Here is a 246,830-nt window from a genome sequence, read left to right as displayed (position 1 = left end):
CCACTAGGTCGCACTGTCTAGCTGCCTTCACACCATCCCACACCCCCTTGGAAATTTCTCCAGTTGATACCTAACCTATCCAGGTAACCAGACATACTGTTCCTTCCCACACACCCACCCCTAGGCAATAGCTAACATACACAGGTTACCAGAAATACTATTCACGCCCCTCAGAAGATACCTGTCCCGTCTAGGTGACCAGAAATATGGTTCCCATGCCGAGCCAATATCCTAACCTATTCAGGTTATCAGAAATACTGTTATATTGCCCTGGAAGCAGAACCCACCTATAATCTTGGGGGACAGAGAATGACTGACATGGGGTCTTCTTAAGGATACAGTTTCTGTCCTCAGAAAGCTCACAGGCCTTTGGGGATTAGAGAGGCTTCCTCAACTCTGTTTCTGTAGCTCTCCATATTTCTGAAAAAATTACCTGTGTTTTCTTAAGGGCAGAAGCTTAGCAGCTTCCCCACCCTTGCTATCTCCTTCTTTTATTTAGCATGACATTTCTATGTTTTCTAGAACTTTCTATGTGTCAGGAATCGTGCACTTTCCCATCATGAGGTAGAGACATTATTAGCCAGAGATGTCAGAAGGCTGAGGCCGAGGGGCTTAAACATCCTGCCCAAGGGGGTGGCTGATGTACACAGGGCAGCTCCTGTCTGCCTCTGACACGGAGCCTGTGGGGCTCCCACCTCCTCCACTCACTCACCAGGAGGAGCTTTGGGATGAACTGCTTTGTGATGTTGGAAACCAACCTCCATCCATCTGAATGAAAATCCTTAAGGTCCTCCTCACTCAGGCAGGGAGTTGTGAATGTCCCTTCTGTCCTGATGGGTGTCAGTATCAGTGAGTACAGGCACCTAGCCAAGATTTCTTCATTCGCTCAGACAATATTTATGGAACAGCACTGTCCTAGGGGTGGGGCTGAGCTGAACAAGAAGAACAAGAAGTCTTGTCCTCTGGAGATTACAGGCTCAGAGTGGGGAGGCAGGCAAGAAAGCAGAAGATTTAATGCAGGGGCCACAAGTCCAGCAGAGCAAGAGAGAGGGACGGGCCAGGATGAGAAATCTATGATTTTTAATAGAATGATCTGGAAAGGCTGTCTGGGAAGGTGGCCCTTGGGTGGCATCCCGAAGCAAGTGAAGCAAGTGAAGTGTTCCAAGCAGAAAGAACAGCAGGTGCAGAGAGAGCAGGAAAGTACCTGAAGACAAAGAGGCCCACTGTCTGGAGCAGGTGAGACGGATGTATGCCTCCTGGGCCATGCAGAGCACTTGGGGACCTGTGTGGCAATGGGAGTGGCCTAAGCCTACTTCTGCTTTAGGGGATTGCTCTGCCTGTGTGCTGAGAATTGGCAGTGGGGGACACGGGAAGAAAGAGGTAGGAGTTACTGCAGAGGTTCAGGGGGACGGCGATCAGGGCACCACAATGCAAGGTTAGCAAGCTGATTCTAGATACATCTCAATGTAAAAGAAACAAGGCTCTCATTAGAACATAAATCGCAGTGATTCGGCGTCCATCTCAGATGGATCCCATGAAATTATTTAAATATTCCTGTAAGTGATCAGGAGAACTAAGAACGACCTCAGGAGCTATCCGAATCTTCCTACGATTTTTCTTGGATAGAATGGGGCTGATGCTCATGAAGGAGGGAGAATTCCCCCATCCCAAAATCCTCCACCATCCCCTCAACCGCCACCTCCTGTGGGCCAACCAGATGGCTGGCATTTCTTAGCTGCTGCCTGTGGCATTCTCAGAAACCAAGTGGACACCCATGGTGGCAATGCTCTGGTGTCACAGTGGGTGTGTAGGCCCCATATAAGGACCTACTTCTGTGGGCAGAGCCCAGACAGACATGCCCCGTCAAACCTGCTTGTCAGCTGCTGTTCAGCCCAGACGAGACTATGCCACGGACCATCGCAGCCCAGGGAGAGGGAAGCAAGTGCTTGGAGTCTGTCCCAGAACAGGTCTGCCTGCCAGAAGGACGGTGCACAGGTCAGGATGGGGCCCCAGCTGTCCCTGTGGGTGAGAGGGCCAGGCTTCTTCTTTGTTACAGAGTGAAGGTTGTGCCTGGTTTGTGGGAGAGGAGAAAGCAGCATGTCCTGTTGCTTGGTTATAGCACTGGAACTTTCTCTAGCTGCTGAGTCCCACCTGAGAGCACTGTGGGCTGGGGTGGATGAGAGGAATCTAGTGATTTGTCCTCTTCCCTCCTGGTTGCTGCTAAGGATGAACAAAGAAGGCAGGTTTCTCAGGCCAGGGGTACAGTGAGTGACACCAGCTGCATGCTGTTCGTGAGGAAGACTCAACCAGGCATTCCTGGCGTGTGGCACTGGACTTGAGCTGAGGGTTCCTGGGAGCGCCCTGCCTCTGTGCTCGGTGATCACAAACAACCTCATCCACCACATTCATGGGCCGGAAGTTCTCTGTGCCTTTCTCTTTCTTTCCTGTTAGGGAGTTCAGAATGGAGGATGTGTGTTTGCATGTGTGTGTGCTTTCTCTTCCCCATCCCAAGCAAGAGAGGTGGCTGGCCCTAAGGGTCTGAGAAGAAGGCTAACAAGAGAGGGGTCCCCAGGAGCACCTGCTGCTCAGATGTCCAGGACACGTGCCAGCAGGCTCCTAGAGCTATGTAGGGTGAGAAAGGCGCAGGAGAGTGGGGATACCCTGAGGGTTCTCCGGACCGTTTCCTTCCCCTTAGGACTAACCCCTGTTTAACCTGGAGGTGAATTACAAATGCACTCTCACTTTCTGTTTGCTTTCTGAAATAGTCTCACTGTGCTGCCCAAGCTGGTGTCCAGCTCTTGGGCAAACACCACCCTCCCAAGTAGCTGGGACAAGAGACGTGCCACCATGTCTGGATCTCCCACTTTTTGTTTTGTTTTGTTTTTTGGTGGTACTGCCAATGAAACCCAGGGATTTATACATGCTATAATGTATATATACACCCCCCCACCGTCTCAGCTCCAAGTAGCGGCCTCCCCATTTCTTGAATTCCCATTTGGGGATCTGTGGCCATCTGCCGTGTCCCTCCCAGAGTGGACCAGAATGACTGCTGCTTATAACTTTGCCCCAGAAGAGCTTTGGGCTCCCAGAAACCTGGTGCAGGAGCTGGGTTAGGAGAGAACCTCTGGCTTTGCCTTTTCAAGCTTACTTTGCCAGAGGCAGGGTCAGCCCAAGGGCAGTGCTATCAGACCTTTCAGGGAGTCCTGTGACCCTTTGGAGGAGAAGGAGGGCAGGGGACGCCAGCCTAGCAGACCCTCCCAGGGCCAACTGTGGCCACCTGGACTCAGCCTGGGAAGGTTCCAGAAGTCCCCAAAGACCTTCAGGATTCATTTCCCAGCAGATCTGGACTCAGGGCCTGCTCGAAGACACAGGTGTTTGGAGCTCCAAGTCTCAGCTGCAGGCTGGGGTGTGGCCCTTGGTGTGTCAACAAAATGAAATACGGGCAAGCGTGCCAGGGTGTGGTTTGCTAAGAACAAGAATTAATGTTCCCTGAGCTCGGGTTTTGGGTCATTGCTCTCTGGCAACAACTTAATCACAGGGTCAATGGCCCTGGTCAAACAGTCACAGGTCAGAAATGCTCATTTTCCCGACTGCGTCTGACGCTCAAGCTCGGACAGGCTCAACATGGTTCAGTGCTGTTTGCTGAGTGATTTGGGGAAATATGGATTGCAAAAGATGCCCTTCTCCCCTTTATTACAGGGGAAGTCAGGAACCCTGCTCTGAGAGTAAAGGACAGTCATCTTGCTGACTGAGGCAGTCCTGCTCAACCAAGCCAGCCTTCTCCCTTCTGGGAGCTTTTGCAGAACTTTCCCCACTTCAGCCAGCACCTGTCATGTGCACTGGCACATTAGGACAGTCGTCCCTTCCAGGGCTAAGGCAAAAGCAGGAAAGGAGATATCTCTAAGATGGCCACTCTGGAGCTGGAGGGCCTGGCCTCTACACCTGTGAGTCCCTCCGCATGACAACTCGTCACCCAATGCAGGTCACTTCTGAGAGAAGAAGGGGGACACTAGGACATGGGCATAAAGGGGACCTGTCCCAGCCAGCCTGAGACCACAGGCATCTTCTGCTAGTATGAAACCCATTTCCTGCTTTGTCAACCAAATTAATTTTACTCTCTACTGAGATAGTGACTTTTTGGATTTTATGGGGCCCATAGTTTTTTCATGCTAAAAGGTTTAATCAATGCCAAAAAGAAAAAGAGAAGAAAGAAGAGGAGAAGGAGAAAAAAATGGAGGAAGAAGAGGGGGAGAAAAAGGAGGGGGAGGAGGAGGAGGAAAAAAAGCAGGAGGAGGAAGGCAACAGATTTCCTAAAATTCTACTTCCATAAATAGCAAGTATCAGTACTGAATAGCATTTCTGGAATCTCCCTTCTACTCTCTCTGTCTCTCTGTCTGTCTGTCTCTCTCATGCACACACACACACACACACACACACACAGAATAGATGAATAGACTGAATGGGTTATACACATTGAGTGACTGCTAAAACATAGATAAACTAATATTTTATAAAAATGTTTCCATGATTTCTTTTTTGGCTTTTTAAGACAGGGTCTCCCTATGTAGTCCAGGCTGGTCTGAGACTCATGATTCCCTGCGTCAGTCTACTGAGTGCTAGAATTACAGGTGTGTGCCACCACACCAGACCTTTATTCCATGACTTAAATGTAAATTTTTAATTTTACTTAAACTTAAAATTATTTAAAATGACAGAATTGCTAATGCAATAGAAATATTTTTCACTTGCAAAAATGGTGAGTTCTTCAAAATCCCTGAGAAATTTTGGGTAAGAGGTAATGAAACCTTGATAACTCAGAGACATTGTAAGATCAAGTCTCACCTGATATGACATCCCCTGAGGTCACTCCCCCACCGCCAGGCCTACCTTACCACTTCCCCTGCTTCCTCTTACTTTGTCAAGAAAAAATCTTCGTGTTTGGTTTGAGGACTGGCATTCCCACTAGAGGTGGAAGCTGAAGCTGCCTGTACTTGCTGAGTGGGACTTTCCTGTCCAGCAGGTCACCAGCCCTGGGTCAGCTCCTCCCGTGCAGGAGATGTATGGAGGTGTGGGTGGGGGGCATTGCTCCCACCTCCCCAGGCTTCCCTACTGCTTCACTCAGGTGGGCAGGCAGCAGGGGAGTGTCAATCTGTCCCTCCCTGTCCCTGGGGCCACCCCACCTTGTGCCCTCCGCTCTGCCATTTTGGAGTCACTCTTCAAAACTTGAGGAAGGAGTGGCTTTGTTCACTGTTTTTTGTGACTGCTTTTTTTCTTTTTAAAATTTTATTTTTTTGCAGTACTGGGGCTTGAACTCAGGGCCTTCACCTTGAGCCACTCTACCAGCCCTATTTTTGTGAACGGTTTTTTGAGAAAGAGTCTCATGGAACTATTTGCCAGTGCTGGCTTCGAACTACAACCCTCCTGATCTCTGCCTCCTGATTGGCTGGGATTACAGAAGTGAGACACCAGTGCCTGGCTAAACTTTTTTTTAAGATAATTTTCGTCTCATTTTTCCAGGAAGCGGGGAAGAGAGTCTGTGAGTGTGTCCCACAGCAGTGACTGCTCTCACTCATGCTCTTGTCACCTGGGGAGGTGTGAGGGGAACCCCAGATGCCTCTACAGGATCCACAAGCCCAAACCCAGCCTGAGAGGCATTCCTGGGAATTCACCCGAGTCAACTGAGGGGAGCAGAATTCTGGAATGAGGAAGCAAGGGTGTGGGAAGGAGGAGGGAAGGTGTGCCCAGAGTCCTGAGGACAGAAGCTCCAGGGCAGAGCACAGGAGCTGGCAAGAGAGGGACCAGGCTTGGGTTGGGGGCTGGGCAGTCAGGTGCCCAGGGTAATGGAGGCCTAGCCTGGAAAGAGGAGAGAAGGGAGGGGAGGGGAAGAAGAGGCAGGCATCCCATACATTGAGGACAGCCAGCCCTGGTCTCAGGTGGCAGAGCAGGCCAGGTCACTGTAGTTACAGCACTTCTGTCCTCCTGCATCCCAGCAGGAAGCAGGACCAGAGGGAGAGCAGGGCAGGTCACCAGCAGCTCTGGGATCTTTTCAATGAGCAGCTTCACTGAGTGTAATTCACATGCCTTATAACTGGCCCCTCCAGGATGTACGATTCCAGAGCTTTTACAATATTCACAGGCACATTCGAACCACAGTCAATTCAGTCCATCCCATCACCTCCAGAGGAAATCATCCCTTACCCTTTAGCTATTGGGATGCTGGAGACCCCAACAAACCAGAAAAGGGCTGGCCTTAGGTGCGTGCAGCCAGAGCACATAGCCCTGAGCTTGGTTTGTTGCTATCTGGAAATTCCAAAGACTTTTTAAAAAAACAAAAAACAAGTGCACTGTGTTTTCACCAGGCTTTGCAGGTTTTGTAGCTGGCCCTGTATTTAGAGGTTATTTGACAAGGAGGGTAAAGCCCAGTGGTGACTTCACACTGCAGGAATGGAGGCCAGCAGGGCCATATGCCCTCTCCAATCTCCGTCCCCATTGTCACTTCACTTTCCTCTGTGTCTGTGTCTCATCTCCTCTTCTTAGTGAGCTTTGTTTTTTTGTGAGACTGGTGAGACTGAGGTTTGAACTCAGGGCTTCACACTTGCAAAGTAGGCACCCTACTTGAGCCACACCTCCAGCCTTCCCTTCTTCGAAGGGCACTAGTCACTGAATTAGGCCCACTCTAGTGGCCTCACCTTGATTCTGTCTGTAAAGATCTATTCCCTGTTCCTCACCCTGTACAAAAATCAACCACAAATGGATCAAAGATCTTTGTAAGACCTGAAACTTTGACATTGCTACAGGAAAAAAAAAAAAAAAAAACAGGGAAAACAGGTCTAGGTAATTATTTTCTGAATAGGACTCCTATTGCCTAGGAAATAAGAGCAAAAATTGACAAATAGAACTGCATTAAATGAAAAAGCTTCTACATCAGGAGGTAGACATCAGGAGGATCATGGTTTGAAGCCAGCCTGGGAAAATAGTTCGTGAGACCCTATCTCGAAAAAAACCCTTCACAAAAAAAAGGGCTGGCCGAGTGGCTCAAGGCAAAGGCCCTGAGTTCAAACCCCAGTACTGAAAAAAAAAAAAAAGCTTCTACATATCAAAAGAAACAGTTACCAGAATCAAGACAATCCACACAATGGGAGAGTCTTTGCCAGGTACTCAACAGATAAAGAATCAATACCCAGAATATGCAAAGAGCTCGGAAAACTAAATAGCAAAGAACAAATAATCCAATTAGTAACTGGGCAAAGAACAGTTTTCAGAAGAAACAAATGGGTAAAAAATGCACAAAGCCATCTTGAGCATCCTTAGCCATAAAGGAAAAGCAAATCAAAGCTACACCAAGATGCCATCCCACTCATCAGATCAGCCGTCATCAAGAAACCAAACGAACAAATGCTGACAAGGATGTGAAGGACAAGGGACCCTTGTACACGTTGGTGGGAATGTAAATAGCGCAACCACTGTGGAAGTCAGATGGAAGTTCCTCAACTCAAAATAGACTTACCTTTTTTGTTTGTTTTTGGTAGTACTGGGATTTGAACCCAGGGCTTCAAGTTTGTAAGGCGGGACCTCTACCACTTGAGCCACTCCTCCAGCCTCTCCTCCACCCAGTAGACTTATCCTATGACCCTGCCATATTACTTTGGGCATATATGTGAAGGAGTGTAAGTCAGTACACAAACACCTGCAGGCCCATGTTTACTGCACCTCTCTTCACAATAGCCAAACGGTGGAATTAGCCAAGATGCCCAACAACTGGTAAATGGATAAAGAAAACGTGGCACAGCCAAGTACGGTGACTCACCCCTGTAATCCTAGCTACTTGGGAGGCTGTGATCAGGAGGACTATGGTTCAAGATCAGACCCACAAGTCCAAAATATCCAGACCAAAATGGACTGGAGGTGTGGGTCAAGTAGTAGAGCCCCTGCTTTGCAAGTGGGAAGGCCTGAGTTCAAACCCCAGTCTCACCAAAAAAAAAAAAAGATAATATGGTATAGATATGCCCTAGAATATTACTCAGCCATAAACAAGTGAAATTATGTCATTTGCTGTAAGACGGATGGAACTGGAGATCATCATGCTGAGTGAGACAAGCCAAGCTCAGCGGATCTAAACTGATGATGATAACGGGACATGATGTGAAGGGAGATGGTCTGAAGGGGCCAAACGGAGGAGGAAAGTATACCTTAGTGTGCTAGAGGTGTATGTTCGAAGACAGCATAATGAAACCCTCCAAACTTAAAAAAAAGGGGGGCGTAAGAGGGGAAATAAGACCATAATGGAGGGGTGGACTTGTCCAACGTACACCGTAACGTGTATGGATTTCCACAAAACCGCCCCTTGTTATTACTATATACCAATTCAAAATATTAAAAAAACCTGTTTTTTAGAAAAAAGATCTATGCCTAAATCAGGTGACAGTCCCAGGTCCTGGGGTTGGGACTTCTTTGATGTGTTGGGGGACGCAGCACCCTGGCTCACAAGCACCAATGGATCACTGTTCCTAGAGGAAGCCGGGCCTGAGCTGCTGGAGGGCTGCTCTCTGGCTCATCCTCTCCACCCTTGCCCTTCCCCGGGCCCTCCGCCCACCCACCTTCCTTCTTTGCATGTAGAGTCTCAGGAGAAGGCCTGTGGGGGACAGACCTGTGGACACTGGGTCCTGACTGCACATGTCAACTGTCCCTGGTGTGCGGTTCAGAGCTCAGGCCCGGTCTTGAAACCCGTTTCCCCTGCCAAGGGAGCTTGCACAGTGGCCTGAGAACCCACAGCGGACGTCTCTCCTGTGCTCTCCTGGAACAGAGTTTACCTTTTCTCTTTATCCTTTCCACTTGCATTAGTTTCTGGTGCCCAACTGAGTTTTGGAGCAGGTCATGTGTTTGAAATAGCTGCAGGCACTATCCTCAAGAGGACTTTGGCTTCACCCCCTTCCTGCCCAGCCCTGTCCTAGGCAGCCTGCAGAGAAGACGCCCTAGCACACCCCTGCCGGGAATTGGGGGACACCTTGGTTGCAGAAGTTCGTCAGATCCCATTCCACTGCCTGGAGGTCCTGCAGAAACTGACCTGAACCTCTTCCAGTGAGTTCCTGCTGGGACCCGGGCTCTTGCGATGGACTGTGTGCAGACAGGACACCCCAGCCATCATGTTCCATTCTTAGATTGCTAGGGTAGATTTGCTCCGGGTTTCTCAGCTTTTTTAGTGCACAGGCCACTGTGAATCGGCTCTGGCAGATTCAGCCTGTCAGCCAAAAAATAAGAATCAAAGTATGGAAACTTGTGGGTCTCAGAACACCTCTCACTTGCTCCCAGAAATGCATGAGGATGTCAGCATAGCACTGTGTGTGATGGAGAAAAACTAGAACCGGCCTGGCGTCCACCCTCAGGAGCTAGGCCAGCTATGGCTCCTTCATATGACCGAACCCCAAACTCAGCTTAGAACGTAGCATGGGTGTGTCAATATGATAAAGCCCGGGCTGCTGCTTGCCTAGCATGGGAAAGCCCTGGACTCCATCCCCAGCACCACACGTGCACAAGCACACACGCACACACACACACAAGAAAGCTAAACCTCCGAAACATGTAGCAGGTAATACCCCATGCAGAATGGAAGTGTTTGCGTAAAGCAAGAGTGAATATTAAAGATATTGCTTATGTAAAGCTACTGTTAGCTTGACGTATTAGGCAAAAATAACTACTGTACACAGTCACAATGTCAGTAGACACATCCACCTGTAGGAATGATTTTTAAAACAGGCTTAGCTATCACCTCTGGACAGAAAAGAAGGGAGGGAGAGGGACTGGAGGGGAGAAAAGGTGTCAGTTACTTCTTTATGCTGCATTTCCTTAAAAAGAGCTGTAGAGCAAAGTGCTAACTAAGGCAGTTGAATCTGCAGTGTGGTCCCTGGATGCTTGTCATATCTTTTTGTTTCATTTGGGAAGAGTGCTTTTTACAAAAGGGCAGCTACAAAGTACAGAGAGCTTTGCAACAGTTACCTGTATTTTCTGAAAGTGTAAAAATGGGTGAGATCCAAGAGAAGTCAGGACAAACCAGGAGCATCGCCCAAGTTATTTTTAGGAAACAGCAACAAAATGCAAAGGTAACAACTGAATTTGTCTGGTGGATTGCCACGCCCTCCCCTTTCCTGGAGAAGTGTGATTTATTACTGCAAACCCATTTCTTCCCTGCCATAAACGCTTTGAACACAGTCTGGCCTGCGGAGCTCAGGGAGGGATAAGGCACTGCCCAGAAAAACAAACACAAATCCTAACGGTAGAACCCCTTATGGGGACAAAGATTTTTCCAAACGTTTTTGGACCAGAAATGCTGCACTTTAAAACACAGAATACATCCGTGCACCAAAGACTCAGCTTGTATTTGTGGCATCTTTTGTATGTGCTTGAAACAGTCCAGAGCTTAAAGGTGTCCTTTCATGGTATACGTGTGTGTACGTGTGTGTGTGCGTGTGTGTGTGTGCACACTCGTGGTACTGGGGATTACACCCAGCGCCCTGAGCATGCCAGGCAACTGCTCCACCGCTGAGTTACATCCCAGCCTCTCCTTGGGTGATTTAATGGACTAATGACCTCATATCAGTGCCAGGAAGGCAGAGAGAGTGACCCTGGCAGGAACACAGCTGTGGACGTGGCTTGCCTACAAAGCCAGGGCTCCCAGGGCTTGTTCCTGTTGGAGTGGGTGGCTGAGCAGGTGACCGCTAAGGCCCTTCCCACACAAGGTCTAAGATTCTAGACCGTGGACAGGCCCCAGCCTCTGCTGCTGGCTTGCTTGGTGTGCTTGGTCCGAACAAAGGCAGCATGTGAGACCAGCCTGTGCAGCCCGCCTGACCCCTCAGGGACTTGTCCACCCCCCACAGACAACCACCCTGCTGTTGTCTCTGCTTCTCCACCCTTTGCAAACCCACGCCCACCCGCAGAGCCCTCTGGGCCTTTGGTGGGGCCTTCTATGAGCTGGGCGTTATTCTGTAACAGTCCTACAAAGTGTGGCCCTTGCCCATTCCTACACCCTCACTGGGCTGTAACAAAGGACCACAAGCCCGGAGGCATTTCTTCTCTGGCAGTGCTGAAGACCAGAGGTCAAGGTCAAAGTGCATCAGGGCTTAGGGCTCCCTGAAGACCCTTCCTGCCCCTCCGACTCCCCGCAGCTGCAAGCAATCCTTCACTTGACATGGCTCCCATGAAAAAAAAAAGAAAAAGAATTAGTGCCCCAAAGAAATCCCTCTGACATACCACAGGGGAGTTTCAGGGGTAGCCTTGCCCCACAACCACCTCCCTTATGTCCTCCAAAGAAGTAGCCAAGTCTTTTTCATTGTAAGAATTTTATTTTGGAGAAAAAAAAATAAAAATAAAAAGAGAAAAAAAAAAACCAAAGTGAAAAAAAAAAGAATTTTATTTTGGGAAAATCTATGGGCATTTAAAAACCACCAAGGCCAGGCACAGTGGTAGATGCCTGTAATCCAGCACTTGGGAGACTGAGGCAGGAAGATCTCTAGTTAGAGGCCAGCTGGGGCTACATAGTGAGATCCTGCCTTAAAAAGTTTTTGTGGTTGTTGTTGTTGTTGTTATTTTTTCTCAGTACTGGGGTTTGAACTCAGGGCCTACACCTTGAGTCACTCCACAGCCCTTTTTTGTAAAGGGTTTTTTGAGATAGGATCTCGAAGAACTATTTGCCCAGGCTTGTTTGAACTGCAATCCTCCTGATCTCTGCCTCCTGAATAGCTAGAATTACAGGCATGAGCCACCAGCACCTGGCCTTAAAAAGTTTTTCAGTCAATAAAATAAAATAACAAAAACCATAAAGAGAGCCTCATGGGGTTTATCAGGAGCCTGTTCCCCCAATCTTCACCCCATTCCCAGCTCCTGCATTCCAGCCCCATTCTCTTCCAGCCAGACCCTGTCCTCTGTCCACACACCTGCTGTTCATGTTCTAGAGAGGCCATCAGTCTTGCTTCCAGAGAAAAGGACATTTCCTGAACAAATACATAAAGCAGCATTTCCTGAATGCAGAGCTACTTCCCTTATTTGAGATTAGCCTTTCAAAACTAAATATTTCTTTTCTTTTTTTTTCCTCCAGTTATTTTGAAAAACTTTGTAAGCGTCTAGGCTGGCTTCAAACTCTCGATCCTCCTGCTTCACCCCCCTGAATACTGGGACTACAGGCATGCACCCCTGTGCCTTGCTACTTGTTTTAAGGAAACGCTCCAAGTGACCCAACAAGGTATGAACTATTGGGGTTGGTTTAAGCAGATTGTGCTGTGGGTTTGATCTTATGCAGCAGCAGAATCCAGAAATAGCAGTGGTTGTAAAATGTCCAAGAGGCAGCCTCGTAGAGGGGCAGAACCTCCTTCCAGCTCCCTGGTCAGACTGCTTCTGCAACCTCCTGTTCAATAGGCTCCATGCTGGACGTGTGCCTTGCCTCTGCACGGCTGCCCTGAGCCCCCTCCCCCTGCCTGCAGGTGGAGTCAGTCATGGGCAGGTCCTTAATGGACAGCCACCTGAGGAAGGGACAGGGAATGACTGCTCCCTTTAGTACTGATCAGTAGTCCCTCACATAGGGCCATTACCTCCATGCTAAAAGACAACAGGTGCCCAAGTAAGAGCACTTTTCAGATGCGTGTCCTGTCCCCACTCCTTACCTGCCTGGCACCCAGCCCCTTCCGTGTGGAGCACAGCGTGCAGATCACCACTATGCAGACTGCACACCGTAGACCGCCAGGACATCTCCAGATACTGGACCAGGGTCCAAATTCTCAGATTTATTTTAGGGTTTTCCTGGTGCTGGGATAAAACCCAGAGGTTGTGTACAATGCTAGGCAAGTACTCTGTCAGTGAGTCACATCCCTGGCTCCGAATGGGACTCCCATTTGACGTAATTCCTAATTCCCCTCCCATAACATGGAGACATCACAGATATACCATGTATCTGAGACTTACGTACATTGCGCTTTATATACACAAGTGTGAATTTCTGTCCCCCCCAAAAAAATAATTTTTGCTCCTCCGTGAGCCCTATCAATGGAAATTCTAGACTCTTGAGAAAGAACTAGGATTTGTTTGTTTGTTTGTTTTTGTGGTCTGGGGATCAAATCCAGTACCTCAGGCTTGCTAGGCTACACCAGCAGCCCCTGCTCTGGGTTTTAATGTCACCCTTACTAGGTCAATCAGGTAGGGACCCAACTGAAGCAAAAGGCAACTCCAGGCTGCTCACCCCAGGTGGAACCACCTCCTCTGGCTGTGTCCAGGGAGGGAGGGCTCACTGACATCAGCCCCAAGGGAGGATTTGTCCCTTAGCTGGCCATGGGACACCAGGGCCAGGGCAGGAAGCCGAGTGCAGATTACAGGGAGGTTCACCCTGCCCTCTGAGTAGGTTATCCCTTCTGGGCCAGCCACATCGGCAAAGGGGCTTAAGTGAAAAGTCCTCCCAGCCCTGAGCTGGTTCTTTGATTCCAGGCACCATCGCGCCCCTCCTGGCTCCTCCTGGCTCCTCCTGGCTCCTCCAGGAATGGCAGAACTGTGCCGCACAGACTCGGGGCTGAGCGCCCTGGACGAGGACTCGCTGTGGGAGATGATGGAGAACCACCGCTACAAAATCGTGAGGAGCATCTGTCCCAGCCGCCTCACCCCCTACCTGCGCCAGGCCAAGGTGCTGGGCCAGCTGGACGAGGAGGAGGTCCTGCACGGCGCCCGCTTCACCAACAGCGCCATGCGAGTTGGTGAGTCCCAGCCACGCGGGATCCGCACTGCAAAGCCCCTCCAGCAATAGCGGAAGGTGTGTGACTTCAGTACCTAGAGGACCAAGTTCCAGACTGGGGGGCACTGTATTAGTCCCAAGCAAATGACCACAAACATGGAGGTTTAAAATATCAGCAATAAGGCTGGAGGCATAGCTCAGTGGTAGAGTGCATGCTTGGTGTGTGAGTCCCTGGGAAAAGGAAAAGCGTCAGCAGCGTGTCCTCTCCCTGTCCTGCAGGCAGAAACTGCGGGCAGGGGCACATTCCCCTGGAAGCTCCTGGGGAGGACTCTTCTTTGCCTCTTCCAGCTCTTGGTGACTCCAGGCATTCCTTGGCTTGTGGCTCCATCACTCCAACCTCTGCCTCTGGCTTCCCATGTCTCTTATCTCCCTCCTTTCCAATTTTGTCTCTTGTAAGGACATTTGTCATTAGATTTAGATCCCACCTGGATATCCAGGGCGGTCTTATCTTGAGGTCTGTAACTTAATTATATCTGCAAAGACCTTTTTTCCCAAAGAAATTCACAAGAGCAGGTTCTGGGTGGATGTATCTTCTTGCAGTACATTCAACCCATGGCAGATAGATGACTTTGGAGTCGGACAGACTGTGTTTAAACAGGAAAGCTAATGACTTTACCTTAGAAAGTTGTTAGAAATAAGTGAGTTACTTTTGATGAAATAAATAAATGCCCACTGCAAAGCCAGGGCCACAGAAAACAGGAGATAAGTAGCTATAAACATTAAAATGTCTGTTTTTCTGGACATCAAATGTGGGAGTTCATCCAAGATACTAATTCCTGCTGAGAGAGATGGGATCAAGCCCTGGGTTTTGGGTATCTGAGGCTCTCTGATGCCCCCATCCTGGTGTTACATGCCGATTTGAAGTGTTGCAGGCCAGTGTTGAGGGTCCTTGCCTTCACAGGCCAGAGAACTGGCTCATGGGGCAGCTGACTGACTTGTGAGCCAAAGCCGGTACACGAAGCAGGATTTATTAGAGAGAAAGGAAAGGCTACAGCTAGAGCAGTGCAGCAGAGCCCAGAAACCAGTAGCTCGCTGCTCAGGTGAAGGCTGGGGCTTTTGTGGACGTTTTAACTCTGGGTTAGGAGGGCTCTTTTCATTGGCTGTGGATTCACAGGCTTCTTGGATGAACTGGTTTGTTTGCCCCTTATTGGGGGAGGGAGAACAATCTTGAGAGCATTCTGCTCATCAGCCCTGTGGCAGATCTGTCAGACCCTGCATCTCCTCTTCAGGATGCAGAAATGCAGATTTACACCTCCTCAGGATGCAGGGATCATAGTGCTCTCCATGGGGGATGGGATGCTCACTCATCTGCCCTTTAGGTCTCCAGACCCAACAAGTCCCCCCTCAGAGACAAGTACCCAAATGCTGTTGGGGAGAGGGTGATGACTCATCTAGCTGCTTTTTGCTGACAATGGGACAACGGGGGATAGAAATGGTGGTACTTGTCTCAGGGGTTGACCCATGTAGTCTCCAGGGGCCCCCGATAGAACGGGATAGAGAGCTCATGCATAGGCAGAGGTGAGTATTCCTTGACTAAGAGCTGGAGTTTCATCCATTGGACCTGTAGAGCTGTGAATCTGGAGAGAGCATTTATTATATAAGGCCCAAATAGGAGTATTTGAAGGAGCATAAAAAAGGGATCTGGCAAGGGCTGCATATCTAGGGATCCAGATTCTGTAAAACTCTGTAACTCCCAAGAAAGTTCTAAGCTGCTTTATGGTCTTGGGGAATGGGAAATGGAGGATTGGGTTGATCCACTCATGACTCAGGGAGCGAGTCTGTCCCTTTAAGACCACACCTAGGTAGGTGACCTGTGGGAGGCATAATTGAGCCTTTTCCTTAGAGACTTTATATCCCATGAGGCCAGAAAGTTTAAAAGGGACTCAGTCACCCTGGAGATGAGGGACTCTGTGGTTCCGTACAGAAGTAAATCATTAGCATATTGAAGAAGGGTGGCCTCTGGGTAGTGCCAACCTAATAAGTCTCTGGTTAGGGCCTGTCCACAAAGATGAGGGCTGTCTCTAAACCCTTGTGGCAAAACTGTCCAAGTCAGTTGCTGTGAAGTGTTAGTGAGGTCTTCAAAGGCAAACAGAGGCTGACTGTCAGGATGCAGAAGAATGCAAAAGAAAGCGTCCTTTAAATCTAGTACAGAGTAATATTGGGCTTTTGAGGGTATCTGAGCCAACAGAGTATAGGGATTGGGAACAATTGAAAAAATGGGAATGGCTCTCTCATCAGTGAGCCAGAGGTCTTGAGCCAACCTCCATTTGTTTGGCTCCTTGTGGACAGCAAGAATAGGGGGATTGTAGAGGCTGGAGCAACCAGTTAGTAGCCCTTGTTTTTAAGGAATTTATGATTGGTAAGAGGCCTCTTCATCCCTCAGGCTTGAGGGGATACTATTTTTGATGTGGAAATTGTGAGGGATCTTTGAGTTTTATTTGACTTGGGGGTGCTGTTCTGGCTCACCCTACAGTCAGTCATTCCATCAGTCCACCCTGTGGGATCTACTTGTTCCTGAAGAAAAGGGCAACAGAGATAGTCACCTGGGGGGAGGAGAATTTGAGCTTTTAGTGGAGATAGTAAATCCTGTCCCAGCAGGGGCACTGGAGTCTCGGGGACTATGAGCAAAGAGTGACAGAAGTGAAGGTCTCCCCAAGAGCAGGCCAGAGCTGAGTAAAATAGCGCTCTAGGTGCTGGCCAGATATGCCCCAAATGATAACCTTGTCATTGGACCAGGGACCAGGAGAGGAAGGTAAGATAGAGAAACAGGCTCCACTGTCTAGCAGGAAAATGACCTTTCACTTCTCTACCATATGGTTACCTGAGGCTCCTCAACATCGATGCTAAGAAGTGGAGCCTGGACAGGAGGCCCCGGCACCCATCAATCCATAGGAGGTGGCACCCTGCCTTCCATCTGGAGACCTCATTGGTCACCTTTGCAGAGAGGGCAAGGTCCCATTGGGGGGCAGGGCTGTCTGCTGGGCTGTCCCCTTTTGGGCATTCCCTGTGGAAGTGCCCCTCCTGTCCACAATGGTAGCAAGCTTGGGATGTAGGGACCTGACAGCTGTGATTAGGTAATGGTGTCTTTTATCCTTTTCTTTCTTTTTAGTGAGGTCCCAGTCATAGTATACAGACATGGCTGGCTGCATTAGTTGGTCCAATGATTTTTCCGCTTCAGTCACAGACATTTGGAGTTTTCTACAGATATCTGGGCTGACTGAGTTAGAAATGTATCTTTGAGGAGAACCTCTCTCACCTGTGACTCTGGGTCCACTGTGGTATGCTTTCTGATAGCGTCCTTAAGACACTGTAGAAGGGTAAGGGGGTTTTCATCAGGGCCTGTGGTACTACAGTCACCTGGCAGGTTTGACTTTGGCCCTTTTTAGCCCTTCCACTATAAGATGGATGAAGTGGTGTCGACGCCATTAATCCTTCTCACCATCTTGATTCCAATGTGGATCTGCCAAGGGGACTGCCTGTGCCGCTGTGGGTATAGGCACATTTATTCCCTCATTTTCAGGTGCCATGGGTTTTGGGGCTCATTGTAGATGGAAATTGTCTCCAACCTGTGTGGCCTGGGCCAGAACCCATGCTTTTCTAATGAGGAAAGAGTCTGGTCTATTAGAAGCATAATGTCCTTCCATGCCAATTCAAAGGTTTGGACCACAGAGATAAAGACTTGGATGTATTGGTCTGGGGATCAGTCTAGCTATGCAGATCTTTTTTAATCTCCCTCAGATCTGATAACTGGAAGGGGACATAGACTCGCCCTCTTCTGACCACTGCCTGTTGAAGAAGAAAATATCCTTAGGAGGTTCTGAATATTCGGGTGGCTTAGAAGGTAGGGCAGAGGGAGGAGCAGTAGTGACAGGGGTCTTGTCATTGGAAAGGGGTTTTTTTTGGTCCTCCTTCCCCATGTTTATCCTGTGGCTTACAAAGAATGGCCAGTGTTTGAGTATCTAGATGGCAATTGTGGATGGTCTTGGAGATAAAAGAAAATCTGTATATAGGGGACCTCTGTCTACTTTTCCTCCTTTTATAGAAAACGTCTAATTGGAGTATGGTATTATAACTTAAGGAACCCTCTGAAAGCCACTTCTCTTGGTCACCCAAGGGATACTGAAGCCAGGCCTCAGTACAAAGAAAGATGAGGGTTTTTTCCTTGAGATTAATAGGATCAAGGTCCTTCCAATGTTTCAATAGACAGACTGCTTGGGTACCAAGGCTGGAAGACTGGAAGGGGTGGGTCCCATCTACATGAACTTGTAGGACTCCTCTTTTATCTGCAGCCCAACTGGGAATCAGACGTAACTAATGAGAGCAGGCATCCCTGTTTCGTGAATGACCAGGACCGAAGGAAGTGACTGTGTTGGAATAGGCCACCTTACTGATGAAGTGAGAGAAAAACTCTAGGATCCTGCCTTTTAGCCAAAAGCAGGCAGCTTCTTTAACAAAGGGATGCTCACCTGCAGAGGTGCCTGCAAGGTTAGAGGAGGGCACTCAGAGGGGGTCCCAGGGCAATCACAGTGCCACAATGGGACAAGTAGTGTTAATATTTGGAGTAAAAATTTTTTATGCTAAGGCCAAAAGTATAGGAAATTTTAAATGAGAAGTTTAGAGACCATAGCAACACCAATTTTTGCTGTTCCCGGAAAGTCACATTATGGTTTTTGGGACCATAACCTTGAGATAAGAATTAGCTCCAAGGACTAGGTCAGTCAGGCTTGAGGTGTGAGGTGGGGCTGGGAATGGGGCCTGCACAAAGCGCCACGGCCCCCTCATGCCTGGGACAAGCTACCCTGTCTGCCTGGGTCCACCCCTGCAGCCTGTCAGCCCTCCCCCCATGTACGCATGCTTGCATGTGTTTATTTTTTCCTCTCATCCCTTCTGTTGGGGGGAGTGGTGGTGGGCCACAGTTGCTGCTGTGTATGGCTGGTAGCCTTGGATGTGCCCTGGGCCCTCTCTGTGGATTGCCTTAGTATGGCAGGTGTTACCCCTGCACCCAGGGGCTGGCATTCCTGTGCACATGCAGCCTGTTTGTTTTCCCTCCTCCCCTTGTGGGGGCGGAGTTAGGGCATGAGCTTGTGGTGAGGCCTCAGTTTTCTGCAGGTGCCCAGCAGCTGAATTAAAGTTGCTGTGGACTGAGGGGCATGACACACTAGGTATGGGAGTAACTTAAGAAAGTCATAAGGTACCATGAGTTTTCCATGGGAGGCCAGGGTCCCAGTAAGCCCAGGGAGGGGAAGGCAGACAGAGATGAGGACAAGGCAGTGGGACCAGGAGGGAGCAGAAGGGGTGGCCTGACATCTTAGGTAATGGAGGGAAAGGCAGAGCCTGGAGGCAGGATGCAAGCCTGAGGGATTAATGATCAAGTGTGCTTGCAGGTTGCTCCCACTAAGTGGTACTGGAACACTGTCAGCCACACGAAATCTAAACTTTCAGGTCACTGCCTCCAGCAGAAGGGATATTTAACGGGTGGGAAAAGAAAAAGTCGTCAGGTGCCACAACCAATCAGGTCTGGTCCAACGTAGCATAAGGTGTACCCGAATAAACCCTGGGCTCGGGCTCGGCCCACGGGGAGGGAGCAAAAGCACCCCAGAGCCAGAATCGCCATGAGGCTAAAGTTGGCTAGGAGCTGTTGGTTTGATACCATGACAGGAAAGTCCCTCAGGAACTTAGGAAAAGAGACAGACAGAGTGGTTAGTGCAAGGAAGTCTGCTTTTGGCTAGTCCTCAGCAGGGATTTCCCCCAGCAGGAGCGTCCAGCAGTGTGCCAGACACTCATGGTCACGCCTTAGGCATGCCCCTGTTGGTTTGGCGCTCAAGTCTTATCAACCTTGGTCCAGGAGAGATGTCCCTTTGTGCAGTTGCCAAAAATGTTACAGCTGATTTGAAGTGTTGCGGGCTGGTGTCGAGGGTCCTTGCCTTCACAGGCCAGAGAACTGGCTCGTGGGGCAGCAGATTGACTTGTGAGCCAAAGCCAGTACACAAAGCAGGATTTATTAGTTACAGCTAGAACAGTGCAGCAGAGCCCAGAAACTGGTAACTCACAGCTCAGGTGAAGGCTGGGGCTTTTATGGACATTTCAACTCTGGGTTTGTGTGAGTGTTAGGTGGGCTCTTTGGCCGTGGATTTGCGGGCTTTCTTAGATAAGCTGGTCTGTTTGCCCCTTATTGGGGAGGGGAAACAATCTGAGAGCATTTTGCTCATCAGTTCTGTGGCAGATCTATCAGATCAGGTATCTCCTCTTCAGGATGTAGAAATGCAGAGTTACAACTCCCTCTCAGGATGCAGGAATCACAGTGCTCTCCATGGGGGATGGGATGCTCACTCATCTGCCCTTTGGTCTCCAGACCCAACACCAGGATTTGGGGAGTCATCAGTTGCTGCTAACACACACAGCCCAATGGTCTCACAGCACCGGTGAGGCCATGTCTGTGTTCTCATCCTGGAGGCCCAGCTCTTAGAGAGGCCTTGAGCTGCTCCTGGGAGCTTCTCAGTAAATACGGACCTTGCCTTCTCAAGCTGAGGTCACCTAAGCAAAGAGCCCACAAGAGCAGTGAGGGGGCATCTCGATCCCAGGGGGTCCCAGGGAGCTCTCCTCACCTCCTGATTCCCAGATATATAAGGCTGTCCCCACCCCTTACCTCCCTTGTGGAGAAGCCTGCCAAGTGAGCCTTGCACACTTGGTGGCTCAAGAACAGCTCTTTCTCCCAAGGGCACCTGCTGGATCTGCTGAAGACTCGAGGGAAAAACGGGGCCATCGCCTTTCTGGAGAGCCTGAAGTTCCACAACCCCGACATCTACAAGCTGGTCACAGGGCTGCAGCCTGATGTGGACTTCAGTAACTTCAGTGGTGAGAGCAGGCTTCTGACAGGGGTCTGTGGGAGTCCCCAGGAGCCTAGGTGGCCTTGCTGCTGTTAGCCCAGGCTCTTTCCTGTTCCCTTCAGGCAGGGGTCCAGGCTCTGAGCCCCCAGCACTCACCCCATGGGTTGGGGAAGGAGTCCCCAGACCTTGGACCCTATAAGGGAGTTCAAACCCCAGTACTGAAAAAAAAAAAAAAGATTTAGTCTGATGGGTGGAAGTCAAGGCCACAGTCACTACTTAAGTGATTTGGGTCTTCCCTGGAGGAGCAGCTGAAGGATTTGGGTATTCAGGGAACTTGAAACAGCAGATAATAAGCCATCTCCTCCTGTCAGAGTTCTAGAATACAGATCTACATGCTCTGTGTTTCTTGGGATGACATTGAAATGTCAGCTAACCAGGAGAGAGCTGACTGTGAGCAGCAGCTCTCACGGGGCTGCCGAGAGGCCAATCCTTGTTTCAAAATCATGCTATGCTGTTTATTTAATATGGAGTCGAACTGAGGCTGGGGGCCCCAGGTTAGGGCTGGGTGCATGCAGGGGCCTGGGCTTGTGCTGCAAACCGGGGAGGCTGAGGATGGAGTGGTAGGGGCAGTGCTACAGCCCACCTGCCGGCCCTCCTGCAGGCCTCATGGAGACATCCAAGCTGACCGAGTGCCTGGCAGGGGCCATCAGCAGCCTGCAGGAGGAGCTGGCCCAGGAGAAGGCACGGAAGGAGGCTGTGCTGCGGCAGTGCCAGCGGCTGCAGGAGCGCCTGGGCCTGGCTGAGGCCCGCGCCGAGGGCCTGCCCCAGCTGGAGGCTGACCACAGCCGCATGAAGCGTGAGGTCAGCGCCCACTTCCACGAGGTGCTGAAACTGAAGGATGAGATGCTGAGTCTCTCGCTGCACTACAGCAATGCCCTGCGGGAGAAGGAGCTGGCTGCCACTCGCTGTCACAGCCTGCAGGAGGAGGTAGTGGAATGCCCTGTACCAGGGAGGGAGGCTGAACCTGCAGCTGCCCACCTCTGGGCCTTTGCACATGCTGGTCAGCCTGCCCGGAACTCCCTTCCCCTCCTCCTTGTCCAACACACCTCTGACCTCACCCCTCCACAGGCAGCGCCACTTGAGCCCCTGCACAGCCCACATGGTACATGTCCACACCATGTCCTGTAACTGTCCACAGCCTGGCTAGCCTGGCTGTGAGCTGGGCATCTGGGGTGGTCTGGGCTCCACATTGGTTGACCCCCCCCCCACTGTGGCCCACTGCCCCAGCTGTGCAGTGACACTGGGACCATCATCTCTAGCCACCTACCTTTGTCCTCAGCTGGTTCAGGTTAGGGCAGGGAGGGTGGAGAGTGTGTTCAAGTCCAGCTTCCTAAACCCTAGCAGTGTCTCTACTCGTTTTCCGTGGGGTGGGGATCTTACTTTGTAAGGGTTCTTTCTGTATTGTTATTATTGCAGTACTGGGGCTTGAACTCAGGGCCTCACCCTTGCTAAACAGGTGCTCCACCACTTGAGCCAGTCCTGTGTGGGTTCTTTAAATACTGAGGAAGTTAGTTCCTTGACATTTTGGTGTTTGCTTTTTGCTTTAATTATGTCACTTGTTTGTTTGCTGGACAGAACCCGTGCTTGCTAAGCAAGTGCTGCTCTCCAGCCTCATTTGTTTGCTTTTGATTTCTGAATTTTAACTTTTTATTTAGGAATAATTTCAAATTTATATTTAAAAAACAACACATTAGGATAGGTATGGTGGTACAAGCCTGTAATTCCAGCACTCAGGAGGTGGAGGCAGGAGGATCATCGTTCAAGGTCAGCCTGGGCTACATAGCCTTGGCCTGGATGGCCTGGCTGTGAACTGCTCACCACACAGGAGGCTCACCCGTGGTGTCTGGGGTAGATGAGGATAACCTGGACACCGTAAAAAGAAACTCTCACCCAGTTTAAATACTACAAAGGATAGCCACGGACCCTTCCTTTCACATTTGCATCCTCCCTATCTGTGTTTGTCTCTCTCTGTCTCTATCTCTGTCTCTGCACACACACCCCCTCTCTTGTCCTGAACCACTTAGTTCTGTGTGTCATGCTCTTTCTCCCAAACATTTCAACATATATTTCTTTTTTTTTTTTTTTGCGGTACTGGGACTTGAACTCAGGGTCTTCACCATGAGCCACTCTACCAGCCCTTTTTTGTGAAGGTTTTTTTGAGATAGGGTCTCACAAACTGTTTGCTTGGGCTGGCTTTGAGCCGTGATCCTCCTGACCTCTGCCTCCTGAGTAGCTGGGATTACAGGCGTGAGCCATGGCGCCCAGCTATATATTTTTTAAAAACAGAATCTTCTGCCCTCTACCCATAGCTTGGTCACCAAGTTCACAAACATACGGGCTTGCTACCTAATCTCCCACCTGTGTGTCAGTTCTGTCACTTGACCTAAGTCACCTCCTCTGCAGCCTTTCCCTCCACTTAGGTCAGGGGTGCATTTGGCCACCCTGTCTCTTTAGCCTCCTTCTACCCAGAAAGTTCCTACAGCCTTTCTATCACAACCTTGGTGTTTTTGGAAATGTCCCCCTGGTTACATCAGGCCCTCCTCATTTGAGCTTTGTCTCTTGCTTCCCACAAGTGGACAGAGGCCATGCATCTTTGGCCAGGCTCTGCACAGAGGCACTGGGCTCTTGTAAGGAAATATTAGTAATGACTTCTGTGGATCATGGGGTTCCTGTACTAATTAACAAAGGACTAAGGCTAAAACATTAATTTCTAGTCCTACTTGTATCAGTAGTCAGCGGGAACTAAATATGACAATGAGAGTGTCTGAAAAAGTAGTTAATAAAATAATAGAGGAGCCAGGCACCAGTGACTCACACCTGTAATCACAGCTACTCAGGAGGCAGAGATCAGGAGGATCATGGTTCAAAGCCAGCCTGGGCAAATAGTTCTCCAGACCCTATCTCGAAAATATCCAACACAAAAAAAGGGTTGGTGACGTGGCTCAAGTGGTAGAGTACCTGCCTAGCAAGCATGAGGCTCTGAGTTCAAACCCCTGTACTGCCAAAAAAATACAATAAAATAAAAATAACAGAGGAGATCGTTGGGGTAATTAGTGTGGGAAGGGTGTAGCTTATGTAGCTGATCTTACTATAGAATTTAGTGTATTATGGTAGCATGAAGATTTTTGAATTCTCAAGTTTAGGTTCCGGTTCTGTAATTCTAGAAATAAAAGGACTTAAACCTCTGTGTTATTCTATCGAAGTTGCTCTCTTGTCACACGTGTGTCTGTGTTTGATAGTTCCCGTCCACCCTTGGGTGGATTTTTAAGCCTCAGGGCGGGAACCCTCTGCATATGGACAGCATCCTCATCAGGAGGAAGGAGCAAAAGCCCACCCGGCTCCTTCCCCTCCCCGCCCTCCCTGCTAGCTGTATCTGGTGAAGCAGGAGCTTCAGCGAGCGAATATGGTGTCTTCCTGTGAGCGGGAATTTCAGCAGTGGTCCCTGAAGATGGCCGGCGACCCAGAGTCTGGGGACGAGGAGCTGAGCCGCCTGAAGGAGGAGAACGAGAAACTCCGCTCGCTGACATTCAGTCTGGTAAGTTTCTGCTCCCCCCCAAGCTGGGTCAGCCGCCATCCCTGGGCACTTGGTGTGAGCAGGGACTTCTGACAGGTGGTTTTGCTAAGGTGAGGCTAGAGGTGGGAAGTGGGGACTGTTGGGAGCAGAGGAATTCGTGCTATCTAAGTCCTGGAAGTATGCAAACCCTTGCTTCCCTCTCTTAACAAACAAGTATGTATTTAGTGCTAAACTCCTTCAATGCTCCTTCATTAGGGGCAGGGCCCAGCCTCACCGGCCTGGATTGAAAACAGTTGGGGGACGATGACTGTCCCCTGGCTCCTCCCTGTCTTTGATGCTGTGCCGGTAGACAGTTGCAGGGGTTGAAGCGCCCAAGAGGTTCTCAGCTTCCTTGACTTCCTGTCTCCTTGACCGCATATAATTAGAACTGAAATGTCCATTTTCCCATTTAGGCTTAGGCTTGTTTTGTGTCTTTTTCCTGCCTTATGTGCAGGAAGAAGGCGACATTCTCTATCCACGTGCCTGGCCTTGAGGCTTCCTGTGCCACATGCTCTTGGGACCCTGCTTCCTCACGGGTGGGTCTCAGGGGAGGTTGGGGTCCTGGGCTGACCTCTTCCTGCACCAGGCAGAGAAGGACATTCTGGAGCAGAACCTGGACGAGGCCCTGGAGAGCAAGCAGGAGCTGGTAAACCGCATCCACTCATTGCGGGAGCGGGCTGTGAACGCAGAGAAGCAGCAGAAGCAGGTGACAGCCTCAGTAGCCACCTTCCTCAGGTGTCCTGATGTCCTGACTCAGGGGCAGGGCTGCGTTTGTGGGACTGGTAGATTCCTTCACCCACACTGAGTTTAATTAATTCGTCTGGTCCTTTGTCAGAGCCAGGTTCAGGCAAAGGAGAGTAAGCCCAGGGTGATGTCAGCGGCTTCAGGGGCCAAGTGACAGCCAGGGATTCAGTCAAGGGGAGAACAGAGAGAAGGGAGACAGTGGGAGAGAATGAGGCAGGGTGGGGGGAAATTCTCTGTGTATTTGGGACGTTAAACCAGACAACATAAGAGCACATTTTCCTAAGTCCAATACGGCAAGCTTTGCAGCTCTGTAGATACACCTGCAAACCTAGGCCTGCAGAAACCAGCCTCAATTCACCTCACTTCACTCCTAGAACCTCCTGCCTCCCTCTCCCCAACTCCCCATCCCCCTTTCCCCCTCCCCCCGCCCAGGCCCTCAGAGCCACTAACCTCCATAGGCCATGTCTCCCCTGTCCAGTACCTTAAGGAGAAAGAACAGACCCTGCTCCAGTTCTGGAAGACCCAGATGGACTGCGAGCTGTACAGGGAGAAGATGACCATGCTGCAGGGCCAAGTGACGGAGCTGCAGAAGGAGCGTGACCAGGTAACCGCAGGCAGGCCAGGCCAGGGACCCAGGGAGGACACAAGGTGACTGCCCTTGCTGGGTCTGAGCTACGGAAGCCCCCTGTCACCTCCACCATTGTATCTGGGTGAGGTGGGACAGCCTGAGGGTTCCGTCTCTTCCTAACAGCAGCTGCTTCCAGATTTCAGGGCCTCTTTCTTTGGTCCACATGAGGTTTAACTGCCCTCCCGTGCCGTCAACTGGCCTGCTCTCTCTGTCATCCTCCCTGCCTTTATTCCTGGCAGACACTGGGAAAGTCCATCCCAACAGTGGGTTTTATCAAAGCCACCACACATGTCCAGAAACTGAAACAGATGTAGATTTGTAGGTTGCCAGTGTGCAATGGATGAGCTCACTGTAAATGCCCACAAGTCAGTTGTGGGGTGCTTCTCCCAGCTGAGACCCTCTGGTTTCAATGACCCTGCTCCTAACTGCCCACATGGGACCCTCCTGTCCGTCTGTCCTGTCTTTGCTGCAGTCGTACTCTGCGCGGGACGGGGCCCAGATGGAGCTCTCTCGGAGCCTGATGGAGAAGGACTCTCTCCGCAGAAGAGTGTTCGAGCTGACCGAGCAAGTCTGCGAACTGCGCACTCAGCTGCAAAAACTGCAGGCGGAGCCCCCCGCGGGGGTGAGCGTGCGGGGCCTGAGCGGGAGGGATGTGACCTACTGGTGGGAGTGTTTGAGCTGGGGAAACTGGGTCACATGTGCCCCGGTCGAGCTGGCCTGCCTTAACTCCAAGGCCACTGCCTCCTATGAGCGGCACAGAGGCGCTGCACCTGCTTCTGAGGCTCTGTCCTGCCAATACCACTGTGTCACAGAAGGGGAGCCTGTAAAGCGTGGTGTGTAAAGAGGCTGTCCACGGGCAGCTGTGCACTTTGTAGACGACACATTCCTAAATGTTGGAGTCACATAGTCAAGAGGGCCTGGGGGACATCCAGGGACCCTTTCCTGAGTTAATGAGCCCTGTGCCTAACCAACAGCCCAAGCAGGAAGCCGGGGCCAAAGAGCCCTGTCTGCGGAGGAAGCAGCAGCTTGTTCGAATGCATGCCATGTGCCCGCGGGATGACAGCGACAGCAGCGTCCTCAGCTCCTCAGAAGTCTGTGGCCCCATCCGCCTCCCTGCCCCACCTGCGGTGCCTTCTCTATCAGGATCTTATTTCCGAGGGGAAGAGGTCAGTGTCAGCAGGAGCGTTTCCAGTAGAGGAGATTGACCCCCTCATGGTTAGGGAGACTGGACGTCCAAAGTCAAGGGACTGCAGGGCTACATGCCTGGTTGCTCCAGGCAGCGTCTGGTGACTCCTGGCTGTCCTTGGCTGCAGTCCCTGCCTCCATCTCCACCTGGTGTTCTCCCCTGTGTCTCCGAGTCCAGATTTCTCTCCTCTTAGAAAGGATTTGCCAGAGGCGCCATGCAACCCCAGTTATTCAGGAGGTGGAGATCAGAAAGATCAGGGTTGAAGTCCAACCCAAGCAAAAAGTTACTGAGATTCCCACCCCAGCCAATAAAAAGCTCGGCATGGTGTTGCATGCCTATCATCCTAGCTATGCAGGAGACAGAAACAGGAGGCCTGCAATCCAAACCAGCCTGGCCGAAAACCTGAGACTCTTCTCAAATAACAACTAAAAGAAAGAAAAGAAAAGAAGGCAGTGTGGTAGATTTCCACTGCTTTGACAAAATACCTGAGATCACCAACTTATTTTTAAGATTTATTTTGGCTCACAGTTGTAGAAGTTTCAATCCACAGTTCCTTGGCCTGGTTGCTTCGGGCCTGTGGCAAGGCAGACCATCATACCAGAGAGCATGTGGTAGAAAAATGATGCTCACCACAGAACAGAGCACAGAGAGAGAGAGAGAGAGAGGGAGAGAGAGAGGGAGAGACAGGGCAGCACAGTCCTAATCTAATCTTCCATTCAAGGCCACATCCTCAATGACCTAACTCCCTTTCACTAGTTCCCCGCCACCAAATTTCCATTCATCTCCCAAAAGCTACACCTCTGGCAATCCGAGTCCTCCACATGTGGCCTTTGGGGACACTTAAAATCCAAACCACAGCAGAAAGACACCAATCCTATGGGATTTAAGGCCCACTCTACTCCATTTTAGCCCAATCTCTGCTGCAAAGATCCTCGTTCCAAACCAGGGCACAGTCACACGTGCCTAGACATAAATTTGAGGGATGCTGTTCCACTCAGCACAGACAGTTCTTGGTGCCGATGCTTTCTGGAGTCCCAGGTCTTCAGTGTATACTCCATCCTTTGGCAAAGCCATGGTCCCCCCGGAGGGCACATGACTCAGGATACTCAGGGTGGGGCTGCCATGAACCAGGATGGGGGACAAGAGAGTGGAGTCCCCTACCACTGCCTGGGCAGGCCTGGGTGCTTCCTTCCTGGATGGTCCCAGCCGTGTCCCTGCAGAGCATCTGGCTTAGACTTGGAAAACTGGGGGACACCATGCAGTTCCCCCAGAACACTGTACGAACACGGCTAGGGGAGCCTCGTGTTCTATGGCAGGCTGCAGGCCACACAATCCACAGCAGGGTCACACTGCTCCCCAGCTCCTCAGCGCCCTCAGCACCCCAAGACGAGGCTGTGGTGAGGCGGGAAGGGACGGGATCTCAGGCTCTCTCCTTATCCAGCCACGTGTGGCTCCCTCTGCACTTGCTGATGGATCCACTCTCCTCTCCAGCCTCCCTCTCTGCCCTCCCCTCCTGGACTTAATAGGTCATTCCAGGGTGCCTGCTGTCCTGCTTCCTCTGGTCTCTGCAGTGCAGTCTCTATGGCCGTGTCTGGAATGTTCCACACCCCCACACCCACCTCCACCTGGTCCTCTGTATCACTTCCTGCAGGAAGTCTTCCCAGGGCCCCTCTTCCCTGCTGGTGTTGTGCAGGCCTATGGTGTGATGCACTCACTCATTGGTCTGTCTTTGCTCATTGGCCCCACACACCAGGGACAGTGCCTATCCATAGGGGAACATTGACACTGGCAAAGGGCCTGGGACCTAGGATGCTTTAGGAATTCCCAGTAAGTGAATTCAGATCTGCTCTGTACACCTGCGTCCCTGTCAGTACCTGCTCTGAAAGCTGCCTCCATCCTGAAGCCCCAGCCCCTCCCCTCAATAGCCAGTAATGGTGCCCCTCTGGCCTGGTGAGAACCCAGGGATAGTAAACACAGAAAGCAGCCTGGCACACAGTAGGTACTTTCTGAACATGACCTCGATGTGTTCTCACTTTCCCCCCTGCTCTCCTCCTCTCTGCGTCTCTGATCTGCACCTGCCTCCTCCAGTCCCAGCTCTGGTGGGACCTGAGCTCCACATCCAGCCGAGAGTTGGTGGACAGCTTCCGCTCCAGCAGCCCCATGCCCCCCAGCCAGCAGTCCCTGTATAAGCGAGTGGCAGAGGACTTCCAGGAAGACCCTGAGTCTGGAAGGTAAAATGTGGTGCAGCCTTGGGGTCTAGCTCACAGGGGACACTGAGCCAGACCTTGGACCATCCAGGTGTTGGATGCAACAGCTATGGAAGGCTCTGGGGGGCTCCAGGCCTCAGGTGGTCTCGGCCCTGCAGTGTGAACTGGCTTCTTGTGCTTTGCCACAGATTTCCAGAAATCCTGGAGGTAGACCTGGGAGCCTCTCCAGGGGCCAAGGATGATGAAGACCTGGATTACGAGGTCCTAGACAAGGCAGGTGAGTATGACCACCCCACTTGGATCTCTGTAGCATCCACCCCCCTCTCCTGGGATACTGGCGGAATGGGCAGGGGAAGTGAGGGCCTGGGAGGTGCAGACATGCAGGCGAGACAAACCAGGTCTCTGACCTGACCCCTGCCTTGGGCCTTGACCTTGGCCTCTAGGAAAATTCAGGCTTCCTGATGGCTCAAACTGAAGCCAAGATGAGTTTTGGTCACTGGTGTCTTTTTGTTTTTCACCTAGAGGCATTCATAGCCTCAGCATCTCAGCATGTGTTTAGATAACCACAGACACACAAGTGCCCATCCAGCCCTTCCTTGCTCTGCCCTGGGGGCCTTGGGCCTCCCGGCTATCAGGAGCACAGACTTAGGTGCTCAGTTGCTCCTGGCAGAGACATGTGGCTCAGGATGACATCCACCTGTGAGAACATCCCTCTTCCTGGGGCTCCTTTCCTCATATCCACGGGCTTTTCATGGATGGCTTCCTTACCTTTCCCACCTCTGCACCCTGGGGTTCACATAGTAGGTGCCTCATTCCCATCTGGAACTCACCCCATGGCCACCAGGGGACACAGCACCCCAAGCTGTTGTGCACAGTGTGGCCTCTGGGCATCTGTGTCAGGTGACCAGGAACCTTAACCCTTGCAGCTCAAAAGAGATTTTATGTGTAACAGTGACAAACTGACAGTGTTAACCCAAGGCAAGTCTTGAACGGGGAAGGCTTATTCCTTTCTGGTTTTCTTCAGCTAGGACTTGACATGCCCTGCTTTCATACACTGTTAGTGGCATTGACCTCAAATTTCATTTAGCTTTGAATGTAATCACAAATGGACTTTTGCCTAGGCCTAGGCCACCTGTAGCAGGCAACCTTTAGCTCTTGACTGGTTCTGGAGGGCCACAGGGTGAATAAGTCACAGGCTGCCGGGCATGGTGGTACATACCTGTAATCCCAGCACTCCGAAGGCTGAGGCAGGAGGAGGTCAAGTTCCAGGCCAGCCTGGGCTACACAGTGAGACACTGTCTCTAAATAAATAAATAAATAAATAAATAAATAAATAAATAAATTCTAGAGCTCAGGAATCCCTAGGGAAGCACCTCATCCTGGACTGCCTGCTCAGAGACCTGCCATGGCCAGCTGCCTCCTGGTCAGTGCATGGTTGCTGCCATGTGGAAGCGTGGCCTGGAGTTGTGCTAGATAGTTCACATTCTAGGCAAAATCTCCCTCTGGTTTAGGACATTTACAAGTCATTCAGCTATTTCGGGATAAGCCAGGCACTGCTAGGTCTCATCTGTCTTCCTAGCTACTTAGGAGGCTGAGCTCCAGAGGATCAAGTTTCGAGGCCAGCCTGGGCAAATAGTTTCTGAGACTCCCATCTCCAAAATAACCAGAGCAAAATAGACTGGAGGTGTGGCTCAAGCGGTAGAGAGCCTGTTTTGCAAGTGTGAAGTCCCGAGTTCAAATCCATGCAACTTTCACCAGCTTCTCTGATGTCTTAGGAAAGGTGACGTCAAGGTGTTGAGCACAGAGGAAAGAGAAGTCAGTCGTCAAGGTGTAGAGCACAGAGGAAAGAGAAGTCAGTCTCAGCAAAGCGGAGGGCTGAGCAGAGGTGCCCGAGGAGAGGGGAAAGGGCTCACGGCTGGCAGGGACGGCTGGCAGGGACCTCTGGCAGGGACCTCGAGGTCTTAGCCCTCCTTTTCCTCCCAGACTTCCCCCACCCAGAGGGCAGCCCCCAGGAGTCCATCAGAAGCCTCGATGTCTCTGAAAGGTAAGCTGCGGCTGGGGCCCTTCCCCCAATTGGGAAACCAGAGCCAGGAGGTGACAGAGCACAGGGTGACCATGTCCCTTCACCGTACAGAGGGGAAACTTTTCCAAGAGGGTGGGGCTGAGGTGGGGAAGGAGAATTCCAGGATGCTGGGGCCAGAGGGCCACATGGAAATGGACCTGTGGGACCCCTGCTCTGGGCAGTGCCCAAGCTTGTCACCTGCCTGCTCACAGCGGTGTCCCTGTGCGGCGGAGGCCGGCAGCACGCAAGATCCTGGGTCAGGTCACAGTGCTGGCCTTCCAGGGGGCCGCATTGCTGGAGCAGATGAGCATTGTTGGTGGGAACCTCACCGGTATCTTCGTTCACCTGGTCACCCCGGGCTCGGCGGCAGACGAGATGGCCTTGCGCCCCGGCACTCAGATTGTGATGGTGGGTAAGCCGCCAGGCTCCTCACGAGTCCCTGGCCTGGCCTGGCAAGGGCAAGGCGTTGATGTGACAGGTTCCTGGCTCTGTCCGGCGCTGACATAAAGGGCTATGCTCGCTTTTAGAAGAGGTCGGTGCGAAACCCAGAACCCTTCTCAAACCTGACATCCTGGAACCCTGGGAACTGGGAAACTTCAGGTGGTTCACCATGGAGAAGGCTGCTGGGATGTGGCACTCTGATTGTGGACTACTTTCTCTCTCTCTCTCTCTCTCTCTCTCTCTCTCTCTCTCTCCCTCCCCCCACTTCTCAGTGCTGGGTTTCGAACCCAGGGCATTGCACAGACCAGACAAGTACACCCACCCTTAACCAGGGATCTTTTGATAAGGCCCTTGGCTGTTTGGATGGGGGAGAAACTTTTTTTTAGTGTGATGATCTTATTGTCACTTTTTTTTGGGGGGGGGGTGCGGTAAAGTACGCAGGATGTAAACTGGATGCCAGTGGCTCACGCCTGTAATCCTAGTTACTTGGGAGGCTGAGATTAGGAGGATCAAGGCTCAAGGCCAGCCTGAGCAAATAGTTCCCATCTCCATCTCTACAATAATAAGAGCACAATGGGCTGGAGGTGAGTCTCTCGAGTGGTGGAGCGCCTGCTTTGCAAGCACGAAGCCCTGAGTCCAAACCCCAGTCCCACCACACGCACACAAAATGCACATGACATAAAATTCACCATTGTAATCAGAGTGCATTTTTCTAAAACTTTTTTTTTTGTAAAATACACAAACATGAAGAGAATATAAAGGTGCATATAAACGTCCAACTGAACGATTTATGACGAAGGGAACACAGGAGCAAGCAGGGCGACTTTGATGTGGCCCCAAAGCAGAATTACTCATCTTCAAACTTTTAAAAATTACCAAGAAACACGCCAAGTGGGCTCCACCCCATCCCCACAGCTCACCTGCCGGCCCCAGTGGGAGTCGGGAGCTGGGGACCTGGAGTGCAGGGGAAGCGGGTTTGGGTACAGCCCCTGGGCAGGGGTGTCCTGTGTGACCTGCCGGCTCCCCTTCAGAACAGGGCGTCCACAGCAAGGCCAGGTTCTCCTTGGTCTTGAACAACTCCCACAGCCAGGTCCTAGTACAGCGTTGCCCTGTATCTCCCACTCCACACGACCCAGAAAGCCCCCCGTGCCTAGAGTCCTAGCTATCAGCTGGGGTGTCACTACGGCAGGGCAGGTGTCTGAGGGGCAGTCCTGACGCCCTAATGGGTCAATTCCCTCCTAATAGTCTTAAGGTATATCTTAACTGTACCGCACTATAAAAATGTGGTGCGGCCCTTCACAGCTGGGGCAGATAGTGGGGTGGATGCTCTGGCACTGAGTGAAGAACACGGATACCGTTCAACGACCCCACAACACAGAATGGCCGGGCCTCAAATGTGAATAGTTCCAAGGGTGAGGAACCCAGATCTAGAATGATCCAGAATGTTCTGGAACGGAGGTCCATTTTCAAGAGAGGGAAGTCCCATCAGTAGTGAGAGGGGTGGGGATGGGTTAGTGGATGACTTGGGGGCAGGGATGTGTGTGACGTGGATCTGTGCCACTAGAAGGCGCTGCACAGCTGTCCCCACACTGCCCACAAGGGCTCTGAGGGTGCAGCCACAGCTAGCCAACGTACGTGGGTGTCTGGGGAAGGCCAGGGAGTCCGGCTGCAGTGTTGCACTTCGCCCACCCCGGGCCCCTCTACACCCTGGGTTCCCTGGGACTGCGGAGTCTCGAAGAAGCCACCCTCATGCTTTGCTCTCAGGTTGACCATGAGGCGACGGAGCCCGTGTTCAAGGCCACCCTGGAGAACACAACCCTGGAGCAGGCCATCAGCCTCCTCGGGAGGGTGAACGGCTTCTGCTGCCTGTCTGTGAAGGTCAACACCGACGGTACAGGCCCCAACCCCCACGCTTGCTCAGCTGTCCAGTTCTGTCCCTGTGACTTCAGGCCTCCTGGCTCTGCCATATGACCCACACCCAGGCCCACTCAGGGCCCCAGGGGCGATTCAGCCACACTTTCCCTGAGTCCCTGTGCCCCCAAAGAGCTGGAAGCCCCACCACCCACAAGCTTCATTGCCAGTGTGACTTCGGAGACTTTGGGGGAGGGTCCTTCTTTCTCTCCTACTTTACATTCTAGAACTTTTCTTCTGTGGGCTCGGGGCCTGGGGTCATCAGTCATTCGTGTCTCCTTTTATCAGGTTATAAGAAACTAGTTCAGGACCTGGAAGCCAAAGTGGCGACCTCAGGGGACTCTTTCTACATCCGGGTCAACCTGGCCTTGCAGGGGAAGGAGGAAGGGGAGTTGCAGGTACATTGCAATGACATCCTGCATGTCACCAACACCATGTTCCAGGGCCGAGGCTGCTGGCGGGCACACCACATAAACCCCTACACCATGCGGGACACAGAGCATGGCACCATTCCCAACTACCCACGGTGAGCAGCAGCCATGAGTGCCAGGCATCCTCAGAGAGAGCCACACTAACATCCAGCTGTCCCAGTGTCATGGAGGGGCCTCCTGCCCAGGAGGAAGCAGGACCTTCTAGAGGCTTCCCTTCCTTCCAGCAGAGCCCCTGGCCAAGCATAGGGGGTGGGAGGGATGGGTGTCTCTCCTTGGAAGGGGACTCTACTGAGGTCATTGCTTAGGCCTGGGTATCCTACTGATAGATGCTCTATCTCTCAAACATGGATGGACAGGTCATTCATTCTAGAGTATTCTAGATCTGGGCTTCTTAGTCCTGGTACTATTGACATTTGAGGCTGGTTCACTCTGTGGTCCTGGATCATGCAGGAGGTCAGGCCATGAAGCATCCCTGACCTCCAGCTACTAGATGCCAATTGTGACAACCAAAAATGTCTCCACACATTGCTGAGTGTCCCTGGGGTAGGGTGACCAGTCATCCTCGTTTGCCCAGGACCGAAAGCCCTGGGTCTTGGGCAGCTCTTCGGTCCTGGGAACACTGGGCCAGCTGCTCACTCTCCTGGGGAGCCCCAGTGCCCTTCCCTGGGCCAGAAACATTGTCCTAGAGCAACCCGTGGGTACCAGGAAGGTTCAAGTCCGCAAAGCTCATGAGGACGCTAGCCCGGAACCTCTCTACCATTTTCAAATTCAAGTGCCCCAGGGATCAGATCCAGCAGGCCCAGGGAGAGGCTGCAATTCTGCATTTTGGGCACACACTCTCCATGAAGCCAGGCTGGAGACCTGGCACACACTATGAGTGACCCAGCAGGCCTTTGGCCATGACTGCTCATTCACATCCCCTGGATCACCTCACAGTTAAATTAGCATCTCCAGGGATGGGGTGAGCCCTGGGGACTGTGAGGGCAGCCAGGGTGGACACCACTGCCTGCAGCCCGGAAGCCACCTGTCATGAGGGAGGAAGTCAGGGCCTCTCTTCGTCTGTCCCCACAGGGCTCAGCAGCAGCTCCTCGCCCTCATCCAGGACATAGCTCAGCGATGCACCATGGCCCAAAAGGTGAGGCTATGAGGGGAGGGTCCTGGACCCCTGGCATGGGCTAGAAGGGAGTATGGGGCTGGGGTGCTGGCTGGGGTTTGTGTGGAAAATGTGGGGTGTTTGTTGGAGTGAGGTGGTGCCTGTCCCCAGTGACCCCTCCAACCCTTCGTGGGTCTGTACCCCACCCAGCCAGGTCCTGCTCTCAGAAGTGGCTGCCACTCTGCATTACCCTCCAGGGTCCCCTGCCACCTCCCTACCTCCTGGCTCTCATTTCCTCACTTTGTACATTGAGCGCCATGTGTCCCCGAGCAAGGTGCTAGGATATGCTGGGCTGTGGGAGACCTACTTTTCCCTCTGCCTTTTGCCTCCTGTCCCTTCCTGCAGAGCCTTGTTTGGGGCTGTCCGCCTGAGGACCCTCTCCTGTCGTCCTCCCCCCGTGCCTGGTCTCCCTGGCATGGAACCTGGGTGTCCTGCTGTGTAGTGGGCACAGCCTGGTGGTTCAGAGACCGCACTGGATTTGCTGATAGGGCTGGGTACAAAGCAGGGTCGGGGGTGCCAGGCCTACTTTGAGGCCTTCAACCATTCCTCTTTGTCCCTTCTCCCCCTTCTTCCTTTGGCAGTCTCCTGGAGGACAGAAGTTGGTCCGCATTGTCAGTGTGGACAAAGCCAAGGCCAGTCCTTTGTGCTCATCCTTTGACAAGGGCCAACTGGACCCCAGCAGGGTGGAAGGTGAGGCCTGGCACACTGGCACAGGGGCTGCTGGCTCCACAGTGGGTGAGGGGCTTTGAGAGTTGCTGCTGGGTGGTCAGCATGGTCAAGATGGCACCTCTCACTCAACCAGGGCCTGTTATTGGTGGGACTAAGGTTTGAACTTTGGGCTTTCAAAGCAGGCACTATACTGTTTGAGCCACACCTCCAATCTAAGGGCCTGTTTTTAAGATATCATTGATGAGTCTTGTCGGACAGAAACTGAGCCACACAACCTTAATGTCCTTCAAATGGCACTCCCACCTCTGTAATGTGCCCAGTAAAATAGAAGCCATCACACAAAGCTTGAAGATAACCAAATGCCCAACCTTGTACAAACCAGCAGACCCTGGGATGGCCACTAAGTGATCACCGTGTGCACAAAATCATGATAGAGGTCAGAATTAGCACAGAACTCCCCACCCCCACCCCCACCAGGTGAAATTGTACAATGCAGACAGTCAGAATGAACTTAGAGCAAGGCAAACCATTTAGGGTTCACTCTCGTCTTTGAAATTGAAATAATAACTCAGGAGAGGAGTGAAGGGCCCAGGAAGGCTGAGGACCCCTTACCCCAGGGGGCAGGGCTGAGGGGGGGCCTGAGGGAGCAGGACCCTTGCCCATTTTTCCAAGGGAGGAAATCTGCCTCCTTCCATCCCCACTGTAGACCAAACAAGCAAAACGGGATTGAATCGCAGCCCACCAGGCTGCGCCCAGACAGCCACCAGTGATGTAACCGATGCGCGCAAAGACACCTCTTTCTTGGAGGTGGTTGTTGAAGTGTAATTAGTCCCGTTAGAGCTGAGTGTGTGTCCCGTGTAATTCCAGGTGCCGGGGCTACAGCAGTCAGCAAAGCTGGCCTAGTCCCTTCTGGAGGGTGGGCTAGAGCACAGCACTCACTCACGGCCCCTGTCCTCCACAGATGGTGCCAGCACATGCTTCTGGGCCGAGAGCTGCTTCACCCTGGTGCCCTACACCCTGGCACACCCCCACAGGCCCGTCCGGCCCCGGCCTGTGCTCTTCGTGCCCAGGGTGGTTGGGAAGCTCCTGAGCAAAAAGCTGTGCCTCCTTCCAGGATTTAAGAAGTGCCCAGCAGGTACATGCTCACCTGTGAGGCGGCTGGGCAAGGCTGCCAGGCAAAGCCCTGCCAGAAGCTTTATCTGTACTGGGAGCAGTGTGCAGGTGATATGCAATTCTCCTTGGGCCACCATAACAAATGACTGCAAACTGAAGGTTAATTTTTTTTGGGGGGAGGGGGGCAGGACTGGGGTTTGAGCTCAGGGCTTCACACTTACAAAGCAGACATTCTATGCTTGAACCACACCTCCAGTCCATTTTGCTGTAGTTGTTTTTGATGGTGGGCTCTCGAAAACTATTTGCCCGGACTGCCCTCGAAACTCAACCCTCCTGATCTCAGCTTCGCAAGTAGCTAGGATTACAGGCGCCAGGCCACACTGGGGATTTTAAATGATAGAAATTATCATCTCAAAGTTCTGCAGGGCAGACCTGATCTCAGAGCTTTGGCAGGCCATGCTGTCTCTGGAGGTTCCAGGGGTGAATCCTTCCTGGCCTCTTTCATCAATGGGGAGCTTGGGGTCCTTGGCTTGTGGCTGCATTGCTCCCATCTCAGCCGTGGCAGTCAATGGCCTTTTTCCTTCTGTGTTCACATGGTCTTCCTATGTAGGACACCAGTCATTGGATTGAGGGTCCACATAAGTGTGACCTCATCTGGTCTTCTCTCAAGACCCTATTTCCAAGTAAGGTCCCATTTTGAGGTTCTGTGTGGCATGAATGGGGTAGCACTGTTGCACCCAGCAATAGCTCTTGGCAAACACACTTGAATTAATGAGGTAGCACAGTCTGGGGCACTATCCACTATCCACTCACTCAGGCAGCTTCCTGGACAGCCAGGTAACCCAAGGCTGAGTGGCTGCTCAGCAGGATAGGCTGGCTGGCAGGTGTGGGGTTACACCCGGGGGTGGGTAGGGCCTTGTCCTGCCCTCTTGACATTCACAGAGGAGAAAGGAAGCAAGCACATCCATGAGGTTCCTCTACTGAGCACCTATCTGTGCAAGTCTCTGTGGGGCTGCAGGAGAAACTGAGTCCCAGAGGCCCCCCAGGGGCCCACCAGTCCCTTTAGAAACCGTTAGGGCTGGTGGGTAGAATGAGGTCAGTCACTATGAGCTCCATAGGTGCCCAGAAAGGCAGCTGTGGATTCTGTGGGAGGCAAAGGGACAAACTGGAGAGGGCAGATGGGCAGGAGGTAGTAAGCAGGAGGCAGTGAGGCAGGCCCGGCAGCTGGGCAGGGTGTGTTAAGGCACAGGAGCATAGGACACGGTGGGCCTGAGCCACTGCTGAGTGGGGCCGGATGTGCAGCCTTATACAACACACAAGGGAGAGATTCCATGACAGTTTTTAATAAGAAGACTCACTCAGGCTTGATTTTTGAATGCTCATCTTAAAAGCGATGGAAGCTCAGCTAGGGACCAGGGAATGTGCTGGACCCCTGGGACCCCAGGGCCGTGGCGGCACCGCCCCACTGCAGTGCAGAGCTGTGTACAGCACTGGGCAGCCCCAAAGCAGGTGCCTCAGGCAAGGAGGACAGGCCAGGAAGGAGGCAGGTGCAATCTAACCTGGGGCCGGGGTGGCCAGAACCAAGAGAAACCTGTTCAGAAGTGAGGTAAAAGTGGGGTGTCTACGTTTAGAGCAGGGTTTTCAACTTATCCATGGTGGGGGACTGTCCTAAGCAGTGTAAGGGGTTGGGAAGCACCTTGGCTTCATCCCTGTTGATGCCATGCCCACCCCCCAACCCCGACAAACACACTGTGACAACTGAAAAGCATCCTCTGGGGAACAAAACTGCTCCTGAACAAGAAGCAGCAATTCAAGGAATTCATGGCTTTTCTGCATATAAGAAGTTGGATATATAAGTTTGGAGCCTGGGGAATTAATGTGTGTGTGGAGGGGTGGTTATCCACACAACCACCTGTCCCTCTGTCCATCCATTCACCAGTTTATTCTTCCATATATCCATTCACTCCTCCCCAGTCCACATTCCCCCTCCAGGGTGTACCTGCTGTGTCCCCATAGTTCAGGGTGAGTGGCCTGGCAGACTCCTCCAGGTGAAAAAGTGTAGACAGCTTGGTACAGTGGTCGCCCTAGGAAGGGCTCCTCTCAGACCTGGCAGAGGTCCTCAGCTGGGCTCTCTCAGGAGCTGAGTATGTGACCACCCCACCCAATGTCACCTCCAGAGTACTTGAGCCAAGAGGAGTATGACACCTGGAGCCAGAGAGGGGATATCATCCAGGAGGGAGAAGCGTCAAGTGGCCTCTGCTGGGTGACCCGCCAAGCTGTAGAGTCCCTCATGGAGATGGTAGGAGATGGGGCTTGGGGACCACTCTGGGGATGGCAGCTCCCCTTGGGACTGGCAGAGGACTTGGGGACTGACCTCTGAGGCCCTAACATCCCAGCTTGATGTTCAGTGGGAGGGACAGAAAGACCAATTCTGCCATTTAGCATCTGTGTGCTCTTGGGCAAGTTTACTCCATGAGCCTCAGTTTTAACTTGGGAGATGTTTAATAAGTGTTTGCCAATGAGTAGAAAAACCAGCCATAACAACAGTCCCAAGCTTGAAGGCTCAAACATATGAAGAGAACTCTGACACCGTGAACTATGAACTTTTGCACTTACACGGAGTGGGAAGCCCCAGCCCCCAGCCCCCCACCCCATGGAGGGCGACAGACCTGCACCCCATGCAGTCTTCCTCACTCCCAAAGACTTGCAGCTCTAGATTTTCCCCAGGGAAAATCAAATGGCTGGAAACACTTAAGATTATGTGTAACAAGCACCCTGGTACAGAGTGGGTCACTCTCCCCATCTCCCTTACCCATCCACTCTATCTGGGGCCCACTGCACCCTACACAGAGGGCTCCTTTCACTTCCCCCAAGACCTGGGGCCCATGGGTTTGACCTATTTCTCCCTCCCCCCAAAGAATGTCCACGCCTTCCTGGACATCCGGCTGGACAGTGTCTGTGTCCTGCACAGGATGGATATTTTCCCCATCATCATCCATGTCTCTGTCAATGAGAAGACAGCGAAGAAACTCAAGTAGGTACATGCTGGGGGCTGGGCAGCGGGCTTGTCCCACTGGGAGCTGAGCAGCAATGCTGGGCACTGGGGTTGGGACAGGCAATCAAGCTGGCAGGTGCCTGCAGAGTGTGGTAAGGGGTTTCCATGACTCTTGCTGCTCTGGCCCTTGGATGTGCTAATTAGCAGTGCCCCCCACAGCCTGAGGAAGAGCTCTGACTGCCTCCTGCAGGAGAACCTGCCCACCGCCTGGCCTAGCTAGATTAAAGCCACACACTTTGTGGGGCTCACAGAATCTAATCCATGTTGAGGACAAAAAAAAAAAAATGCTGATAACCATTACTTGACTTATGGCTGGGGGCAAACAGATGTTCTGCTAACCCGTCTACTTTGGAAAGTGAGACTGGATTCTACACAATGGCCCCCATCCGTGGAATGGCACTTGGGGCCCCGTCCTGGCTTCTTTGCAAGGTTGCCCTCTAGGTGGAGCAACTGTGCTGCATCCAGGGGTGTCTCAGCAGATGTGAACCCCAGGCCTGGGTTCCTCCTGGGGTTCTGTACTGGGAAGCAGTGTGGCTGCTTTCTTGGCCTTCCTTGCTGTCCCCTAAGTTCCTGCTGTCTCTGCCATGCAGGAAGCGCCTGCAGCGGCTCCACACCTCGGAGGAGCAGCTCCTGGAGGCGGCCAGGCAGGAGGATGGAGAACTGGACAAAGTCCCCTGTCTGTACAGCAGCCTGGCCCCCGATAGCTGGAGTGACCTAGACAGCTTGCTCAGCTGTGTCCGCCTGGCCATTGCAGATGAGCAGAAGAAAGTGGTGTGGACAGAGCAGAGCCCCTGCTGAAGCACTTTCGCCCCTCCAGGGGCTGTGGGGACTTCCATGTGCCTGCTAATGCTACCTTATCCTTTGAGCTCAGGGCCTTGGGCACAGCCGGTGCTGCTCAGCACACAGACCCCACCGTTCCTTCTCTGGTTGGGGTCTAACCTTGCACCCTCTTCATGTGCAGGTGACAAATGGCAAAGTCACCACAGCTGCTCACTTTTCTGCGTAAACTATCTCCACCCCTTGCCCAGTTGTAGTCTGGGCCCAGCAAGAAGCCCGAGAACATTTCTGCAGTGTGTGAGGGGCCCAGACCTGGTGGAAACGTGGGGGCTGCCCATTCTTACATTTCAAGGTGTCAAAGGGTACTTTCCAAACTCTCCAGAGCACCTGCCCGTGCCCAGGGCAGAGGCACAGAACCCATGTACTGTAGCCCTGGCTAAGCTTTCTCAGCTCCTGACATCCGTGCTCTAAGTCAGAACCTCTAGGTCGGACACCCGTCTGTTAACCTGCAAATGAAGTCCCCATGGTGGATTGTGATTTCAGTGGGTCTGCGTCTGGTGACCCACATGCCTGGCCCAGGACACAGGACTGTTCTGGCCGAGAACTGCCTCTCCAACCTGGCACTGCCCGCTCCAGGCCCTTCCCACAGGGGCCCAGCTTCTTTGTTCCACCCCCAGGGCGTGGAATCCCTCAAGCACACCTTGGAAGAGGCCCCCCCCCAACCTGGCCTTGACTCCCACTTCCTGGGACTGTGGTAGACTGTCATTTTGACAGTGTCCCTGAATCAGGATGTCCTAGAATTCAGGTTGCTAGTATCAGAAATTAGTTCAAAAAGTGAATTTCTGTATATTTTACTAAAATAAAAAGTTTTTACAACGCTGGGGCCTGTGGCTTCCTTCCCACCCCCCAGTATGGAGTGGATGGTGGAGTCCCCCCCCCCCCACAAGAGGGTGAGAGGCCTCTCTAGGTTTTCCAGGCTGAGCTTCTGCTCCTATGCTGGGTGGAAGAAGGGCAAGTGTGGAGTTAGATGCTGGCGTCACACAAGGACAAGTAACCCAAGCCACAGCCGTGGAGCACTGTCACACTCTCATCCTTGGCCACTCTCAAAAAGTAGGATGAGTTGTGTCCAGGACCACAGGAGGAAGCTCATCACTGCCAAGAATCCATGAAAGCCCTACCAGGGCAGACATGAGACCCTGACTCGGGGAAGGCACAGGAGCAAGCCCGTGGCGGTGCAAAGGCCTCCTCCAGCCCAAGGTTGGTGAAAGCAGACCTGCAGTTCTGAACCTGCCTGCCACCCGCATGGGACACAGAACCCCGGGCTCCTCTTGGGCGAACGGCTTAGAAACATCCACAGGTTCCAAACTAAAGAGGGTCTCAAACCTGAGTCTCTGCCCCTCCACCTGCAGGTCCCCAAGCCCATCCCAAACTGGGGACCTTGCCCTGTGCCAGAGTCTCCCCTAGAATTCCTGTGCTGGAAAACAGCTCAAACACAAGAGCAGCAGGGTCCCCTGCTATGGTGACAGTAATGGGCGGGGCACAACTTGGGTGTCCCTTCCAGGAGGCAGGAATGAGATGGCAGAGGTATCTGAGGACGGATGGAGGGAGGGAGAGACTGTTGGTGCTGCCTCCTTCGTCCCTTAGCCACATCTAGGAAGGGGTAGCAGGCAGTGCCCAGGGATGGTCACAGCTCGTTGTGGAGAGGACGGCACTGAGGAGAGAGCTTCTCCTCCAGAATGCCATCAGGGGCGCATACCCAGGGGTCATGGGTTGCCCACTGCCACTTGAACAGGTGGTCCTTCAGCACCTCCAGCACCTGTGCAAAGCGTGGGTCAGCAGCTAGGTTCTGGGTTTCGTGGGGGTCCTGGCTGACATCAAAGAGCTCCCAGTGCTCCCGGTAGTAGTAGTGGTGGAGGTCCTTGTACCAGCCTGTGGGCTGACCGGCCATAGTGCGGTTCAGAAGGTCCTGAAAGGTTGGCGAAACATAGAAGTCCTGGTCGATAGGAAAAGGCATCTTGAAGCCAAGGTTGTGTACCAGGTGGAAGTTCTGGTGGTACACAGAGCGCATGGGGTAGAACATGGTGACCTCGTGGTGGCTGTGGCTGCCAAAGACTGTGGCCCACGCAGGTTCTGCCTCCAGCGCTGGCAGAAGGGACCGGCCTGTCAGCTGGACAGTCTTTGAGCCAAAGATGGCATAGCTGGGGTAGGGGATGGAGAACCAATCCAAGATGGTGGGTGTGAGGTCTAGAAAGGAAAGAGCCACTCAGGCAGAGTCCCTGCAGGGCACAGAGCCCCTTTAGAGGACTAAGTCAGAAGCACCCCAGAAAACCCATGGGCACCTTATAAGACCAGATTACTGGTGGGAAGCTGTTGCTTTGACCGATGCCTCTCACCACTGGCCTTCTCTGGACCATGAGGCCATTAATGGTATGACCACAGGCTCTTGCTTGATGATATTTAGGGTCTTCTAAAATCCTACAGACCAGAAGGGCCACCCAAGGTAGGAGGGCTTGTCTGTTCACTCGGTGCTGGGTCACAGCACCCCCATGTTCATGGTGGGTACCAAAGAGAGAAGTGGGCCCTGAGCTGGAGGGAGCCAAAGCTTGAGTGGAAGCAGCCCCCAGGGAGCTCTTCCAGGTAGTGGGCAGGGCACCGCGAAGTGCCAGGACCAAGCTCACCCCCGTCTCTCTCTGTCCCCGTACCGCTAGTTTTGTTCACTCGTGTGCAGTAGGGCTAGACAACCCGAGGCCCTCTTAGAGATGAGCAGGGTCACAAGGGACTCTGGGTCCCTCAGGAAGGCAGCATAGGGGGCAGGGGTTGCCAGGCCCACAGCACTGACATCACCTTGGAACTTGTCAGACACTGGAGGTTGCGATCTGACATGAACAAGCATCCCAAATGATTCTACTGCTCATTTGTGGCATGGACATGACCATCCTTCTTAGGTGGCACCACGCTAGCTCTCAGGAATACAGCGACACCTGACATGTGACAGTCCTATTGGACGTTCACTTCCACACCCTTCCTTGCGTGAGACAGACAAACCCATACCTAGGAGGCTCACATAGGCCTCGCTGACCTGGCCCCAGCGTTGCGGGTGCCGTGGGGATGAGACCAGCAAGGGTTCAGCGGTACCCGGCCGGTACAGGTTGGTCCTGCCGCTGGGGAAGGGGATCCCATTGTCCGACGTGAAGATGACCAGGGTGTCGTTCAGGACACCAGCTCCACGCAGCTCCTGGAGCACAAGTCCAATCCCTGCGGGTGGGGGGAGGGAGCCTGGCTCAGCCATGTATATAGACTCAGCACTTCGTCGCCACTGGACTCCGTTACTTTCTGGACCTTAAAACACCTCTGTGGTTCTTCCTGTCAGCTCAGCCTCCTGTCCAATACCACCTAGCTCCCCGTTCTCAGCAGGCCACACAGGCTCCAGAGACCCCACCCAGTCATCACTAGGTACTGCTATCACTTTTTTTTTCTTTTTCTTTTGGCAGTACTGGGGTTTGAACTCAGGGCCTCCTGCTTGCTATATAGGTGCTCTTACCACTTGAGCCACTATGCCCAGCCCTCTTTTTGTGTTTTCAAGATAGGGTCGGTTGAACTATTTTCCAGCTGGCTTTGAACTGTGGTCCTCCTGATCTCTGCCTCCTGAGTAGCTAGGATTACAGCTGTGAGCCACCGGCGCCCAGTGGCACTGCCGTTAGCTACTGCCCACATGGGTTTCTGTGTTTTGGAATTTCATGTTTTTCCCCTGCGGCAGAGAGACAGCCTGGGCAGGGGCTTGAAGATGGGATTTCCTCCACGCCCTCTTCCCAGGGCCTTAATGGGACCAAAAGGGACATGGTTAAAAGTATTAATCTCCTGCAGGGGACTGGCACGTCCTCCCTCACGACATATCCATTGGACCCTGAGAATGTGACTTTATTTCAAAGAAGAAACTCTGACGATGACATTAAGGATCCCAGAATGAGATCATCCTGAAGTCCTCGAGTGGGTCCTAAATCCAATGACAAGGGTCCTTAGAGGAAAAGGAGGTGCAGCCAGGCACTTACGGCTCATGCCTGTAATCCTAGCAACTTGGGAGACTGAGACCAGGAGGATCGTGGTTCAAGGCCAGTCTGGGCAAATAGTTCCTGAGACCCCCATCTCCAAAATAACCGAAGCAAAATGGACTGATTTCACAGCTCGAGTGATAGAGCGTCTGCTTTGCAGGCTCAAAGCCCTGAGTGCAAACCCCAGTCCTTCCAAAAAAACAAAGAGGAAAGGCAGACAAAATAGAAGACAGACAGTGAAGATAGCCACATGAAGTTGGAACCAAATGCTGCAGAGATGTGGCTGCAGGCTGAGGGGTGCCAGAGTCTCCCCAGCTCCAGAAGCTGGAAGAGGCAGGAGAGTCCACTTTAGAATTCTGGTCTCTAGAGTCACGAGCACACAGATTTCTGCATCGCACATCTGGAACTTGTGGTACGTTGTTATAGCATCAAGTTTTATATCTGCAAAATCTGGGCACCCCCACACCCCTCGTCTGATCTGATCCCACTGCTGGAAGAATGAGCATTCCCCAACCCCTGGGGCACCTGAAGGGCCTGGGCCGGGAGCAGTTCTGCAGTTCTGCAGCAGGGCAGCTGGGAGTGCGTCCTGGTGACCCATAAGACAGGGCTGCCCAAGTCCACCCATGTCCAGTTAGTTCCCTAAATGTGGGCTCTGCTCACACACTTCTCCAGGTGGGACCCACCTGGGCTGCGCCCGACCCAGCGAGAGGGTCTCATGAGGCTCGGGGGTGGGAAGGGAGAGTCAGCATACCCCACTCCCTAGCTTCCCAGAACCCACCTTGGTCCATCCGGCCAATGGTGGTGTACTGAGCAGCCAGGTCAGCTCGGGCTGCTGGTGTGTCAGGGACAAAGTAAGGTACCTAGGGAAGACAGGTGGTGAAAGTCAGGCTTAGAACAGGTTAGGGGAGGGAGAGTGGGAGAAGGAGGGGGCCCGCCCTTGAGCTGGGACAGGGGACAAAGTGTCAGCCTTCTCCCCAGGGTCTGCCACCTCCTTCCTCCTGACAACGGACTGGTTGGAAACATCACAGCTCTCTCTGTGGCCCACAGAGGGGAACCCCCCAGTCCACTTAGTCAGGGGTCTCCTCTTAGGTATTAATGTCACCTATCTGGGATAAGGCCCTGGGATGAACGCTGCTGAGCATCTTGGAGGCACAGCAAGGGCCCCTCATACCAGCACATCCCGAGGGTTGTAGGTCTGGGGTGTCCAGTCTGGTATACGCCCCATGCCTCTCTCCCCGCTGCCGAACTTCTCACAGAAGGTTCCGTACTGGGGCTGGGAATGGCCACAGCGGTGAGGGTCATGGAAGGCCACATAGAGGAAGAAGGACCTAAATGGGGTGGGGGAGGGGGGAAGGGCTCGGTATCGAGGTCAAGGTCCTATGGGCTGACCCCCCCCACCTGGCTTGGCCAAAGCCTTGACTTTCCATCCTCGAGGGCCCTGTTCTTTAGGCAAGAACACATTCTCCACTTTGCCCTGTTTTCTATCTGAAGGTCATTCTATTATCCTCACTGCCTCAATTTCCCCAAGTCGTCTCTTCTGTTTATACTAACTTCAGTTTCTGGAGTCTTTTCCCCCTGCCCTCAGCTCAAGCACCTGGGGACTGTGGCAATTTCAACTGAAGACCCTGGGATGTGAGTCCAGGTTGAAGGCTGAGGTCTGGCTATGCTTAAGGGTAATGGGGTGCTCAGGACTCCTTGTACCTGTCGTCCTGAGTCTGCAGGAATTTCCGGACTAGCAGCTTAATTCTTGTGATGTTCCGCCCCACCTGGAGCACAGAGCCATTCTCCTCCGTGTACGCAAAGTCAAACGGGTACACTCCCTCCGGTCCCACGTGCTTCTTCCCAATGATGCCTGCGGTGGGCAAGAGGCCTGTCCAGAGCCCTCTCTGTCCCCAGAGAGGGCTACTGCTGTAGGTGGGCAGCCACAGCCCAACCAGGAGGTCCTAGCCCAGATCCGTGGGACGAGGGCTGAGGGCAGCCACATGAGCTGAGAGTGGCTAAGAACTCCCGGTTCTGGCCTCAAGCTACAGGGCACGGAGGGTCCAGAGAGGAGGCCAGCACACCTGTACCCCACCCTCAGGCAGGACACCTCACCTGTGCGCACACCAGCCTGGCTGAGCAGCAGCGGCAGGCTCTGCACCTTGTCGAAGGAGCTGAAGTGGTGCATGTCCTGGTGCAGCCCATACATACCATTCTGGTGCTGTGGGAAGGACTCTGTGAGGCAGAGCCCCTGCTCCCCAACCCCTCATCTCCCCCACCCCAGGGGCCCTTTAGCACGGCCAGCACCCTGGGGGGATTTCCTCCCAATCCCGCTCCCTGCCCAACAAGCTGCAGGTCTCTCCTGTGACAGCAGGACATCAGCAGGAAGGAAGTGGACCTGGAGGATGTGCTTTGTACAACTTTTCCAGTTATGATCATCATAGCGGGAAAGAGAAAGCATCATTTTTGCTATTACCCAGTTATTTTGTATTTTAAAAGAAGTCACTGTACAGGTTAAAAATTCAGACCATTGAGAGAGATGGACAGAAGGAAGGAAGAGCTGCCTCCCACCTGCAGCCCACTGTCTGGAAGCAGCACGGCCCTCAGCTACCAGATGTACCTTTCAGGAGGTGTCTGAGTACATGCTCCCCTCCACGAATGCCTGCTGCTCAGCCCCAGCCTCTCATGGGGACTTGCGGAGAGAATATGTTCGCTTACAACACGGTATTATCAAAAGACGTAGAAGAAAAGTAAGTGCCCTGCACACCTCCTCACAACCGTCAAAGGTGGAGACAGCCCACGAGTACACAGATGGATGAATGGAGAAGCAAGGTGTGGCCAATCCACACAAGGGGATGTCATCAGCCTTTGAAAGGAAGGAAGTTCTGACACAAGCTGTGGCATGAACGAACTCTACTCGGTGAAACAGCCACTCACAAAAGCATAAATACCATATGACTCTACTTATAAAAGGACCTTAGAGGAACAGGGATTGCTGTGGGCTGGCGGGGGATGGGAGATAGTGTTTAATGGGTGCAGAGCTTCGGTTTGGGGATGGAGGTGGGACTGGCTGCACAACGCAGAGGATATACTCACTGTCACTGACTGTGCACTTAAAAATGGTTAAGATGGCAAATTTAATGCATGGATACTTTGCCATAATAAAAAAGAGAGCAAGTGCCTTAACAACACAGCTGTTGTCCCCATGGGAGTGCCTGAGATGCCACGGTGACAGGAGTTTCAGAGTGGGTGTACAGGCTCTGTGCTAACCACCTTACCCACAAAGCCCCCCATGATGACCCTGTGAGTGATGTCTTGCACAGATGAGGAAACTGAGGCACAGACAGGGAAGCTATTAGCTCAAGACCGCAGAAAGAGTGGAGCCAGCTCTGCTGAAGTGGGGAGTCAGAACCCCAGGGCTGCACTTGAGAGCACTCAGCTGTGCCTGGCCCCGGGCATGGGAAAGAAAGCAGGCAGCACCCTCAGGGAGACAGGTGGTTCCCTGCAGCAGAGGCCTGCCCACCCTCCCCTTCCCACCTACTCCTCTTACTCCTGGCCACCCTCACCTGGGGCAGGCCAGTGAGGAGGCTGGCACGGCTGGGAGAGCAACTGCTGACGGAGGTAAAGGCATTGCGGAAGATGAGACTGCGGCGGGCCAGGGCATCCAGGTGAGGGGTGGAGATGGCACTGTTGTTGTATGCGCCACTCTCAAAGCCTCCATCGTCCGCTGAGGAAGACAGAGACAGAGGACATGGGCTGGGGCCAGGAGGAGCAGTGCCAGGGAGTGGAAGAGACCTGAGGTGATGCTGTGAAGGCTTGGCCAGTGATGCCCAAAAGGGAAAGACACCAGAGGGCATGATACGCAGTAGGCACGCTACCCAGGCAGGCATGGATGACTAAGTTAGCAGGCAGCGATGATACCATGGCACGCATGGTACCCAATACCTGAAGTGCAGGTGGGTACATTGACAGCAGGTGTGATTCCAGCAGGCACGCTACCCAGGCAGGCATTTTAGCAGGTGGTTGTGCTGTGTATAGACATGCCACAACACTAGGCATATCCTGGGCACTAGGCAATCCTGGGCTCTGCACAAACTGCCCAAGGTGGTAACTAGGAGTGTCGTGCCTAGGGCACATCTGAGGAGGATCTGCATGTGTGCATGCTACCACCATCTCTCACTATGCACAGTCCCTTCCCAAAGGTTCAGAGACCTTGCAGATTGTCTAGTTTAATCCTTCTGACCTATATGAAGCAAATGAGGCCCAGAGTGGTGAGGTGCAGAGCCCAAGATCACCCAGCTGTGCAGAAGGGAGTGGGGACAGGCCTCCCTGCTCCTACAGCCACAATCAAGCTTCTCTCTGTTCTGGAGTACATGAGAGGCACCTCAGAAGCCAGAGGGAACCCCCAGGACAACACCTTCCCCACCTGCTTCAAAGGCAATGCATCTTTATACAGACTGGGACAGTCAGCCTCTGGCTGGGCCACGATCCTCCATCCCCTGGACCCACTGGGTATGAGCTGATGGCCACCAGGCAAGCTGGAGGATGGGAGTGGGTTCTGGGGTCATGCCATTTGATGTGTAGCTTGTGGCAGGACAGAAGGCAATGCTGCCCTTTTCCAGGCCTGTTCAAGAAACCTCAGCACTTGGCTTTGACCCTGCAATGGAACAACTGCGTCCTCCCCAAATTCTGATCCTGAAGTCATAACCCCAATGGGTCTGCTGACATGGTCTTTAATGAAGACTAAGTGAGGCCATAAGGATAGGGTCCAATCTCGTAAGGAAATGGGGAGGCAGCAGCCGCCTGCATGCCAGGAAGAGGGCCCGCACCAGAACCCCATGGCGAGGCTCCCTGATCTTGGACTTCCAGCCTCCAGACTGTGAGAAATAAATTTGTGTGTCAGCCACCTGGTCTGGGGCTTTTTGTTACAGCCGCCCAAGCTAAGACAGGACATAACCCCTAGGCTGCATGGTTTGGGCTCTGGAAGCCTCCAGCATGAATCCCATTCCCGGAAGGAATCAGTGCAGATCTATATAGGGTAGTCCTTCACTAGCACCCCTAGAGCTGGTCTGACAAGAGTTGTTTATGTTACAATTAGCTAAAGTGCCTGCCCAGAGACCACAAAGTTAATCAGAAAGTTGGCCTGGCAGAGGGCCAGACCTCAAAAGGGTTGTGTTGTCATGAACCAGGATTCCTGTCATCTAAACAGGAAGTCTCGTGAACAGCAGGGTGCTGGAAGAACTTGGGGTTTCTGAGAGGGGCTTGAGCTGGGGGGGTGGGGTTGTGCCCTTGGACCTGGAAGGAAGAGCTGAGCCACAATGCTCTGGGGTCTGAAAAGGGAAGGTCAAGCTTACAAGTGGAGGGAAAGGGAGGCGAGCAGAGAGCACCCCTGCCACTTCTTTGGGACCTAGGTGTCAGCCCCTCTTTTAGCACCTCCTCTGGGCTCTGTGGACCCCCAGGCTCTGTAAAGCCATCCAGCATGCTGAGCTGGGGGTCCAAAGGTCGTCCTGGCTGTTCTGAGTAAGGGTGAGGGGTAGGATCAGACAGGGGTAGAGGGATTGAAGGCAGAAGTGTGAGCGCTGGATGCAAGGGCTCACCCCTCCAGGCCTCATCACACTCTAAGGCGCTAACCGCGAAGAATCTGGGGACTGCAGAGAGCGGGTACGAGAGGGAATGAATGGCAGAACGACTGCAAGGAGCAGAGCACGCGGGGGTCGGCAGTGACCACTGGTGGGGAGGGGGCGAGTGGCCGCTTCCGGGGACAACAAGTGGCCGTAGGAGGCCAGTGCCCGGGCCTGCAGCACTCACCGAGGATAAGCAGAACGTTGCGGGGACGCGCCCGGCAGAGGCCCAGGACGAGCAGCAGAGCGCAACAGGCGGGCCCGGGGCTGCGCATGGCGGCGGCAGCTCTGCGCGCCGGGCTGGGTCAGCAGCTCCGGGTTTGGCCCCGCCCCGCCCTGGTCACGTGCACAGCAAGCCCCGCCCACCCCTCTCCCACTATTCCTGCGGACTCTGCCTCGGAGGCACTGGGAGACTCCAGGCTGCGGCGCCCGGTGAGTGAGTCCACGTTCGCAGAGAGCTGCGCGCAGAGCCGGGGTGGGGGTGGGGGTGGGGGGCTGCCCGGGGTGGGCTTGGGATCACGAGAGGCAGCTGACGCGGGGTCCGAGGGTGAGCCCCTCTCCGCGGGGACCCCCCCACCTCGTCCCTCCCCTCCCCCCAGCTCTCCGCAACCCTTAGCCATGCTCGGGACAAGCGGGTCGCGGACCGTCAGCCGGCGCAGGGGTTCCCTCTCAGGTCCCCAGGATCCCGGGCTAGCGGCATCGTGGGGGAGGGGAGGAGTGGATTTCGCCCCCAGCTGCGCAACTTGGGCTGGTTTGGGGGGCGGGGCTGCCCTGGTTCTGCCGGCTGGCCGGGGGCGCCAGGACCTTTCTAGAGGATCTGCGCACCCCGAATTAATCAGGAGCCTCTGATGGTTGTTCAGAACCAACTAGAATCTGTGGAACCCCTCTAGGAGTATGAATGCCACAGGTGGGATTCATAGCTCTACAGGGTATGATGGATACGGAGTGGCCTCTGGATGCGAGACCCCCCCACACCCCGATCCCCACCCCAGCACTGCAGTCCTCCGTAGTGGGTGGAGCCATTGGTGGTGCGCACTTGGAAATGGAGCCCCCCCGGGGCCTCCAGGCCGCCCACCCACGCACTCTGTCAATCAAGTGAAGCCTGCTGGTCCTTTCAAGTTCCTGGGGGAGGGTAAAAGAAAGAAAAGGAAGGATTCTCCAGGAAGAAAAATCCATCTTTAGGCTTCTGGGGAAGAAGTCCTTTATCAGGTTATTTGTCGGAGTTGTTGATGGAGCAACAGAGGCATCGAGAGTTGGGGACAGTGAGGACAATGAACAATGAGCAGACAGGGCGGGCCTTCTGTACAGGTTGTTGGCTTTCTCTCTGAGACCATCATGGCCCCTGGGGAACTTAGCCCCCTGGCTCAGCATCCCTTCACCAAAGGGAATACAGTAGACCCCCATGGGGGATTGCCCAGCCCCTGACTGCTGGTCTCTCTCGTCTATTCCCCAACCCCACCCTAGAGATGCCCTCTTCGGTGAAGACTCTGGGTCAGTCCAAGTCCCTGGGCTCTGGCATGGCCTCCAGCACCTGCTGCTGCACCCCAATGGCTGTGCAGAAGATGCTGCCCATCCTGGCCTGGCTGCCTGACTACTCCATGCAGTGGCTGAAGATGGACTTCATCGCTGGCCTCTCAGTCGGGCTCACGGTCATCCCCCAGGCTCTGGCCTATGCAGAAGTGGCTGGACTCCCACCCCAGGTGAGGTTTCTAGCCCCACTCCCAGCCATGTCCCCCCATAGTCTGATCCCACACTCAGTTCCTCAGTGTCTGTCCACAGGCAGAGTGGAAACAGGTAGGATGGAGTCCAGACGCATGCACACATCCTACCCCAGGGGCCCAAGGATCCCTTGATCTGTAATCTCTGACATGTGACTGGCATGGAGCTGGTTCAGGATTGTCCAGCTGAGGCCAGCGTGATGACTCATGATATCCTTAGGAGCACTTCCTCAGACTCTCAGATGTAAGCACCCAGGCCTTTGAGCTCCCTTCAGGCAGCAGCGCCCCCTCCCCCATCTTGTCTTCAGCGCTCTGAGGCCCCAGTGGGTACTGGTGGGGAAAGTGCCCTGTGTTCACTGCAAGTCCATTGTGCTGGAGTGCCTAAGTACACAGTTGACACCAGGGATCCTCAGAACTTGAACATGGACACTAGGGACATATGGATAGGCCTCAAGGCTCCTGGGCACTCACTGCTGTCTTCCCCAACAGTACGGCCTCTACTCTGCTTTTATGGGATGCTTTGTGTATTTCTTCCTGGGCACCTCCCGGGATGTGACTCTCGGCCCCACGGCAATCATGTCCCTCCTGGTGTCCTTCTACACCTTCCACGAGCCCGCCTATGCTGTGCTGCTGGCCTTCCTGTCAGGCTGCATCCAGTTGGCCATGGGGTTCCTGCGTTTGGGTAAGAATCTGTCTTGTAGTATGGGGGGGTCTTTAGCTTTGCTTTCCCAGAGTACCAAGAACCCCTGGGAATGCCCTTGATCTCAGCATTTCCTCCTCTGCACTCCAAGGGCCAGCCCTCTATGGCGGGGGCGGGAAGGGGGAAGTCTTACTCCCCAGCCCTACTGTAGAGATCTGCACACTTACAGGTTGACAGGGGCTCAGACCTTCCCCACACCATCCTGGACAGGGTGTGTCACTCATCATTCCTCTCTGGAGGAGAGCTGGAGCATCTCCTCCCAATCCTACCTGTGCCACTTCTCCCCACCCACAACACCCGTGCTATGGAACCTGGTGGCACTTGGATCAGCTCAGTATTCCCTCCTGGCCACCAGGGTTCCTGCTGGACTTCATCTCCTGCCCCGTCATCAAGGGCTTCACCTCTGCTGCTACCATCACCATTGGCTTTGGGCAGATCAAGGTAGGCACAGTGCCCACCAGGGACTCTGCCCTTGGGCTGCTGCTATATGGGATACCTGGGAGTAGGACCAAGGACAGTCCCAATCTTTTCAGCCAGTGAATATCTTGCTGTTTGGAATTATCTGTTTTTTGTAGATGGGGGACACACGTGGAGCTCTCCTGGGTACCCCCCTTAATAAAATGACCCTCCTCGGGGAGATGTTGAGTGACGATCAGATTTAGAGCAGATAATGGGGGGAGGCTAGCAATTACCCGCCTGACAGTCACCTGAGGGCACTCACACAGGGTGGTTCCCTTCTGCCTTACCACCCATCATCAGGGACATGAGCCACCAGTCCACCAACCACCAAGGTTTTCAGTATGGTTTTTATATTTCTATTTAAGATAGCTATAAAAAGTATATAATTCATAACCATCAGTTAAGCAATTAATAGTCAGTTAAGCAGGGTGGAACTGAACTTTCTTCACTGGGTCTTGCATCCCTTGTGGGCAGCACTGTTTTGCTGCTGTCCCTGGTACCCAGCACAGTGCATGGTGTGGCGTGTGCAGAATGGCACTGAATTCAGCTCTGCAGATGGGACCTGGGGCCCCTGATGGCACACTCAGGGTCACACCCTGTCTCATGACCCTGTGTTACCACCCTACGTCCCACGCTTTCCTTAGGGAAGCACGGCCTATGTCTGATGCAGGCTGGGGGGAGAGAATCCACAGCAGGAGAACGGGTGTGTAAGGCAGCTGCTTCTCTGCACCCTGCCTATGTGCTAGGCTTGGTCACACTGTCCATGTGTTTCAATTCTTCTCACGCTCCAGGAGGTAGGTTTGTCATTGTGTCCACTGCAGGAGGAAGTAGCCTAGAAGATGTGGGTGAGAGCAATGTATGTGGTATTTTCCCATGTGTGTCAGGGTGTGCCCTGCAAATGTGGTTTAGTGGGAGAGTCTGTCTTTACATCCTTCATCTGTTTTTCCCTCCGTGCTAGGAGTTAAGTGCTCCATTAAATGTCACGAAACATAGGGGATGCCTTTCAGTGCTTTCCTAGTTGGCAATCCAACCCTCACCTCCAAGTTTTAAAAACCTTGATTGGGTCATACGTGCAGCCATCTGACATACCCAGGACAGAAGCCCCCCACCCCACCCCCCACAAGTCCTGGAATCCATCAGTGTCTGCCCACCCCTTGTCTCTCGCCTCAGTGTTTGCAGAGCTGGTCCCACACCTGACCAGGTCTCAGGCAACAGAAAGAACTGAAGCAAGGAGTAGAGCCCGTCCTCTCCCCAGGACCTCCAAGGGCTGCAATCCTGGTGGGAAGCAAGTCTGACACCTTCTTACTCCTTCCCTGCAGCCCTGGCAAGCTGCCACACTGATTCCATGCCCAGTGTGATTTTTTTTTTTTCCTTCCAGCAGTGGATGCTGGGAATAACAGGTGTGGGCCTTGGGCCAATGGTTCAGGTTGAGCAGGCCTGTGGCCCGGCAGCCCTGATGAAGTAGCTGTAGGACTGGTCTCCCTACTTCCAGGTTTCCCAGACTTTTCGTTTGAAGTGACCCAAGCATGAGGTGCTGTCTAAATCCTGCCATTGGGGGTTTTGAGAATGGGCAGGTGGTCCCGTGGAAGCCCTGAGACAGCCATAGCTGGGCCCCAGGAAGGACTGTGGGAAGTCTAGGACTCTAGGTCCAGGACATTAAGCAGTGATGTCTCGAGGCAGGGAGTGAGAGAAGGAGAAAGGGAGGTGGGGTGGGGCAGGGGGCAAAGTTGATGGGAGGGCCCAGGCTGTCCCAGGTTGTCTGATGGATCTCTGTCTGCACAGAACCTGCTGGGACTGCAGAACATCCCCCGGCAGTTTTTCCTGCAGGTGTATCACACCTTCCTCAATATCGGGGAGACCAGGTATCCTGTTGGCTTTTCTTTCTACCCCAGATAAGGGAGGGCTTCCTTCCAGACTCCTTCTCCACTCGAGGGGGGCATTTGTTCTCTCTTCTGGGTCCTTGCTACTCAAACAGCTCCCCAGAGAAGTGCTGTCTCCTCCCCTGGGAGCAGGTCAAGCGTACAGATTCCCAGGCCAGCCCAGACCTACTGAGTCAAGGCAGCATTTTGGCAAGAGCCCCAGGCAGTATGACATCTGCCAGTGTGATGGCTGGCAGGAAGGGGAAGAGTCTGTGTGAAGAAAGAGCAGTCTTCCACTCACATAGCGAGCAGAGGACCCAGGGGAGCTGAAGCAAACACAACAGTCCTGCAGGCAGTGCAGCGTGAGCAGTGAGAGAGCTGAGGGTGTCTCTCCCTCCCAGAGCAGCCCAGCAGAACCCAGGACACTTGTCCTGCCTGTCCTGCTGGAAGCAGTTTGGGGGAGCAGTGAGGGCTGTGGATGTTAAGGCATGGAGGTTGATCCTGGATGCCTTCCTCCCCACCATAAGCTAATGCTGCTCCCAGAGTGAACCCACAGGCTCCCTGCCTGTCGGGATGCAGGTCAGCTTTCTAGGGTCAGTAAGAGTGAACAGTGACCTCCCCCAGCACATCATGGACAGTGCAGTGCAAAGGGTCTTACCAACTGTGTAATCCAAAGCCCTCTGTAGGGCAGAGAACTGTGTGACTGAAACATGGGCTCCTAGCCCCACTGCCATGGGGATGGGGGCCTGTCAACACCCAGTCCTGCACAGGGCTGTGTACTGAGATGCAAATGAAAAGTAATGCAGATTATCAAGAAAACAGAAAGGGCCATGAGGGAGAAAGACTTTCAGAGACACCTACAACCCAAGACTGGAAGGCACGAGTCATGGCGGGCAGGGTTGGGTAGTGACCAGTGTTCTGCCTGCAGGGTGGGCGACGCCGTTCTGGGGCTGGTGTGTATGGTGCTGCTGCTTGTGCTGAAGCTGATGCGAGACCATGTGCCTCCTGTCCACCCCGAGATGCCCCCTGGCGTACGGCTCAGCCACGGGCTGGTGTGGACTGCCACGACAGGTGAGCGGCCCACTCCACAGAGGTTGCGTACCGACTGGGCTACGCGTCACGGTCACCTGGGGAACCCCGCATCCCCTTGAGGTTCTCCTGCCATTGGTGTGGAGCTGACTCAGGCCCTGGGCTCGGGAACTCATCGGCCACAGCTGATTTGTAGAGACAGTGCTGGGTGATGTCAGAGGACATGGCTGGTTGGTACCCAGTGGGCCAAGGCCAGAGATGCTGCTGGACACCCCGCTGTGCACAGCTTCCTGCAGTTGTGAAAACCCAGTCTGCGGGGTCCCTGGGGGAGAAACCAGATTCCACTGAAGAGGCCTGCAGGGGAAGTGAAAGCTCAGCTTCAGTTAGGGAGCGTGCGGCCTGGGTCAGTTAATGAAAGGGTCCGTCGGTAAAGGCCAAGGCTGGCTGCCAGGCAGGCGGAGAAGGACCACGTGGCCACTGGCCAGGGAGGTATGGCGAGGTGGAAACCTACCTTCCAGGCATCCTGTGCTCTGGTTGTCAAGACAACACAGAGGTCCCAGCACTGAGCACTGGTCATGACCCCCAGAGAGAAAGGTACACCCAGGAAAGGAGGGAAGCACGGATGTCTCTGTTCTGTGAAACGTGGGTGCCCTCAGCCTCCAGGAGCTTGTTGGAAATGGGGCTCTCGGGCCCACCCCAGAGCTCAGAGTCTGGGCACTTGGGGAAATGCTACCCCATACATTGCTCAGAATTTTCCTCCAATTTATGAGAGGATTGGCCAGGTGCGGTCACAAGAGGACACAGGACAGGCTCAGGGGACACTCAGAGTTGTTTTTCTCATGGTACAAAAACCATCAGGAGGCATAGCACACCATATGAGGCCACATGGGAAAGACTTGGCCAGCACAGGGAAGGGTTAGGCCATGGTCTTTACGTGGTTTCCGTGTTGCACACGGCCCAGCAGGGCGAGCTGTGGTGCTGGCCAGTTGGAGCGATTTTAGCAGGCTTTGGGTCCTTAGATACTGAAATAGGGGAACACCGTCCGCTGGGGTGCCCAGGCCAGGTGGAGGAGGGATAGGTCGCATATCAAAGTCAAGCTCTGACTGGGCCCTTTGTTATCTCAGAATTGCCTCTCCCTGGAAGGGGTAGTCTGCCCAGTGAAAGATGTCCAAAAAGTCTATAAAGGAATATTTTTGGGTTTTATGGCACTTTTGAACTCGAAGTTTTGCACTTGCAAAGCACCTGCTTTGCTCTACCACTTGAGCCCAGCTCCAGTCCATTTTTCTCTCTTTTGAAGATGGGGGTCTCATGAACTATTTATCTGGGATGTCTTCAAACCAAGATCCTCCAAACGTCAGCCTCCCAAGAAGCTAGGGTTATGGGCGTGAGCCACCAGTGCCCAGTGAAAAAAATTATTTTTGAGACAGGATCTCACTATGTAGCACAGGCTGGCCTTGAACTCCTGATCCTCCTGCCCCAGCCTCCCTAGTGCAGTGATTATGGCTGTGTGCAAACACGCCCTGCTTATACAGAAAAATTTAAAATACGAATAGCACAGGGTGCTGTCTGCCTTGTCCTCAGAAGGCATCACTGCCTTCTGGTCCTAACACGTACATTTGTGCCTTTGAGTCTCAGGACAGTCTTGAGGATGGGTTTGGGTTATTATTTCCCCCAATTTACCAGTGAGGAAAATGAGGCTCTGAAAGATGAAAAATAAAAACAGAGTCTCACAGCTAGAAGAGGCAGAACAGACTTGCCCCCAGGTCATCCACCTCGTTTCCATGATCGGTTTGTCTAGAGGTGTGTCAGGTGGTTTTTTTAATTGTTGTGCTGGGTGGAGGGGTTCATTGGTGTGTCAAGTTCGTCATCTTTCCCCAGCATCAACTTCTGGCTTCGTTGATTGCACTGTTGCTTTTTGTTTTCTGGTTCGTTGATTTCGGCTCTAATCTTTACTGTTTTCTTTTCTTTCTTTTTTTTCTTTCAGGTTTACCTTTTTTCTTCCTCCAAATTCTTAAGGCAGAGGTTTAGATTTTTAATTTTCTAATGTAGGGGCTTAAGCGCTATAAATTTCTCTCTCAGTACTGCTTTAAGCTGTATCCCACGATTTTGGGGGGTTTTTTTTGGTGATACTGGGGTTTGAACTTGGAGCCTTGCACTTGCTAGGCAGGAGCTCTACCACTCAAGCCACGCCTCCAGCCCTTTTTGCTTTGGTTATTTTTTGACTAGGGTCTTGCATTTTATGCTCAGGCTGACCTGGACCAAGACTTTCGTGTAACTGGGATGCCGGGTTTTATTGGTTGAGATGGGGTCTCGCTAACTTTTTGCCTTGGCTGTCCTTGGACAGAGATCCTCCCAATCATCTTCTGAGTGGCTAGGATTACAGGCGTGAGCCACTGTGCCAGCCTACATCCTCCAGTTTTGGTATGTTCTGTTTTCACGTTCATTGATTTGTAAATACTTTGCTGTTTTCCATTTTGACTGCTCCTGTGAAAATGTATTGTTTGACTACTTCTCTGAGCCATGAGAGTGTAGTTTACAAAGTTTTCCACTTAGTATTTTGCCATTGAATTGAATTCCTTTGTGATCAGGTGATACACTTTGTGTAATTTAAATCTACTGACGTTTATTGGGTCTTGTTATGGCCTGGAATATGGCCAAGCTTAGGGAATGTCTTTAGTGCGCTTGAGAACATGTATTCCGCTGTTACAGGGCAGAGCGTTTTGTAAGTGTTAGATTGAGTTGGTTATTGTAGACTACTTTATTCACACTGAGGTTTGAACTCAGGGCCTCACACTTGCTGGGCAGGTGCTTTACCACTTAAACCACCCCACCAACCATTTTTTCTGATGGGTTTTTTCAAGATAGGGTCTCACAAACCACTCATCCAGGCTGGCTTCAAACCATGATCCTCCTGATCTCTGCCTCCTGAGTAGGTAGGATTACAGGGGTGAGCCACTGGTGCCCAGCTAAACTGATTTTTATGGGCAGCATATAAATGGGTTTTTTAAGCCATCCTGACAGTCTCTGCCTTTGGTTGGCCTGTTTATGCCATTTATGTTTAGTGTGATTATTGGCATTTTGGGCTTTAGATCTACCATCATTGCTGTTTGTTTCCTCTTTTTCTCACATGTTTTTTGGTTACCTTTTTCTCTCTTTCTGCCTTCTCTTAGACTGAGTCTTTTTGTTGTTTGTTTGACAGTACTGAGGGTTGAACTCAGAGCCTGGTGCTTGCTAGGCAGGCACTCTACCACTTGAGTCACTCCACCAGCCTTTGGATTGAATAGTTTATGATTCCATTTTATTGCCTTTACTATTTCCTGTGTGTTGTTTTTGTTTTGTTTTGTAGTACTGGGGTTTGAACTCAGGGCTTCATGCTTACTAGGCAGGTGCTCTACCACTTGAGCTATGCCCTCTATCCCTTTCGCTCTCGTTATTTTTGAGATAGGATCTTACTTTTTACCCAGGCTAGCCTGGACCACGATCCTCTTATTTTACACGTCCCGCCGTAGCTGGGATGGCAGGCACACACCACCACGCCCAGCTTTTTTCCATTGAGATGGAGTCTGGCAAACTTTTTTGCCCAGGCTGAGTTTCCCAGGCTGCAATGGGGGGCTGTGGCTGGGGTGGAGTCCCCCCCCCCAACAAAGTCTGTTTGCCTCAGTTACTTTTCTGTGCCTGCCAAGATGGGGTCTCACCAACGCCTCCGCTCTGTCCTAGCTCGCAATGCCTTGGTGGTCTCCTTTGCGGCCCTGGTTGCATACTCCTTCGAGGTGACAGGATACCAGCCTTTCATCCTAACTGGGGAGACGGCCAAGGGGCTCCCTCCGGTGCGGCTCCCTCCCTTCTCAGTGACCACCGCCAACGGAACTGTCTCATTCACCGAGATGGTGCAGGTGAGCAGAGGCAGGGGCCAGTGACATGGTTAAGGCCGTGGTGGCCCCTGGGTCAAGTCAGGACTGCTGACTTTTGGGGGAAATGGAGAAATCCCTGATCAGACACCCCCTGGATGTTCCATTTGTCCTGTCCTGCATGTGGGTTCTTGCTCCTTTGGATACTGCAGAGCACACGTTCCCGGTCTGTCCAGCTTCCTGTCCCGCTCACGTGAGGAAGAGGCGCTTCCTCCCCGTTTCCTCCCTGTGTCTGCACACTCCTGTAGCTGGGTACCTGGAGGCCACCAGTGTCCCCTCTGTGGGTCCCTGCCTGGACAGACCCACCCTCCCTGAACTCCAGAAGACCTCTCACCATCCCTCTCTCCTTTCTCCTCTCAGGACATGGGGGCCGGGCTGGCTGTGGTGGCCCTGATGGGCCTCCTGGAGAGCATTGCTGTGGCCAAGGCCTTTGGTAAGACACCCACCGCCCACAGCTCCCCTGGTCCCCAGCCCTTCCCCAAGGCTCACCACCTGGCTCGCCTGTTGGCTTCTACCTGCTGAATTTTTAAAACTGGAGTTCTATCTAAGGAAGACATGCTTATTTTTTTTTCTTTTTTCTTTTATTATTCATATGTGCATACAAGGCTTGGTTCATTTCTCCCCCCTGCCCCCGCCCCCTCCCTTACCACCCACTCCGCCCCCTCCCTTACCACCCACTCCGCCCCCTCCCTCTCCCCCCCCTCAATACCCAGCAGAAACTATTTTGCCCTTATCTCTAATTTTGTTGTAGAGAGAGTATAAGCAATAAAAGGAAGGAACAAGGGTTTTTGCTGGTTGAGATAAGGATAGCTATACGGGGAGTTGACTCACATTAATTTCCTGTGCGTGGGTGTTACCTTCTAGGTTAATTCTTTTTGATTGAACCTTTTCTCTAGTTCCTGGTCCCCTTCTCCTATTGGCCTCAGTTGCTTTAAGGTATCTGCTTTAGTTTCTCTGCGTTAAGGGCAACAAATGCTAGCTAGTTTTTGAGGTGTCTTACCTATCCTCACCCCTCCCTTGTGTGCTCTCGCTTTTATCATGTGCTCAAAGTCCAATCCCCTTGTTGTGTTTGCCCTTGATCTAATGTCCACATATGAGGGAGAACATACGATTTTTGGTTTTTTGGTTTTTTGAGGAAGACATGCTTATGTTTCAAAGTGGGGGAGGGCGTTGGTTTGAGCAGCTCTAATCTGAAATCTGAAACTGAGCTGACGTGATGTGGGTCCTGCTCAACCAGTAGAGGCTGAAGATACACCAAAACCTGAAGCACTCCTGGTTCTAAACGATTTGGATAAGGGACACTCAGCCTGCACGGTAAACAGGTTCTGTGATGCGAACCCCTCAGGCTGTGGGTGGTGAACATTCTAAGAGCCTGTTCCCCAAGGACAAAGGCCCTGCTCTGCAGCCAGAGTCCGTTTTGGGGGTAAATGCTGCCACCGTGGCTGTGCTAAGCTGACTGGCACCGCTGGACTTGGCGGTCGGATGCAGAGTTGGGATGAGGTGTGTCAGGTGCCATTGTGTTTCCCCATGTCACACTTGCGGTGGGGCCAGTAGCCCATTTACCAATCGGGATGTGTGAGTTGTGAGTCGTACATTTATTTTTAATTTTGTTTCCTTAATTGAAAGCTTTAGTTTAATTGGTAGTAATGGCTGAACTTCAAAGCTCACCTTTAATAGCTGGCTTGCAAAATTTCTAAAAATCTGACAGCGGGCTTTCCCTGCTGGCTCAGCACCTCGGCAGGTCCCCTCCTGTCCCAGGGAGGCAGGGAAAGGGCGGCCTCCTGAAGCCCCCACTTCAGGAGCAGCGTCTGTTGAGGCTGTCTCTTGTCTCTCTTCCCCACAGCCCGTCTGTACTTCCAGCTTGCATTGGTGTGATGACACACTCCTTCCCATCTGTAGCCATAGTCAGGTCCTCATTCTGAAGGTTAAAACCCAGTTAAAAGACCAGGGTGCAGCTCAGTGGTAGAGCACTTGCCTGCAATGCATGAGGCCCTGGGTTCAATTCCCCTAACACTGCAAAAAAAAAAAAAAACCATTTCAGACTTTGAATTATTTCAGAGTTTTAGACACATTTGGTGTCTGTGTATGTGTTTTATGTGTACTTAAACACCTACTTTTACAAACCTCAGAGGCACACATAGAAGCTTGTAGGGTTTTTTTTTTCATTTCTCTTCATGTTTTCCTGGCAGTGGAGTAAATCCAGTGACGTTTTTGTTGTCTATTCTCTAGCTTCTCAGAATAATTACCGCATTGACACCAACCAGGAGCTGCTGGCCATCGGTAAGACCCCTAGCTACCCAGACCCTTGGACCCCTTCTGTGCCGGGAGCCTCTGTGTCTTGCTGAGTTGGGCCACGTGTGGCGATGGTTCTGCAGCTTGACTCATTCTCAGACGTCAGACAGTTCTGCATAATCACTAGGTGTGGGGAGCTCACCCCACCTGGGGTCTGTTGAACACCTGCTGTGTGCCACCCTGAGGACTGTAGCCTTTCTCTGTGCCAGGGAATGCCTGGACCGCTCCACCTCTGGAGGGAGCATCCAGGGCTGGCTGAAGGGTCTGATCAGGTAGACTCTCAGGTGAGTCTCCTGAACGTGCCCTTCCCATCCCAGGGCGTCCTTCCAGGCAGGGCGTTTTCTTTGTGGTTTCTGCAGGGTGTTTTGAGACTGTGGCAAGAATCTTAAACTTCACTACTGCTTCAGCTACACCTCTAACCCAGTACTGTCTTTTCTTTTTGTCTTTTTTTTTTGGTACTGGGATTTGAACTCAGGTCCTACCTACACCTTGAGCCACTCCACCAGCCCTGTTTTGTGATGGGTTTTTTGAGATAAGGTCTTGAGAACTATTTGCCCGGGTTGGCTTCAAACCACAATCCTCCTGTTATCTGCCTCCCGAGTAACTAGGATTACAGGTGTGAGCCGCGGGCTCTCAGCTCCCAGTACTGTCTTTAACGTGTCGTGAGGCCCAGGACTGTTGCCTGTTCTTCTCACCCTTGTGCGATGGGCACAAGTCCAGCCTGGGCTGTGGGGTTCCTTCCTGAGAAGGGCTGTCAGCACCCTGACAGCTTTACGGCAGGATGGGAACTTGAGCCCCTTGGCCTTTTTTTTTTAAGTACTGGGTGTTGATACAGCAGGACCTCACCTGCTGTATCACTGAGCCACACTCCCAACCCTCCAACTCACTGTCGTCCTATCTCTGCCTCCTGAGTAGCTGGGATTACAGGGGTGAGCCACTGTCCCAGCCATCATGTCTTCTTGCCAGCAGTGTGTGGGGGTCCCAAGGGGACATGCAGTGTTGTTGTGTGAGCTCCTGACGAGCCGTGCCCAGTTCACTGATGGACTCAAGCATCTCAGGCTGTGAAAATGACCTCCCAGCTGCCGTTTACCAGGGGTCCCTATTCCCATTACTTCAAAACCAGCATGCTAAGGGTGGGGCGGGGCTGGGGGCGTAGCTCAGTGGTGGAGCACTTACCAAGCCTATGAAAGGCCCTGGATTCCAGCACACACACACACACACACACACCCAACAGAAACTACCAGTATAGGACTGTCCTGATGGTGCAGGAGCTTGGACTGGGTCCTGCAGAAGTGGTGCTGGATCTGCAGTGGGCTGAGCAGTCGGCCGCAGCAGGAGCTAACAGGACCCTTGCAGAATGCTGAGCCCTGCAAATGCCCAAGCAAGCAGCATCGTCACTGTTGGTGGCAGTGCACACTTAGCCCCTGGCCTGAAGCCATCGTGGGTGAGGATGGTCCTGTGTAGCCTGCCATCACCCTATGGCCTTTCCAAGCCCTCCGCCATCTGGACCCCACACTCTCAAGGACATGTGATAGACCATGTGGCCCTGGAGGTCCACTGCTTGAGCAGTTCCCAGCCTGAGTTGTGTTCAGAGCAGGCCTTGAACCTGTGACCCCACTGTAGGATTTACACAGTGGGGAAGACTGGTCGTTGTGAAGGCCCCCTGACTGGGATGGACTCTGGGGAGCAGGTTGTGATGAGTATAAGCTGATGTCTTAGTTCTTGGGTCACAGAGAGGCCATGGGTCTGGGTTTCATTCAGTGTAGTTAGTCGAGTCACCAGGGGAAGACAGGTGACTTGTCACCTCACGAAGACTGGAGGTGGGGTAGAGAGGAACTTAAAGCCCCACGGGTGGCAACTGTTTCTTACGGACACTTTTTTCGTCAGTTGTGCACCCCCTTCTGGGAGGCGGACGTCCTCTCTGTTACCCAAGGAGAAGGTGCATTCAAGGAACACAGCAAGGCTGGGGCCTGATTTACTTAAAACCCAGAATCAGGACTGGGGAGGTAGCTCGCTGATAGAGCACTTTTATGTCACGTGAGACCCTAGATTCTACCCCAGCACAACACACACAAAAAAATTTAGAATCCAACCCGGACAAGCAGGACAAAGACAGGGATTTGTGTTTTCTTTCCCAGAAGAGTGCAGGGACCAGGCACGGGGCTCCCAGGTCATCACTCCGCCTCTTCCTGGCCTTGCTCTGATTTTATGTCTCCCCCCTCCTCCTGGCTTTTTTTTGTTTTTTGTTTTGCCTCTGATGCTCCTGCCCCTCCCCATAAACCTCCATTTGCTCCCTAGGCCTCACCAACGTGCTGGGCTCCCTCGTCTCATCCTACCCAGTCACAGGCAGCTTTGGGCGGTGAGTGACTGTGTCCTTACTTCTCTGCCCCTGGACGTGGGGTGGGCTCTTTGCCCTTCCCCTCACCCTTTGCCTGTGTTCCACACATTTCTCATTGTCCCTGTCGCAGTCCACACAGCCTCCTGACAACTCTTGGTCAGCCATGACCATGTCTGTGGCAAGGCAGGGGAGGGACTCACACCTGCAGTTCAAGATGGAACCTGGGTTCCCTGCTCTATGATTAGGGCTAGGAGGTTCCTGGCATGTCTGAGAGTTTCTGGCATGTTGGGGGTTATTCCCAAGAGAAAGTGGGAGGCAGGAAGCACTAAGTTTCTATCTGATAGATTGGGTGCTGGGTTGAGCTCCACTGACCCTGCCTGGAGTCCAGAAGATGGGGTGGGAGTGCCCCATGGCTAAAGGGAGGGGAGCGTTGCCCACTAATGCCCATCCCCTGGGTGGGGGTACAAGGTAGCTCAAAGGACTTGTGTATTCTGATTTGTATTTTTGTAATCAATTATAAAAAGTAAGACACACAAGGTGGATTGAGCAGTGACTGCCCTGTGGGACTTGGGCCACCTGCTCTCACCCTGAGACCATGTCCTGTGGGAGTATCATCTGCTGTGTGGACAGAGCCCCTCTTCCTCTCGGCCTCGGGATTCACAGCCATCTTTGTTGCCTTCCAGGACAGCCGTGAATGCGCAGTCGGGGGTGTGCACCCCAGCAGGGGGACTGGTGACTGGTGAGCCCCCCATCTTTCCTTGAGCCTATGCAGTGGGATGCAGGGGCAGGGAGGGAGCCACGGTTAAAGGAACCTCCTACTTAGCAGGACACCAAGTCCACTTGAAACATGGCTGTGTCTCACCAGGTCCACACAGGTGCCAGGGCCTTCGCACCCATCCCCCCCCAACCCTAACCCAGGCTGTCTTAAGTCATTTGCTGGGTGGGATCCTTCCCCTTGAGACCCTCCCAGGTGACGCCCCGCCCGCCCCGCAGGTGTGCTGGTGTTGCTGTCACTGAACTACCTGACCTCACTCTTCTACTACATCCCCAAGTCAGCACTGGCCGCCGTCATCATCATGGCTGTGGCCCCCCTGTTCGACACCAAGATCTTCGGGACGCTCTGGCGCATAAAGAGTACGTGTGTGCTTGTGGCGTGAACGCCGCAGGTGTCATTCATTTCTCCCCTTGTGTGGCCGCACTGGGGACTGGAGCTGGGAAGGGAGAGCAGTCCCTGGAGGAGTCACACAGGTGACCAGGAGATGGCACTGACGTGCCAGGTGGGTGCTCAGCACAGGCTGGTGCCTGGGTTCAGCTCCAAGGGGAAAGACCAGCAGGGACCTTCCTGCCCTGGCCTCTGCTGCCTCCTCTCCCCCTCTTCCTGATGACCAGCAAGGCCCGTGGTACAGCCCCATCTCTCTGCCCCTGACCCGGGGGTCCTGAACCTGTAACTCCTTTAGTGAAACACGTTGTGTTGTGTTGTTTATCAGAGCATAAGGATTGGCTTCTTTCTCATCATCCCCAGCGAGTCAGTGAGGGCCTGACTCGTATTTTATGGTTTTTTTTTAGAACAGCCTTGAAACATATTAATATGCTTGTGTAGAATATAGCTCTCTGTTTCTCCTGAGAGAAGCTGAGGCTCAGAGAGTGTGAGGGAATTAACGTTGCATCCTGGGTAGAATCCCAGGCTGAGCCCAGCCCGCGCACCTTGCCCCCAGGACACCTCCTTAGCCGAGGAGTCCTGCATGGTCTCCCACCTGCCCCTTCTCAAACTCTGTCCCTTCTTTCCTTGGCCTCCTGACAAGCCCCCAGATGCCCACCTCCTCCCAGAGGCTGGACGCCTGGGACCTGGCCAAGCAGGTCCTACCCACGCCTCAGCACACACAGGGAGGCAATCTTCCTCTGACCTTGGCCTGTGTACCAGCTGTGGCCCATGGCTGCTGTCCCCCAGAGGTGCTTTGGGTCAGTGACCACCACTCCTCTGTGGGAGGAGCCAGGAGGTCTGGCTGTGGGGAGTATTGGGGCTCAGGTGGTAGCTGAGAGTTGAGTGAGCACAGGCTGCCACTGAGCTGATCCATGTCCTAGGGCTGGACCTGCTGCCCCTCTGTGTGACGTTCCTGCTGTGCTTCTGGGAGGTCCAGTATGGCATCCTGGCTGGGGCGCTGGTGTCTGTGCTCATCCTTCTGCACTCCGTGGCCAGGCCCAAGACCCAGGTGCGCCCGGGTGAGGCGAGCGTAGGCAGGGCTCCTGGGCTTAGCGTTTTCTGAGTGTTCGAGTTTATGACGTGGGCTGCAGACTCAGGGTGACCATTCCCTTACTCTGCCACTGACTTGGGGCGCTGGGTGTCCCCTGACAGCTCCCACTCCTCTCCCCTCCAGGGCATCGAGCTTGAGTTTCAGCTTCCTGCTTGAGACAGACAAAGGCTGGAATAGGCCGTCCTGTCCCACCTGTCTGCAGGACTCACTGTCTTTCCTCCTCCATCCCAGGTGTCCGAGGGGCCGGTTCTTGTCCTGCAGCCAGCCAGCGGCATGCATTTCCCTGCAATTGAGGCCCTGCGTGAGGCGATTCTGAGCAGGGCTCTGGAGGGTATGTGGGCTGGCCAAGATGGGCTGAGGTGGGCATGGGCTGAGGTGGGCATGGGCTCCCTGTCACCCTCTGTACCACAGCCCTGGCTCCATTAGGACCAGCCTGTCAAGGAGATGCTTGCCTGTTCTCAGATCCATGATGGGGTCATCCTTGAGTGACATCCCCTGCAGACAGGACAGTCACCAGTGGGCACTCAGCCCATGACTGCTGGGCTCTGCTTTAGCAGCAGCCATGGTGCCCACAGCGTGGCTCTCACGTGCCTGTGAGGACTGTTCTTCCAGGGAGCTGGTGTTGCAGGGAGCCCAGGCCTGTTGGCCCTTGGGCAAAAGCAGCTGCTGCTGTCACCAGATGGTTGTTTCCATTCCTGCCACCCTGACCTGCTCACTGGGTGATTTAGTCCCAAGGAATGGGTCCTTGCTGGCCTCGTTCTGCCCCAGCCTCAGCTGCAGAGGGGCATGAGCTGCTGTCCCTGGGTGACGGGCTTGGGCCTGTCCCCCCAGTGTCCCCGCCACGCTGTGCAGTTCTGGAGTGCACCCATGTCTGCAGCATCGACTACACCGTTGTGCTGGGGCTCGGTGAGCTGCTGGAGGACTTCCACAAGCACGGCGTTGCCCTGGCCTTCGTAGGCCTGCAGGTAGGCAAGCTGGTTGCCTTGTGAGGTAGGTCAGCACCCTCCCGGTGGCCCCGGGGTTCATAGGGCGTCTCTGGGTTGGGATGCCAATCTGAGGACAGATGGTCCAGCCCCTCAGCTGGCTGTGGCTCTGACCAGGCAGGTTCCCAACCCACCTGACCTTCACCCCTTCCCTGTAAAATGGAGGGGGGAGGTGACCCCCTGCTGCTGAGGGCATCACTGTCCCTGGCCAATAGTGCTGACCCATGTCTGCTGCCGTGCCGTGCTCAGCACCAGGGATGTCTGTCCAGAGCTGTACTTGTGGCTGTTGTGTCCTGCACATGTTTGCAGAGCACCTGTCCACATGTTCTCTGGGGACTGTTCACGTAGAAACGTCTTTCTGGCAGCAGCTCTCGGGGCCACCTTCTCTATCTCCGCCTACCTGTGCGGAGGTGAATTAGCACCTCCTCAGGACACTCGGCATCAGCTGGGCCGCCTAGCCTTCGTGTCAGGGCAGGACCACCCCGCCCTAGATTAAACATGTCCGTCTGCAGGTGCCTGTGCTCCGTGCACTGCTGGCCGCTGACCTGAAGGGGTTCCAGTATTTCTGTACCCTGGAGGAGGCAGGTAGGTGCAGGGGACATTCTTCAGGGAGCTGGACAAGCCAGTGTGTCTGCACTCCCAAGTCATCAAGACAGAACAGGACAGGGTTGGGAAGGCCAGAAACTCTGGGGGATGGAGAAGGATGCTACATCTGAGCCCCAGGAAGACTGGACTGTGCAGCATAGTCACAGGGCTGGACCACAGGTGGGTGGAGCTGGAGCTGCGCCTGCTAACAGGGTTCCAGGCCCACCTGTGGGGTGAGAGCAAGGTGTGAGGGACAAGGCCCTGGGCACACTGCCCCAGCAACCCTTCTCCTCCTCTGGGGAGTTTTTCTTAGATGTTTGTGTGTAAGAGGTGATGTCTAAAGACAAATATGCAGAACGCTTAAATGGTCTACCTGTGTATCCACCAATCAGGATACAGTAGTTCCATAATTCTACAAAGTTCTCTCATGCCCCACCCCCAGGAGGACCCCAGGATCTGATTTCTACCATCATAAGTTAGTTTTGCCTGTTCAAAGACCTGTACATACCCTTGGAATCATAAAGAGTCTTTTTGCCTCTGCGTCTTGAGCTCAGCACGTCGTCTGTGAGGTTCATCCATGTTGACTAGGAGCAGCTCGAATGCCAGCATGCAAGAGGAGGGTGACAGATAGTGACACAGCTAGAAAAAGAGAGCCCAGCAGGCAGATTAACCACCAGAGGACGGTGATGAGCCCAGAAAGACAGTAGAGCTCTCCACAGAGTTAGGGGTTAGGCCCGAGCGGCCCCAAGTGCTGTCTTTGACTCCATCCCGTGCCTTTGTCCCTACTTCTGCTTTCTCAGTGATTGACAACCTTGTCATTTTTGCAGAGAAATACCTGAGGCAAGACCCAACGACCCAGGCCTACAACGTCCGTGAAGACTCTGTTCCCGAGCACAAGGTCGCCCTGTTAAAGGCCTAACCAGGCCATTGTTGGGCGGCTGGTGTGGGAAGGACCTCCCAGAAGGTTCCCATCACTGTGATTTGATGTCCAATGTTGCCAGATAGACCTGTTGTTCTGATGGGGCTGAGAAAAGGCTGCACAGGTGACCCCCGGGAGGAGCAGGGAGCCATGTAGGGATCTCCAGGTGGGATTGTGGTGTCCTTTCAGGATGATTGAAAAGTCACCTCCCAGCTCTCTCCTGGGTGTGGATCTTTCAGGGGGAATGGCTTGTAGAAAGCCTTCCAGAATGACAGGCCAGGTGAGACAGGAAGGAGCAGGGTGTCCAGCGGGGCTGGGAGAGGCTCCCCAGGCCCCCAGCACCTTCCTGAATTGGATTCTGAGTTCCACCTTCAAGCCAGGCCCAGCCGGGAAAGAGCAGGGGAAGATGGGCATCTCAGAGACATACCTGATCTCAATGTGGCCTCCCAGCTGTGGCCGGAAAGACAACCAAGGTGTGCCAAGTGATTTCAGGCCTATTGAAAAGTAATTTTGTGCTTTTTAAATGGAAGTGTAATAGCTTTGGTGTTCTTGTAAAAAGCATAAATGCTTACTGTAAAAAATACACAAAACCATCAGTGATCGCCCACCCCAGACCCCCACCCCTCCACAGATGTGCGTGTACTCTGTCCATCTGCATGTGGACACGTTCGTGATTTTACATAAACAGAATCACTCCATGGTGCTCTGTAACCCACGTTTTCATGCAGTCCTTTGTGTGAGTTATTTATTGTGATAATAAATGATATTAGACTATATGATTTTTAAGGTCTACACAGTATTTGTTCCATATCTCCATCGTAATTTGCGTAGCGAGCCGCCTGTTAAACATGTGTGTGCGTTATGGACCCAATTGAGTCGCCCTAGAGTTCAGAGGTTGACACTCCCCCCCCTTGCCCCCAAACAATGTGACTATATTTGAAGATGGAACTCAGAAAGTAATTAAGGGTAAATGAGGTGTCGGCCCTTAGGAGAAACTGAGGCACAAGTTGATTTAAAAACTAGTTTATTTGGACTGATGAGAGTTGCAGCCTAGGAAAACACAGGTTCGTGCAGTCCTGAATGCATGCTCCGGGTGTTAGGACCCGGAATCCTATTCCCCCGAGAGACAGAGAGCCAGGCGTGAATGCAATCTACAAAGCAGAGTTTATTGGGCTGGCTAGCCAGGGTCGAGCTCCCACACGGACACGCAGGACCGGTTAGGAAAACACGACCCTGAGCCTCTTTAGGGGAAATCTTATATAGACCGCGGTGGCGTGCATATTTTCGTTATCAACATTGGGCAAGCAGGCAGAGCACATCTTGCGCGTACCTCACATCTTGCACGTACCTCCCGCTCACATTCCCCACGTTCTATATGCCCTAACCGAGCCCTGCCACATTGCTTATCTTATCTACATGGGGTGTTTGGTACTGGTTTCTCCAACAAGGGGGTTGGGGCCCACTGAGACCTCCTATTCCTTTCATTCCCCCCTTTTCTTACGGCCTAAATTGAGGAATCATTCTCAAGGGGATGAAGAGCCTGATATTGTTGGCGGAGGACCAGAAGTTGGATAGTATTAATTCGACTTTTGACAAAAGTCATAAGTCGGTTTAGAATCCAGGGTCCTATGGTAACAAGTAATAGGATGATTATTATTGGCCCTGCCAGTGCAGATAAAAGGGTAGCCAACCATGGGGACTGGTTAAACCAAGACTCGAACCAGCTTTCCCCGGCCTCTCTTTCTCGTTTTCTTTGTTCCAGGCTCTTTCGAAGTTTAGACATGGAGTCACGAACAACTCCGGTATGGTCAGCGTAAAAACAACATTCTTCCCCTAGAGCAACACATAGTCCCCCCTTTTGGAGGAACAACAAGTCCAGACCTCGTCGGTTTTGAAGTACTACCTCAGACAGGGAAGTGAGGGATTTTTCTAGGTGGCTAATGGAGGTTTCTATTCTCTCTATATCTTCGTCTATGGCTGCACGCAGCGAAGACATCCCTTTCTGCTGGGTGGCCAAAGAAGCTATGCCGGTTCCTGCTCCCGCTAACCCTAGGCTGAGTAGGGTAGCAATAGTTACTGCGGATATAGGTTTTCTCTTTTTTTTTTTTTAACCATTTTTGTATTCCAGTATGAATATAGACTCTCTTCCGAATGATAGAGGATGCAGGGCAGCACAGCCACTATAACACAGAATTCTTTAGAGCTGTTAAACACCTTAGTTGATAGGCACGGGGTGAGTCCAGACCACGAGCATAGCCACCACCCATTGTCCTTTGGAATTACCCATTTAATAGCATTTTCCCAGGTAGAACTGGCGTTAATAACAGTACATAAGTCCCGTCTGTTCTTTGGCACTTTTCCTAAGCAGGTTCCTTGGCCGTTTACCTGCTGTATGGTCAGACCTCTCTTACGGTCTCCCCAGGAACATTGAGTAGGGTTTTCCTCAGATGAGGTATCGTGAGTGGTGTTTAGCCCTATTGCCTCATAGAATGGGGGCCTCACATCATAACATAACCAACAGGAGTTAGTCATGCTAGGGTTGGTGTGGTTTAACGTCAGGAAGGCAGCACCCACTAGCTCCCAGAGGGGGTCTTTAGATCCGGTCATGAGACTGGGCCTCACCAGGGGAGGGCTGGTTTCTGATGGTCTTGGAGTTGTAACATTAGCCCGGGCTATGGTTGAGGGAAGGTGATGAGCTGTGGAAGGTCGGGGAGGTGGCTTTACATAGGGTGGCCTAAGTACCTTATTAGGGCCTATTGTTAGAGTAGAGACTGGTTGTCGCACACACCGCGAGGTAAAAAGGGCTCCTGGATGATTTGTTTTGTAGAGTCTGACTCCCCAGGATTTACCCAATTCCCAATTTGTTGCCTTTTTTCCTAAATCAGTGAAATTTATCATAATGGGATTACAATTGGGGGGAGTTGGGCATCCCTTATTTATAGGTCTAGGTTGGTGGTATGTAATGCCAGATTGAGAGACTCTACTTAATTGAATAAGGTCCCCCTGTTTGGGGGGTGTCCACCATATATCCCCTGAGCTCTCACAACCCCATGACTTACAATAATAGTCTGCGATTTCTCCACATTTTTTTCTGTGGTTGGGTTGGGGAGCGGGACAGACATAGAAGTAACTTTGGCGCAAATCCCATTGTCCCCTGCCAGTGAATAAGGCCCTTAAGTCAAAGTATAATTCTGGGAACCAGGTGCTGGGAGGGGTCACCTTGGAGGTCTGGTTAAGAATGTCTCCTGTGGATACATCTACAATCATCCAGGTCAGGTTAAAAGGTTGATGTGGATTTGTATGCCCCCAGCAAGTGGTGGACAGGGTTAGAAAAAGGAATAAGGTTACCGAGGTCCAGTATGAAGTTTGAGTTTGAAAGAATTGTCCTTGTGGTGGGACACCCTTTTTGTTGGCAGGAAGTCTTTCTTCATAGCTACCGGATCTGCCGGTCTGATGTGGGTGTAGTGGACCCAGGTGATAATCCCATTCTAGGAGGGCTGCGGAGCATCTGGAGTGTTCTCGTTTTTTGGAGCATCCCGTATCAGCCGGAGCTTGAGTGGGTTTGTTGGATGCTTTCGTGCAGACCAATTTATCTGTTTTTTCTCTGGAAGGTGAGTCCGTCTTACATGGGAATGGTGTACCCATGCTGCAATCCCGTCGACCTTGAGGGTGGTAGGGGTAGTAAACAGTACAACATAAGGTCCTTTCCATCTAGGCTCTAGGGTTTTGGACTGATGTCTTTTAACCCATACCATATCCCCCGGGACTATGCCATGCTCCGTGTTTGGGGTCCTCTCTGCAGTATGGTATGCTTGAATTAGGGGCCATATTTGTTGTTGTACTTTAGCTAAAGCCTGTAGAGTAACACGATAATTTGGGGCCAGATCACCTAGTCCCGGGCTTAAGGTCCTCTGAATGATGGGGGGTGGAGCCCCATACAGGATCTCAAAGGGGGTTAGCCCGTGGACATATGGAGAGTTCCGGACCCGGAAGATGGCCAAGGGAAGGAGCATCACCCAATCACCGCCAGTCTCCAGGGCCAATTTGGCTAAGGTCTCCTTTAGTGTCCTATTCATCCTTTTTACTTGCCCTGAGCTCTGGGGGTTATATTCGCAATGTAGCTTCCAATTGGCCCCCATAGTCTGGGCTAGTCCCTGCAGGACTTTACTAACAAAAGCCGGACCGTTATCTGACCCAGTTGCCTCGGGCACCCCATATCTGGGTATGATTTTCTCTAGCAAAGCCTTTGCCACTACCTGACTCGTCTCCTTCTTTGTAGGAAAAGCCTCCACCCAGCCCGAAAAGGTATCTATGAATACCAGCAAATATTTGTACCCAAACTTTCCCGGTTTTACCTCAGTAAAATCCACTTCCCAACTTCTTCCCGGAGCCCTCCCCCGTTCCCGAGTACCTGTATGGTGCCCCTCCCTTCGTCCTGGTTTTATGATTGTGCAGCTGGCACAATCTTCCACAATTTGGCGGACTGCTATGGTCTGGTTCGGAAATCGGAGCTGCGCAGATGTCAACAAGTCTAGTAATTTTCTCCGCCCCAAATGGGTGGACTTATGTAAGTTAGCCAACAGGAATCGTCCGAGTTTTTCAGGCAGAATTAATTTGCCTTCCAAGTCGCTTTTCCATCCGTCTTCCCCTTCTCTAAAGGGGGAGTGGGCTCTCATCCAAGTGAAATCCTCTGTGGAGTATTCTGGTCGGGGGGGTAGCGGAGGGAGCTCTGGGACCGGCACGTCTATCGCCACAACCGTGGAAGGTTGCCCTGTCTCCATGGGAGGACTCTCCATTGCTACTCTCTTTGTTTCTTGATCTGCTCTGTTGTTACTGACAGCTTCCGGCGTCTTGGCAGACTGGTGGCCTGGGACATACATCACTGCCACTGCCTTCGGTTTTTCCACTGCCATTAATAGACGCTGGACTTTGGCTAGGTTCTTTAGATGTTTTCCTTCTGCCGTGCGGAATCCTCTTTCGCGATAGATGGCCCTGTGGACATGGATGGTACCGAAAGCATAGCGGCTATCGGTGTAGATATTGACTCGCTTTCCTTTTGCCCTCTCCAGGGCCTCTGCCAAGGCAATTAATTCCGCTTTTTGGGCTGATGTTCCGGGTGGGAGGGCGCTGCTACATACCGTATTTCCTTCTTGGTCGACTACAGCTGCCCCTGCCCTTCGGGCTCCATCTTGGAAAAAACTGCTTCCATCCGTGTACCAGTTTAATTTGCAGCCGGACAGGGGGGTATCCTTTAGGTCAGCCCGTACCTGTGTAACTTCGGAGAGGAATTCTTTGCAGTTATGGACAGGTGTCTGCAGTTCCGGGTTAGGCAACAAGGTGGCAGGGTTCAGGATTACGGGATCTGTGAATGTGATCCGAGGGGAATCCAACAAGAGCCCCTGGTAGTGGGTGAGCCTGGCATTCGTCATCCATTTCCCAGGGGGTTGTTTAAGGATTCCCTTTACTGGGTGAGGGGCCGTTACCCAGAGGGCCTGTCCAAAGGTTAGTTTATCGGCTTCTCTCACCAGCACGGCAATGGCCGCTATGATGCGGAGGCAGGGGGGCCATCCTGCCGCTACTGCGTCTAATTTCTTGGAAAAGTATGCCACTGGTCTCTTCCAGGGACCTAGCTGTTGGGTCAAGACTCCTTTGGCTACCCCCTTTTTCTCATCTACAAACAGAGTGAATGGTCTTGTAGGATCTGGCAAGGCTAAGGCAGGGGCCTGCAAAAGAGTGTCTTTTAGCTGATCAAAGGCCTGTTGTTCTCTCTCTCCCCAACTCCAATCTGGAGCTTCTTTGGTGGCCTCATATAGGGGTCTGGCTATTTCCACAAATCCTGGAATCCAGAGTCTACAGAACCCCGCGGAGCCCAGGAATTCTCTCACTCCCCTAGTGGATGTCGGGGATGGGATAGCCAGAATAGTCTGTTTCATGGCATCAGTCAGCCATCTTGCCCCATCTGCAATCCGATAACCCAAATATGTCACTGACCTTTTACAGATGTGAGTTTTCTTGGCACTTGCCCGATACCCCAGCTCACCTAATTCCGTTAGCAGGTGTTCAGTAGCCTTGATGCACTCCTCTCAGGTTTCTGCCGCTAACAGTAAGTCATCAACATACTGTAATAGAGTGACTCGTGGGTGGCTCCGGCGAAAAGGTTCCAGGTCCTGGCTCAGGGCCTCATTAAACAGGGTGGGAGAGTTTTTAAATCCTTGCGGCAGTCTGGTCCAAGTGAGCTGTCCGGATTGGCCCCCATCTTCTTGCCATTTGAAAGCAAATAGCGGCTGACTAATTTCTGACAATGGAATGCTGAAGAAAGCATCTTTCAAATCAAGGGTTGTATACCATACTTGTGAGGGGGGTAGGTGGCTGAGCAAGGTATAGGGATTCGGAACGGTGGGATGAATGTCCTCCGTCCGCTCGTTTACCTTTCGTAGGTCTTGCACAGGCCTATAGTCCCCGCTTCCCGGCTTTCGGACGGGGAGCAGAGGAGTATTCCAGGCAGACTGACATGGCCGCAGTACTCCTTCCTTTATTAGCCTGTGGATATGAGGGGCTATGCCTCTTCGGGCCTCCTCAGGCATAGGATACTGTTTCACCCGAATGGGGAGAGCAGAAGCCTTCAATTGTATAACTACGGGCGGGAGGTGTTTGGCGAGGCCGGTTCCCGCAGTCTCTGCCCAGGCCGTGGGAAATCTTTTTACCCAATGAATCATGTCCCCTCCTGGTTCCTGTTGACTCTCAAACAGACGATGCTCGTCAGCCAATGATAGGGACAAGACATGAATCGGGCTCCCTTCTCGATCAGTCACAATTATTTCATCTGGTTTAAAATGGATATGGGCCCCTATTTTGGTGAGTAGGTCCCGTCCGAGCAGGGGAGTGGGGCTCTCAGGGACAACCAGGAAGGAGTGTGTGACCTGGTGTTTTCCTAAGTTCACCTTTCTTTTGGTAGTCCATGTACATAACTGCATACCGGTGGCCCCCTGAACAACACTTGTTCGTGCCTTGTTCAAAGGTCCATGTGCCTTGTTTAAAACCGAATACTGGGCGCCGGTATCCACCATGAACCCCATCGGCTTTCCCTCCACATGTATTGTTACCCAGGACTCAGGGAGGGGGTCCGAGCCCCGTCTCCTTCAGTCCTCTTCTCCGGCTAGGAGGACTCTGGCCTGCTCTACTGCTCATTCCCTTTTCCTGTTTTCCCCCGGTCTCCTTTCAAACCCTCTTCTTCCCTTTAACTTAGGACATTCTCTCTTCCAATGCCCAGTTTCCTTACGGTAAAAACAGTGTTCCTTATCCGGGGTCCTGGCGTGGCCCCCTCCCCTGGGTTGGTCCCAGACACCCGCTAGGAAAATACGGGCCATTTCTCTCTGTTGCTTTTGGTTTTCCTTAGCCTGGAACTCCCGGTCCTCCTTTCTCAATTTTTCCTGGGCCTCCCTGTCTTCCTTTTTCCGTCTTTCCTCCCTTTCTTCTGGAGTTTTCCTAGCGGTAAAGACCTTTTCCGCTACCTGTAGCATTTCCCTTATAGTCATCTCCCCTAAGTTTTCCTGTTTATTGAGTTTTCTCCTAATATCTGGAGCTGCCTGATTAATGAATGAGAGTACCACAGCAGACCAGTGGAGGTCCGCCTCAGGGTCAATAGGGGTGTACTGACGGTATGCCTCATAGAGGCGCTCTAAGAAACCGGCCGGGCTTTCGTTTTCCCTTTGAACGACTGCTTTCACTTTTGCAAAATTGGTGGGCCTTCTAGCGGCCGCTCGGAGACCGGCCATAAGAGTCTGGCGGTAGATCCGAAGACGCTCCCTACCTTCTGCGGTCCCGAAATCCCAATCAGGGCGGCGTAGGGGAAAAGCCTTGTCTATGGCCGGTTGGAGAGTTGTGGGTCTCCCATTATCCCCCAAGACGTTCTTCCTCGCTTCGTTGAGGATGTGCTCTCGTTCCTCCGTTGTAAAAAGAGTATTGAGCAGCTGATGACAGTCATCCCAAGTGGGATGGTGTGTATGCATGATGGACTCCAAGAGATCTATGAGACACTTGGGGTCTTCAGAAAAGGGCGGGTTCTGCGTCCTCCAGTTATATAGATCACTGGAGGAGAATGGCCAGTACTGAAACTGTTGCCCTCCTCCCGGTCCCCCTTGGCCCACCATCCGGACTGGAAGTGTAGGGACAGTTTCCTCCCCCTGTGTTGATGAGGGGGGCCTGTCTTCCCCCTCCCTTTCCCGGATCCCTCGGGGGCGAAGTCTTCGACCCATTCCTCCTCCTGCTGCCAGTCCTGTTGAGGTGGATGAGGAAATTTCCTCCTCCGGGGCACTGGCTTGGCCAGGGGGAGTCATATATGGAGGCGGCCAATCTTCCTCTGCCCCTGCGAGGGATGGGTAAAGGGGGGAACTCTCTGGTAAGACCGGAGATGGTGAAGGAGATGCCCTAATTTGAGGACCGGTCAGGGTGGGAAGAGGAAGTTTTTCCTCCTCCTTTATGACCAAGGCGGGCGTGACTGGGGTTTTAGCCCCGGGGGCCGAACTGGAGGGGTGGGTCAGAAAAACTGTTAACCAAGGGGGAGGGTTCCTCACCAGATCCTCCCAAACCAAAATGTAAGGAACTTGGTCTGGATGGCCTCGATTGTCTGGCTGAAAAATGACTGCTTTAACCTTAGTGATCATGTCTAGGGAGAGGGAACCTTGAATGGGCCACCCGACCCCAAAGGTGGGCCACTCTGCAGAACAAAAGGTGTCGAACTTACCTTTCTTGATGACCAGACCCGCATGTAAGGCCCTTTCTTTAACTTCTGAAAAGTGAGAAAGGATCAAAGACTTTGGGGTTGTCTGCCCCTGTCCCATTGTGGAAGGAGAATCAAACACCAGGAGAGAGAGAACAAAAAGGGTGAAGACAACAATAATTCCACACACACAAAACACTCTCCAGCACTCGCTCGGACCGGTCCTTCTCTCACACTGGTGCGCACCTCATTCAACCTCCTCACCGTCCAACTGGGATATCAGGCCAAAAGGCGTCCACTTGACGGGTGGTTGGTCGACTAGTTCAATTAGTTCTTCACCTGGCGCCAGGGTTCCTAAAATGCTTGAGCCCAAATGAGAGGAAAGCCTCTCCCAATAGGACCCTGTGGTCCTCCTTGCGAGATTCCCAGAATGAATCTCCCTGGGGATTGGCCGAATCCCCGCCGCGGCCCAAATGGAACACTCAAGTTCCTCCAAATGAGGGTCTGGGATCCCCTCCCAACGCCTAGGACTTGGGATCGCCCCTGCTTTCTCGCAGGCAGGTTCTGTCTCTCGAGAAAATGGAATCTTGGTGGAACCTCCAAATGTTAGGACCCGGAATCCTATTCCCCCGAGAGACAGAGAGCCAGGCGTGAATGCAATCTACAAAGCAGAGTTTATTGGGCTGGCTAGCCAGGGTCGAGCTCCCACACGGACACGCAGGACCGGTTAGGAAAAACACGACCCTGAGCCTCTTTAGGGGAAATCTTATATAGACTGCGGTGGCGTGCATATTTTCGTTATCAACATTGGGCAAGCAGGCAGAGCACATCTTGCGCGTACCTCACATCTTGCACGTACCTCACATCTTGCACGTACCTCCCGCTCACATTCCCCACGTTCTATATGCCCTAACCGAGCCCTGCCGCATTGCTTATCTTATCTACACGGGGTGTTTGGTACTGGTTTCTCCAACAAGGGGGTTGGGGCCCGCTGAAACCTCCTATTCCTTTCACGGGGTCTTACAGATTTCAAACAAGTTTTGAAGGCAAAACCACAAGTAGGGAGGGAGCTGACATCAGCTGTTCACCAAGAGTTCACACTGGCTGAGGCAGGAGGCACAGCCTGGGCTACAGAGCAAAAAAAGAAAATAATTTAGATAGGGACAGGCAGAGTTGTAAGCTGTTTTGTAAAGAAGAGATTGAGTGATTTACAGAATGTACCTAAAGCACTTCTTAGGGCTAATGGAGTATGGCTCAAGTGCTAGAGCACCTGCCTAGCAAGTGTGAGGTCCTGAGTTCAAACCCCAGTACCACCAAAACAAGACAAAAATAAAGCAGTTTTTGGTGGGACCAGAGAACAATAAATTCTTGGGAAAGGGCTTTGAGGATGAGATGTAGGCTTGGACTGTTCCACCCTAATGAGAACAGTTGTTCCCAGCATGAAAACTCAGGATGTGGTCAGTTGAGGCCTGGTGGCTGCTTTTTTATTACTTTGGTTGGGGCAGTGCTGAGTGTGAACCTGGAACCTCATGCATGCTAGGCAGGTGTTCTACCACTGAACTACACCCTGGCCCCTTTGGGGTATCAGAATATACTGGGAAAAAGTTGTAGACTCAGGAGTTCATTTGGGTCGGGCGTAGCTCGGTGGTAGAGCCCTTGCCTGACACGCATAAGGCCCTGGGTTCCATCTCCACCGTGGGGGAGGAGGTTATTTGGAGGCAGACATGACTGGTTTCTGTCTCTTCACGGCCTTGTATTTTGGACGTTCTTCGGTCTGCTTTGTTCTTTGATTTTAATTTTTTCACAAGTCACAAGGGTGGGGTCCTGATTCTACAGTGCTACTGTCCTTAGGAGACACTAGAAAGCTCACTGGCTCTTCATACTCGCCCACTAGAAAAAGGCTGTTGGCAAGCCAGGAAGCAAAACCTTGACGTTGGACTATAGCCTCCAGAACTGTAAGATCAGTGCTCATTGTTTGAGGCGCTGTGTCTTTAATCGTACTCGGAGGTAAACCCTGGGGTGCATTAACTGCTGAGGTTCTCCAAGAAAGAGCCCCAGGGACTTAGGTGTAACCCATACACAATGCCCTGGGTTCCATCCCCAGCACTGAAAAGAAAAAAAAAAAAAAACAGCCCCACTACAGTGACTCAGGTCGGCGCCATCAGTGTTACTGAGCCACAGTCCCCTGTTGTGGCCAGTACCTGAGCACAGTGAGGGAACCAGGACCTGCTCAGATGGCTGGACTGGGACCTCCCTCTTGGGCAGTGCCGGCCTGAGCTTCCCCCATCTCCATGATTGTCCTAGATTCATGGTCTCTGATACTCTGCTCTTCCTCCCCTAGGCCTCTAACCACTAAGCCAACTTGTGCTGTTTCCTGGCATGGAATTTCTCTCCATGCCATGTCATGAATGTGATACAAGCTCTGTCCACTGGGCCACCCTGCCCAGCACTGTAATGGGGCAGTGTCTATTTTTGACTTGTGCCCATGTGCCAGGTCCACTCAGTTGGGAACCAAGAGATGGTGTGTTCCCAGAGCTGGTTGAAGGGTAAATGTGGCGGGCACCAGACACTGTCAGTTCTTTTTAACACTGTCCACCACTGTGACTCAGCAGGTACACTGCTCAGAACCTGCTCAGAGCACTTGAACTAGTCCCAGCAAGCAGGTACAAGGCTACTGTCTCAGCAGGGATCTTAAGGTGAGGGGAACCTGATATGTCTCTCAATTTGGGAATGTCTTAGAAAACACACAAATATTGTAGACTATTGTGCAATGTTTAAAGGCAACGAGGTGGTGCTGTAGATACAGCCAGTGACCTGGGGTTTGAACTCAGGCTTTGAGTTTGTAAAGCAGGCGCTCTACCACTTGAGCCACACCTCCAGCCCATTTTAGTTACTTTGAAGATGGAGTCTTGCAAACTGTTTGTCTGGGCTGGCCAAAGAGGGCTGTGTTTGAAACCAGGTGTTCCTTTCTCCTGTGATGCTGGGTGGAGTGACCTCTCTGATCCTAACTTCCACATCTAGATGGCCCTGTCTGTACCTGGATTTTGGACTTTGGCCTCCAGAGCTGTGATCACGGCTGAAGTTCTGTTGTTGGCGCCACCTAGTGTGTGGCACTTGTTACGGCAGCCCTAGGACACCAATAGAGGATTGGAAGGGTTTTACAGTTGGGTATATAGGAGGTGGTTTCTGTTCCAGGATCGCTGAGGGGTGCTGTAGTCCCAGTTGAGTCTACCTAGGGCTGGGGTATGGCATTAGCCCAACGGGGAAGCATGGCCAGTCACACACAATTCATTCCTACACCACATGGCCTCAGCCCCAGTTCAATCCCTGTCTGTACTACTTGAAGTTAGGTTTGACCTCTAAGTGAGGTCAAACGGCTGATACAACTTGCAGAATTCATTAATATTTTTATTGGGGTTCTCAGCACTGTTTCCTAAATTCTGTTGAATTTGAAGGTCCCTCGGGGAGAATTGTTGCCCCAGTGGGTTGTACTACTTCCTGGAGAGAACAGACAAGAGGGACTGGGTCTTGGGGCAGATGGCAGTGGACGCTTGAGGCACAGGGGCTTACCTCCTTCTCAAATGAGGAACAGCTTTGTCCCTGTCAGAAGTAGGAGTTGCCATGTTAGGATGTGGTCAAGGGTCAGATCTGAGAGAACAGCTAGAGTAGAAGGTGTCTTTGAATTTTATGATCTATCCCTGGATTCATGCACAAAGCCATGAGTGCTTGGATGTGTGTGACCGCTGACCATCTCCCCAGCCTTCTACAGAGCAGGTCTAATTGTAGGATGGTGTTCTTTCCTAGGAGCCCACTGGTAGGATAGAATAATCCATCTCCCAGGATACATTGGGACCAAGCATTGTAGAAGAAAAGAGGACAGTTCCACTTGAGGACTTGGGGATCAATATTTTTCCAATGGCGCAGAATACAACCTAGGGGTGAATTCCAAGGTATAGAAAGCTGGTTTCCCATTTCTGGAAGAGAGGAAGACAGCGCCTAACCAACCATGGGGGCTTGAGGGTGTCCCCTCAGAAGCTACCTCTATGTGAACCTACCAACGGGGAAAACGTCCCCTTTTGTAGAGACCCGGGGACAGGAGGTGTCTCTCCATGGCAGGCCTCTGAGTCTGGTCTGTTCCGTCAGGAGCCCTGCCCTGTGATTATCCTTTATCTCATGTCCGCATGAGCTTGTCCTGAGGGCGACAGGAGGTGCTGGGAAAGACACCAGACAGAAGACCAAACATGCACAAAGCTGGGGCCAGGTAGGCCGAGCGCTCGGGTGGAGATACACCAGCCCCCTCCACCTCCAGGGAGTTTATTATAGTCAGTCGTAACACGAGGTGGAGAGGCGACTCTTGGGGGAGGTGCAGACACCATGATTCTTGAGAGCAGGAGGGACCTGTGACAGCTTCTCTCTGAATGTGAACATCTTAGGAAAAACAGCTGTACTGCATCTTGCCCACTTTGCAGCTGAGGCGGTGCCAATCCAAGCGTGCAAATTACTGGGCGTAACTACACTTGCTTCCTTCTGCGACTTGGGGCTGTGCCAAACTCCAACACGCAGCTTATTCCATACACCTGTCGCGCCCCACACGAGTTGATGTTGAGCATGCGGTTTTGTGCCCTACGGTGGTTCCCGTCACGCCTGACTGGGCATTCTTAAGGGTCCAACTCTTCTGGACATCTCATTGTCCCTTTTAATAAGTGGCCCACAATATTTGGTGGGTGGCCAAGTCTACCATTCTTAGAGGTCTTTTTTTTTTTTTTTTAAATGAACTGATTTTTATTTTTTCTTAGAGGTCTTGTAACCAAGACTTACAAAAGGGAAAAAGGTTTTGTAAGCTGCCAGCCAGCTTGCTATGCTTGTTATTCACACTGACATTTCCCCCTTTCTCTCTCTCGCTCTCTCTCTCTCTCTCTCTTTGTGTGTGTGTGTGTGTGTGTGTGTGTGTGTGTGTGTGTGTGTGTGTGTATCTGTCTCTCCATGCTGGAGAGCCCAAGGTTAACACTTTTTTTTTTTTTTGCGGTATTGGGGTTTGAATTCAGGGTTTACCCCTTGAGCCACTCCACCAGCCCTTTTTGTGAAGGGTTTTTTCAAGATAGGGGCTCGAAAACTGTTTGCCCAGGGCTGGCTTTGAACCTCGATCCTCCTGATCTCTGCCTCCTGAGTAGCCAGGATTACAGGTGTGAGCCGCGGGCTCACTGGCTTTACTCGTCAGTTAAACCAGGCAGTCTTCTCCCCCTTCTCTCTGTCTGACTACCAGAAGGAGTAAACCTGTCAGCCAAGACTTTGGCTTCGGAGACGTGGCACCAGGTCACCTGGAGAACCAAGGCCAGCACCTGTTGTGGGACCTGCATTATGCCAGTTACTCCAACTGAGCCCTGAACTCCTCTTTAAAGTGTGAATATTTGCCAGTTACCAATGGCTCATGCCTGTAATCCGGGAAGTAGAGATCAGGAAGATTGCAGTTAAAAACCAGCCTGAGCAAATAGTTCAGAAGACCCTATCTCAAAAATGACCAACAGGAAAAAGGGATGGCGGAGTGGCTAAAGTGACAGAGCACCTGCCTAGCAGAGTGAGGCCCTGAGTTCAAACCCCAGTGCCGCCAAAATAAAGAAAGGACATTTTCTCTTCAAAGTGGGACCACAGAGCTTTGACAGGTTCTCTCCCTGTCTTCCTCTTCATCTGATGAGTAATCAGTCTTGTTTCCTTTTCATCAAAAACCCTGCTGTCCTTATTTGTGAGTTAGCACTGAGGAAGGAGTACTGGTAGCAGGGTTTCTATAATCCGGCAGGGTGGTGGTACCAAGTGTCAGGAAGTCGGGCCCTGTCCTTGTGGCCCTCCCCAGAGAGTTGGTGGCTGTGAAGTGGCTGCTGGGGTATGGGAAGTTATGTGTTTGCACTTTTGAGAGGATGAGGGCAGGCATCTGCAGGCTTTATCCTTTTTGCTCTTCCTGGTTTAGCAGGTCTTGTAGCAGTCTTAACAACTGTAATATGGACCCCCCTGTGTGCTCCCTGAAAGGATATGGGACCTTTACCCTAACTGTTTTACCTTTCTGCCTTCAGGAAGGGAATTGTGTTCCTGTAGGCTGGGGCGTTTTCTGCCTTCCTCCAGCCCCTGGCACCACCAGTCCTCCTTCACTTCCCACTTGAGCAAAGCTTCAAGGTTGGGGTCCCATAAAAGTGAGAGCTCCAGGATACTCAGGACTTTCCTGTGCATGATCACAGCTCTGCCCATGACCTCTGGATTCCCAGGAGTGTATTTGAGTTTTAAAAGCTCCTCTGAGCACTGCACCGTGGCTCACACCTGAAATCCTAGCTATGTGGGGGGCTGAAATCTGGAGGATTATGTTGGGAGACCAACCTAGGCAAATAGTTCTCAAGACTCCATCTCCAAAACGACCAGAGCAAAATGGACAGGAGGTGTGGCTCAAGTGGTAGAGCACGTGCTTTGCAAGCACGAAGCCCTGAGTTCAAACCCCAGTCCCACCAAAATAAATAAATAATAAATGAAAAGTTTCTATGAGTTAATCTGCAGGATATACATGTGTGGAATACCAAGGTGAAACCCCCTTGAACGATGAAAATGCAGTTAAAGAAATGAAGGGCACGAAGGTGAAACGGTCCTGTCTGGGACCTGTGGGAGGGGGAAGAGCGAAGGAGGGTGGACGTGGTTGATACATCCCATGTGCGTGTGTGAAGATAAAACAGTGAAACCTGTGCAGATTGTTCTAAGAAGAAGGGAGGAGAGAGAGGGAGGATGATGTAGGGGGTGAATCTAGTCGAGGTGCATCGTAAGCACATACATAAATGTCACAATGAACCCCGCTCCCCACAACTAATATATGCTAATAAAAATGTAAAAAGAAAAAGGAAACAAAACTGTTATTGGAATTAAAGATGCTCCCGTGCCAAAACCAGACACACAAGAGGCAGAGACTCTTGACAAGGCTGCAAGCACGCATTCACTCCGGCCGAGTGGACCCATGAGCACACAGTGGCCGACGGTGGCTCTTCCCTACATCCCTGACGCAGTCAGCTGCCTCTCACCTGGGATTTGTCCAGGTTAAGGGTTCATGATCTTCCCCGATTGGCTGAAAGGCTTGGGGGATGGGTTAGGGCATGCAATTTGGAGGGCAAATTTTTCACAGGCAATGGGACTGTGCAAGAATCCAGAAGAAGAAACAGGAACCCTTTAAACAACGCAAGTCACCTAAGATGGCGACCTGAGGAATTTTAAGTAATCTAAGAGGGTGACATATGCTTTGATAGAAAACATCGTTTTTCTTACAATTTCCCCCTTTCAATTTAAATTCTTTACTTCAAACATTTAGGAGACATTGGCGCTCATGTTTCTGTGTTTCTAATAGGAACAAATTATTTGGGTAGGATGGGGGTGATGACTTGGGGAGGGCTGGCTCAATTAACCGCTGTATCAGTCCTCAGACATAAGGAGTTATGTAACATCCTGCTAAAATTAAAACTCCAGCCACTACGACCAAGGAGGTTAAGATTGGGGTCATCCAGCCCTTCCATCTCCCAACCCAATTTCTATTAAGTCAGTGAAGGGATCATTTATATCTGAGTTTTTTGCTAGCTCGTTAGATAGGGAAGTTAATCCTGCAGGGCCTTAGTAATTGTTCCGTCAGGGGCTGTGTTATTTGGTACGCAAACTCCTCCCTTTTTGGGCAGCATCATGTCTAATGCTAGCCTGTTCTCCCAAGCCATCTGGCTAGTTGGTCCCAATTGCACTGCTATTCCTTTGATGGCATCCCTGGTACAGTTAACAAACCTTTGTTGGTTATAGTAAATATAATTAGTCCAATTGACATTTTTATTTATAGTGAACCACCAAAAGAGTACTGATTCAAATCCTGTTGTAATTTGATTTCTGGGTTTAAATTCGTTTGGCACCCCGCTAGGAACCCCAATGGCATCAATGTAAACACAGGGACCCAAGGAGCCTCTGTGGCAATGTCTATGCCTATGTCCCTCCTTTTCCTAGGTGATAAGGCATGGGCTGGGGAATAAATGCTAGGGTGAAAGGGACTGCCAACCACACCAAAGCACAGGTGCCTGAGCGGTCACCTGGGAGAGTCTCAAGTAAAGGTCCTCCGCAGTACCACCAAACATCGGCTCTGCCCACCGAGAGCGTGGACTGGTTTGTGAGACTGTTGAAGTGTGGGGAGTGGATTATGAGAAGCCTGCATAAGCACAGTTCTGCTCAATGACGGGCTAAGGTTGGTACGACCCCAGCTGCAGAAGAGAGCAAGAAGGTGAGATGCAGCACAGCTGCTTTTCCTAAATTATTTACATTCAGAGAAGTAGGATCATAGGTTTCTCTTGTCTCGCCCCTCCCTGAGAACTGTTGCTCCACCTCCTTGTTTATCACTGGATATAAAAGACTCACTGAAGGAGGACATGGGGGTTTTTTGATGGAGGCTTTTTGATGGGGGGTTTTGAATGGCTGCTGCTGACACTGCTGTGTCTCCACCAGAGCCACTTTCTGCACCGAGAACTTTATACATAGGCTTTAGAAAAGCTAACTAAAGAAACGCTAAAGAGAAAATGGGGCAGTGCAAGTCTGAGGGCAAAGACTCCAAGAGAGATTATGCTAAAGAAAAGCTAAGAGAAAACATGGGATGGAGCAAATCTAAGGAAAGAGACTTTAAAGAACAGAAAAGAAGACTTCAGAAGCAAGGTTTTAAAGAATAGAAAAGAAGCAAGGTTTTAAAAAATTGTAAAGAAGTAAGACCTTAAAGAATAGAGAAGAGAATAATAGAGAAAAGACGCAATGAGGCTGTTGTGTGCCTCCACCCAAGCACCCAGCACAACTGGCCCCAACTTTCTGCATGTCTGTCTTCTATTGTTTGTCCTTTCTGCATCTCCATACACCCCCAATTAGGTTCAGTAGTAACAACAGCTAGTGAGAAAGCTCACTACATTGAATTTACCACTGTCACTGTATCCCGTCAGGTTTTCCACATTTGTCAATCATCACCCCTGCCTGGTAAGTCAAGAGGTATAATTGACATCGGGGTGGGTGGTTTAACAGTCCTCAGGAGCTGACCCACAGGACCTCTGACCTCTGGGAACAGTAGTGACAGCATCTGGCAGGATTCGTTACTCTAAGCTCTGGTATCCTGAAACAGAGCCAGCATGCAATACATTCCATCTGGATCTGAGAACCATCCTAATGGAAATGGGGCCACTGAGACTCTGGTCTCCCAGTAGTACAAACATAGCAATCGCTCTTATTTAATGTGTGGACAGCATTTTATCCATTCATCCAAGCATTTGTATCCCTGTACCGGATTTCAGTAGCCACAGTTTGTTGTAGGTCCTTGACTTCTACTACAATTACCTGAGTTCGATTGTTGTATAAACATGGAGGTAATGGAGTGGAGGTAGAATTGGGTGTCACCTGGGAGGGGTTGGGAGCTAGATGGACCTCAAAGTCACTTAGAGGATCTGTTCCTGAGACATCCGCCCCCAACCCATATTTACAAAATATGGATGGTTCTTGTGTATGATGACCAATCTAAGTGGGTCACACTGTTTATCTTTACAAGTAGAAGAGGGGTGTGTCCAAAACAGCTGTGATTTCTACTGTAGTCTGTTAAAAGGCTGTCAATTGTTCTGGATGGTAGACATTGGAGTCTTCCAGTGTCTCAGGGTCTGATCCAGCTCTCAGGATTGTCATAAAAGGGAGAAGTGTATACTTGGATCTGGAGTTGGGACATAAACTCCACAAGGAAGGACCTGACATGCATCAAATTCAACAGTTAAGGGAAAGGTATTATTAGGTATACTAATAAGCATACCTTTTCCCAGATGAAAGAGAAAGAATAATTTCACTGTAGTCTCTTTAAGGTTACCCTGGTGTCTCCTGGATATGAGAGCACAGCCCATTGTTCCTTCTGGTCAGTTGGGGGCACCTTCTTTTCCCATATGTGATGAGTTCACCCCCACTCCACGGTCTAGACAGCTGTCTCTGTGGTCAGCAGGACCAGGAAGGGTCCTTCCCAAGCTGGCTCAAGCTTGTTTTCTTTCCAGGTCTTGGTTATCACATAATCGCCAGGCCGGTGTGGGTCTATGGGAAAGTCAAGTGGAGGAGCCTGTGTTAACAACCCCTTTTTCCTAAGATAAAGTACAGTAAGGACAATCCAAGTATATAATTTCTGAGGAAATAGTCTGGTTTCAAAGGAAGGTACGTCAGCAACAGAGCTAAGGAAAGGAAGCCCATAAGGCATTTCATAGGGGGAGAGGCCGATGTCCTTCTGAGGGGCCGTCCTAATTCTGAGTAGCGCTATGGGAAGGCATTTAGTACAAGGTAATCTGGTCTCTGAGACGGATTTAGTGGGCTGATTTTCAAGAGTCTGATTCATTCTTTCAACTCTCCCTGAGGAAGGTGGCTGCCAGGGAGCATGGCATTCCCATTTGACCTCTAGGGCCTTCATAAGTAAGTCCCTTAAGACCATTGGTGGTGAAGTGACTCCCATTGTCTGAGTCTGTATTTTCTATGACTGCAAACCTTGGGCTGATGTGTTCTAGTAATGCCCGAATTACATTCGTAGCAGTGGCCTGCGGGAGAGGGATGGTCTTAACCCAGTGAGTGAGATGGTCTACAAGAACCAGAAGGTATTTAAGATGACCTGTTTTGGGTATCTCAGTGTAATCTACCTGAGTGCTTTGGAAGGGTTGCAACCTGCGGTTTCTACCTCCAGCTGGTCTCTGTCTCAGTGCTTGCTTGTTCATTTTTCAACAAGTGAGGCACCCTTCTGATACTTGTTTGGCTAGTGTATAGGGCCGTATGTTGGGTCTGGGGGATGAGAAGACAAAATGAGCCAGTGCTGCCATCCTCCATGAGAACACTGTGGGCCCCATATCCTGTAAAAGGACAGGTGGCTTCACAAGTCATGGCACCCTGGGGATGTCTCAAAATGCCACAAGGCTGATAAGCAGGAGGCTTTTGCAGAACTGTGTATATGTTCCTGCAAAGATATGTTAAGAGTCTACTCCACCCCTGACTCCTAACTCCCCTCCCCAATAGAAAGGACCAAATAAAAAACTGCCTTCTGTGAATGACAGGGAGCTACTGACTTTCCAGGCTCCCTGTCCACCTTTAAGGGCAGCTTTTCCTTCCTGTCTAATAAATCCTACTTGTGTGCTAACCTTGACATCTCCTGAGTCAATTTGCTGCCTCACTGGCCAGTCCTTTGGCTAGTGAAGGCAAAGACCTTTGACACTGGCCTGAAATACACTCACAGGCTTGCAAAACTGAGTCACAGATGCCCTGGGGTCCCCAATGGCTCCCCTGATGGAGATAGATAAGGAATTCTCTCATTAGGGGCTTTGAGATCATTTCCCTCCCATCGGGGAGAACCCATCTTCCCTTTTTGGTCCTGATTGCCCCAAGTTTTTTAGTTGTTCTTTCTCAGGAGGGGTAAAAATAGGGGTAACAGGAGGAGTGGGAAGTTGTGGGATAAGACAGAAGACTGGGACCTCGGGGGTAAGAGCAGCCTGTTTCACTGTTTCATCTGTGAAAGAATTTCCCTGAGCCTCAAAATTTACCCTTTTTGGTCACCTGGCACATGGATTATGGCTATTTCTTCAGGTAGTTTTAGGCTCTCTAATATTTGTTGAATTAATTCTCCATGTACCAATCTTGGCCCTGTTGTCTATTAAACCCCGTTCCATCCAGAGTTTTCCAAAGGTGTGGACCACACCAAATGCATATTTTGAATCAGTGTATGTGGTCCCTTCTTGATCCTTTAAGTGTTTTAAGGCCTGATAAGTCTGTGCCAACCAATTGTTAGGGAGTCGGCCTGATTCTATTATAGTCACAGCCTCCCCGTCTGCTATAGAATATCCATTATGCCTTTTTCTCTCGATTACCCGAGAGGATCCATTCACAGAGAAATGGAACCTGGTCTGGAAAGGACTATCCCCAAGGTCTGGCCTTACTTTTCTTTGTTATTCAATAATATCTAAACACTTATGTTGAGGGGCTCCTCCCTCCTGCCTTCTTGTCAAGAAAGTGGCTGGATTTAGGGCCTCATCAGTAGTTAAAGTTACGTCATCCTTTTCTAGCAAGATAGCCTCATACTTTAGGATCCTGGAATCCATTAGCCATCTACCCACCTTCTGATTTAAGATCGTCCTAACTTGATGGGGAGTGCTAATAATTAGGTCTCCCCCAAAGGTGATTTTCTACTTTCTTTGTTAGAAGGGCTGTAGCTGCTACTGCCTGAATACACTCAGGCCAACCTCGGGTGATGGGATCCTGGAGTTTAGATAATGGGTCTGGAGACCTAAAGGGCAGATGAGTGAGCATCCCAGCCCCTGTGGAGAGCACTGTGATTCCTGCATCCTGAGATGTAAATCTGCAATTCTGCATCTTGAGAAGTAGGTGTAAATCTGTACCTGCATCCTGAAGAAGAGATACTGGGTCTGATAGATCTGCCACAGGGCTGATGAACAAAATACTCTCAAGATTGTTTCCCCCTCCGCCAATAAGGGGCAAAACAAACCAGTTTACCTAAGAAAGCCCTAGAATCCACAGCCAATGAAAAGAACTCACCCAACCCAGAGTTGAAACGTCCATAAAAGCCCCAGCCTTCACCTGAGCACTGAGCTGCCAGTTTCCAGGCTCCACTGCACTGTTCTAGCTGTAGCCTTTCCTTACTCTCTAATAAATCCTACTTTGTATACTGGATTTTGCTCACAATTCAATCAGCTGCCCCACAAGCCAGTTCTCTGGCCTGTGAAGGCAAGGACTCTTGATATGAGCCCACAACACTTCAGACTGGCATATAACATAACCATGGTCTCCTGGTCCAAGGTCAGTATGACTTGAGTGCCAAACCAGCAGGGGCATGCCTAAGGCATGACTGTGAGTCTCCTGCACCCTATTGACACTCCTGCTGGAGGAAACCCCCTGCGGAGGACTAGCCAAAAGCAGACTTCCTGCGCTCCCCACTTTGTCTCTCTCTTTCTTCCTGTCTTCCTGAGGGACTTTCCTGTCATGGTATCAAACCAATAGCTCCTAGCCAACTTTAGCCTCATGGCAATTCTGGCTCTGGGGTGCTTTTGCTCCCTCCCTGTGGGCCGAGCCCGAGCCCAGGGTTTATTCGGGTACACCTTATGCTACGTTGGACCAGACCTGATTGGTTGTGGCACCTGACGACTTTTTCTTTTCCCACCCGTTAAATACCCCTTCTGCTGGAGGCAGTGACCTGAAAGTTTAGATTTCGTGTGGCTGACAGTGTTCCAGTACCACTTAGTGGGAGCAACCTGCAAGCACACTTGATCATTAATCCCTCAGGCTTGCATCCTGCCTCCAGGCTCTGCCTTTCCCTCCATTACCTAAGATGTCAGGACACCCCTTCTGCTCCCTCCCTGGTCCCACCACCAGGGAAGGGAAGGCAGACCTTCATCTCTGTCTGCCTTCCCCTCCCTGGGCTTACTGGGACCCTGGCCTCCCATGGAAAACTCATGGTACCTTATGACTTTCTTAAATTACTCCCACACCTAGTTTGTCAGGCCCCTTGGTCGAAAGCAGCTTTAAATCAGTTGCTAGGCACTGGTGGAAGCAAAGACACCTTCAGAATAACTGCAGCTGTGAAAACACAAGCACTAAACCTGCCCCGGTGAGGGGAGGAGAGAAAACAAACAGGCACATGTGCGCACAGGGATGCTGGCCCCTGGGCACAGTGCTAATGCCTGCCATAGCTATGGTAATCCATAGAGAGGGCCTGGTGCACATCCAAAGCCGCCAGCCATACATGGGGAGCTCCAGGGTCGGGCCAGGGCAACAGGGTTGCTCATCCCAGGTATGGTGGGGGTGGCAGTGCTTTGCACAGGCCCTGTTCCCAGTCCCACCTCATGCCTTGGGCATGACTGACTGAGCCCTTGGGAGCCAATTCTTTTCTCAAGGTCATGGTCCCAAAAAGCACTAATGTAACCTTCTGGAATGGCAGAAAGGGTGTTGCTATGGTCTCTAAACTTCTCATTTAAAATTTCCAATACTTTTGGCCTCACCATAAGAATATTTTTTCCTGCAAATATTAACACTAGTTGTCCCCTTGTGGCACTGTGATTGCCCCAGGACCCCCTCTGAGAGCCCTTCTCTAACCTTACAGGCACTTCTCCAGGTGATGCATCCCTTTGTTAAAGAGGCTGCCTGCTCTTAGCTAAAAGGCAGGATCCTAGAGTTTTTCTCTCACCGCGTTGGTCAGGTGGCCTATTCCAACACAGTCACTTCCTTTGGTCCTGGTCACGGATGGTGAAGGAAGTCATGAGACAGGGATGCCTACTCTCATTAGTTAGGTCTGAACCCAGTCGGAATGCCAACAAGAGGGGAACTGACCCAGCTTTTTTGTTCTTGTTCTTCTTCTAGATGGGACCTGTCCTCTCCAGTCTTCTGGCCTCAGTACCCAAGCATTCTCCACTGGCGTGTCTACTGAAATGTTGGAAGGACCTTGACCCTATTAATCTCAAGGAAAAAGCCCTCATCTTTCTTTGTACTGAGGCCTGGTCTATCCCTTGGGTGACCAAGAGAAGTGGCCCTCATAGGGTTCCTTAAATCATAATACCATACTCCAATTAGACATTTTCTGTAAAAGTGAACTGAGGTCCCCTATATACAGATTTTCTTTTATCTCCAAGACCACCCAGAAGGGCTCCATAATTGCCATCTGGATACTCAAACACTGGCCATTCTTTGTAAGCCACAGGATAAACATGGGGAAGGAGGACCAAAAAAAACCCCTTTCCAATGACAAGACCCCTGTCACTACTGCTCCTCCCTCTGCCCTACCTTCTAAGCCACCTGAATATTCAGAACCTCCTAAGGATATTTTCTTCTTCAACAGACAGTGATCAGAAGAGGGCGAGTCTATGTCCCCTTCCAGTTATCAGATCTGAGGGAGATTAAAAAAGATCTGCATAGCTAGACTGATCCCCAGACCAATACATCCAAGTCTTTATCTCTGTGGTCCAAACCTTTGAATTGGCATGGAAGGACATTATGCTTCTAATAGACCAGACTCTTTCCTCATTAGAAAAGCATGGGTTCTGGCCCAGGCCACACAGGTTGGAGACAATTTCCATCTACAATGAGCCCCAAAACCCATGGCACCTGAAAATGAGGGAATAAATGTGCCTATACCCACAGCGGCACAGGCAGTCCCCTTGGCAGATCCACATTGGAATCAAAATGGTGAGAAGGATTAATGGCGTCGACACCACTTCATCCATCTTATAGTGGAAGGGCTAAAAAGGGCCAAAGTCAAACCTGCCAGGTGACTGTAGTACCACAGGCCCTGATGAAAACCCCCTTACCCTTCTACAGCGTCTTAAGGACGCTATCAGAAAGCATACCACAGTGGACCCAGAGTCACAGGTGAGAGAGGTTCTCCTCAAAGATACATTTCTAACTCAGTCAGCCCAGATATCTGTAGAAAACTCCAAATGTCTGTGACTGAAGCGGAAAAATCATTGGACCAACTAATGCAGCCAGCCATGTCTGTATACTATGACTGGGACCTCACTAAAAAGAAAGAAAAGGATAAAAGACACCATTACCTAATCACAGCTGTCAGGTCCCTACATCCCAAGCTTGCTACCATTGTGGACAGGAGGGGCACTTCCACAGGGAATGCCCAAAAGGGGACAGCCCAGCAGACAGCCCTGCCCCCCAATGGGACCTTGCCCTCTCTGCAAAGGTGACCAATGGAGGTCTCCAGATGGAAGGCAGGGTGCCACCTCCTACGGATTGATGGGTGCCGGGGCCTCCTGTCCAGGCTCCACTTCTTAGCATCGATGTTGAGGAGCCTCAGGTAACCATATGGTAGAGAAGTGAAAGGTCATTTTCCTGCTAGACAGTGGAGCCTGTTTCTCTATCTTACCTTTCTCTCCTGGTCCCTGGTCCAATGACAAAGTTATCATTCGGAGCGTGTCTGGCCAGCACCTAGAGTGTTATTTTACTCAGCTCTGGCCTGCTCTTGGGGAGACCTCCACTTCTGTCACTCTTTTCTCATAGTCCCCGAGACTCCAGTGCCCCTGCTGGGACAGGATTTACTATCTCCACTAAAGGCTCCAATCCTTTAGGAGCTGTCTCTGCTGCCCACTTCTTTGGGAACAAGTAGATCCCACAGTGTGGACTGATGGAATGACTGACTATAGGGTGAGCCAGAATGGCCCTCCCAGTTCAAATAAAACTCAAAGCTCCCTCACAGTTTCCACATCAAAAACAGCATCCCCTCAAGCCTGAGGGATGATGAGGCCTGTTACCTATCATAATTCTTTAAGAAAACAAGGGCTACTAACTGATTGCTCCAACCCTTACAATCCCCCTATGCTTGCTGTCTACAAGGGGCCAAAAAAATGGAGGTTAGTTCAAGACCTCTGGCTCACTGATGAGAGAGCCATTCCCCTCCACCCAGTTGTTCCCAATCTCTGTACTCTATTGGATCAAATACGCTCAAAAGCCCAATATTACTTTGCACTAGATTTAAAGGATGCTTTCATTTGCATTCCTCTGCATCCTGACAGTCAGCATTTGTTTGCTTTTGATGATCCCACTAATCCTTCACAGCAACTGACTTGGACAGTTTTGCCACAAGGGTTTAGAGACAGCCCTCATCTTTGTGGACAGGCCCTAACCAGAGACTTATTAGGTTGGCACTACCCAGAGGCCACCCTTCTTCAATATGTTGATGACTTACTTCTGTGCAGGGCCACAGAGCCCCTCATCTACAGGGCAACTGAGTCCCTTTTAAACTTTCTGGGGATAAAATTCTCCAAGGAAAAGGCTCAATTATGCCTCCCTCAGGTCACCTACCTAGGTGTGGTCTTAAAGGGACAGACTCGCTTCCTGAGTCATGAGGGAATTGACCCAATCCTGCATTTTCCACTTCCCCAGACCATAAAGCAGCTTAGGGCTTTCTTGGGAGTTACAGGGTTTTGCAGAATCTGGATCCTTGATGTGCAGCCCTATACCAGCCCCTAAAAGATGCTCAGTGAGGCTCTCAATCCCTTTTAGAATGGGACCCTGAAAACACAAAGGCTTTTCAGGCCCTCAAACCATTACTCCAAACTGCCCCAGCATTGAGCTTGCCCATCCAAGACCACTTCCGGCTATATGTCTATGAAAAGGGGAGAGCAGCCCTGGGAGCACTGACCCAGCTCTGAGGACCAGCTCCACAGCCAGAGGGATACTGAGCAAAGAACTAGACAATGTGTCTAAAGGGTGACCTGGGTGCCTAAGAGCCCTGGCAGCAACCTGCCTCTTGATCCTGGAGGCCCAAAATTTAATTCTTGGATGGCTCTTAACCATATATACTCCACATGATCTGGGGGGGCTTCTAACAGCTGAAGGAGGACTGTGGTTATCAGACAACAGGCTACTTAGGTATCAGGCCCAATTGTTAGAATGTCCAGATGTGAGCCTTCGGGTGTGCTCTGCCCTAAATCCATCATCACTCCTCCCCACTGAGGGGGAGCCACTCATGCACTCCTGTGAGGAGGTGCTAGCCTGACCTCCTTGTCCAGCCACTTCCAGACCCAGACCTCACTCTCTTCACGGACGGAAGTTCTTCCATCTGTGAGGGAACTAGACGAGCAGGGGCGGCTGTGGTCTCTCTCACTGAGACCCTATGGGCTGAACCTCTGCCTCCTTCCACTAGTGCCCAACTGGCTGAGCTGATGGCTCTCACTAAGGCATTACGACTATCTGAGGGAAAAACTGCCAACACCTATACAGACTCTAAGTATCCTGGTCCTCCATGCCCATGTGGCTCTTGGGAAAGAGGGAGGATTGTTAACTACTGGAGGATCCCCTATCAAACATTCCAGGGAAATCTTAAACCTTTGCTTTTTTTTTTTTTTTTTTGGTGGTACTGGAGTTTTGAACTCAGGCCCTCACACTTGCAAGGCAGGTACTCTGCTGCTTGAGCTACACCTCCAGTGGGAAATCTTAAACCCTGAAAGCAGTTTTTCTTCCAAAGCAAATAACAGCAATCCACTGCCCTGGACATCAAAGGTCAGAGAGTCAGGTTGCTAAGGAAAACCAGAGAGCTGATATGGCAGCAAAGGAGGCCTTATGTTTAGGCCCCTGTCTCGTGGGAACAATCCCTCCTTCTTTCTGAATGCCCCCTATACTCACCTACTGAGAATTCACAGGCTTCAGAGAGAGGTTATTGCTTAGATCATAGAGGATGGTGGGTAACTCCTGAAAGCAAATGATTTCTCACACAGAGTAGCCAATGCAAGGTCCTAAAAACCCTGCATCAGACCTATCACCTAGGGGTCCCTTAGACACTCTCCTTGGCAGGATTGTTTGAGGGGATAAATCTCAGAGATACTCTCCAGGATATTACTAGAGGATGTGAACTCTGTTGGTGAAACAACCACCGCAAACTGCCCTGCCTGTCCCTGGAACTCAGAGGTGGGGGACATATCCAGGGGAGGACTGGCAGCTTGACTTCCCCCACCTGCCAGGGAGTCCAGACTCTAGATTGCTCCTGGTGCTGGTAAATACCTTTACTGGGTGGGTTGAAGCATTCCCCTGCTCCTCTGAAAAGGGCTGAGAAGTAATTAAGGTGCTAATTAACAAGATTATTCCTAGATTCGCAGTCCTTCGGACTCTCCAAAGTGACCATGGGCCAGCCTTCCAAGCCAAAGTCACTCAGGGAGTCTCTAAGGCTAGGAGAATCAAATACCATCTCCACTGTGTCTGGAGGCCCCAGTCCTTAGGCAAGGTTGAGCAAGCCAATGGGCTACTCAAGAGACACCTAAGTTGGCTCAAGAAACTCACCTCCCCTGGAAAAATTACTACCTCTAGCCTTAATCCGACTTAAAAACACCCCAAATAAAATGGGCCTTACTCCCTTTGAGGCCTTGTATGGGAGACCCTTTCTCTAAAAATTTAATTTTAGACCCTGAAGTAACAAACCTGGTTGCGTACATCACACAACTAGCCAGGTTTCAACAGGTCCTCTCTGTAGCGGGGGGAGGAGCCTCAAGGCCTCTCCCTGCTGCCTTTTGTCCTGGAGAGCTAGTCCTTATCAAACTCCCCCATAACTCCCGGGGTCTCTCTGAACCCCCTTGGGAAGGGCCACACCTGGTCTTGTTATCTATCCCCACAGGAATTAAGGTTGCCGGGCTGGACTCCTGGACTCACATCTCCCAAGCCAAATGCTGGACACCAGAGCCTGACACAGCCACCCTGGAGTCACACCCTGCTCACCAGCCTACTCCTGTGAGCCAGTGGAAGACCTCAAATATCTTTTAAAAAGGATCACCTCAAACACATAACTTATGTCTTCACTTTTTCCCTTTTTGTGGGCTGTTTTTATTCTGGTCCCCTTTATTCTGAGTGTCAGTTTATGGGCACCTTCTCCCCCTGAGTGGACATGGCCCCAGTGAGTAGCCTTGTGTGGCGGGTATCTTGTCCTGTGCACTCTGCTCTTTGTGCACTCCTCCCTCTTATTGTCTGCGCCTTGGCTGTGCGTCTTCCTCCTGCCTCCATGATTGCAGTTATTACAATGCTGCGCCTGGTTATTCCAACAGCAACTTTTGCTGTTTAAAAAATGGACAACTATATGGAAAGGCCTTAGGCCCAGGCCTTGTCAGCATGTATGGTTCCACCCAATGCCTTGGGAGAGCAGGACAGTGGGTCTGTTGGCCACAGGAGGGGAAGAAGGAGAAAATAAAAAACAAAGGAAACTATAAAAACAAAAGTCAAAATACTGACTGACATGTCACATGAGGATCATGTACAATGGAGACTCCCACTTCCCACTCCCAGAAAAAAATTAACATCTTCACAGCCTCAGCCACTCATGGATCTAAATCCCAGCTGTACAGGTTGCTCAACTCTGCCTGTCATATTTTAAAACTCTACAAACCCCACTTTGGCTGAGGATTGCTGGCTTTGTCTCTCTCCAAGCCTTCCACAGGTATTGGCAACCCCCATGGACTCACTTGAGGTCTCACCAGGTAATAAATTAAACCCTCCCTTAACAAAACCTAATATTACCAATATAGGACTAACCCATCCTGCTCCCCAGTGCCTCCAAAGTTTACAGGGGTCAGTTCCACTGGGGGAAGTTTCCAAAAACCTTTGCATCAATATCACACAGCCAACAAATGGCACTCAGTGTTTGTTTTCTCCTGGAACTTATTTTGTTTGTGGAACTGCTGCTTACACTTGCCTACCTCCTGGCTGGAAGGCAACCTGTACTAAGGCTCTCCTAACCCACACATTGATGTCATTCCTGGTAATGAATCCCTTCCTATTCCTCTAGAGGCCTACGCTTGATCAAAGAGAGCTATGCAAATCATTCCCCTACTGATAGCAATGGGGATCACAGCTGGAATAGGTGCTGGCATTGGGCATTCCCTCGTCAGTCTATACCTATCAAAAGCTGTCAGCAGAATTTACTAATGACATAGAACGAGTCACACATTTCATAGAGGCTTTACATGACCAGGTAGATTCACTCGGGTCAGTAGTGCTCCAAAATAGGTGTGCACTTGACCTATTAACTGCTGAAAAGGGTGTAATGTGACTTTTCCTAAATGAGGAATGTTGCTTTTATACTAATGAATATGGGGTGGTCAGAAACATGGCCTGACAATTAAAAGAAGCTGGGCTCCCTGGGCACTACCTCTGGCTGGCCCATTTTTTATGCTCCTTTTAATACTCCTATTTGGCCTTGCATAATAAATGCTCTCTTCAAATTCATATCTCTACAGGTCCAACGGATCAAACTCCAGTTCATGGTCAAGGAATATTCAGCTCTGCCTATGCATGAGCCCTCCATCCTATTCTATCGGGGGCCCCTGGAGACTACATGGGTCAACCCCTGAGACAAGTACCACCTCCCCTATTCCCTGTCGCCCCATTGTCAGCATGAAGCAGCTAGATGAGTCATCACCCTCTCCCCAACAGCATTTGGGTACTTGTCTCTGAGGGGGGACTTGTTGGGTCTGGAGACCTAAAGGGCAGATGAGTGAGTATCCCATCCCCCATGGAGAGCACTGTGATCCCTGCATCCTGAGGAGGTGTAAATCTGCATTTCTGCATCCTGAAGAGGAGATGCAGGGTCTGACAGATCTGCCACAGGGCTGATGAGCAAAATGCTCTCAAGATTGTTTCCCCTCCCCCAATAAGGGGCAAACAAACCAGTTCATCCAAGAAGCCTATGAATCCACAGCCAATGAAAAGAGCCCTCCTAACCCAGAGTTAAAACGTCCACAAAAGCCCCAGCCTTCACCTGAGAAGCGAGCTACTGGTTTCTGGGCTCTGCTGCACTGCTCTAGCTGTAGCCTTTCCTTTCTCTCTAATAAATCCTGCTTCGTGTACCGGCTTTGGCTCACAAGTCAGTCAGCTGCCCCATGAGCCAGTTCTCTGGCCTGTGAAGGCAAGGACCCTTGACATCAGCCCACAACACTTCAAACTGGCATGTAACCATAAGAAGGCCACAGGTTGATGTTGACCCCCGTGTTTTTGGGTTAGCACCCCAAGGGCAAATCCTTTGTTTACATTTACAAAGAGGTGAAAGGGGAGTTCAAGAGAGGACAAGGCTAGCATTGGGGCTGTGATAAGGGCTTGTTTTAGCTCATTTACTTGTTTTATCTCCTTGGGGGTGCAAAAGAGGGGCTCTGGTCCCTCTTGGGTCAATTTGAGATATAAAGATTTAGTTTTAAGACCATTGAGTCTATCGGCAATATCCCACTAAGCCAAGGAACTTTCTCAATTCTTGTTTTGTTCCTGGGAGCGGGAGACCAGTGATTTCTTCTAAATCTTTCTGGACCAATCCTTCATTGGCCCTTACTGATCAAATGTCCCAGAAATTTCACTTCAGTCTCAGCAAGTTGAAAGTCATTCTTTGAAATACAAAGTCCCCAGCTTCCCAGGAAACTTATAAAGCTAATTGTTGTGTTAATCACCTCCCCTTGGTTATCCCCTGACAGAATTGAATCATCCACATGTTGGAGGAGGCAATGTGGGGGCCTAAGTTGAACTTTTCTAACTGGAAGGGGGGAGGTGGGGAAGCAGAAGCCAGGGGGGCAGAGCAGGGGGTTGGCACCTGAGCTGGAGGAGCAGCCAGGGGGAAAGGGAAGAGAGTAAACCCCAGTAAGTTTTCTTTCTTTCTTTCTTCTTTTTTTTTCTCTTCAAGTGGAAATGGGAGTATGGGATTCTGTCTCCAATAAAGGGCATATTCTGTCTCCTCTTGAGTGACTAGGCTCTTGTCGTTTATATGCCAAGTTAATAGTTGACAGACCTGTCCTTTAAACAACGCAAGTCACCTAAGATGGTGATCTGAGGAATTTTAAGTAATCTAGGAGGGTATCTATGCTTTGATAGAAAAGATTGTTTTTCTTACACTACGGACATCTCATTCCCTGGCTTTCCATTTTAAATTCTAAACCCTCCCCCCAAAGTGTACTGTACCCCCTATTTTTTCCTTTTGTGGTTCTGGAGATGTAACCCAAAGCCTGACTGAGTCTACACTGAGCTACAGCCCCGACTCTGGCCTTGTTTTCTGCACCTTTAAGAAGACGCAAAGTTAAATCACTGCCTCTAAAAGTTTTTAGCAGATGACCTCAGAAGGGTAAAATGCTTTGAGTACCCGGTGAGTTCCAAGTGAAATCAAAGAAAGCCAGCCTTCCTTGAGGCTGAGGATTTAGCTCAGCTGAAGAACACTGGATAGCACGCTCAAGGCTCAATCCCGAGCACCACAAAAAGGAAAAAGCAAAGCAGCCTTCCAAAACAGACCTCCCAAAACAGCAGGAGTTCCAGCTGTGTGTTTTCAAGGCTACCTGCCCAGGTGCTTTGCTTTTTCTGAATCACAAATACAAAACCCTTGTTCTTACAAAGATCCACCTGTTTTTCTTAGATAAATGCTCCCAGATGGCTGTGATGCTGCTTTGGCTTCAAGAGTTCGTAAACAGTTGATTCAGATGTTTTCCTTGTTGTCAGTTTTCTCATTGGTTTTAGGGAGAAAGCAATTCTCAGGGGTCCTTACTCCATTTTCCTTGACGTCCCTGTTGTTGATATTTAAGAAATGAGTGAACAAGCATCACAGGATCCCATTGCGGGGGGCAATCCATTTAGCAGATGCAACCAGTACTAAGAATGTGAACCAAGACTAAGGCTGGTGAGCTATAGTAACTTAGTGAGAGAACCTGACAGGATTGATGCCCTGGGTTCAGTCCCCAGCACAGGAAAAAAAAAAAAAAAGTAACTAGCATAAAAGTTAATAGAAAAAACAAAACAGGTTTGAAATGTATCTCAGTGTGGAGGTACACATTCTCTCATGGAAACATTGTGCCATTCCACATACATGGTATGTGTGTGGGATCACAAGTAAATCCATGTCTCCTCTTCTGGAGAGCAAAAGCATTTGACAGGTTTGGAGGGAAGAGGTTTTGGCCCTGGTGTTCAGATGGGGAAGGAGGGATTGATTACTTAGGAGCACTGCCTTAGATTTTTGGAGGAACTATTAGGGGAAGAGGGAGAGATGGTCTTGGGGAAAGACCCCAGGAGCTGGGAATGGGATAAAAAGATCTGACAAAAATAAAAACGATCATAGAATATTATGAACACCTGTATGCCAACAAATTAGGTAAATTCAATAGATAGAAAAATTCCTAGAAACACAAATTACCAAAACCGACTCAAGAAGGGGACAGTTCAGCTGGGATGAGGCCCTGGGTTGGATCGCCAGCACCATGAAACAAAACCAAAAAACCCCAGAAGCAGGCAATCTGAACGCATGTATAAAAAGTGAAGAGCTGAATTGGTCAAACGAACATCAAGTGATACATCACAGATGAAATACACAGACAATAATCACATGAAAAACTGCTTAGCCATCAGGTTTTGTTGTTTTTTTTTTTTTTTGGCAGTACTGGGGCTTGAACTCAGGACCTCATGCTTGCTAGGCTGGCACTCTACCACTTGAGCTACTCTGCCAGTCCTCAGTAACCTTTCTTTTTTTTTTTTTTTTTTTGGTACTAGAGTTTGAACTCAGGGCTTACATTTTAAGCCCCTCCACCAGCCCTTTTTTTTTGTGATGGGTTTTTTCAAGATGGGAGGGGTCTCACGAACTATTTGTCTGGGCTGGCTTTGAACAGAGATCCTCCTGATCTCTGCCTTCTGAGTAGCTAGGATTATAGGCATGAGCCACTGGAGCCTGGCTCTTCGCCACCATTCTTTATCAGGGAAATGCAAGTTAAAAAACCACAATGAGATTCTACTGCAAAACCAAAGGAAGTGACAAACTTAAGATTGACAATGTTAAGCACGGGTGCAGCTGACCCTCCTCAGTTTCTGTGGGCATGTAAAACGGGACATTCTGATGGCTTTCTATAAAGTTGAATACACTCTTATGTCCCGCAAATCCACTCCTAAGTAGCTAGTTACCCAAGGGAAATGAAAATGTACATCTCACAAAAACCTGCACACACAAGTATTCTTAGTTCCTTTATCCATAACAGTGAAAACCTGGAAGGGCTGGGGATGGAGCTCAGTGGTACAGTGCTCCCCTCGCACGCATGCGGTCTTGAGTTTGATTCCCAGCACTGCGAAAACAAAAATCCGGAAGCAAACCACATGTCCATCAGCAGGGGAACAGAAGTATCCTGTACACCCATCCCAGCGAGCACAGCAAGAAAAGGAAACAAAATGGGGCCTGGGCAGCAGTGTATAGGAGTCTCAGAAACATTTGCAAAAGGAAAGAAGCCAGACACTAAACACAGTGTCTCACAGAGTCTCCTTGAACCAAATTCTAGAACAGCTTAAATCATCTATTATCAGAGAGATCAGATCAGGAGCTGCTGGGGCCAGAATGCAGGCAACAGGTTCATTCCAAAGGGTGGCAGAGGACCAGAGGAGTGGCTCAAGTGGTAGAGTACCTGCCTAGGAATTATGTGGCCCTGAGTTCAAATCCCGGTACCACCAAAAAAAAAAGAAAAAAAGATCTGCTCCTTCCTTATTTCTGACTTCTGTCCAGATAAAGCAAAAGAACCCAGGCAGCCATTTGTAACGTCAGTTACATAGTTACATTCTTCCACATGACACTTTCTGCCTCCCTAAATAGGAAAGAAACCATAGTTCTTCCTGTCTTCCTAAGACAGTCACTGACGGCCTTTTGAGTAAGGCTCTTGCATCACATCCAACAAAGTGGTGAAGGGCCTAGTCAACTCTTCCAACCACAAAACGACAGAGGTCATTGCATGAAATTCTCCCTCTAAGAAGATGTATTGATCCAGGCGCTGACTTGGGAAAAGAGGAGGAGGAAGGGAGGGAACCTGTCAAGTCCAAACTGTGACACTAAGGAGCAAACTAAGCCCAAAGACAGCAGGAAAATGAAGATTCCAGTGCTGTGAGAGGGGCCTGGTGATGGCCAAGGGAAGTCTCCCAAGAGCTGCCACCTGTCCTGGCTCCAGTTTATTCTTCTGTCTATGCAGGTCTAAAGCCTGCAGTGGTTAACTCATCCAAGGCCGATGCAGGATCTAGTGGCCTGGGCTGTTTTAATCCGGGCAACAACTGCCCAGGATATTTGTCACCCCACAGGGCCAAAGGAGTATGATGCCTATGCTGAGATGTTCAGGCCCAGAAAACAGCTGGCTCTTACCAGCCACACTTAGCTCCGACCTATTTGTACCTCAAAGTTCAAAGATCTGAAGGCAGATTGGCGAATGGATGCCATCAAAGCCGGGACCTCAGGCCCTCCTTGGATTGCAGTTCCCATTTATGCGGCTCTGGAATAGATGTGAGGGTTCTAGTCACCCTGCCTGGTTAAACAAGCCCTGCTTTGAGATGGCTGAGTCTGGGAGACAACAGGCAGAGAGACCTGAGTCACAGCAGGCCACAGAGCTTTGCGGCCTCAGGGCTGAATAATTGAGCTCCAGGGCTTCCACTTTTCCTCACAAGGCCCCCTTGTTCTCAGCGACTGGCATCTTCACTCTCCTCCCCCACACACTTAGCAAAGTGCTTCTCTGTTGGCCCAGTGCTGGCAGAGCACAGGCTTCCATAACCCAAGACAGCTCTATAGCAGAGCCACCAGAAGGTGACAGGCAGGAGAGGAGCTAAGTCACAGCTGGAGGTGTCTTTGGGGTCAGCTGCAATCCATTCTATTAATATTGGAGGTAGCCACAAGAAGGTCAAAGAAGTTTCGAATGATAACAGGACAGAGATGGCCTATGCCAGGCCTCTACAAGGGAGTCAGCTGGGCTGGGCTCAGCCCTTCCAGTCTCAGAAATATCTGAAGCATGCAGTCTGGTCTAAGCCAAGCAAAACCTCTTTTGGTGAGTTAGGAGGTGCAATGACAAGGACGATGAACTATGAGATCAGGTGCTTAGCTGGGTGGCCCAATGTGGCTGAGAGTCGTGGGTCTTCTTTCCAAATGGAAATTCCAGGGTCCTTTGTGACTATGGTGCCTTCCTTCCCGAGAGGAAGGCAGTGCCAGACTCCTGCCAAAGTGCCCAGGGGTGAGGCCCTTCACCATATCCTCTAGCTTCCTGTCTCTCCTCATCCCCATTCCTGTCACCCTCTGGCTCCAAGTTCATTCCTGCTTCAGGCTCAGCCCTGAAAAGCCAACTACCCCTGCCATGGGCCCTGCATTTCGTTCTTCTCTGTCTGATTTTCTATTAGATCCCGTGTATATTTTATACTAATTTGTAACTTTAAAAATTATATGCATGGGAGGGAAGGAGGATGAGGGAGAATAATGGAGGAAGTAAATCTAATCAAGACACATTGTAGGGCTGGAGAAGTGGTTTAAGTGGTAGAGCGCCTGCCTGACAAGCATGAGGCCCTGAGTTCAAACCCCAGTACAGCCAAAAACAAACAAAAAATACTTAGGCAAATGTCACAGTGAAACCTCACTGTACAACTAATATATGCTAATAAAATATTTTTTTAAAACTATAGGCATGTTTCTTTTAAAAAGATTTTACATGCATTTATGGAAAATAAGTTAGTATTTATTAATTGTACAAAGATTACATTCATCCTACTAAACCTCTTTCCAAACAGACTTCCTTTTATATCCCTGTCCGTATTTCTGTTTTGTTGTTAGGTCTAGATTCTCCATCTGAAAGAAAACATTCAATATTTGTCTTTTTGAGTTTGGCTTATTTTGCTTAACCAGTTCATTTTTCTTCACGGCTGAATACTATTCCATTGTGTATATAAATCAACTTCTCTTTAGCTGTTCTTCCGTTGATGGGCACCTAAGCTGATTCCATGGCTTGGCTATTGTGAACAGTGCTGCGTTACACACGGCATGCAGGTACCTCTATTGAATTCTGAGTGCGTGTATTTCAATACCTATAGTTCGTGCATTGGACACAGGCCTGTCCATTTGCCTTTGTCCTGTCTTTGTTGAGCGTGTTGTATGTCTCTGACTTGGTTCCTCAAACGGGAAACTTCTGTGTGGTGCAGCTGCCCTGTTGATGGTACTACTTGCCACCAGGCCCTCTGCTTTTAGTGGTGGACACACTCTGGCACCTGTGCCTACTTGGAACACCTTGAGACCTGTGTCTGCACCTGTCAAAAACAGGTGAACCTAGTCTGAGCACAAGCACACACTCAGTACCCAGAAAGGAGGATGAGACAGCCCTTGCTGTACCTGGGCTTCTTTTGCAAAATTCCCATCTGTAAACCCATGTTCCAGCCCAGCACCCCTGTGCCGATGAGCCTGGTCAGGCTGGACCAGGAAGCCTGTTTAGAGAAGGTAGCCTGATAATCCAGCCTGGAGCTTCCTTTTTCTCGAGCCACAAATTAACTCTGTTTTCAAGACCCAAGTGGTCACCCCAGGCTCTCAGACTGAGCTGGGAGGGAGCAGCCAGCAAGGTTAAGTGAAATGGTTTACATCAACAGCCTTCAGGGCCTGGAACACATTTTAGCCCTCCAACTGCCCTAAGGAGGGAGTCTGTGAGCCTGTAAGATGAGGAAACTGAGGCACAGAGCTCACAGGGCCATCTCCATTAATAGTGTCCTCTGCTTTCTGTGGTGGTGGTCACCCAATTGGCATTACACTCCCCCCCACACATTACATTAGATGGTGAAGTCCACTTTGCAACCCACTGTCCTGAAGCTCGGTGGCGCTACCCTTCTCGTGTCTTCTATGTCCCTTCACCGCTGGCCGCTGGCTCTGAGTGGTCACAGACACTGCCCAAGGTGTTAGGCGCCCTGAGCTTGTACTTGCCTCCTCAGTGCTGGAATGTCGGGAGACACCGAAACAGTGCGAATGCTGGAAGTGCTGGAATGTCAAGACAACACCATGCACACCTGCCCACCCCCAGTGACCTTCCCGCTAACGTCCAGCACCGACCCCATCCTCCTTCCCAACCACCTTACCTGATGCCCACCCCGCTCCAGCCGCCCTTTCCCACCACAGGATGTTCAAAGTCCCCAGCCTGTAAGAGAGGCGTGCTCTCGCCCTGTCAGAGTGTCACGCTGATGGCCGAGGGCCCCTCTCAGGTCTCCTCTCCCTAATAAAGACCTGCTGCCTGTGAAGGCCGCAGATTCTTTCTCAGTGCGTCTCTTTTCCGCTTCTTCACTTTCCTTTCACACTCAGGGTCTTTCCAGCCTTCCCCCGCCCTGGCCGGGGGGTGGGGACTGTCCCCAGAGACCGCAATGCGGACCTAGGTCCAGCCGGAATCGGGGCCCCTCTGCGCACGCGGCGCAGGGCAGTAGACGCGACCGGGGGACAGGGATGGTGACCTCAGTGGGCGCCAAATCCACCGCAGGCGCCACGGGGTAGGGGTGGGGATTCCGGCCACGCCCTCACGGGCCCAGCGACCAGCAAGGACCGCGGAGGGGCGGGGCCGCGGGCCACGTGACCTGGGGTAGAAAGCGCGCGGGCCTCGCAGCGTGGGCGCCGAGCATTGCAGGTGCCAAGCGAGCAGGCGACGGACCGGTGCGCGGGGCTCGAGGTGCGGGGTCCCGCCGGGCAGGGTGCGGGGAGGCGGGATACAGGTGTCACGGGTCGAGGGTCTCCAGGGCGAGGATGCGGGGCCCAGGGTCCACGGGCCGCTGGCCAGGGTGCGGGTCTCACGGTCGTGCAGGCCCCCACCTCCCACCAACCCAGGGCTGGGGACGCGGGGCCCACGGTGCGGGGTCGCCGGGTACGAGCCCAGGTGGGCAGCATGGTTCCGCGGCGAGGGTCCCCGGGTCGCGATGCGAGGCCCCCTGGCGACGCGTCCCGCGCGCGGCGCGTGCGTTCTGGCGGGACGCCGCCTCTTCCTGCCGGCTCCAGGTTTCGGTTTCGCTGCCGGGTCCGGGTCCAGCTCCGCCCTGCGGCCCGGCCCGGCCCTGCTCCCAGCCGGGCTGTGTAGGGGGCTGCGGGCGGCGGGCAGCAGGGCTTTCCGGGGGTCCCCGTAACATTCTCAGGGCGCAGGCGGATAGCGGACCTGGACCGCCAGACCTGGGTCCTGAAGTTCCGCGCCGGCATCCTTCGCTTCTCTAATTGCAACTACAGTAACTTTTACCAGCCAGCCCGCAAACGCCCGAGCGCAGCGGCCTCCCAGCTTCCCAGGTCAAGTTCAAGGCCAGGGTGAGCCCCTCCCCCGCGGTGGCTGTAGGTGCCGGTGGGGATGAGCAGGTGCCAACGCCGTGACCCCCCCGTCCTGATCGGTCTGCTTTTCTTTGGTGGTGGTTGGAAGGGGGGTTGGCTCTTGGGTCTGTGGCCAGGGGGAGAGAGGGCTTGGAAGGGCCAGAGGCTGACTGAATAGGACAATGTTGGTTCCTGAGGCTCACTCCAGGGCAGACAGGAAACAGTATGGACGCTGTCCGGAGTGTTTCCCGAGCCCTGTCTGACTGTGGGGAAGAGGAGACTGGAGCACAGAACTTCCCTGGTGTTGAGGCTCAGGATACCATCCCTAAATGTAACTGTAGGAGACAGAATATGCCACCCCAAAATAGACTCCGGCTTACTTACAGCTGGGTATCCTCTGAAAAGTCCCTTTGTAAAAGAAATTTACCTTGATAAAGAATCTACATTAATAAAGAAAGAGGGCTGTTCCCAGACAGCTGTTTTGTCCTAAGAAGCCTTATCTGCATCCCAATACAACCTTTATTAAGCAGGAAACTCTCCCCCTCACCCCATACCCCTGTTGCTTTGTGAAGCTCCGCTGTGCAGTAGAACCTTCAAGCGGCCTGACACATCTTCCATCCCTATTTATGGGGGACTGCATATGTATGTAATTAAATATGTATAGTTTTTCTCCTGTTAATGTTTTATGTCGATTTAATTCATTGTCCAAAGAATCTGGAAGGGTGGGATGATACCTTACAGTGAAAAGAAAGGGACCTAAGTGGTGGGGAGCCATTGAAGGTGTTTGAGTGAGTTTGCCCAGACCTTGGGGGTGGTTGGCTGGGGGTGGGGGGGCATGTAGAGAGGGCCAGGGCTTGGCAGATGAAACCAAGGACTGCACAAACCAGGTCTTCCCACTTCCACCCCCCAGCCCTGCTCAGAGAGCTCACAGTCTAGTGGACACTGAGGCCCCGTGGGAGTACCCAGTGACCAATGGAGTGAGGATGTCCTGCATGGGGAGGAGGGGACTCTATTCAAGCGCTCCAGAGCCCTCAGCAGCATTGCAGAAAAGAACTGAAAAGAACTTAAGGACTTGAGTCAGACTTGAGACTTAAGCAGTTTCATTAGAAAGCCAGAACAGAATGCACCCACGGTGTAGGTGGGAGAGACACAGATGAAGTCTTGCGGTCTGTGCTTACAACTCTGTAGAACCGGAGTCTTTGCCCAAGTTCCTTTGTTCAGGCCACTTGTAGTTTTTTTTCTTTATTCCTTTTCTTTCCTTCCCCTTCCGTTCCCCTCCCCTTTCCCTCTGCTTCCCCTTCCTTCTGAAAGGAAAGTGAAGAAGCTGAAAACAGAAACACACGAAGAATCTGCGACCTTCACAAGCAGCAGGTCTTTATTAGGGGAGAGGAGACCCGAGAGGGACTCCCGGCCATCAGAGTAACACTCTCAGAGGGGCAAGAGCACGCCTTCAGTAGCCGCCTGTCTTCTGGCTATTTCCTGCTAGCTAGGGATGATGTGAGGGGGTTCTCGAGCCTGGACAGTTTGTAGAAGCATGATGGCCTTGACCTGCTCCCAAGGTGGCCCAAGAAGTGGTGGTAATATGTTCTTGTAAAAATTTTTGGATGATATGAATGAGGCATGGGAGGAACATTATACCAGATAAACAAGGGTGAGAGGGACTGCCAGCGGGATGAGCCGTGGGGACAGGAGGAAAGAATACTAGTAGGCTGTGAGCGTGTTAGCTGTGATGAGATCTAATCCCCTCCTGTTCTGAAGACAAGGTCACAATGGGAAAAAAGGGGACCCAGCAGAGGGGACCCATGGCATCCACTTAGCCCAGGGAGACCATGTTCCCAGCTGTCTGTTGTTCATTAGTGGAGACTGACAGCACGTTCCTGAAGTCTCTTAGCAGCACCATGAACAATCCTGGACTGACTGACATAAAAGCAGCATTGACACAAACCAGCATTCTTTGGACAAGGTTTTGAGTGGCAACCTGTATAAAGGAATGCAGTCTTCGGGAGATGAAGTGAGACATTCGGTTAAATACTCGTGAGCCACTGGTTATCAGCATGAGAGGGAAAACCAAGGGAGCTTGGTACAGACCTTGGCCATAGGTTTAAGTAGACAAAAGAACTGGGGGCAGGGGACAAAGGTATGCACAGTAAACGGTCCCAGTCACAGGTGTGGCCTGGTTGATCGTTACCTCAGTCTTTTGGAAGAGGTTCCAGAGTTGTTACCTGGACGGGGTTCTGTAAAAGCAGTTTAAGCCTAAAACTAGAGACACTTTATCAAGTAGAATACAGAGGGAGTAAAAGTCAGAGTGCTCCCAGTTAAATAGACCGCCTAAGGGAAAAAAACTCCGTGAGCATGGATTACTAAAAAAATAAGTTTGGAGCCAGCAAAAATGATTTTTTACTTAAATGGAAGGCCTCAGCCAAAAATACAAGTTTGCCTTCTGTCAGAGGCGCCTGCAAGGGCTTGAATGTCCAGTAGCCCTGTGTAAAATCACGTCTTTAAAACCTGTCGGCTTTAGTAACTTTTGTGAGGTCTGGCACAGGTGAGTCCATCCAGATTGTGGCAGTTTTCCCCTCTTGTCTCCAAACTGTCTCTGAAGAGTCTAAACATTTTGTCACTCTGGTTAATGAGAATCCCTTGGTGCAGGAAAGCTTTTCCTGGATGTTCTCAGCATTGCAGGGGAAGCTTTGGGCAGGTTAGGTGGGAATCAGTGCTAGTTAAGACCCATTTGCTAAATTATAAGCAACAAAAGAGGTTTAGAACAAGTGGGCTTACCTGGCATCCACTTTTAGTTCTGTCTGGACTATAGATGATATCCTGACAACTTAAAAATGCTGCAGAATGTCAGCAGACAACAGTTAAAGGTTTTGAAAAAAGCCAACAAAAGTAAATATTTAGAAGACTGACTCAATTGAAAATAGGTACTGGGTAATTGCAAATGCTCTGAAGAAGGACCCAGTCTGAGCATGAAAAGACTTAGAATAGCCATGGTTAAAATACTGAAAAGTAGTTTGGGAATTGTCAGACATTTAGTTATTTCTATTGCAGACTGTATTTTTAGGAAAATAATTATGACTGATAATATTAAAACAGCACCACCAATGCTCCTGTGACAATTAGGAACACGTGGACACAAGCTTGCAAAAGTCTAGCATCGTTACAGGTCTTCAAGGTAGGGGGCCAAGGCCTGTGATCCCAAATAGCCTTATTTTTGATGTACATTTCATCCACATACAGAACACTTGATGAAAACTAATACAGGCCAGGTATTAAGTAGCAGGATTGCCCAAATGGCAAGGTTTTTCTGAATGTTACTGATTACAAACAGCACACCTGTCAAGTTTCATTAAGCATTTTTACGTCAAAGGTTTAGAGTAACGCTTTTAGATAAAAGAGAGCTTTAGCTCATCATTTTACATAAACGGACACTTTTAACTTTGTAAATGTACCATATCTAGAAAAAGTCTAGACACAGAACAGTTACAAGGTGGTCATTTAAAACACATGAGCAAATACGTAAATGAACTCTGATTTAGTAGTACTAAAGCTTGACAAGATCAACAGAAAACACAAGTAATTACTTTGACAGAATCTTTCCAAATAATGGTTTTTTGCAGATGTTATTCAGAGCAGAATAATATTAAGATAGCCTTGTTATTTTGTGGACATAGAATTTTAGACTTTAGTTTGACGTGACCCTAGAAAATCTTTTAGGCAACTCTTAGATTATAGTCAACTTCAACTTTATCACACACCGAAGCTTTTACTATACATTTTTAACACTCAGAACCTTCATATAACAGTCTGATCCCTCTGATGGTTTGTCCTTATCCCTCCTGTCCATATTTGGAACGATCTTTAGGACAAACTCTTCTTTACGAAATCGTTTTTCATCCAAAAGCATTCTTCTTTCACTTTAACTTTTCCCTAAACATACACTCAATACCTATCTGTATCCTTTCTCCTTGTTGACTTTGTAACTTGTATTTTAAAATAACTTTAAAAAAATTTTTAAATTTAAATAAAATTGTTTTTTTAATTAGCCTTAATGTTTTTATTATATACACCCATATGGAAAGGCAATTTTAAGCTGTTTTTATATAGTAAGTAACTTATAAAGACACCATTTGTTAATCTAATTATAAAAGAATTAAATGTAAATTACACTTATGACAAAATGAAACAAGTTAAGGTTTGTGCCCACAAAATAATGTCTGTAATTTTGTTAGCTCTGATTGACATAATCTTTGAAAAACTGGTTTTTCTTAAAAGTAACAGAAGAGGTGGGGGAGGGAAGAGAACCAGAAGCCTTAATAAGAGTCATCCTAAAGATGTTTAAACACATGCATATTAAAAAAACGTTTTAAATGAAGCATACCATAAATGTCAATTTAAGCACGTAGATTCAAGAGCTCAAGAACATGTAAAAATTAACTAGGTGTCCGCAAGTATATTGATTAATTATTTTTAAAAATTTTTAGGAGCAGATTGAGAAGTGTCCCATTCTGTTCTTTTAGGACTCAATGGGGCAGCTTAACAGCTGAGGCAAGAGTCAATTCTAGGAAAGTGTTTTGAGTCAGTCTTAGTCTCCAATGAGATTTTTGTCTCTAATAAGTTAATCATACAATAGCCATGCACAAAATTTACACAATGAAACAAAACAATTTCATTACTTTCAAGTGTATTTTTAGATATTGAAGGCTTTAAATTTATCTCTAGAGGGTGTTTTTAAATAATTTTTAATAATAGCTTAACTTGGGCTACAGAAACTTTGTTATAAGCCAAATCTTTAAAGTAAATTTAGGGAGCCTAGTCTTGGTGTAGTGTTAGCATCCAATATCCTTGTCAGGACTTAGGATGCAGGATGCACGAGGGGGTTTACAGGTCTGTCTTATTTTATACTAAAAAATTTGTTTTAAAATTAGAATTTGTATGACAGGCTGGGGAAAAGGGCAGAGTGCAAGGTGAAAAGGATCACATCTCCATTGAAAAGGTAGAGTGAATCAGCCCCTCAAGAGTTAATTTTAGGTAAGGGGTCTAATGAAAAAAATCCCAATGCCTTATTGAATCTGTAGCAGAACTTTCAGCTAATGCCATAACCTAGAAACCTGAAGTTTTAATTTTAAATACGTGGGGCATTTTAGGCAGAGAATTGAACCTCTGTCATTGGTTTCTCCAGCCTGTGCTCACACGAGGCTGAGGTCGTGGGTCCATCATCCCAACTGCATGGTGCCTTGGCCAGGAGAGCAAACAGGGCAGCCCAAGGTCGCCACCTGCAGTGACCTGGATATGACCTGATCCCCCTCCTGGTCTTGACATGTCTGCAAGGGGAAAACTGCCCACCTCAAAAGCAACACTTAGTAGAGTGTTTAGGCAGACTTAGAGGCTTAGTTTTTAGGTGGGAGACCAGGAGGTCAGGACAGAAAAGGACCTCCAGTCATTGACCACATGTCATTTAGATTTCCAGTTGATTTTATGTTTGTAGTCCTGGGACCATGTGAGTCACTCAGGATGCTGAAAGAACTGACAATGTGACTTGAGCAGGACTTTTCTTTCCTTTTCTCCCTGCCCATTTCTGTCTCTGTTGTCCTCACCTGGATGGCCAGTCCAGGAGAGGAGACAGGGGCTGGACATGGAGTAGCAGGGGTGAAAGCAACCTCCATTATGACTGAGACAGAGTTAGAAGAGTTTTAAAGTTACATATTATTTATATATTGTGAAATGAGAAAAAAGGAAAGAAAGGATGACATAGAGTTGGGTTGAAGTCAGAGGAGGACGTTTTTAATGGCTGGATGTGTTGGGTGGAAATCCAGTAATGGAAGATGGTCTCTGAGGGAGCTGTCAAAGAAAGGAAAGGGTAGGAGAGTGGTGAAAAAGAGAGGCAGTGGGATAGGGAGGAAGACTCCAGCCTTCATTTGGGGCCAAGAGTGTGAACCTGGGAAGAGATGCTGCTGTCTTTTGCGTTTCAGGCTGTAACAGCGGAGAGCTGGAGTCAAACCTACAAGCTCCAGCAGTTTGAACAAAGGGAGGGTCATATTTGAGATAAAAGAAAGGCTGACGATAAGAGAACTCTTGCCACAATAAAGTTAAGATCTCGGAGGACATTGGGATTAAAAGTTTTAAATTTGGGCCATTTAGAGGAATTATCTAATTTGTATTGAGGTCAAATTTTTGTAGGAAAATTGATAAGGTTTTCTGGTTTTAGATTGCCCTAGGTCCAATTTGTTAAGATTGTATAAAAGACACCCCAGGGGTGAGTCAGAGGAAATCTTTGAGTGGTTAATACCCATGGCTGAGGTTAGGAAGTTTTCCCTAGGAGAAAACTTGCAAAACCGGAAAAACAATCTGGGGTCATAGAGGTCTCCAACCTATGTAGCTAGGGGCTGGAAGGTGAGAGGGAGAGATAGGGATGCTGAAGGCAGGAATGGCCAGGTCCAGCACACCGAGACGCACGGAGCGCTAGCTGGAGAGGCCAGGTCTTACCCATAGCTGTAGAAATCGGAGCTGGTGTTAACTTCAGAGTGGAATCGGTGGAGGGCCCTGCAGGTGGTCGCAGAGGAACGGGGAGTTAAGGATGTATGATAACCAAAAGCTCAGGCCCCAGAGTGGTGTGGCTCTTAGGTAGAAAAAAGCAGCTAACAATATTTTGGGGGCTCAAGTCCAGTCAGAAGGAGCAGTTGCCCCAATCTGTGCCCAAAAGAACTGTCAGTATGGTGGGAGGCTCAGCAGAAAATACAGTAGTGTTAGGGTCATAGAGAAGATGGTGAGGTGGGAAAGAAGGGAGAGAGACAGAGGTTAGGAGAGAGGTCGGGCAGTTTTGGGGATGGAGGTGGGCACTGGCCGTGCCCCTCGTGGGAATTTAGGCACTTCTTGGCCCTAGTGTGTCCTTATCAAGTGTTGGAAATGTGGGCCCCAAAATGACCACGTGGAGAGGAGTGATCTGGCCAAGAGATTTTTTATTGCCGGGTGGGAGAGGGCCAAGAGAGCCGAGAGAGAGGGAGAGAGAGAGGGGGGGGAGGGGGAGGTTGGGGCAGAAGGAGGGTTCAAGCTAGACTTGAGGCAGGACTGTGACCCTGGAAAACAGGAGCTTAAGGGTGCAGTAAGAACCGAAACCTATCAGCGCCATTATTGCCAACATTCCTCCTTTTTTGTTTGTTAAGGAAGGGGGCGTTGTGTTCGCTCTGGCTTCTTCGAGCTGGCGAGGGGCGGCGTAGGGGAGGGGAGGGTCAGTTGGCAGATGGCGTCGGGTAGTGAGTCTCATAACGGCATACACCCAGGCTCCAAAGGTGAAAATTTCCTCCTCCCTGAATTCGATAAAGGTTCCCTGTAGCCATAGACCGTAAATGGTCTCCAGCCACTCCTCTGGGCCTCGTATGGCAGGTATTAGCCAGCTGTCCTCACGTAGAGAATCAAGAAACTGCAGTAGGCGCCTTGTAAGGGATTGAAGTGGCTCACAGTCCAGTGTCCCGTTGGGTTCCTCGGGGGTGTCCTCCGGCTGAGCTATGAGGGGGTGATATCCCTGAAGGAGAAGCTGGTTGAGTTTGGTTAGAGATTCTGTTCACCTGAGATCTGAGAAACTGGAGTAAGCAGGGTAGGAGGGCGCAGAGAGCAATGAGCATAAGCAAAGGAGCCAGGTGACAAGAGGAGAGCTTAGGTCGGTTAAGGTGTTTTTACTGGGTCTCCTTAGGAGGTCCTCAGCCAAGTCTGTTAACCTGTTGACATTTTGTTCCACAGTTCTGGACTCATTGACATAATAGCAACATTCCTCCCAGAGGAAGAAACAGGTGCCCCCTTTTCGGCCGTTAAGAGGTCCAGGGCCCTACGATTTCGGAAGGCCACCTGAGCTAGAGAGGTGAGCTGACGCTGAAGGGAGGCCAGTGAGGCCGAGGTGGACTCAAGGGTGATCTGTAAGCGCTCCTCAAAGTCCCTTGCTGAAATAACACTATGGCCAAGAGCTCCCCCCGCGAAGCCTACAGTGGCAACGGAGGTTGCCAAACTTATACCCACCATAACGGGCAAGAAGTCAGCGTGCTTTGGTCAAGCACCAAATAGGAGGGAGAATTCAGCTTCCCCATAAAGAGTAAGTTGGGGAACTATGATTGCCAGTATGCAGGGCCCGGGGGTAGTTTGGGTTATGCAGGAGTGTAGGGTGTCGTGGCACCAGAAATATAGCCCCGAGGGAGACGCCAATTGTGCTGTAACTGTGACGTTGATATGACAGGAGAGAGAAAAGTTGGACCGAGATGTCGAGAGCGGGGTATAACAGGTGTGTGTAGGAAGGGGAACTTGTGTAGAGTCAGGTGCCCATAGAGGTACCGATGGCAAGGGAGGCGCGCATGAGGAGTTTCATAAGGCAGGGGGAGCCTTGATAGAAGACGAAGTGTTAATGGGAACTGCAGCCAGCAGAGGACGCTGGAGGGAGGCACAAAGAAAGCAGTCAATGACACTACTGGATGTGGTGAGGTTCATGAGTTGGAGTGAAGCCTGGAACAGTTGGAGCCAGGTAGGGGTGGAGGATTGTTGAAGGGCCTGTTGTAGGCTTTGTTCCGACTGGAGGACCTCCGAAGTCACCTCCTTTTGAGTAGGGATTGGAAGGGTGAGCTCCCTGGAAATCCTAATGTGAGCTGAGGGCTTGGAGGCAGTGCACCCAGCATAGAGGGCTGTCATTTCACCCCGAGCCCATCTGTTGTCCCATGGGTTGGGGGTGTGGGCCACGACGGTCCCATTTTGTCCCCTATAAAGGGAGAATTCATTGTCTGGGCCCCTTAAATTCAGTACCTGGTAGATGTTACAGGACCAATAGGGACAGTCCCCATATTCCTGGGTACATGGTGCCCCCTTCTTGCAGTAGTACTTAGTCTGGGAGAAGAAAGGACAATGGCATCCAAAGTCGCTATCACTCCTGGATTTGAAGGGGATTGAGAGAGGGGTCTGGCACCCCTTAGGAGGGCAGTCTCCGGTGCCCACCAGACTGGTGGTAGAGGTTTGTGAGACAGTGTAGGTCTCCCGTATCCTAAACCTCCAAAAGTACCCTCCGGCGTTAGCCTGCCCACTCATGGAGAGGAGGGTGAGGACCGAGAATAAAAAAAGAGAGTCAAGGCACATCCTTGGGGGCTGGGGAGGGAACATGAACCCGAGAGATGTGAAGTTTCAAGGGGTCTCCAGGGAAGGGGTGCAAATGAAGGCGGCGGGGGGGGGGTGAAGGCGAAGGGTCGCTGGGATCGCTCTGCCAGTTGTCTCCAGGGGGCCTGGCTGGCTTTAGCCTGGAAATATGAATCCAAGATGTTAGTTTTCCTGGAGTCCCTTCTAATCGGGCTGCGGTAGGAGTACAGAGGATGATTTTAAGGGGCCCCTTCCATTTTGGGGTGAGGGGTTTCTTCTCGGGGAAAGGGGGAGAAAAATAGACCCAGTCCCCTGGGTTTAAAGGGAAAGAGATGAGTGCGTGAAGGGTCCGGAGATAAGGTGTCACGGTGTCGCCATAATTGGGTTCGAATGAAGGAGAGAAGAGGAAAGGTGAGGTGCCCCAGGAGGGGACCGGGGAGGAGGTGATTCCTGGAGGCAGAGCTGGGCGACCGAACATTAACTCAAAAGGGGGTATTTGCGTGGGTTTCCGTGGGAGCACCTGTAGGTGGAAGGGGCTATTGGAAGGAGTTGAACCCAGTCTAGGTGTAGTTCTAAGGTGAGTTTGGTGAGAACCTCCTTTAGTGCACGGTTGGAGCGTTCTACCTTCCCTGATGAGGAGGGGTGGTAAGGGATATGGAAATGCCATGGGATATTAAGGGCCTTGATAATTGTTTGGGTCACCTGGGACGTGAACTCTGGGCCATTATCTGATTGGAAGGAGATAGGCATCCCAAACCGAGGAATGATGTGGGTTACAATAATAGATGCCACAGTTGTAGCCCTCTTATTGGAGGTTGGGAAGGCCTCCACCCATCCCGAGAAAGTGTCTACCAGAACCAGAAGGTACTTGTGTCTCTTCACTCTGGGCATATTTGTAAAGTCTACCTGCCAATCCGCCCCCCGGATGTGTCCCCTGGCCTGGTGGGTAGGGAATGGGCCAGGCCTCAAAGGGGTGTGTGGGTTAGTCCTCTGACAAGTGGGACATGCGGAGGTGAGGTGTAGATAGTGGGAGTCTTCTGGGGTAAGGGGGAAGAATGAGTTTAAGAAAAGTGAGATTTTGAGTGCTAGTGTGGAAGATGGAGTGTAGCTACGAAAGGAGGACGGGTCTAGGGAGTGACTCATGGGCCAGTTCAGGAGTCTGGTTCTGAGGTTGTGCGAGAGCCAGAGTGGAGTAGATCTCCCCTGCCGCCTGTGGGGCAGCCTGATCTGCCTTAGAACCGCCCTAGTAATGGGTGATGAAGCCGTTTGGTGGGACCGGCAGTGGGTGATTCCATTCTTAGAAGGAAGGAGAGAGGCCCAGAGAAGGTTGGTAATGAAGGTGGAGTTGGTGACAGAGGTCCCTCTGTGGTTAATAGTCCCCTTTCCTTCCAGATAGCTGAGTGGGAGAAGAGGATGTGGAAGACGTATTTAGAGTCAGTGTATAGAGTGAGAGAATGGCCAGCCGCCAGCTCAAAAGCCCTTGTAACTGCAGACAGTTCAGCCTGCTGATTGGTGGTACTGGGAGGGAGGGGCTGGGCCTCGATGGTCTGGGTTAAGGATCCTATAGCATAACCTGCTCTCAGTACACCCTCCTCCACATATGAGCTGCTATTGGTGAACCAGGTGTAGGTGGAGCCCTGTAGGGGCCCTTCCTGGATGTGTGAAGGGCAGGGGAAAAAGGGCCTCCAGGGTCTCGATGCAGTAGTGGGTAGGCACGGCAGGAGGGTGGCAAGGTTTAAGGAGGAGCAAGCACGGAGGGTAATGGAGGAGTCATGGAGAAAGGAGACAAGAAGCGACAGGATCCGGCAAGGGGAAAGGGTTCTTAAGCCCTTATAGGTGAGAAGTTCTGCCAGGTGGTGGGGAGAAACGACTGTGATTGCCTCCCCGAAAGTGAGTTTCTTTGATTCCTGAACTAAAACATAGGCCGCTGATAAGGCCCGTAGACAGGGGGCCCATCCCTGGACTGTGGGGTCAAGTTTTTTAGATAAATATGCTACTGGGGCAAATGTTGGACCCTTGTCTTGACCCAGAACTCCCAAGGCTAGGCCTTTATTTTCATGGACATAGAGGGTGAATGGTTTCTGGGTGTCCGGCAGGTGGAGGGCTGGGGCCTGGAGGAGTGCCTGCTGCAGGCGTCGGAAAGGGGTGTCAATAAAGGTAAGTAAAGGTTCAGAGGAGTCTCCCTTAGTGGCATCGTATAAGGGGGCTGCCAGGAGGGAATGTTGGGGATCCGGATCCAGAAGTATCCAGCCAGTCCCAAAAAGGAAAGAATTTCTTCCTTCGTTTTGGGAGCCGGCATTTCCCGAATGAGCTGTTTTCTGTCCAGAGTAATTGCCTTAGAGTCAGGGGACAATTGAACTCCCAGGTATGTGACTGTTAATTGAGAAAGTTGGGCTTTGTGGAGAGAGGCCCGATATACCTTGTCCGCCAGAAAGTTTAAGAGTAAAGTGGTGTTGGTTTTAGAGATGTCTAGAGAAGGGCTACACAAGAGTAAATCATCCACGTATTGGAGGAGAGTGGACCTAGGGAGATGGAGGTTTTTGAGATCATTAGCAAGTGCCTGGCCAAATAGATGAGGGCTATCCCTAAAACCCTGAGGGAGGACGGTCCAAGTGAGCTGTTGTGAGTGGTGTGTGTGTGGGTCCGTCCAGGTAAAAGCGAAAATGTCCTGTGAGTCGGGGGAGAGGGGAATGGTAAAAAAAGCATCCTTGAGGTCAAGGACCGAGAAGTAAGTGGAGGAGGCAGGAATAGAGGAGAGAATGGTGTAAGGTTTAGGGACGAGGGGATGTATGGGTTTAACAGCATTATTAATGAATCTAAGATCCTGGACGAGGCAGTAGGTGCCATTTGATATTTTTACAGCTAGGATGGGGGCATTGTATGGGGAGTGGGTAGGTCTGAGGAGCCCCTTTTGGAGTAAATCATTAATGATTGGTTGTAGTCCCAGCAGGCTGAAAGTAGGGAGGGGGTACTGAGGCTGGCACGGAAAGCGATGGGGATCCTGTAAGAGAATCTTAATGGGAGAACAAGTGCCCAGGGAGGGAGTATTAATGTCCCATACCTTGGGGTCCACCCCTGAGGGAAGAGTCTGGCTAGTGGAATCAGAAGGGCTGGCCTAGCCATAAGGGCGAGAAGGGGAATGGGATAGAAGTTAAATGAGATGGAGGCCCGAAATTTGGTCAAAATATCTCTTCCCAGTAAAGGGGTGGGACATTGGGGCATGACTAGAAACTGGTGGGCAAAAGAATGACCTGAAAAGGAGCAGGAAAGCATGGGGGTCTTTCTGGGAAAAATAGTTTGCTCCCCTACCCCGACAGTAGGGGTTTGTGATGGGCTGGTGGCCCCCCAAAACTCTGTCAGAACCAAAAAGGTGGCACCGGTGTCCAGGAGGAGGCAGATGGGGGGCCCATCAACCAGAAGGCTTACTTTGGGCTCCAGAAACGAGATGGTAGTTGCCGGGAGGGGAGTCCCAAGGCCCCTTCAATCATCAGTTGCCAGCCCTATGTGGTCAGGACTGGAGCGAGAAGCCGACCCGGCCCCCCACCGGGAGCCAGAGCAATCAATCGCCCAATGTCCAGGGGCATGGCATTTAGGACAAGGCCGGGGCGGCAGCCTGGGACTAGGGCAGACATTGGCCCAGTATCCCTCTTGTCCACATTTGAAACAAGGGCCTAATGAGCTCCTGTTTGGTGGGCAGTGACTCCCCCATTTAGTTTGAGGGTTTGGGCCTCTCATAGCCTGAGCCGGCATCTGGTATTTTTGGTGTTTTGCCTTTTCATCCCGGGAGTGGAACACTTTGAAGGCAGTCGCCAGCACTTCGGTCTGAGGAGTCAGGGGCCCTCTATCGAGTTTTTTTAGTTTAGCCCTAATGTTGGGGTAACTTTGGGAGAAAAAATAAGTCATAAGGAGCTGTTTACCGTCTGTGGATTCTGGGTCAATGTTGGTGTATTGTTGGAGGGCCCTGGTCAATCTATCTAGGAAGGTAGAGGGGTTCTCTGTTTTGTCCTGGATGATTTCTTGGAGTTTCTCAAAATTAATGGCCTTTTGTGATGCGCGTTTTAGTCCTGCCAGGAGACAGGTGGCAAATTGGTCTCGGAGAGTAAGTCCAGCCTGGGTGTTGTATTCCCAGTTGGGATCATGATCAGGCGCCAGCAGGGTGAGCAGGACTGGTTTGATGGACCTCATCTGCGTACCTGCGAGCCTGTTCCCAAACCCTTTTACGTTCCTCAGGCAAGAGGGTGTTAGAGAGAATAAGATAGATATCGTGGTAGGTTAGGCTGTAAGACTGGAGTAAATATTGAATTTGTTTGACATAGGCAGAGGGGTCAGTTGTGTAGGAGCCCAGGCGGGCTTCGATTTGGGAGAGATCGAGCATAGAAAAGGGGACACGAACTCTAACAATGCCCTCAGATCCGGCTACCTCCCGAAGGGGTGCTAGGAGGGAAGGGGGGGGAGGCTGGGCAGCAAGAGTGCGCGACCTAGTGGCAGGAGGACTGAAGGTGGGGGAAGAGGGAGGAATTGGAGCAGAAGGGGAAGTGGGGGTAGAGGGCGGCGTGGAAGGGGGGTGAAGAAGCAGGAAGTGGAGGCAGGTTGAAAGATGGTGGGGTAGGTTGGGGAAGAGGAGGATTGGGAGGATCGTGTGGAGCCTGCCGACGGTATGGAGGGGGCTTGTCGGCTGGGTTGAAGGCCGAAGAGAGAGCAGAGATTGAGGCTGAAGGCTTTAGAGCAAGGAGTACATGTTTAGGTTTGCAAGTGGTGCAGAGAGCCGGATTTAGACAGAGGAATGAGAAGGCTTGAACATACGGAATCTCTCCCCATTGTCCCAATCGCTCACAATAGTTATATAGATCCTGTAAGAGGTTTGGATCTAAAGACCTGAAGAGGGGCCAGTGATTTTGGTTATCTAAAGGATAAGTGGGCCAGATTTGAGTGCAAAAGCAGATTAAATTTTTTGGTTTTATGTCTGGGGTCAAACCCAAGGTGTCTAAATTATTGAGGAGGCATCTCAATGGGGAGTCAGATGGCAAAGAGGATGTAGAGGCACCCATTGTGTGGGACCTGGTCCCGTAATGGGAGAGGAGGATATTATGTACTGTGGAGCGTCCCTGGGCAGCACAAATACCCGACAACAGCACAAGGCCCACAAAAATCAATCATCATTGAGTTCTAGTGGCGTGCTGGGCCGAATGGCCAAGGGCTATGGGTCACCTGGGCCCAGGCTTTTTGACGAGGGGTCTCTGAGACCCACGACAAAATGGATCCAAGCCCGACAACTGAGGGAATCCTTCTGCCGCCTGAGCCACCCAGAGATGGCCAAACAGGGGGAGTGTTTGAAAACCCTGGAGACACTGAAGGGAGAGACCGCAAAGAGAGCCCGAGAAGGGTATGTGGACTCACCAAAGAATGTCCGGTGTTGGATGCAAGCAGGGTGATTGGGAGGATGAGTCCTGGCCAGTTATGTCCTTAGGGTGGTTGTGGGGTGAGTCGGAATGGGGGTCCCACCAGGATTTAGTGGGGAGCCTCCATCCGAGTCATGGCACCAAAATGTTGGAAATGTGGGCCCCAAGGTGACCACGTGGAGAGGAGTGATCTGGCCAAGAGATTCTTTATTGCTGGGTGGGAGAGGGAGAGAGCCAAGAGAGCCAAGAGAAAGAGGGAGAGAGGGGCAGGGGCTTAAATACCCCTCAGTGGGACTCAGCATGATCTGATTGGTTAGGATCTTATGGTTCGTGCTGATTGGAGGTTGGGGCAGAAGGAGGATTCAGGCTAGACTTGAGGCAGGACCGTGACCCTGGAAAACAGAAGCTTAAGGGTGAAGTAAGAACCGAAACCTATCAGCACCATTATTGCCAACATCAAGCCCAGACCCAGACCGGAGACCCCATGGGGTGTACTGTTGACCATATGAGGATTACCACGAGGTAACCCAAGAAAGTCATCCCCCCTCGAAACTCTCCCGGGTGTCAGCACCAAATGAAAGGAAAGTGAAGAAGCTGAAAACAGAAACACATGAGAAAAGAATCTGCGGCCTTCACAGGCAGCAGGTCTTTATTAGGGAGAGGAGACCTGAGAGGGGCCCTCGGCCATCAGCGTGACACTCTGACAGGGCGAGAGCACGCCTCTCTTACAGGCTGGGGACTTTGAACATCCTGTGGTGGGAAAGGGCGGCTGGAGCGGGGTGGGCATCAGGTAAGGTGGTTGGGAAGGAGGATGGGGTCGGTGCTGGACGTTAGCGGGAAGGTCACTGGGGTTGGGCAGGTGTGCGTGGTGTTGTCTTGACATTCCAGCAATTCCAGCATTCGCACTGTTTCGGTGTTTCCCGACATTCCAGGACCCACCTTCCTTCCTTCCTTCCTTCCTTCCTTCCTTCCTCCCTCCCTCCCTCTCTCCCTTCTTTCTTCCCTCCTTTCTTTCTGTGATACTGGGGTTTAAACACAGGGCTGACACTTGCTAGACAGGTGCTCTGCTGCTTGAGTCACACTCCAACCCACTTGACATTCTTAATCATGTATGCCTCAAGCCCCATAAACCATACCAACTGGTCATGACTGACTTCTGACCTCAAAAGAACAGGCGGGCTAGGTCAACCTATCTCAGGTTTGGGTCTTAATCTTTCCCATACTCACTCTCTCTCTTTTTGGTGGCACTGGTGTTTGAGCTTATGGCTTCACACTTGCAAAGCAGGTGCTCTACTGCTGGAGCCACACCTCCAGTCCATTTTGCTCTGGTTATTTTGGAGATGGAGATCTCAAGAACTATTTGCTGGGGCTGACCTCCAACCTTGATCCTCCCAAGTAGCTAAAATCATAGGCATGAGCCACTGAGCCTGGCTACCACACCCTCTTTGTTTTCCATGTTTTTCCTCTTTGGTGATCTTCATTGAATTACTTTTGAGTTTCTTTATGCACTGTTTCTATAGCACAAAAGTAAGTAATGTGTTATTGTGCCCAGGAGTATTCAGGCTTATTGTTAGTTAAGCAGTCTTTCATAGGGTGAGGTTTCCTTACGCTTGCCCCCTTTCCCTTAATCCCTCTGCTATCCCATGAGGGAGAGGAAAGGTGGCTCTTGTGCCCCTGATCTTACCCACTGCTCCAGCCACTGCTCCAGCAGTTCTCTGGATGGACTCCCAGTGTGCCTTGGAATACTCACGGGGTCGCAGCCTCACTGGTTAGGAGCCTAGCCTCCATTCTCCACTGGAGTGGCCTTGGAAGCCCATCCTGTCTTGACCTTGGCTTGGGCAGGCATGACCACCACTCCCCCACCCCCTGTTATTAGTGGCTTTTTTAGCAGAGGAGAATGTGGGGCTCCTATAGCTTCCCGGTTTCTACCCCAAATCCCAGGTCCTTGAGATCCACACACATGAAAAGCATTTCAAGGTATCTCACAAGGTGGAAGTTTTAGCAAGGATTTATTTCAGTACAACACGATAAAGCGTGATGAAGTCGTTGGAGAGGGGGGAGAAGGAAGAGGGAGAAACATTTCCTGTTCCTCACATAGGAAATGGGAGCAAAGACTCCAGGTGGTGGTTCAGTACCTGATCTTTGTACTTTCCTGGGATGGGAATTTGCATTATCAGAAGTCTAGCCACCCTAACCATTAGGTAAATGTGCTGAGTGCTCAAGTTGGGTGCTATGTATTATTGTAAAGTATGAAGACAGTTCCTAGGTCTACCCAAATCACAGGGGACAGAGGTGGCTTTTAGAATTTTCCTTTGCCACGAGTCTTTCTCTCTACCCACTTAAGGAGACTTGCAGCTTGTTAACATCTCAAAGAGGAAGGCAGATGCAGGGAGCCCCATAAGTCTCCCAGTTCTCAGCCCATGCCTGGAATCCTAGTTACTCCAGTGGCAGAGATCAGGAGGATGGTGGTTCAAAACCAAGCCCCCCACTCCTGTGAAAAAACCCATCACGCACACAAAAAAGGGCTGGAGGAGTGGCTCAAGCTTAAGAGCACCTGCCCAGCGAGTGTGAGGCCCTGAGTTCAAACCCCATTGCTGCCAAAAATAAGTATCTAAAAGGAGATGGGGGGGTGGGGCTAGCTGCTCTGAATTTTTAGTTTTATTTCCTTATTCCAGTGTCTGAGTCTGGCCCCTTAAACATTTATTAAAATAACAATTGCCCCGTCTCCTCATCTATCTATCCAGTCTTAGCCTACTGCTGACATTGCTTTAGTGCTGTGAAAGCTGTACCTATGTGACTCACCCAGCCCTTGTCCTGTGGTCGCCCGTGGGGCAGATGTTTGTTTGCTTTCACAGGTTGTGAGTGGCTCAAGCCTTAGAGTGCCTGCTTTGCAAGTGTGAAACCCTGAGTTCAAACCTCAGTTCCACCAACATAAACAAGTTGTTACTGCAAAGTCAGTGCAGTTGTTTAACCTGCTTCTGGGCTCAAGAAAAGGATTCAGGCAAAATACGAAGAAAATACAGTGAATGTGATAAGTTTGTTAGGAAAGAAGTTTAGTCTAACAGGATAAAAGCAGGGAGAAATGGGACTAAAGACGATAAAAGGACTTTCCAAGTGTCTAGCACCTCTAATCAGGAAGACAGTGGATCTAGATGACTAGTGTGGGTGCTAAAACCTGGCGATGTCACCCAGGCCCACCCAAAGCAGGGGCAGTGGGTGAGTCTTATGACTTCCCTTGGCCAGGCATTCCTTTCTTCTGTCCCTCCACCCCTCCCGGGAGCCTTGCAGCTTATTACCATCTCAATGAGAAGGCCGGACCGCGGGCCTGTCTCAGTGGTAGACCACCTGCCTATAAGCTCAGGGCCCAGTTCCAACCCCAGCACCACCAAAAAATCCCCCCAAACCCACAAAAACAAAGACATGAGCCAAAGAGAAAGGCAGACGGCCCTTTATGGCTCTCAGTTCTTGTAACTTAATATCTAAAAGGTGGGCGGGGGTAGCTGCTCGGGCTTTTTAGTCTTTACTTCCTTGTTCCGATGTCTAAATTGGGCCCTTTTAATATTTATTAAAATAGTCAAGCACTGGTGGTTCATGCCTGTAGTCCTAGCTACTTGGGAGACTGAGATCAGGTGGATTGTGGTTCAAGGCCAGCCCGGGAAAATAGTTCTCAGGACCCTATCTCCAAAATAACCAGAGCAAGGTAGACTGGCGGTGTGGCTCAAGCGGTAGAAAGCAGTCTTTGTAAGCATGAAGCCCTGAGTTCAAATGCAGTTCCACCAAAAAAATTAAAAAGTATAATTGTTCTGTCTCCATCTGTTCTGCCTCATAGGTGATAAGAGATGCCGAGACACCAGGGCCACCTGTGTCTCCAGCTGTGCCTGCAAGCTGGGTGTGGCTGCAGACACCTTTCCCAGCTGTTTTGCAGGTCTGGAGGTCAGAGTTTTTACAGGGTGCAGCTCTGTCTCAGCTGCCGCTCCTTCTCAGCACTTGTCCTGGGGAAGCAGCTGGCTCCAGGTCTCAGCTGGATCGCTTTAGCTTGCGGGGAACAATGGCAGGCACTGCAGAGGAGAGAAGGCGGAGAGGAAGTCAGCAGAGTGGGGGGTGAGGGTGGGAGGGAGATCCCTGGTTTCCAGTTGAGGAGGCGCTGGACTTGGGACAGGGCAGTGGCCGTGAGTTTCGATTGATTAGGGACCTTCTGGGCCATAATCTTTTCTCTTTCCCAGAAAATGAAACTGAAGCAGGACGGGGTCACATGACAGGAGGCGCAGGCTTATAGCCAGCAGCCGGGAAATGTGTGCTCTTTCCTGCAGGTCTGCAGGGCCCTTGCGCGTTGGTGGCATGGAGTGTGCTCAGTGCAAGCATGTCTCCAGAGAGGATGCTGCCAAGTTCTGCAGCCGGTGTGGAACCAGGCTTCATCCGGCAGACCCGAGAGCAGGTGAGCCAATTGGGGTAGGGGAGGGTGGGGGGGGGGGTGTAACGGCACCTGGCGCCAGCTGGGAGACCTGGGGCTCGAAGGCCAAGTTCCTGCTTTAGAACCATCAGGTGCCTGTGACTTTTTAAAAGTTCAGTTTCATTTCTTTGAGAGAACTGGGGTTCCCTTCCTTCCCCCTGGGGGAAGCCTCAGTCTGTGACTGAGCCGAGGGCCCAGAAAGGACTTCAGAGGAGTCTCAGGAGGGCTGCTGTTGGTTTGTGCTGTGACTGTGAGGGGTCCCCACAGCTCACCTGCGCTCCGTTCTGGCTCGGGCTGTGGATGGAGGGCTCCTGAGTCCTAGAGCTCCTGAGTCAGGGCTTTAGATCAGGTGAGCCTCACCTGCTGTCCTCTCCCCACCGCACCCGGGGACACCCCAGGGTGCCACTTCTCAGGAGATGATGCTGTCAGTCCACTGCTTTATCCCACACTCTTGGCACAGTGCCACACACATTTGGTGCCCTGTATTTACTTGCTGTCTACACCAGGAAAGGGATAAGACCAGGTGTTGTCTGAAGGCACACAGGTGCCTTTCTGGTACTGTTGTCTGCATAGGAACTTCAGGCCCACGCTGGCTGACAGTCAGATCTGGGACTTCCATCTTTTCTTTTTGGACCCCTAGGACTTGGGTTACAGAATCATGGGCACACCTGATGACCATCTGATGGCCAACTGATCACAGATTCCTTGCAATAGAGATGGAGGGGTGGGATGACCGAGCCTCTTGTTGAGGGGTCCGCATTCCGAGCAGGATGTATCTGCCTGGACCAAGGCCCTGGGGCCAGGGTTTGTAGTTCCAGAGATTAAAAAAGCATCCCATCTGCTAATCTGGGTGTGCCTGGCCCTGTGCTGAGTATAGAGTATCATAAATCCCCATCCTACCAGTGCTGCGGGTGGGGCACAGAGAGGTTAGGTGACTTGCCCATAGTCACACAGCCAGCAAGTGGCAGAGTCTGGAGCTTGTACCTCAGCATGAAGGGAGGAAATGAACAGGCAGGTCTGGGATTGTTTAATGAGGTGCATGGGACAATGCAAAGTGGTCCCCAATGTGGTCTCCAATGGCAGCTGAAAGGGGGTGGAGTGGGGCAGACAGAGCACCTTGGGGAGCTTCATTTACTCTCCAGGCCCTTTGGGGAGACAGGCAGCCTCACGTTCATCCTTGTCCCTGAAAGATCCCCGTCCCTTTGCCCTTCCTTTCATGTTGGGTAAGGAGCTGCAGAGGCAGCCCACGTGTTTGCCAGCCTAACAGGAAGAAAAGCATAGCTCTGTCTGAGAAATGGGTGGTGACTTTTTACAAGACGCTATAAACCTTTTCATACCCGAGCCTCTTCCCACTGCCTTCCAGGAAGGCAGGAGGGGCTTCCCACCTCGCCGAGTCAGCTTGCACAGGGTGCCAGCCCTTGCTTCCTCACACCCGGCTGTGATTCTGTTTACAGAAATAGAAACTGAAACCAGGGCTGAGATGTGGCCCGGAGGTGGAGCACTTGCCTGCTACTTAGGTCCCTGAGTTCATCCCCAGCACTGCACACAGACACTGAACCCAGGATTTGGGGTGCTGGCTGGATCCACGGAGGAGGCAGCAGTCCCTTCTTTCAGCCTCTTGCAAGTTCTCCAGGTGCCCAAGATTGGGTGGCCCAGGTGCTGGGTCCTGGTGCTGCAGGAGAGGGGGATTTAGGTGGGCTGGGGGCTCAGACAGGGCAGAGTTCTGCAGGGCCAGCCTCTGCCCAGAGGCTCCCAGAAGCTGGGGTGTTGGGGACCCCATGGATGAAGGCACGGAGGGCAGCATTTGGGGGTCTCAGGTGGAGGGTGGTAGCTTTACAGGGTGGGAGGGGGAAGAAAGTGCTGTGACTGAGGACTGCGCCTCAGGTTGGGGATGTCCTGGGAGGTTTCTTCAATATGTAAATTCAATTTGTGCCTCAGGTGCTAGAAGGTTATTTTTTTGTGGGGGGGTGATGTACTTTTTATTTTCTGCATTTTCCAAGTTTTTATTAAAGCTATGTGGTTTTGTAATGAAGAAAGTAAGACCAGAGTTCCATGGCAGTGAGGGCGGGGAAGGTCGGGAGGCTGTGCACGTGTGTGTGTGTGTGTGTGTGTGTGTGTGTGCGCGCGCGTGTGGTGGGAGTGGGAGTTCTGGGGTCCAATGCCTCTCACTGAAGGAACAGTCCTGCCTTGGGGGCCAGAGGGGATTAGGGTTCAGCCTCGCCCCTGGTGTGGTGGGGTAAACCGTTGATCAAGAGGGGATGAAAGCCTGATACTGAGGTACCTGAGGGCTCCAGGGACCAAAGGGGACCCAGACTCAGTGAGGGACACTTGCAGACTTAGTTCCCCCAGGTGGGTGGGAGGGGGTTGAATGTCCACCAGGTGGAGGAGGGGCCAGAATAGCCTGGGTTTTCCAAGTTTTGTCCACTCCTATCCCCCAGGTCCTGGCATACACCAGGGTAGGCTGGGAGAACGATGTTCTATGTGCTGGTTTTTTGTTTTTTCAGTTGTGACAGAATAGTCGCAAGGTACGATTTGACATTTTGATCCTCTTTCAGGATACAGTTGGTGGCATTAAGCACATTCATGTCACCACCCTCCATTTCCAGAACTTTTTCTTTGTTTTGGAGACAGAGTCTTTCTGTGTCTCCCAGGCTGGCCTTGAACTCTCAATCTTCTTGCCTCTGCCTCCCAAGTGCTGGGATTATAGGCTTGAGCACCACCCTTGGTTCCAGAACTTTTTTCCTCTTCCCAACTGAACCTCTGTCTCTCTCACAGCCCCTGGCACCCACCTCTCCTTGTGTCCCCATAGTCTGACCACTCTGGGGACTCCCCCCAGCACTATAGTTGCCTGCATCCTGGTTTCGAAGCCTGTTATGCTCTGGATGGGAAGCTGCAGCTGTTTTCCAAGTGAGGGCGAGGTGGAGATGGCTTGGAGTTCAGGCTGGCTGGTGGCCAGCACAGGTTGGGGTGCCTATGGCTGTAGCCTGGACCTACTGCCAAGATGGTCATTTATGAGCCTCACCTTGGATGTCGCCACAGCTGACTAATTTAGATTAAATGAATTTTGTGTGACATTTTGACTCATTCTGCTATCCAAGCGAGGCCCCCACTGTTCTCTCCATCACTAGGGTCTGTGTGAAGAAGAGCTTTTTAGATACCTGTGCTTGGTCCTGCTGCCAGCCTGCTCCTGTGAGCTGGGAGTTCTGCTAGGGACAGGAATTTGCTCTGATTCAGCCACATGTGACAGGGCCTGGATGACAGTAACCTGGAGTGCTGTTTCCTCTGCCCCAGCTACCTCTGAAGCTTGTAGGAGACAGTGCAATTACTCCTGGTGCTGCCAGAGGATCTGGGCAGGTTGCCTAACCTCTCTGTTCCTCCATTTTTTCACCTGTGGAGCAGTGACCTGCCAGGAAAGCGGCTGCTGTGAGGAGTTCACGAGGTATCACAGTTTAAAGTATTTTGTGCTGGTTAAGCATTCACTCTTTTTTTTTTTGCAGTACTGGGATTTGAACTCAGGGATTACAACTTGAGCCACTCCACCAGCCCTTTTCTTGTGATGAGTGTTTTCAAGATAGGTCTTGTGAACTATTTGCCCTGGCTGGCTTGAAACTTTGATCCTCCTGATCTCTGCCTCCTGAGTAGCTGGGATTACAGGTGTGAGCCGCCGGTGCCCAGCTCATTTCTGAGTCCTCACATGTGTAGAAGCCCTGTGGTCAGCAGCACCTGGAGCAGCTGTATGGCAGAGCCTGTCTCAGGAGCCACCAGCCCTGAGCACTTTCCTGACAGGCTGTGTCTGTGACAGAGCCCCTGCCCCAGGCTGGTCTGCTGGGAGGATGTGTCCTGTACATCCAGGACTCTGCATTTGCAGTGTGGCCTTTCGGACTTCTCTCCAGCTGCCCGCCTGGCCATAGTGTCTCCACCCCAACCCTCTCTGGCTTTTTTGATTGTATTTAGGGATAGTCAAGGACACAGATAGAAATGGCAGCTCGTTGCTCCTTCTGGTTTCCTTTACTGGGGAAGCCAAGCATTTTGGGGAAAAGTTGAGGCCACTTTTCCCCAAAAGGGAAAACCAAGAGGGAACCTCTCTTGGTTTTTTTCTTTTTGATACTGGGACTGTTTATGTTGAAGAAACTCAACAACAACCCCTCCCTTCTCAGCAGAAAGGAGGAAGCCCAAGCCCTGGCTGGAGGGGTTCAGGTGGGGGGGGGTGCGTTTGCTCCTTTCTGTGGTCCTTGCAACCCTGCCCTCTCCTCAGCTTTGTCCTCAGGCTCAGGTCAAGTGGAGCACAGGCAGCTTCCCTCCAGAAGGACACATGGACGTATCAGATATGCCACTAACAGGAACCCTTCCACACTTCTTGCTATCAGCCTTTTCTGAGTCAGTCACTTGGGAAAGATGCCAGGTTCTGACTGGGTTAGGCTGACTGGACTGATCACCCCGCTGCAGTAGTGAGGGGAAGGGGGAGAACTCAGAATCCCCAGGTTCTTACTAAATGTCAGTTCTGCACAGAAAAAGGACTGGGGATGTGGCTCAGTGGTAGAGAGCTTGCCTAGCATTTATAAAGCCCTGCGTTCGAACCCCAGCCAGGCAAAAAAAAAAACAAAAACAAAACAACAACCCAGACCTTGCACAGAAGAGATGAGTAGTGACCCAGTGAATGCTGGAGAAGGCACCCAAAAGTGGGTACACCCTAGGCACGCCTGGGACCTTGGAGAGTGGTCTTGGGGGCTGAGGCTAAGAGAAGGTTCCAGGCATACAACCAGGCTTGAGATGACACTGTCTAGAGTGAGAGACTGTGGAGTCATGGGGACCCTGGCTTGAAAACAGAGATGCCACGAGATGTGGGGTTCAGGCTTAGGTGTGTGCAGCTTGGAGAGAGCGTGTGGGTGGTACCTCTGCACAGGTATGGCTCTTGGTTGATGGGGTGCATGGATTGGCTAGGTATCCAGAGACCCCTGGCAGAGATGCTTGGACTGGGGTGCTCCTCAGTAAAGAGGACGAATGTCTTTGGCAGAAGGGAAAGGGTGACCAGTTCTGTTTTAGAGCTGTGGGGTCTGAGGTGCTGCAGGTACCCCAGTGTTATGTCTGGTGGACTGCTTGGCCTCTGTCTGTCTGCCTCACTCCTCATCCTTCAGTCCTGACCCCGTCCTGCAGGGCCGAGAGCAGAAACCACCCCCAGGACCTTGGAGGGGGTCAAGGTTGATCCCTCCAGGCATATTCCTGGGAAGGTTCCAGTTTGCCCTTTCAGAGCTCAGTGCTTTACCTGACTCCTCCTTTATCTGCTGTGTAGATTCTGAGAACAACAACTCTGTGGTGGCCTCAGCCCCAGAGGAAGAGATGGAGCTTGGAGAAGCTCTGAAGGTGGAAGAAAACCTGAGTTTGTCTTTAAGCTCCGGAGACTGGCAGGTGATTCCAGACGAGTCCAGTTCTGATGCCTCCTGGACGGTCCAGAAGGTGAGTGATCTATCCCTGTGTCCTCTGTCCCCTTGCTGTGCACTTCCCCAAAGCTCTTTCCTGATATGGTTCTACTGGTGACTGAGATGGGTCAGTTCTGTGTCACCCTCACTGTTCCTGCGTCTCCACAGTGGCCTCTCCGGGACAGCCTTACTGCATAGCTGTCCCACTGGTTCCTGAAAGTGCCACTGCCCATGGAGCCCTGCTTCCCAGTACTAGTAGAGCTGCCCTTTGTTCCTGGTTCATCTAGAAGCTATGGCTTCTGGGTTAGGTGTGGGGCTGGGCTTCTGCCACCTGTGGCCCCGTGCTCCTCTGGGTCTCTCTGTACTGAGGGTGCGAGCCTGGAGGTGACTTGCCATTTGTGAGCAGGACGGGTGTTCAGGACATGCACTGGCTGCTTGGATGCCCTTTTCCACAGGATGAGCTGAGCTCTCTTTTGTCTTCCCATGGCCTCCAGTTGCCCCTTCCATGTGTCAGACACACAGGATGCATTCTCAGGAAGGGTCCAGTCAGAGCCCTTGGCCAGGCTTCCCAGAGGATCTTCCTGGAAGTGGTCCAGAAGAACAGTTGGGGCTCCTGGGCTCAGTTGGAGACCCAGACACCAAGTCCAGCTTCTAGGTTTCCTGCTGGATGCAGAGAGATGGAAGTCATTTTTCTGTAACCAGGTTGGACCTGGTTTTCTTCCTTTCTCCCTCCTTCCTTCCCTTTCTTCTTTGCTTCCTCTGTATGTCTCCCAGTCTGGCCTTGAACTTGTGATCCTCCTTTCTCAGCCTCCAGAGTGCGAGGAGTGGCTGGTTTTCTGTCTTGTTCCTTGTGGGTGGTGCTCTGTGGTGTAGCCGGGATGAGAAGTGACACAGCAGGCAGTGCTGTGGTCTGTTGTTAGTGTGTATGTGAGGTGTATCAGTGGTGTGTGTGTGTGTGTGTGTGGTGTGTTGGTCTGTGTGTGTGAAGGGGTGTGAGGTGTGTGTATGTGGGATGCAGCTCAGTGGTAGAGCACTTGCCTAGCATGTGCAAGGCCCAGGGTTCCATCTGTCACTTCAACTCCCCCCCCAAAAAAAAGCCCAAACAAGCAAAAACCAGCGTGCAATCAGGGTACCAGGGTAGACAACCCAGAAATAGGAGTCTGGAGGGTGTAAAAACACTTGGAAAACAGATGTGAGTGTGATCTGGGTGCAGATTTTCTAGTAAGCAAAGGAAAAGGTACAAACAAAAGTTGTTATGTTGGTCACTAGATAAGTCTCAGAAGAACTAAAAGCCTCAGGCTATGCTAAACGGACATGGAGAGCAAGCACCCTGGGAAAAATCTAGCATAGCTGTCTCTTCATGAAAATATACGCTAAAGAGTGTCACAGAAGTAGAGGAAAGAATCTGAAGAAATAATGACCAAAACCTTCACAAACTTGGTGACAAATACTAATCTCGAAGCTCACCAAATGCCAAGACACATTAGAACTCTAAATTAGAACCTGCTGGGCGCAGGTGGCTCACATCCATAATCCCAGCTACTTGGGAGGCTGAGATGGAGAGAATTTGCCTGGGCAAATTGTTTGTGAGACCCCCATCTCCAAATAGAGCAAAATGGACTGGAGGAGTGGCTCAAGCAGTAGAGCGCCTGCTTTGCAAGCACTGAATGCACTCCTTAGCCCCTTCCCCTCCGAAAGAAAAGGCATTAGGATTAAACTGTCAAGTTAAACATAGAATCTTTTAAATTTAGCAGCAGGTGAACAACTTGTCACATATAAGGGACCCTCAATTAGAGCAACAGTCAGTTGCTCACCAGAAACCATTGAGCCCAGAAGACAGCAGGATGCCATATCCAGAGTGGGGAGAGAAAAATACAACTGTCAAGAATAATTTCCTATGTAGAAAAATATCCTCAGCTGGAGGGTAAAGAGCTTAGCGAGCATGCATGAGGTATTGGATTGATCCTGGGACCACAAATAATAAAATAAAATAATGCAGTGTTCAACTGTGTGAATCCATTTATAGAAAATATGCAGAACAGGCATATCCATAGAGAGACAGCACGCCGGTGGTTGCCAAGGTCTGGGAGATAGAGACCAGTTTCCTATTGGGGTGACGAGTATGGGAGCCTTTTAAATAGTGTACTGAACACCACTGAGGTCACTTTAAAATGATTGGTTTGGGGCTGGGGTGCTGCAGCTCAGTGGTAGAGCACTTGCCTAATGTGAGTCCCTGGGCTGGATCCCCAGCACTGTTAAAAAAAAAAAAAAAAAGGTCCATTTTATATGATGTTAACACTATGTACAGACTGTCATAAAAGATTTGTAAAACTGATGCCTGAATGTGCACAAGCCACACCTGAAATTTGGAGCCAAGTGCACAAGTGAACACTGAGATTAGTGTGCAGAGGCTCTGTGTATTCCCAGTCCCATGGTGAACTTGTGTGGGTCTTCATCTGCAGGTGATGTACGCGTTGCCAAGAATAGGTCTCAGGGATGATCACAGGTTTGATGCTCCAACATTGTGGGATGATGCAGTACCAAGATAGATGGGCTCAGAAGCCAAGATGGCCAGGCACTTACAAGCCCCATCCCAGCAGAGTGGGTCCTGCTACCCATGGATGGGAGTGTGTGGTGAAGGGGATCCTGGGGGAAGTCACCCTTTCCTATTAGTGGGATTTCCAGTCTCCACCTAGTTTTGTTTGGTGGCCACTCAGTGCCAACTAGCAGGTGCTTTTTGCTGGTGTCACTTTCTCTCAGAGGCTAATGGTTTGCACTTCACACAGTGAGGGAAGGGTAAGTCCGCCTATACAGAATGTGTTAGATGGAAGGCCCTGGCTGACCCTGCACCCTCGGTGTGCTTCCCTTCCTCAGCCTCCTGCTGTGCTGCTTGGTTTGAGGTGACAGGAGTTGGCTAGACCCTTGGCACTGCCTGGTGGGGTCAGAGAAGTGTGCCCACTCTGATCTCAGTTTATGAAGGCCTGGCCTGGCTCTGCCTTAGGTACCTGGGCTGGTGTGCCCCTTCTCATGTCTGAAGCTACATCTGTCTGGAACACTGGCACAGGCGTGCAGGTGGAGGCCCTGGGGACTGGGCCCTCAGTTTGCATGTATGGGGAGGTCGGGGTTTCAGGGCACTTCCACTGTTGTGTGGCCTGGCTCTGACCGCCGGCAGGGGCCCTTTCTTGGTTTTCTTACACCCTCCAGCCTGTTGGCCCTGGGCCACCAAAGATTCTGGTGAGCTGGCTCCATGCCCATGAGTGGGTAGCCCTGCTCAGTAGCCATACTGAGCTAGGGATCCTTGGTGATTTTGCTGGAGTGGTGCATGGGGTAACCCTGGCCTGTCTGAAGGGGCTCGTTTTTCAACAGGGAGTGGTCCTCGAAGTTATAGATCCTGTAGACGACACAGCCAATGGGCTGGGAACTGCTCATTACCCTCCCGACAAGAGGAGGAAAGAGGATGCAACTGTATCTGACGACGTGAGCGTGTTGTCTGCAGACGCTGTGCAGGTAGTGCCCATGCATCATTGCACAAAATGCCTTGCACCCCAGCCCTGCATGTTTGTAAGCCACCACCTCACTGAGGGCCCAATCTTGGCAGAGAAGGAGAACTCAGGGCACTGAGCCATGCCCAGGTTGTACCTGTGCCAGTCTATGACATAGCAGTGCTGACTCAGGTTGTGGCTGTAGTGACTGAGGATATTTTGGGAATGCTGCCTATCCTGTCACTCAGCTTTTATTTCTTGTGAAACTTTCCTTTGTCATCTGGAGAAATTAATTTTCCCCGACCAAAGCTCCATAAGCAACCTAGCACTCTTCTCACAGAAAAGAACAGATCAAGCCTGTGTGATCTGCAGGTGCCCAGGAACAGACAGGGGGCCAGGTGAGCTTGTGCCCTGGCCAGCAGGTCCTAGACATATTCAAAACACCAGCAGTATGGTGGGTGCCCTCTTGAACTCCCCTCCCCCCTTTTTTTTTTGTGGTACTGGGGTTTGAACTTGGGGCCTACACCTTGAGCCACTCCACCAGCCTTTTTTGTGATGGGTTTTTTTGAGATAGGGTCTCAGGAACCATTTCCCCAGATTGGAACTGGCTGATAGGTCACTAGCACTCTAGCTTAACAGAAGTAGGGTGGCTTCAGACACTGGGGAGTGATTCAAAAAGAGTTACTTCCTGTACCTGTCAGACTTTTCCCGGCTGTGACAAAATACCTGACATAAATAACTTTAGGGAAGATGGATTTATTTTAGTTCGTGGTTCCAGAAGTTTTTGTCCACAGTTCTTGGCTTCGTTGTTTCTGGGCCTGTAGAGAGACAGAGGGTTATGGCATCAGGAGCATGAGGCAGCCTCCTGGCTTTATTGATAGAGAGAGGGAGGGGAGAGGGACAGAGAAGGGAGTGGGGATAAGGTACAGCCCCCAATAACCCAACCCCAGTGACCTACTTCCTCCAACTAAAGTTTCAAAATAGTGCTACCCGCGGGGGACCCAGCCTTCAATGCACAAGGCTTTTTGCCAGACACTTCACAGCCCAAGGATTAAATGAGCAGCCACTGCCCTGTAAGGTCACCCCGGGCCCTGCGAGTCAGGTCGATCAGTGCCTGTGGACTGGATGTGGCAGGAGCTCCCACTGTGGTGCTTGGTGCCTGTAACACAGGGGCTGGACTTGGCCAGACTGACAGTGCAGTGGGCATGGTGAGCCCTTCAGGACGGAAGCACAGGTGGAGAACTACACCGGGGCTGGGCCGTGGCTCAGAGGTAGTGTTTGCCTAGCGTGCAGGGGCTTTGGGCTCTATCTCCATCATTGAAAACAAAAATGCAGAGGACAAATGAGTTAGGAGAAAGGCGAACCTGAGCCTGCAGGGAAGAGGATGCTTCCTGAGAAGGAAGATAGAAGTTTTGATGTTGGGAAGCGATTTGTTCTCACCCCAGATTTGTACATGGAACCAGCTAGTAAATGTAAAAGATAGTGTAGATCTGAATGGGTTTCATTTTGTCGGAAAGATTCTCTAGATCACTGGAGTATAAATTGCCGGGAGTACCTATTAGGGATGTGAAAAAGAAGGCAAATGAATGGAGATTTATCGTAAAGGTACCAAGCTACAGGAATGGCCACATTCTACCAGACTAGTACTCTTGATGCTGAGGCAGGAGGATCATGAGTTCAAGGCCAGCTGGGGCTACATAGCTGAGATCCTTTCCTCAAGAAACAGGATAAATAAAAACAGACAGTATAAATGAATGCTGCATTTACATAATTACATAAGTCTTCCTAAGCCTCAAGGAGGTTCACACAGTGTCTGCCTGTTCTCTGATTCCTTCTGCTCTCGCCTGCCTGTGCCCAGGGCTGTACTTGTCCTCGTGACTTCCCTGAGTAGTGGTCCCTCTCTCAGACACTCCCCTCTTGTCACTTCTTCAAAGCCATGGTGCATGCTGGTGGAGACACGGCCAGTCTCTGTACAAGTGAGGAAACTGGTCTTAGAGAAGCGAGTGGGTTTTGCGCCCATGGCTCTGGTTGGAGCTCTTCCCAGAACAAGGCTCTGGTGACCAGCTGGCTAGAAGGAAGTGCTGAGCTGCTATCACAAGAGAGGCCATGCTGACCTTGGCCCTCCTGGCTTCTAGGACCTGAGCAGCCCTTCTTATCAGTCCTACTAGGAGGAGCTGGCTGGCCCCCCAGGGGTTGGGGAGCACCGAGCACCCAATTGTCACCCTCCTGCTCTTGGGCCTATGTAGTTTCACTGTCCACCTGCCCTTGGCTGTCAGTCTCCAGCACTGCCCCACCTGCGAGAGGACGTGGCCAGCACAAGATGTCCCTCCAGCCTGTCCATGTGGCTGACCAGTGCCCGATCCTGATGGTCTTTTGATGGCTCTGTCTGGACCACGCACTGGGGCTTCACATCCTCTCTGCTTAGGTTCTCACCTCAATCTCGTCGCCATATTCTCTCTCTTTTCTTTTTCCCCCCATTTTGGGTTTTTGTTTTTGGGGTTTTTTTTTGTGTATGTGTGTGTAGTGATGGAGGTTGAAGTCCTTCTGGCTCTGCTTCCCAAGATTGCTGCTGAGATTCCAGGCATGCACCATCACACCCTGCTAATCATTACCTTGACCCTTCATTGTGTCCACAGCAGGTTTCCTTCTTTGCTGACCATCCTTGAATGCCTGTTCCTTGGCCCCACCCCTCTTCACCCCATCCTCTGTTCCCTAGAGCCTGCATCCTTTTGTGGCTGACTTCTTACCTGCTCAGGCCCTGCTAGCCCCAGATGCTGGTGGATCCCGCCCTCCCCCCCTCACCCCCCAAATCTCAACTCCAGTCTCCTATTTCAGGGCTGGACCAGGGTAGTGAGTGATGCCAGGCCATGCAGGAGGCTTTTTTTTTTTTTTTTTTTGTGGTACTGGGGCTTAAACTCAAGGACTTCACCTTCACTCCACCAGCCCAATTTTTTCTGGTAGCATTTTTTGAGATAGAGTCTCAAGAAGTATTTGCTTGGACTGGCTTTGAACCTCGATCCTCCTGATCTCTGCCTCCTGAGTAGCTAGGATTACAGGCGTGAGCCACCGGCACCCGGCCATGCAGGGGTCTTTGGGCCATGCTGGACTTTGGCTTTCAGTCTGGTGGAACAGGAGGCTGTGGGAGGCCATGCTCGTCTTCCATCACAAACACTTGCAAGTCTCTACCAAAGAGACAAAGCCATGGCCCTTGGGCTGCTGCATCTTTCAGACTCAGGCCTCTGCCACCTCCTCAGGAAGCCTCTGGGTCAGGTGGCCTCTGACCTTTGCCGTGCCCTCGCTGTGCTGCCTGCTTTGTGGGATGGGACCCTGTCAGTCTCTTACGTCCTTGTGCCTCAGAGACCCAGGTGACCCAGTAGGTCTTTGTGGAAATGAAGCCCTTTGGATAAAGTACTAAAATTCCTACAGTTCTGTGAAGGGTCCAGGGTGGTGTGGACCTTCACGCACCCTGTAGCTGGCTGACTTGGTGGTAACCACAGCAGCTGCTCGTTGAACCATCAGGAAGCTGCTGGAGACAGCTGGGGCCCAGGAACACCCAGACCCATCAAGTCAGGGTGTACAGACTGGGGGTGGGAGCACGGCTTCCCTGTAGTTCTTAGGCAATGCATTGTGTGACCACCAATTGCCCATGGGTCTCCTGCTCACAGCAAGGCCTGGACTGGCAGCATCAGCTTTGCAGGTCCCCGTGGAAACCAGGAACCTCGAGGTCTGCCCACCTCTGAGTGTGAACAACATCTGGCTGCACTTGGAAGTTGGAGAAGTTTCTGCTTTAAGTTTCTTAAACCTGTTTTTCTTTTAGTGGATGTCGGTTCTCAGACAAGCTGAGGACTCCCTCTGTAGGGCTCCTGGGGTGGGCTGAGGTCGTCTGGGTGGGTCTGCAAGGGGGTCCCTTAGGACAGAGTGACCCAGAAGGAAGCTACAGATGTATCGCAAGTTCTTCTGTTTCCTTTTTCCAGATGACTTAATTGAGGTGTGGGGGCTGTGGGATGGGTGAAGGAACAGTCCCAGCTATCAGTCTGTGTGACGGGGCCTCATGGCTTACTGCCAGGGGTCAGGGGCGATATGATCACTCCAGAACATCACACCCTGGGGCCTTGTGGGTCCTGGGGAACCCAGCACACCTACCCCTCAGGCTCCAATCCTGGTTCCTAAAGGTGGGGAGCCTGCCTGGGAGCTTGGGGTACAGCTAGGAGCCACCCTAACTGCACCTTTCACCCTCACCTTTTCATTTAGTCCGATTCTTGTGTAGGTGACATAAGCTGCATGGGTCATGGAGAGGCCTGAATGTCTCTAATGTTCAAAATCCATCCTCCAGGGAGATCCTGCCAGAGCGAGGCTCACAGCTTGGCTGGGGCAGACCAAAGGGTGTGGCCATGCTGCCTAGCCAGTTGTCCCTCAGCTCTGCCACCTACCCCCCTTGTTTCTTCCATTCTGCCCAGGGTTAAATAAAAGCCTGCAGGTAGGACGTGAAAGTGACCTGCCACATAAAGCTGGACATACTTGAGAAATGGAGGGGAACTTAGTGGGAGATGCTGGTTAGAGGATAGAGAATCTAAGAAGTAATATTAGCATCTCTTTTTCTGTTCAGAGTAAAAAGAAGAAAAGGAAGAAAAAGAATAAGAACACTTCTGATTCTTCAGAGCCAAGTTCCTTGTCCCTGTCTCCCTCCAGCCTCCAGAGTCTAGATTTGCTTTCAAACCCTGCATCCCAGGACTCAGCCCTGCCCCAAAGCCAAGTCCTGCATGGTGGTCCCACTGGGCAGCCCGGCCAGCCCCAGGTCACAGGGATGGTGTCACCGGAGGTGGACGGCTCAGTCATGCATTCTGAGAGTGGCAGCAGCACCCTGCAGGGTCAAACTACAGGAGGCAGGGATGGTGCTGCGGGAGGTGAGAACAGTGCTATAACCCAGGAACACATGGAAGGGAAGGACCACGACACTTCCACGTGCGCTGTGGACAGAAGCTTCTCCCAGGAGGGATCTGGCCTGACTCCCTCTGCCTGTGAAGGCCTCCCTAGTGCTGAAGATGCTGCCTGGAAGTCCCCATTGCCTGAGTCCAAAGGGGACAGCGGTGCTCCCAGGGAGGAAGCACAGACGGCCAGGCAGCAGGCAGCAGCCCCGGCCTCTGGAGTGAGTGTCAGGGAGGGGTGGCTAGGGGTGCCCTCAACAACTTTGCTATGCCATGCATGTCTGGTGTCTGGACCCTGTCTGGGAGGGTGTCTGGGACCTGCTCCCTGGAGTGGGCAGGGAAGAGGCTGCCAGCCCCCCTCTCCCTACAGTCACTCACTCAGCTTATGGCTGATGGTGACCCTTAAGTCACTGGATTGAAGTCTGTCCTTCCTGTTCTGTTTCTGTGGCTCAGAGATTTGGGGTCGTTATTTCTTCCAGCCAATTAATGCTACAGCACAGTCAGCTACTTCAGTTAACAAGGCTGGGAAAGAAATGAAAGACAAGACTCAGAAAACAAAACTGCCACCCGCAAACCCCACTGCCTCCAAGGAGCACTGCCAGGTCAGCCTGGTCTATCTGTGGGACCCTCCTCCCGCCATCTGCCCTGGACTGGTCCTTCCTTAGCCCCTCTCCATGGGATTGCTAGTGAATGTTTATGGGGTGCTAGGGATACAGCGAGAATGAGGCAAAGCCCGCCTTCACAGCACTCCCCGGCTAGAGTGAGAGTGTCAGAAAACACGCGGGGGAGTGAAAGTGCCATGGAGAAGGGTGGAATGAGCGCTGCTGGAGGGTCCCAGGGAAAGTCCTGAGGGGGGAAGGCTGCCTCAGCCCGGCAGCTGGGCAAGGCCTCTGTGGAGGTGATGTAGGAGATGAAACCAGAAGGGGGGAGGGGACGAGCCATGGACTATCTAGGACCATGTCCTGACAAAGGGAATGGTGTGTGCCAATGCCCCAAGGTGGAGCGTGGTGGGGCCTGTTCTCAGAGCAGAGAGGCTGGTGCCCTTGAGTGAGTGAGGGGAGGGGAGGCCATGGGCAAGATTGGAGAGGGGCTTCCGGGGCTTTTGGAAGGTTCTGAGCAGAAATGGACGTGTGTAGACTGTAGGGTGAAGGGGAAGGCTGGTCTTAAACATCGGGGTTGGGTTGCTTGTTTCAGGAAGCTGAATCCAAGGCCAAGCCGACTGTTCCTGGGAAGAAAACGGCTGAAACCAGGATCTTGAAGCCAGAAGACCAGAAGAAACCGGAAGGGAGTGACAGAAATTACGCAGCTGCTGTGAAAAAGGAGGAGCAGAGGAACCAGCGTGCTTCCTCTGTGCGGGAGGCTACAGCCAGGTGGGAAGGGTGCCTGTCTCGGGGGCTGTGGGGGCCACAGGTCCCAGTCCTCCTTTCAGAATCATCCCTGAGGTCACAGGGCCAACATGGCTCTGTGGAACTCGGGAGAGGTCCTAACAGCCCAGACTCCTACCTAACCTGACCTCCCCGCCCTGCCGTCCCCATTGCTTTGGAGCTGGGACAGGGGCTGGCCTCCCTGTTGCAGGGAGGGAAGAGGCCACTCTCTGAGGACGGTGTGTTCAACCCCCGAATGCCATCAGACTTTTATTCGGGTGCATTGATGCACAAACAGCGCACGTGCGCACGTGTGCCTGACACACAGGCCTAGCTACAGTTTCCATCTTGGCTCTCCCCAGCACGCTGAGCCCCGAGGAAGGAGTCACGGTCTACTTCCACGCTATCCTCTCCAAGCACTTCGACTTCAACCCCGACCACCACAGAGTGTTTGTCAGGGGGGGAGAAGGACTGGGGAAGCCAGCCTGGAAGAACGCTTGCGAGATGTACTACACCGAGTGAGTACGGGGGAGGCCGTGAGCTGCCTCCCACCATGTGTGTGCAAGTGATTATGGAAAACGAGTGTTTCTAACAAATATCCCGTCAGGCATCTCGTTGTCCCACTTGGTTGTGGCTCTTTTTTTCTTGATTCTGGCTGGAAGTGTGCGCTGTTCTGAAAGTGTGGATCATCGCTTTGGGTGTGCCGTCCGTGGCGTGTGCGAGAACTGGTTTGTCCAGGGTAGGATGTTCGGATAACCGTCTGTCTGTGTGTCCTGTTGACCCACAGGGACTTATCGGAGAACGGGTCTCTCCTGGATGGCAGCATGGTCATTCCCAAGCAGAGCCTGGATAAACCCATCCCATACAAGTACGTCATTGACCTCGGCAAGGGTAACGTGGAGTACGAGTTCATCTACAAGACTCCGCAGAAGAAAGGCGAGCACGTGAACCGCTGTCTGATCGTGCAGTCTTTCTTGGCGGGCTCCGGAGGTGAGCCACCGTGCGGCACCCGTGCGTGTCTCTGGGGAGCTGACTGCTGGTGTCTGCAGGTCCTTTGCTCCGTGCTGGCCCCTGGTGTTTAATGAAGCCATCTTTGGAAGCCTGGCTCTGGTCCGATACACGGTTGAGACTCAGCACACTTCACCTTAGCCGCTTGCTTGTGTGAGGAAATGAGGAAAGGGGTTTGGACAAAGGAGAGGAGCTGAAGCTGCAGGGAGGGCCAGGCTCGGGTGGAGGATGGCAGGGGACAGGTGAGCAGGGTCACAGGTCGAGAGAAGGGAAGGGGGACACAGGAGTTGCAGGTGGTGACTGTACTTGTCTCATCATTACCACGTGCCTCTCAGTGCCTCTTACCCGCCCATCAGAGGGCTCTTCAGTGCCTTCACGTTCTGACTGTTGAGTCCAGAAAGGCCCTCTGGGCAGCTCCATCCCTGCCATTCATTCCCGCACACTCAGCTGTCCTGGTCAGCCTGGGCTCCTAGCCGTATCCTCCTGTCCACCAGGCTGCCCAGGACTCTCCAGGACGGGCCTTGCCAGGAGCGAGACTCCTTCTCTCCATGGCAGCGGCTTGAGAAAAATGACTTTTCTTTTGTGTTGTTAAGGCAACACAAGACACAGAAGTGATTATACAGAGTCCCTACTACTTCACCTTGGGCAAAGACGGAGTCCTAGTAGCTTTTTATAGTATGGATTATTTTCTGTTTTGCAAATTTTATTTTTTGAGAAGTGTCTCACTGTGTTACCCGGGCTGGCCTCTAAGTCCTGGGCTCAAGCCCCCTTCCCGCTTCAGCCTCCCAAGTAGCTAGGACCACCGCACCTGGGCGTAAACGTAGTTTACATTAATAACAGGGCAGTGTGCTCTGAGCACGTCAGCTGTAAGGTGAGGACAGGTACTGCTCCAGTAATTCCACAGGAAGTGTGGAATTTCCACATTGCTAAGGGCTGCAGAGGTGGTGGGATTTGGAGTGAAGGTCAAGAGATGCTCTCTGAAGGAGGTGATGAATGAGTCAGAAAGTACACAGTCACAGGCCATCACCCGGCAGGGACGAGGCAGAGTCGGGTGTCAGGGCTGCCAGTGCACAGCACCTACCATGTCTCAGAGGCCTCCTCAGACACCTGTTTCCTCACCCATTTTCATTGCTGTGTGTGTGTGGTGGGGTGTGTGTATGGTTATGTGTGTGTAGTGTGTGTGGTGTGTGCATGTGTGGTGGGGTGTGTGTGTGTGGTGTGTATGGTATGTATGGTGTGTGTGTGTGTGGTGGGGTGTGTGTGGTGGGGGTGTATGTGTGTGATGTGTGGTGGGAGAGGGAGCTGGTCATCTTACCCACCACTTTGGTGTTCTGATTACTTCACAGTTGACTTCACTGGGTTTCTAGGTCTGTACTCCTGTCTTTCTGCCAGTCCTAAGAGCAGCCATTAATTCAGCCCCTGCTTTGTGCCAGGTACCTGCCAAGGCCTCTGTCTGGCACACTGGGTGTCTGCGTTGTTCTCTATGGGGTGGGCGTCACTGTTGCCAATACACATGGGAAACAGTGCTGGCACCATCCATACCCACCATGTGCCAGATGACGCTCAGTGCTGGTGAGAGCTGCTATTTAGCACTATACACTTTATAAAGTGCTGTAGTAAGTGTGGCTGGTGTAGAGCACGTAAATGGTGTTCTGCCTTTCTGGAGGGCGCTCAGGAGTGGTGGGTTTTGACATTGTCCTTGCTGTCACCCACAGAGTGGCATCAGTATGATGACATCATCTGTATGCGTCCTCCTGGGATGCTGAAAAAGGCCTTGGACCACATCATAGACAAGACGAGGAAGGACCTGGTGAAAGGGAAGCAGATGGCAGCCACAGTGATGCTGGACCGAATCTTCAGCGTCCTCCAGACCTGGAGTGCCATCAACCTGAAGAGCTTTTTCAGCCAGTTCCAGCAGTTTTACCAAGTTGTCCGAGTCCCTATGATTCATGAAGGCACCGCACAGCCATGGCGCACTCTGCAGTATGAAGAGACAGAGGTATGGGGTTCCCTGTTTCACCTGCAGTGCTGGTGTGGTCAGACAGTGTCTCCCGACCTACCAGAGGCCAGGTGACCCCCTGACTGACTGGGCGAGGTGCAGATGGTGGCAGGAAAACCTTGCTCTCTCTTGTCCTGCTGCCTCTTGGGAGAGCGCTCCACCCCTCCCACGTTTCTCTTCCCCCCAGTGCGGTCTGAGCCCCATGCCTGGCGTTGGGAACTCTGGACCACCCTACATGGGGTGGAGTGGAAAGAAAGGGGCCCTGGTGGTCTGGAGACAGACCTGGAGCTGTCTTGGAGGCGACAGTGAGCCCTCTCCAGCATTGCCCCCCTAGCTCCCTCCCCACAGGGCTTGGGATCGAATGTTCACAACCCCCTGCTGCCCCTTGGGTGGTGGGGGGCGCAGGGCCAGGCCCTGTGGAGCTCCCCCTGCCCTTGGGTCTTGGTCCCCTGCCCAGCTCTGTGCAGCATGAGGCCTGCACCCAAGGGCTCCTGTGTCATCTTCTCCTCGTGTCAGGTAAAGAAACACCTGTGGGAGTACATGAAAAAGCAGATGGTGCCGTTTTTGGAAGGAAAGAACAAGGATTCTCTGCCCAGAGACTGTGCAGTGAGGAGCAAGCTCAGAATGGGTCTGATCATTCTTTTTGTGGTGGAAAATACCCAAATTTCCTTACCCGAAAGTGACCTGATGTCACTGTGCTACCTCCTCACCCCGTGTGCCAGTTCAACAGACACCCTCGACAGTGACCTAAACCACTTCCTTGGCGTATCTCAGAGGTATTTCTGATTTTTCTCAAATACTTTAAAACTATTTATTACGTTTTCAACTGATTATAATAATAAGCACTTGTAGAATGGCAGAGAGTACACAAGGAATAATAAAAACCACCCCAAATTTTAACACTCACTATTGTCATTTCAGTATTTATTTCTCCAGCCCTTTTCTACTATAAATATTATCAATATCATTTTTATTTTGAGACAGGGTCTCGCTAGATAGCTCAGGGTGGCCTGTAACTCCTGTGTATCCCAGCCTGGACTCAAACTCACAATCATCCTATCTCCCTCTGAATGCTGGGATTGCAGGTGCCATCACACCTGGCTTATTTTTGATGTTATTATGTTCTGTATTCTCTTGAATACCGTGCTTTTAAAAGCTCCCTGGAACCAGGTACAGTTGCATGCGTGTGTAATCCCAGCTACTCAGGAGACTGAGATAGGAGAATGTTTTGAGCCTAGCCTGGGCAATATAGTGAGACTCTGGGTTCAAAAAAATAGTGCATAAAATAAAGTCAAAAATAGCAACAGAAAGCTTCCCAGTACAGCAATAGCAGCCTCCCGCACAGGTTGTGGTGTCTGTGAAAGCCACTGGGATGCATTTGTTCCCTGTGCTCTGCCTTGGTTTTTTTTGTTTGGTTGGTTGGTTTGTTTGTTTGTTTGTTTGGCAGCACTGGGGTTTGAACTCAGGACCTCATGCTTGCTAGGTAGGCACTCTACCACTTGAGCCACTCTGCCAGCCCTTGTGCTCTGCCATGGCCGTTTAGTTTGAGAAGCACACTGTCACCGTTGGGCCATGGACCATTGGGTGGTGACAAGGCACTGACCTTTTATGTGGTAGGGGAGACCTCCTCTGAGCCCTGTGAGCCTGCAGCCCTGTTTGTGGCTGTGTCTGACTTGAGCTTGAGGGTGTCATCAGGCAGCTCCTGTTGGTGCTATATGTTTAGAATATGCAGGAGATCTCTGTATGTTTTGTAAAAGGGGAGGAACAATGGCAAGGACATGGGAGCTGGCACAGTGAGTGGGAGGATTAGGAAGAGCTAATACGTGTAGCCGGGGACGTAGGCCATGCGCCGTTTGCAGGCGCACCCCCTCCATTTAAAAAGCTGCCTTGCATTTAGATTTACTGAGGCCAGACTCTAAGAGCTCCTCAGGGTAAATGGCGGTGACTTCAGCGCAAGTCCAAGGTAGGGAGGACAGGGCATTCAAACGCACTAGGGGTGAGCCAGTGTACCCACCTCCCTGTGACCAGTGTTTCCCGCTGTGATGACACTGTTGAGCCACACATTATGGTCCTTCTCCATTCAGGTGGTGGCCACTTCCCTCTGGGACATCAGACTGCTGGGCAGATGTGATACAGCCCTTCTGCACTCACTGTGGGTTCTCGGTTCACTTCTAGATGGAGAGAGTGGTTGGTGAACCTGTGCCAAAGGTGCACGGATGCACATGAGGACCGTTGGGTGGGCACCCTGCCTGTCCTGCACTACTGCATGCAGCTGTCCCCGCCCAGAAGGGACTCCGTGAACCAGCCTGAGGACACCTGGGCGGCCCTAGAAGGAATCTCCTATTCCCAGTTTCGGGAAAAAGCACCCGAACGGTAAGTTGTAGAGCTGTGCTTACCCAGCTGGTCTTGTAGTGAAGATTCTTAAGCTCTGTTTCCAGAGCCCTGTGTGCTTTTGTGGTGGACTCATGCCTGCCTCCAATGAAAGAAGACATATGCTTCCTTTAACATTTTATTTCATTTCATTTATTTATTTATTTTGCACTACTGGGGTTTGAACTCAGGGCCTACATCTTGAGCCACTCCACCAGCCCTGTTTTGGGCTGGGTTTTTCCAAGATAGGGTCTTGCCAGTTGCCTGGGGCTGGCTTTGAACCACAATCCTCCTGATCTCTGCCTCCTGAGTGGCTAGGATTACAGGCGTGAGCCACCGGCGCCCAGCTTTGCTTTAACATTTTAAAAAGAAAAGCTATAAAGAGAAGTGTAGCAATGACCAACAAGTCCAGAGATGCACCTTGCTGACCCCGTGGTGCATGTATTTTCACATTCTGTGCAAATGTGGCTATTTCAGCACTTTACGTGCTCACAGGAGCACCAGGAACAAATGATAATATTATCTGTTCTGTTTTAGAACCTACTTTTCTGTTGGGAGCAGTGACTCAAGCTTCTAATCCTAGCTACTTGGGAGGTGGAGATTTGGAGGATGACGTTTTAAGGCCAACCCGGGCCTTAAGTTCCTGTCTTAACTAAAATTGAGCATGGTGGCTTGTGCCTGTCATCCCAGCTAAGAGGATAACAGTGCAGGATGGCCCCAGCATTTAGCGATAGCTACAGCAAAAAGGGCTGGTGGGTGACTCAAGTGGTAGAGTGCCTGCTAGCTAGTACAGGGTTCTGAGTTCAAACTCCAACGAAAAAGAGAAATAAACCAAAAGAACCTGATTTTTGCACCTCACAGGATTTGGTGAACTGAGTCTTGTGTCAGTACACACACTGGCGGTGTTAGGATAAGCACGACTTCACATTCCCACCTGAACAATGCATCTGTGTTTACGTAGTCAGGTCTGACATTCGGGTCATTCTGCATTTTTTCTTTGTAAGATGCTCAGGTGGGCATTCTTCCCTATTTCCCTGTCCATCTATTGCCTTGGCACAGATTCTTACAAGTAGGGCTTTGCTTGTTGTAGGCTGCTCATACCTTCACGTGATGCTGGCTTATAGCAGAGGAACAATGGTGGTGTGTTTCCAAATGTGAAGACCTCTCCCTACTGCAAGAAAGCATTTACAGAAAAAGTCTTGGGAAAGACTTAGATGCAGGTCCTAGAGGGGGGTCAAATCGTAAGGTCATATTTTGTTCATTTAAGTTACTGTTTCCCTCCCTGCTTTTTTGTTTGTTTTTTTGGTGGGACTGTGTTTGAACTTGGGGCTTAGGGTTGCAAAGCAGGTACTCACCACTTGAGTCACACTGCTGAAGACTCACACCCGTAATCCTAGCTACTTGGAAGCGATCAGAAGGATCGAGGTTCGAAGCCAGTCCAGGAAAATAGTTCTTGAGACCCTATCTCAAAAATATTGAACACAAAAAAGGGCTGGCAGAGTGGCTCCAGTGGTAGAACACCTGCCTAGCAAGCATGAGGCCCTGAGTTCATACACCAGTAATGGCAACATACAAAACAAAACAAAAATTCAAGCAAAAAGCTGATTGCTAAAAAGCTAGGGATGTCGTTCAGTGGTAGAGAATTTGCAACCCTGGGTTCCATTGCCAGCACTGCAGGAAATACATCAAATTTAAGTATAAACATTTAATTAAATTAGAGTGTAACACTACTACTCATCTCCATACACAGTACCTCCCCCCTTTACTCTTACCTTTTGTTAGCAAAACAATTTCATGTGGCGTCACCTGCATGCAGTGCACTAAGAGCTAGCCTGAAGATTTTAAGGATTAAAACAGCGAGCTTGCTTAGGTACAGGTGGCTTGTAATCCTAGCTACTTGGGAGGCTGAGATTGGGAAGATCTTGCTTTGAGGCCAGGCAGGACAGATAGTTCACGAGACTCCATTTCCAAAACAGCCAAAGCAAAATGGACTAGAGGTGTGTGGCTCAGTGCAAACCCCTAAATGCAAACTGCAGCCCCACCTCCCCAAAAAGAAATCAGTGAGCAAAATGGATTCTTGTTTCTTCACTACTACTGGAACCTTTTGAAATTAAAGTCAAATAAAAATTATCCTATAATTATATGTGTTACAAATGCCCTTCAAAGACATCTAGGCTTGCTTGCTTTCTTTCTTTCTTTCTTTGGCAGCACTGGGGTTTGAAATCTGGGGCCTTACTCTTGCTAGGCAGACACTTTCCATTTGAGCCACTCCACCAGCCCACATACAGGTTTTCTAGAAGAAATTTGGCTGTTAATCTGGACAATGACAAACCCTGGCATTGCTCCCAAAGCCCCTATCCTCCAGGGAAGAGTGGCCCCAAAGGGCTGGGATGTGACGTGGAGGTGGAGCACTTGCCTGGCGTGAGGCCGGAGTTCCATCCCTAGCACCACCAAAGGAAAATAACCTCAGCGGCGGCCAGAGTCTGGGATATTTGTCAGTATTTTTCATAACCTCTGTAGCTCCTTCCTTCCTTTCTTTCCTCCTTGTCCATCTTTTGGTGTCTAGTGGATGTGCCCACTCTTTCGTGCATGGCTAGGCAAGGACTCTTCCACTGAGCTGCAGCCCTAACCCTAACTCTTTTTTTTTTTTTCTTTAAATTGTGGTATGATGTACATAGACCTGACTTACTCTTTTAACCACTTTTTAGTGTGCAGTCCTACAATGTTCACATCTGTACCGTCATCACCACCCTCCACCTCTAGAACCATTCCAGCTTGCCAACCTGACACTAACTCAACACTACTCCCCATCCCCACCCCATTTTACTTTCCATCTATGAATGTAACAGTGTAAAGGCGCCATGTGAACCGTGTGTCCCCACTGATGACTTATTCTACTCAGCACAAAGTCCTCAAGGTTTTTATTTAGTAGTTCTGGGGTTTGAACTCAGGGCCTTGTGCTTGCTAGGCAGGTGCTCTACCAAATATGGTATACCCGCAGCCCAGGTTGAATTAATTTGTTATTTTTTTGGCAGCATTGGGATTTGAACTCAGGGCACTCTACTACTTGAACCACTCCACCAGCCCTTTTCATGTTGGGTATTTTCGAGATAGGATCTCTCAAAATATTTGCTGGGGGCTGGCTTCAAATTTCCATCCTCCAGAGCTCTTGTCTCCTGAGTAGCTAGGAATATAGGCTTGAGCCCTCAGGCATTGGCTTCTGGGTTGAATTCTTAAGTGACTTTTATTTTTTGGCAATACTGGGGTTTGAACCTCAGGGTCTTGCACTTGCTAGGCAGACGCTCTACCACTTGAGCCACAACACCTCAGCTCTGGGTTGAATTCTTAACATGCTGTTGTTTACTTTTCATTTGATTTGCTACTGACTATTGTTTCCCCAATTTTCTCCACCATCCATCTGACTCTGTCTTCATCTTTACTCGGTCTTTCCTTTCCACCATCTTCTTGCCCGGCCTTCTTGCTCAGGAGCCAGCTCCTGCAGTCGATGAAACAGAAGAAGCACTTGCTGCTGGTGGATGTGTACCTCTTCCGATCCTGGTTCAGTTTGCTGCCTCTGGGAAACTTGGTTTCCTACCTGGAGCACACCACTGAATACTTGAGTGACATGCCTGCTCGGGTCTTGGACTGTTTTCTGGGGATTTATTACCGGCTGCAAGGACTTCAAGTGATCTGTCACCGAAACGCAGAGGTGTGTCCTTAGTAGTAGGACAGCAAGTCCTGGCCTAGCACAAGCAGATTGACACCTAAACACGGGGAAGCTGGGGCTAGAATTCAAGTGTACAGCATTTGTCTAGCATGTGGGAAGTCCATCCTCAGCACTGCCAAAAAAAAAGTTAATATAGCCAGGCACGGTGGTGCCCATGTAATCTCAGCATTGAGGAGGCAGAGGGAGGAGGGTTGAGAGTTTGAGGCCAGCCTGAGCTACATAGCATGTTCAGCACAATCCTAGCTGCGTAGTGATCCCTTATTTCAGAAAACAAATAAAAAAGCTAAGCATCAGAAGCTCAGGTTTCTCTTTTCTTGAAGGGAAACAGAAGACACACAGAAATGAGAGAATCAGAAGGCATCATTTTTAGGGTTAAGTACTGATTTCTTTCAGTTTTTCTGTCTCATAAGTAGAGTTTAAGAAATCGCCAGCTTTCTGTTTACAATTGTGCTGGGCAGAATTGGAAAGCACTGTGCTTGTGATTCACTTCACAGTAGCTCACTTTGCTTTCACCTTTTTTTTTTTTTTTTGCGGTACTGGGGTGTGAACTCAGCACCTTACACTTGCTAGGCAGGTGCTCTATTACTTGGTTGTACTGGGGTTTTACCTTTTTTTTGAGTATAGAAAATGGTACAGTTTTATAGTCTGAATTTTGTTGATGAAAGACAGAAGGCTAGTTACTCCAGTTCTCTAAAACTTGTTAGTAGGAAGAGGGAAACAATGGCTTGCTCTGCGCTGCACTCATGTAGGGCTTTGCTCAGCTACGTGTCAGCAAACGCAGGGGCATCACAATTAAGTGCTTCATAGTTCCCTTCTCTTCACTGCCCTAGGATGTCAAGAATCTTTTTAGAATGCTGTTGCACCTCGTGGACATTTTCCAGGACTCGTAAGTAAAGCAGTGAAGTGTGTCTTCTCTCCCACGTGGCCCCTGGTGGGGTCTTGGTTTCCCGTGTGGACTGCAGCATCCCACACTTGCTGTGGTGATAGGAAGGTCATAAACCCATTTACACCCCACTTCTCTTTCCAAGTTGTTAAGCTAGTCCTCCAGGCTTTTATTTTTAAAAAGCAAATGATAGCTATCAGCTGCTAAGATTTTGATTCACCTCTATCTGGTCTTTTTTGCTCTGCTTTTTTTTCCCCCTTATTTTTAAATGCTCATCATCATAGTAGATATTTGTGTTGGCATCCTGCAAAATACATTGAGTTTCTTTATTTTTGCAAGTCAGGCGGTTTAAAATAAGAAATGAAGGTGGCTTTGGATAATTATCTGAAATCATTCGTGTGACTCTGCCATCCTGGGAGGATGCACAGAAATGCCTGCCACCTTCCAGCCCTGCCACACCTGCACGCTGCAGGTGTTCCAGATGCAGGTGGTGGCACTGCCTGGGTCCAGCTCCAGTTAGCAGAGCTGCCCAGTGACTCTCACGTCTCTGGTCTTATCCACGCATGACTTCTGTGAACACGGAACCTGGCTCTCACAGGGCTGTAGAAATTCCACATGTGCATATGCTCTTTTGCTAATGTTTCTTGCTCTTCCTCCTTCCCCGCTTCCTGACTTTTTTTTTCCTATCATCAGCTCTGATTGCCAGTATTTTAACCTGGCTTTTGTTAGAACAGCTCAGGCTAAGAGGCAAAATAAAAGGACTGTTTCCTTTTTACCCAGGTCACAAATTCAAGGTCAGCTGAAATCTTTTTGGTGTTGGTTAACACCTTCCTTGTAGCCTTCAAAGGGAAGGGACTGGTTACTAGAATGGGTGTTATTTTCTCATCTTTCCACCTCCTTCAATGATTTGGCTCAACTCTGTGGGGCAGGATTCTCGAGGAGACCTTGTTCCCATCCTACCTGACCGTGTGCCTGAGACTCCACGAAGGTGTCTGCAGCATTACCAAGGAGCGACAGTTCTTCGAGGTGCTTGCCTTGTCGGCTGAAGTGCTATGCACCATTATTAGAGTCAGACCTCTCGGGGTAAGTGGAGCCGAGGCACCTCGTACTGTACCCGGCATGGCCTGGGCTTGGCACAGCCTCCATTTTCAAAGGAAATAGGTCGAGTGCTGGTGGCTTCCACCCATAATCCTAGCTACTTAGGAGGCTGAGATTGGGAGGGTGGAGATTTGGAAAAACATCTCCAAAATATAACCAGAGCAAAATGGACTGGAGGTGTGGCCCAAGTGGTAGCACCTGTTTTGTAAGCGTGAAGCCCTGAGTTCAAACCCCAGTCCCACAGAAGAAAAAAAAAAAAAAAGAAGAGGAAGGAGACTTAAGTCTGGGGTGGCTGGAATGGATTGAGTTGTGATTCTGTGATCAGATATTTATTGGGCCCCTGGTCCATGCTGACTTCTGTTCTGTTCATCGAGGATATTTGGGCACAGCAGAAGTTATGCCTTGCATACCTCAGGCTCACACTGGAGGGAGGGAAAGTGGTGATGTCCAGCACGTCAGATGGCTATGGGCAAACTGAAAAGCCAGTCTTTCCCACTGCAACTTTTTTTAAAACTTATTATTTAAACACAGCAGCAAAATCCATATCCTATTGTTACTGGAACAGGGAGGTTCCAGAGTCTCCAAGATAGAAGAAGGCTCTAGCTGGCCCTTCAGTACTAGGTTCATGACAGAATTGCAAAACAAGTATTTTAGGACACACAGAGGTAGAAAACAAGCAAGTTTATTAGGCAAAGTGAAGAGAGGACAGAACACCAAGCAACGGGTGCGGGCACACCTGGTAAGAGGTGTACCAAGTGCTCTCAAATCAGGGAATTTATGGGAAAAAAGTGTGTTGAGGGTCTGGCTTACATTCCCCTTAGGGTGAGTACTTGCTTCCCTTTGTCCTGGACACTGGAACACCCAGTCATCCTTACTGGTGCTCTGTTTTGACGCTGTCATTAGGCCCAGAGATAGATACCAAGTCTGGTCGGTTTGCTAACTTTGGGTCATTGTGACATAGATGTCTTTTTTCCTTACACATTCCTTCAAACGATGCGTGGCTTTCACCAGGTGCTGCATTCAAGGCAGGCATCATTCCTGATCATTGCTTTTTCTTCTGTGATCAAAGAAGTCATTTTACCAAATGTTTAACATAGTCTTGCTCAATTCCCTGTGTGTAGTTATTTGGGTAAGCAGGCAAGGTCAGAGGGAGAGAGCTGCTTTTCTTTCTTTCTTTTGCCTGTATTTCTCAGCTTAGTGAGTGTGAGTCTGAAGCTTAAGGCAAAGAAAGTAGTATCTGTGTGCTTTAATCGAGCTGTTCACTAGTAGACTGTTAATCTCGGAATTCCTGGCTGCTGCCTCGTGCCTCTCTTTCCCTGATCTGTCCTGCCTCACAGCGAGTGCAGCTCAGTGACCCCTAACCAACCTCCGGATGGTCCCGGCTCCTCTGGGCCCCTCTGGGCCCCTCTCCAACACTGCAGATCACTCTGTCTGTCTTTGGACTTGACACTTTCTGAATCTCACCATCCCGTCTCTGAGGTCCATCCCTCCTGCCCCATGTGTCAGGAGCTCTTTTCACAGCTGAGTCTATGAGCTTTGATTTGAAGTGGTGTGGGCGTTTAACTGTCTTACAAGTCATGACTGTGACTTCCGGGATAAGGGGTCACTCAGTCTGTGTCTTAACCCGATTCCTTTCAGTATTTTGTGCCACACACACTTGAAAGATGCATTTTACTGGTAAAGTGACCACTTTCTGTTCAGTGGTGCTATTTGAACCAGGAGGTGTCACTTACTAACAACTGTGTTTTTGAAACTTAAGTTAGTTACTTAAAATACATTTTTCTGCAGAGATAACTATATTCAGTGTTGGTTGGGGCCTCTGATTAGTCTAATCCCTGCTGTGACCAGGAATATTCTACTTGCACCCTAAAAACAGGATAACCTTGCATTCTGAAGTAGAAAAAAGCAAAAACAAAGTGTGAAGTGACCAGGGTTTGGAAGACTTTTGGTTGCGTGGTGGGATTGATCAGCCCCTGGTGCAGAAAAAGGAACACAGCTTGTGGTCCTGCATTCAGTGTCTGGCCTCAGGGTTGTTTGTGAATTTATGTATTGGCTCCCTCTGCCAGTCCTGTGTGGGTGCAGAGGACATAAAGATGGGTGCCTTGTGTGGCTGGGGCTGACTGTCGAGTTAATAGAACACCTGGTAGTGATCACAAGGGACACACACACCACAGCGAAGCTTCTGGATTGTTCCTGAAGGCGCTATGTCATTCATGGACCTCAAGCCAGTGCCATTTTCAGGTCATCCTGAGTTGCTTTCTCCTGTACCCTGGGCTCTGGTCCCCCTGCACTGGGAGCCTCCCCCTCCCCTTTCCTGAGGGCCACATCGTCTTTCAGGCCCTTCCTCACACCTCTGTGTGAGGAAGACACACACCACCTGATGGACCACCTGACATTTTTCCATCTTGACACCTACTGTGACTGATGAGCACACACATGCTTGCCCGTCCGTCTATGAACTCTTCATCTCTAACTCTGTGGAGAGTTCCTTAATGCAGGAACTGCGTCTGCTTAGCCACCACGTCTCTTAGCCCTGGTGGATGGCCTCAGGGTGGTTCTCAGTGCCCCTTGAGGGAGGCAGGGAGGACAGCAGCTCCAGGTCTTGTGGTGCTTGGGTGATAAGGGGAACACTGGTTAACGCTGCCCTGAAAGGGCTCCTCGGGGCAGGGGTCCTGGTGCCAGAGCTGCATTGCTTTGTGAAGGGGAAGGAGGAGTTGCCATAGGACAAATGGCTGACAAGAGCCTTTGAGCCGAGGAAAGGTGTGGGTGGAGTTGGGAAGGAGGGAAGTGAGGGCTGTCTCACCCAGAGTGCCCGGGGGAAGAGGACATGGGTCACCCTGTTGGCCAACAGATGGAGGAGCAGGGCAGGAGTTTGCTGAGCTCTTCCCTGGGGTTCTCAGGTAGCTCTGTGTCCTGGGCTGTGTTCTTGTCACCCATCCTGGAGATGGTGCCCAGCTTCTTCTGGGGTCCCAGCCTCTGGAGGCTCTCAGTGGGGCTGCATCAGCTCTGGACCTTTCACAAAGGATACGGCTCTGTGCCTTTCCCCCCACTTCGGTCCCATGTGGCCCCTTTCATGGGGAACCTGAGTGTCTAGGGATACCAAAGTGCTTGTCACAGGTGGGCTTCAGTCGAGGCCCAGAGCTATTACTAGGACACCATGAGCTACAGAGTGGAGCTGGTAAACCCTGCCTCATGTTCCCACAGGGTGTGGAGGAGGGCCCGGCAGACGAAGTCACCAAGGCCTCTGTGACGAGCGCCCTCCAGGGGGCCCTGGCCGCCACACGGACCTGGCTCAGCCGGGTGTTTACCCGAAACATGTTCCAGACATACCTAACGACTGTGCGGTTCACTTACCCCGATGAGATTGCGGTAAGCCTTGCCAGGACCTGGGAAGCTGCTGTAGGCATGGGGCTGGGGATACGCATGACTGTGACCCGTCACTACCCGGCAGAAGAGCCACAACCATGGCCTGAAACCCTAGTCCTGCCACGTTTCCTCTGTAAGGAAGGAATGTGGTTTAACTAGACAGGACATTTGGAAGGTCCCAAGGTCAAACTAGAGGGATATCAGCTTTCCGTGCCTTGCAGTGACAGTGACAGCTATGGCAGGAGTACTACTTGGAAGCAGAACCTGAGTCAGTTTCAGAGCTGTGGCTGCAAGCTGGGATGTGGCTGATGGGCCAAGAGGCCATTTGCCAGGACACTGGGCCAAATGTGCCTAGACCTGAGGAAAGGGGATGCCACCAAAAGGGCTGGGCCATGGAAGGGATTCTGCAGGAGGGTGCCCTGGAGTGGAACAGAGGACCGAGGAGAAGCCAGTGGTTGTGGCTGGAGTGACCTCCCAGGGGCCAAAAGGCTGAGAAGTGGAGGCTCGCTCTCCATCGTTTGCTTTCTTCCTGTGTCCTAGAAGGGAAGAGCGTTTTCTAGTTGGGTTTTTGGGCCGTGAGGAGACTGTGGAGTGCACCAGAGCTCCTTCTCACCAAGAGAGTCCCTCAGGTCCCCAGTTAGTCGTGATGTGACACACAGGCACCTCTCTGTATGGCCCAGGGTGGCCTTGCAGGACTGGCCACATGCCCCTTTTCTGTAAAGCAAAGCCCCGACCTTTCTTTCCTGGAAGACTAGAGATGTGGTGGACGCTGGTGACGAGGGAGCTCATCCAGCCTCCTGAGATGTCCAGGGCTCTCAGCAGATGGCTGTGCATTGCTGATATCATGGGGCAATGATGTCATGAGCATCTGTGCTCATGATTTCACCTGCCTGTCCTCTGCCCCCTGCAGGACCAGGCCTCTGGCAGGCCCATTGCTACCAAAACAGGGTTGCTCATCCCAAACTGTGGCTTTAAAGGTGAAAAAGTCCTTCCTGGGCTGCAATGTGAAGTTGCAGACTGACAGGCTGAAATCCCACCAAAATAAAGTTGAATTATGAAATACTTTTCAAGATTCTAAGTGGTACAATCCTGCAAGCATGAAGTACCAGATAAGGAAAGCTCGTGACCCGCTGTCAGGAGAGGATGGCTCTAAGTGAAATGTAGTGATAATGGTAGGACAGACAAACAAAGAAGCATCATAAAGCGTTTACTCTGAGGCAGTTGCTTTGTTGTCTGTGTTTTACACACAAGGTCGCCAAGGTTTGAGGGGATGAGCGCGTGCTGGTGTTGTTGGTAACCAGGGCTCTTTCTCCTGGGAGAGGGAGACAGGGAAGAGAGAAAGAGAAGAGCTCTGGTGTGGAAAGAGCTAAAGGAAGCAGCAGGAACCCATGATTTAGACAACACTTCCCAGCTCCATCCACCTAAAGGGCCTAGCAGCAGTGACACCCTGGGGCTATGAGCACACCCCAGTCAAGTCATGCCGTCTGACTGCCATCCCCACCAATGGAGCCAGCTGCAGACATAGAGCAGGAGATGCACAGGGTGGACAGGGCTCCTGGTGCTGGAGTCAGGAAAAGGCTAGAGAACTCTTTAAAAAAAGATACGTGATCACTAAACGTAGCATGTCCCAAGCTGGACCCTGAGTCATTCAGAACGTCAGGTGGACATCTGATGGCACGGGGGTGGGCATGGGTCATACATCATAATATGGTCTCCATGCTCACTGTCCGGAGGGGGACTGGCACACTCTAGGTGTGTAGTGGAAGGGCTGTAGTGATAGGAGACTCCTGCCCAGGTATATAGATAGGTGTAAGTGTTACGATATTGCAACTTGCCTTCAAGCAATGAAGAGAGAGTGGAGAGAGAGAGACAGAGTGAGAGAGAGAGAGAGAGAGAGAGAGAGAGAGAGTGCGCAAGCTGCAGTGTCACATGACAGACCGCAGGACTGTAGTGGAAAGGATGGAGCTCATTTTGCTGTTTTTGTATATTTGGAGTTTTTCAAGATAGACATTAGAGGGAAATCCTTCCAGAACAAAAAACAGTCGCCCACAGGAAGGACGGTGGTGACTACTGGCCCAGTAGGGTCAGGACAAGGTGGGTGGCTTTGCCTTGACTTACCACTAAACCAGCTCTCTACTGGCAAAGATGGAATGGGAGCCCAGGCACCCTTGAGGTCCGGTGCCCTTTGTGTTTTCGTCTGTCTGCCTTATTTTATTTGACACAGGGTCTTCATAGGCTGGGCTCAACTCCTGGCCTCAAGTGATCGTCCTGCCTCAGTCTCCCGAGCAGCCGGAACTGGAGGCCAGCTACACCGCTACACTGCACCTGGCTGTCAGTCTGTCTTTCTTCTGCATAGCATCGCCCTGTGGCATAGTGTCCTAATGTCTGTCACTTACGCATGGGTCTTGCAGGTCTGGCGGAGGCTGGTAGAAATCAACTTCCCTGAGGAGCATGGCTGGAAGATATCACTGCTGAAAGACATGGAAGGGAGACTCAAGCAGGTACCAGACGTCGGGGACACTCTTTTCAGGGGGTGAAGGAATTTTAGTGAGGCCAGACCTTGGCAACACCAGTGTTCACAAATGGTACATTGAGACGGACAGTCTCTGCTGGGTATGGGATGAACATGACTTTGTACTTGTGTTTCTGATCTGGCTTTCATAGTCCAACCACAGAGGGACATTTCAAAGTCCTAGTGTGGTATTCCTGAGAAGAATTAAGGAACAGGATCCTGTGGTTGTGGGGACCCTAGATGAATATTGGTTAAAGCTCTTCGCTATGCAGTTGTCTTTTGGTGTCAGGCGCCTTATTAAACAAAGTGACAGAAAACACAAGAACCACTGTTTGTTTTGCATGAAGGCCAGTGACCCTGGAAAGTTTGCTTTGACATGATGTGAGAATTTCATATGTACCTGTCAAATGGATCTTTTTAGGAAAACAGAAGCAAGGAAAAGAGCCATTTCTCAAATTTTACCTGCTTTTTGCAAGCTTTTGTGCTGGCTGCTTTTTTTCAGAGTGGGAGAAGAGCCTCTGTGTTGTATCTTCGCTCCTCTGATGTGGGGATCGGGGAGGACGTGCTTAGTGGGGAGGGAGAAGGCTGAATCGTGGGCATGGGTGAGACAGTGAGAATGACCAGGCGGTTCATGCACGGTAAATCAGTGTGCAGCGTCCAAGAGCCCTCTCGCCTCCTTCCATGTCCAGGAGCGGCCACTGTCCCAGATCAATGTCTACTGCAACTCTCGCTGGGAGGACGCCGGCCCTGATGACAGTGTGACTGGGAGCTTTGAGAAGTGTGCCATCGAAGCCGTGAGCTATGCTTGCCAGGTGACAACCTGTCCATCTCTGGGGTTCACTGCTGCTTTCTAATGTGGCCAGCTAAAGCTGCCCACTGTCTGCTGGTTCTGAGACCTCATGCTGCCAGGGAAAGGGTCCGGGGTGTCCCCCTCACTGACTGGGGCCATGGGCTGAAATCCAATGCTTTCTACCTACTCCCAATAGGCAGCTTGGCTTCTTGTTCCCAAGCTGTCATTTGCCATGGAAAGCCACAGGCACTCACAGGTGGCCTTGACACACCCTATCCTGCAGGCCACGTCTCACTTGTGCCTGTGTGGTCATCACTGCTGCCTTGTTTTGCTGTCTGCTAACACTTGCCTAGCAGGCGTGCAGTGAAAGACTCCAAAGGTGGACAAAATATTGACGGAGGAGGGTGTGAGAATCTGAAAAGATCCTTTGGGACTGGGTGCAGCTCAGTGGAGAGCACTTGCCTGGCATGTGTGAGGTCCTGGGTTCTATCTTAACACTGCAGAGTGAGGGAGGGAGGGATGGGGGAGGATCAGAGAGGGACATTTCAAAGTCCTACTGTGATACTCTGGAGAAGAATTAGGGAACAGAGAAGAAGGGAGAAAGGGGAAAGGAATATAGGGGAGGGGAGGGAGGGGGGAGTGGGGAAGGGAAGGGAGGAGGGAGGGAGGAAGAAAAGATCTTTCAATCAACTTAGCTTTTTTCTGCAAAGTGGAGATCCTCCCCAGCCCTTGGCAGGACCAGTGCCCGGGTTCACCACATGTCCAGGCTCCTTGTTAACCCCAGTACCCAGTTTCCTGGCATGCCTCAGGCCCTGGGCTGCATTGCTGGTGAAGTTCTGGGACCCCAGGGTTGTAACTATAAGACTTTCTTTTCTCTTTGCTGTTCACTGCTCTGTTGAGATGTTATTCACGTATCCTACAAGTCACCCCACTGACAGGTGCAGCTCAGTGAATTTTGGTGTATTCACAGACGGGCGAACGCTTCACCATGGACACGTTTAGAACATTTTTCACTTTATTCTTTTTCTATTGTAACTGGAGTGATTTATCCATTCCTTTATTTACTGTGGGACTGGAGACTGCATCCAGAGCCTCACTCTCCCCGAGATACATTCCGAGCCTTTGGTTTGATTTCGAGACAGGGTCTTCTGAATTGCCCAGGCTGGACTTGAACTCAAGATCCTCCCTGCTCAGCCTCCAGAATAGTTGGGATTACAGACGCGCAGTGCTACGTCTGGCTGGAACTGTTTTCTTCATTTCATTTTCGGATTGTCCGTTGCTCATGTAGAAACACAGCTGCTCCCTGCAACTTTGCTGACCTGACTCACGGGCTCTAGTGGTGTGCGGGAGGGAGAGTGGTGTATTCTGCAGTTTCCTGTGTCTGCATGATCGTGCTGTCTGTGAGGGGGGTACTTCCACTTCCTCTGCAATCTGAATGTTTGCTGTTTCTTTTTCTTGCTTAATTGTCCTGGCCAGACCTCCTTGCTTTGCTACAAGTGGTGAAATGGATGTCCTGTCTTGTTTCTGATCTTAGGGTAATAGATTTTTGTCAAATCCCTTTTCTCTGTCCAATTCAATAATTATATGATTTTTATATGATAAGCTGTAATATATTAACTCGGATGTACCCTTGGTCACAGCATATAATTATTTTTTTAATATGTTGCTGAGTAAGGTTTTCTTTTGTCCTTTCATTTGTTTCTTGCGGTGCTGGGAGTAAAAAAAAAAAAAAACCCCAGGGCCTTGTGCACGCTGGGCAGGCGCTGAGCACTGAGCCACACCCCAGCCTGCCTTTGTCTTTTTGCCCTCAGAAAGTATACATCGTAAATTTCCCTGTGGTTTTTATTAGTTGCTGAAACTGTTTGCAAAACCCTGAGCCTAAAGAAGAAAAGCATTTTGTTTCTTGGTGAAGAACCAGAAAGACAATTCCAGTGCATAGTTTGCAGGTAGTCTTTAGAGGAATTTTGCTTGGGAACACAGACTATGTGGCACGTAAGGTTTTGTCTCCTTATTTTTGACGATGTCTAAGTCCAGGAGAAATGTAGAAACTGGAAGTGAGCAGAGGAGGGGTGTAGCTTGTGGGGTTTTTGGGGTTTATGTGTCTCTTTTCATCTTCTTGTAGTGCTAAGATCAAACCCAGGGCCTTGCACATGTTAGGAAAGTGCTTTACTACTGAGATACAGCCCAAGCCTGTTTTTTATTTTTATTTTTTTTTGGTAGAACTGGGATTTGAACTCAGGACTTCGCACTTGTAAAGCCATGCCACCAGTCCCATTTTTCTCTGGTTATTTTGGGGATGAGGTTCTCACAGACTATTTGCCTAGGCTGGCCTCCAGCCATGACCCAGCCTGGTTTTTTGTTTTGTTTTGTTCTTGTAGTAGTAAGGTTTGAACTTAGGGCCTCATGCTTGCCAGGCCATTGCTCTACTGCCTGACCACGCCCCCCAGCCCTCCTTTCATTTGTCTGGTACTGATCCCTTCAGGAGATGGCATACAGGAAATGGAAACGCTCTAAGAAAAGAGCGTTAATTGTTTTACTGTTCCTTTTATTTTGTTTTGGTATTGTCGTGGTGCTGGGCATTGAACCCAGGGCCTCATGCGTGAGCCATTCCACCAGCTCCCCCCCCCTTTTTTTGAGGCCCTGTAAAAGCACACTTTGGACAAACTTCTGAAATGCTATTGGAAGGGTAACCTCTGTTATTTTAAAGTGAGTTCTTGCACAGGTTCTAAACTTTTCCCTGTTGGCTCCTTTTCCTATAGTCACAGACCAGTATTCTTGAGGGCCTTTCTTGCAATGATTTGCGGAAATTTGGCACCCTCGCCTCCGCTGTGATCACCAAATCCTGGCCTCAGAACAACGGCAAGGCTGTGGAAGACCCGGATGAGATCTTTAAGCACCTGCTGAAGTGGCCAGACGTGAAGCAGCTCTTCAAACTGCACGGTACGTGGGAGGGCTTCCGGGAGCCACCTGGGCAGCCTGGTGCCCTGGCCTCCCTGAGCAGAACAGGGCAGCAGACCTGCCCCGGGGCGCCACTGGGATGTGCTGATGTTCCTTACACGAAGCAGCCTGGGCAGTCCCACAGGGACTGGGGCAGGGGCAGGGCATCCTGCATAACAGAATGGCTAACACCAAGGCCACTGTTCACTGAGTGCCTGCTGGGTAGCGGCTCTGTGCTTCCACCCTGTTCCTGAGCAGTCCCTCCACCAGGCCTCCTTTTTAAGACCTCAATTTTTCGATAGGGGGACAGAAGTTCAGAGGGCAGATCCCTTAACCAGGGTCTCAAAGGTACTAAGTGTTGGGAACTAAAGTTGAAACCTAGGTGAAGGCTGGGCACAGTGGTTCATGTCTATAATCCCAGCTATGTGGGAGGCAGACATCAGGAGGAGGCCAACCTGGGCAAAAAGTTAGTGAGACCCCATCTCAACTAATAAGCTGCGTGTGGTGGTGGCATGCCTGTGATCCCAACCACGTGGAGACGTAGATGGGAGGACTGTGGCCCGAAGCCAGCCCTGGACAAAAACACAAGACCCTATCTGAAAAATAACTAAAATGAAAGGGACTGGGGATGTGGCTCAAGTGGTAGAATGCTTGCCTACTACTCAAGGCACAAGGCCGTGAGTTCAAACCCCAGTATTGCCAAATACGGACAATACCCTCTGTCATTCTGAGATGAGTGTTAATACCACGCCAGCACAGGACGTCCCGTCTGCTCTCCCAGCATCCCGTCCTGCGTGTCACACGTTGTCCTCGAGGGCTCTGCACGTGAGAGCCACTAGCTGCAGGACGCGTGGTGGTGCCTTTGCCCAGTCGGGTCGGGTGGGCGCGAGTCTCGGTTTGGTGGGTGAGGTGGACGTCCAGCCCGGCTCTGCCCCTTCCTTGTCCGGAGAGCCGTGGGGTTCACGTACGGTCACACAGGGGTGCGGCATGTGAGGGCTACACCTACTCACACAGGAGGATTGTGTTTGTGTTTTCAGTTGATGGACTTTACAAAAGCATTTTAGCTGAAGAGAAAATTTATCAGGATGGAGTTCCCATGTAGCTCCGCCCAGCACAGATTCCCCTGCCAGTGCACCAGGCACGAGGGGGTTACATTTGTTACCACGGAGGCGCCCATATTCACTGAAACCCATGAATTCGGCGGATGTGACATGGGATTGTTTTTGGTGGTACTGGGGTTTGAACTAGGGGCCTGGCTCTAGCTGGACAGGTGCTCTCCCGCTCAAGCTATGGTGGCTCAAGCCTTGTTGCTTGAGTGTGTTTTTCAGATAGAGTCTCACACTTTTGCCTGGGGCTGGATCCTGCTATCCATGCCACCTGTGTGGCTGGGATTATAGGCGTGTACCACCCCCCATTCTGTGGGTTTTGACAGATGTATAGTGATGTGACTTGTGCATTACGATATGACACAGAAGAACTTCCTGTCTTGGGGATCTCTGTTCTTCCTCCCTTACCCCTTCCTTTTTAGTTTTGTCTTTCCCAGAATGACCCATAGTTGGAATCATGCAGTATGTATGAAGCCTTCCAGACTGTCTTCTTTCACTTAGCAATGTGCAATTAAGGATCCTCCATGTCTTTTCATGGCTCGGGAGTTCAGTTCTCTTCATTAGTGAGTAACAGTCCGTTGTCTGGATCGGCCACAGCTCACTTTCCCACTCACCTGCCAGCTGCCTCCATGATTCTGCAGTTATGAATAAAGGGCTTTGTTTTTTCTCCCCTTCCTTCTGCTCCTCTTCTTCCTCCTTCAGCACTGGAGTGGAACTCAAGGTGCCACACTTGCTAGATACTTGAGTCCCCACCCCCAACCCTTTTTGCTTTTGTTATTTTTAAGGTAGGGTCTTGCTTTTCTCGCCCAGTGCCAGCCTTGACTGTGCTTGTCCTACTGAACAGCTCCTGCTTAGCCGGGGTGACAGGTGCACGCCGCCCCCTCCAGCCTTTTTGTTGCTGAGATGGGATCTTGCCAACTTTTTGCCCAGACTGGCCTCCAACCACGATTCTCCTGATCTCTGTCTCCCATGTAGCTAGGATTTTAGGTGTGAGCTACCGTGCCTGGCTTGGCCATTTGGTTTTAATGGTAAAGATAGATTTAGCCTTTTTTATAATGCTGGCTGCAGCTCATATTACTGAGAAATTGTCTGGTAGTTTAAGCATATTATAAATTTTTCTCTCTCCACACTTGTTGTGGAAATGTTTCTTTAGCACCAGCAAGGCAGCCTCGATGGACTGGCTTATCCCTGTTGTGATTTATTCTGTGCCTGAATCTGTAGAATGGGCTTTTTTTTTTTTTTTTGGTGGTACTGGGGTTTGAACTCAGGGCCTCACGCTTGCTAGGCAGGTGCTCTACCACTTGAGCCACCGCTCCAGTCCTTTTCTTGTGTTGGGTATTTTCGAGACAGGGTCTCAGGAAGTGTTTGCCCAGGCTGGCTTTGAACTGCAGTCCTCCTGATCTCTGCGTTCTGAAGAGCTGGGATTACAGGCGTGAGCCACCAGCGCCCAGTCAGGACGGGCAGATTTTAAAGGAGTCGTGTAGGCTAAGGAGTGTGTCCAGTGTACAAAGTGACACAGGCTTTAAAGCCCAAGCCGTGTGTTCTCCTGCCTGACTTTGGGGGGACGTTGCTCAGGAGGCAGATGGGGCACAACCCGAACCTCACGGGCAGAAGCAGACTCAGCCACGTGAGGCAATGGCCGGGGGCGTTGGTGAGGTAGGGACAGGAGTTGCGGGACTTCCTGGGCTAACAACAGGATGGGGGCAGGGAGCCCAGGGTTTGAACTCTGTCCTTCCTCTGGTCAGGAACCAATGAGAAACTGCTAGCCCACATCACAGAGGAAAGCAAGAGGTTGATGGCTGCTGCTGACTCGGTGTTCACAAGAGTGGTCGGTGACCTCCTGGAGGGGACCATTGTTATCGGGCAGCTGGAGCTGATCACGAAGTGCCAGCGTCAATTTCTGGACATCTGTCATTTAAGTAAGTGTCAGGGTGCTGCAGTCACGAGGACGTTAAACCCATGTTGGCGAGCGTATTTTTGTAGCTGGCTGGTCTTTTCAGTCTTCATAATCAACTTTCCAGAAAGTTGAGAAGCAGTGATTTATAATTCTTAGGCAAAGTCACGGAAAAGCAATAAAATACTAGCAGAGCAAGAGCACTCGCTCCGTTTTTGCCTCCGGCTGCCAAGCTCGCGGCTCCCATCTTAGAGCCGGGCTGGGCGGAAGCCTCATGGTGCCGCCTCATAGCGGTGACCGAGGACGCGCTCACAGCCAGGCAGCACTGGTTTATTTGATCTCTTGGGTTATTTTATTCGTATTTTCCAGAGAGAAAAAGTTCTTTATTTCAAAAGAACAAATGTGACGTGAAGGTCATGCTGGCTTGGAGGAAGGACGAGCTGGAATTTCTCAAGGAGGAAAAGAATTGCGTGGACAGCCTGCTGAGGCTGTGCGGGAAGGTGAAACACCACGTGCTAGGTGCGAGCCCGCGGTGCTCTGCAAGGGTGGGGTCTCGGGGAACAGGCTGGAGGGGGATGCGGTGACGGGATCACAGTAGCTGGCCTCGTTTTGGAAATTAAACAACTCTTTTTAACCAAGTTTCCTGTGCATCTGGGGGGACGGAGTGAGGGGGGAGCAGGTCCACCTCATTGAGTCCTGTTTTCGGGATCACCTGCAAATGTCCCTCTGAGTTTTCAGGTGTCGGCACTATCTGTTGATGTCCTGTCGTGGGGGTGAGGACGCAGGCCTCTCTCTTCCAAGCCCTGTGCACACAGCCTCTGGCTCTCTCGTGGTGTCTGAATTGGTGTCGCACACATCCAGGAAGTGTGTCAACCCTGGAGATGTAAAATACACAATTCACAAGTGGGCCGTGAAGGAGACCTTAATCATTTTATATTTCTTGTAGAAGCATAAACACATGCTTGTTTTTTTTCACTGTGTTCATTTTTTTTACTTTCTTTCTCTTTTTTTTTTCCAATACTGGGATTTGAACTCCGGGCCTCACACTTGCTAGGCAGGTGCTCTACCACTTGAGGTACCCCACCAGCCTTGGTTTTTTTGTGTTGAGTATTTTTTGAGGTAGGTTCTTGTGAACTATTTGCCCAGGCTGGCTTTGAACTGCGGTCCTCCAGTCTGCCTCCCGAGTAGCTAGGATTACAGGCATGAGCCACCAAGCCCAGCTCACTGTATTCATTTTCTAATTCAACCCTAAACTCTACCCCTGTCTAAATTTCCTCGCAAGACAGTCGGTTTGCACTTCCCAAAGAAATCCCCCAGGCTGGGGCATCTCATTGGACTAGGGATGGAATCCTAGACTCCCTCACTGCCCAGGGGCTGCTTTCTGGGTAGGGCAAGTCCTGCACCCCAGACCTGCTCCTCTGTGTTTGGCAGAGCACAGCCTCTGTGCCCTTGCTGAGAAGGGGGCCCAGGAGGTCAGAGTCTGAGGCCTCAGCTCCTGACAGTGACCACTGTCACTCAGGTGTGTTGCTCAGTGAGGTGCAGAATGCAGATGGGAAGTCACTTCCTCTGGGAGTGCTTGGCTCGCTGCTGTCCCTGGGTGCTGCTCTGAGAAGCCTGACTGCCCCTTGCAGTCCTTTTCATGCAACTGACTTTTGCTTGCTGGGAGCTCCCGACCCTTCTCTGTCCCTGGTGTCCTGAGCGTCATGATGACGCACCTTGGCAGGGACCTGTTTCCATCTACCGTTTTGAGCATTTGGAGAGCTAGAGAACCTATAAAGTCAAGGCCTGGAGCTCAGGACAGCTCCTATGTTCTTTAATTGGCTTTCCCCTCTTGCTGGACTTCCTGTCAATTGACTACTGGACCTCCTGGAAGGGCCGCCTGGCCTTGGTGACTCTTCTCCATTTTGCTCCCATCTCTGACTTTTGCTCTACTCTCTGAGAGGCTTTCTCAGAACTTCACCTTCCAGCCTGTGGGTTAAGCTCCATTTCAGCTCACCTGTGTGTATTTAATTTAAAGAACTCTTTTTTTTTCCCCCCACCTCTGAATGACCCTTTTTATTTATTATTTATTTAATTTTGACAGCACTGGGGTTTGAACTCAGGGCCTTGCAACTGTGTCATTGGCACTGGAGTTACACCATCAGATTTTTTTTTTTTTTTTTTTTTGCCTGGCTTATTTATTTTTTGCAGCACTGGAGTTTGAACTCAGGACCTCAAGCTTGGTAGGCAGCCATTCTACCACTTGAGCCACTCCGCCAGTCCTCCTGCCTACTTTTGAGATAGTGTCTCACTTACCCCATTTATGCCTCCCCATATAGCTTAGGACGACAGGCGTGGGCCACCACACCCAGTCATTGGTTGAGATAGGGTCTCTCGAACTTTTTTCCTGGGCTGGACTCAAACTTCAGTCCTCTGGATCTCTGCCTCCCAAGTAGCTGAGATTACAGTGTGAGTCACAGCACCCAATCTAAACATCCCCTTTTATGCTATCTTGCTCTCATTCATGGGCAGTATCTTCTCTTTTTGAGATGATTGCTATTTTTAGAGGTTTTCTCTTTTTTGTTGTCATTTTTGTGGTGCTGGAGATAAAGCTGCAAGTCTTGCGCAGACTTGGCCAGTGCTCCCCCACACTGCAGCTCTGTGGATCGTCATGGCTACGTTTGAGTTAGCCTGGCTTATGAGTCGGTCCCATGTCTGCTCTCCTACTTGGAGATGTAGACCTGACTTCCAGGTCTCTGGGAGTCAAGAGGTTAGGGAGGATGGCGGGGTCCTAGCACTGTGCACTGCATTCTGTTAGTCCCCGGGTTCTAGTCCAGTCTCCTACCTTCTTCCTTCTACTTCCTGTGTCTGTCTGTGGCTTCCGCTTCCTCCCAGAGTGAGCTTCCCGAGGAAGGGCCTCTGTCTAGAACTGACTTGTAGTCCTGAGAATCTTCCGTATTGCCCCTTCTGGAAGATGAGATGCCTGTCTCTGGCTGGGGTGTAGGTTCAGTCCGCCTGCTGTATCCTATTGCCAAAACTGGGGTACTGAACCACTTCTTAAACAGACCTTGAGCCCCCCCTCCTTATTTCATCTCTGCCTCCTGATTTCCAGCGCCCTGGGTCACCAGTGTCTGCTGAAGGGAACCCTGCACCACGATCCTGGCTGGTGCCCTGCCTCCTGCTGTGACCTCAGACTTCGTGTGTCACTTACCCAGTGCAGTGGCTTTCAGCATCCAAAACTGTTGGGATTCTTTTCTGTTCTTCCTGTCCTTGTCAGCTTAGGACTTTTTCCTTTTTCTTTCTTCTTCTTCCTCCTCCTTCTCCTGCTCCTCAAGTTCACTCAAGTTTTCTTAGAGAAGGGATTAGAACACCTGGAGCAAAATGCTACCATGGCTAGAGGTCTGACTTCCAACCTTTCCTTATGGTTTCCAAAGTGAATTTTGGTGCAATTGAAGCAAGACACTCAGAAGACCTCAACTGCAAGAGGCTCAGTGACGTGATGACCGTGATGCTACCCACCTCGCTGGACTTCAAGCGCAGCACACATTATGATCTGAGCCAACAGTTCCAAGAAATGGCCAGAATGACCCACTCACTGAACAAAAGCCACATCTTCCAGATCTTGTGGGAAGAAGCTGCAGAGTCACTAAGTAATCCTGACGAGGAATCCGAAAGGCCAGTCCTTCAGCTGACCGACGTCTATCAGTGCCTGTACTGTCCTTGCTACGAAGAGTTCGTCACACTCTACAATGATCTGAAGTCAGGACGTATCACGTTTGCTGAGATCGACAACATCTTCAAGGACTTTATAGATAAATACAGTGACCTGACTAAAGACCTTGAGATCATGTGTGCTGTGAATCCTCAGGACCAACAGGAGTGGATCTTGGAGCGAGTTAGCCAGGTCAAAGAATACCACAGCCTGCACCAGGCCGTCAGCTCAGCCAAGGTCATCTCACAGGTCCAGAAGCGTTTGGGACTGACTGGTGACTTCAGTGTTCTTTACACTTTATTAAACTTTGTAAGTTATTTCCTAGGTTATCCTGGGAGGGAATCTGACCTCAAACTCTTTGGGAGCCAGGGGTTTTCCGGCCTTTAAAACCCAGGTGGGATGGTACTGCAGCTGGGACAGGGAGGTCCTGTCTGCTGTACTTGAGGCAAGACAGCACCAAGGTCTTCATTTTCACCTTCATGTGTGGGTGATGTGATTGTTCCTTAGCCAGTGAGTTTTTTCAGTCAACCTGAGATCCAAGAGGTCAAGAAAACATCCAGTTTAACTAGGGCAATGTGGCGTCTTTAGAAAAATGTTCTTTTGGTGGGACTAGGGTTTGAACTCAAGGCTTTGCACTTGTAAATTAGGTGCTCTACTGTTTGAGCCACGCCTCCAGTCCATTTTGCTCTGGTTACTTTGGAGATGGGGTCCCGAGAACTATTTATCTTGGTTGACTTTTAACCTCGATCCTCCTGAGGTGTGAGCCACTGGCACCCAGCTGACTCTGGCCTGATTAGGTTATAAAAGCACAGAAGGAAAATATTTTGTCAACTGTCCAATTGAGTCTAGTTCCAGCAGGAAATGACACATTGCTCCTGTTAAAATTGAGCTTCAAGCCTTTCTTTCTATTTTTAAAAAAATGTTTATATTTATTTATTTATTGGTGGAACTGGGATTTGAACTCGGGATGTAGCACTTGCAATGCAGGTGCTCTACCACTTGGACCACACCTCTAGCCCCTTTCTTCCTCTTTTCCAGAGGAGCATTTATAAACTCCATTGTGACCTATGTTACAGCAGACGCAGGTGTGATAGTGGTTAAAATTCTGCACACAACTTGGAATTGTTCACACTTTGGCTAAGTCATTGTCCTGGCCCTGGGTATTCTTGTTTTGGTTTGATTTGGATTTTTTTTTTTGATTTTTGTTTTGAGACAGAGTCTCACCATGTAGCCTCAAACTGGCAATCCTTCTGCCTCAGCCTCCCAAGTGCTGGGATTATATGTGTGTACCACCATGCCTGCCTTTGGGTCTGTTTCTTGATCAATAAAACAGAAGCAGCAACATAACCTGGTAGGGTTATTGTGAGAAACAGACTTCAATGTCCATGCAAGCTTCTTGGGGGGATGTCAGGTACAGAGGAGCAGCAGAGGAGGTCACCTTGTCCTGCTTGCTGGGCTCTTCCCACAGCAGCTGCACACCCAGGAGTTGGGTCGCAGTGGCTGAGGGTGGACGCTGTTGGTGCATCCAGGCAGACTCGGGGTTCCATAGCCGATGCCGGCCCATAGCCAAGCTTTGTCTTGCAGATTGATGACTTCGAGACCATTCGCCACAAGCAGTTGGTCCAGATGAATAGGGAGCTCATCCAAGCCAAGAAACTCCTGCAGGACATTAGCAAGCCCCGCCGCCGCTGCCTGGAGGAGCTGTCCCTGCACAAGGAGTTTGTGGACTGGCTCCGCGAGGCACTGGGAGGTACCTCGCTCTGCTGGGCTCACCCGGGGCTGGAGAGGGTGGCAGGTTGCTCACCGCAGGGGGTGCCCTCTCCTGACCACATCCGTGCAAGAGGCAGGCCGATGTTGCTGCTCCCTTCTTTAGGTGGGTGGACAGGGACCCCCACCCCCCAGACCCTGAGTTGAATTGACATCAGGACATTTCTCAGATTCCCATATAAAATATCTCCTTTGCCTCCTCCCACCTCTGACTCTCTGCATCCTGGCCATGACTAGCTGAAGGCCCTTTTCTTAACAGTCCTGCCTCCTTTAGCTGTTTCTTCCAGGTGATTTTTACCAGAAGACAAGGAGAGACCCTGCTGTAGAGAGGTTTTACGACAATTGTGCACCTTCTCAGCCAAAGGCTTGGCATCCAGTTTAGTTACTGGATTAGACAGAGGGGAGGAGGAGAAAAGAAAGGCCAGGGATGCTGGAAGAGAACAGACATTAGCACTGGTGTGCCCTGGGGATCTGTAAGGACTTCCTCCTGCAGGTACAGGAGCTGTGCTGGCTCCGCCCTCACTGGGAGCTTTTCTGCTTCCACCTATGGGATCTAGGTTTTTTTTTTTTTTTTTTTTTTTTTTTTTTTTTTTTGGTGGCACTGGGGCTTGAACTCAGAGCCTTATGCTTGCTAGGCAAGTCTGCTTCCACCTATGGACTCTTGGGTCCACTTCGATGCTTACCTTTGGTTAGTAATTAACCTAAGAAGAATGATCTCAGATTTTATAGTTAATTGTCACCATATTGAAAGCTAAGCTCAGTTGCTTTTTTGTTTAAATAGTGTTATGTAGATTAAAAGAAGTCAGGTCACAGTGAGTGCCCAGCACCCATTGCTCAGTAAAGGTCAGGTAGCGGTCAGCAGTGTCACCGTGCACCACAGGTGTATTCCTATGAAAAGCAGGCAGTCAGTCAGACCCTAAGCATCCGGGGTCTTTAGACGGGCATCCGTTTATAGCCTCACTAAGGGTCATCGCCCAGAGTTTGAGGCTTGTTCCTTCGTGGAGTGGTTCTGTGCTGACCTCCTCTCTTCTCTTTGCAAGGCATCAATGAACTCAAGGTGTTCGTGGACCTGGCTTCCATCTCAGCTGGGGAGAATGACATCGACGTGGACAGGGTGGCCTGCTTCCATGATGCCGTGCAGGGCTATGCTTCCCTGCTGTACAAGCTGAACTCGCAGGCAGGTTTCCATGAGTTTATGGACCATCTGGAAGATCTCTGGAAGGCCCTGGAGAACGACCAGCACCTGCCCAAGAAGCTGGTGAGTCCCCATGCCAGTTCCAAGGCAGACTGAGCTGAGCAAGGCTTTGCTCAGCAGCCTCGGGGGCAACTGTGCCTTCAGCTGCACCCCTGTGTGGTGGGTGTGTACGCAGCCTTTGAATCTGATTCTTCAAGGCATTTTTTTTCTCCATTTCTGGAAATGTTTTCTCTGCCTTGGGTGAGAAAGTGACATACAAAGTTGCCTGTCAGCTACAGTCCTCTATACAAATGGGGGACAAAGGCCAAGGGAATGTGCTAAAATGTTCCTATAGTTTACTCTCAGTGTGGTAATCCCATTTTGTTCTGTTACTTCTGGTATTTTCCAGGTGGTTAAGCACCTGCCTAGCAAGCATGAGGCCCCGAGTTCAAACCTCACATACTTCTTGGTGTTTTCCATAATTGATTAGTTTCTTATCAGAAAAAAAAAATTAAAGTTAACATACTGTCTGTACCAGGGTCTGAATTAACTTTACCTAGTGAGCAGACATATAGCCCAGGACCCAGCATTGGCTTGGGGACAGCTGGTTGTCCTCATGGTTGGTTGAAGCAAAGAGGAGGGGTGAACAGAGAGAGAGTGGTTCGCAGTTTTTCTGCTAGAAGCTCACACCCAAATAAAAGCCTCTGTTGCAGTTTTTCCTTAATTCTCCCTGGCTGTGGACCACAAAAGGACAATCAGAACTTTGGGTCCCATGGTGCTTTGTCACTCCTGAGAGGTCCTTTACACTGGGCTTCCAGCGGAATAATGACCTCCCTCCAGGGAGCTAGGTGTGTGACCCATTCATCCATAAATGTAAGCTGAGTGCCCTCCACGTGCCAACCAGGGCATCAGGCACGGTGGAACATGAGTGGTGAGCAGAGAGGCCACTCTGCATGACTGAGGTCCTGAGCAACGAGCCAGAGCGTACAGGAGTAGCACGAGCACTGGGCTCTGACCCTGGAGGAGGGGGCGTGGAGTTTTCCTAGCGAGGCCAGAAGCAGGAGGAGGACAGTAGGAGGAGAGGAAGCAAGACAGTCACTCAGACCTGGTGCCTAGTCTCCACTTTCATCCCAACAGCGAGATTCTGCCAGGAACCTGGAGTGGCTGAAGACGGTTAAGGAAAGCCACGGGTCTGTAGAGCTCTCATCCCTGTCCCTTGCCACAGCAATCAACAGCAGGGGGATCTACCTGATCCAGGCACCCAGAGACGGCCAGAAGGTGAGTCCCCCCCAGAATCCTAACATGGTCCTGGTGGTGCTGCTGAGGCGGGGGCCAGTTTCTAAAGCAAACTCTGAACCTGTGAGCCTTCCAGATTTCTGCAGATGCTGTTCTACACCTGGTTCTCCCCGAGGCTCCCGGCGAGCAGGGGGTCGTGCGCTGCTACTCTTCAGAAGAGCTGAAGGAACTGCTGAACAAGCTGATGTTGATGTCTGGCAAGAAAGACCACAGCAATGTGGAGGTGGAGAGGTTTTCAGAGGTGAGATCTCCAGTCTGTGCTGGTGGTCCCCAGGGCCACCATGGCCTTGAGCTGAGCCAGCCAGTCCCATGGCCGAACTATGGGAAGGTCAGACTTGGCATTTGGTGGACAAGGTGGCTCTGCTTTTGGGCCCAGAGGGTGGAGCTGCTGGGATCTGTACAGGGCACGCAGCCCACAGTCACAAGGCCCAGAGAGGTGTCTGAGGCAGGGCCAGCCCTCGTGACGGCAGTTCCTCCTCCTAAGGTCCTCAGAAAGAGCTGTCACCATGTGTTTATTCAGTGCATCAGAGAGGAGATGACCCAGTGACGAGTTCTTAGAAACATGTGGAAATCATAAATTGCTTTTCTTACTATGTAAATTGGAAAGAATTCAAACACCTAAAGATTCTTTCTCTTCCTTCTGTCTTTTTCCCTTTCCCTCTCTCTCTTTCCCTCCATTCTTTCCTTCCTCCCTTCCTCTCTCCCTCCCTCCCTTCCTTCTTCTTTCTTTCTCTTCTTTTTCTTTCTCCCTCCCTCCCTGTCTCCCTTCCTATCTCTCTCTCTCTCTCTCTCTCTCTCTCTCTTTCTTTTTGATGGTACTGGGGTTTAAACTCAAGGCTTTGAACTTGCTAGGCAGCCATGCCTCCACCAAAACACCTACTAAAGATTCTGATGGGCATCCCTCATCAAACCAAAGCCACCTCATTGGCACAGGTGTATTGGTGTACCGAATGGCCTCTCCCTCGTATTATGGAGTCTGTCTGTAGTTTTTGCATGCTTTATGATTGATGTTCTCTCCTTTAACTTTTTGCTCCCTGGGGATGGGAGCCCTGTCATTAAGCTGATTATGCAAATGAGGAAGGAATGAATATGTGATAAATGTCACTCCTGTCTACCGTAAGTATCCTGTGTTTGAGTGAGCTGGTGGAAGGAAATGAATCCCATCCTTAGAGTTAGAAGCCTGTGTCTGTCACCCTCTCGTAGCGGGCTGTGACGTCTGCACCCACTTGCACTTCCCGCAGGTGTTCTGCAACGTGCAGCGGCTTGTGCAGGTCTTCATAAAGCTGTACTCCGCTGGAAACATGCTCTTCCGCACCTGGACAGCCAAGGTCTACTGCAGGCCCAGGCAGAGTGTCTCTGTCCGCATGGACTTCGACATGGAGTTGGTGAGCCAGCTGGCAGAGGGTGGGGATGTCGTTGAGATCCTCGAAGCGCTCTGCAGGCAAATGGAGCACTTCCTGGACCGCTGGAAGATGGTGGTGACCCAGAAGCGGACAGAGCACTTTTACCTCAACTTCTACACAGCCGAGCAACTGGTCTACCTGAGCACTGAGCTCAGGAACCTGAGACCTAGTGAAGCTGCCCTGACAATGCTGTCTTTCATCAAAGGCAATTGCACTGCTGCTGACGTCTTGCAGGCCCGGGGCATGTGCGATGACAAGGCTGCCACAGACCTCGCGAGGACAGTAAGGGAGGAATTGCCACTGCGGGTCAACTCTGAGTCCAGCATGGTGGCCATGCTGGGGGTAATCATGGAGCAGTCCACAGCGTGCATCAGTGCTTTCCTGCCTGGCTGCCTGGACCTGGAGGCCCTTGGCCATTGTCTGGCTCAGCTGGCCAGGAAGGGCAGGCCTCCCGTGGAACGGCCCCTCCCCAGGGGCCTGCAGGCTGGCCAGCCCAACTTGGTCTTGTGTGACTACTGTGAGGTGCTGCCGGCTGCCCTGGCCATCTACATGCAGGCTCCCAGCCAGCCCCTGCCCACCTTCGACGAGGTGCTGCTCTGCACCCCGGAGACCACGTTTGAGGAGGTGGCACTGCTCTTGCATCGCTGTCTCACCCCGGGCTCCAAGGGGCACAAGGTCTACAGCCTGCTGTTCGCGGAACAGCTGAGCTACGAGGTGGGCTGCCGGGTGGAGGCACTGTTTCAGAGTCTGTGCACGCAGCGCCACCGCGAAGACTACCAGCTAGTGATGGTTTGCGATGGAGCCCGTGAACACTGCTACCTCCCCTCCGCCTTCAGCCGGCACAAAGTCCTCCTCATTCCGCAGGAGCCCCTCGAAGCCATCCAGGCCTACCTGAAGCACCATTACCAGGTCCCAGAGGAGATCCCATCAGCTGCAGCCGTGTTCAGAGAGCAGCTGTGTGTCGGGATTGTGACCTCGGAGAGAGCGGGTGTTGGTAATGAGGGTGTCGGGGTGGACGGGTCCCTGATTCCCAGACACTGCCCACTGATGCTTCCTCTCCAGCAGTGAATGGGCCAAAAGATGCCCTTCTGTAGGTGGAGAAACTGAGTCTGAAGGCGGTTCTAACTCCCCTGTGGTTGTAAATCAGGGTATCTGCTAAGCTGTGATCCTTTATCACTGGTTTTGCAAATTGAGCGATTGATTCACTGGAGCCCTGTTCCCTGCCAGAAGCAGACTTCTCCGTGGATTTCTTTTTTCCTCCATAAATTCCATTGGTGTCTTTTGGGTTGATGTTGGTTGTAGGGACAGGGGAGGCTTGTCTGCTCTGTCTTGAGGGGAGTAAAAAAAACCCAAAACCTCTTTTTTTTTGTTTTTTTAATGGTACTGGGTACTGAACCCATAAGCTAGGCAAGCGCTCTACCACTGAGCAAAACCTCCAACCTTTTCATTTGTATTTTGTTTTTGAGATAGGGCCTCACTAACTTTGTCCAGGTTGGCCTTGAACTCATGACCCTGCTGCCTCCACCTCCTAAGTTGCTGGGATTACAGGCATACAACACCACACCCAGCAACCAGCGAGCCTGGTTTTTGCCATGTCTCCCTTGGAGTGAGACAGTATCTTCTCTGTTGCAGACTTTGTCCCATGAACTGCACTGTGTTCTGTGGGGACCAAGCCTGCTGTTCACACAGAGCGTGCCTTGGTTTTATTTTCACTACACATAGATTGCTGTCAATGGTAGAAGGGAAAAGGCAAGGGTTGTAAGTAGGAAACCGGAGGGTTCAAAGTGATTTCTCTCTATTCTGATGTTAGGTCACATCAGTTTAGAATTTTACACAAAGAGAAGTCATTTTTAATACACCCTTCTGGATTCTCTTCCTCCCCTGCCCCCAATCTAATTTCTTTATTTTAACATTACAGGAAAGTCTCTCTATGTGACAAGATTGCACAGCAAACTGACAAGGAAGTTACAAAATAAAAGTGTGCCTTTAAAAATTATTCGGTTGACTGACCCTCAGGTGGATGAGAACCAAGTCTTGGCCTCTCTCCTGCCTTTTTTGGACAGGAAATATCAGAAAATGCCTGTGATATTCCACTTTGATGTGACCACTTCAGTAAGTGCCCTGACTTATTACCTGAATCTGTGAAGACGTAATTCCCACATCCGACACCACGTCCCTGTAAGAAGAATTCCTTCCACATGTTTTCATGATCAACATGATTCCTCCAAAGAACAAACGAGCATCCCGAGGGCTGGGGACAGTGGCTGTCATTTTAAGGACTTACCAACCCTTGCTTGTCTTTCCTTAGGTACGCACTGGAATTTGGGTCTTTCTTTTCAAACTCCTCATTTTACAATACCTAATGGACGTCAATGGGAAAATGTGGCTGCGGAACCCGTGTCACTTGTATATTGTTGAGATCTCAGAAGGGAACTCGGAACAGCCAAAGACCAGGTCTTCTAAGCTGGTGCGTATCGCAGAGCGTTCGGGAGCGCACCTCGGCTTCCTCACCCTTCTGTCTTGGAGTGATGCATTTTTGTGTTTCCTCAAGTTTTGCCCTATAGAAGCAGCTGAGTCCATTTTTTAACAATGTTTGGAGTAAAACTACTTCTCGTATTGGTTAGTGGTTGGGGTTGGAGCTGTTTGCCTCTGGTGTACCCCAGCTGTGCTCTGATTGTAGGAGGTTCCTCTGTTGTGGGCAGCCATCTCCCAGTGACACTTACCTCACTTAACCTTGGAGTGTGGGCTTGCACACACACTCTCACACACGCACACACACACACACACACACTCCACACACACGCGCGCACACACACACACACACTCCACACACACGCACACACGCACACACACACACTCCACACACACGCACACACGCACACACACACACTCCACACACACACACACACACACTCCACACACACACACGCACGCACACACACACACACACACACTCCACACACACACGCACGCACACACGCACACACACACTCCACACACACACGCGCACACACACACACACACTCCACACACACGCACACACACACACTCCACACACACGCACACACGCGCACACACACACACTCCACACACACACACGCACACGCACACACGCACACACACACACACACTCCACACACACACACGCACGCACACACACACACACACTCCACACACACGCACGCACACACACACACACACACACACACACACTCCACACACACACACGCACACACACACACACACACACTCCACACACACGCACACACGCACACACACACACTCCACACACACACACACACACACTCCACACACACACACGCACGCACACACACACACACACACACTCCACACACACACGCACGCACACACGCACACACACACTCCACACACACACGCGCACACACACACACACACTCCACACACACGCACACACACGCACACACGCGCACACACACACACTCCACACACACACACGCACACGCACACACGCACACACACACACACACTCCACACACACACACGCACGCACACACACACACACTCCACACACACGCACGCACACACACACACACACACACACACACACTCCACACACACACACGCACACACACACACACACACGTGTATTTGCTTAATGGAGAAGCCAGTCTCAGGGTTACAAAACACTTCTGGTTAAGGATGCAGCCCCTTTATTTAGCTTCCATGGTACCTTAATAGACAATTTTTTTCATAAAAGTATGGAGTGTAGACCACATGGAGGGTTAAACACAGGGAAAGGAATTCAATTACACTGTTTTATTTGTCTCTCCTTTGCAGAATGCTCATGCCCCCCAGTTCAGATTTCTTGACATCTTCCCCAAAATCACCTGCAGACCTCCCAAAGAAGTTATCAACATGGAGCTGACCCCTCAGAGGAGCCACAGAGAGCCCGGCATGGACCACAAAGAGTTCCGCAGCGCAACTTTCCAAAGACCTTACCAATATCTAAGACGATTCCACCAAAATGAAAATCTAGACTCATTTCAGTACCAAGAAAACTCCATTGAAGGCACCCCAGAAGAATGCCTGCAACTCTTCCTGATCTACTGCGGGGTCGTAAACCCATCCTGGTCGGAGTTTCAAAACTTTGCTCGCTTCTTGAACTGCCAGCTCAGAGACTGTGAGGCCTCGGTCTTCTGCAATTCAGGTTTTACCGGAGACACACTGAGGGGCTTCAAGAACTTTGTGGTTACCTTCATGATCTTTATGGCAAGAGATTTTGCCACACCAACCCTTCACACCTCAGACCAGAGCCCAGGCAACCACATGGTCACCATGGACGGGGTAGATGAAAAAGACCTCGCTCCCTTCTCTCTCCGAAGAAGGTGGGAGTCAGAGCCCCACCCGTATGTGTTTTTCAATGGTGATCACATGACCATGACATTCATTGGCTTCTACCTCCGGCCCAATAATCATGGTTACGTTGACGCCATCAATCACCTGAACGGGGAGGTGATCAAGGGAAATGTCATGACGAAGGAGCTGTACGAGGGGCTGTTGCTTCAAAGAGTCCCCTTTAACATTGACTTTGACAACCTGCCCAGACACGAGAAACTCGAAAGACTCTGCCTGGCCCTTGGGATCCAGTGGCCCACTGACCCCGATGAGACATACGAGCTTACAACAGACAATATGCTTAAGATTTTGGCCATTGAAATGAGGTTCCGCTGTGGGATCCCAGTCATCATCATGGGGGAAACGGGCTGTGGGAAGACCAGGCTCATCAAATTCCTTAGCGATCTGCGGCGGGGTGGTGTTGAGGCTGAGACGATGAAGCTGGTCAAGGTCCACGGAGGAACAACTGCATCCATGGTCTATTCCAAAGTCAGGGAGGCTGAGAAGCTCGCCATCTTGAATAACAGTCAACACCAGTTGGACACCATCTTGTTCTTTGATGAAGCCAACACTACGGAAGCCATAAGCTGTATCAAAGAAGTCCTGTGTGATCAGACAATGGGTGGCCGGCCCATGAAGAAGGATTCTGGCTTGCACATCATCGCCGCCTGCAACCCTTACCGGAAGCACAGCCAGGAGATGATCTGCTACCTGGAGGCAGCTGGTTTGGGATACAGGGTCAGTGCCGAGGAGACGACAGACAGGCTGGGCTCCATTCCCCTGAGGCAGCTGGTGTACCGGGTGCATGCTCTGCCCCCGAGCCTCATTCCTCTGGTGTGGGACTTTGGACAACTGAATGACACTGCCGAGAAGCTGTACATCCTGCAGATTGTCCAGAGACTGGTGGACTCCATCGAGGTAGACGAAGTTGAGACTCGTGTGATCACAGACGTGCTCTCTGCCTCTCAGGGGTTCATGAGAAAGAGGCAGAATGAATGCAGTTTTGTCAGCCTTCGGGACGTGGAGCGCTGTGTGAAAGTTTTCCAGTGGTTTTACGAGCACAGCAGGATGCTCTCAGCAGAGCTGAATGCCTTTCTTTGCGAATCCGGTGTCAGCAAAAATAACTTTGAGAGAAATCCTGTACTTTGGTCCCTGGTGATGGCCGTTGGGGTATGTTACCATGCCTCATTGGAGGAGAAGGAGTCCTACCGGAGAGCCATTTGCCTGTGCTTTCCAGAGCCATATTGTGACAGCAAGGCTATTCTGGATGAAATCACCCTGGCACAGGATCTTTTCCTGAATGGGGTACCCCTGAGGAAAACCATAGCCAAGAACCTGGCCTTGAAGGAGAATGTCTTCATGATGATTATTTGCATTGAGCTTAAGATCCCCCTCTTCCTGGTAGGGAAACCTGGCAGCTCCAAATCTCTTGCCAAGACCATCGTGGCGGATGCCATGCAAGGCCAGGCTGCCCACTCTGATCTCTTCCGCAGCCTGAAGCAGGTCCACCTGGTGTCATTCCAGTGCAGTCCCCACTCTACCCCACAAGGCATCATAGGTACCTTCAAACAGTGTGCCCGCTTCCAGCAGGGTAAGGACCTGCAGCATTACGTCTCTGTGGTGGTATTGGATGAGGTGGGACTGGCAGAAGACTCCCCCAAGATGCCCCTGAAGGCTCTGCACCCCCTGCTGGAAGACGGATGCATCGAAGACGATCCTGCCCCGCACAAAAAGGTCGGCTTTGTAGGCATTTCCAACTGGGCCCTGGATCCTGCCAAGATGAACCGGGGTATTTTCGTGTCTCGGGGCAGTCCCAATGAGAAAGAGCTCATCGAGAGTGCCAAGGGGATCTGCTCTTCTGATAGCCTCGTTCAGGACAGAATCCGGGGCTACTTCGCGCCCTTTGCCAAAGCCTACGAAACAGTGTGTCAGAAACAGGACAAGGAGTTCTTCGGGCTCCGCGATTACTACAGCCTCATCAAGATGATCTTTGCCATGGCCAAAGCCTCCAATAAAGAGCCTTCCCCGCAAGACGTCGCACACGCTGTCCTGCGCAACTTCAGTGGCAAGGACGACATCCAGGCTTTGGACATTTTCACGGCCACTTTACCCGAGGCCAGGTGCACGGAAGAAGTGAGCACCATCGAGCTGATCAGGCAGAACATTTACGGGGATGTGCCGAGGACAGAGGGCAGAGAGCTGGATGATACCGAGTCCCGCTACCTACTCGTGCTGACCAAGAACTACGTGGCCCTGCAAATCCTGCACCAGATATTCTTCGGTGAGGACCAGCAGCCCGAGATCATTTTCGGCTCCAGTTTTCCCCAGGACCAGGAATACACCCAGATCTGCAGAAACATTAACCGGGTGAAGGTCTGCATGGAGACTGGCAGGATGGTGGTTTTGCTGAACCTGCAGAACCTGTACGAGAGCCTGTACGATGCCCTCAACCAGTACTACGTCTACCTCGGGGGCCAGAAGTACGTGGACCTCGGGCTGGGCACCCACCGCGTCAAGTGTCGGGTCCACCCCGACTTCCGCCTGATCGTCATCGAAGAGAAAGACGTCGTGTACACGCAGTTCCCGGTGCCTCTCATCAACCGGTTGGAGAAACACTACCTGGACATCCAAACCGTGCTGGAGGATTGGCAGAGGAGCATTGTGCGTGAGCTCGCCAGGTGGGCGCAGGAGTTCGCAGATGTAAAACCGTATCAGTTCGGGGCCGGGCACAAGTACAGCGCTGCAGACGCCTTCATCGGCTACCACTCGGACGCCTGCGGCTCCGTGGTGCTGCAGGCCATGGAGCGCCAGGGCTCCAGGGACCTGACGGAGGAGCTGTACCACAAGGTGTTGGAGGACGCCAAACTGATTCTGCTGGATTGCGCCACGCCTGATGCCATCATTCGGCTGAGCTCCTCCTCGCTGGGCTCATTTGCTGCACAGGCTCTGGCACGAGAGTACTATGACAGGCAGCGGCACAACTCCTTCGCCGACTTCCTCCAGGCTCACCTGCGCACCACCAACCTGGAGCGCCGCGCCGTCTTCACAGAGGTGACTGTCCTCCCACCAGCCTCACCCTCTTCTCTGTTACCCTGGAGTCCTGGGTCCCTGGGGTCAGGAGTCACGATCCTGTTTAAACCAGTGTGCGGGGGTGACACACAGGTGTCCTGAGACTTTTGGTTCCTCTCCGTGTTACGTGCGGAGGAGGATGAGTTAACTCGGTTTCGAGTGTCTGCTTCTGAGCAGGGCTCTGTGCCGACAGCAGCAACTGTGCACAGCACTCGTTACCTGCGGAAGCACCGCTCAGGGTGCTGAGGGTGTAGACGTGAACGGGTATCGGTTGTTCTGGGTTTGGCGTATGTGTAACTTGGAAAGATGATTCGTGAGCAGGCTCCAGGGCAGGGGCCGTGGCTCAGAGTGGTTGAGTATTTGCCTATAAGTGAGAAGCCCTGGGTTTGTTCCCCAATACCCCTGGAGCTGGCCAGGAAGACACAGAGGCCTTCCGAGGGCAAAGAGATCAGGAGGGCGGGGTCGGGGGGGAGACGTTGAGAGGGTTTGAAATGCAAGGCTGTGATTTGAGTCGTGGGGATGAGATGGAGAAGCGCCTTGAAGGTCGCTGGCAGCAAGCACTGAGAAGCCTGGTCTTTCCTGTCCGCAGGGTGAGTTTAGATGAGCCTCACTGGGCCATGGGAACAAGAGGTAAAGGGCTGTTGTAGGACAGACAGACCAGTCCGGAGGCTGCTGAATAGGGCAGTGAAATAGAGGAGCAGAGGGCAGGGAGAGGTGTTTAGGTTGTAGATGGGCAGTGCTAACTGCCAGCACCTTGGAGGGATATGGCTGGTGGTGCAAAATGGAGCCTCCTGGATCCTTCCTGAGCTTGCCTAGGGCTTTGCTTCAGGACCAGGGAGAACCCGGGAATGGGACACAGGTAGCGGTAGGGTCCAGCAGGGGTCGGTTTGCATGTCTGTTAAGCGGTTGGATGGAGGAATGAGAAGCTCAGTCTCCAGACCAGCAGAGGGGATTTGGAAGCTCAAGTATCAGCATGTAAGGAACTTTTGACCTTACCCGTGGGGTGTGGTCTGTGGTAGAGGAAAATTGCTGACACTGGAGGGAGGAGGAGGCACCAGTGGCCAACTCCGTCTGACAACATGAAGCCAGATTACAAGAAGAGATGACAAAGTGGTGAGCCATAAAGGATCATGGGAATCTCAAGTAGGGGAGACATTGGTGTCTCAGAAGGAGATTAAGGCATCCTGGAAGCAGGGCACATCTTCTCTCCGATGCCCTTTGCTGCTGGACGTCTGCCTTGTGTTTGAAATCTCCTTTGACCTTGAGATCTTTCTGTGTACCCACTGCACCATGCTGTGTCCTAATAGGCAGGACTGACCGCCCTCGTGTCCAGGTTCTGACCCTGGCAGATGGACTTGTGGTAGACAGGCCTGTGGCTTGGATTCTGGCCCATGCTTGGTGCTCTCACTTTGCAGGTCACTACTTTCTCCCGGCTGCTGACGAGTCACGACTGTGAGGTCTTAGAGTCGGAGGTGAAGGGGTTGGCTTCAAGGCCCACAGTGCTGTCACTGCAGCAGTTTGACACGGAGTACTCGTTTCTCAAGGAAGTCCGGTGAGGTGCCCTGCTGCCTCTGTCACTCATGGCCCCAGCTTCAGGCGTGGGATGTTATCTGCCATGTTGCAGTAACTTGCACTGGTTAACAAACCCCGTAGACTCCTGACTCTGAAGAGGGTCGTGCCCTGGCCTCCTGATGTGCCGCTCTGTCCCCACCACTCATAGTCATAAAGGACGTGGGCCTTCCCTGTACTCAGGGAGCTCGGCCGTCCTCTCTCCACCGTTCTGTCTGTCCGTCTTATGCAGGGAAGTCCCACCTGCATACTGTTCTCTGGGTGGCCTTTGCATTTCCATTCACTTGTGGGAATTTGTCCTCTGTTTTTGAGGACAGAGAACTTACCTTACTGTTCCCTTTTTCCTTCAGAAACTGCTTAACAAACACAGACGGGTGCAAAATCCTCATCATCCAGACGGACTTTGACGACAGCACTCACAGTGCTCAGCTCATTGCCTCTGCCAAGTACGCACTCAGTGCCTGTCCCGGAAACAGTGCAGGGCCCCAGCGTTACTCAGGACCTCCTAAAGGGCTCCTTCCCTGAAACCAGCACAGGGTCATAATAAATCCAGGCATAAAAGTAGGAGTTCTTCTCCCTTCTCATTCCCCTAAAAGAGGACTGGAGAAACTGGAAGAAAGACAGCAAGAAAATGCCAAAAAATACAAAAGTTGTAAAGCGAGAGAAGTGTAAATGATAGACTATTAATAATAAGTGAAAGAATTTCCCTGAAGAATATGTTTACAGTAGTTTTTTTTCCTTTTTTGATCCTTTTTTTGGTGGGACTGGGGTCTTGAACTTTGGGTTTCATGTTTGCTAGGCAGGCGCTCTCCCACTTGAGCCACTCCGCCAAGTGGTTAATTTTGAATCACACAATTTGAATTTTTTACAAGTTTAAGGGCAGTGCAGAATGTAGATGCTTTTATTCATACTGGGTTTTTTGGGAGTGGGGAACTGGGGTCTGAACTCAGGGCTTCACACTTGCAAAGCTGGCGCCCTACCACTTGAGCCACACCTCCAGTCCATTTTGCTCTGGCTTTTTTTTTTTTTTTTTTTTGGAGGGGAGGTTCTCACGAACTGTTTGCCTGGGCTGGCCTCAAACCATGATCCTCCAAATCTCAGCCTCTCAAGTAGCTGGGATTACAGGTGTGCGTCACTGCGCCTGACTTTTGTGTGTGTTCATTACACATTTCCCAGGATGTTTGCAGGGGAAATCTGATATCTTCAGAACTCACTATGTTCCCTTAGTAGTTCATGTTAAAGAGAGATGCTAGGGCCTCTTTAGAGCGCTGGAGGCTGTCAGATCCTGCTGGGACAGGGTGTGACTGATGGTAGTGCAGGATGCAAGGACTCTGTTGACATGGGAGCCAGCAGGACCCCTCCGTCATGTCATGAGGAGTGCAGGGCTGGGTGCTGGTTGGGCAGGCATACCACCGCTTAGAGAGAGCCTGGGAATGGGGTCGGAAGTGAACCTGTGATTGAGAAGTTCTCTTCCTCATCAGAGAAGAATTGAGAATTATGGGGCCATGAAGCTGTTTAAGATTTTAAAACAAAGCTGGGAGCCTGAGATTGACCCTACCAGCTCACCTGCGAGCTGTCACAACTTTGTCACAGACCCTTGACCCTGTCACAGCTTTGCCTCTGCTCTTTGACTTGCTTTGTGTTAATTTTGGTTTGTTTTTAAATAGATATTCTGCTATCAATGAAATCAACAAAATACAAGGAATGAAGGACTGTATCTTTGTGTATTTCATCACCAAACTGTCCCGGATGGGAAGTGGAGTGTCCTACATTGGATTTCATGGAGGTAGGACCCCGATATCAACCAGTGCATTCATTTAAGAAGCATCTGAGTTGCCTCTCATGTGGTCCCGTGCCTGAAATTAGAATGCTAGTCCCAAAGGCATTCTCACCCAGGGTCACTGTTCAAACCGTCATCTGTTTTTCTTTTTGGAGGGTACTAGGGTTTGAACTCAGAGTCTCATACTGCTAGTCAGGAGTTCTGCCACTAGAACCATGTGCCCAGCCCTTTTTTGCATTAGCTATTTTCCAGTCCCGAGTTTTTACCCTGGGGTAGCGTCAGACCAAGATTCTCCTACCTAAGTTCTCCTTCATAGCTGGGATGAAAGACATGTGCCACCACACCCACCCTAAAACCTTCATCTTAAACCAGGCTTAGTGGTACGTGCCTGTAATCTCAGTACTCAGGAGGCAGAGGCAGGAGGACCTGAGTTCAATGCCAGCCTGGGCTAGATAGTGAGACCTTGCCTCAGAAGAATAAAGCCATCTTGGGACTTGTTGCTGTGACTTCAGCATTTCCTTGTCTACTTCATGTGTATGCTGGATTGACTCTGGCTCCCACCTTCCATCACATGGGCGATTCAGAGAAGACCTCCCTGACTCACTGGCAGCCATGCATTGATTTTTGTGCCTATGTCAGGGGAGACACGATCTTTTAATCAGCCCGCCCCTCTCCGTCTGTGAAATGGTCAGCAAGTACATTAGTAGGACACCTGGTGTTCTAGAAATAGGAGCACACTGTTTACTCTAGGAATTCAGTCCTGTCTGTACCTGTGTGCCTCCACTGACCACACAGGGCAGATCAGTCAGATGTGTATAAGGAACACAGACCCCATCGTCCACCCTGTGCGGTTATTCCAGGTCTTAAAACTGGTGCTTATGTGGTGTTGCCCATGTGCACATAACAAACCTGGTGGCTTCTGGTGTGCTCTGGGGTACCAATCATTCCTCTAGCAGCAGTGTAATTAAAAACCCAGACCGTGGTGTGTCTCTGCTCATCACTGATGAGAAGAAACCAGAAAAGATGTGAGGAAACTCTGGTTGGCTTTGTTCTTCTCTTCACAGGGCTGTGGCGGTCAGTGCACATCGACGACCTCCGCAGATCCACAGTCATGGCCTCTGATGTGACTAAGCTGCAGAGTGTCACCATCAGCCAGCTGTTTAAGCCAGAAGACAAACCTGAGTGTGAGTGGAGAGGTGGCAGTTTGGGGACACCGTGGGGAGAGAGGCAGGCAGGAGGTGCCAGCATGGGCCATGCTAGAGTCGGTGACACCGTGCTTGTCCACCATGCTTTGAGTCCCAGCACCTGTCTCTCAGCAAGAGCTTGTACCGTGTGTGCTAAACTGTTAGGTGCACAGTCAACAGCACCAGGACCAAGGGGATGACTACAACCACAGCGAGGAACCAGCCTGCTTCCTGGTTCCTGTAGAGCAGCTGAGTGGTGACCTGCCTGACACACATCCCCTCAAATGAGGCCACCACTGTGGCCTGGGACAAGGAAGGCTGGCGAGTCCCAGCCTAGGCACTGACCCAGGCAGTCCTATCCTGCCCTTTCTGCCTCCAAGTGGTGACTTGATTTCATTCACATCCCTTGCAGTGGAGGGCGACCAGGAGGAGGAGATGGAAATAGAGACCAGCAAATCAGGGGAGGTGGCAGAGGCAGAAATGGAGGCAGGAGGTTCAGAGGAGATGGAGTACCAGGCCTCTGTCCCAGGAGGTGCTGAGGTGAGTCCTCTGTGGGCCCTGGGACTGCATCTTGGACGCTGGCCGCCAGGTAGTAGAGGAACCCGTGCAGCTGTACCAGGGTTCAGCTGAGCCCTCTCCCCGTCCATGTTAGAAATGTGGGTGAATTATGACCTTCACAAAGTCTCCTAGTTACTTTTGCCCCATTGCTTGACTCCTGACTGGAATCCCTAAAGTCAGCAACCACCTTATCATTCAGTGGTCATCAGAGGACTCAGGCAAGCACACCTGAGCCAGGGGCAGTGGGTCGTAGTGTCACCTGCACCTGACAACCATAGGCCATCGTCTCAATGTGAGTCACTGGCCTTGGCCCACTGTGAGTGGCCGAAGTAGAAGACTCGCTGTGTCCCTTGGTAGGCGCAGGTCCTGGACACCACCAGGCTGCTGCGGAGCTGTGTGCAGAGTGCCGTGGGGATCCTCCGAGACCAGAACGAGGACTGCACACGCAACATGAGGAGGGTCTCCATTCTCCTCGGCCTCCTGAACGAAGACAACGCGTGCAACGGTACGAGTCGGGATCCCGTTTCGTCCCATGTCCCAGCAGGGGCCCCGCCGGAGGCCAAACTATTCCACAGGGTGTGGAGAGGATGCCCTTGTAGGTTTTGTGGCTCGGCACGGGCAGCTGACACAGTGGGAGGCTAAGGGCATCACTAGAATTACTAGAATTGGCCTGCCCTGGGGACAGACGGCTTCCCTCTTTGAGTGGGTCGAAGCCATGGCAGAGCCTACAACTCAGTGTCCACGGGGAGGCCAACTTATGTCCCCTTGCCCTTTTCAGCCTCTTTCTTGAGAGTGTCCAAGATGCGCCTATATGGTCTTCTGAACAAGCAAGAGGAGAACCAGCTCCGCAGCCTGAAGGAGTGGGTGTCGAGGGAGGCCGCGAATCAGGATGCTCTCCAGGAGGCCGGCACCTTCAGGTACTCAAAGTCTAGGAAGCGAATGGCTTCCAGGCCATGGCAGGGGTGGACACCCTTCCCAGCCAAGGAGACTCACCGAGGACTTTCCTTCTAAACAGCGAGCCATTCAAAGCTATTTCCCCCCAAGAGTCCATGTGAATCTGGACGGTGGTTATATGGAAGTGTGTGGGACTCTTTAAATTCTTTTTGTGATAAAAAACATGAGAAACCCCAGAGCACCAGTTCTTGTAGGATGTAAGTACTCACCAGCACGTCATGAACTGTAGTTTGTTAGGGTTGAGATGGTGGCCGTGCAGGATGGGGACAGAAATTATTTTCCTAGCTGATTTCTTAACATAAAACCACAAAAGAAGGACTCAGGAGGGTCATTTATCTCCCACGGTCCGTTTCCTGTAAAACCTCGACCCTTGCCTCTGGGCTCATGAGGACCTTTGAAGAGTCTGTGCAGTGGTGGGCGGAGGGCTGCTCTACATCCCACAGAGGGTCTCGGGCCCCACTGCTGACTTCATCGCTCTGGCTGTGGAAGACAGTGGAGTTCCACAGGGGCTCCCAGGTCTGACCTTTGCCACCCGTGACTTGGCTCACTTGGTGTGACTGGCAAGAAGGGATGTGGAATGGCCTTGCAGTTGGGGGTGTTGGCCACCACCTCTGGTTTCCTTGCTGTAGGACTTTTCTGTTTCAACATTTTTTTCTAGTCATCCTTCATTCCTTTCCTGCTTGCACCTTCCAAAAGCATTTGTGACACTAGGTACCGAACCCAGGTTTTCATCTCTCTCAATGTCCTAAATTCATGTTTTCCATGGCCCCTTTGGCACCCCTTCACTGTGGAGGTTGCTGCGTTTGCTGGGGTTCAGAGCAGTGCAGACAGTCTGGCCTCTTACTGTCTGCACTCAGGGTGGCTGCACCTTCCACAGCAGTGGCCTGCGCTATCCCAAGAGCAAGCTCAGAACCACACTGTTTAACGCACCTGCTCCTGGGGCTGCAGCCTCAGCCTGCTGGTTCCTGGCAAGAGCCAGTGACTTCCCATGTGCCGGGGGGCTCATGCCTGTCATCCTAGCTTCTTGAAAGTCAGAGATCAGAAGGATTGTGGTTCAAGGCCAGCCTGGGCAAAATAGTACATGAGATTCTATCTCGAAGATACTCAATACAAAAAAAAAAAAAAAGGCTGACAAGAGTGGCTCAAGTGGTAGAGTGCCTGCCTAGCAAGCAGGTACTGAGTTCAAACCCCAATACCAACAAAAAATTTTTTTTATAAACATATCAGTGACTAACTGTTTGCCAGCGCCCTGTGGTTTGGATTCATGCCACTTGTCCTCAGGATTACACAGTCTGAATCCTAAGCCTTTACTGTGGGCTCTTTCCAGCTCCAAACCAAGGCAGCCTCCTGGGTCCAGTGTGTCAGCCCAGTGTGCCCCTCCCGCAGCCAGCGTGCGCCTCACACTTCTGTTCTGTTCCCCACTTCGCCTATTTCAGAGTTTTCTCCCTAAGTCACAGTGATGTCTTTGTCTATTGGCATGTTTTCTCAGAATTGTTCTTATGTTCTTCCCAGGTTCCTGTGTATTACTTAATTGAAAAAATAAGTATTTCTTTTTATTCTTGGCAAATAGCTTCACCATTCTTCCCAGCATTACTTACTCCAGAGTTCTTATCTTTTACACGAATTTTGAGATAAGTTATACAGCTTTTTGTTACATATATATATATTTATTATATATACATGTATATACTAAATATACATTACATTTATAGTTACGAACACTTACTTGTTTTATATATGATACATACCTATATATACATGTAAATATATAAAACCCAGGTCCTTGCTAAATCAGCATCTGACCACTGGACTATACCCTGAGTTCTAAACATACATTTTTAACAACAGTGTAACATAGTTACAACAAAGTGTAAAATTGTTACAACAAAGTGTACTGTAACTAATTCAACCAATTACATCAGTGTGCACTGCTGGGATCCAGTACAGGAGCTGAACCTTAGATAGCTGTGTACTTCCTTGTGTAATCTGGTGTAGAATGGATTTACTTTGATCTTTTGATCTTTACTGTATTTTATCCACAGCTGATTTTTTTCTGGAAATATTTTTTTCCAAATGATTTTGGTCTTTTCTTTCATTTTGGAAGAGTTGTATAAAAAAAGCAAATGCTTCTTCCCCTTCTCAGTGGACTAATTCAGTTTTTTAAGTGCCATTCCAGTTCTGCCTCTAATCTTAGACATTTCCATTTGTGGGTCTCTTTTTTTCATACTTAGAAATGATGAAAATTCATTTTTTGTATTCCGGGATAGCATGGGAATCAGAGGCGTGGCTGACGCTCAGGAGGGAGGGGTCAACGTTGGGACAGAGACACCTTAGTCGCCATCCCGAGTCACAGCAGTTCCCTCTTCCCTGCTGCAGACATACCCTTTGGAAGCGGGTCCAAGGCGTGGTCACCCCCCTCCTGGCGAGCATGATATCCGTCATCGACAGGGACGGCAACTTGGAGCTGCTGACCAGGCCAGATTCACCAGCCTGGGCACGGGATCTTTGGATGTTCATTTTCAGTGACACTAAGCTTCTGCATATCCCTCTTGAGGTGAACAGCATAAGGTAGGTGGAAGACTTCCTTTTTACAGGAAAGGAGCAGCCCCCTCCATGTCTCCAAGCTTCAGTGGACTGTAGATGTCGCTTTTAGAGTGATTTACAACAGCTCAGACGTAGCCTAGAGGATCCTGGTAGCATAGCAGCAAAAGGCTGACTGAGGTCCTGATGGATCTGCATCCCGCCTTCAGAGCCCCCTTACAGCTCACGTTGCCTGGTTCAACTTCACGTGCCTTGGAGACACCCAGTGCTGTGTTCCCTCGTGCTGTTCCCCATTGCGTGCTGGGAGCTGTGCAGGAGGTGTGATTGTGTGGTGTTCAGGCTCAGCTGGACTTCCAAACTCTTGCTCATAGGGGACTTTGGTTCTGGGATGTGGACTAACAAGGATGCCTAAGAAAAAGTGATTCCAAATTGCCAGTGGAAACACTCATTTAGAAGACAGGGCACTTTCTCTCAGGAAAGCCTCACTCTGACAGTGGACAGGTCACCTTCTAGTGCGAGGGCTGGGGAGGGGAATGGGAGGGGTAGGAAAGATACAGAGGAGGAGCAGGGCAGGGACAGGTGCATACACCAAAAGACCTCTCTGCCAGGCTTTGGGCTACTTGCTTGGCCCCCTTGCTTGGTTTGGTTTTGTTGTTTTGTCCATGAACGAAGGGTTACAAGAGCTAGGCCTCCATTGCCTTTACAGCAGAACCCCAACCAGGACCTCTTGTAGTTCTCCATGTGGTCTGCAACACCAGTCTTTCTTTTCCTTTTTTGTTTGTTTGTGGTGCTGGGGATGGAACCCAGGGACTTGCGTGTGCTAGACAAGCTCTACCACTCAACCGTACCCCAGCCCCTGGTGCCTTCTTGCAGACCGAAGGAGCTGTGTCAGTGGTGCATGCATGCTGTCTGTGCATCCAGTGACAGCATTTTAACCACAGTCTCGTTCTCCTTTCCTTGCTGCAGACCTAAAGGAGAGATGTCCTCTATTGTGGTGCAGAGCTACATGAACCTTCCCAAACACACTTCCAATGACGTCCCATTTAGCTGGAGAATCAAGGACTACCTGGAAGAGGTCTGGATCCAGGCTCAGTACATCACTGATGCAGAAGGTGAGGCCACCCAAGATGAGTTGGTTTGGATGCAGAGAGGGGAATTGGCCTTTTTTCTCAGAGAGCCACCTTGACAGCCAGCAGGCAGGCAGTTGCTGGCACCAGGTGAAGCTTGCACTTTGCACGGCAGGGGATTTGGGGGGAGCCTCATGCTTATATGGTTTCAGCAGGGGGTCCAAAGCCTTTTTGTCACACAGCAAAGGGAGCCTGGGAGGTGATTTTCATTCACCCACTGGCCCGGGGTCTGGCAAAATGGAATGTGTTCCAGCAGGGAGAGGGCTCGTCACCTGCCGCTGGTTGGTCATTCAGATCTGAGTCTCCTGGACCACTTGGGCACTGGCCTCAGGAGACATCCCCACTGCAAGAGGAGAGCCTCCTCTTCTTCCACGCACATCTGCCCCGCGGCTCTTCCGAGTCACACAGCCCGCCAGCACTCTGCTCTGCTGTCTCATACTGAGGGCTTGGCCGTAGACCAGAATTTTTAGAAAAGTCACCTATCATGTAGGAAGTCATCTTTGTAACAAACGACCCCAAGGAGACATCGTTCTGGGTCATTGTCCTGCCAAGTCTTTCAGGACAGCATGACGTGGGCTGCCTCCAGATGACACACAGTTCCTTTTTTCAGGGCAATGTCATACCTCACCGTGCCTGTTAGGACTTTTACGTGCCACAGAGCTCCCTATCCACTAGAAGGCAGACTCTCTGGCTCGCGTGCTCTCCAACTCCAGCCCCTGCAAAGCGGCCACTCAGTCCTGATGCACTTGGAACCCTGGGTGTACAACACAACTCTTGGGCTAACTGAGATGTTTTTCCTGTTGGGGCTCACTTGGCAGCTTGCAACGCAAATTTAACATGGGTTCTGCCTCTTGTTCTTTTGTCCTGTTGTCCAGACAATGACCATTCCCTTCCTTCCCTCCAAGGTCAGGCAGGTACTTTGTCACTGAGCTCCTGTTCAGCATAGGCACACACTGTTCCTCCCCATGGAGCAGCACTTCCTACACTCACAGTTTTGTCTCACTCAAGCTGCTCTTGGGTTTCCTTCCTGCAGGACTGTCTAGGAAGTTAGTGGAAATCTTCCAAAAGACTCCCCTGGGAAAATTCCTTGCCCAGCTCCCCACAGAACAACAGCAAGAACTCCTGCACTGCTACTTGAAGGACTTCCTGCTCTTGACCAGAAGAGTGTCCACCTGGGACGAGCTAAAGGTTTGTACGGACTCGGGGTCACATGTGGGGTTCATACCTTGTGGACTGGAGTCAAACACAGGACCACTCACTCAACCTCCAAAACCGGGTGCTGTTGTATGTGCGTGGGACAACTGGGGTGACGGTGCCCCTCGAGCTGCTCAAAGCACACAGGACCAGACCCTCGGCTGCCCCTCAGGATCTTTTAGATCAGAGCTTTTTGTCTCCACGAGAAGCCCTTTCGATTTAAATCTTTAGTTTCTCATGAAGAAAATAGCAACTATTTAACTGACCCATTAAGGTAAGAATAAGTGAAATTTGGTGGAAAGATTGATACTTTTGACTGGCTGAAAAATTCATACATAAGAAGATGAAAGTGACAAGTTTGAGGTGAACATGCTAAGACCCGTGCAAAGAATACCTCCTCTTGAATAAGAATGGGCCCAAATTTTTAAAAATGGGTAAAAGTGGTGGAGCAACCATTAACAGAATAATCGTGCAGATGTCTGGAAAATCTTCGCACACCTGCTCAGCCCCAGCAGGCTGCTTGCCAAATATACACAGTTCCACCTGTGAACTTGGCAAAACTGATTTTTAAAAAGGACAGCAGTCAATGGTGCAAAGGAAGGGACAGACCACCTGCTAAGGATGGCGTGAACAGTGACGTCACAACACAATCTGAGTAATAATCTGAACACAATCTGATAATAGCTGTCCCACAGCTATTATCGGAGGTGGGGACAAGTCTTCACGGGAATGTTCTTTTCAGCTTTGTTTTTCAAAATGAAGAGTTTTGAATAACTTAAATGCCCAACGAAATAAAGGGAGGTACACATGAAAGTGTGGCCATTTGTAATATAGTTGTTGCTCGGCAACCACTAAAAACAGTGTCTTCCAGGTACAGTGGTAGAGCGCTTGCTTATGAGCAAGTATGAGACCCTAAGTTCAAACCCCAGTACTGCAAAAAAAAAAAAAAAAAGAAACCAAGTATCCTTAGTGGTAGAGGAGTGCTTGTGTAATTTTGAGTGAAAAAAATCAGGAATCAGTGACCATGATTTGGAGACAGTATTGAGAACGAGGTACAGATATAAAAATGACTAGCAGACTCCACCAACTGAAAGGTAGTAAGCCTATTTTTTATTTTCTTCTTTGTAGTTTTTGAATAGTTCTGATTTTCCACAGCAAAGCATTTCTTCATAATTTCCAGCTCCATCCTAAAAGTCTTTTGCAACCTCAGTTTCTGCAGATGGCCCTGTGGTCCTGCATCCGTGAGCTACAGGCAGCGGCAGGAAGGCCAGAGGAAGAGCTGTCCTTGCCATGGGTGCACCTCGCCTATCAGCGTTTCAGAACCCGGCTGCAGAACTTCTCTCGAATCCTGACCATCCACCCCCAGGTTCTGCAGAGCCTCACTGAAGCCGCACAGAAGCACAACTTGGCTGGGAGTGAGATGGTAAGGACCCTCTTGGGAAAGTCCCTGGCCTGGCCTGCCCTGAGCGAGTGTTCGGGTGCTTCTGCTTCCAGCCTGGGACCAGAAGGCTTGTATCCCAAGTGGGAGACTTTACAGGCACCCACGTCGGCATCACTCAGAGGTGTTGAGAGCACGTGTTACTGAGGCTTCCTCTCCCAGGATGATGAAGGAGTTGGGTTACAGGCCTAGGATCCCACTGATGGCAGTGGAGCTGGGGACCATGCAGGGTCACGAGCTGTCTCTCCTCTTCTCAGACACTGGATGCGTTTGCAGCAATGGCCTGTGTGGAAATGCTGACAAGAGACACCCTGAAGCCGAGTCCCCAGGCCTGGTTACAGTTGGTGAAGAGCCTGTCCATGCCGCTCGAGCTTCTTTGCTCTGACACATACCTGCAGGACACCGGGAACATCACTAAAGCTGTCACCAAGGAGGTCAGGTAAGACCTAGGCACCTGTCCACCGTGGCACCCAGCCTGTGCTCACCCAGGAGGTCTGCTGGGTCCCAGCACATCAGCGAGCAGGACCAGTGGGGCCGCCCCTCCCGCCACAGAACACTTCTCTCCTGGATCATCCGTGGTGCATTCGCTGAGCCCTGCCCATGTGCCAGGTGTCTCACTAGATCCAGGGGCACAAGGAGAAAACCACCTGCAGGGTCCCAGGGTCCATGGGAAGCAGGCAGCTTGTTAGGATGCCTTTGAGGATTACATGACAGCAGTTAGGACAGCAGGGGCAGGCCAGGCCAGCAGAGAGAAGACAGACAATCAGGGAAGGGGGTCGTTCCCACACTGAGCTGCAAAGACACCGGAGACTTAACAGGTGCAGGACTGTGGGCAGGTGGGCAGTGGGACAGTCCATGTCGAGTCATTGAATGTCCCTGAGCTGAGCATGGGGGAGAGGACTCATGGTGGTTCAGGAACCTGGTGCAGGACTGTGGGCATTTCCTCCTGTGGACCTCCTCTTCCTGTGCCCGGCCTTGAGCCTGCTCCCGCCCCCCTCCTCCTTGTGTCACAGCACTGAGTGATTGACACCCCTCCCTTGACAGAACCCAGTGGAATCGCATTTTCTCTATTGCACTCTTTGTGGAGCATGTACTCCTGGGGACCGAGACCCAGGTTCCTGAGCTGAGCCAGCTGGTGACCGAGTACGTCTTCCTATTAGACAAGGTAAGTGCTGGGCTGGGCTTAGCCTTCAGTGCTGGATGAAGAGTCAGGTGCAGTGGTACATGCCTGTAATCCCAGCTACTCAGGAGACGGGGGTAGGAGGTTCACAGTCTGAGGCTAGCCTGGGCAAAAGCATCAGACTCTTTCTGAAAAATAAACTAAAAGCAAAGGACTGGGGTGTGACTCAAGTAGTGGAGCTCCTGCTTAGCCAGTGTGAGGCGCTGAGCTCAATCCCCAGAACCACAAAAAAAAAAAGAGTGGCTGAGACCTCCCCAGCAGTTACCTGAGGGTCTGATAGTACAGAGGAAAGTCATGTCATTCATCAGCCATCACACTTTTAGTGTGTAATCATTGAGCTATTCACTCTCTCCTGGTTGCTAAGTCAGGGTACGTCGCTTAGGGTTCTGTGGCAAGACAAGAACAACTCTGATAACTGTGTACCGAATGGGATTCGTGCAGGGGCGTGCCTGTGAATCCGTCAGGAGAGGGGAAGGAGTGAGCTCCTCTGGCCTCTGGGGTGACTGGGACCGACCCACAGCCCAGAGTTAACCGTTACCATGGTCTGGGCGACATGCCTCTTCTCCTCAACACTTTTGATAGCACTGATGGCTGCACAGCACAGAGCCCTGCAGAAAAAGTCACCATCTCTGTGACCGTGCTGTCCAGAAACAACGGGCACTCAGCACATCTCAGGTTCTGCCTCCCTCTCCCCATGACCTCACTGCTGTGATAACCATGAGGACTCCAGTGGGTGGAAGGACCGTCATTGGCCTCCAGAGTGCTGACCCAAGAAAGGCAGCTGTAGGCGTGTGCAGGAGGGAGCAGTGGAAGGGACATTGCCAGGGAAGCAAGTTGCTGGTCCACTTGGACATGTTGGTGTCTTTAGCCAGGTAGAACTCATCTCTTGCTCCTACAGCAGGATGGGCTGAGCCAGGTGCCCAGGCTCCTCTGCTCACTCCTTTGTCATTCTTAATTGACACCAGCCATTTAGTGGTCTTCGAAGGCTATTCCTGGTGTCACAGCCCATGCTATAAAAAGAAAGGGTAGTGGTGCACACAGTATCTTTTAAGAGCACAACTGTCCTACTGCTTCACCCTGAACTAGGCCTGCAGCCTTATCTAGTTGCAAGGAGGCTGAGAAACCTGTTGCACAGTGGTCATATGCCCAGGTGGAACTTCCCAGTTCTTTTTTAAGGAAAAAGTAGGGAAAGGAAAGTGGATGCCACCATTTGGCCCCACAGATGTCCTCGACCAACCTCTTCCCACACAGCCCACGTGGAGACCCACTTCACGTCTCTATCTCTGTCCAGGGCTCCTGGACCTCTGGGAATGCATGGGCCTCTCATCCAGGACCACTGTGGTTCCCAGTGGCCAGGTAACCCACCTGGGAGATGGGTTACCCGGCCCTGACGTTCTGGCCTGCACACACTCTGGGGGTTTGGAGGCCAGGAGTGTGAGTTACTTTTTTGGCCAGTATATGACCTCATAACTGAACAGGTTTCAGATTTATTTCCCTGTAGCCAGATCCATGTGTGATACCCAGTTTTCATGTTTGAGGCCTTTCTTATATCTGCTGACCTCATGTTTTGTCCTTTGCATTCCCTCTACCTATGGGGCAGTCCCTCGGGGCCACATGAAGTAGGAGCCATGGGGCAGGGAGCCTGTCCTCAGTCTGATCTTTGCTCTAAGGCTGGCTCCTGTGGTCCAGCTGGAACTCTTAGATGGAAGTCCTTGGGAAACATGGGGCCTCAAATGTCACCTCCCATTGAGGCTGCCTTCACAGAAGTCACTTCTTAGCATTGGCCTGACCAGGGGTCAGTGGTTCTGTTTCCTCACCCTCCAAATGTTGCTAAAAGTTACAAGAAGTAAACAACACATTATAGATATTGGAGTTTTCTCAGTTTCAGTAGGAAGGGTAGGTAGGTAGATAATGGGAAAATAGATAGATACATAGATAGATAGATAGATAGATAGATGGATGATAGGTGGGTAGATAGGTAGGCAAGTAGAGAGAGAGATTCCCACAGCTTGTGATCTACCTTCTGAGGTGTCAGAGACAAGTCTTTCTAGATATTTGCCACAGATCCTAAGGCATCAGCTTTCTAGTTTGTCATACCCGTGTCCTCACCATCTTCCACCCAACCCCTGGGCACTTTTTTAGACTGCACTAAATATACATAACCATTTTAACCATTTCCAATGTACAGTTCAGTAACATCAAACACATCCATCCATCCATCCCCACCATCCATCCCCAGAACTTCCTCATCTTCCCACACCAACACTGTCCCCATCACACACCTCCCTGTGCCTTCCTCCCTCAGCTCCTGGCAGCCCCCATTCTACTTTCTGACTATGAGTTTGGCTATCATAGGGACCTCATGTTTGTGGAATTGAACAACATTTATCACTTTGGTTTGGCTTATTTCACTTAGCATAATGTTTTCAAGGTCCATCTATGTTGTAGCGTGTACCGGAATTTCATCCCTCTGAAGGTTGAGTTGCATGGAATGGATGGACCCCACTGGCTCTGTCTGTTTATCTAGTGGTGCCTGGTTAGCTTGTTTCCACACGAGCTTGGGTATGAAAGTCTTTGCTTCAGTCCCTGCTTTTAATTCTTTTGGATATATACCTGGAAGTGTAAGCGGCCTTGCTGGGTCCCATGACAATTCCATGTGCGGCTTTTTGAGGAACTGACAGCGCACGGGATTCCACTGCTCCACTTCCAGGCCAACAGTTGTTTTCTGGAGTTTTAGGAAAGCATTTACCGCGTTTGAAGTGTTCTCACGCTGTGGCTCCAATTTGCCTTTTCCTGATGACTACTGATGCTAAGCACCGTTTCACATGCTTCTTAGGCATTTTTATGTCCTCTTTGGACAAATGTCTAAGTCCTTTGCCCATTTTTTGATTGTATCGCTGATTAACAAATGAAATTTATAGGCTGTTCACGCATTTCCACTATGACGAATCCTCTGAAATCAAGGATGGGCTCACAATTTTAGAATCTGTAGTCACGAGTTCGTAAACTAAGAGAGAAACTCATTTCGAAAGGTTGAGAGAAGCATCTGACAGAATTAATATTTGGCTAAAAAAAAAATTACTCTTGGCAAATGAGTCCTAGGAAATTCTTTTTAATCGGGTAATGCCCAACAGAATGCCTAATATAAAAACATCTGTACGAACACTGTGCCTGACCACAAGCTTCCAGAAAGAGAGCCACTCAACTCACTATCTTGTGTTGTTGAAGATGTGCATTTGTAAAAAACCAGTGGGGGTGGCAGAGTGGCTCAAATGGTAGAGCGCCTGCCTAGAAAGCACAAGGCTCTGAGTTCAAACCCCAGTACAACAAAAACAAGACAAAACAAACACAAAATCAGTGTTTCCACTTCTAAATGTATGTTCCTAGAGAAATTTCTTAGGTCTGGGAGTAGCTCAAGTGGTAGAACACCTGCCTAGCAAACACAAGGCCATGAGTTCAAACCCGAGTGCTGCTATAAAAAAGAGAAAGAAAAAGAGCCAAGAAATTTCTTATTTTTCCTGGAGCAGACACAGGCACTTTATAGTACAGGACTGTTCAGAACTGCAAAAAAGAGGGGGTATAGCTCAGTGGTACAGCATTTGACTGCAGAACTGCACAAAATCCAGAATACAAGATAGTCATGAACTGGAAAGCAGGCCACTGGTTTTCAGGCTCTCACCAGCGTCTACCTACCATATAGCAGTTGAGGAGAATGACCTTGACCTGCCAGTATCCATGAGAAAAGCAAGTCCCAGAAGCCCACTTGCAGGGGACATCGCTGGCAGAAAGTTTTAAAGCATGTGTGTGTTTACCCATGTGTGCACCTGTCCTGAGGTAGAAAACAGGAATGTAGAATTCTCGGGGTAAGGGGGAGTGGGAAGGAAAAGTGATCAGAAAGGGAAGTCATCGCTAAGTGTGCTGGTTCACACCTGTAATCCCAGCTACTTGGAGGCAAAGATCAGGATTTGAGACCAGCCCAGGCAAAAAGTTGGCAAGACCTCATCTCAACCAATAGCTGGGAGAGGTGGTATGTGTGTGTCATCCCGAGCAAAAAAGTTTGCAAGACCCTTCTAAACTGAAAAAACCTGGACATGGTGGTGTGGCACCTGTCATTCCAGTGACCATGAGAATCGGCGTTCAAGCCAGCCTGGGCAAAAAGCAAGACCCTATCTCCTAAATAAGCAGAGTAAAAAGGGCTGGATGTGTGGTTCAAGCAATCAAGTGCCTTCTAGTAAATGCAAAGCCCTAAGTTCAGTACCCAGGTACTGCCCAAAAAGAAAGAAGGAAAAGGAAGAAGGGAGGAAGGGAAGGAGGGAGGGAGGAAGGAAGGAAGATAGATCTGTTATATTTTGTTTCCCTGAAATAGGAGCTAAAGCAAATATTCCCAGAATGCTGAGACTTTGTAAACGGTGGTCGCGATGTTATCATTACTTAAAATTTGAAATATCTCATAACGGGGAGGGGTAGACCTTAAAAGAAAATTGAGAAAGTTAGGGATTTATTCCATCTCCTGACAAGCAGTAAAGTAACAAAAGTATGGGAAACTAGGCTAGGAACATGGCCCAAGTGGTAGAGTGCCTATCTGGCAAGCTCGAGGCCCTGAGTTCAAGCACCGCCACTATGAAAAAAAAAAAAAAAGTATGGGAGACTGCAAAGCAAAGAATCCAAAGTGCCTTGCACCACAGACACACCGCATGGCCTGACTGCAGTCTCCAGCCAGCCAAGCACAGGGTGGGTTGCTGCTCCCTCTGTCATGTTGGGATGCCCGCCTGGCCTGGCTGACCACCCTGCCTTGCATGCTCTTCCTCTCTGCCTCTCTCCCCAGTGTCTTCAAGAGGACTCTGACATGAAGTCCCAGAAGCCTTTTATGGCTGTGATAACCACTCTTTGTGAATGCAAGGACAAAGCCAGCAAGTCCTTCTTCAGGTGAGACACGTGAAGGAGAGCACTCCACACGTGACGGGCAGCTTCGATCTCCGGAGCTGACCCTCTTCTGGGTTGCAGGTTTGGTGTCCAGCCGTGCCGCATCTGCCTGGGAGACGCGCAGGACCCCGTGTGCCTGCCCTGTGATCATGTGTACTGCCTGCCTTGCATCAGAAAGTGGCTGGTTCCGGGGCAGATGTCATGCCCCTTCTGTTTAACTGATTTGCCAGACACATTCTCTCCCGTCGCCTCCCAAGAGCACAGGTAAAACAGCTCCTCTCTGGAAGCTTCCTCTTTTTCCTCCTTTCTTAAAAATCAAGTCTTCAGCAGTGCCTCTCTATTCACCTTCATTGGGTAGAAAGCTGGCTTCAGAGATCCCACACATTCTTCTCTCTCCAAGACAGACATTTGTATAGATGGGGAGACTGCAGAAACCAGGAAGTTGTGGATTAAAGAAAGCCCTTGAAGGAGAGCCAAGAGATGTAGCTGCAAATTGTCTTTATTTTATTTTCCTCTTTGTGTGTGGGGGGGATTGAACCCAGGACCTCATGCATGCTAGACATGCATCCTACCACTGCACCACATCCTAACCCACTGTCTGCCCTCTTCATGCATGGGTGCCATTCCTGCTGTCTGGCCCAAGGGTGAAGGCAGCTCTCGTCCATTTTTTTGGAGGTGGGGAGGAGGACCCCCCCAGCACTGTGGGCTCCGCAGGCTCCATCAGTGGCTATCTTTCCTTCCCTTCCTTCCCAGAAGCTGGGAGGGATTCCTTGGCATGCTTGGGGACACCTAAGAGTATGCTGGCTGGTCCAAACAATCAAGATATTCCAGAAAGAGATGGATCTAGACACTGTCTACTTCAGTGAACATCTTTAATCACCACAAGGAGCTAATTACATTTGTCGATTTAAAATGCAATTCTCTTCAAAGGTCCCATCATGCTACATGCAGGGATGGGGACATTTACAAGTCTCTTGACTGAGTTTTCTGCCCTTCCTAAGGAGAGCCATCGAGAAACACGCCCAATTCCGGCAGCTGTGCAACAGTTTCTTCGTGGACCTGGTTTCCACCATGTGCTTCAAGGACAACACCCCTCCTCACAAGAGTGTGGTCCACAGCCTGCTCTCCCTGCTCTTCGTACAGAAGGAGCTCCTGCGAGATGCTCCCCAAAGTGAGTTGCTTTTTCCCTACACCTGGAATCCCAGGGCTTCGGCTCAGCTTTGTGCCGTGACGCTCCATAGCACCTGTCTCCTCCTGGTTTCAGGACACCGTGAACACACCAAGTGCCTCTCTCCGTTTGACGATGTTGTGGATAAAACTCCTGTCATCCGCTCCGTGGTGCTGAAACTGCTTTTGAAGTACAGGTGAGGGCAACAATCAGGCCATTCGCTTCTAGAGAACCTGGACTTCTCATTGCTTCCTGGCAGCTGTTTGCTGCCATGTGTCCCCTGCATGGCTAAGAGCTGGTTGGTGGTCTGGACACTTTTACAGTGAGAAGGAAGCTGGCTTATCTGTGTGGGTATTATTGCGTGTTTAGACACTCTCCCCTGTGGCATGTGAGTTTGGCTCAGTCACAGGTACATTTTTAGCAAGAAAAAGACATGATGCGTGAGGGCTTTGTGGTTCTGGCCCAGGCCCCCTGCTACCCAGTATCACAGGTAGGGTGGTGACTCAGGCTCACCAGATTGTCCCAGATTGTCTTGACTCCTTTTCCGTGGAACAAGGGCTCTGGGGGGGTCTCCTTGGTTAGAGAGCAGGTGGATGACACCTGAGGGAGGGGACCCATGCCGTAGAGGCGGCGGTCCAGAGCTGCCGGCCTCTGGTGTGGGGAGGGTGTCCTGACCGCACGTTCGTCCCTTCCCACATGTTGGTGCTTGCGGTAGCATTCCCAGAGCAGCGGGGCAGGGGGGCTGGAGTGTGAGCTTGAAGGAACAGCAGGGCGGCCGTGGTTCTTCACTGTGACCCGGAGTTTCCAGTGTTTGTGGGATTGGGAGGCACTCACAGAGCACAGCAGCCACACACCAAAGGGGGACAGTCACCCCTGACAGCCCAGCGCTAAGGAGCTGGATGCTGTTTCTACGTGCGTCCGACCCCAGCGGGCAGAGGTGGGCATTTCTTGAGAAGAAGCCACAGGAGCTTGTCACACCCACACAAGTACCGAAGTGCACCATTCCACCTATGCACAATGCTCGCCTTTGTGTGAAAACGAAGATGCTCTGAAACCTGTATCGTCCACCATGAGCTGCTCACCTTTCTCACACTCAGAGACCTTTTTCCCCAGCACACTGTAGAATAAAAACATGTCAACAGTACAAGAACTGCTCGGCTCAGCTACCAAGGTTATCCACGCGACCAGTGTCTAATGTCACAAAATCGTGTGTGTAAAAAAAAAAAAAAAGATCAAGGGGCTAGAGGCGTAGGTCAGTGGGTAGAGCACTTGTCCAGCAGGCACAAAGGCTCTGGGTTTGATCTCCAGCACAATCAGGAAGTTCATTTAAAGTGAAGGAAGACCAAGATTTTAACACAATTGACTTCGAGCAGTGCACTGATACCATGTCAGGCTGCACCCGTCCTTAGAAATGATCACTTATCCAGTGTTCAGTCTCGAAGAACAAAGGCGTTAAAAAATGTCTCCCTTTTCAAGCACGCCACATGTGAGGCCACAGGCTTCATTTCTTCCTGTGCTTCAAAATAATCCGGCCGACTGCAATCACGCAGAAGTCAGCTGGCTTCTGTGATGTGGGGCAGGAAGATATTTGAGGAAATATGAAGCAGAACCAGTCTTCTGACCTGCTGTTATTTCAACAGGCAGTGTGCCTATTCTGTTGTCTTAAATGAACTAATACATGTTTTGAAACTTTTCAGCCTTAATTTCTCATTCCATAACTGATAGATGCAACCCATGTAAACAAAAGCACTCTGTGAGTCTCAGTAATCTTTAAGCCTGTGTTTTTTTAAAAGGTCTGGAAGGCAAAAGGTGTGGGAACAACTGTTCTAAAATATGGAATTTCATATCCCTCTAATATGGTAATTGTTTTTTCCTTTGGCAGTACTAGGGTTTGAACTCAGGGCCTACACCTTGAGCCACTCCACCAGCCCTTTTTTGTGATGAATTTTTTCAAGATAGGGTCTCGAGAACTATTTCCCCAGACGGGCTTCAAACCATGAGCCTCCTGAGTAGCTGGGATTACAGTTGTGAGCACCCAGCCTATCATACTAAAATGTTTAATGAAAACATGTTACAAACACAGAGAGAAATGGTAGATTATGGACTGACAGATTCTTTGGTAAATTGAGCCTCCAGATCTAACCTAACCAGGACGAAATTTCTTTCCACAGCTTCGGCGAGGTACAGGATTACATCCAGGACTACTTGTCCCTGCTGGAGAAGAAGGCGTTTGTGGGTGAAGATAAGACAGAGTTATACTTGCTGTTTATCAACTGTCTGGAGGTGCGTGGCCGGCTGTCTTCCCAGACTGTCTGACCCTCCTGTCCCTGAGGTGAAAAGCGTTTCGGAAACGCTTTTAGTCAGTCCAGCTAACAGAAGCTCTGTTCCATGTGGGAGAAAAGGAAAGGTTCAAAGATGCAGCTCTGCCTCAGTTGTATACACGGGCCTGAGCCGCTGGTGACGTTTCTCTCGCCACAGATCCACAGGTGGTTCCAGGAGTTTGTGAGTGCACAGTGTGTGCAACGATCTCGCCTGGCAGTGCATTTCTCAGAAGGTGTCCCTATGAAGTGACATGTGTCTCGACTGACATTTATATTTTATGTTTTGGTGGGACCTGGGTTTGAACTCAAGACTTTGCACTTGCAAAGCAGGCGCTCAACCACTGGAGTCACATCTCCAGCCCATTTTGCTCTGGTTATTTTTGAGATAGGGTCTCAAGAACTGTTTGCCCAGGCTGATCTTGAACCATGATTCTCCCAAATTCAGCCTTTCAAGTAGCTAGGATTGCAGGCATGAGCCACTGGCACCCAGCTCTACCATATTCATTGCATGTTAAGTAAAGAAAAAAAAGCCACAGCCTAAAATCCACCACAAAATAAGCAGTGGTTATCAGCAAGTGGTGAAATTATGAATACTTTTAATTTTATTGTCTTCATATTTTTATTTCCAAAATTTTTTACAATACATATGAAAAATATTTTTCCTCATAATTTTGCCTTTTCCCTTCCTTCTTGCCCCTAACATAAAATAAGATACTAGTTTTCCATGATTCAAAAAATTTACATTCAAGCCAGGTGCTGGTGGCTCAGGCCTGAAATCCTAGCTACTCAGAAGGCACAGAGATCAGGGAGATCACAGTTCAAAGCCAGCCTGGTCAAATAGTCCATGAGACCCTATTTTGAAAATACCCATCACACAAAAAATGGGCTGGTGGAGTGGCTCAAGGTGTAAGAGTACCTATCTAGCAAGCGTGAGGCCCTGAGTTCAAACTCTAGCACCACCAAAAAAAAAAAAAAAATCTATAATATACTCTTTATTTTTCCCTTAATTCCCCAGAGGCACACTGGAAATTCTACAAGGTTGAGGACTTGCCTGTTAAAAAGAATTCTATTTTTGAACCAGGCATCATGGCTCATGCTTGTCAGCCTAGCTTCTTGAGAGGCATAGATGGGAGGATCGTGGTTTGAGGCCCACCAGGCAGAAAAGTTAAGACCCTCCTATCTTTAACAAGCTGGTTGTGGGGTGTGCATCTATAATCCCAGCTACTTGGGAGAGAAAGGTAGTATCGTGGCCCCAGGCTGACCTATTCAAAAAGCAAGACCCTTTCTGAAAAATAACGCAAAAAAGATTGGGGTGTAAGTCAAGTGGTAGAGCGCCTGCTTAGCAACTGTAAGGCCCTGAGTTCAAAACCCAGTGCCACAAAACAAACAAAAAATCTATGCTCTTCTTTCTTGCTCTGTGTTCCGTAGGATTCTGTGCACGAGAAGACAAGTGCTTTCTCCAGAAGCACCGAGCCAAAGCACCTGAATGAGGAATTCCGTTTCCTCATGAAGTACTCCCCGGAAAGACAAGGCCAGGAGCCTGCCTCCATAGCTTCAGTGGGATACCTGCAGGAGGTAGCCACCATCCGCCTGTGCCTCGACAAGGCTGCTGACTTCCTCTCGGAGCTGCAGGAAGGCTCAGGCAGGTCTCCTCCTCCTTAAGACCCAGTTCCTTACAAGTCCAGGAGCTCTGGACACCTGTTCTCGGGGCCACTGGCCCTTCCTGCCTTTTCTTCCGGTGTCCTTTTTGCTCTGAGTTCCCAATGCCCTTTGGCCAGCTTTGCATCCTAAAGGACGTGTTCTGTCACCAGTTGCTCACTGCTTTCTCCTGAACTCTCAGAGCTGGCTGAGGACAAGAGACGCTTCCTGTGGCACGTCCAGCAGTTCTGCACCCGGGCCGGGAACGACTGGTACCGTGTGTACCTGGTGAGGAAGCTCTCAAGCCTACGTGGCATGGAGTTCGTGCAGAGCCTCTCCAGGCAGGGCCACCCCTGCCAGTGGGTGTTTCCCAAGGATGTCATTGCACAGCAGGTGAGGAGCAGAGGGCTGCTGTGAGCCTGCCATCCACCCACCCTCCCCTATCCAGCAGAGGCGGACATGTGTCTGTCTGGGCCTTTACCTCCGAGCTTCACAGGTGTACACCACCTGCCATAGGGCAGGGGTAGACCTGTGAACACAGGAGCAGGGCTGGTTCCCGGTTGTCTGTCACCTCAGAGTTTATGTGGGCATGATTGCTAATCCATTGGATGCAGGGAAAGTAAAGGAATGTTTCTGTGGCCTTTACGTCCAGCGAATTGGAAGTGGCAGCTTGCAGGAAATGTCCTTTTTACTTCTGACAGGCAGAGATGGGGGGACAGGAATTAGGACGAATGGAAGGCTGTAGGAAGTGTGGCTTTAGAAACTCTCTTCAGCACCTTTCTTGGTGCTCAGATATTACCAAATTCTTATTGTCCTGGGGTCACAAAATACCACCAAAACCCTTTTTTTTTTTTTTAAATTACCAAGTGGGGCTCAGAGGTGACCCATTTTACATTGCCTTGGGCTTGGCGTGGTTCTGTCAGTGGAGGAAGTGAGCTGCTACAAGGTCAGCACAGCCTCCTCCCCGGCTCTTCGTCCACCCAGGAGGCCATTCTTCTCTATGATGGCCCTGGGGCCAGCCAGGGAGTCCCTGCCTCCTGGCCTATGGTGATAACCTGGCACCTCTGCCTACTGAGGCAGTTCTTTACTGAGTATTCCTCCGATTGTCCCTCCGTGATTAACCCCCTTACTCCTGGGTTTCAGAAGAACCTCCTGGGCCAGATGGATGGGTACCTGGTACACGGTGAGGAGTACAAAGCTGTTCGTGACGCAATGGGCAAAGCCGTGCTCGAGTGCAAGACCCCAGGCATTGGCAACGCTCTGATGGTAGGACGGGCTTGGGGCTGTCTGGTACCAGGCAACCTCCTTGTGGCCTGTATTTTCCCTTGTTTATGTCAAATGACTCAGGGGCTGAGCGGTCCCGAGTCATGCCACATACACAGGTCACATGCCCAGGGCCTCTGTGTCCTGGCTCAGGGATGGAAATTCCATCCCTTGAGACCCTGCTGAAAAGTCACTTCCTGGAAGATTACTCTGACGTCATGGAAACCAGTCTACTGGCAACGTTCCCGTCTGTGTGATGCAGGGCCTTTAGATTCTCACCTGTAAATTGTCCCGGTCTTCTTTCTTTCGGGAGTCCCGCTCGCCCTGCATTGTGCTGGGAAAGAGGGGGCGGAGGTGAGCCTGCTCAGGAAGCGTTTGTAAGACCAGTGAGGTGGTCGGCGGGAGAACAGGTGTTGCCTTCTGTCCTGACTGTCATCTCGTGTGTGTGGTCAGTGCACACTGAGTTTGATCTGAGCATAGTTCATTAACCTCACGGCCCGAGTCACACGGCCCCACTGTCCAGGGCCTGGGAAGGTGGCCCCTTCCCCTCACGTTCTGATATGCATTCCTTGTTCTCTCGCAGGTCCCGCCAGGCCCTGGCCCTAAGGTGGAGCCCAATAATTTGATACCCTTGTCTTTGCAGGCCTGCAGGAGCCCCAAACTGCAACAGGCTGCGTACTTGCTGTTGGCACTGTACAGAGAGATGGTCACTCTGTGCCACTCCGACAACACTAACCTCCATCCCAAGCCAGAGGTGAGCCACCGCCTTTAGGGACTATGTTTGGAGCCTCATTGTTCAAAGGGGACTATTTTGAATAAAAGAGGTTTTCAACCTCATTATGTAGAGGAACTTTTTGTGTAGCCCAAAGCTTGCAAAATTACTAAACTGAGCTCAGGAACATAGCAGAATGTTTGCCAAAACAATGTTGAAATTTGTGCTTGGGTATTTTGTATCTGTGTTCCTATATGAAAATTTTCTTCTCTAAGGAAATTTTTCCTCAATTGGTGATAATTTAGCCACATTTACCTTGATATTTGGTACCAAAATGTGTGATTAACAGACAGCAGAAGTGGAATTCACATAGGATTTTTTTTTTTTTTTTTGATTGAGATAGCGTCTCACTATGTAGTCCAGGCCAGCTTGGAACTCAAGATCCTCCTGCCTCTGCCTCTGAGTGCTGGGATTACAGGTGTGCACCAGCATATAATACTCTTTTCTTTTTTTTTTTTGGTGGTTCTGGGTTTGAACTCAGGGTCTTATGATTGCTCGGCAGGCACTCTAGCACTTGGGCCACACCTCCAGTCCATTTTGCTCTGGTTATTTTGGAGACAGGATCTCATGAACTGTTTACCCTGGCTGGACTTGAACTGTGATCCTCTTGATCTCAATTTTGGCTATTTGGTACCAAGTAGCTAGGATTGCAGGCATGCGAGCCACCGCGCCCGGCACGATGTTCTTTCAGTACATGTTTATTCTAAAACGTGTTCTTGGCAGCAATGCGCGGCTGTGAACCAGTTCATTGAGGGAAGCAAGGTCCTCTCCCCTCCGGATATCAGATTGTTTGCGACATCCCTCGTGGACAACACGCTGCCCTTGCTGAGGTCAGGCTCTGGTAACGGCGGCCTTGAAGGAACAGTGACAGAAATGGCCATTCATGCCACAGTCGTCCTTTTGTGTGGACAGAACAAAGTGTTGGAACCCTTGAGAAATTTGGCCTTCTACCCAGCCAACATGGAGGTAAGTTCACATCGGCTTTCTCAGTGAAACCTTGGGTGGGTTGTCCCTGTGTAGACTGAGCCTGTGGCCTTGGGATCAGTTGAGCCTGTCTCCTTTCTCTTCGCCCCACTTGATCCGTCAGTCTGCCGTGGTGTTGGAAACTTGCTCTGCTCTTTGCTCCTCCCCACAGAGCTATGTGCCCTTCATAAATAGCTTTCAAGGTCGAAAAGTGGGGAGTCCCCTCCTTGCTTGAGGCCTCTTGCAGTGTGGCAGCCACCAGGCATTGTGCTCGCTTACCTGGAACCACCTTTGCTTTTGGTCTTTCAGAATGCTTTTCTTCCAACGATGCCGGAAGACCTGCTGGCTCAAGCGAAGAGATGGGAGGGTCTGGAAGGCGTCAAGTGGTACAGTAAGTGTTGGCATCTCAGCTGGAGGCACGCTCCTCTGAGCTGTGTAGCTCAGTCAGTGGCCACACCAGGCCTTGGGCTGGACTTGAGGTCACATGGTTCTGTGTATAGGAGGCAGACGATGGTGAACCTCCAGGCAGAGGTATTCCATTTGGTTGAAGCAGGGATTGGGAACCACACTGAGGCTCTTTCAGAGGCCAATGGTTTTTGAACCAAAGATAGCTCTTTTGAAGTATAGAACTGTATGGCAGGAGACATAACCCATGACTTCATGTGAATTTTGCTGTTGCGTTGCGTAGATGATCTTTGAAGACCAGTTTTTTGGTTTTGGTTTATTTGGCAGTATTGGGGTTTGAACTCAGGGCCTCATGCTTGCTAGGCAGGCGCTCTACACTTGAGCCATGCACCAAGTTCTTGAAAACTAGTTTTAAAGTTCCTAGAACTTGCTCATGGCAAAAAAAAAAAAAAAAAAAAAAAAAAAGATAAAGAAAAAATCCAAGACAATAGAGAGAGATAAAATACTGTCCAACCTGCAGCCAGGTTGCCCCTGGTGCAAGTCTGCCTTCTAATTTCTCTCTGATTTTTGAAATTAAATTCAGACCTGGGAATTTTTCGCTATCAGCACGCATTTTCTAAGTCCCATGTAGATGTCAGGTAACTGACAACATACTTCAAGACTTTGATAAGGCACTCGGGTGTGTCGTATTTGGTCAGGACCAGAGAAGAGAGTACGGGCTCATACGGGTCACTTGCTGGACTCAGCAGCCAACATGTGTCCTCTTATTCTTTTAACAGACTGTCCCAATGGTCACCCATGCTCTGTAGGAGAGGTAAGTGTTGGTATTGGGGATAGGGCTTGGAGAGCGGCTCACAGCTGCATTCCTCCAGGTCTGAGGAGAGAGGACCTGAGGAGGGAGGACAGTGAGAGTCCCGACCTTGTCGTTCTAAGGGCTGCCCAGGGGTTCCGATGCTTCTCTAGTGGTGCTAATGGCTTCTAGGCCAGGTTTTTCCCCCTCAGCCCTGTGGACTGCTCTCCCTACCTGTGCATGGGAAATTTAGAGCAGGCCTGACCTCACCTCACTAATGCCAGTAGAGCCCTCCTCCTCACCCCATTCCCCGTGTGACCACCAAGAATGACCCCAGACACTGCTGAAGGCCCACAGGGACGGGACAGTGCTGCTGCATCCTCTCTTTTCCCTGCAACAGGGGTCAGCATCTTGCAGAATGGCCACATGTTGGCAAGGCTGCCGGCTGGATTACCAGCCAGAGGACAGGAGAGAGGCTCACAGGCAGGGAGCCATGGGGTAAAAATGTGTGTGACTCGTCTCTGGACTCCAGGCAATCTCGGGAGCCCTGCACACAGCGCAGCTGCCCTACCGAGCCATAGGCTATAGGATGCAAGTGACACATGTCACTTAATAAACAAGAGACAAGAGGGATAATCCTGATGTAACCACTTTATGTTTTTGAGCTTCACTCACTTCTTTACCCATGAAATGAGACAGAAATAGCTTCTTCCCAGATTTCCCAGCTCTGAGATTTTGTGGACTGGGAGCCTGTGACTGGATTGGTCTGCAGTCTGACTTTGGGAGAGGAAAATATTACGGTTGGGTTTAAAACAAACAATGCCAGTGGATGTGAGGAAGTCAGTTTGGAAGCATATTTCCTGGTGTTAGATTAGGAAGAACTAGGAACTGCTGTGGTTCACAGCAATGTCAAGACGGATGAACACGAGAAAGCAGAACTTTCTGTTTGTCTGTGAAGTGTCACTCAGGAGTCAAGCTTAATAGTCAGGCCTTGGTTTTTAAGAAATGAAAGTCTACATTTGCCCATGGACAGGATGTTTGCAGTAACTGTCCACCTGTTCCCGCGATTCCTCTTCCTCCAGCAAAATACACCCACCCCAGGGAAGCAGTGCTGGTGGTACTCACTGCCTCCTGCAGCAGGGAGGTCCCCTGCGAGGCAGCATTTGTGCTTAAAACGATGCTGTCTGTCTTCCTCCTAGTGTGGCAGGCCAATGGAACAGAGCAGGTGTGTTGACTGTGGAGCTCAGATCGGAGGCTTGAATCACAAAGCGGACGCTGGCTTTAACCCTATCACGTACGTAAGCTCCCTTCTCCTTCCTCGTGTCCCAGCTCTGGGCTTTGGGCTGGGTCTTTTCCAGTTGCTAAACTGATACCCCTAGACTGTCACTAATGCTTTGTACACTTGCACCTGTCAGGTTGGGTAGTGATGCCAAGGTCTCTGTGGTCATAGAGCCTCGAGGTGTTTTATCTGTCATTTGCTCTTAAATGCAAAGCGGCCTGCACATTAATACGTATTAACACTGGTGTCTTCCATTTGGGCCCTGGGTGCGTTCCCTATAGAAATAATGTTTGATATGAACAGGCGGCCTGATTTAGAGGGACATTTAAGACTTGTGCACTGTCTTAGCTTCCTCCTTTGTTTTCTTTTTACATCTGAGAAAAGTGAAGAGCACATAGTCAACCTTATCAAATACTGACCTCCCTCAGTCTGTGTGAGAGTTGGGGTCCAGGATAATCCCCCACACACCCAAATCCGCACGTCTCTTATATAAAACGGCACAGTGTTTGCATGCAGCCTGAGCACATCTTAAACTCTAGCTGACTCGTAATATGTTACAGTGTAAATGCTATGTAGATACTGGATCTCTTATCCTTTAGGGAACCAGGACAAGAAAGAAAACCTATACATGTTGAATAAAAATGCAGTTTTTAAAAATATTTTTGATTTGCAATTGGTTGAATCTGCAGTTATGGAGAGCCCATTGTACCAGACTTCAAAATCCAGATAAAAATCTGTCTTGGCGGGCACCAGTGGCTCATGCCTGTAATCCTAGCTACTCAGGAGGCAGAGACCAGAAGGATCATGGTTCAAAGCCAGCCCGGGCAAACAGTTTTAGAGACCCTATCTCAAAAAAACCCACCACAGAAAAGGGCTGGTGTAGTGGCTCAAGGTGAAGACCCTGAGTTCAAACCCCAGTAGTACAAAAAAAAAAAAAAAAATCTGATCTCTTAGCTCCACACTTACTCCTAGGATGAAGGCAGTCATCAGTGTTCCCTTAAGATAGCTGGTGGGTAGCTGGGGACATAGTTCAAGTGATAGAGCACCTGCCTTGTACGCACAAGGCACTGAGTTCAAATCTAGTCCCTTACCCCTCTCCCCACAAAAAAAGATGGTTGGTGGAACCCATCTGCAGTTACCGTACATTCTGGTTTCTCTGGTGTAGTCAAAGCTTAAAATATTCTAATCTGCTTTCTCCATGAACTCTCAGAATGTTTTTGAATCCCTAATATGTTTGCAATTACATTGAAGCTCTCATCTGAATGTAATACAAATTTTTTGGCAACCCTGATTTTTTACCAGTTTTTGACCCCCATGGGAATCCAACTATCCCCAACTCTAGCTGCCCTGAGACAGGTGCAGGCCTCTGACCTGACACCTGCCCAGAGATGAGACCCAAGACCCAATAACCACCTACTGCAGCCACTCGACATGGGTAGCATTGGGTGTTGGTCATCCAGAAAGGGTCTCTGTAAAGAAAGGTTCATAGGCAAGTGGCCTAGGCTTACTTGAGTAAGAAGTAGTTTTAAAATTGTTTTCTTCAAAGCAGGGACCTCGTCTCCAAGTCCTCAGACTGTGAGGTGTGTCCGTGGAGCTGAGGTGAAACAGCCATCTTCCGACTTCACCTTGTCTTCTTTTGTCCTTTCCAGGAACTGCACAGACAGAACCCAGACTGGCCATGTGTTGGGCAACCCACACTCCAGGGCCGTGGCAGTGGCATCTGACAGACAGCTGTCTCCCGTGGTCTTCATTCTCATCCGGTTACTCACTCATTTGACTATGCTCTCGGGAGCTGCCCAAAATCGCCAGGTGTGTGACATGCCACTGCCGAGCTCGGTATTTAGTTGCTATAGGAAGAACCTGCTATGGTTTTTCACTCTGTCCTTTTCGTCTGTAAGTCCTAGCCACATTGATTGTGGGGGATCTATGATGTCACTGGTGCTCTAACCTGCAAAGTAATACTAGATGTGTATGTCTTAACTTTTCCCATCGTGGCATTTGATGGGATTGGGGGAGCCACTCTTCAGATTGTGTAAAATCTACTTTGTTTTTTAAATGTTTTAATTTATTTATTTTGGTGCCTCATGAATGCTAGGAAAGAACTCTACCACTGAGCTACACTCCCAGCACATGTTTTTATTTTTAACTGACCCCATATGTATTTAGGGGTGTAGTGTGACATCTCAGTACCTATAACATAAGGTGTAATGGTCAGAGGTACAGCTCAAGGTACAGCTGCATGTATCCTTGGTCCACACTGGGTGTGGAGAGGTGGGTGGGATCCCTCCTGGCTCTAGGCAAGCGGGCAAGCAAGCACGCTGCTTTTCCTCCAAGTTTACACTAGCCAAGAGGGCAGAAAGTGCCAGGTGGGGACATTCTTTGCTCCCCCTGAATAACTCCAGAGCTGTCAGCTGCTTGTTTCCCTCACCCATCTCCTTGTCACCTCTGCTGTGTCACACATAGATCTGTGGCTTCACCTTAGAAACTGTCTTCTGACTCCGAAATGCACACAGACCTCACTTTACGTTTTATTCCATTGCCTCACAGGCCTTAATAAACATCATTAAGCCTCGGGTGATAGAGCCAAAAGACTTCCTGCAGCAGCACATCCAGAGAGACCTGGAGCAGTTGACCAAGGTTCTGGGCAAGAGCGCTGATGAGACCACCCACACAGTGCACCTCGCCCTGCGCAGCCTTCTCAACGCAGGCCACCCCGTCGCCAGCCAGCGTAAGCAAGGGGGTGAAGGCCGGCCGGCTGGGTCCGGGGATCTTGGGCACAACTGCCAGGAAACAGGCTTGCTCCTCTGGCTCTTGAATGAGTGAAAACCACAGGCACAGGGGATCTGAGAGAACTCTCCTCTCCTTGCTGGAGGGTAGAGGGCTTTCCTGTTCCTCCATTCACCCCACACCTGGCAAGGACCTGTGATCTTCACTACTGGGGAGCATTTGTACACAAGTGCCAACCTACTGTAGTGGCCAAGTCATGCAAAGCAGGTGATGCATATCTGAGAACCAGTCCATACTCCAGCTTCTGCTTTCCTGGAAGTGCTGATGTGTTCCCAGGTCCACAATTTCTTGAATGAAAACAGCAGGCTAAAAAACATTGTATTTGCTGAGCTAGTTCTTGTATTCTAAACATTTAAAATTACGTGCAAGATAATTTAGTAAACATCATTTCTGAGTGGCGGTATTAGAGTGGGTTTGCTTTCTTTTTGCTTTAACTATAAAAACTTGGTTTGTTTGTTTGTTTGTTTGCAGTGCTGGGCATCAAACAGAGGTCCTTGCACATGCTAGGCAAGCTTGCTACCTCTTAGTTACATTCCCAGCCCTGCAAAAGTCTCCTAAAATTACCCTGGTGAGAACAGTGTTACCATTCGGTGGTCCTGAGGTTTGAACTCAGGGCCTTGCAATTGCTAAGCAAGCACTCTACCACTTGAGCCACGCCTCCAGCAACAATGTTACTTTAAACCATAGCCATGGTAGTAATAGCAAGAAGAATCCTGCCCTTGACAGCCCGCAGTCTGAGCCACCCAGAGGCTTCTTCCTCCACAGGTTCTGCCTCTGCCATAAGCCCGTGACAGCAGCTGAGAGAGCTGATGGTGGCACTGGTCACTTGTCACTGTGTTCCTGGGCTTCAGAGATGGAGTTCTATCTTTAGTGACTTTGCTCAGAAGGGCTTGTTGTAGGTCAGAAGGATTTTCAGAGGTTGAGGTCTCTACAGAAATCAGTAGGTTGAGCCGGGAACCGGTGGTTCACACTTGTAATTCTAGCTGCTCAGGAGGCAGAGCTCACGAGGCCCTATCTTGAAAGAAATGCATCACAAAAGAGAGCTGGCAGGGTGGCTCAAATGGTAAGAGCTCCTGCCTAGCAAGCGTGAGGCCCAGAGTTCAAACTCCAGTACCACCAAAATAAATAAATCAGTAAGTTGGTGATGGCAGGAGGAACTGATTAAAAAATACTTAGGTTAACTTACAGCTGGGCATGGTGGTTCATGCCTATAATCCTAGCCACAGGGGGCAGGGTGTGGCAGGGGGAGATCAGGAGGATTGCTGTTTGAGGCCAGCCCAGGCAAAAAGTTTGTGAGACCTCATCTTAAGCAACAAAAAGCAAGACATAGTGGCACATCCCTGTCATCCCAGCTACAAGGCTAAAATTAGAGGATCGTGGTCCAGGCCGGTCCAGGTATAAACACAAGACCCTGTCTCAAGAGCAACCAATGCAAAAAGTATTGGGAGCATGGCTCAGGTGGTAGAGCACTACCCTAGCAAGCACAAGGCCCTGAGTTCAAAGCCCAATGCCACCAAAAAGAACAAAAAGTACATAGGTTACCGTAGGAAGACCAGCCAGTGAGCTGTCTCTTTCCTACCACCATTACTTAGTGTTTGCTGCTGGGATCTTTTGTGTTTTGTTCCCTAGGCAGCCTACACACTTTGGTTTTCTTTTTAGGGCCGTTAAATTTTGATGCACGATTGTCAACCAAAGAATACAGGAACAATTGGGAAAAAGACATGGAAGCTCTTCTTTTACCTGAACTAAGGGTAGGTGATGAGTGATGACCACTGCTTAGCTCCACTGTGTAGGATGGGGCTGGGGGGGGGGGGGCTCCCAAGTGTCCTTGCAGAAGGGCTATAGGAGGCCTGTGGCTGGGCCTCAGGTTTTGGTGTGACAGCTTGCTCCCCATTATTTGTTACTTTGGGATGTGAAGGTAAGAGGTAGAGAAAGAAACTGTCATGTAGCAACTCACCAGAAATGCACTGACAGTCATAAATTAATTATGCTCTCCCGGACAAGAACATCACCGAGCGTAACTAAGCATTCCGGAAGTAAACAAAGAGCAATCAAACATTGCTGTGAAATATCATTATTTGGGGAAGGCAAAAAACCTACATCAAGGAACGCTTAAATTATAACAAAAGCGACACAGAAGGCAGACTCCCTGATAAAGTCACTAGATGTCTCCATCTGCCTGTAGCAATGTCTCACTTCCAGAATTCTGGATCATTTTCTTTTTCCAGCATCTTGATAAAACCCTGCTGACCGTGAGTGCTCTCATCAGCCAAGATGAGCGTATCAGCTCCAACCCTGTGGCCAAAATCATATACGGGGACCCAGCAACCTTCCTGCCCCACCTGCCCCGGAAAAGTGCAGTTCATTGCTCGAAGATTTGGAGCTGCAGGAAAAAGGTGACAGTTGAATATCTCCAGCACGTCGTGGAGCAGAAAAACGGCAAAGAAACGGTGCCAGTCCTCTGGCAGTTCCTCCAGAAGGTACGTCTGCGTCATGGTCTGCCTCTTTTTCTGGGTAGATTCTCCCGGGGACTGGGAGGCCCTGAGCTCAGCCCATCGGTGCTGTGGTGCTGAATAGGTCAGTAGCAGGAGCTCCAGGAAGAATGTAGAGGTCTTTGGACACATCCAACTCACGGGAAGTCTGAAGTGTAAAGTAGTCACAAGTGAAATACACAAGTTGGGGTTACTGGTAATCTGTAAAGAATTTGAAGGCCAGGAGAGGACCCCCCTGGTCACTCAGCAGTAAAAGAAAGTCTCTTGAGTCGTGTCTGTTCATCTTCATTCTCAGATCTGGAGCAGTTGGTCATCAACAAGTATCTGCTGAAGGCAAAACTGTTCAAGAATGCATAGCCAGTTCAGGATGTCGTGGGGCATTACTGTAATCCCAGCACTTGAGGCAGGAGGATCTCAAGTTCAAGGCTAGCCTCAGCTACATAGCGAGTTCCAGGCCAGCCTGGCCTTTGAGACCCTTTACGGTCTACATAGGCTAAATAAAACTCCCTTGGGTAGCCATACCACATTTTCTTCATCCGTGCATCTGTTGATGGACCCTGGGCTATGCACAGTGCTGTCGTAAACATGGTCGTGTGGGTGTTTTTTTGGTACAGTGATTTCATTTCCTTTGATAGAGACCCAGATTGCTGGATCGTATGTGCATCTGGTTTTAATTTTTTGAGGAAATTCCATAGTGTTCCTATACTTATTAATCGCACTGACAGCACGAGAGTTCCTTTTTCTCTGCGTCCTTCCAGGTGGTTACGTGTGTTTTTAGTGGCCGTTCTCACTGTGTGAGATTGCATCTCACTGTGGCTTTGGCTTTATCTCCTTCTTAGCTGATGGCATGGAGCCCTTTCCCGACACTTGTTGGCTATTTGTATTTCTTTGTTGGCTAGGTGGCTATTCAGATCATTTCCCCATTTTTAATTGGATCACTGGGTCTTTCGTTAAGTTTTTGTGTTCCTTATATATTTTGGACAATAACCTTCTGTCGCATGAGTAACTAGCCATCTCTTCTCCAGTCTGTAAGCTGTCTTCCTTCGCTTGATTGTTTCCTTTGGTGTGCAGAAGCTTTTCAGTTTGGTGCAATCTCATTTGTTAATATTTGCTCGATAACTGTGCTTTTTGAGTCCTAGCCAGAAAATCAGTGCCTCCACTGATGTCTTCAAGTGTTTCCCATGTGTTTTCTTCTAGTGGTCTCAGCATTCACGCTTAGGTTTTTGGTCCACCTTGAGTTGATTTTTGTACAGGGTCAGAGATGAGGGTTAACTTTCGGTCCTCACGGCAGATCTCTTTCATTGGATTTTGCCACATACCTGTGACCATGGCTACTTTGTCCCTTTGTCCTCCGTCCCAGGCATGTGGAACCATGTCTGACACACTGCAAGACATCCATAGGTACTTGAAGAAAGAACAGGGTGACCCTCCTCCCATTTTTAAGCTCCAAAGTGTACCATCATGTAAAATGGCACATCACCCAGATTAAACCATGAGTACAAGTCTCCACACCAGTCCCAACGTTTCTAGCCCCATGGTGTTTCTTAGGTCAATAAAGGCAGTTGGCTGATCCATCTTCCCTCCTAGGAAGCGGAGCTGAGGCTGGTGAAATTCTTGCCTGAGATTTTGGCCCTGCAAAGAGATCTAGTGAAACAATTCCAGAATATTTCCGAAGTGGAATACAATTCCATCAGAAGTTTTATTGCCAGTCATAGATCAGGTATGACCTCTGCCTCCAGCTCCAACAAGAGACGGGACCATCCATGTTTCCCAGGTGGTTCCAAAGGGTCCCACCAGTGTGTGTGGGGGCGGGGGCATTGGGGCTCAGGGTAACGGTGCTCAGTATCGTAAGCATTCAGCATGAGGTAAAGGGGCCCCGAATCTCAGACACACACAAAGTCCTGCAGCTGGAGAGCCTCTCCCTCTAGTGCTCAGACTCCGCGTGAGTTTGAAACAGCATTGAGAACATGCTGGGAAGCACAGGAAGGTGAGGAGCTGGGTGCCATCCAGAATCCACTGTGAGGTTGGACCTTGGCCATGTGGTTATTTCTGTGGTCTCTGACCAAGAGTTTTATTCAACAGATGGGCTGAGGAAATTGTTCCATGACAGGATCACCACCTTTCTGTCCACATGGAATGCACTGAGGCAGTCCCTAGAGACCAACGGTACGTGTCCTTGTCCCTGTCAGTGCGGAGTGTCACAGGGCCTGTTCTAGGTACACTACTGTGCAGCCCTGCACCTGCCACGTACAGCACCCTGTTCTGTGCACGCTCATGCCGAGTCTCTAAATCTCTTGCTGGAAGCTGGGAAGTGACATCGAAAAACCAAACAAAAACCCAGTCCTCTTGAGGTCATAGACGCAGAATCAAAGAGGGGTTGGGATCACCGGAAACCTGCCGGCATGGGAGAGGTCAGAGGCAGGGCCTTAAGATGGGGCTCCTGGCTCGGTTTTGCGGGGATGACCGTGCCTGCCTTCTCCTCCTTCCCTCACCTTCATGCTGTGGCTGAAACGCCATGGAGCAGAATACCTCTCTGCTTAGGAGCAACCCTGTCATTTCCAGGTGAAATCAAGCTACCTAAAGAGTACTGCCGCTCTGATTTGGATCTGGACACCGACTTTGAGGTCATCCTGCCACGCCGACGGGGTCTGGGCCTCTGTTCCACGGCCTTAGTCAGCTACTTGATTAGCTTACACAACCAAATTGTCTACACGGTGGAAAAGTTCTCCAAGGAAGACAACAGGTACGTGCACAGGCCAGCTGGGCTAGGGCCTGCCCAGCCTCGGGCCCTGGGCCCTGGTGGCAGGCACCAGCCAGCCCCAGCTCCTTCCCTGGCACATTCTCCTTCAGCCAGCCTCTTCAGAGCCCCACAACTGCATATGGTTTTCACCCGCATACCCTACAGCCTGACCCCATGTGCCTGCTTGTGCTCTTCAGCTATTCCGTGGATGCCTCTGAGGTCACCGACCTGCATGTCATCAGTTACGAAGTAGAGCGTGACCTGAGTCCGCTGATCCTCTCCAACTGCCAGTACCAAGTGGAGCAGGGCAGGGAGACCTCACAGGAGTTTGACCTGGAGAAAATCCAGCGGCAGATCAGTGGCCGCTTCCTCCAGGGCAAGCCCAGGTTGACGCTCAAGGTAAGCTAAGCCTGCACCAAGCATGTACTTGGTGTGGTTGTGGGGAACAAGTAGCCCTTCCTGTGTTTCGAGTGAGCTGCCGTCTGCATCATTTCCTACCCACCCATAGCGTGCACAAACACTCCTCCGTCCGTGTCCGGGCTGAGTGGCACTCCCAGTCCCTCTTCCGTACCTCCATCTGTGCCTCAGGCCCCACAGGCAGCCTGGAGTCCCAATGAACTTGTCATCTGAGTTCACCATCGTCAATGGCACCACCAAGGAGACCTCAGTTATCACCGCCCATCCCTTCAGCCTGCATATGCAGCCTATGCCCAGGCATGCATGCCCTCCATGTGTCCTTCCACTGCCACAGCTGCTGTTCAGTTCACAGCACCCACCCTAAAATCCAAGTGTTACAGTGTTCCCTGGTCCCCTTGCTCTGTTGGACACCTGCGTAACACCCCGCCTCACTCTTTTGACTAGTACTGAAGGCCCTATTGCCTGGCCCCATCCTAACCTGCCAGCCCTCTCCAGACCCCACCTCACTTACTTGCCTTGAGTCCTGCGACCTCACACACAGGACTCCTCCCCTTCCCCAAACAGTGGCACCTCCACATCTCTGTCCTTTCACCTGAGCTACCCTCCATTCTTCCAAGCCAGCCAGATATGGCACACTTAGGTATATTTATTGTCCTCAATTGGGGTGAGTATTGATTGACCCAGACCGTTTTTTATTTGCTCGGACAGCCTAGCAGGGACTGCCTTGCCTGTAGTCTGGCCTCCAGTTGTCAAATTGATGCTGTGCTTACCCCCCAGCACTACTGTGGTTTCTGGAGTACAGTATTCTGCGTGGCATAATCGCCATGTGGCCGCTGTGGCTTGTTTCCACAGGTTGTGGCTTGAACAGAGATATCATGAGTCAAGAGAGAGTTGCCTGCTCTGCCCAGGAATGCCCAGCCAGCTTGGCACTGCCTCTGAGTCTCTGCTGACAGATGTATTTGTTGTCGATGGATAGCTCCACTACGGATTTAATTTCTCAAAACCTTTTTCTTTCTCAATTTAGGGAATACCCACACTGGTATACAGACATGACTGGAACTATGAATATCTCTTTGAGGACATCAAGAACAAAATGAAACAGGTGCTTATAATAATGCTTGTCACTTGCAGGATGGCTCCATCCAGTTAGGACAGGTCCAGCTTCCTGCCTGATGTCTGCCGTGAGCATTGGGGTCGCAGTGGCTCCGAGGCCCCCAGTGCTCTCTGCAGAACAGCAGGTCACAGGTTTTCTTACTGAGTATACAGACTGGCTTCTTGTGGAGCTGCTTTCTTCGTAATGGTGTCACAAACAGGTATATGCTGAGGCAAAGGTCCAGAGAGCTTACTTATTCTGCTCATTCGATGTTGTGTTGAGGAGGAGATGGGTGGCTGTGGCTCTCTGTGTCCTCATAGGTTGAGGAGTCTGGTGGAAGTAGATCATCAAAGGTCTGGAATGCTGCCTGATCTTAGTGAACACATTTGGCAGCTGTTATGACTATGGGAGAGCTGGTTCCTCTGTGGCTTTGGCAGTGACAAAGCTAAGCTCCTCCCAGGTAGTAAGAAACAAGAAGCCCAACCATAGCCTGTCCTGGTTTTGGTTTCCCAGAGCCCCCTCCCCAACTCAGCCATAAGTGCCATCAGTGGACAGCTACAGTCCTACAGTGATGCCTGTGAAGCCCTGTCTGTCATAGAAGTTACTTTGGGCTTCCTGAGCACAGCCGGTGGGGATCCCAGCATGCACCTCAATGTGTATATCCAAGATGTCCTGCAGATGGGCGATCAGATGACTCTGATTCTGAAGGTGAGTCCTGTCTAAGGCTTTTGGGAAATCAGCACTGCCCTCACCTGAGTCTCCTGCTTCCTACTGAAACACCACTGTGCACAGTGCAGGGTACAGGTGTCCCTGCAGGGGGGGCGTGCAGAGTACACAACTGCACACTCGGGATGGGAGACAAGACACGTGCTCCGTGCTGAGCATCCAGCTAGTACCAGCCACACACGATGCAGTGATGTTGTTCACCTATGCACTGTGTATGGCGTCATGGACTCTGGGCTGCTGAAGGAGGGAGCAGTGTGGAGCAGAAAAAAGAAGTGAGGTACAGGGTGGATGGTGTAGGGCCTTCACTGCCCGCTCTGGGTGTTCTTCCTCTCTCAGGCTTTGAACAGATGCCAGTTAAGACACACCATTGCCCTCTGGCAGTTCCTCTCTGCGCACAAGTCAGAACAGCTGCTGCGACTGAAGAAAGTGAGTCTGGCCTCTGCCTGCTCAGGATTGGGAGAGCCACACCCTTCTTCCCAGGCTTTAAGGTTGCACTTGCTCCTCTTTCATTCTAGGAGCCGTTTCGGGAAATCAATTCAAGGTACAAAGCAGACCTTAGCCCAGAACACTCCAAGCTCCTAGGCACTTTCCTGAATATCTCAGGCCTGAATACCTTCCTCCTGGAGCTGCACGAGATGATGGTGGTAAAACTCAGGAGCCTCCAAACCCACGACAGCTTCAACCCCGAGTGGAGGTAAGGACTCCACAGCTGCTGACAGGATGGTGGGATGTCCGGCTAAAGCCCTGGGCCTCCCAGACACACAGTTCCCTAGGAATACACACGCATGCACGTGCACACACACACCCCACACCGGGACTTTCCAGACATGCAGCTTAGTCTTTTCACACAGGACCTTCACCTGCTACTTTCCACTACTAGTGCACTGGGCTCTGGCTTCTTGGTTTCAGTCTCTTGAGATTTAAAAAAAAAAAAAAAGTACAAAAGTCATAGATTCTGCTGAGAAAAGTGGACTGTCAAAGAGATGTGCATTTTAAATTCGGTAGGAAAAGCTACCCCCATGTGTAAAAGCTGTAGGGGAAAAAAAAGCAGTATTTCATCCGTTTTTTTACCTCTGTGCCAGCCTAATGCCCAAAAACTGGCATTCTGCTTTTCTGTACTTCCCTAGTGTGTGAGGGTATGTTATTATATTAATCAGCAGTTTATCATCTTTTGAATTATCTCTTGATAGTTTTGGGTTATCTTGTTTTGGACTCCCTACCTCTCAATGATTTGTAAAAGGTCTTTGTTCAGAATAGAAATAAATCTTATCTGTATGTGTTATAAGTGCTCTAACTCAGGCTGTAATGCTCCATCTCAGACAGAATTTTCCCATAAAGCCTCTGTAGGGAAATACACTTAACATAAAGGTCTTCCTTATAATGCCAAGGTTAGAACACATCACTCCATGCTCTCTTCTGCTGCTTTTATAGTTCTATGTTGTACAGTTATTTTGTGGACAATTTATTTTTATGTGTAGTGGGAAGCAGAGATTTACCTTTAATGGGTCTCTTTTCTTGTTTATTGGTGGGACTTGGGTCTGAACTCAGGGCTAAACACTTGCAAAGTAGGTGCTGTACCACTTGAACCACACCTCCAGTCCATTTTCCTGTGGTCATTTTGGAATAGGGACTCATGAACTATTTGCCCCTGCTGGTCTCCTCCTGGTATCAGCCTCCCAAGTACAGGCGTGAACCACAGGTGCCCAGCTTTTTTTATTCTTTTTGAGACAGGGTCTCCCTCTGCCACCCAAGCTAACCTAGAACTAGAGATCTTCCTGCCTCAGCCTCCCATGTGCTGGGATTGTAGGTGTGTTCCACCATGCCCAGCTACTTTTATCTTTTCTCTAAATAATTGAGCTGGTCTCCTCATCAACACATTTTATGTTTGCAATTTTCTTCCGTTATGCTATATGGCGTACACCTGTACATACATGCAATTTCTTTGCAGTTATGTCTCAAGTCTTTACTGTCCTGGACTTGTAACGTCCTAGAAGATTTATAATCTTTGTTAATATACAACACAAAGGAGAACACATGCTCTTTGTGAGTGGTAAGGCTTTCTTTACACCCAGCCCAGAAGACTGCAGTAGTAGAGTCTGCAGCCACCTGGCTGGGCTTTGTCCAGGCTGGCTCCATCCACCCAGATCCCTGAGCCCCAATTCCAGCCCCACTTCAGGAGCTCAGCATTGGGCTGGCCTTAAGTTCAGTGTTTCTGTCCACCAGTAACTGGGAAGAGGGATCACTGATTGAGTTCCTGATGTTGTCAACAGTATCTCTTGTGCTCTGACTTTTCAGCCTGAGAGACACTCTAGTAAGTTACATGGAGACTAAAGAGAGTGATGTCCTTCCTGAAGTGGCGCTCCAGTTCCCAGAAGAGATTCCACTGTCCAGTTGCGTCTCGGTGTGGAAAGCAGCTGCTGCCCGGAAACAGGACCGACAAGCAAGATAGAATGGCTCTGTCTTTGAATATGACTGGAGAAGTGGCTCTTTTGCCCTTACCCTGGCACAGATAGCACCAGGGACTATGGCCTTTGTGTGTACTGAGGAAGAATGTGTTGGTGCAGCACCGAGTTCAAGGCCAGCCTGCATCTGCACTGTATGCATAGACAGCTTTTTGAGAGCCAAGCTGTTTCTAGAATATGTACACATTCATATGCAAACTTACATGATAAACACTGTTCACTGGAAGATGACAGTGACAAGAACATGAAATTAAAAATCAAGTACTGTCCCATGCATTCCAGGAGAGACAAAAAAGTAGCGTTTTAGCAATGGTCCCATCCAGAACCGTCTCTCAAGCCTGCCAGGCTCTTACCTCGTACTTCCTGGCCACCAGGGCCCTTCTGCCTCACATTACTACTTAGAAGGAGGAAAGCACAGGGGTATTTCACTGTTCTATGCTGCACATACAAGAGAACTGATTTTCTCCTTTCTCCCTGTCCTTTAACTTCCCAGAATTGTACACATTTGTTGGCTCCCAAGAAGGTATAAAAAAGTGCCACACTCCTTTCACCTTCTCACAAACACAAGGAAAGCCAGATGTCTACACATGCCTTAAAGCCATATAAACAAGAATGACCAGACCCCACAATGCGTCACTGCCAAATCCCAAAGGGTCAGAGCCAAACTCTATGCAGAGCATGAGAATGCTTTCTGAGTCTTAAGTTTTTCTATGAATAAAATGGATAGAAGGCTGGTGGAGTGGCTCAAGTGGTAGAGCACCTACCTAGCAAGCATGAGGCCCCGAGTTCAAACCCCAGTGCTGCCAAAAAAAAAAAAAAATCTATAAAATGAAGAGTTGATTGACAGCCAAAGCGCCTTCCAGTTCTCCTATCTTGATTCAAATGAAGGATTAATTCAACTTGGATCAAAGGTGTATTTTGAGCAATGCCAGGGAGAATTTTTTGGTTGTCTAGCATTAAGCCCAATAAACATGCAGTCTTGGAGTGATCTCAGCTTCCTCCTTTCTTTGAGTCTTAGTCAAGAATGAGACTCAGAATACAAAACCACTTATGTTTCTGAAAAAGGGAAACAAAAATGGCTCACCCTGATCTTGTGCTGCTTTTTCTCACTATAAGCACTGTCGCTTTTTCATCAAAATCTTTGATACCCTTGATGTCTCTGGACTGACTTACGCCTGGCAGCCTGGCAGCCTGGCCCTCATTCAGGGCTCAGTGAGATTCAAGGAGAGCCAGTGCAGCTGAAGACAACATCCTTCATACACATCTCAAATGAGTCAGCGACTCAGTTAACCTCGAATCTCAGGCCTGTGTACCTCTGCACTACAAGAATACAAAGGGGTGACCATGAGCAAAGCCATGGGCACTGTGAGCATCCCTGCAGGAGACACAGCAGGAGCTGCAGTCCATTCTGACCGTCCCCATGATGTCTGATCCAGAGTGCAGCAACTGGACCCAGGTAGTGACTCATTCCATGATTTCTACTTTCATTTAGCAATCCACGATTGTCTTTTTATTCCAGACTATGCAGAGCCACCCCTATCCCAGACACCCACTTCCTGGAGTGCCCACTGAATTGATACAGGGGGTGGGAACAGGGCTTGCTGAACTCTTCATCTTGGCCTTGGAGCAACTTTGATACCTCAGAGTTGGGGGTGCAGCTCACCCTGGCCATCAGGTGGCAGCTCAGGACCAGTTTTTCACTGGGCCACACCTTAGCAAGTGGGAGTCAGGGTTGATCTCTTTCTGTGAAAACCTTTTCCCTCCCTTTGGCCTGGGAATTCTTTCTATTATGAAGGGTTTTTTAGTAAGGTGTTTCATTTTATATGCTATGCTTACAAAGCCTTAACTGTGATATCTAGCATCATTTTGTGTGTACAGAAATACACTGGCAAAAGTAAATTTCATTATACCTGTCATACCTATTTTAATAAACTTGAGTTTTGCTGCTAAAGACTCCTTCTGTTTGTGGGCAGAGCTTTTATGGCACACAGACCTCAGTGAGGTTTTTGGGAATGGCTTTGGTTTTCCATGGAAATGTTCTTGTAGGAGTAACCATGGAGAATTCAGAATAGAAAGCCTATGCTCTGGTTCAGAAGCTTTTCCTGTGGGCAAAACAACCACAGAGCTCCTTGTTCACAGTGGGGTTGGCACTGCTCCCCATAACCAGGCTCAGTAAAGGCCTAAGCCTTGGCCTCAGGGGAGTCCTCTGCCTAAAGAGACTGCTGCAGTCTCTTCAGCTTCAGCTGCCCACAGTGTAAGGATGAGAACTAATTAACCCAGTGAGTGGGGCTGTGAGACAGGGAAGACTCGGGTAATTTGAAATAAAGGCAGTGAAAGAGGAACAGAAATTCAAACACCGTTCCTTTCCTTAATGGTTATAAGCATATGCCATTTGTTAACTGTGACAGCCATGAGCTACTTCAATTGTCTGTTTATGTTTGGGTAGTTCCAACTGAAAAACTTCCATGAGAAACAGTTGCTGGAGAAAGCATCAGCTCAACGGCCCAGCCAGGCAGGGAAAGTTACCCAAGTCTAGCTATGCCATGTGCCCTGGTGCCAATGGAAAACACTGCTGAGTGATCAAGTGAGTCTGGACAGAGTACTAATGGGCAGGAGAAGCTGAGGCCCAAGTTGAACACCAAGTGATTCAAGCCGTGATGAGCAATTCTGTGGCATCCTGCACTCTTCTGGTCCCTTAGTTCACTAATTAAGCCTGTTCTTGAGCACTTGGAATCCCCCCACACCCCGTGTCAGACTTCTCTGTGGATATTCTGGGAACAGTGGGCCCTGCTTCCTTTGGGAACGGTGGAGGTGTTTAAGAGAGCCATCAGGGGCACACACAGCACATGCAGCCATCTCCACTACCCTGGAACTGCTCCTGCTCAGCACTCCGTGGCCTGCCCTTCCCGCACAGACTTACCAATCAGTATTCCTTCCTGATCATCACCTGAACCCTAAAGTGCATAAAACCTCAGCCCCGACAACAGCTAGTTCCTGAGAGCCACCTTTGCCCCAGATCCACAGGCCGTTGGTGGCTCCCAGTTACCAAATCCTGGGACCTCTTTGTCCTGACCATGCTGTAACACAACCAGGCTGACACATGACAGCCCAGGCAAACCTGAGTGAGGGTGCTGACTCTCCTGGTTGTCAGTCTGATGACCATGACCAAGCCACCTGCCCTCCTGAAGCCTCAGTTTCCTCATCTGCAGAATGCCTCAGATCTGTGGTGAAAAATAAGACAGGCTAGGTAAATAACAGCACAGAGCATGACATGTACTGAGTGTGTGAGAAGTGGAGCTCGCTGCCCCTCTCAACTCAAAACCTGCCAGCTTTCAAGGCCCTGTCAGTAGTCAGTGCTATAAGGAAGCCTTTCCCAAACTTCTAGTTCTCATTAGTCTAATGTAATCGTCTTCTGTATTTTCCTCTTGAAACCTAGATTCAGACTACATTACTTAGACACATACTTTTCTGAATCTAGAATAAAAACCAAAGGTGAAAGCACTACACTTCTGCCTTACTGGCTGCCTTTCAGTGCCGCAAATGCATTAACTTCTTTCCTGCCTCAGGAACTTTGTACCTCTTGCTCCCTCTGCCCCTTCCCCTTCGGGTCTTGAAATTATCTGAAATTATCACTTCCTCACGGAGGCCCTTCCCAACCGCTAGCTAGTTCTAAATCAGCTCCTCCTATTTTTTTCCTTTCGCCGCACTCATTACAAAGGCATCACATAATTCTAGCCTGCCTTCGTGTCCCCGAAGAGACAGAAAACACCAGGAGGAAGCGCCACCCCCAGCGTCGATGGGCACACTGTTAGGAACTAATCCTAACATTGAGGTGCACGGGGTGGGAATCAAATGTCCCACAGGAGGTTCCTGCTTCCTTAGGTGGATCCGGCTTTCTGCCCAGCAAGCTCCAGCCCAGAGGAAACGCAGTGCAGTTTCCAGGCACTCCTGTGCATCCAGCCCCCAGCACTGTGCGGGACTCACAGGTCCTGCCCTCAAAACCCTTCCCAAGCCGCTGCGTGAACGGCAGTGGCCCTGGAGGGGTCTGGGAGGCAACTGCTGCACTGTCTGGTTCCCTGGCGGATCTTTTCGAAGTTGGGCACGGGCCAGAGACGTGGGGAAGGGGCAGGGCTGGACCGCTCGGCGGTGCAGAGCACCACGGCGCTGGGACAAGCGGGACGCGTGGGGGAACTCGCGACGCCAGCTGGCGGCTGCGAACGCGGCGGCCCGGCCTGCTAAGGTCCGAGAGGATGGCGTGAGGGCAGCTTGAAGCCAGAAGCGTGTGTGCGCGGCCCCGCGGGGCGTGAGTTAGAGGCCACGAGTTGCTGCGGCCCCAGGCGGCGAGCCTGGCCCAGAAAGCGGCCCCTGGCGGCGGCCGCAGAGTAGCGGCGGGGGCGCAAAGGAGCCCCGGCATTAAGAGCAGGCGGCGCTACGCGGGGCGCTCCGGAAGTGACGTAAAGAAGGGCGCCGAGTACCCAGCCATGGCGCAGAAGGCCGAGGAACGGCCGCCGGAGGAAACCCTGTCGCTCTGGAAACGGTAATGGTGTCGGGGGCGCGCAGCAGCCGGGCGCTGGGACTACGTGCCTCTCCGGTGACTCTCCGACCTCACAGCGCCGGGCTGTGGAGGCAGAGCGGCGGTCCCCAGCCGCCCGGGCTGGCTCCACTTCCGGCGCGAGGCTTCCGGAAGTTGTAGTGCGCCGGCGGGTGCGCGCCCCACTTCCGGTTTCGGGTTTTCAGCGCCCAATGCGGGACTCCCTGGGGCTGTGACCTGAAGGGCGGAGAGGGCATAGGGCCCGGGACGTCGGTTCTGTTCTGGACTGGCGGGAGGACGCTTTTAGGAGCGCTCGCGGGTCTTGAGGAGGGAGAGTCCGTCAGGGGGGCCCGGGCATGGTTTGACATTTCTGTTCTCTAGGGAGCAAGCTAGGCTGAAGGCCCGCGTGGTAGACCGCGACACGGAGGCGTGGCAGCGGGACCCCGCCTTCTCGGGTCTGCAGAGGGTCGGGGGCGTTGATGTGTCCTTCGTGAAAGGGGACAGGGTCCGCGCCTGTGCCTCCCTGGTGGTGCTCAGCTACCCCGAGCTCGAGGTAACTTGGGAGGGACGCTGAGCCAGGTGCTGGCCCCCCAGGGACTAGCTGCTGCCGGGAGGGGCAGGGCTCCAAGAGGAGACAAAGCCAGGATAGAGCCCAGCGTTTTTGTTAGATTTCCTTTCCCTCTGCCCTGTAGAATTTCGGTTTTGATGCGGGGGATGGAACCCAGGACCTCACACGTGCTTGGCAAGTGCGCTGCCACTGAGCTGCACCTCCAGTCCTTTTGTAGAACTTTGTGAACACGTTGAGGTGTCTTTGAAGGGGGAAAAAAGGGGAAGTCTGCTAAGAATTGACTCAGGATCCTTACTCCCAGTCTGATTGTCATCTTGGGTTGCTCACCTCTGACCAGCTACACACACCCCAAGTTGCCCAAGCTGGAACTCTGCCTTCCTGGGCCCCTTTTTTCCCCTCCTATCGTCTCACACCAGTTCCATTTCTCTGCCTCTTAAGTCTCACAGAGCTCTGTCCCTTGACCCCTCAGCCCCTTCCCTGTCTGTATCACTGTTGTCCCTGCTGTAGGTTACTGAGCTGTGTCTTCATAAGTGCCCTATCTCCTTGGTTGCTCCTTGGTCCCCAGGAAAGTGACCTTGGTTGCTCCTTGGTCCCCAGGAAAGTGACCATGCCACTGCAAATTCTCTTAAAACTCTTCTTTGCCCTTCTCATGACCTCATGGTGAATAAAGCCCATTCTCATTGACATGGTTTGATCTGTTCCCTTCTTGATAGGTCCTGTAGGCTCAGCTCCACTGCCACCCACAGCCTTTCCCACACCCCGCACCCCACTCTGGATGGGTTTGAATCCCTCCACATGCCATGCTTGTCTAGCACCTTGTTCTTTGTGGGCACGTTTCCTCACCTGCATGGCTCCTGCTCCTCTCAGGGCCCAGTGTAGACATTATTTCCTCCAGTGAGCCTCCTATCTCACAAGACCAGGATTTGCCCCTCAGCAATTGGTCTGCTATAGCAAAATGGCCCAGGCTGGGTGACACAAACAGGAGTTTGTGTCTCAGTTCTGGAGGCTAGATGGCCAAGATCAGGGTATCAGCCTGGACAAGTTCTGGCAGTCTTTCAGGTTGTAGACAGTCACTTTCTCACTGTGTCCTCACATGTGATTTAATCACTTCCCCAAAGGCCCACCTTTTAATACCATCAACTTGTGGGCTAGAATTTCAACATGAATTTGGAAGAGCAGGAGGACATAGACCTTCAGACCATAGCAACCCTGAGATTTCTCTTTGTTGCACTAGAGTGGAATTGGCTTATCACCCCTTCCAGAATGTAAACTCCACAATGACTTGCCCACCATTGGTGCCTCCGCACCTGGCATATAGAGAACACTCACACTTGCAAAATCGCTAGCGTGCCTAAGTGAGCAGTAAGCCCGCAGTTCATTTACAGTCAACAGCTCAGGAGCCTTGGCTGCACCCCACCCATTTCAGTACCTCCATTCATTGCTCCTCTGCTCGCCCCCAAAGACAGCAATGTCTTCCTGCCTCTGTGGCTTTCTTATTTGCCTGGAAGCCACTTTCAGTCCCAGTTCAGCACAGGTGTATTGAATTCCCACTTCTAGGCTCTGGATTACACAGTGGGGAAGAAACAACTGCCCTCATAGGTCCCCCATCATTCTGTAGAATGGCACAAGGGGTAAGACTACAGACCTTGGAGCCAGACCACTCCTGTTCATGTCCTAGTTCTGCCACTCCCACCCCACCCTTCTGGGCCTCTGTTTCTTCTTTCTGACTGGGGGTGGGGATGGTGTTACTGCTTACTTCACCGGCTTGTGAGGGTTACAGCTGAGGTCCTGCATGGGAAGCAGCACACTATGCCTTCTCCCTCCAGCTTTCCCTGGCTGCAGACTTCATCACCCACATCCGTATCCTAGGCTCTGCTCCATGCACATGTTCCCACAGCACTTCTCACCTGGTGTGTCACACCTGCCACGTGCAGTTCCACCTTTCCTGCTGACTGTTCTCGTGTAACCCTGACACCCTGCAAGCACCTGTGACATGAATGCTCAGTTGGTATTTGTCCCTTGCTACAGGCTTAGATAATTGAACGATCTTGGAAGAGTCTGGTCCAGTGGTCTCCAAATGCATGACCCAGGATCAGCTGGGAATATGTTTAGTAAATACAGATTCCATCTGCAGACCCCCAAGACAAGAAAGAATCATAGTTACCTAGGCCAAGGGATGGGAGGGGTGGGATGTGACTACTAAGGCCAGGTTCATTTGGAGAAATGAAAGAAAATATTCTAAAAGTAGATTATAGATGTAGTTGTAAACACCAAAAGAAATTGAATTTTACACTTTAAACAGGTAAATTTTATGAAATGTAAATTTTATCAGTAAAGCTGTTTTAAAAAAAAAAGTAACAATTGGCAAAACCCTGTGTTCAAACCCCAGTAACTGCAACAGAAAAAGAAAAAATCCCAAGCAAATAGTTCACAAGACCCTATCTCCAAAATAACCACAACAAAATGGACTAGAGCTGTGGCTCAAGCAGTAGAGCTCCTGCTTTGTGAGCTCAAAGCCCTGAGTTCACCCCAGTCCCATGCCAAAAAAAAAGTTTCAAATTCCAAAGCCCCAGCCCTCTTATTGGGAAAAACATCTCCCAGACTAGGGGCTGGGAACCTGCTTTCTCTGATTTGGAAGCAAAGCCCGGGTCAGGAATGACTGGTCCACTTTCATGCAGCCAGAAATCCTTTGCTCAGCATGCCTGCCAAATGGCGGCCTCCCAGTGTAACCCATCCATAACTAGTACCCCGTGGTCAGTGCATTCTTTCCCACAGGGAGCCCAAATTTCTGTCTGACCCCTGCCCAACAGTGCTGCTCCAGGCAGCAAAACACAGAAGGGGTCTTTCCCACTCTTCCACTGTTGGCCAACAGCCCTGTGGCTCCTGTCTGTTCTGTACTAAACGGCTGCAGTAACTTCAGCCCCCTCACTTGCTGGGCCCCTGGTGATGCCCTCAGTCAGCGGGTTCATCTTTACCTCTGGCACCCAGAACTGAGCACAGCATGACAGCCCTAATGTTGAGTCCAGCAGACCCAGCACCCACACACGTCTGTAGTCAGCTGAACACATGGATAACTTCTTAGGGAATGCCTTTAAAAAGCTCTCTAGGTTGTCCCCAGGCTCTTCAGAAAGCTCTCTGGGCCCCTCCATCCTCCACACCTCCGCACAGTACGCACAAGGCTGCTGTCCTCAGCTCCACACCACAGCATGCTTTATTTGCAACCTCAGAGTTTGTCCTGAGCTCTCCTGGCCCTTGGGTCCCCTGTTCTCTCAGCTTGCCCAGCTCCAAGAACACGCCTCTCTTTTACTGAAGATCTGAAGCCCTTCCTAAGCCCATGCTGCCTGCCTTGCTGCTGCAGCCTCAGCAAAGACTGGCTTTTACCTCAGATCCATCCCCTGAAGGGCATCGTGTGACCTCCCGCTTCCCAGGCACCTTCTTGAGCTTTGTCTTTGAACCTGCAGCTCCTGTGTGGGTGGTCAGCAGGAATGAGCTTCAACTGGCAAGAGAGGAACCAGGGAGCCAGGGGCAGGCAGGGCTGAGGCTGACCATCAGAGCTGAGCTCCTGAGAGAGGTCTTGAGGGGCAGGGAGGTGGGAAGGCAGGGAGTTCCTCATACACACCAGGTCCTAGGCAAGCACCTTTGAGACGACAGTTGAATCCCCAGCACCAATTTGCAGGGCAGATCCTCTTGTCCCTTCCTTCACACCCATCAGCTTGCACTGTCTACTGCCAGATGAAGCAGAGATGGGAGCTGTGGGTGGGGTGGAGAGGAATGTGGTAAGCAGTGAGCAGTGATGGGGTGGAGGAAGTGAAGGGAGGGAGCGGAGGCTGCCTACTGACCTGTGGGCTTTTGTGGCAGGTGATGTACGAGGACAGCCGCATGGTCAGCCTGACGGCCCCCTACATATCGGGCTTCCTAGCCTTCCGAGAGGTGCCCTTCCTAGTGGATCTGGTGCAACGGATGCAGGAGAAGGAGCCAGACCTCATACCCCAGGCAGGTGCCTCACTCCGATGGTAGGAGAGCCTCTCACTTCTGTCTGGGGAGGGAAGGCTCCTATAGGCCACTGCCACTCATAGCCGGAGAGGAGTGGGATTTTCTAAAAGCAGGACCCAGCGGCTGTCTCCCTCTCTGCTGCCACAGGTACAGCAAGGGTGAGCGAGGGCCAGCTCAGTTGACCGAGACTTCCTCTTGCTCCGCAGGTCCTTCTTGTGGATGGAAATGGGGTGCTCCACCACCGAGGTAATCCTGCTCCCGGAGAAAGTGCTGTGGGAGTGACAGAAATGGGGCACTTCCCATGTACCCCCACACATGGCATCTGTTGCTAGTCCAGCACTGACAGCTCCTTTCTAGACTCATTTTCATTGTCAGGACATGCAGTATCCCCCCACCCAAGAAGAGCTCCTCCTCTTCATCCCACCCTTCCTCCCCACCCCCTTGCCTTGCACCTCTGCTGGCCCATCTTCAGGTACAACCATCCAGTGTTGACCTGCAGCTAAGAGAAATCACAGGCCTGAGCTCAGATTGGCCCCACCATACTCCCATTCTGCACTGCCCATCAGGCCCTTGTCCCAGAGATGCCAGGGACCTTCACCCCGTGAGGATGGCTGAGGTTCATGGACTGTTTTGCCTACCTAAACACAGCAACTAAAGGGGGGCAGAAAGCAGGTTTGGGGCCTCTGTGGTCAACAGGCATGGTGAGGTCTTGGCCACTACCCTCAGAGCCCATGGACTCAGTAGATGCATACTGACCTGGACATACTGCTGGAACCAGCAGGCCACTCCTGGGCACAGGCCCCCAGCCACTTCTATCCAGGCCACCTGCCAGGAGGGCCAGACTGTGAGGCACAGACACAGAGGTCTGAGGGTAGCAGCAAAGGGCAGAGGAAGATGAAAGGCTGTGAGTATGTAAATTAGGCTGCTGACCCTGTTGGAGGGAAAGAGGCACTCTCCACCCCAGCCTTGCACCCTTGAAGTCAGGGCAGAGAGCCTTGTCCAAGGTCAGCTAGGGTCTCAGAGCCAGGGTCCCCAGCGCTCTACCCCTCTGAAGACAAGAGATTCCCAGTTTGTCCCTTCTCCTGCACCCATTTCCAGGCTGCTTGGCTTACAGTTCCCCAACCTACCACCCAGCTTACTCTTTTCTGATCCCTGACAGGCTTTGGGGTGGCCTGCCACCTTGGCATCCTTACAGAGCTGCCCTGTATTGGGGTAGCCAAGAAGCTTCTACAGGTAGATGGGCTAGAGAACAATGCTTTGCACAAGGAGAAGGTAAGGAGAGCCTATGGACAGCCTGGCAGCTCATCCACTAGGGACCTGGGGTAGCCTTGGGGATGGAGTATGGACCCAGCCACCTCCTGGGCACCCTGGTCCAGCCTAGCCTGCTGATGCACTCCCCACATCCCAGTGCATAGCTCTTGGGTCTCCTCTCCCAGCCTCCTGGCCATGCTTGCCTCTCCCTCGACCTTGCCTCTCTGCCACTGCAGCCCCACTGCAGACTCCAGTTCATGGGGTCAGGATAGGCTTTGCAGCTTTTCCTACTACCATCCCCTCTCCAGAACCTTCTCCCCCAGGGTTTTCCCACAGCCTAGCCTCCAGGGTGTGTTCACAGTGTTGCCTGTTCTTTGGTCCCCACTTCTACCAAGGCCTTCCTGCCACCCACACGCTTCCTCTTGCTTGCCCCACCTCCACTTCTTCCTCCAGCCCTGAGACTGGCACTATGGCTGTGACATCTCCATCCACAGAGAGCTAGTGATATCCAGCTCTCCCACTGGACAGCCTGTCTCTTTCCTCTGGCTCTCAGGTAGAGAGCCCATGTAATGCAAGCTCAATAAGTGCATTTTGAGGTGATGGAGACCCCAGACCCTTCCCAGTCAGTGGGCTGGTCCTCTCCTGACCCAGAAAACAAGGTTTGTTGTGTTGACTCAACAAGTGTGCTCAAATCCCTTGCAACAGTAGAAGCAGCGGGAGGGTAATGGCCTCAGCCTTGTCATAGACTCTGCCCAGGGGCTACACTTATGTGTCCTCCCGCCCACACCTCTGCCTACCAGCTCTATGACCCTGGGCAATGCTGCCCCTTCTTTAAAGATTCAGTATCAGGTTAGATGGGATCCCATGTGCAGCGTGCCCTGGGCACAGGATCCTGACTGAGTTGCCTCCCGGTGGACTCAGCGCTGCCTCACCCGAGCTCAGCTTCCTTCCATAATTGAGCCCTTCAAACCTTTCTTGAGCTGTGACTGGTTAGTGTTTTTGTTTTCATTTGTTTTTTAGGTTTTTTGTTTGTTTGTTTTTGTTGTACTAGGGTGTGAACTCAGGACCTTATGCATGCTAGGCGTGCACCCTACCGCACCCCCCACCCTTTTTGATTTTTACTTATTTTTCAGATAAGGTCTTGCACTTTTGTCTGGGGCCTGCCTCAGACATGATCTAACTCCATCTCCTGTGTAGCTGGGATGACAGGCATGTGACACTGCACCCAGCCTTGCTGCTTAGGTTTAACGAGGAAGAGGTTTGCCTGTGGTGCTTCACCAAGAAAAGATGGTTTTTGCAAGGTTGTTTTGTTTTGTTTTTCTCTTCTGTTTTCCAGATTCAACTCTTGAAGGCTGGGGGAGATGCATTTCCTCTGACAGGAGATTCTGGGGCCATCCTGGGAATGGTGAGTGGCCTGAGGCCTCCAGATTCCAGGTTAGAGAACTGCACAGCTCCTGCCTACACGAGTGCACACAGACACACACATACAAGCATACATTTGTATGTGTGCACACAAGACCACACCCATCTCTCTGTGTCCTCCTGCCACTCTGGCCAGACACAGTGTGTGATGTGTTTTTCTTTCCTCACCTGGTCCCGATGGGATGGAGGGGACCTCTGGGTCACCCTCACCCCACCTGCCCCAGGAGGGCAGCAGACAGGTGCCTGAGGACCTGGAATCCCAGAGCACCTGGGGCACTCTCAGCTTCTTCCTGCCACCCAGGACTTTCTTAGGGCCTCTGACCCCTGAGGCAGGTCCCGACCCCACAGGGAAATGTCTGTGCAGTGCTCTGACTGCTCTCCATGCACAGGCCCTGAAGAGCCATGACCACAGCACCAAGCCACTCTATGTCTCTGTGGGTCACAAGATGAGCCTGGAGGCAGCTGTGCGCCTGACCCACTGCTGCTGCAAGTTCCGGATCCCAGAGCCTGTGCGCCAGGTGGGGGACCATGGTTGGGGACCATGGTGGGGGACGGGGTGGGGGCAGGGAGGGCAGGGGAGTCCAGCACACTTGTCACCCAATCTACACACACACACACACACACACACACACACACACACACACACTCTCTCTCTCTCTCTCTCTCTCTCTCTCTCTCTCTCTCTCTCTCTCTCTCAGCTGGGGCCAGTGATTTGAGGATAGGTTGATCCTGGGCTGAGGACAGGTCCACAGTCTTGCTGCACAGCCTGGGGTACACTGGCTTGGAGGCAGGAGGGCAGGCCCAAGGAAATGTCACCCAGGAGCACTTGTTAAGGTCCCACCTGCCAGGCTGTGACCACTATGCCCTGCACTCAGCCTCTGAGCCTCACTGAGCCTCCTGCTCCTGGCATCAGGCTGTTCACGGGAGCACCAGTTGAATTGGCTCAGGCCTCAAAGCCCCATCAGCTGCCAGAAGGGGAAGCTGCTGTGGCAAGGCCCATGGCAGTGCTGGGGAGGCTTGTGCTGTACCAGGGACACCAGAGGACCTGGGGTGTGGCTGTCTCAGGCACCTGGTACTCACTGTGATGAGCCAGACATCAGCCTGCAGCTGATCACCCAATGCCCACAGCCCAGCTCCTCTGTAATGAGGGGTCACTAGTCACATGCCAGTGCATCCCAGACTAGCCTACAGGTTGAGGATCCAGGAGAACACCCTCACACAGAGACTCACTAGAGAGGACGGAAGAAAGGCAATCTCAGCTCAGGAACAGCATTTGCAAAGGCTGTGGGGCAGGGAGGAGTTTGATGTGCTCAAGAAACAGACTGAGCAGGGTGTTGCAAAGAGCAGGTGGGAGCCTATGTGTGTCTCGGGCTGTGTCAGATTTCAGGTCTCACCTGTAGCCTGAGGCAGCTGAAGGCTGTGAGTCTGCAGTGGAACACTGAAGTTTGCCTTTTCAGGTTGCAGCTCTGTGTGTTACAGAGGCTCTTGGGTCTTTGGGAGTAGCTGAAGGCCACCATCTGGCCGAGGAGCCTAGGGCTGGACTCCCCTCCTCCTCAGTGCTTCAGGCCTCCCTGGCTACAAATGTGTGTGGCAGCCTCCAGGTGGCAGCAGTAGCCTGCACACCACTGTGAAGCACAGCTTGTGCCCAGAGGTGGCTTCAGAGTGGGCTTGTCAGTGTTCCACAGGGAGGAGTCTCCCCACTGCCCTGTCTAGGACATTACTGGGCCCGCAGGTGGGTAAGCTCATGTCCCCTGCCCCAGGAAGTTCATTCTGGTGGCCTGAGAGAAAGCCTCAGAGACCTTTCCCCAAGGCCCTGGACCTCTGAGTTATATGGTCTCAGACCTGTTGGGCACTTTGCCTCCATTTGGTCCAGAGGACAGGGACACCCCCTGAAGGGGGGGTACTTTACCTCCTGTAAAGTACTTGAGACACCTAGAAACAGGGCAGGGTCATAGGCCTAGCACGGGAAAAACCTGCCAAATCGTGGGCCCACATAGAGAAATACCCAGAGTCACAGGATATGTGCACTTACTTAGGAGTACCGCGCTGACTCAGCCCCAGCCCACTGCCTGGTCACAGGTACTACTGCTCTCCTGGTGCCAGGTCCAGGCTCTTCTTCCAAGCTGGACTGCTGCCTACCAGGACTTCCCACTGCCCCCCACTGTGCCCTACCTCCCCACTAGCTGAAGCAGGAGCTAACTGGGGGTTAGTATTGCTCTTTGGGCATCATGTTGCTTCAAAGCTAAGCTAAACCCATCTGAGCCGGGATCATGGGGCTTCCTAAGGCCAGGCCCCTGTGGGGGTCCTTCTTAGACCTAAGCCCCATTTGGTGTCCTTCCTGACCAGGGTCTGTACCAGTCCCCACCTGTGGCCCACAGGCCTCTTTTCATTCTATTCTGGTCACTTTGCCAAAATTATGGAGATGAGCAGGGGTCACAGCCAATACTAGTTGGAGAGACAGGAAATGACCCCAATGTGGGAATAGACTAGCTGACCCGAGAGTTCTCTGAGGAGAGATCCTGGAGGGAAGCAGAAGCTGTGCGCTGCAGTAACACCAACCAGCTCAGCTAACACTGGGGAGGAGCCCCAGGCCCCCTGCTCTGCCTAGTCACCCACCATTTACTTAGGCTCGTTGGAGACCTTCCATGAAGGACCCTGATGCTCCTGAAGCCTAGAAAGCTGGGCCTGGGGGCCACGATGGGCCTGGGTGGATGGACTTACTGCAGAGGACATAGAAGCATGTCCAGGTTGTTGGCAGTGGACAGAACATGTTCAGGAGCAGCTCAGGCCTGGTCACAGCTTCTTACCAAGCTCTGCCTCTTCCAGGCTGATGTCCGCTCTCGAGAGTATATCCGCAGGACTCTGGGACACTCTGGACCACCTCTACCAGGGCAGGAGAGGTGAGAACCTCGAGGATGCACATGAGAGGTTGGTGGTGGTGGCCCAGTCTCTTCCTACTGCAGGGAGAGACTGCAGTGTGCTGCCCACGGCACACTGGAGGGGTCCCTGAAGGAGGAAGAAACTGATATGGACTCCAAACCCCAGAACCCTCCCATGGCCTCTCAGACTTGAGACCCACCTCCCAACAGGACTGCCCCAGCCTTTCCTGGCCCACTTAACCTGCAAGGGGCCCAGGCCTGGGCTCCACAGAAAGAGGGCAGCCTTTAGAGTCAGACATGGTATGCCCTGCACAACCAGGGCCCATGTCATGTGCCCTTTCTGAGCCCCACTTTCCCTATCTGCAAGTCAGGTACAGTAACTCTTGTCCTTCTGGGTTTAAGCTACAGTGAGACTGCCTGGCACAGTTTCAGCCAGCTGGTTAAGCCTGGCAGCAGACTTGCCAGGAAAGAGATAAAATGATCCCCCTTTACAGATAAGGCATGGAGCATTAGTAAGCAGCAGAACAGGTGCAGTCAGCAGCTTGAATTCTGAGCCCTGTCTCTCTTGTTCCTTATCTCCCAAGGAAGACTGGAAGGTGCCCACCGTTGGCTGATGAGGTGGTCAAGGGCTGCACCTCCCTGGTGCTCGTTTCCCTGACTGCAGTTCCTAGGCTTAGCTAGACTGCTACCTAGCAGAGGGATCTGAGGCTACTGGAAACTCTTCCACCCACTCCAGTTTCTCAGTGGTGGGGATGGCAGCCTGAATACACGGTGAACCTGTCAAGATGGCCACCAAGTTCTGCCCAGCCCTCTGGCCTGGGCCCTTCTGCAGGCCTTCCAAGAACCACTGGGGGAGCTGGGGGGGGCTTCCTGCTGGCCTGTTACTTGATCCTGCCCTTTTCTTGATCTCATTACCAGGAGCCAGAAGGTGCAGAGACCAAAGGTATGCCCCAAAGAAGACTCTGGAGCACCCAAAGGAGAGGACAGTGAGGACCACAGCAGAGGCCTCATGACAAACCTGGAAGCCCCACAGTCAGGCTCCCAAGAGCAGCAGAGCAAGGGTGGGCAGTCGGGAGGAACTGAGCACCATGAAAACTCAGGCTGCCAGCCTCCCACTGCACCTGGGACAGTATCCAACCTGGGGAGTCAGTCTCTAGGGACTAGGAAACCTCCCCCCACAGCCATGGGTACCACACCAGACCTCAAAGACACACTGACCAAAACCCAACAGGACGCAGCAGGCACAGTGCAACCCTGATAGAAGACTGTTCCAGCCTCTCCTTTGAATACGATCTGCCTGTGCCTGTTGTTTTTATTCTCAGGGTTCATTTTTTTACACCAGTCCCTGCTACCCATGATAAGCACCTCTGCGGCTGAAGGGCTCCAAGCTTCATGGCCAGGCTTTGGTCCCCACTGAGCCTGGCCTCCAGTCTGCCTTCTGCTGCACACACTGGGCCATGGTGGGGAGGCAGGAGGTGTTGAGGTTGCAGGAAGTCAGTTGAGGCCTATGGCCCCTGGGCCAGAGAACTGACCGTGCCTCTGTTCCTGCTGACCTTGTCCCCCTGGCAACCTCAGAACCCTGCCTGCTGGGAAGCAGCTCTGCTCCTGCCCAGTCTGCCTGCTTCCTCCAGGTGGCCTTGAAGTGGCAGCTAAGAGGTCAGCCCATCTTCAATGAGATCTCAGTTTGAGTCTTTCCTCCACACCCCCAGACTCTAGGCTCCCCAAAGTGGAGTTCGCAAGTTGGGAATGGCTGGCTGCCAAATCCTGTGTGCCCCCTGACCCCAGCTCTGAATCAAGATAGAAGGTGGACCCTAGTACAGATGGAGGGAAGGAAGGAGGGAAGGGAGACAGACATGGAAAGTGGGTTAGCAATGGAGGGGCAGAGGTGTGGAGGGAGACTTGGCCACATGCCAGGAGTGATGGGCTCTAGCTGATGCCAAGGGACAGTTCTCCCACGGCATCCAGACCTGACCGGGTATGACTGAACTGCCAGGTGTTCCACCTGAGCCAGTGCAATGGAGTCAGGACTCCTGGGTGCAGGTCTTCTGCAGCCTCTGTTTTCTCATCAGGACTTGGGGGGCCCCAGACATGAACATAAGTGTAAGGTCTTGGATACCCTATAAGTGAAGCATGTGTCAGTGGGAGCCTGGACCCAGGAACAAAATATCAGTGGGAAGAGGGGAAGTGGCTTGCCACTAAGCACCTGATATGTGGATTTGCAGAGGTATGTGTGAGGGATAGCAGAACCGCAGTGGAATTCCCCAGCACTATCCCCCTAAAACTTCCAAATGTCAACAGCCCAAGTAGGCTATTTGAGGCTCTCTAGGGGCGCCCCTCCACTGAGCTTGGCTTTGGGCACATCCTCTATGGGGAGCAGGAAGCCAGGAGTCCTTCAGCATTGCTATGGGGAGGGCTAATTCTTCCTAACTCCAGGGTTCACACCTCTCTGGGACCCCTCCCCACACTGGTCACCAGGCCCACTGAGGCACAGGTGGTACAGGTGCCTGCCTCTGAGGCAGACGTGGAGAAGGCAGGGCCTTGGGGTGCAGGGGACCTGAGCAAGGAGATGCTGGCCACAAGGACCTGGCAGTGCCTGGATTCTTGCCTGCTGCCCCCAGGTACTCACAGGATGGGAAAACATAGCCCTTGGCTGGGGGCCCAGACAGCTGTGGCCTTGCTCCACCCACCTGCAGAGTCAAGGTGCTCTGAGCTGGTGCCCAGTACACAGTCAGAGTGCTCTGGGCTGCAGGGTCTTTGGGAGAAGTAGCTCTGGCCGTCTGTGCCCCAACCCACACAAACACGTGACACACACGCACCCCTCATGTTCTCTGGCATCCCCTGGAAGCTGGGCCTGGAGGGCTTACAGCTGGCCCCACCATCTGCCCTCCTAAATTCTTCCAAATTTTTCCCTACCAGAGCTCTGCCAGGAATGGGGTGGGGGAATTGGAAGAGCAGGATTGAGGCTGAGCAGAGCTGGCTGGGATCCGACTGCCTCCACCCTGAGCTTGCTGGAGGGCTGGGCAGCTCAGAAGTAACTTCCCCACCCTCCCTGGCCCTGTAGACCCCAAGCAAACAGCAGCAGCTTCAAGCACACAAACCCCTCAGTGATGAGCAGCAGTGACCATGGCCACCCCCATGCTGAGGGCTTGGCCAGAACCTGCAAGGGGTCTACCACCATGTGTGGTCACTGTGTCCCCACATGGCCAGAGCCTGGAAGCAAGTTTACAAAGAACTTTTGTGTACTTTTTACTTGTTTTGAGATAAAATCCAGCACTTTAGTCATCAATCATATTGAAGTGTGCAACTCCTTGGCTTTTAGAATAGTCATTGTAGCTGGGTATAGCGGTGTACTCCTGTGGCCAGCTACTCTGGAGGATGAGTCTGAGAACACTTGAGCCCAGGAGTGCAAGGCCAGCCTGGGAAACATATAAAAAGAACGTTCACAACCATGCAACCTCTACACTGTTTACTTCCAGAACAGTCTCATTACCCCAAAGGGAAACCCCAGGCCCATCAGTGGTCACTCCATGCCCCTCTGGCATTGACTAGCCGGCAAACACTAGTCTGCTTCCTGTGAGGGTCACCTGTCCCAGGTCTCCCCTGTAAGTGCAGTCAGCCATTCTGTCCCACGCGGCCTTCTGCGTCTGGCTGCTTTCACTTCCATCATGTTTCAGGGTTCATCCGCGGTGTGTCACGTGTCAGTGCTTCACTCTTTTTGGGGACTGAGTGATGGAGTCGCATGCTTTGTTTACTCATAAGTTAGTGGGTATTTGGGTTCTTATTTGAGGACCATTTACAAGTGATGCTGCTATGGACATGGAGGTACAAGGTTTTGTGGGACACATTTTCTGTTCCGTGGGTTTATATCTAGGCGATAGATTGCTGGGGCCTATGGTAACCCTGTATTTAACTATCTGAGAGACCATCAAACTATTTTCCACAGTGGCTGCCCCATCGTACAGCCCATCAGCAGTATGAGGGCTTGTTTCTCCTTGTCTCCACCAACACTTGTTTCTGGCTGTCCTTTGGATGCTGGCCATCCTGGTGGGTGTGGAGCTGTATCTCACTGTGGGCTTGATTTGCATTTCCCTAGTGACTAATGATGTCAAGCACCTCTTATCTGCTTGTTGGCCTTTTGTGTATCTTCTTGGGAGAATGTCTATTAAAATCCTTTGCCCGTATTTTAAAAATTGGGTTACTCATCTCTGATGCTGAGCTGCAAGGGCTCTTCATATATTCTGGATCCTAAGTGGTTGTAGTTCGTGTCGCTAGGAGTTTGGTATCTGATTAGCTGACACATTTGTTCATGATATTTTCTTTCTATGTCCAGGAAGTCCTTAAACATGTTCTAGCATGAAGCCAGGCATGGTATCTCATGCCTGTAATCCCAACTACTCAGAAACAGGAGGATCCCGAGTCCAAGGGCAGCCAAGCAAAGTTATAAAGACCTTATCTCAGAACAAAATACAAACAGAAGGGGTGGGAGTGTGGCTCAAGAGGTGGAGTGCTCGCCCAGCATGTCTGTGCCCTGGATTCAGTCCCTCCTTTTAATCCTGCCCTTGGTAACTCAAGTCCTCTTTCTGGGGTGGCTTCTGGGAAGGGCTTCCACAGTGGCCTGACAAAGAGGAAACAGTGGGGGGACAGGGTGTCCTGCTGAGGACCCACCTAAGCCCAAGACTCAGAATGGCAGAGCTCAGCTTACATTTGCCTCATGGCTTTCACTGACTCCCCAAGCAGACAGTCACCTCCTCTCCTGCCCACAAAGTCCTTGGAGGGGTGTAGGGCCCAGGAGCAGGGCACAGAGGGCACGGGCAGTGGGCTGCCCCTCTGGGAAGCTCTGCTGCAGGTTGGGGTTTAGAGGTGTGGAGTCCTGAACTTTAAAGGGCCTAGACTTTAGTGTGCGGGGTGAGGGCGGGACAGAGCATGGGTACAAGGGCCCCTGATGTCCTGTCTAATGGCCATGTCATCAGCCATGAGAGAGACTCCAGTCCACCCCTAGGCAGTGAGTAGTGACAGCCCAGAGCTGGCTGGGCCTCCCCCAACATGCTGCAGGGGGCTGGGCTTGGGGGAGTAGGGTGCAGGCCAGACAGCAGTGCCCAGGAACAGGGGGCCCCTGGGGGCCCTAAGTGCAGTGGCGTCTCAGCTCCTTCCCACAGAAACTTAAAAATAGGGCTCGGAGATGTCCATCTCGGCAGACCACAGCTCGCTGGAGCTAAGAATATTCTTGAAGCTCTTAATAATTCAAGTCGGATTCAAATAGATTTTTCTGTTCACCTGCAGCTGCTGTGCCCCGCCCTGCTCCAGGGGCTAGGAGGGACAGGCTGCCACTCTGGGTCCCAGCCTGTCCCCTTCCCCTCTCCTGTGGCAGTCAGGAGTGGAGGGTGCACTGGCCAAGGCCAGCCCAGTGAGAGGTCCAAGCCCACCCTCATCCTCCACCCAAGCACTGGACCCTGGCCGCTTCCTCATCCTTTCACCAGAGCCACAGGCCCTCCTCTACAGGGCTTTGTCTGGGGCTCTGTGTCCTAGTAGGGGCAGCTGTACATGGTTCCAGTCCAAAGCTTCTAAGCTGTGTGCTGTGCATGCTTGACTAAGTCACTTTACCCCTCCGTGCCTCTTTCTTCATCAGTGGGATGGTAGCATCAGTGTCTGTACCACTACCCCAGGCCTGGGCCACCTTCCCCTCCAGGACCAGTGCCAAGCTGTAGACGCCCCAGGTTCTGGACTTTCACAGAGGCAGGAACTAGGGAGCCTGTACTTGCCGCCTAGGGGGGCTGGGGGCTCACCAGCTTGGCTGTCCGCTGCAGCAGCAACCTCCTGCCCTGCCCTGCCCTGCCCTGCCAGGCCCTTTGCAGAGTTTTACCAAATTACTAATTAAAGGCAAAGGCATGAGGCGGCTGCTTCAGGCTGACATACAGATAAATGGCGTGCTGAGTAACTAGGCTGGTGTCACACAATGATGGAGCAGCACTCCGCTCCCTGTTCACCTCCAGAGTGGGTGGGAGGGAGCAACCCCTCTACCCACCGCCCGGGGGCTGAATGGAGCCCTGGCGGTAGTGATGGTACCAAGACATGGCCTGCAACAGGCCTGACTCTCTTCCCACAGGGCAGGCACCCCCTCCCCTCTGTCAGGGCTTTAGATAGACAAGCAGGCAGACCTAGGGAAGGTAAAACACAGGAATCCAGACTCCAAGAAGGCACCCAGCAACTTGGCCTCCTCCCACAGCTGTAGGGCCTTTCCTGGTAGATGGGAATGGGGACAGTCTGGGTAGTTTAGGTTTTTAGTTATTTAAAGTTCTTTTATGTTTTCTTTTTCCTATCCAGAGCCACACAGTCACAGTGTCTATAAGGCTTGCAGTGAAAGCCGGCACCTCCTTACTCCCTGCGTTCCTAACTCCCCCTTCTCAGGCCACTCTCTGTTATTTTAGCGGATTCTTTGGCTAGTGACTTCTAAACAGTACACTAAAGCTGCTGTTTTTCTTCCTTTCAGTTGTTTAAATTGCCCCTTGACTTCTGCTGTAGGGGTTGAAGTGTGTTCTCTTACAGTAACCCACACGCAGGCACGCACGTCTTCCACCGATCTCGTTCCAATAGTCAGGATCCAGTGCCTGTGTCATTATTTTTTCGCATATACAGTCACAGCTGAGTAATGTATTGTAATTACATTTCTTTTCTTGTACCAGCTCTTGTTTTTCCTGGGCTTAATAATTGCTTCATTTGGAGGGGAGGTAGTTAATTTTTGATATCCCATTAGTTACTTATCCTCAAGCCCTCCAATGGAATAAAATATAATACAGACCTCTTTTTGGTGCATTAGATACAGTAAGTCATCCACAAGCTAAATTTTCTTCCTGGAGCCTGTGGCCACCAGCCTCCAAGATGGCCCCAGCGACCCCCATTCCTGGAAGGTGTGTGCCCTGCAGGACACATGAAACAGGCAGAAGCCATGGTGTGTCACTCTATTTGGGGTTTCTTTGGTCTGGCTCTGGGGTGCAGCCCCTCCTGCTCGTATCCCTTGCTTCCCTCTGTTTTGCACTGCCCCTTTGCTTTGATGCTGGAGAGAAGATGATGACAGCTCCTTCCCCTCTCAGAAACCAGCGTCCCTCGTTGACTGTCCAGCAGGAAGACTGAGACTCTGACCGATTTTGTTTTAACTCCCACAAGAGCTCTTGTACTGGTTTGGTTTGGTTTCTAAGGTACACACACCCCATGACTTCATGTGTCTGTCACAGCCTCAGTGTGAATTGCACCATCACGCCACACACGTTTGAAGGTCACTGTCTGGAGGACCCTGCAGTTCCTCCTCTGGGCCCACAGAGCTGTGTGGAGCTGAGGCTGAGGCTGCCTGTGTCAGTCAGTTTTTCATTACCACAACAGAATTCCTGAGAGAATCACCTCGAGGGCTCGGAGGTTTCAGTCCATGGCCACAGAACCGTTTTATGTTTGTTTGTGTGTTTGAAAGTTTTAGCAAGGATTTATTTTAGTATAACAGGATAAAGCAGAGATGGGGGAGGGGAGAAAAAGGGAAACATTTCCTGTTCCCCACACAGGAAATGGGAGCAAAGACCCCAGGACCCTATTGTTTTGGGGTCTGTGGTGAGGTAACACATCATTGCCAGGAGCCAAGCTGCCCACCTCATGACGACCAGAAATGAAAAGAGCAAAAGGCGAGGGTCCACATCCCTTTCACAGGTGTGTCCCCAGGCCCTAAGACTTCCTATATCCAAACTAGCGGCACCGCTGTCCTTGGTGCTGAAGCAAAGACTTGGGATGGGGCTGCAGGGGTGCGGCATGGGCAGGGGAGGGGATGGAAGGGTTGCTCTCCAGCTTCACTGTTCTGTTTCCACCCTGCTTCCCGTCCTCAACCTGCACATGGGCAGTGGACCCTTGTGGGCTCACGTTCCCCCTGCAGCCAGGACCCCTCTCTAAGCCGTCCCCTCTGCTCTCTGATGGGCAGATCCTGTAGTAACAGTGTGCAGTGCAGGTGTACCAGTGGGGCTGCCCTGGGCATCACGAGACAGAGTCCACCTGAAGCAAAACTGGGGTCCTGATCGCTTGCTACAGGGCAGAGCTGGCTGTCCATGGCCTGGCCACCCAATGCCTGGCTCTGACGCTCCACCAGGTTCCTCCTCATGGGGCTCAGTGGCTCCCTTCCTCTCCCAGCAAAGGACCCCTCTACCCCAACGGCTCCAGTGAAAGCCCCAGGCGATGCAGGCAGCTGTGGAGTCTAAGCCACAGACTTCCCCCTG

The 246,830-nt window shown here is 51.1% G+C and overlaps 5 protein-coding genes across 18 annotated transcripts; 4 read left to right on the top strand and 1 right to left on the bottom strand.

Annotated features, from left to right (window-relative positions):
• The first annotated feature begins 955 nt into the window (after positions 1–955).
• Card14 (caspase recruitment domain family member 14) lies at positions 956–41,314 on the top strand. 6 transcript variants are annotated; one of them, XM_074044939.1, is made up of 23 exons: positions 956–1,236; positions 1,881–1,995; positions 12,089–12,232; positions 13,465–13,727; positions 20,483–20,620; positions 21,254–21,579; positions 24,020–24,187; positions 24,792–24,911; positions 25,428–25,553; positions 26,050–26,199; positions 26,552–26,743; positions 28,852–28,994; positions 29,159–29,247; positions 30,954–31,014; positions 31,245–31,440; positions 33,238–33,364; positions 33,673–33,910; positions 34,887–34,950; positions 35,550–35,658; positions 36,599–36,772; positions 38,928–39,049; positions 39,669–39,784; positions 40,396–41,314. In XM_074044939.1, exons 4-23 carry the CDS (start codon positions 13,517–13,519, stop codon positions 40,601–40,603), a joined length of 3,078 nt encoding a protein of 1,025 aa, XP_073901040.1. In that variant the 5' UTR covers positions 956–1,236; positions 1,881–1,995; positions 12,089–12,232; positions 13,465–13,516; the 3' UTR covers positions 40,604–41,314. The 6 variants fall into 6 exon arrangements, with proteins under 6 accessions (XP_073901040.1, XP_073901042.1, XP_073901044.1 ...); XM_074044942.1 differs by lacking the exon at positions 956–1,236 and adding an exon at positions 8,941–9,078 and having other exon boundaries at positions 1,245–1,995; XM_074044940.1 differs by lacking the exon at positions 956–1,236 and adding an exon at positions 8,842–9,078 and having other exon boundaries at positions 1,245–1,995.
• Positions 41,315–41,417: 103 nt separating this feature from the next.
• Positions 41,418–50,556, bottom strand: Sgsh (N-sulfoglucosamine sulfohydrolase). The gene is made up of 8 exons (XM_020169027.2): positions 50,419–50,556; positions 48,177–48,337; positions 46,726–46,831; positions 46,333–46,483; positions 45,803–45,959; positions 45,410–45,491; positions 43,634–43,837; positions 41,418–42,826 (listed from the first exon to the last, which is right to left on the bottom strand). Exons 1-8 carry the CDS (start codon positions 50,504–50,506, stop codon positions 42,267–42,269), a joined length of 1,509 nt encoding a protein of 502 aa, XP_020024616.1. The 5' UTR covers positions 50,507–50,556; the 3' UTR covers positions 41,418–42,266.
• Positions 50,557–50,563: 7 nt separating this feature from the next.
• On the top strand, positions 50,564–70,059 carry Slc26a11 (solute carrier family 26 member 11). The gene is made up of 17 exons (XM_020169039.2): positions 50,564–50,663; positions 51,696–51,931; positions 52,439–52,631; positions 53,005–53,090; positions 54,891–54,970; positions 55,896–56,038; positions 59,714–59,889; positions 60,265–60,337; positions 62,134–62,184; positions 64,495–64,555; positions 65,218–65,273; positions 65,528–65,668; positions 66,617–66,744; positions 67,018–67,117; positions 67,618–67,751; positions 68,282–68,354; positions 69,182–70,059. The coding sequence occupies exons 2-17, from the start codon at positions 51,698–51,700 to the stop codon at positions 69,271–69,273; spliced, it is 1,821 nt and encodes a 606-aa protein (XP_020024628.2). The 5' UTR covers positions 50,564–50,663; positions 51,696–51,697; the 3' UTR covers positions 69,274–70,059.
• A 36,770-nt stretch (positions 70,060–106,829) lies between these two features.
• On the top strand, positions 106,830–225,891 carry Rnf213 (ring finger protein 213). 9 transcript variants are annotated; one of them, XM_074044935.1, is made up of 69 exons: positions 106,830–106,950; positions 126,382–126,506; positions 131,812–131,975; positions 135,305–135,445; positions 140,027–140,566; positions 140,825–140,947; positions 141,540–141,715; positions 142,072–142,227; positions 142,497–142,699; positions 144,433–144,716; positions 145,233–145,492; positions 146,892–147,089; positions 150,573–150,795; positions 151,644–151,699; positions 152,626–152,779; positions 155,999–156,163; positions 158,572–158,661; positions 159,362–159,484; positions 162,222–162,402; positions 165,251–165,424; positions 165,769–165,918; positions 168,813–169,399; positions 170,675–170,840; positions 171,898–172,115; positions 173,169–173,309; positions 173,404–173,568; positions 174,569–175,724; positions 176,649–176,842; positions 177,039–177,197; positions 178,550–182,158; positions 183,592–183,728; positions 184,096–184,191; positions 185,413–185,531; positions 186,590–186,709; positions 187,122–187,249; positions 187,625–187,772; positions 188,046–188,184; positions 190,598–190,789; positions 191,729–191,874; positions 192,923–193,077; positions 194,294–194,506; positions 194,779–194,960; positions 195,566–195,686; positions 200,527–200,627; positions 200,706–200,888; positions 201,626–201,795; positions 201,889–201,988; positions 203,964–204,075; positions 205,542–205,755; positions 205,954–206,144; positions 206,898–207,017; positions 207,658–207,768; positions 208,510–208,752; positions 209,059–209,140; positions 209,934–209,968; positions 211,144–211,238; positions 212,873–213,032; positions 213,771–213,951; positions 215,670–215,761; positions 216,239–216,490; positions 218,090–218,222; positions 218,585–218,668; positions 219,065–219,245; positions 219,440–219,641; positions 220,684–220,761; positions 221,266–221,460; positions 221,815–221,904; positions 221,994–222,172; positions 223,774–225,891. In XM_074044935.1, the coding sequence occupies exons 2-69, from the start codon at positions 126,410–126,412 to the stop codon at positions 223,925–223,927; spliced, it is 15,687 nt and encodes a 5,228-aa protein (XP_073901036.1). In that variant the 5' UTR covers positions 106,830–106,950; positions 126,382–126,409; the 3' UTR covers positions 223,928–225,891. The 9 variants fall into 9 exon arrangements, with proteins under 9 accessions (XP_073901036.1, XP_073901031.1, XP_073901039.1 ...); XM_074044930.1 differs by having other exon boundaries at positions 206,895–207,017; XM_074044934.1 differs by having other exon boundaries at positions 106,916–106,934; positions 206,895–207,017.
• Positions 225,892–227,640: 1,749 nt separating this feature from the next.
• On the top strand, positions 227,641–243,285 carry Endov (endonuclease V). Its single transcript, XM_020169017.2, has 9 exons — positions 227,641–228,477; positions 228,853–229,024; positions 232,898–233,032; positions 233,239–233,278; positions 234,192–234,304; positions 235,620–235,688; positions 236,095–236,223; positions 238,532–238,605; positions 239,503–243,285. The coding sequence occupies exons 1-9, from the start codon at positions 228,422–228,424 to the stop codon at positions 239,840–239,842; spliced, it is 1,128 nt and encodes a 375-aa protein (XP_020024606.2). The 5' UTR covers positions 227,641–228,421; the 3' UTR covers positions 239,843–243,285.
• Positions 243,286–246,830: the final 3,545 nt, after the last annotated feature.

This window comes from Castor canadensis, chromosome 11 (genome assembly GCF_047511655.1).
Source record: "Castor canadensis chromosome 11, mCasCan1.hap1v2, whole genome shotgun sequence".
Classification (NCBI taxonomy): domain Eukaryota; kingdom Metazoa; phylum Chordata; class Mammalia; order Rodentia; family Castoridae; genus Castor; species Castor canadensis.
Note: the sequence above shows the minus strand (reverse complement) of the source record. Positions and strands in the feature narration are given on the sequence as shown.

Excerpts from the sequence above, each read along its gene's own strand:
- Rnf213 (XM_074044930.1), top strand. The coding sequence starts at position 126,410 with ATGGAGTGTGCTCAGTGCAAGCATGTCTCCAGAGAGGATGCTGCCAAG. Across the intron at positions 145,493-146,891 it reads TTCCTTGGCGTATCTCAGAG|ATGGAGAGAGTGGTTGGTGA; the intron begins GTATTTCTGATT and ends GTTCACTTCTAG. Across the intron at positions 162,403-165,250 it reads GCAGCTCTTCAAACTGCACG|GAACCAATGAGAAACTGCTA; the intron begins GTACGTGGGAGG and ends TCCTCTGGTCAG.
- Sgsh (XM_020169027.2), bottom strand. The coding sequence starts at position 50,506 with ATGCGCAGCCCCGGGCCCGCCTGTTGCGCTCTGCTGCTCGTCCTGGGC. Across the intron at positions 46,484-46,725 it reads CCAGGCTGGTGTGCGCACAG|GCATCATTGGGAAGAAGCAC; the intron begins GTGAGGTGTCCT and ends TGCCCACCGCAG. Across the intron at positions 45,960-46,332 it reads CTGCAGACTCAGGACGACAG|GTCCTTCTTCCTCTATGTGG; the intron begins GTACAAGGAGTC and ends CACCCCATTTAG.
- Slc26a11 (XM_020169039.2), top strand. The coding sequence starts at position 51,698 with ATGCCCTCTTCGGTGAAGACTCTGGGTCAGTCCAAGTCCCTGGGCTCT. Across the intron at positions 64,556-65,217 it reads GTCACAGGCAGCTTTGGGCG|GACAGCCGTGAATGCGCAGT; the intron begins GTGAGTGACTGT and ends GTTGCCTTCCAG. Across the intron at positions 66,745-67,017 it reads TGGCCAGGCCCAAGACCCAG|GTGTCCGAGGGGCCGGTTCT; the intron begins GTGCGCCCGGGT and ends CCTCCATCCCAG.
- Endov (XM_020169017.2), top strand. The coding sequence starts at position 228,422 with ATGGCGCAGAAGGCCGAGGAACGGCCGCCGGAGGAAACCCTGTCGCTC. Across the intron at positions 229,025-232,897 it reads TCAGCTACCCCGAGCTCGAG|GTGATGTACGAGGACAGCCG; the intron begins GTAACTTGGGAG and ends CTTTTGTGGCAG. Across the intron at positions 233,033-233,238 it reads AGCCAGACCTCATACCCCAG|GTCCTTCTTGTGGATGGAAA; the intron begins GCAGGTGCCTCA and ends CTTGCTCCGCAG.
- Card14 (XM_074044941.1), top strand. The coding sequence starts at position 13,517 with ATGGCAGAACTGTGCCGCACAGACTCGGGGCTGAGCGCCCTGGACGAG. Across the intron at positions 26,200-26,551 it reads AGGCGGAGCCCCCCGCGGGG|CCCAAGCAGGAAGCCGGGGC; the intron begins GTGAGCGTGCGG and ends CCTAACCAACAG. Across the intron at positions 29,248-30,953 it reads CGAGGTCCTAGACAAGGCAG|ACTTCCCCCACCCAGAGGGC; the intron begins GTGAGTATGACC and ends TTTTCCTCCCAG.